General features: G+C 45.4%; 10 protein-coding genes, 1 long non-coding RNA gene, 1 other non-coding gene and 1 pseudogene across 30 annotated transcripts; 8 read left to right on the top strand and 5 right to left on the bottom strand.

Moving 5' to 3' along the window:
- The first annotated feature begins 70,619 nt into the window (after positions 1–70,619).
- On the top strand, positions 70,620–88,573 carry MTCH2 (mitochondrial carrier 2). Of its 2 annotated transcripts, none has more exons than XM_077114641.1 (13): positions 70,620–70,814; positions 71,962–72,046; positions 72,216–72,322; positions 75,071–75,097; positions 75,287–75,349; positions 76,759–76,816; positions 77,090–77,141; positions 78,568–78,627; positions 81,438–81,531; positions 83,431–83,478; positions 84,176–84,243; positions 85,572–85,647; positions 87,743–88,573. In XM_077114641.1, the coding sequence occupies exons 1-13, from the start codon at positions 70,728–70,730 to the stop codon at positions 87,854–87,856; spliced, it is 939 nt and encodes a 312-aa protein (XP_076970756.1). In that variant the 5' UTR covers positions 70,620–70,727; the 3' UTR covers positions 87,857–88,573. The 2 variants fall into 2 exon arrangements, with proteins under 2 accessions (XP_076970756.1, XP_076970757.1); XM_077114642.1 differs by lacking the exon at positions 87,743–88,573 and adding an exon at positions 87,284–87,493 and having other exon boundaries at positions 70,623–70,814.
- A 19,990-nt stretch (positions 88,574–108,563) lies between these two features.
- On the top strand, positions 108,564–109,574 carry C1QTNF4 (C1q and TNF related 4). Its single transcript, XM_077114640.1, has one exon. The coding sequence runs from the start codon at positions 108,564–108,566 to the stop codon at positions 109,572–109,574; it is 1,011 nt and encodes a 336-aa protein (XP_076970755.1).
- A 517-nt stretch (positions 109,575–110,091) lies between these two features.
- On the bottom strand, positions 110,092–112,601 carry FAM180B (family with sequence similarity 180 member B). Its single transcript, XM_077114639.1, has 3 exons — positions 112,273–112,601; positions 111,381–111,451; positions 110,092–111,164 (listed from the first exon to the last, which is right to left on the bottom strand). The coding sequence occupies exons 1-3, from the start codon at positions 112,409–112,411 to the stop codon at positions 110,769–110,771; spliced, it is 606 nt and encodes a 201-aa protein (XP_076970754.1). The 5' UTR covers positions 112,412–112,601; the 3' UTR covers positions 110,092–110,768.
- Positions 112,602–114,268: 1,667 nt separating this feature from the next.
- Positions 114,269–118,696, bottom strand: NDUFS3 (NADH:ubiquinone oxidoreductase core subunit S3). The gene is given in 8 exon segments (XM_077114636.1): positions 114,269–114,366; positions 114,368–114,513; positions 115,669–115,788; positions 115,928–116,053; positions 116,832–116,981; positions 117,198–117,295; positions 118,390–118,455; positions 118,565–118,696. Coding segments are annotated over 8 exon segments (786 nt in total). The 5' UTR covers positions 118,626–118,696; the 3' UTR covers positions 114,269–114,347.
- Positions 118,590–123,162, top strand: KBTBD4 (kelch repeat and BTB domain containing 4). 5 transcript variants are annotated; one of them, XM_077114632.1, is made up of 4 exons: positions 118,590–118,782; positions 119,665–120,282; positions 120,908–121,014; positions 121,604–123,162. In XM_077114632.1, exons 1-4 carry the CDS (start codon positions 118,764–118,766, stop codon positions 122,462–122,464), a joined length of 1,605 nt encoding a protein of 534 aa, XP_076970747.1. In that variant the 5' UTR covers positions 118,590–118,763; the 3' UTR covers positions 122,465–123,162. The 5 variants fall into 5 exon arrangements, with proteins under 5 accessions (XP_076970747.1, XP_076970748.1, XP_076970750.1 ...); XM_077114633.1 differs by having other exon boundaries at positions 118,775–118,887; XM_077114635.1 differs by lacking the exon at positions 118,590–118,782 and adding an exon at positions 119,032–119,158.
- Positions 123,163–123,538: 376 nt separating this feature from the next.
- On the bottom strand, positions 123,539–129,059 carry PTPMT1 (protein tyrosine phosphatase mitochondrial 1). Of its 2 annotated transcripts, XM_077114637.1 has the most exons (4): positions 128,878–129,059; positions 128,679–128,759; positions 125,015–125,206; positions 123,539–123,870 (listed from the first exon to the last, which is right to left on the bottom strand). In XM_077114637.1, the coding sequence occupies exons 1-4, from the start codon at positions 129,049–129,051 to the stop codon at positions 123,715–123,717; spliced, it is 603 nt and encodes a 200-aa protein (XP_076970752.1). In that variant the 5' UTR covers positions 129,052–129,059; the 3' UTR covers positions 123,539–123,714. The 2 variants fall into 2 exon arrangements, with proteins under 2 accessions (XP_076970752.1, XP_076970753.1); XM_077114638.1 differs by lacking the exon at positions 125,015–125,206 and having other exon boundaries at positions 128,679–129,059.
- Positions 129,060–129,856: 797 nt separating this feature from the next.
- Positions 129,857–138,908, top strand: LOC143644954 (uncharacterized). The gene is made up of 4 exons (XR_013157000.1): positions 129,857–131,597; positions 133,059–133,175; positions 133,614–133,852; positions 137,092–138,908. It is a non-coding gene; the product is annotated as an uncharacterized LOC143644954 (long non-coding RNA).
- A 16,138-nt stretch (positions 138,909–155,046) lies between these two features.
- On the top strand, positions 155,047–235,932 carry CELF1 (CUGBP Elav-like family member 1). Of its 12 annotated transcripts, none has more exons than XM_077114627.1 (17): positions 155,058–155,150; positions 201,913–201,950; positions 206,850–206,891; positions 208,141–208,292; positions 217,025–217,212; positions 218,646–218,728; positions 219,227–219,275; positions 220,068–220,199; positions 220,749–220,828; positions 221,146–221,307; positions 223,815–223,878; positions 225,354–225,482; positions 225,831–225,941; positions 226,661–226,846; positions 229,088–229,231; positions 229,665–229,829; positions 229,918–235,932. In XM_077114627.1, the coding sequence occupies exons 4-16, from the start codon at positions 208,222–208,224 to the stop codon at positions 229,790–229,792; spliced, it is 1,527 nt and encodes a 508-aa protein (XP_076970742.1). In that variant the 5' UTR covers positions 155,058–155,150; positions 201,913–201,950; positions 206,850–206,891; positions 208,141–208,221; the 3' UTR covers positions 229,793–229,829; positions 229,918–235,932. The 12 variants fall into 12 exon arrangements, with proteins under 12 accessions (XP_076970744.1, XP_076970742.1, XP_076970741.1 ...); XM_077114626.1 differs by having other exon boundaries at positions 155,059–155,150; positions 225,828–225,941; XM_077114623.1 differs by having other exon boundaries at positions 155,059–155,150; positions 223,803–223,878.
- LOC143645446 (U5 spliceosomal RNA) lies at positions 161,061–161,176 on the bottom strand. Its single transcript, XR_013157151.1, has one exon. It is a non-coding gene; the product is annotated as a U5 spliceosomal RNA (small nuclear RNA).
- LOC143644953 (magnesium transporter NIPA2 pseudogene) lies at positions 176,207–195,283 on the top strand (annotated as a pseudogene).
- Positions 235,933–243,920: 7,988 nt separating the features above from the next.
- Positions 243,921–252,366, top strand: RAPSN (receptor associated protein of the synapse). The gene is made up of 8 exons (XM_077112302.1): positions 243,921–244,209; positions 244,443–244,781; positions 249,674–249,832; positions 250,135–250,233; positions 250,307–250,429; positions 250,902–250,955; positions 251,753–251,952; positions 252,133–252,366. Exons 1-8 carry the CDS (start codon positions 244,018–244,020, stop codon positions 252,203–252,205), a joined length of 1,239 nt encoding a protein of 412 aa, XP_076968417.1. The 5' UTR covers positions 243,921–244,017; the 3' UTR covers positions 252,206–252,366.
- A 6,950-nt stretch (positions 252,367–259,316) lies between these two features.
- On the top strand, positions 259,317–265,028 carry PSMC3 (proteasome 26S subunit, ATPase 3). The gene is made up of 12 exons (XM_077114616.1): positions 259,317–259,591; positions 259,803–259,886; positions 260,483–260,608; positions 261,030–261,134; positions 261,244–261,306; positions 261,567–261,704; positions 262,143–262,286; positions 262,381–262,529; positions 263,382–263,478; positions 263,708–263,853; positions 264,616–264,697; positions 264,851–265,028. The coding sequence occupies exons 1-12, from the start codon at positions 259,565–259,567 to the stop codon at positions 264,959–264,961; spliced, it is 1,272 nt and encodes a 423-aa protein (XP_076970731.1). The 5' UTR covers positions 259,317–259,564; the 3' UTR covers positions 264,962–265,028.
- Positions 265,029–266,886: 1,858 nt separating this feature from the next.
- Positions 266,887–273,704, bottom strand: SLC39A13 (solute carrier family 39 member 13). 2 transcript variants are annotated; one of them, XM_077114618.1, is made up of 11 exons: positions 273,649–273,704; positions 272,879–272,957; positions 272,119–272,427; positions 270,557–270,670; positions 270,143–270,267; positions 269,662–269,766; positions 269,486–269,575; positions 268,726–268,776; positions 268,330–268,462; positions 268,126–268,225; positions 266,887–267,976 (listed from the first exon to the last, which is right to left on the bottom strand). In XM_077114618.1, exons 3-11 carry the CDS (start codon positions 272,417–272,419, stop codon positions 267,901–267,903), a joined length of 1,095 nt encoding a protein of 364 aa, XP_076970733.1. In that variant the 5' UTR covers positions 272,420–272,427; positions 272,879–272,957; positions 273,649–273,704; the 3' UTR covers positions 266,887–267,900. The 2 variants fall into 2 exon arrangements, with proteins under 2 accessions (XP_076970733.1, XP_076970732.1); XM_077114617.1 differs by having other exon boundaries at positions 268,334–268,462; positions 273,649–273,678.
- Positions 273,705–284,719: the final 11,015 nt, after the last annotated feature.

Below are 284,719 nucleotides of genomic sequence, written 5' to 3'. Positions count from 1 at the left end.
TGGTTGGTGACTCTACGTTTTACTTCCTAACAGCATGTAAAAGGCAAGTGTTTTATGCGCTTTTACAATGCGCTGGCAAAGTCGGTGGTTTGGGCGCTGTAATGTATGAACATGTCACGGGGCGGGGGGACATGGTTTGTGTAGACTCGGGATTAAGTTGTTATCAAAGCAAATGAGATTGTTATAGATTCAGGATGTTAAGTTTAAGCCCCGTGGTAACCACAAAGAAAATACTGTCTAATATGCCGGCTGGCAGGGACAAACAGAACACGGGTTGCCAAGGGCAGGGCGGGGCCTGGGAGGGGAGTGCACACGCGCACGGCCCGTGGGGGGGGGGGGAGGGCCTGGGAGGGGAGTGCACACGCGCACGGCCCGTGTGGGGGGGGGGAGGGCCTGGGAGGGGAGTGCACACGCACATGGCCCACAGGGGGGCAGGGCAGGGCCTGGGAGGGGAGTGCACATGCACATGGCTCGCGGGAGGGGCAGGGAGGGCGGGGCCTGGGAGGGGAAGGCACACGCGCACGGCCCGCGGGCTGGGGGGGAGGGCCTGGGAGGGGAGTGCACATGCACATGGCTCGCGGGAGGGGCAGGGAGGGCGGGGCCTGGGAGGGGAGGGCACACGCGCACGGCCCGCGGGCTGGGGGGGGAGGGCCTGGGAGGGGAGTGCACACACGCACGGCCCACTGTGGGGAGGCAGCCGCTGGGCAGGCAGAGTTGGGGCTGCGGCCTCGAGGTCCCCACCCGGCTTGGGCAGTCGCAGGGGGGGTGTTGCTGTCTGTCTCCTCCACGACTAGACAAGGAAGAAAACAGACCTGAAGAGGCAGTGACAGCGAAACTAGTCCATGATCCCTGGGATGCGGCCAGGGAGGGAAAGGCCCCGAGGCGCGCGGGGCGGTGACCAAAGGGACTGCGGCTGGGAGCCTCCCACCCGCTAAGTCTCCCGACCTGGTCCCGACCTGGCAGCACAGGGGTGGCCGCGCTGTGCCGGGCACCAGACGGGGCCGTGTCTAAGCTCCCTATGCGGGGCTGTGGAGCTTTGTGACCGTCCCGGGAATTCAAAATATTTCCCAAAAAAGAGAGAAACAACCTGCGGAATGGGAGAAAACATTTGGAAACCATGTATTTGATAACGGCTTAATATCCGGAACATTTTTTTTAATTCCTACCAGTCGCAAGAAGAAGACCAGAACCCATCTGAACGGGGCCCAGGATGCAATGGACGTTTCTGCAAAGTCGCTCCCAATGGGCCAACCGCGTGGGACCGCAAGGACGCACCGGGAGCGGGCACAGCGGCGCATGTGTTTTCCCCACCCAGGGCAGGGGGGCGGGGGGGTCTGATCCCGCACGGCCCCCACCCAAGAGGCACCGCAGCCGCCAGGGAGCACAGGCCTGGCCATCTGCCAGGAGCTCCCCGGCCTGTGGGCGGGGTGGGGGGGGCTCTCAGGAGCGCCACCTGCGGGGGGGGGTGGAGTAAGTGCCGCCTGGGCTCGGGAGCGCCACCTGCCAGCGGGTCAGGTAAGTGCCGCCTGGGCTCGGGAGCACCACCTGCTGGCGAAAGTGGTAAGTGCTGAATTTTGTCGAATGCTTTTTCAGCATCAATTGAGATGATCATATGATTTTTCCCTTTTGATTTGCTAATGTGCTGTATTACATTAATTGATTTTTTTGTGTTGAACCATCCTTGCATTCCTGGTATAAACGCCACTTAGTCATGATGTATAATTCTTTTAATGTGTTGTTGGATTTGATTTGCTAATATTTTATTGAGAATTTTTGCATCTATGTTCATTAGGGAGATGGGCCTGAAGTTTTCCTTTCTTATAGCATCTTAACCTGGTTTGGGTATTAAAATATTAGCTTCATAAAATAAGCGAGGTAGTGTTCCTTTTCCCTCAACTTTTTGGAAAATTTTGAGCAGGATTGGTGTTAGTTCTTTCTGAAATGTTTGATAAAATTCCCCTGTGAAGTCATCTGACCCTGGACTTTTCTTTGTAGGAAGTTTTTGATGACTGATTGAATCTCCTTACTTGTGATTGGTTTTTTGAAATCTTCTGTTTCTTCCTGAGTCAGTGTAGCTTGTTTGTGTGTCTCCAGGAATTTGTCCATTTCATCTCAGTTGTCTAATTTGTTGGTGTATAGTTACCCACAATATCCTCTTATGATTTCTTTTATTTCCTCAGGGTCTGATAACATACCCCTTCTCATTTCTGATTTTACTTATTTGCATCCTCTCTCTTTTTTTCTTTGTCAGTCTTGCTAGTGGCCCATCAAATTTATTGCTCTTCTCAAAGAACCAGCACTTGGTTTTATTGATTCTTTCTATTGTTCGTTTGTTCTACCATTCATTTATCTCTGCTTAATCTTTGTTATTTCTCTTCTCAATTGCTTTGGTTAGTTTGCTGTTCTTTTTCAAGTTCCTCCAGGTTTTCTGTTAAGTCCTCGATTTTTGCTCTTTCTTGTTTTTTAATAAGAATGCATTATTATTATATTAAGAATTGCATTTAAGGCAATAAATTTCCCTCTCAGCACAGCCTTTGCCACATCCCATAAGTTCTGATAAGTTGTATTCTCATTTTCATTCATCTCCAGATAGCTGCTGATTTCTCTAGCAATATTTTCTTTGACCCACTGGTTGTTTCAGAGTGTGTTATTTAGTCTCCATATATTTGTGAATGTTCTCGTTCTTTGGTGATTATTGAAATCCAGCTTCATCCCACTGTGGTCAGAGAAAGTGCTTTGAATTATTTCAATGTTCTTAATTTATAAAGACCTGTTTTGTGCTCCAGCATATGATCTGTCCTGGAGAATGTTCCATGAGCACTAGAGAAGAATGTATAACCTTGTGCTTTGGGGTGCAATGACCTATATATGTCTGTTAGGTCTAATTCATTTATCCAGTTCTTTAACTTCTCTATTTCCTTGTTGATCTTCTGTCTGGTTGTTCTGTCTATAGAGGAGAGTGGTGTGTTGAAGTCTCCTACTATTATTGCTGAAACATCTGTCACTCCCTTCAGTTTTGCCAATGTCTGTCTCATGTGCTTTGGAGCTCCTTGATTGGGAACATAAACATTTATGATTGTTATATCTTCTTGGTGAATTGACCCTTTAATTAGTATATAGTGTCCTTCTTTGTCTCTTATGATGTCTTTACATTTAAAGTCTATTTTGTCTGATATTAGTATAGCTACTCCTGTTTCTTTTGGTTACAACTTGCATGGAAGATCTTTTTCCATCCTTTCACTTTCAATCTATTCCTATAAGATGAGTCTCTTGTAAGCAGCATATAGCTAGATTATGTTTCTTTTTTTTACTCTTCAGATATTTAATTACTGATCCAAAGTGTTCATCACTGGTCCATCAAAAGCAGCCACAGAAGCATACTCATTTATTTCAGGAAATTCCCAAATATGACATCAGTCTCCTATCCTGAAATATAGCATTTCCATTGCTAATCTGTAACTCAGCCACCAAACATCCAATAATTTTTCCAATCCTCTAAAAGAAAGCAATGCTCCTCAGAGACACAGTAACTCCTGCCAGTAATTACTCATACACAGTAATTACAGACTTAGTGATTCATTCCTATGGAGCCCACTCATTATATTACAAATTAAGGCACACCCATATTGAGTACATAGAATTTCTCACATGTAATTACTCTGGCTTATTTAATAGACTGATAGATGAGGACGTCACACTTTCATTAGATTTATCCTGTGACTTCTGTGATATGGTAATTCATCAGGCCAACTACTAAGGTAAGGATTTTGCTATAAAGATGATACTCCTATGGATTCTTCCCTATATAAGTTTTCTTATAATAAATGAAATAGAACTGACAATAGAAGACACTACCATACTGGTTACATGGTATTTTTTTAGCATGGGAGTTCTCTAGCGTGTTTAAAGTTTAAAGCTATGACTAAAACTTCTTCCATATTCAAACAGTGCAACGTGAGTTCTCTCATTCTATCTAAAGTGAGACTATTGGACTGAGGGTTTCACAACACTGATGGCATTGATGGGTTTTGTCTTAAGTTTGAATAATTTCACATTGTCTTAAATTATAAAAATTAATGTGTTCCCATATAGATAATATTCGTATGGCCTCTGTCTACTGCACATTCTCTCAAGTTTCCTGAAGGCAAGAGTGAAAGCTCTCCAAAGAAGATTACATTCATGGGGTTTCTGACAAGTTTCAGTCCTCTCATGTTGTCTGAGAGTAGAACACTGACTGAAGGCCTTCCCATGTGTATGGCATTCACAGGGTTCCTCTCTCGGTTGTTTTCTCATGTCTAAGATTAAAATATTGACTGATGATTTTCCCACAAAATGTCATTCACAGGGTTTATCTCCAGTGTGGGCTTGCTCACATTTTCTAAAATAATACTAATTGATTACCCACACAGATGTCATTCATAATTTCTCTCTAGTATGAGTTCTCTCATGTCGTTTGAGGGTACAATGATTACTGAAGGCTTTCCCACATGTATGGCATTCATAGGGTTTCTCTCCACTGTGAACTCTCACATGTTTTTGAAGATGAGAATACAGAGTGAAGGCTTTCCCACATTGCTGACACACAAAGGGTTTCTCCCGAGTGTGAATTCTTTCATGTTTTCTGAGGCCATTACAAAGAACGAAGGCTTTCCCACATGTTTGGCATTTGTAGGGTTTCTCTCCAGTGTGTATTTTCTCATGTCGTTTAATAGTCGGAGAGTGAGTGAATGTTTTACCACATGTATGGCATTCATAGGGTTTCTCTCCAGTGTGACTTTTCACATGTCTTTTAAGATAAGAATATTGGGTGAAGGCTTTCCCACAGTGCAGACATGGATAGGGTCTTTCCTCAGTGTGAGTTCTCTCATGTTGTCTGAGGCCTTTATAATGAATGAAGGCTTTCCCACATGTATGGCATTTGTAGGGTTTCTCTTCAGTATATGTTTGCTCATGTTGTAAAACATTCTGAGAGTGACTGAATGCTTTACCACATGTATGGCATTCATAGTATTCCTCTCCAGTGTGACTATGAAGGCATTCACATGATTTACTTCTAGCTTGCATCTGCTTATGTTGATTAAAAGATGACTGGTCACTGAGGACTTTTTGAAGTGATCTGCTTAAATATGGTTTATTTCTCATGGGATTTAGTGCATGTTGAGTCACTGTGGATTTGAGAGTAGAATCTTCATGCAAATCACTACACGGAAAGGAAATCTTTTGGGTGTGTGATATCAATGGCATGATGTCACAATTGTCCTTTATGCTGGTAAATTGGGTTACTCTCATTTCTTGCTTTTTACAAGCAATTTTCCTGCCTGGACTCTGGTTTTGGAGAAATTCCATTCCTTCTCTCCACACTGTCTCTCCTTGTACCAACTGGGAAAACACATACAATTCCCCAACCTGACATCCCACTGAGACCAGATGATTGATATTTTCCAGCATCACTTCTCTGAACAGCTTTCTCTGGGATGTGTCTAGCAATGCCCACTCTTCCTGGGTGAAGTCTACAACTACATCTCTGAAGGCTATTAAATCCCATGGCTGCATTGTCAATAGCTCAGCTGACAACTGCTTTCCTTTGGACTTTCACTCACAACCAGACAAGCAGTAGGTGAGCAAAGAAGAACAGGATGTAGGTGTATGTTTTGGCAAATCTTCAGCATCCGGAGACACAAAATTTCCTTGGATATTTTAACACGAAATCGGAGTAATCCCTTCTTAGGGTCCCTTCGTGGTTGCCACCAGTTGGTCGCTTCTATAACCCTTCACTCAAGAAAGGCCAAACGTATCCAGGGTTTCTGTCTCCTGGCAATGTAGCAGGCAAGTCTCCCACTCTGTCTGGTTCAGCTGTGCTCTCTGTGGAAAATCCCCAAACCCCCTCTCCTTGCAGGCAAGTGAGATATGACACATTTCCTGGAATAGAAAACCCCTCCCCTAGCCTTCAGGAACTGGTGAAGATGTACATAGGCAAGAGAAGACATTCCTGGGGTGGGGGCCCCTCGATGGTTCAGCTCTGGGCCATTCTCAACTTAAATCAGCCGATTGTTTACCTTGTCTTTAACATGTCATACAGTCTAGGAAAGCTAAGGTTGCCTTTTGTTAGGGGCTCAGACTTTCAGAGGCCCCTCAGCTGAGCCCTGTGGCCATAGAAAATAAAACCTGCTTCCTGAAACTACGGATCCTTAGTCTCAACCTGTTCTAACTTCGCGGAACGTTCCTTGAAGTGTTTTCCTGCTATAGCAACACATGACTGCATCTGCTGTCCTTATCTAGAGGCTTCTGGTTTCAAATGGCTTTCTCAGCTTCTGGAGTCTCCTGAGGTGCCTCTTTCTGCATTTCCAATAATCCATGTCTGTTGGTCTCATCTCTTTGCCCTCTGTGTCTGCGCTCCGCGTTTCTCTCTTGAGCTCTAGATTATGTTTCTTAATCCATTCTGCCAATCTGTATATTTTAATTGGTAAGTTTAGTCCATTAACATTCAAAGTTATTACTGAAAATCTGTTTCTTGATTCCACCATTCTATCTTTTTTATTTTATTTGTCAGATCTATTTATTCTTTTCCCTCTTTCTCTGTGTATTATTTATATTATCCTTGGTGGTACTCTTCAATTCTGTGCCCTCCTCCAGACCTCCCTCTCCTGTCTTTTTTGATTCAGTTGGCAGAACTCCTTTTAGTATTTCTCATAGGGCTGGTCTCTTGTTGACAAATTCTTTCAGGTCTTCTTTGTCTATGAAAATGGGAGCCTAGAATATAAACTTCTAGAGCAGACACATTAAGTCTGGAGTGGTGATTATTATTTCTGGATTTTGAGAGGCTGTTATATATATATATGTAGCCTGATATTTAGAGATAAGAATGAAGACAAACACGTTGGGGTTAAAGTAATTCAGAACATAGGGGTAAGGAAGACAGTGTCTATATTTTAGAACCACACATACTCTTTGAGACCAATGGAAGAAAAGATTATTTGATCTGGAACTGAAATTTTCTGCAGTGCATAATCGAATTCAACCTATCTGTATACTCATTTGAACAACTGAAACACAGGGAGCACAGAAGGAGAAAGAGGTCCTTTAATCCTGGATAGATTATTATAATGCCTGGATACATCCTAGAGTGTATTAAGCAGATAATCAGAAAGTATTGGCAAAGTCCCCTGAGAGAGGAGAGAAAGAATATGGAACTATTAAACCTTACCATCAGGGAATCCCCTGATACTGTGTCAAACTTTAGGGACACCAAAATCAATAAGCGATACCCTCAATCATGAGGCTTACTGTTGTGAAGCTTATGTAGATAGCAGAGAAGCTTAGACTACCTATAGGCATGGCTGAGAGTTACTTCTGGAGGACCTCTGTTGTTGCTCAGATGTGGCCTCAGCAAGTGAAATCATTGCCCTCCCCCCTACGTGGGACATGACATCCAGGGGTGAAAGTCTCCCTGGTGACATGGGAGAGGACTCCCTGGGATGAATCCAGACCTGGCACCATAGGATCAACAATTCCATCCTGACCAAAAGGAGGAAAAGAAGTGTAATTAATAAAGTATCAGTGTCAGAGAGAGTTCAAATAGAGTCGAGAGGCTACTCTGGAGGTTGCTCTTACACAAGCTTCAGTTAAACATTACTACCTAACATAACTTGCCAAACCCCAGCTAAAACCATTCCAGCCAATCCTAAAGAACACCTAGGGCAATATATAAGATTCCACACGGGTTGCAGGCACTACAGTGACTTTCCAGAAACCTACAACCTCCAGATGGGTCCCTGGTCCAGATAAGTCCTGAAATCTAGCCCAGCCTCTCCAGAACATCAGATAGTTCCATCTTCCTACCCCATATTAGTGACAGATGCTTCCAATATAAAAAATTTAGGGTTGCCATAACCCAAACACCCTTAAAGAGAGGTATGGAAAGTTCAAAGGTGATGATGGAATTATACATAGAAGATAGGACTTAATAAATAAATATGAACGTTGAATCATTAAATTGATATCTCTTTTAGTCTCCAATATTTTAGAGCAGCTAGAAGTAAAAACCTAAAATTGTGAAATTGTAACTCATGTCAAACTCTGAAATATGTTCTACAACTAATCTGTGGTGCTGTGCTTTGAAATTTATAGGTTTTTTGTATATATGTTATTTTTAACCAAAAAAAAGAAGGGAAAAAGTCAATTGAGATTAAAAATATATATATTGAAGCCCTCTAGCTAGAAGGAAAAATCTGAGAAGATCATATGGTAGCCCATGACAAACTCTGGGATCTGTCCTGTAACCACTTGTTGAAGAGTGCTTTGAAAACTATTGCTTTTTTATTTCTTTGCTTTGTATATATGTTATACTATACAATAAAAGAAAGCTAAAGAAAAAAAAAGAACAAGCAAAACTTGAGAATTTAACTGCTCTCCTGAAGAATTTAGAGAAAGAACAGCAAAGTAACCCCAAAGGAAATGAAAGCAGGAATAAACAAACTGGAGAACAATAAAACAATGAAAAGAATAAACAAAGCTAAAAGTTGGTTCTTTGAGAAAAATCAATAAAACTGATGGTCCCCTAGCTAGACTACAATGAAGAAAAGAGACAGGACACAGATACACTAAATCAGAAATGAGAGAGAGTTTGTTACCACAGATCATGAAGAAATTTTTAAAAATCAAAAGAGAATATTGTGAACAACTATATGCCAACAAACTAGAAAACTTAGATGAAGTGGACAAATTCCTAGAAACAAATGAATTATTTATATTGACTGAAGAAGAAATAGAAGATCTCAACAAACCAATTGCAAAAGGTCCAATCAGTCACCAAGAATCTTCCCACAGGGCGGGCCACGGTGGCTCAGCAGGCAGGAATGCTCGCCCGCCATGCCAGAGGACTCGGGTTCAATTCCCGGTGCCTGCCCATGGGAAAAAAAAAATCTTCTCACAAAAAGATCCCAGGACCTAATGCCTTCACAGGGGAATTTTTACCGAACATTTCAAGAAGAACTAATGCCAATCCTGCTCAAACTCTTGCAAATTTTTTAAGAAAAAAGAATGCTACCTAACTTATTTTATGAAGCTCACATCACTCTAATACCAAAATCAGATAAAGACAACACAAGAAAAGAAAACTACAGACCAATCTCCCTAATGAACACAGATGCAAAAATTCCTGACAAATCATATCCAATGCCACGTTAAAAGAATTACACACCATGACCAAGTGGGATTCAGACCAGGAATACAAGGGTGGTTCAACACAAGAAAATCAGTCCACATAATACAACATGTTAACAAATCGAAAGAGAAAAATCACATGGTCATATTGACTGATGCTGAGAAAGCATCCATCACTTTGCTTCTCCAGGGCTGACTTTCATCTCTTGGCTTCCCTTGGCTCTCTCCAGGTTCTGGTTTGCTTAACATCTCATGGCGATGTCTGCGGAGCTCCAAGCACCTCTGTCAGCTCTCTCTCTGGGTTGGCTCTGTCATTGCTATAAGCATAATCATTTCTGAGTCTCTCCAAAATGTTTCCTTTTAAAGGATTCCAGTGAACTAACCAAGACTCACCTGGAATAGATGAGTCACATCTCCATGTGGTCAAAGGTTACATGCGCCACGTAAAGCCCACAATTGGGCATGTCACATCTCCATAGAGATAAGCTAATCAAAGTTACTGCCCTACAGCACTGAATTAAGGTTAAAAGAAACAGCTGCCTCCACAAGATTGAGTCAGGATTAAAACATGGGTTTTCTGTTTTATATAATGTTTTCAAACCAGCACACATATTATTGACATCCCTTTCCAACATGAAAACGTTCGAATCGGCAGAGTCCAAATACCCCTAATTGGGAGAAGAATTGAGGGAGGAGGAGGACTTATAACAGAGAAGATGGGATTTAACAAATGAGCATGAATGCTGAATCATTATGCTGATATTTCTTTTAGTCTCCAGTGTCTTGCAGCAGCTAGAAGGAAAAACCTAAATTTGTTCAATGGTAACCCATTACAAAACTCCGAAACCTGTTCTATAGCTACTCTTACAATGTACTTTGAAATATACTGATTTTTTAATATATGTTATATTTCACACTTAAAAAATGTTTAGAAACAAAAAAAAAATTAAAAATATTGGTAGACTCCTTTAGGGTCCAAAGGAAAAAAAAGAAAAGAGAACTATTGAATTTTCCTGTCTGATTAACCCTGGGTACCCTCTTACCCACTGGGGACTCACAAGAAAATAAGTCAAGCCCTTTATTTTGAGGCTTGCTCTAATAGACATTCTGTGGTAGAGAAGCCAGGACTACCTATAATGAGGCCTAAGAGTTGTCCCAGGAAGCCTCTTCAGTTGCTCAGGTACGGCCTCTCTATCTCTAAGCCTAAGTCTGCAAGGAAAATCACTGCTCTCCCCTCTACATAGGACATGACATCCAGGGGTGAAAGTCTCCCTGGAAACTTGGGACATGACTCCCAGGGATGAGTCTAACCCTGGCACTGTGGGATCAACAAAGCCATCCTGACCAAAGTGGGGAAAAGAAGTGTAATAAACGAGGTATCAGTGTCTGAGAGAGTTCAAATAGAGACAAGAGGCTACTCTGGAGGTTGTTCTTATGTCAGCTTCAGTTAGACATGGCTACCACCATAACTTGCTAAACCCCAACCAGGACCATTCCTGCCGATCTAAAGAACACCTAGGGCAATTTATAAGATTCTACCAGGGTTCCATGCACTAGGGTAACTTTCCAAAAACCTACAACCTCCATATGGGTCCCTGGACCAGATAAGTCCTAAAATGCAGAGGGCCCAGCCTCTCCAGGACATCAGCTATTTCCATCCTCCTATCCCATATCACTGACAGACCCTTCCAACATGAAAAAATTAGAATGGTATGGTAGTTAGAGTCATGTGTCAACGTGGCCAGGTGAAGGTGCTTAGTTCTATTGCTGTGGACATGAGCCAATGATACGTGAACTTCATCTGTTGCTGATTACATCTGCAGTCGGCTAGGAGGCGTGCCTGCTGCAGTGAATGATGTTTGATTTAATTGGCTGGTGCTTAAATGAGAGACTCAACGTAGCACAACCCAAGCAGCTCAGCATACCTCACCTCAGCACTCACAGCTCAGCCCAGGACTTTGGAGATGCAGAAAGGAATCACCCCAGGGAAAGTTTTTGGAGCCCAGAAGCCTGGAGAGAAGGCCAGCAGAGACCATCCTGTGCCTTCCCGAGTAAGAACCTCAGTTGAAAGTTAGCTACCTTTCCTCTGAAGAACTATATATTAACTAAATAAATCCCCTTTTATTGAAAGCCAATCCATCTCTGGTGTGTTGCATTCCGGCAGCTAGCAGACTAGAACAAATGGGCATAGCCCAAATACCTCTAAAGCATGGAAGAAAGATCAAAGGTGATGGTGGAGTTATACAGTGAAGGTAGGATTTAACAAATGAGTATGATTGCTGAATCACTGTATTGATATTTCTTCTAGTATCCAGTACCTAAGAGCAGCTAGAAGTAAAACCTAAAATTACTGAATTGTAACCCATACTAAAAACTCTGAAATCTGTTCTACAACTGATTGTGCCAATGTGCTTTGGAATTTATTTTTTTGTATATACTTTATTTTTCACAAAAAAGAAAAAAATTTGATTGTGTAAATGCACAGCTATATGATGATATTGTGAACCATTGATTGTACACTTAGGATGATTACATGGTATGTGAATATATAATATATATCAATAATAAATAATTTTTAAGTGAATAAGTACACCTTCCTCTCCACATTTTCTCCAGCACTTGTATCTTTCTGTTCATTTTTAAACAGTTTTACTCCTACACTGTACAACCCATCCAAGTGAACAATTAATGTTTCATGGCATATTCACTATAGTTATGTATTCTCCAATACAATCTATATGAGGACATTTCCATTTCTCCCACAAAGAAAGAAGTAAAGAATGAAGACTAAATATAAATAGAATGAAATAGAGGAGAAACAACACTAAGAATCCCGCACCCTCCCTTGTATTCCCTTTTTATTAGCATTTATCTTTGCATTACTGTCTTTGTTAAATCTAATGGAAGCATATTACAGTCTTGTTGTTAACAATTTTTAAAAAATGAACAGGGAGAAACAATTGTCAGAGAAAATGTGGAGAGAGAGATGTACCTATCACTGTCGGTAGGGAAGCTGAGAGGCGCAGCCCCTTGGAGGGCAGATAGGAGGATGATATGGGATAGGAGGCCAGGGGTGGGGTTGCCATGGGATCCTGAAAACCAGCTGGTAGGTACGTACTTTAAGAACTGAAAGCAGGGACCTGAGTGGACATTTGCACACTGGTGGTTTTGGCAGCAGTGTTAGCGATTCACAATGGATGGAGGTGGCCTAAAGGTACAACTGAGGAATGGAAGGGGGAACTGTGCTGTGTACATACTACAGACTACTGAGCAGCTGCAAGAAGGAATGAAGTTGTGAGGCATGCAACTAAGTGAATGAACCTTGATGATAAGAGGTTGAATGAAATGGCAAAAACAAAAAGACAAATGCTATCATGCACCGCTCACATGGATTAACTATAACATGCAAACTCAGAGAACTGAACTCTAGAGCACGGGTTGCCAGGTTGGGGTCTTTTGTAAAGGGTCCTAGACTGTCAGCTCTTACAGCAGCCACTTATATTCAGGACTTGTAACCATTATTTCTAAGTTCAAAGATACTGAGCTATTAGTCCAAAACTAGTTCCCTGCAACTTTGGATATTTATATAATACCTGAAGCTCTGAGTTAGAGCTCTGAAGTTATGAAAGTCAGCAGTACCCCAACTGTTTAAAAAGTTGAAAAAGTGATTAGACTTCAACTAGAGTTATGAATGAAGCTGATATGGATAGGATTAAGCTAAATCAGAATACAGAGTAAAGCATAATATGGTCCATATTTTAAAACTTCAAATTTTGTGTGAGACCAAAGGGAGAGATGTTTATTTAGCACCAAATTTATATTTTGGGTAGCACATTATCTAATTTAACTTGTATGGTCAGTTTATTTGAACACCATAATTACATGGAATCTTGAATAGGATGTGAGTCCTTGTTGGTTTTTCCAGGTTAGTGTGATGTCCCAAAATATCCCAGAGTAATTTGGGCAGAAAATAAAAAAGTATTTACAAAGTCTCCTTGAGAGACTGGGGAGAAAGGAGGAAATATTCAACTTCCCCATCTAGGGAACTCCTGATATTCTTGCAAGCAGTGAGAACAACCAATTCAATAGGCTGAGCCCTCAATCTTAGGGTTCACCCCTATGAAACTTGTTCCTGCAAAGGAGAAGCTAAGATACTTATAAGTATGCATAAGAGTCACCCCTAGAGAACCTCTTCTGTGCTCAGATGTGTCCTCTCTCTCTAAGCCAATTCAACAGGTGAACTCACTGCCCTCCCCCCTACATGGGACTTGACTCCCAGGGTTGTAAATCTCCCTGGCACCACAGAATTTGATTCCCAGGGATGAGCTGGGACCTCACATCAAGGGATTGAGAAAGTCTTCTTGGCCAAAAGGGAGAAGAGAGAAATGAGATAAAATAAAGTCTCAGTGGCTGAGAGATTGCAGAGCCAAGAGGTTATCCTGGAGGTTATTCTTCTGCATTACATAGATATTCCTTTTTAGTTTATGGTGCATTAGCGTAGTTAAAGGGAAGTACCTGAAACTGTTGAGCTGTGTTCCAGTAGCCTTGATTCTTGAAGACAGTTGTAAAACTATATAGCTTTTACAGTGTGACCATGTGATTGTGAAAACCTTGTGTCTGATGCTCCTTTTATCCAGGGTATGGACAGATGAGTAAAAAATAAAGATAAAAGTAAATAAATAGTAGGGTGGATAAGGGATAAAGTAAATTGGGTAGATGAAATATTAGTGGTAAATGAGAGGAAGGGGTAAGGGGTATAGGATGTATGAGTTTTTTCTTTTTATTTATTTTCCTGGAGTAATGCAAATGTTCTTAAAATGATCGTGGTGATGAATACACAACTATGTGATGATATTGTGAGCCACTGACTATATACTATGAATGGACTGTATGAATGTGGATATTTCTCAATAAAAATAGTTTTTTAAAAAAACTACAGGGTGCATGGGTGGTTCAGTAGTAGAATGCTTGCTTTCCATGTGGGAGACCCAGGTTCAATTCTCGGACGACGCACCTAAAAAAAAAAAAGACTGCAGTGAGAAACCACCTCACACCTATAAGAATGGCTGCTATTAAACAAACAAGAAACTGTAAATGTTGGAGAAGATGTGGAGGAATTGCAACATTTATTCACTGCTGGTGGGAATGTATAGTCGTACAGCCACTATGGAAGACAGTTTGGTCGTTTGTTTTAGTTTGCTAAAGCTGCCAGAATGCATACACCATAAATGGAATGGCTTTTAAAAAGAGAATTTATTAAGTTGCAACTTTACGGTTCTAAGACCATAGAAATATCCAAACTAAGGCATCCAGATAAAGATACCTTAATTCCAAGAACGAGCAGATGACGTTCAGGGTTTCTCTCTCAGTGGGGAAGGCACATGGCAATGTCTGAGAACTTTCTCTACCAGCTTCTTCAATGGCTTCCCCGTGGGGCATTTTCTTTCTGCATCTCTAAGGGTCTCTGGCTCTGTAGGCTCTGAAGCTTTTCCCAAAATGGTTCCCTCTTAATGTACTCCAGTAAGCAACCTCACTTTGAATGGGTAGAGACATCTCTATGGAGACCATCCAATCAAAAGGATCCCACTCAGCAGTACTGAGTGAGGATTAAAGAACATGGCTTTTCTGAGGTACCCAACAGTTCCAAACCAGCACGCAGATCCTCAGAAAACTAAATATTGTGTTGCCCTATGACCTGGCAATCTGACTACTTAGTCTATACCCAGAAGAGCTCTTCTGAGGGCAGTGTCACAGACATTCGCACAGCGATGTTCCTAGTGGTATTACTCACAATTGCCAAAAGATGGAGGCAATCCAAATGCCCATCAGCGGACAAGTGGATAAGCAAAATGTGACATGTACATGTGATGGAATATTATGCAGCAGTAAGAAGGAATGCGGTCCTGCATCATGTGACAACATGGATGAACCTTGAGGACATAATACTGAGTGAAGTAAGTCAGACACAAAGAGATAGATACCATATGATTTCGCTATTATGACCTTGCTAAAGGTAAACTCAGAGGCTAATAATGTAGAATACAGGAGACCTAGTGATACACAGAAGCTAGATATGGGTGAACGGTTACCAGTGAAGCTGAACTTAATGGTAAGGGAACAAATAAAAGTGCTAGTTATTCATTAGTGAGGTTATAAGCACTATTGCCATATTGAAGGTGAGCATGATTGAAAGGGGTTGTACAGAGCCATGATCCCACTGATTAGTGCCACAAATATGTTATTCATGAACTACTTCAAAAGTATGACTCATGTACAAAGAGTCAATGACAGAGGAGTACGGGGGTATAGTGCATGCTAAGACATCAACAGTACCCCAGCAATAGCAGGGGTAAATAATTGGTGGGAGGGAGGGACAAGAGTTAAGGGGAGGTTTAGATTTGCTATATGGTGAGGGTGTGTTTATCTGCTATTTTTCTCTTTGGAGCAATGAAAACTGTCTAAAACTGAGAATGTTGATGATTGTACAACTAAGTGAGGACACTGTGAGACATAGACCATTTATTTTAGACGTTGTCCATATGCCTAATGGATGGAGGTGGCTGAAGAGCTCACTGGCTGAGAAGCAGAAAAGCAAACTGTGGTGTGAGCATATGAGGGATACTGTGTGGCTACGGAAAGGAACAAAGTCGAGAGGCATGCAATGAAGTGAATGATCCTCGGGAACATTCAAAACATTCTGGTAAAAATAAACCAGAAACAAGAGGACAAATACTGTATGGTCACTTTTAAAAAAATGCTTTAAAGAAAATTTGGGCCTAGATTGTAGGCTCTTCCAGCAGACAAATTTAACGAGAGATGCGTTATTTCTTGATTCTGAGATGCTGAACCACATGAGCACAACCTGGTATTTCCCTGGAACTCTGGTGCCTGGGCAACGCTAGGACTCAGATGTGGAGTTCTGCAGCCCTGAAAGTCACGTTGCTACTTACAACAACTGTTTAAAAAAGCTGAAAAAGAGATCAAGCTCAATTAGAGATAAGAATAAAGCTGATCATGTTGGGACTAAGGTCAGTCAGAACACAGGGCAAAGGAAGATAGTGCCTGTATTTTACCGTTTGAGGCAAAAGGAAGAGAGACTTATTTTGTCCAAAATCTAAATTTTCTGTAGCACACAATCTAACTCAACCAGTATGGATAGCTCATTTAAACAACCCAAACACATGGAACCCAGAATAGAAATGAGGGCTTCTAATTCTGTATAGCTTAATGTAATGCCCAGATACATCCCAGAGTATGCTGGGCAGATAATTTAAAAGTATTGGCAAAGTTTCTTGAGGGGTCCCTATGTAACTTATTCCTACAAAGGAGAAGCTAAGCCTACTTATAATTTTGCCTAATACTTACCCCCAAAAAGAATCTCTTTTATTGCTCAGATGTGGCCTCTCACTCAAAGACAACTTGGACAGGTGAACTCACTGCCTACCCCTTACAACATGGAACGTGACTCCCAGGGATGTAAATCTCCCTGGCAACATGGGATATGACTCCTGGAGATGAGCCGGGACCTGGCATCAAGGGATTGAGAAAGTCTTCTTGACCAAAAGGGGAAAGAGAGAAATGAGACAAAATAAAGTCTCAGTGGTTGAGAGATTCCAAACAGAGTCATGAGATTATCCTAGAAGTTATTCTTATGCACTATATGCATATCCTTTTTTTAGTTTTTAGTGTATTAGAATACCTAGAAAGAAATACCTGAAACTCTTGAACTGTGTTCCAGTAGCCTTGATTTCTGAGCGCAATTGTATAACAATCTGACTGTGTGATTGTAAAAACTTTCTGTCTGATGCTCCTTCCAGGGTAGGACAGATGAGTAAAAAAATAAGGACAAAATAAATAAATAAATAAATAAATAATGGGGAAAAGGGGGTAAGAATTTGAGTAGATTGCAATAAAAGTGGTCAATGAGTGGGAGGGGTATAAGATATATGGGGTTTTTCTTTTATCTTTATTTCTTTTTCTGTAGTGATGCGAATGTTCTAAAAATGACCACGGTGATGAATACACAACTATGTGATGATGTTGTGAGTTGTTGATTGCATACTTTGGATGGATTATATGGTACATGAAGATATCTCAATAAAAATATTTAAAAAAAAAAGTTCCCCAGGGACTGGAGAAAAAAATGTGGAACTATTAAACTCTCCCATCTGGGAAACCCCTGATGTTGTCTCAAACACTAGGGACTCCCAAGTAAATACCCCAAGCCCTTGATCTTGAGACTTGCTCTTATGAAGCTCATTTCTGTAGCAGAGAAGCTAAGCTATGTCTAAGAGTTACCTCCAGAAAACCTCTTCTGTTACTCAGATGTGTCCTCTCTCTCTCTTTAGGCCCAACTACACAAGTGAAACCATTGCCCTCCCCCATAAGTGGGACATGACATCCAGGGGTGAGCCTGGCCCTGACACAGTGGGATCAACACCACCATCCTGACCAAAAGGGGGGAAAGTCCTGAAATGCAGAGGGTCCAACCTGTCCAAGAACATCAACTATTTCCACCCCCCTATCCCATATTATCGATAGCCCCTTCCAACATGAAAAAGTTAGAATGGCCATATCCCAAATACCCATAAAGAGTGGGAGAAAGATCAAAGGTGATGGTGGAATTAATATAGAGAAGGTCGGATTTAACAAATAAGTATGATTGCTGAATCATTATATTGATATTTCTTTTAGTCTCCAGCACCTTAGAGAAGCTCAAAGTAAAAACCTAAAATTGTGGAACCGTAACCCACACCAAACTCTGAACTTTATTCTATAACTACTTGTTAAAACATACTTGGAAATTCATCACTTTCTTGTATATATATTTCACAATAAAGAAACATTAAAAAATAAATCTGTACAGTCAAACGGAGTTACGTGAAGGATGCAACCAGAGACAATTAAAGCCAAAACCTCGGGAGTGCAGAGTGGGCCCACCCTGCGAGCTGGTGCCGAGCATGTGGCTGTGTCCTCCAAGCACTGGCCCTAACAAGGTCCCCTTTCTCCACCATCAAAGCCACAGCACAGCATCCTGACGGGCTGGAAGCTGGGCTGACCTGGGCATAGCCTCCTCTCTGTGAGGTCTCTTGTCAACCAGCAGAAGGAAGATGTTTTAGAGCACAAAAGAAGAAATGGCTTGAAATAAAGCTTTGAAATATCAGTATAGTATGCTCTGTGTGGTGATTACAGCAATTCCTCTGAATTCACCAATCTTCTGAACTGTAAATATGAAAGAAAAAGTTATACATGTACATATAAAGTCATCATTTGTGTGTTGCATCATTAAATGAAAAATAAAAGTCTATTCTTCAGATAATGCATATTACGACAACTTATAGAAAATATCAATTCTGATTCATTCTAATTAATAGAAGTATTTCAATATGGAAAATACATTGGGTAAAATATACAAGTTGAAAATTTTCTTCAATAAACAGAAAGTTCAATCAGTTAAAAATAAATAAATAAATAAACCAAAACCTCCACATGCAAAAAGAAAAGCAGAAAAGGAAGGGAGAAGAGTTCATCAGAATGATGGGACAGAAGAAGAGGCAGGAACAATGAGGCAGAAGAGGAGCTCAGAGAGATTAGAAGCATGATCAGAACTCAACCCGCCCCTCCCACTGTCGGCTTTGAAGGTAGAGTAAGGGGCGCCAAACCGGGGGAATGCTGGCTGTCTTTAGAACTTGAGAACAAACTCCAGCCAACAGTCAGCAAGAAAATGGAAACTACAGTCCTTCATCCAAATGAAACTGGATTCTGCCAACAACTGGAATGAGCCTAGAAGCAGATCTGCCTTCAGATAAGAGCCCAATTGGCAGACACCTTGTTTCCACCTTGAGGGAACTCAGAGCTGAGAAACCAACCGAGCCCTCTGGAATTCTGGCCAGCAGAACTGCAAGATAGTAAGTTTGAGTTGTTTAAACTGCTAAATTGGGGGGAATTTTCTTTTATGGCAGCAATAAGAAAATGATACAAAACTCAACTCAAGAAGTTAGAACAAGAACTACCAAATAACATTAAGGAAAGCAGAGGAAAGAAATTAAAGAGTGTAGAAACAGAAAATAATTAATTAGAGGACAAAAAGAAAGCAGTAAGATGGTAGCTTAGTGAGGTGTGGAAGTTAGTTCGTCCTCCAGAACAGCTAGTAAATAGCCAGTAACAGTACGGAGCAACTGCTGGGGCCACGTCAGTGACCAGACACGCAGCAGACACCAGTCCGGACAAGCTGGACCCCACCCAGAGCTGTGAGTCCCCCAAGCCACAGAGGCCAGTGCCCCTCCCCCATAGGCTGCTTCCCAGAGGGAAAAGAAAGTGACTTAACTAGCAGCAGGGGCTGAGCTAAACCAAGCTCCAATTGCAGAATTAATGAACAAATTATGACTACTGAAAATAGGCCCCCAGCTCAGATAAACGTGGAATAAGAGCTAACGTTAATAGGAGTATTTGCTCTGGCACAGAGAGGTTAGGGCTGGTGAATAAAAAAGAAAACAGAGGTTTTTTGGATTAGACAGCACAAAACACTTGAAAGGGTCTGGGCCCTGAAGGAAAGGAGGGGGCACATCGGACCTGGAAATTCACAGAGCAACAAACCAACTTAAGCTCTTGATGACAAACCTGAGGAACTAGAGTACTGCTTTGAAAAGTATTTTTATTTTTTTTGCTTCATTTCTACAGTTAACAGCTCATTAAATAGAACTGCAAGGCTTCTCAGGCTCCAACTGCCCCAGGCAAGGGCAGGATTAAGCTTGTCTGAGAGGCAAAGAGGCTGGTCATGTGAAAAGAAGTAATTCCCTGGAGGCTGTGCCTTCCCCAAGAGAGGGGTGGGGCCCAACTCAGGTGGAATCCCTCCCTCAAGGAATTCAGACCCAAGGGTCTGGAAAATTGAAGCCAGCAAAGCCAAACTACAACCTCTTCTCTGTATCAACCATGCCCCAGCAAGGAGAATCTGCTGAAGTTAAAGGTACTGCATCACCTTATGCTGGTGGGACCCACAGGCAGACAAGTGCCATATACTAGGCAGAACAGGAAAAGCACAGAGTCTAGAGACTTCATAGGAAAGTCTTTCAACCTGCTGGGTCTCTCCCTTAGGGAAGACTGATGCAGGTGACTCTTTCCTCCTAAGAGGAGGCCAGGCCAGTCTGGGAAAATCTGACTGGGGTCTATAATGTCTGAGTAGACCTTCCTAGGGAAAAAAATATATATATAGGCAGGGTAAGAAACATAAAAACAAGAACTAAAAAATTCTTATCAGTTAAACAGAACCTATGCTAGAGTTCTAGAATAGGCTGAACTGAATGTCAAAGAAGAGAGAGGACAAAGCCATCCAGAAAGAAAATCCTAGGTAAAAGAGTGAAAATAATCTCCACAATAAACTAATTAAGGAAATCAAATGCTTAGATGCCAGCAAAAAATAATGAGTCATACTAGGAAAACTGAAGACATGGCCCAGTCAAAGGAACAAACCAACAACTCAAATGAAATACAGGAGTTGAAACAAGTAATTCAGAATGTTCGAACAGACATGGAAAATATCATCAAAAATCAAATCAATGAGTTGAGGAGGATATACAGAAGGCAATGGTCAAACAAAAAGAAGAAATCAAAAGTCTGAAAAAACAAATCGCAGAATTTATGGGAATGAAAGGCAGAGTAGAAAAAATGAAAAAAAAATGGAAACCCTCAAAAATAGATTTGAATAGGTAGAAGAAAGGATTAGTGAACTGGAGGGCTCAACATCTGAAATCCAACACACAAAAGAAAATATAGGAAAAATAATGGGAAAATATGAGCAGGGCCTTAGGAAATTGAATAACAACATGAAGCACATGTATATACATGTTGTGGGTGTACCAGAAGAAGAGAAGGGACAAGGAAGAGAAAGACTAATGGAGGAAATTATCAATGAAAATATCCCATCTCTTATGAAAGACATAAAATTACAGATCCAAATAGTGCAGCATACCCCAAAAAGAATAGATCCAAGACATTTAATAATCAGACTGTTCTAGTTTGCTAGCTGCGAGAATGCAACATACCAGAGATGGATTGGCTTTTAATAAAAGGGGATTTATTTTTGTTAGTTCTCCAGAGAAAAGGCAGCTAACTTTCCACTGAGGCTCTTTCTTATGTGGAAGGCACAGGATGGTCTCTGCTGGTCTTCTCTCCAGGCCCTTGGGTTCCAACAACTTTCCCTGGGGTTACTTCTTTCTCCATCTCCAAAGGCCTGGGCTGAGCTACAAGTGCTGAGATGAGGAACGCTGAGCTGCTTAGGCTGTGCTACATTGCATTCTCTCATTTAAGCACCAGCCAATTAAGTCAAACGTCACTCATTGCAGCAGACACGCCTCCTAGCCGACTGCAGATATAATTAGCAACAAATGAGGTTCGTGTACCATTGGCTTATGTCCGCAGCAACAAGACTAGGTATGCTCACCTGGCCAAGTTGACAACTGAATCTAACTAACACACAGACTGTCAGATGTCAAAGAGAAAGAGAGAATGTTGAAAGCAGCAAGAGAAAAGCAATCCATCACATAAAAAGAGAAGCCTATTAAGACTATGTGTGGATTTCTAAGCAGAAACCATGGAGGAGAGAAGGCAGTGGTATGATATATTTAATATTCTAAAAGAGAAAAACTGCTGACCAAAAATTCTATATCCAGAAAAATTTTCCTTCAAAAATGAGGGGGAAATTAAAACATTTTCATACACACAATCACTGAGAAAATCTGTGACCAAGAGAGTAGCTTTGCAAGAAATACTAAAGGGAGCACTAGAGACAGATAGGAAAAGACAGGAGAGAGAGGTGTGGAGAAGAGTGTAGAAATGTAGACTATAGTAAAGGTAAAAAGAGAAAAAAATAGATGTGACATATAAAATCCAAAGGACAAAATAGTAGAAGAAAGTACTGCCCTTACAGTAATAACACTAAATGTTAACGGATTAAACTCCCCAATCAAAAGACATGGACTGGCAGAATGGATTAAAAAACAGGACCCATCTATATGCTGCATACAGAAGACTCATTTTAGACCAAAGGACAAAAATAGGTTGAAAGTGAGAGGTTGAGAAAAGATATCTCATGCAAACAGCAATCAGAAAAGAGCAGGAGTAGCTATACTAATATCCAACAAATTATACTTCAAATGAAAAACAATTGAAAGAGACAAAGAAGTACACTATGTATTAATAAAAGGAACAATTTCACAAGAAGACATAGCAATCAAATATTTATGCACTGAGCCATAGTGCTCAAAAATACATGAGACATATGGTATGTATAATCTTTTTTTTTCTGTTATCATTTTATTTCTTTTTCTGTTGTCTTTTTATTTCTTTTTCTAAATTGATGAAAATATTCTAAGAAATGATGAATATGCAACTATGTGATGATATTAAGAATTACTGATTATATATGTAGAATGGAATGATATGTTGATGTTTTTGTTTGTTGTTAATTTTTTTAATTAATAAAAAAATCTTTTAAAAAAGTACATGAGGCATACACTGAAAACACTGAAGGAAGAAATAGACACCTCTACCATAATAGTTGGAGACTTCAATTCCCTGCTGTCATCAATGGATAGGACATCTAGACAGAGGATCAATAAAGAAACAGAGAATCTAAATAATACAACAAATGAACTAGACTTAACAGACGTTTATAGAACATTACACCCCACAGCAGCAGGATACACTTTTTTCTCAAGTGCTCATGGATCATTCTCAAGGATAGACCATATGCTGAGTCACAAAACAAGTCTCAATAAATTAAAAAAGACTGAAATCATACAAAACACTTTCTTAGATCATAAAGGAATGAAGTTGGAAATCAATAACAGGCAGAGGGCCAGAAAATTCACAAATATATGGAGGCTCAACAGTACACTCTTAAACAACCAGTGGGTTGAGGAAGAAATTACAAGAGAAATCAGTAACTATCTTGAGGCAAATGAAAATGAAAACACATATCAAAATTTATGGAATGCAGCAAAGGCAGTGCTAAAAGGGAAATTTATTGCCTTAAACACAAAGAAGAAGAAAGAGCAAAAATCAAGGAATTAACTGCTCACTGGAAGAACTAGAGAAAGAATAGCAAACTAATCCCAAAGCAAGCTAAAGAAAATAAATAACAAAGAGTAGAACAGAAATAAATTAAATTGAGAACATGAAGACAATCAAGAAAATCAACAAAACCAGAAGTTGGCTCTTTGAGAAAATCAATAAAATTGATGGGCCCTTAGCAAGGTTGACAAAAAGAAAAAGAGAGAGACTTCAAATAAATAGAATCAGAAATGAAAGAGGAGACATAACCACTGATCTCGATAAAATAAAGGAAGTAATGAGAGGATACTATGAACAACTTTATGCTAATTAACTAGACAATGTAGATGAAATGAACAACTTCCTAGAAAGGCATGAACAACCAGCATTGATTTGAGAAGAAACAGATGACCTCAAAAACCAATCACAAATAAAGGAGGTAATGAGAGAATACTATGAGCAAAACTACATGTTAATAAACTAGACAACATAGGGTAAATGGACAACTTCCTAGAAAGGCATGAACAACCAACACTGACTCAAGAAGAAATAGTTGACCTCAACAAACCAATCACAAGTAAAGAGATTGAATCAGTCATCAAGAAGCTCCCAAAAAAGAAAAGTCCAGGAACACATGCCTTCACATGTGAATTCTACCAAACATTCCAGAATTATACCAATCCTGCTCAAACTCTTCAAAAACACTGAAAAGGAGGGAAGGCTTCCTAACTCATTCTATGAAGCCAACATCATCCTCATACCAAAGCCAAACAAAGATACTACAAGAAAAGAAAATTATAGACCAATCTCTGTAATTAATATAGATGCAAAAATCCTCAATAAAATTCTAGAAAATCAAATCCAGCAGCACATTAAAAGAATTATACACCATGACCAAGTAAGATTTATTCTAGGTATGCAAAGTTGATTCAACATACGAAAATCTATTACTGTAATACACTGTGTTAACAAATCAAAGCAGAAAAACCACATGATCACCTCGATTGATGCAGAAAAAGCATTTGACAAAATTCAACATCTTTTCTTGGTGAAAACACTTCAAAAGATAGAAATAGAAGGGAACTTCCTCAACATGGTAAGGGGATATGTGAAAAACCCACAGCTAACATCATCCTCAGTGAGGAAAGACTGAAAGCTTTCTCCCTAAGATCAGGAACAAGATAAGGATGTCCACAGTCACCTTGTTATTCAACATTGTGTTGGAAGTTCTAGCCAGAGCAATTAGACAAGAAAAAGAAATAGAAGACATCCAAATTGGAAAAGAAGAAGTAAAACTCTCACTGTTTTCAGATGATATGATACTATATGTTGAAACAAACAAACAAACAAATCCAAGCAAAGTGACTAGGCTAATAAATGAGTACAGCAAAATGGCTGATCAACACTCAAAATCAGTAGTGTTTCTATACACTAGTAATGAGCAATCTGAGGAAGAAATATAAAAATCCATTTATGATTGCAACCAAAGAATAAAATACTTAGGAATAAATTTAACTAAAGAGACAAAAGACCTATACAAAGAAAACTATAAGAAATTATTAAAAGAAATCACAGAAGACCTAAATAGATGCAAGGGCATACCGTGTTCATGAATTGGAAGGTTAAATATAGTTAAGATGTCAATTCTACCTAAATTGATTGTAGATTCAATACAATACCAATTAAAATCCCAAAAACTTACTTTGCAGAAATAGAAAAATCAATAACCAAATTTATTTGGAAAATCAGGGTGCCCCAAATAGCTAAAATATCTTGAGAAAGAAAAATGAAGTGGAAAGTTTCACACTACCCAACTTTAAGGCATATTACAAAGCTATTGTGGTCAAAACAGAATGGTACTGGCATAAAAAGAGATATACTGACCAATGGAATAGAATAGAGTGTTCAGATATAGACCTTCTCATCTATGGATAATTGATCTTTGATAAGGCAGTCAAGCCAACTCACCTGGGACAGAACAGTCTCTTCAATAAATGGTGCCTAGAGAACTGGATATCCACATGCAAAAGAATGAAAGAGGACCCATATCTCACACCCTATACAAAAATTAACTGAAAGTCGATCAAAGACCTAAACATTATTAGATCTAAGACCAGAAAACTGTTAGAAGAAAATGTAGGGAAATATCTTATAAATCTTATACTAGGAGGCAGTTTCATAGACCTTACACCCAAAGCAAGAGCACTGAAGAAAGAAAGAAAGAAATGGGACTCCACAAAATTGAACACTTTTGTGCATCAAAGAAATTTGTCAAGAAAATAAAAAGACAACCTACACAATGGGAGACAATATTTAGAAATGACATATCAGATAAAGGTCTAGTATCCAGAATTTATAGAGATTGTTTAACTCAACAACAAAAAGACAGCCAATCCAACTACAAATTGGGCAAAAGACTTGAACAGACACTTCTCAGAAGAGGAAATACAAATGGCCAAAAGGCACATGAAAAGATGCTCAACTTCCCTGGCTATTAGGGAAATGCAAATCAGAACCACAATGAGATATCATCTCACACCCACTAGAATGGCCGTTATCAATAAAACAGAAAATCACAACTGCTGGAGAGGATGTGGAGAAAGAGGCACACTTATACACTGTTGGTGGGAATGTCAAATGGTACAACCACTGTGGAAGGCAATTTGGTGGTTCCTCAAAAAGCTAAATATAGATTTGCCATATGACCCGGTGTTCTAGTTTGCTAGCTGCTGGAATGCAATATACCAGAAATGGAATGGCTTTTAAAAAGGGGAATTTAATTAGAAAATGTCCAATTAAAACAAGTCTATAGAAATGTCCAATCAAAGGCATCCGGGGAAAGATACCTTGGTTCAAGAAGGCCAATGAAGTTCAGGATTTCTCTCTCATCTGGAAAGGCACATGGCGAACGCAGTCAGGGCTTCTCTCTAAGCGGGAAGGGCACATGGCAGACACAGCGTCATCTGCTAGCTTACTCTCCTGGCTTCTGGTTTCATGAAGCTCCCCGGGAGGTATTTCCCTTCTTCATCTCCAAAGGTTGCTGGCTCATGGACTCTCTGCTTTGTGGTGCTACAGCATTCTCTGCTCTCTCTGAGTCTCTCTGAATCTCTCTGAATCTCATTCTCCTTTTAGAGGACTTCAGAAACTAATCAAGACCCACTCAAATGAGTGGAGACATGTCATCCCCTAATACAGTTTAACAACCACTATTGACTAAATCACATCATCCAGGGAGATAATCTCATTACAGTTTCAAACATACAGTATTGAGTAGAGATTATTCTACCTTTATGAAATGGGGTTTATATTAAAACATGGCTTTTCTTAGGGGGCATATATCCTTTCAAACAAGCACACCCGGCAATACCATTGCTAGGTGTCTACTCAGAGGACATGAGGGCAAGAACACAAATGGACATTTGCACACCATTGTTTATAGCAGCATTATTTACAATTGCAAAGAGATGGAAACAGTCAAAATGTCCATCACAGACAAGTGGCTAAATAAGCTGTGGTATATACATACGGTGGAATATTATGCAGCTGTAAGACAGAATAAAGTTATGAAGTATGTAACAACATGGATGGACCTTAAGGACATTATACTGAGTAAGATTAGCTAGAAACAAAAGGACAAATATTGTATGGTCTCACTGATATGAACTGACATTAGTGAATAAACTTGGAGAATTTCGTTGGTAACAGAGACCATCAGGAGATAGAAATAGGGTAAGATATTGGGTAATTGGAGCTGAAGGGATACAGATTGTGCAATAGAACTGAATGTAAAAACTCGGAAATGGACAGCACAATACTACCTAACTGTAATACAATTATGTTAAAACACTGAATGAAACTGAATGTGAGAATGACAGAGGGAGGAGGGCTGGGAGCACAAATGAAATCAGAAAGAAAGATAGATGATAAAGACTGAGATGGTATAATCTAGGAGTGCCTAAGTATATAATGATAATGACTAAATGTACAAATTTTAAAAATGTTTTTGCATGAGGAAGAACAAAGGAATGTCATTACTGCAGGGTGCTGAAAATAGATGGTAATTAATATTTTAAAATTTTAACTTATGTGTGAGACTAAAGCAAAAAATGTTTATTTGGTACAAAATTTATATTTTGACTAGTGCATTTCCTAATATAACTTATGTAAACAGCTTAATTGAATGCCATAAGTACATGGAACCTTGAATAGGACATGAAATTTTGTTGGTTTGTCCAGAGTGATGCCCCGATAAATCCCTGAGTGAATTGAACAGTGAATAAAACAGTATTTGCAAAGTCTCCTTTGGGGAATGGTAAGAAAGGGGGAAAATTCAACTTCCCCAAGTTGAATGCTTGATATTCTCACAAGCAGTGGGGACAACCAAAGCTATAGACTGAGTCCCCAACATTGGAGTTTGTTCATATGAAACTTAACCCCACAAAGGATAGGTCAAGCCTACTTAAAATTAGGTCTAAGAGTCACCCCCAAGAGAACCTCTTCTATTGCTCAGATGTGGCCTCTCTCCCCAGCCAACAACAACAAGCAAACTCACCACCCTCCCCCGTCTATGTGGGACATGACTCCCAAGGGTGTAGACCTTCCTGGCAACGTGGGACAGAAATCCTAGAATGAGCTGAGACTCAGCATCAAGAAATTGAGAAAATCCCTAGAATGAGCTGAGACTCAGCATCAAAGGATTGAGAAAACCTTCTCGACCAAAAGGGGGAAGAGTGAAATGAGAAAAAGTGTCAATGGCTGAGAGATTCCAAACAGAGTCGAGAGGTTATACTGGCATTTATTCTTACGCATTAATTAGATATCACCTTGTTAGTCAAGATGTAATGGAGAGGCTGGAGGGAACTGCCTGAAAATGTAGAGCTGTGTTCCAGTAGCCATGTTTCTTGAAGATGATTGTATAATGATATAGGTTTCACAGTGTGACTGTGTGATTGTGAAAACCTTGTGTCTGATGCTCCTTTTATCTACCTTATCAACACATGAGTAGAACATATAGAATAAAAATAAATAATAGGGGGAACAAATGTTAAAATAAATTTAGTTTGAAATACTAGTGGTCAATGAAAGGGAGGGGTAAGGAATAAGGTATGTATAAGTTTTTTTCTGTTTTCTTTTTATTTCTTTTTCTGAATAGATGCAAATGTTCCAAGAAATGATCATGATGATGAATATGCAATTATGTGATGATATTGTGAATTACTGATTATACATATAGAATGGAATGATCAAAAGTTAAGAATGTTTGCATTTGGTGTTTTTTGGAATATTTTTTAAAAATTAAAAAAAGACAACTCAACTAAAAAATGGGCAAAAGACATAAACAGACACTTATCAGAAGAGGAAATACAAATGGCTAAAAGACGCATGAAAAGATGCTCAACTTCGCTGGCTATTAGGGAAATGCAAATCAAAACCACAATGAGATATCATCTCACACCCACCAGAATAGCCATTATCAAAAAAACAGAAAACAGTAAGTGCTGGAGAGGATGTGAAGGAAGAGGCATACTTACCCACTGTTAATGGAAATGTAAAATGGTACAACCACGGTGGAAAGCAGTTTGGTGGTTCCTCGAAAAGCTAAATATAGAATTGCCATATGGTCCAGCAATCCCATTGCTAGGTATTTATTCAGAGAACCTGAGGGCAAGGACACAAATGAACATTTGCACACCAGTGTTTATAGCAGCATTATTTACAATTGCCAAGAGATGGAAACAGCCCAAATGTCCATCAACAGACAAGTGGCTAAACAAACTATAGTATATACATATGATGGAATATTATGCAGCTGTAAGACACAGTAAAGTCACAAAGTATGTAGCAACATGGATGGATGTTGAAGAGAATTTGCTGAGTGAAATTAACCAGAAACTAAAGGACAAATACTCTATGGTGTCACTGAAATGAACTGACATTAATGAGTGAACTTGGAGCAGTTCAGTTAAGAACACAGGTTATCAGGAGATAGAAATAGGGTAGAGATTGGGTAATTGCTGCTGAAGGGATACAGATTGTACAACAGGACTGATTATAAAAAATCAGAAATGGATAGCACAAAACTACCTGAGTGTAGCACAATAATGTAAGTACACTGAATGAAGCCGAATGTGAGAATGATAGAGGGAGGAGGGCTGGGGGCACAAATGGAATCAGAAGGAAAGATAGACAATAAATGTTTTTTAGGGTGGTATGGCAGGAATCAGGGTTTCGATTGTGTAGCTGGGTATGATTTATAGGGACGGCAAGCACAAAGGAAACAGTAGGCCACGTTGGGAAGTATTTGTGTTTGGTTGAGGAATTGTAGGGTATGCTGGAGGATCTGGGCCCATGTCAGAGGGCTGCTGAGGCAGAGAGTTGGGCAAGGTGGCTGGAGAGGCTCTGCTCTGCTTGTAAAATGTTGGCAGACACCTGGACCTGAGGAATTATTGATGAGGACGTGTTCGCAATGTATTTCAATGGTACCTATGGGGTACCAGGATCAGCCACCATAGTATAGTTTGCCTTGAACCCCCATCACCCATCTAGTGTCCCAGGGATCTACAATTTTTATGTAAAATCATTGGGAGCTGATGTAGAAGATTCCTCCAGCACTGAGCCCATGGTCAGCATCACATGTTCTGCATGACCAATAGGGGCATCCCCCATATTTGCTGTTATAATTGTCCTGATTACAGCAGTTTTTAGTCTGATTGTATGGAAAGCAGGCATATGGCCTCTGGTCACTAGCGACCGATTTGGGAGTTATGGGGATGGTTAAAGACTGGCTACAGCCTGCGAGAGGGCAGTCTCCTGCACCAATTACATATTCGATCCATTTGTTGTCTTGGTTGTATGTTTCCCGGATTTTGAATCTCCATAGGTGGGAAGTGCCCTCAGTGGGGTTAGGAGGGTGAATAGTGCCAGTGAGGTGGATGCAAGTGGGCCCCAGAGGGTGGCAGGTGTATGGGTTTCATTCTGTTTGTGTAGCTTGACCCGTAACAGGTGGTGCCAAGAGGGGTCGCCTAGAAGTTTTACCACTATAGGAGTGGCAAGAATCACCGTGTATGGGCCAGTCCACCGTGGTTGGAGTGGTCTGGGCTGGAGCTATTTAAGAAGTATTTCATCTCCGGGCTGGAGACTGTGGGGAGGATCAGCGGGATCAGTTTCCCCGGGTTGTGGCAGGAAGCGATCGGCGTGTTCCCGCAGCAAATGCCTGATTAAGGAGAGAGATGGTAAGTAAGAGCCCAGAGGAGGAGGCTGCACCGGCAGATGGTGATTGAGTAGGAACAGGCGACCATACATGAGCTCAAAAGGAGTCAAGAAAGTAGGTGCTCATGGAGCAGCGCGTAGTCGGGCACAGACCAGGGAAGAAGGTTGACCCAAGACTGTCGTAGTTCAATGGCTAATTCGGTTAACTGCGTCTTGATAAGACTGTTAGCTCGTTCCACCTTACCCAAGGATTGGAGTCTGTATGGAATATGTAGTTTCCAATCTATTCCCAAGGCAGACAAGGCCTGCTGGACCACCTGAGAAATAAAAACTAGGCCATTGTCAGATTGGATGGAGGTAGGTAGTCCGAAGTGGGGAATGATTTGTTTTAGGAGGATGTCAGCCACCACCTCAGCAGTTTCCCGTGTAGTAGGGAAAGCTTTTATCCAGCCTGTCAAGGTGTCAATCATAGTTAGTAGGTATCAGAATTTTTTGTGGGTGGGCATGTGAGTGAAATAGATTTGCCAGTTCAGCCCTGAAAGGTGGCCCCTTAGTTGATGGGTTGGGAAAGTGGGGCCCACCTCCTTGGGGGTTTGTCACCTGGCAAGTGGGACAGGAGGAGCAGACTGACATTATGAGGTGAGTCAGGGATGGGTGGTGGGATAAGGGCTGGAGGAACCGTGTGAGGCCCTGGGTCTGATATGAAGTGACGAATGTACCTGAGAAAGAATATCGGGGGCCTGTTTGGTGGGGAGAGCCACCTTGTTATCGAGGAAGATCCAGCCCTCCGGTATAGTAGAGCCTCCCTGTGCAAGGAGGTTTTCACGTTCCCTGGAAGAATAGGTGGGTTGGAGGGAGGGGAGAGTAAAGGAAAGAACTGGTGCCAGAGGGTTTAAAGGTGAGGGCTCTCTGGTCAGTTCCCATGCAACAGCATCAGCCCAGTTATTTCCGCGGGTGATTTGGATTGATCTGTTTGGTGTCCTTTGCAATGGAGGATGGCCACCTGTGAGGGTAACTGAAGTGCCTGCAGCAGGCATAGGATAAGTTTAGCATTAATTACAGGTGAGCACTTGGTGGTCAGGAACCCTCGCTCCCTCCAGATGGCCGAGTGGCAGTGTGCAACCAGAAAAGCATATTTGGAATCCGTATAGATGTTGACAGATTTATTTTTGGCTAGGTGTAAGGCTCTAGTGAGAGCAATTAGTTCAGCCTTTTGGGATTTGGTTCCCTCTGGGAGCCATACAGCCTCAAGTATTTTGGTGGAAGAAACTATAGCATATGAAGCCCTGCGCTTTCCCAGTTGGTTTACTATTGAGCTGCCATCAACAAAGAGGGTGAGGTCTGCCTGTGAGAGTGGTGTGTCTGAGAGGCCCTGGTGTGGGGAGATGAGCTCTTCCATGATTTCAGTGCAAAGATGAGTGGGCCGTGGAGAGGGGTTCGATAGGGGGCTGCGAGGGAGAAGAGTAGCAGGGTGTGTGACATCTGAGTTTTCTAGGAAGAACAAGAGAAACTCCTGGAGGCAGGAAAGAGTGAGCAGAGAGAGAAATTTATGGGATAAGAGGTCTTGTAGATGGTGAGGTGACAGGACTTGGAGAGGCCTACCCAGACTAAGTTTCAGAGCTTCGCGAGTTAGGGTGGCAGCTGCAGCCAGCGCTCAGAGACAGGGAGGCCGCCCACGGGCGGTGGGTCCATTTGCTTAGACAGGTAGGCCACTGGAGTAGAAGTTGGTCCCAGAGGCTGGGTTAAGACTCCCACTGCTATCCCTTGTTTTTCGTCAGTGAAAAGGAAGAAAGGTTTGTCAGGATTTGGAAGAGTGAGCGGGGGTGGCCATAGTAAGGCATCACGGAGAATCGGAAAAGCTTTGGCTGTAGTAGAGGGGTCATCTAGGGGCCCCATGGGTGCCACCTTGGCTGCTTCATAAAGAGGCTTTGCCAGGAGGGAAAAGCCGGGGACCCGGTGTCGGAAGAGCCCCACAAAACCTAGGAAGGATAAAATCTGTTCGGCATTTTCTGGAGGCTGGAGTTCTCGGAGAGCCTGCTGTCTGCCCACTGTTAGATGTTGGGAAGTGGGAGTGAGGCGGAGCCCCAGGTAGGTGATGGTGGAGGAAGAGAGTTGAGCTTTGACTGGGGAGACCTGGTATCCTTTATTAGCCAAAAAAATTTAACGGGTATTGCTTTCTATTGAAACAGAGCTCGAAGGATATTAAGGAATGATGAGAAGGAGAGAGAAAAAGGAAGAAAAGAAAGACAGGCACAAATGGGTTCAGGGGGTCTGAAGCTTAACTCTACATCAGACATCAGACAACTTTATTCTCAACCAGATCCTAGTTATATACCACAGGATGTCAACAGATATGCAGGCATTTCCTGAGGGAGCAAAGTTCTTATCTTATAGTGTTCTTCATATTTAACATCACCATTTGGGGTAAATATTCTCTTCCTCTCAGACTGCTCTACATAACAATCTCCACAGTTTACCGCCGCCATCCTGAGGCCAGCTGCTTGCAACAAATTCTGTTGGTCTTGCTTTAAACCTTTGGCTCCTACATTTCCCCCTTTTTATTTTATAAGCCGAGGAAAACAAGAATCACCTTTTTAGGGTGACTATAAGCAGAGGTGACCGCGCCTGTCTTAGGTTGCCCTTGGGCTCTGAAGGGTCTTACCCGTCATTGGCTGCCAGCCAAGCTCTCTGACTTTGATTATTTGTTGTTAAACACAGCTGAGGAGGAAGCAAAGAAGTATAAACAGCCCCAAACCTAAGATTATTTAGCTCTTGGGTAAGAGATTGTGTAACAATGCCTCCATAGGCTACATGTAAATTATTCTGAGATAATTCTAATACCCCTTTTTTGTAATTCTAAGATATTAGGACTTAAACTATGTGAAAGCCCTAAAAGATGCCTTTTCCCTTTTCCCATTCTATTTCAGACAGGCCATATGTTAAAAGAGGGTAATACAAAAACTGCTCTCATTCCTTTTACACTTTAAACTTTGTAAAAAATTTAAATTATACATTTGATCTCCAATATGAACCAATGTCATTTCTATATTATTTAGTCCATTATTAGTTTGCTCATCAATGAGATTGTCTATGCCACAGTTCATTGGTGTTTTTCTAACAATGCTGCATCTGTATAGTTTGTTGCAATGTGGTTTCAGCGACTGCAGCCACTGTGATGCTTCCAATGATTCCAATGACAGCTGCAATAATGAGTCCAATTAGTCTATTAGTTCTTTTTAGATATTCTTTTGCCAAATGGATCAGTATATGTGTTTCTGGAGAGGATTGCAAAGATCTTGACATCTGCACCGGCAGCCAAATACCTCTTCTCCTTGCTGCTATAATCGTCTCATTTTCCTGCAACATAAATGCTTGGGGACAAGTGAATAGAGAATAATTTTCACAATTAGAAGTTTGATTTCTTATATGCATATGAACTTTAACAAGTATATATGGATCTCTAATACATATTTGTATATAGTGTTTATGGCTGCTAAAGAGAAGTTATAGTTACTAGAATTCACTACAAAAATTGGTCCCAGTCCTAGGAAAATTCCCCATAAATTTCTCTGAATAATGTATTTATCATCCCAAATCATGGCACAAATCATCCTCTATGTAATAACTCTGGTTTAGCTTGCCTATCCATATAGCCTTAGTTATCTTCAACCCCACAGGGGAATCTTACAATTCCATAGGAATCATTAATTATGATTACTGCTCGATCCATATGACATGACTGCCATCCATTCCAACTTTCTTTCCCACCTAACAGGCAAGTATCCTTTGTATCCATAGAGTTAAGCATACAGGTCTTTCTAAAAATGGAATTAAATTTGACACCAGTTTTCTTCTTACTGGACCTGGGAATCCTAAACTTGTATTTAGGTTATTTTGGTAAAGTTGGATTGGCCCATGTTCGGGCTCACAGATAAACCCAGTAAGTATAAATATGTCCCTGTCCTTCAGCAATCAAAATTGTATGTCCTATGATATACATTACCCATTTAGTTATTATTTGTCCAGGTCGATATGTCTGGGTTTTATTCTCTTCGAGGGAATCCAAACTGAAGTTCCGTCATCTGCAATGACAAGAGCAAATCCCCTACCCCACACCTTTACCATTCCTGGTTTCCATAAATCATCTTTAACATCTTTCCAATAGATTGGCTGCAGCTGCAGTTCTGTTTGGGATATATCATTTTTCTTTTCCAAATTGCTAAAATGTTGTTCTGCTGGAGTCTGTGATGAATTATCATAAATGTTTAAAAAATTTAGAGTAAACAATGCCTTTGCTAATTGATCTTTAGGTGTACTTATTTTCATAACATCATCCTCCTGATCATCATCTCCCCCTTTTTGTTTTAAAAGCATAGACTTTAGTGTCTGGTTTGCTCGTTTAATAATTCCTTGCCCAGAGGGATTATGTGGAATTCCTGTAATATGAGTAATATTAAAAGTAGTACAAAATTTATGAAATTGTTTTCCTGTATAAGCAGGACCATTGTCCATTTTAATAGATTGAGGGCATCCCATAACAGCAAAAAATTAAGTAAATGTGATCGAACGTGGGAGAAACGTTCTCCAGATTGTGCAGTAGCCCAGATGAAATGAGAACAAGCGTCTATGATAACATGTACATATTGCATTTTACCAAAATGTGAAATATGAGTAACATCCATTTGCCATAATTTATTTGCTTTTTGACCTTGAGGATTAACCCCTGATGCAAATGGGAGTGCATTTAAAGGTCCACAGGTTGGACAAGTCCTAACAATGTCCTGAGCTTGCTGTTTAGATAAAGATGGAAATTTCTTTCAAAGCCCTTTGCTATTGATATGGGTTAATTTGTGAAGTGTTGTGGGATCTTGCAGTACCCCCACAAGAGTATCTGCTTGCTGATTTTGTAATGACAAAGGACCCGGAAGATTGGTATGAGCTCTTATATGCATGATAAAAAGAGGATTGACTGGACTTCTGACTAATGTTTGTAAATGTAAAAACATTCGGGACAAGTCATCTCTTTCAAACAAAGAAGCTGTCTCAATGTGAGTAACTGTTTGGCAGACATATTCAGAATCAGAAACAATATTAAGAGATTGTGGAAAATTTTGTAAAACCTGAATTACAGCTGCTAATTCAGTACACTGGGCTGAGGTATAAGGCGTTTTCCAACTTTTGTTTTCCCCTGGGGTGACATACGCAGCCTGTCCATTGCTACTACCGTCAGTAAAGACAGTAATAGCTCCCTCCAACGGGGAAGCCCTAACTATTTTAGGCAAGATCCATTGTGTTCTTTTTAGAAATTGCAAAAGTTTCAACATAGGCAAATGATTATCAATTTGTCCTTTGAAGTCACTTAATGCTATTTGCCAAGAGGTATTGAAAATATATAGACTTCGAACTTCTTCCTTTGTGAGATCAAACACTATGCGTTTAGGATCGCAACCTCTTAATTGAAAATATCTTTGGCGACCTCTGACTATTAAAGAAATGATTTTTTGCAGATATGTATGTAAGCGTTTTTGTTTATTGTTTGGTAAAAAAAATCCATTCTAAAACACCATCTTGCCAAAATAGGCCTGTAGGAGATTGTAAGGTAAAGAAAATAATAAAATCAACAGGCTTTTCTATATCTATTTGAACAAGCTGTCCTTCCTGGATGCGTTGTTCAATTAATTGTAACTCTCATTCAGCTGCAGCTGTTAACTGCCTTTTGCTTAATAGATCAGAATCTCCTTGTAAAATATCAAACAAGTTTTGTAACATATAATTAGGAATCCTTAAAGTGGGTCTAATCCAATTAATATCTCCTAACAGTTTTTGAAAATCATTTAAAGTTTGTAAATTATCCCATCTTAATTGTATTTTTTGAGGAATTATTTTATTTGCAGCTATTTGCATTCCTAAGTATAGGTAAGGCTCAGTCCTTTGAATCTTTTCTGGAGCTATTTGCAGCCCATATTGAGGTAAAATTTTTATAATAGCACTGAAAACTTTTTCCAAAGAGTCATCATTGTCACATGCGATTAAAATGGCATCCATATAGTGAATAACAAGGGCCTCTGGAAATTCATTTCTTATTTCTTGTAAGAGTCGATGTACAAATAGTTGACATATAGTGGTACTGTTCATCATCCCTTGGGGTAAGACACACCATTGATATCTTTGCATCGGAGCCTGATTATTCAGTGCCGGAACAGAAAACACAAACTTTTCTTTATCTGCTGGATGCAGAGGGATATTAAAAAAACAATCTTTTAAATCAATAATAACCAATTTCCAAGACTGAGGAATCATAGAGGTTTGAGGAACCCCCGGCTGAAGTGCACCCATAGGGCTCATGGCTGTATTTCCTGCTCTTACATCAGTCAGCATTCTCCATTTCCCAGGTTTCTTTTTAATAACAAAAACTGGAGAATTCCATGGGCTTTGGGAAGGTTCAATATGTTGTAATTGCAATTGCTCTTGGACAAGATTATGAAGGGCATTCAATTTTTCTTGAGGAAGGGGCCATTGATCCACCCATATTGGCGTAGTAATAAGCCATATTATTGGGGTAACGATGCCCTTTGCTTCAATGGCCCCCATTATAAATTTGTTTGCTCCTTGGAATATCCTAAACCTCGATAATCCCTTGTTCGTCTAGTGTTTTGAAATTGCATCTTTAAGTATGTTGTTCTGCCTTATCTGATAAGTGAGGGATATGCAAATATGCTCCCCACTGTGAAAGCAGGTCTCTGCCCCAGAGATTCAAACCGACATCTGCCACAAAAGGTTGTAATGTTGATTTTTGTCCTTCTGGGCCAATTACTTCAAATATTTCAGTACTTTGATAAATATCAGTCATGGTACCTATGCCGGTGAAAACAGTAGGTACCCTTTTTTAATGTCCAATTTTGGGGCCAATATCTTTTAGCTATGATAGTTACATCAGCTCCAGTATCAAGCAAACCCAGAAAAATTTTATCTTTAATAGTAATAGTAATTTCTGGGCGGTTGTCCCCAATAAATGTTTGCCAATAAATTTCATTTCCAGTTGAACCAAAACCTTCTTGATGGTTGAAGGGCAGAGAAGGAGGAACATGATAAGGTAAAAGTAGTAATTGAGCAATGCATTGCCCAGTTTTAATTTGAAAAGGCTGTAAAGATTGAGCCATAATCTTCAATTCCTCTTTATAGTCACTGTCAATTAAACCAATTTGTATTAATAGACCCTGCTTAGTTAAACTACTCCTTCCAATTATTAAACCAACAGTATGGTTGGGCGGAGGGCCAGAAACTCCGGTGCTAATTAATTGAATACCCATTTCAGGTTGAAGTAACATATCCTCAGCTGCAGGTAGATCTATTGCAGCACTACCTCGAGTTGCAGCTTTGAACTCTAAGACTGGAATGCATGGTTTTTGCCGTTGCTGACAGGATAGTGTGTCTGTGGAGCTTGGCTCATGTTGTTTGTCCTGGGGCCCTGAGCTAAGCCCGCAAGGCAGTTTCCCAACCTTTTCAATAGAGCACCATTTTTATGTGTTCTAGAAGGACATTCATTAGCGCAAGGAAAGCCCCTCTGACAAATAGGACACAGTCTGGATGCTGTTTTTTAGTTGGGGTGGAATTATTATCATGAAAAGATTTACAGTTTATCTGAAAGTGCCCAAATTTTCCACATTTAAAACAATTTCCTTTCTTTAGATTCAAGTTAGATTGCATGGTAGCTGCCAATACTGCCATTTAATAAGAAGTAGACCCAATGTCCTGACAGGCTTTTATATAGTTCTGTATGGAACCACCAGCAGTTTTAATGGGTCGAATAGCCTTTTTACACTGTTAGCATTATCAAAGGCTAATGTCATTAAAATTAAATCACGGGCTTCAGATGCTTGCACGGTTTTTTGAATCACGTCTGTTAGACGTGCCACAAATTCGGCATATGGCTCATTATGTCCTTGAATTACTTTAGCAAAAGTTAAAGCAGGCTGTACTGGTGTAGAAATTCTCTGCCAAGCTGCAAGACAGGCCATTCTGACTTGGTTGATAGTGCTATCATCATATTGTAACTGTCTTTCAATACCTGCCCATTGTCCAGTACCCATGATTTGATCTGCTGTTATTAACACTGGAGGTTGCTCATTAGCATTCCTCCTAGCCAAATGATTAGCTTCATCAGTCCACCATGTTTTAAATTGTAAAAATTCAGCTGTACTTAAAACAGTTCTGGCTAACATCTCCCAATCCCAAGGAATTAATCTATCGACATGAGCCATGCCCTGGACTAGACATGTAGTATATGGAGAATTCACTCTGTACTGGGCACAAGCTTGTTTCAACTCTTTTAACAATTTAAAAGGAATGGGCTCATGATGAATTTCTACAGTGCCCTGAGGATTATTTTGATCGGGAGGCAAGTGATTAACTGTCACAGGAAAAGCTGATAGAAGTTGTACTGCCTCCAGGTCCCCTTGCTGAGATCCCTGCAGTAAACATTTCATTATGGATGTTTTGGGTGTAGGCTTCGGTGCTATTACACGATGCATATATTTAGCTGAATCGCCAGTATCTGTAAAAAATGGATTTTGAGGAGGCTGTGGACTGGGAATAGGGGCAGAAGGTGGATTGCAAATTCATGCAGGGAATATGGAATTCTGCTGATATAAAGTAGGCTTTGTTTGATCAGAATCTGGGAAGTCTTGAGGGCAAGTGAAGCTTGCCTTCTTTGAAAAAGGGGTGGTATGGGCTACAGTGTAAGAACACTGCGAGCACATAGATTTAACATCTTCCTCATCTGTATTTGTATCTTCCTTATCTCTAAGTTTCACTCCATTTTCATCTATATCTGTTGTCGCAGTCATGCTTTTTTGGGAAAAATTCTCAGTCTCCCCATCTTCACTTTCTGACTGTAAGGGATCTAAGGCTGCCGCTATTTGATGACACAATGTCCATGCTGATAATGGGACAGTCTCCCCCTTTCGATAGGCCCTCTGAAGAGCCTTCATAACTAAACGCCATTGTTTTAAATTTAAAATATTACGACTCTCAGGATGAAACCATTGACAATGTTTTCGAATGAGATCAAATACGCTTATTAATTCAGATGTTTTAACAAGCACCCCATTAGCTTCTAACAGTGTTTTCAATTCACACACATACTCCTCCAGCTGCCCATTGTGATTACCCATTACCCTGATGATCCAAGGAAAATGCTTACTTACAAATACGACTTGAGTCCTCTTCTATCGGCTGGACACACGTGCCTCTAATGAGACTTTTCCTTGGTTACTTAATATTGATTTGGAGTCTTCTTCTTTGAGCCCCATGTTGGGTGCCAAATGTTGCTTTCTGTTGAAACAGAGCTCGAAGGATATTAAGGAATGATGAGAAGGAGAGAGAAAAAGGAAGAAAAGAAAGACAGACACAAATAGGTTCAGGGGGTCTGAAATTTAACTCTACATCAGACATCAGACAACTTTATTCTCTCTCAACCAGATCCTAGTTATATACCACAGGATGTCAATAGATATGCAGGCATTTCCTGAAGGAGCAAAGTTCTTATCTTACAGTGTTCTTCATATTTAACATAACCATTTGGGGTAAATATTCTCTTCCTCCCAGACTGCTCTACATAACAATCTCCACAGTTTACTGCTGCCATCCTGAGGCCAGCTGCTTGCAACAAATTCTGTAGGTCTTGCTTTAAACCTTTGGCTCCTACAAACGGGTGGCAGTAGCCCCTGTGGAAGCTTCCTCAGAGGGGCTGCAAATTAATAGGTCACCCACGTATTGGGGAACGACACTGGGAATTAGACTGCACCCTGTTAGGTCCCTGGCTAGGGCTTGGCCAAAAATATGGGGGCTTTTGCAAAACTCCTGAGGTAACACCATCCATGTAAGTTGTTGGGCAGCCAAAGAGTCTGGGTCTTCCCAGTTAAAGGCAAATAAATTGTAACAGGCAGGGTCTAGAGGGATTGTAAAGAAGGCATCTTTGAGGTCCAGGACAGAATAATGAGTGGTGTGAGGGGGGATGTGTGAGAGAAGAGTATATGGGTTGGGAACTACTGGGTGGATGGGGATGACAGCCTCATTAATTAGTCAGAGGTCCTGGACCAGATGATAAGAACCGTCAGGTTTTTTGACAAGCACAATAGGGATGTTATATGGCAAGTTAGTGGGTATGAGGAGTCCCTTTCCCTTGAGCCAGTTAATGATGGGTTGGAGTCCCTTTCGATGGGTTATGGAGATGGGAAACTATGGCCAAGACGGGAATGAGGGGGGGTCCTTAAGCTGCATTAGAACCGGTTTATGATTGGAAGCTATTAGGAGAGTTGAAGTATCCCATACCTCTGGGTTCACTAGGTGAGGCGGTAGGGGAGGTGAGGGAAGGGTGGAACCCTGGGTGGAGGTGGAGGCCACACATAAGGGTTATAGTAAATTCATTTGAGGTTTTTGTATCCAGTGAAGTGAGGCTCCTAATTTGGTGAGAAGATCCCTACCCATTAGTGGGCTGGGGCAGGAAGGCATCACTTAGAAAGAGTGTGTAATGGGGTAGCCTTCTATTAAACATGTAAGTGGTCCGGTAGTTAAGGGGTATGAAGGACGGCCATCTATGCCCATAACCGTGACCTGGGAAGGAAGGAGTTGACCTGAGTAGGAGGGGAGGACGGAGAAGGTAGCCCCTGTGTCCACTAAAAAGGAGGCGGACTTACCTGCTACCTTGATTGTTACCCTGGGCTCGATGAGGGTGATTGGGGTTGCTGAGGCTGGGCGTCATCAGTTGTCAGTGGCCGGGCCCAGAACTGCCAGCGGTGGGTCAGGGATTGGAAGGACGGCCCCTCCACGGCCAGGTGCCGAGGGGCAGTCACTTTTCCAATGTCCCTTTTTCCCGCAGAGAGGGCACGGTCCCTTGGGCAGTCGAGGATTAGGGCAGTGGTAGGACCATTGTCCGTCGAGGCCACATTTGAAGCATTTTCCTGGCAGCAGATTAGTCGCAGCCGGCCTCTTGGCAGTTGACGTGGGCTGCAGGGCCGCAATCAGGGATTGGGTTTGTAGGTCCACCCTTCGGCAGTCCCGGGATTCCTTTTCCGCCCTCTCCAACTCATCACGAGTATTAAAAACTTTAAAGGCCATGTTTACCAGGTCACGAATAGGGGTCTGAGGACCGTCCTCGATTCTTCTAAGTTTGCGCCTAATATCCGGAGCTGACTGGTACATAAAATGTGTGGCTAAGACGGTTTTACCAGCCTCCGAGTCAGGGTCTAGGCGGGTATATTGGGAGAGGGCTTCTGTGAGCCGGTTTAGAAAAGCGGCAGGATTTTCCTCAGGACCCTGAGTAACCTCCCTCAGTGTAAGAAAATTTACAACTTTATGGGAAGCTCTCTGCATGCCGGCTATGAGGCATGTAAGCATCTTGTCTCACTTAGTCTGTCCGTTTTTCCCCTCTGGAGTGTCAACATGATAGTCCCACCCTGGCTCTTGATCTGACACTGCCTCGGCCCCCACTGGCATGGTGTGGTCAGTTATATGCACCTGGCTAGCATGAGCCCTGGCTGCACTGAAAATGCGGTCCATCTCTTCTGTAGCCAGGGAGGAAGAGCAGATTACGTGAACGTCATGCCAGGTAAGGTCGTAGGTGTTAGCCAGATGTTGGAATTCTTTAGTATAGGTAGTTGGGTCATTGGAGAAGGAGCCCAACTGTTTCTCGATTTCAGAGAGATCAGACACGGAGAAGGGAGTGTGTACTCGAATTAACCCTTCAGGTCCTGCAACTTCCCTGAGGGGGCAGAGTAAAGCATTCTTTGAGCGGGTATGAGAGCTTACAGGTGAGGAAGGCAAGGCTGTCGGGGACAGTGAGGGAGTAGGCGGTGGCAAGGGAGCCGGTGAAGGGTAAGAGGGCAAGGTGGTGGTTGGAGAGCCGCTGGAGCGGAAGGGGGAAGAGAAGGACAAGATGGCAGCTGGAGAGTTGCTGGAGGGAGAGGAGGGTAGAGCGGAGGAGAAGAGGATAGTGTCCCTAGATATGGCAGAGGCCCTGGTCGTCTAAAGGAAGAGGACTCGAGGGGGTCAGAAAAGGAGGAAATTCCATCAGGCTGTTCATCCAGGAATGAGGGCTTGGAGGTCCCCTTGGCTAGGAGAACTTGAGCTGTAGAGCAGGATGTGCAGAGAGGGGCGGGAGCACAGAAGAAAAAAAATGCCTGGACATAAGGATCCTCGGCCCATTTGTTGTTCCTCTGGCAAAAGTTGCAGAGGTTTGTAAGGATATTAAAATCGAAAGTCCCACCCTCAGGTCAATGAGATTCATTGCCCAATTCATATTGGGGCCAAGACTTATAAAAGTAAGTGAGGCAGGGGCGGGGCCAAGATGGCAGCTTAGTAAGGTACGTGCGTCTTAGTTCCTCCTCCAAAGCAACTACTAGGTGAACTGAAACAGTGCAGAACAGCTCCTGGGGCTACGGCAGGGAATGGACACACAGCGTAACCCAGTCTGGACTGGCTAGTCTGACTGCGAGACTCGGCTGTGGTGAGATCCCCAAGCAGCGTGCAATTTCCCGAGCAGAGGCAGCTGTGGCGGCCGAAGCTCCTCCCTCCCTCCTTCCCGGGCCGGCTGAGAGTCTCGGAGAGGCAAGTTTCCCAAGCCGAGACGGCCGGTGCCCCTCTTTTGCGGGCGGCTTCCTGGTCCGGCTACGAGTCTCGGATCAGAGGGCTACCCAAGCCGTGGTGGCCCTCCCCTGCGGGCGGCTTGCTGGTCGGGTGGGGAATTCCCCAGGCCGCGGTGGCCGGTGACCGACGCCCCTCCCCCGCGGGTGACTTCCTGGTCCGGAGGCGAATTCCCCGGGCCCACTGCGGCCGGTGACCAGCCACAGGGTCCCCTTAAGGCACGGCGGCTGACGCCCCCACCACGCGCGGCTCCCCGAACCAACAGAGAGAATTGGATCGGAAATCCCCAGGCCGCGGAGATTGGTGACCGGGGGGATCCCTTCCAAACACGTGAGACAAACGTGTGCCACGAGCGCCACCTACTGGGCAGGATAAGAAAATCAGAACCCAGAGATTTCACAGAAAAATCTTACAACCTTGTTGGGTCCGACACCCAGGGAAATCGGACTAAATGCCCAGACGCCAGCAGCAGAAGATAACGGTCCACACTCAGAAGATTGAGAATATGGCCCAGTCAAAGGAACAAACCAATAGTTCAAATGAGATACAAGAGCTGAGACAACTAATGCTGAATATACAAACAGAAATGGAAAAACTCTTCAAAAAAGAAATCGATAAATTGAGGGAGGACATGAAGAAGACATGGGCTGAACATAAAGAAGAAATAGAAAAACTGAAAAAACAAATCACAGAACTTATGGAAGTGAAGGATAAAGTAGAAAAGATGGAAAAAAACAATGGATACCTACAATGATAGATTTAAAGAGACAGAAGATAGAATTAGTGATTTGGAGGATGGAACATCTGAATTCCAAAAAGAAACAGAAACTATCGGGAAAAGAATGGAAACATTTGAACAGGGTATCAGGGAACTCAAGGACAATATGAACTGCACAAATATACGTGTTGTGGGTGTCCCACAAGGAGAAGAGAAGGGAAAAGGAGGAGAAAAACTAATGGAAGAAATTATCACTGAAAATTTCCCAACTCTTATGAAAGACCTAAAATTACAGATCCAAGAAGTGCAGCGCACCCCAAAGAGATTAGATCCAAATAGGCATTCTCCAAGACACTTACTAGTTAGAATGTCAGAGGTCAAAGAGAAAGAGAGGATCTTGAAAGCAGCAAGAGAAAAACAATCCATCACATAAAAGGGAAACCCGATAAGACTATGTGTAGATTTCTCAGCAGAAACCATGGAAGCTAGAAGACAGTGGGATGATATATTTAAATTACTAAAAGAGAAAAACTGCCAACCAAGACTCCTATATCCAGAAAAAATATCCTTCAAAAATGAGGGAGAAATTAAAACGTTCTCAGACAAAAAGTCACTGAGAGAATTTGTGACCAAGAAAGCAGCTCTGCAAGAAATACTAAAGGGAGCACTAGAGTCAGATACAAAAAGACAGAAGAGAGAGGTGAGGAGAAGAGTGTAGAAAGAAGGAAAATCAGATATCATATATATAATACAAAAGGCAAAATGTTAGAGGAAAATATTATCCAAACAGTAATAACACTAAATGTTAATGGACTGAATTCCCCAATCAAAAGACATAGATTGGCAGAATGGATTAAAAAACAGGATCCTTCTATATGCTGTCTACAGGAAACACATCTTAGACCCAAAGATAAACATAGGTTGAAAGTGAAAGGTTGGGAAAAGATATTTCATGCAAATAACAACCAGAAAAGAGCAGGAGTGGCTATACTAATATCCAACAAGTTAGACTTCAAATGTAAAACAGTTAAAAGAGACAAAGAAGGACACTATATACTAATAAAAGGAACAATTAAACAAGAAGACATAACAATCATAAATATTTACGCACCAAACCAGAATGCCCCAAAATACGTGAGGAATACACTGCAAACACTGAAAAGGGAAATAGACACATATACCATAATAGTTGGAGACTTCAATTCACCACTCTCATCAATGGACAGAACATCTAGACAGAGGATCAATAAAGAAATAGGGAATCTGAATATTACTATAAATGAGCTAGACTTAACAGACATTTATAGGACATTACATCCCACAACAGCAGGATACACCTTTTTCTCAAGTGCTCATGGATCATTCTCAAAGATAGACCATATGCTGGGTCACAAAGCAAGTCTTAACAAATTTAAAAAGATTGAAATCATACACAACACTTTCTCGGATCATAAAGGAATGAAGTTGGAAACCAATAATAGGCGGAGTGCCAGAAAATTCACAAACACGTGGAGGCTCAACAACACACTCCTAAACAACGAGTGGGTCAAAGAAGAAATTGCTAGAGAAATTAGCAAATACCTCGAGGTGAATGAAAATGAAAACACAACATATCAAAACTTATGGGACGCAGCAAAGGCAGTGCTAAGAGGGAAATTTATTGCCCTAAATGCCTATATCAGAAAAGAAAAAAAGGCAAAAATGCAGGAATTAACTGTCCACTTGGAAGAACTGGAGAAAGAAGAGCAAACTAATCCCAAAGCAAGCAAAAGGAAAGAAATAACAAAGATTAGAGCAGAAATAAATGAAATTGACACATGAAAACAATAGAGAAAATCAATAAGGCCAGAAGTTGGTTCTATGAGAAAATCAATAAGATTGATGGGCCCCTATCAAGATTGACAAAAAGAAGAAGAGAGAGGATGCAAATAAATAAGATCAGAAATGGAAGAGGAGACATAACTACTGACCTCACAGAAATAAAGGAGGTAATAACAGGATACTATGAACAACTTTATGCTAATAAATACAACAATTTAGAGGAAATGGACGGGTTCCTGGAAAGACATGAACAACCAACTTTGACTCAAGAAGACATAGATGACCTCAACAAACCAATCACAAGGAAAGAAATTGAATTAGTCATTCAAAAGCTTCCTAAAAAGAAAAGTCCAGGACCAGACGGCTTCACATGTGAATTCTATCAAACATTCCAGAAAGAATTAGGACCAACTCTCCTCAAGCTCTTCAAAAAAATCGAAGTGGAGGGAAAACTACCTAATTCATTCTATGAAGCCAACATCACCCTCATACCAAAACGAGGCAAAGATATTACAAAAAAAGAAAACTACAGGCCAATCTCTCTAATGAATATAGATGCAAAAATCCTCAATAAAATTCTAGCAAATCGTATCCAACAACACATTAAAAGAATTATACATCATGACCAAGTAGGATTCATCCCAGGTATGCAAGGATGGTTCAACATAAGAAAATCAATTAATGTAATACACCATATCAACAAATCAAAGCAGAAAAATCACATGATCATCGCAATTGATGCAGAGAAGGCATTTGACAAGATTCAACATCCTTTCCTGTTGAAAACACTTCAAAGGATAGGAATACAAGGGAACTTCCTTAAAATGATAGAGGGAATATATGAAAAACCCACAGCTAATATCATCCTCAATGGGGAAAAATTGAAAACTTTCCCCCTAAGATCAGGAACAAGACAAGGATGTCCACTATCACCACTATTATTCAACATTGTGTTGGAGGTTCTAGCCAGAGCAATTACACAAGAAAAAGAAATACAAGGCATCAAAATTGGAAAGGAAGAAGTAAAACTATCACTGTTTGCAGACGATATGATACTATACGTCGAAAACCTGGAAAAATCCACAACAAAACTATTAGAGCTAATAAATGAGTACAGCAAAGTAGCAGGTTACAAGATCAACATTCAAAAATCTGTAGCATTTCTATACACTAGCAATGAACAAGCGGAGGGGGAAATCAAGAAACGAATCCCATTTACAATTGCAACTAAAAGAATAAAATACCTAGGAATAAATTTAACTAAAGAGACAAAAAACCTATATAAAGAAAACTACAAAAAACTGTTAAAAGAAATCACAGAAGACCTAAATAGATGGAAGGGCATACCGTGTTCATGGATTGGAAGACTAAATATAGTTAAGATGTCAATCCTACCTAAATTGATTTACAGATTCAATGCAATACCAATCAAAATCCCAACAACTTATTTTTCAGAAATAGAAAAACCAATAAGCAAATTTATCTGGAAGGGCAGGGTGCCCCAAATTGCTAAAAACATCTTGAGGAAAAAAAACGAAGCTGGAGGTCTTGCACTGCCTGACTTTAAGGCATATTATGAAGCCACAGTTGTCAAAACAGCATGGTATTGGCATAAAGATAGATATATCGACCAATGGAATCGAATAGAGTGCTCAGATATAGACCCTCTCATCTATGGACATTTGATCTTTGATAAGGCAGTCAAGCCAACTCACCTGGGACAGAACAGTCTCTTCAATAAATGGTGCCTAGAGAACTGGATATCCATATGCGAAAGAATGAAAGAAGACCCATATCTCACACTCTACACAAAAGTTAACTCAAAATGGATCAAAGATCTAAACATTAGGTCTAAGACCATAAAACAGTTAGAGGAAAATGTAGGGAGATATCTTATGAATCTTACAATTGGAGGCAGTTTTATGGACCTTAAACCTAAAGCAAGACCACTGAAGAAGTAAATAAACAAATGGGAACTCCTCAAAATTAAACACTTTTGTGCATCAAAGAACTTCATCAAGAAAGTAGAAAGACAGCCTACACAATGGGAAACAATATTTGGAAACGACATATCAGATAAAGGTCTAGTATCCAGAATTTATGGGAAAAAGACTTGAATAGACACCTCTCAGAGGAGGAAATACAAATGGCCAAAAGGCACATGAAGAGATGCTCAATGTCCCTGGCCATTTGAGAAATGCAAATCAAAACCACAATGAGATATCATCTCACACCCACCAGAATGGCCATTATCAACAAAACAGAAAATGACAAGTGCTGGAGAGGATGCGGTGAAAGAGGCACACTTATCCACTGTTGGTGGGAATGTCAAATGGTGCAACCACTGTGGAAGGCAGTTTGGCGGTTCCTCAAAAAGCTGAAAATAGAATTGCCATACGACCCAGCAATACCATTGCTGGGAATCTACTCAAAGGAATTAAGGGCAAAAACTCAAACGGACATTTGCACACCAATGTTTATAGCAGCGTTATTTACAATTGCAAAGAGATGGAAACAGCCAAAATGTCCATCAACAGACGAGTGGCTAAACAAACTGTGGTATATACATACGATGGAATATTATGCAGTTTTAAGGCAGGATAAAATTATGAAGCATGTAATAACATGGATGGACCTAGAGAACATTATGCTGAGTGAGTCTAGCCAAAAACTAAAAGACAAATACTGTATGGTCCCAATGATGTGAATCGACATTCGAGAATAAACTTGGAATATGTCATTGGTAACAGAGTTCAGCAGGAGTTAGAAACAGGGTAAGATAATGGGTAATTGGAGCTGAAGGGATACAGACTGTGCAACAGGACTAGATACAAAAACTCAAAAATGGACAGCACAATAATACCTAATTGTAAAGTAATCATGTTAAAACACTGAATGAAGCTGCATCCAAGCTATAGGTTTTTGTTTTGTTTTGTTTTGTTCTTACTATTTATTACTTTTATTTTTTTTCTCTATATTAACATTCTATATCTTTTTTGGTTGTGTTGCTAGTTCTTCTAAACCGATGCAAATGTACTAAGAAAAGATGATCATGCATCTATGTGATGATAAGAATTACTGATTGCATATGTAGAATGGTATGATTTCTAAATGTTGGGTTAATTTCTTTTTTTCTGTTAATTAATAAGAAAAAAAAAGTAAGTGAGGCGTTTTGGCCGGATGTCTGGAAGTAAATCCAGTGTGGATAGGTTAGTCAGAAGACAACCCAGTAGGGTAGAAGGTTTGGCTTTCGAGGAGTTGTTGCCCATACTGGTGGGTCTCGAAGGACTGGCTCAGGAGTTGTCGGCATGCCAATGCCCTGAGAGAGTCCCTGGAGCTCTTACAAGTGGGGGCTTGTCTCCCCAGGGGATGTCTCACCCTGGTTTGAGGCCCTTTCAGGTCCTGGACCTTAGAATCAGGAGGGAAACGAGAAGCGGGGCATCCCCATGACTTTTCTAGTCCCAGGAAAAGCTGTGAGGCTTGTGGGCATCCCTGCTCACCTCAGACCTTGGAAGAGAACCTGATGTGAATTCATGATGTTCGGAGGGTAATTTACTGGCAGGCTCTCTCGGAACGGTGAGACCAGACAGCAGGGCTAGGAGGGAAGGAACTTACCCAATCTGTGATGGATGTAGTGGCAGGCCAAGAGATCCCCTGTCGCTGGATATGTGGAGGAAAGAGGAGAGAGGAGGCCAGGTTGCCCCTGGCCAGGCAGACACCACCTGCGCTCTCCTCCCGGGTTTCGGCACCAGGTGAAAGGTTTTGGAGGCAAAAGAGGGAAAAGGCAGACAAAGAAACCTTAGAGTGAGGGAGTTTATTGCTGCACTCCCAGACGGAGCTCACAGAACCCAAGGTAGGGAGTGGTGAGTCCACACCTGGGTCTTGGCGCGGGCGGTTTTTGAGCAAGGGGCCAGGTGATGTTTGGCAAGGGTCCCATCACAACAGTTCATCTCCTTGTTCCGGGAACCGCTTCTGCTTGCGTCCGGAAGGGGCGGCACCTTTTGCACAGCTTGAGTCACAGTGACCTTCCCAGTTCTCCCGACCTAGCAGAAACTCCTTATGTCTGATTGGCATGATCCAAGGCTACTGCATAGAAAGACAACGAGAGTGCTGTGGGACCTGTATATACAGAGCTACTGCCAGTCTAGACTGGGAGGTTCAGAGAAGGGACACAGAGGAGGAAAAATAACTTCAGAGGCAAAACCGTGGTGGCTGAGGTCTGAAGTCAAGAAGCCTCAGGCCAGGAGAGCGGACCCACCCAAGCCCATGGAGAGGGTGAGTTTGCCCCAAAGGCAGAGGATGGGCCTTCCATCTCATTGCAGTAGAAGAGTCATGCCGCCTCAGGCCTTGGAGAGAGTGAAGCACATTCCTTGGGGTTTGGGAAGAGCCTGGCTGCCACTATATGGAGGGGATTACTGTGTGCCCTGAAGATGGCAGAGATCCCTGGTGCAGCCCTGATGCTTGGAGAGGGTGGAGCCGAGAAAAAGGTGGTCTCCCCAATGTCCCCCAAGGTTGTGTTCAGAGAGAGGCAGGCCTCTGCGTAAGCCCTTGGAAAGGGTGGGACTGCCGCTTTCAGAAGCCCCGAGGATAAATGACTCTCAGACTTTAAAATCTAATGGACTTTGTCCTGCAGGTTTTCTAAACTGTATGGGCCCAGTGACCCCTGTGTTCCTTCCTCCCTATGGAAATGTGTATGTTTGTTCTATGAATGTTCCTCCTTTGTATTTTGGCAGCAAATTACTTGTTATGAGTTTTCAAAGGTCTAGAGCAAATGTAGAGAATTTTGCCTTAGGACAGACCATGCTTGTAACTGACTGGATGAGATTTTATACTGTCTCTAATTTGGTACTTCATTTGTATTGCTACTGAAAAGTTTAAGGTTTTCTGATATTGTTATGGAATTAATGTATTTTGCATTTGGAAAGAGCCTGTCTTTTTGGGGTCCAAAGGGTGGAATGTGCTGGTCTGAATCTGTGGTGGACCCCAGAAAAGCCATGCCCTTTGATCCTCATTCAATACTGCTGGATGGGAGCATTTTGATTGTTTCCATGAAGACATGACCCACCAATTGTGGGTGGTAACTTTTGATTAGATGATTCCCATGGAGATGTGTCTCCACCCACTGAAGGTGGCATTGCTAGCTGGAATCCTTTAAAAGAGGAAACATTTTGGAGAGAGTCCCTTTTGGTAGAGCCACGAGAAAGCCAGCAGATGCCGCCATGTTCACCATGTGCCCTTCCAGCTAAGAGAGAAACGATGAACGTCGTTGGCCTTCTTGAACCAAGGTATCTTTCCCCAGATGCCTTAAATTGGACATTTCTATAGACTTGTTTTTATTGGGACATTTTCTCAGCCTTAGAACTGTAAACTAGCATCTGATTAAATTCCCCTTGTTAAAAGCCATTCCGTTTCTGGTGTATTGCATTCTGGCAGCTAGCAAACCAGAACACCCTCCAACAAGCACATGTTCCTTTTTTTTTTTTTTTATTAATTAAAAAAAGAATTAACAAAACAATTAGAAATCATTCCAATCTACATGTACAATCAGTAATTCTTAATAACATCACATAGTTGCATATTCATCATTTCTTAGTACATTTGCATCAATTTAGAAAAAGAAATAAAAAGACAACAGAATAAGAATTAAAACAATAATAGAAAGAAAAAAAAACAAAAAAAACAAAAACAAAAAACCTATACCTCACATGCAGCTTCATTCAGTGTTTTAACATAATTGCATTACAATTAGGTATTATTGTGCTGTCCATTTTTGAGTTTTTGTATCTAGTCCTGTTGCACAGTCTGTATCCCTTCAGCTTCAATTACCCATTGTCTTACCCTGTTTCTAACGCCTGCTGAACTCTGTTACCAATGACATATTTCAAGTTTATTCTCGAATGTCCGTTCACATCAGTGGGACCATACAGTATTTGTCCTTTAGTTTTTGGCTGGATTCACTCAGCATAATATTCTCTAGGTCCATCCATGTTATTACATGGTTCATAAGTTTATCTTGTCTTTAAGCTGCATAATATTCCATCGTATGTATATACCACAGTTTGTTTAGCCACTCTTCTGTTGATGGAGATTTTGGCTGTTTCCATCTCTTTGCAATTGTAAATAATGCTGCTATAAACATTGGTGTGCAAATGTCCGTTTGTGTCTTTGCCCTTAAGTCCTTTGAGTAGATACCTAGCAATGGTATTGCTGGGTCGTATGGCAATTCTATATTCAGCTTTTTGAGGAACCGCCAAACTGCCTTCCACAGTGGTTGCACCCTTTGACATTCCCACCAACAGTGGATAAGTGTGCCTCTTTCTCCGCATCCTCTCCAGCACTTGTCATTTTCTGTTTTGTTGATAATGGCCATTCTGGTGGGTGTGAGATGATATCTCATTGTGGTTTTGATTTGCATTTCTCAAATGGCCAGGGACATTGAGCATCTCTTCATGTGCCTCTTGGCCATCCGTATTTCCTCTTCTGAGAGGTGTCTGTTCAAGTCTTTTTCCCATTTTGTAATTGGGTTGGCTGTCTTTTTGTTGTTGAGATGAACAATCTCTTTATAAATTCTGGATACTAGACCTTTATCTGATATATCATTTCCAAATATTGTCTCCCATTGTGAAGGCTGTCTTTCTACTTTCTTGATGAAGTTCTTTGATGCACAAAAGTGTTTAATTTTGAGGAGCTCCCATTTATTTATTTCCTTCTTCAGTGCTCTTGCTTTAGGTTTAAGGTCCATAAAACCGCCTCCAGTTGTAAGATCCATAAGATATCTCCCAACATTTTCCTCTAACTGTTTTATGGTCTTAGACCTAATGTTTAGATCTTTGATCCATTTTGAGTTAACTTTTGTATAGGGTGTGAGAGATGGGTCTTCTTTCATTCTTTTGCATATGGATATCCAGTTCTCTAGGCACCATTTATTGAAGAGACTGTTCTGTCCCAGGTGAGTTGGCTTGACTGCCTTATCAAAGATCAAATGTCCATAGATGAGAGGGTCTATATCTGAGCACTCTATTCGATTCCATTGGTCGATATATCTATCTTTATGCCAATACCATGCTGTTTTGACCACTGTGGCTTCATAATATGCCTTAAAGTCAGGCAGCGCGAGACCTCCAGCTTCGTTTTTTGTCCTCAAGATGTTTTTAGCAATTCAGGGCACCCTGCCCTTCCAGATAAATTTGCTTATTGGTTTTTCTATTTCTGAAAAATAAGTTGTTGGGATTTTGATTGGTATTGCATTGAATCTGTAAATCAATTTAGGTAGGATTGACATCTTAACTATATTTAGTCTTCCAATCCATGAACATGGTATGCCCTTCCATCTATTTAGGTCTTCTGTGATTTCTTTTAGCAGTTTTTTGTAGTTTTCTTTATATAGGTTTTTTGTCTCTTTAGTTAAATTTATTCCTAGGTATTTTATTCTTTTAGTTGCAATTGTAAATGGGATTCGTTTCTTGATTTCCCCCTCAGCTTGTTCATTACTAGTGTATAGAAATGCTACAGATTTTTGAATGTTGATCTTGTAACCTGCTACTTTGCTGTACTCATTTATTAGCTCTAGTAGCTTTGTTGTGGATTTTTCCGGGTTTTCGACGTATAGTATCATATCGTCTGCAAACAGTGATAGTTTTACTTCTTCCTTTCCAATTTTGATGCCTTGTATTTCTTTTTCTTGTCTAATTGCTCTGGCTAGAACCTCCAACACAATGTTGAATAATAGTGGTGATAGTGGACATCCTTGTCTTGTTCCTGATCTTAGGGGGAAAGTTTTCGATTTTTCCCCATTGAGGATGATATTAGCTGTGGGTTTTTCATATATTCCCTCTATCATTTTAAGGAAGTTCCCTTGTATTCCTATCTTTTGAAGTGTTTTCAACAGGAAAGGATGTTGAATCTTGTCGAATGCCTTCTCTGCATCAATTGAGATGATCATGTGATTTTTCTGCTTTGATTTGTTGATATGGTGTATTACATTAATTGATTTTCTTATGTTGAACCATCCTTGCATACCTGGGATGAATCCTACTTGGTCATGATGTATAATTCTTTTAATGTGTTGTTGGATACGATTTGCTAGAATTTTATTGAGGATTTTTGCATCTGTATTCATTAGAGAGATTGGCCTGTAGTTTTCTTTTTTTGTAATATCTTTGCCTGGTTTTGGTATGAGGGTGATGTTGGCTTCATAGAATGAATTAGGTAGTTTTCCCTCCACTTCGATTTTTTTGAAGAGTTTGAAGAGAATTGGTACTAATTCTTTCTGGAACGTTTGGTAGAATTCACATGTGAAGCCATCTGGTCCTGGACTTTTCTTTTTAGGAAGCTTTTGAATGACTAATTCAATTTCTTTACTTGTGATTGGTTTGTTGAGGTCATCTATGTCTTCTTGAGTCAAAGTTGGTTGTTCATGTCTTTCCAGGAACCCGTCCATTTCCTCTAAATTGTTGTATTTATTAGCGTAAAGTTGTTCATAGTATCCTGTTATTACCTCCTTTATTTCTGTGAGGTCAGTAGTTATGTCTCCTCTTCCATTTCTGATCTTATTTATTTGCATCCTCTCTCTTCTTCTTTTTGTCAATCTTGATAGGGGCCCATCAATCTTATTGATTTTCTCATAGAACCAACTTCTGGCCTTATTGATTTTCTCTATTGTTTTCATGTGTCAATTTCATTTATTTCTGCTCTAATCTTTGTTATTTCTTTCCTTTTGCTTGCTTTGGGATTAGTTTGCTCTTCTTTCTCCAGTTCTTCCAAGTGGACAGTTAATTCCTGCATTTTTGCCTTTTTTTCTTTTCTGATATAGGCATTTAGGGCAATAAATTTCCCTCTTAGCACTGCCTTTGCTGCGTCCCATAAGTTTTGATATGTTGTGTTTTCATTTTCATTCACCTCGAGGTATTTGCTAATTTCTCTAGCAATTTCTTCTTTGACCCACTCGTTGTTTAGGAGTGTGTTGTTGAGCCTCCACGTGTTTGTGAATTTTCTGGCACTCCGCCTATTATTGGTTTCCAACTTCATTCCTTTATGATCCGAGAAAGTGTTGTGTATGATTTCAATCTTTTTAAATTTGTTAAGACTTGCTTTGTGACCCAGCATATGGTCTATCTTTGAGAATGATCCATGAGCACTTGAGAAAAAGGTGTATCCTGCTGTTGTGGGATGTAATGTCCTATAAATGTCTGTTAAGTCTAGCTCATTTATAGTAATATTCAGATTCCCTATTTCTTTATTGATCCTCTGTCTAGATGTTCTGTCCATTGATGAGAGTGGTGAATTGAAGTCTCCAACTATTATGGTATATGTGTCTATTTCCCTTTTCAGTGTTTGCAGTGTATTCCTCACGTATTTTGGGGCATTCTGGTTTGGTGCGTAAATATTTATGATTGTTATGTCTTCTTGTTTAATTGTTCCTTTTATTAGTATATAGTGTCCTTCTTTGTCTCTTTTAACTGTTTTACATTTGAAGTCTAACTTGTTGGATATTAGTATAGCCACTCCTGCTCTTTTCTGGTTGTTATTTGCATGAAATATCTTTTCCCAACCTTTCACTTTCAACCTATGTTTATCTTTGGGTCTAAGATGTGTTTCCTGTAGACAGCATATAGAAGGATCCTGTTTTTTAATCCATTCTGCCAATCTATGTCTTTTGATTGGGGAATTCAGTCCATTAACATTTAGTGTTATTACTGTTTGGATAATATTTTCCTCTGCCATTTTGCCTTTTGTATTATATAGATATCATATCTGACTTTCCTTCTTTCTACACTCTTCTCCATACCTCTCTCTTCTGTCTTTTTGGTTCTGACTCTAGTGCTCCCTTTAGTATTTCTTGCAGAGCTGGTCTCTTGGTCACAAATTCTCTCAGTGACTTTTTGTCTGAGAATGTTTTAATTTCTCCCTCATTTTTGAAGGACAATTTTGCTGGATATAGGAGTCTTGGTTGGCAGTTTTTCTCTTTTAGTAATTTAAATATATCATCCCACTGTCTTCTAGCCTCCATGGTTTCTGCTGAGAAATCTACACATAGTCTTATTGGGTTTCCCTTGTATGTGATGGATTGTTTTTCTCTTGCTGCTTTCAAGATCCTCTCTTTCTCTTTGACCTCTGACATTCTAACTAGTAAGTGTCTTGGAGAACGCCTATTTGGGTCTAATCTCTTTGGGGTGCGCTGCACTTCTTGGATCTGTAATTTTAGATCTTTCATAAGAGTTGGGAAATTTTCAGTGAAAATTTCTTCCATTAGTTTTTCTCCTCCTTTTCCCTTCCCTTCTCCTTCTGGGACACCCACAACACGTATATTTGTGCGGTTCATATTGTCCTTGAGTTCCCTGATACCCTGTTCAAATTTTTCCATTCTTTTCCCGATAGTTTCTGTTTCTTTTTGGAATTCAGATGTTCCATCCTCCAAATCACTAATTCTATCTTCTGTCTCTTTGAATCTATCATTGTAGGTATCCATTGTTTTTTCTATCTTTTCTACTTTGTCCTTCACTTCCATAAGTTCTGTGATTTGCTTTTTCAGTTTTTCTATTTCTTCTTTATGTTCAGCCCATGTCTTCTTCATGTCCTCCCTCAATTTATCGATTTCGTTTTTGAAGAGGTTTTCCATTTCTGTTCGTATATTTAGCATTAGTTGTCTCAGCTCCTGTATCTCATTTGAACTATTGGTTTGTTCCTTTGACTGGGCCATATTTTCAATTATTTGAGCGTGATCCGTTATCTTCTGTTGGCGTCTGCGCATTTAGACAGATTTCCCTGGGTATTGGATCCAAAAGTTTGGAAGATTTTTCTGTGAAATCTCTGGGTTCTGTTTTTCTTATCCTGCCCAGTAGGTGGCGCTCGTGGCACACGTTTGTCTGCGGGTCCCACCAGTAAAAGGTGCTGTGGGACCTTAAACTTTGGAAAACTCTCGCCGTCCTGGGGGTTCGCTAGCCAAAGCAGCTTGAGCCGGCCCGGGGTCCGAACGCAGGGAGGGTTGCTGGTCGCCGCAGCCAGGGAAAGAGCCCGTCCGAATTTCCTAGTCGGCCCTGGGCAACAAGCGTGGCGGGAGGGCGCCAGCGGCAGCGGCCCACCCGAGAGAGTGCACGTTCCCCGGGAGTCACGGGTTTGGAAGGGGCCTCCCGCACCCGTCACCATTCTCCGCGGCCTGGGGGTTTCCGATCCAATTCTCTCAGTTGGTCCGGGGGCTGCGCGTGGTGTGGGCGCCAGTCGCCTTGGTTTCAGGGGACCACCTCTCCAATTCTCCCAGTCGGCCCGGGAAGGGGGAAGGGAGTAACTCCGGCCGCTTGCCACCCCGCCCGGTAAGGCCCGCGCGCCTCGGTGATCTCACCCGAGCTGCTCCTCTCAGCCAGCCAGCCGTTCCAGGATGGGGTATGCTGTCTTTTTTATCTCTGTTGTGGCTTTGGGCGCTTTCTGTATCGTTTCTACTCCCCTAGTAGGTGTCCTGGAGAAGAAACTAAGATCCGCGCGTCTTACTAAGCCGCCATCTTCCAGGAAGTCCCCCAAGCACATGTTCTTAATCTTCACCTGCTTTCCCATGGGTGTGAGCCCAGGCAGGCAGGACCTCGTGAAGGTGTTATGTGAGTTAAGTTGTGGCCCAACGGAATGAGAGTGGCCTTAATCACATTGCTGGAGCCCTTTATAAAGAGAAGAAATTCAGACACACAGAGAGGAAGCTAGGAGGAGAGGTAGGAAGCTGAAGGAAAGAGAGGACACTGCATGGATAGGAAGGCCAAGGTGGCACCACCGGCCCTGGGGTCCAGACCTTCCAACCAACACCTGGATTTGGACTTCGGCCTCTGAGCCACTCAGCCAGGGAGTTCTAGCGTTCAAGCCAACCCCTTATGCTGTAGTTCAGAACACTGGGCAAACTAAGGCAAAGCCTTTTGATGATACTTTTTTATTTGTAAAAACACTAAAATAGGAATAGGTGGATACTTTTTCAAACTGATAAAATATATTTTTCGCAACTGGAAGAACTGGCATCACGCTTCGGGGGAGCACTAGAAGTACTTCCATTAAAGTCTTTCAGTATTCCCCTGAGAGTAATAGCCAATTTGATAAAACAGACAAACAGGAGAAGAAAGAAAGAATTATTCATTTCCAGAAAGGGAAGTGGTGGTAAAATTATTATTTGCAAATATGATTATGTGGTTGGAAAACCCATGAGAATCAACTGAAAAGCTATTACAAGCAAAAAGATAATTTAGCAATTAAGCTATATACAAAATTTACATACAAAAAATACTTCATATATGCAGTCAGTTAGAATATATAATTGAGTTAAAGATCTAATTTATGACCATCTGAAAAAGGTGAAACTTAAACAGAAGGTGAAATCAGAAATGTGATATATCCAAAAGAGGAAAAATTTTAAATGCCAGGAACACAAAAGAGTTGAATAAGTGGAAGTATTCTTATACAGGAAGAAACATTATGGATATGTGAGTTCTTCTTCATCTACAAATTCCATGTGATTTTAAATTTCAAGTAAAAATCCTAACAAAAAAATCTGGCTTAGAAAAGCTTATTATAAAGTTCAAACCAAAAAAATTAAAAAGCAAGAAAATCCTGGAAAAAGAGCAGTAATGAGAGAACAGGTCCTACCAGATATTACTGCATAAGCTACAATATTAAAAACAAAATGCACACAAAAACGGTAGTATATGTTAAAGGACCATTCTTCAATAATATTCTCCATTTGGGGGAAAAAAATCAGTGTAAACTAGGGCAAATTATAGGTGGATCAAAAAATTTAAATATAAAAAGTAAACCCATAAAAGTACTTGATACTGGAATTGAAAAAAATCTATAAATATATGAAGACTCTAAAATAGATTTTTTATATTCTGGTTTCTCTTCAGATCATGTAAGTCTTTCACCCTTTACTAAAAAGGATTTTTGAAGCACAATATGCCCAGTTTTCAAGCTCTGTGTTCTCATGGTTTGTGTTTCAGATTGTAAGTGCTTTAAATAATTCTTTGTTGTGATAAAAGGGACTTTGCAGATGTAACTAAATTATCTTAAAATGGGAGATTATTCTGGATTACCTAATGGAATCACAAAAGGGCTGAAGAATCAAAGTCAGAAAACGATGTGACCAGGGAAGCACAGACTGAACTGGTGGGCTTTGAAAATGGCGGAAGGAGCCACAAGCCAAGGATCACAGAAGGTCTATAAATGCTGGAAAAGGCAAGGCTCCCCTGGAGTCTCCAGAAGGCCTGCAACCGTTCATCTGCAAATAACCGCAACCCTGCTGACCCTTTGACCTTAATCCTGTAAAACTCAATTTGACTTCTGACTCCAGAACTATAGGACAGTAAATTTGTGTTGTTTTGGGTCACTCCAATTGTGGTAATATGCTACAATAGCAGGGAATAAAACCCCTTAAACTAGTTTCATGTGGGGTTTATGTCACCTGTGCTCAGAAAGTCCTGACTGAAACAACAGATGATAAACAAATAGGCTGTTTAGTAGAAATAATCAGTATTTTGGCTGAGGCTAAGGCCGTTTAAAGAGCTCATAAATGAGGGCGCACTGTGAGATGTATAATCTCTTCATTAACTGTGGAACATGAAGGAACCCAGAGGGAGAGTGAGCCACCTGGACCTAGAAGGGAAACTATTAATCCATTCCCTAGAAAATTCCAGAGGCTTCCACTGGAGTAAGCATCCCACTTATTAGGTGCCTGACACTATTCTAGGCACTGAGATTGCAGCAGTGAACACAAAGGACAAAATCCCTGCCTTCATATAGTGTGCATTTTGGTGGTGGAGGGGACACCAGAAAACATTTAAAAAATGAATGACAGGGCAGGCCACGGTGGCTCAGCAGGCAGGGTTCTCGAGGGTCATGCCAATTTAATGATTCAGCATTCATATTCATTTGTTAAATCCTATCCTCTATGTATAACTCCACCATCACCTTTGATCTTTCCATACCTCTCTTTAGGGGTGTTTGGGCTATGGCAATTCTAAATTTTTGATATTGGAAGGGTCTGTCACTAATATGGGGTAGGGAGATGGAACTATCTGATGTTCTGCAGAGGCTGGACTAGATTTCAGGACTCATTTGGACCAGGGACTCATCTGGAGGTTGTAGGTTTCTGGAAAGTTACTCTAGTGCCTGGAACCCTTGTGAAATCTTATCTATTGCCCTAGGTGTTCTTTAGGATTGGCTGGAATGGTCCTGGTTGGGGGTTGTCAGGTTATGATAGGTAGCAAAGTCTACCTGAAGCTTGCATAACAGCAACCTCCAGAGTAGCCTCTCAACTCTATTTGAACTCTCTCTGCCACTGATAATTTATAAATTACACTTCTTTTCCCCCTTTTGATCAGCATGTAATTGTTGTACCCTCAGTTCCAGGTCTGATTCATCCCTGGGAGTCATCTCCCATATCGCCAGGGAGACTTTCACCCCTGGATGTCGTGTCCCATGTAGTGGGGAGGGCAGTGATTTCACTTGCAGAGTTGGGCCTAGAGAGACTGAGGCCACATCTGAACAACAACAGAGGTCCTCCAGAAGTAACTCTCAGGCATGCCTAGAGGTAGGCTAAGCTCCTCCACTACCTACATAAGTTTCACAAGAGTAAGCCTCATGATCAAGGGCATGGTTTATTGATTTGGGTGTCCCTAAAGTTTGACACAGTATCAGGGGTTTCCCTGATGGTAAGGTTTAATAGTTCCATATTTTTTCTCCCACCCCTCAGGGAACTTTGCCAATACTTTTTTATTATCTACTTGATATACTGTAGGTTGTTTCCTGGCATTACAATAATCTATACAGGATTAAAGGGCATCTTTCTTGTTCTGTGCTTCCTGTGTTTCGATTGTTCAAATGAGTATACAGATAAATTGAATTAGATTATGCACTACAGAAAATTTCAGTTCCAGGCCCAATAAACCTTTCTTCCACTAGTATCAAAGAGTATGTGTGGTTCTAAAATATAGACATTGTCTTCCTTACCCCAATGTTCTGAATCACTTTAACCCCAACCTGATCAGCTTCATTCTTATCTCTAAATATCAGGTTACATATGTAAAACAACCTCTCAAAATCCAGAAATAATAACCACCACTCCAGACTTAATGTGTCTGCTCTAAAAGCTCACAATCTAGGCCCCTGTTTTCTTATAAGCATTTTCTAAAGGTGACCGTGCCATTCTTGTTCTGTTTCTGGTTTCTTTTGTCTCACCAAATGTCCCACATGTTCATTCACATTGTCGCATGCCTCACAACTTTGTTCCTTTTTGTAGCAGCACAATCTTCCTTCTTAAGTATACACCATCGTTCGCCAATCTACTTCTCCTTAAGTGCATCCTTTAGCCACCTTTATGCTGGTCATAAAAGTGGAATCATAAAGTATCTTGTCCTTTTGTGTCTGGCTAATTTCACTCAGCATTATGTCCTCAAGGCTCATCCATCTTGTCATGTGCTTCAGGATGTCATTTCATCTTTCTGCTGCATAATATTCCATTGTATGTATATATCACATTTTGTTGATCCACTCCTCTGTTGATGGGCATTTGGTTTGTTTCCACCTTTTGGTGATTGTGAATAATGCTGCTATGAATATCAATGTGCAAATGTCTGTCTATCATTGCTTTCAGCTCTTCTGAGTATATACCAAGTAGTGCTATTGCTGGGTCATAGGGTAACTCGATAATGTAGTTTCCTAAGGAACCACCAAACAGTCTTCCATAGTGGCTACACCATTATACATCCCCACCAGCAGTGCATAAGTGTCCCGGTTTCTCCACATCCTCTCCAACATTTATAGTTTCCTGTGTGTTTAATAGCAGCCATTCTTATACATGTGAGGTGGTATCTCATTGTAGTCTTGATCTGCATTTCCCTTATAGCCAATGAAAATGAGCATCTCTTCGTGTACTTTTGAGCCATCTGTAATTGCTCTTCATAAAAATGCCTATTCATGCCTATAACCCATTTTATAATTGGGTTGTTTTTTCTTTTTTTGTTGAGTTGTATGATTTCTTTGTATGTATAGGAAATCAAACCTTTGTCCAATATGTGATTTCCAAATATTTTCTCCCATTGAGTTGGCTGCCTCTTCACCTTTTTGGACAGTCTTTTGAGGTGCAGAAGTATTTGATTTTGAGGAGTTCCCATTTATCTATTTTTTCTTTTGTTGCTTGTGCTTTGGGTGTAAAGTTCAGGAAGCTACCTCCTATTACTAGGTCTTGAAGATGTTTCCCTATATTTTCTTCTCGGAGCTTTATGATGCTAGTTCTTATATGTAGGTATTTGGTCCACTTTGAGTTAATTTTTGTGTAGGGTGTAAGATAGGGGTCCTCTTTCATTCTCTTGGCTATTGATACCCAGTTCTTCCATGCCCAATTATTGAAAAGACTATTTTGTCTCACTTCAGAGGATTTGGGGGCCTTGACCATAGCTTGGGTGGTCTATTTCTGCACTCTTGATTCAATTCCATTGGCCAATGCTTCTGTCTTTCTGCCAGTAACATGCTGCCTTGACCACTGTGGCTCTATAATAGGTTTTAAAGTCAGGGAGTGTTAATCCTCACACTTCATTCTTATTTTTTAGGACGCTTTTATCTGTTTGGGGTCTCTTTCCCTTCCAGATGATTTTGGTAGTTAGCTTTTCCAAATCTTCAAAGTAGGTTATTAGAACTCTGATTGATACTGTTTTGAATCTGTAGATCAATTTGGGGAGAATTAACATGTTAAGTATATTTAGCTTCCTATCCATGAGCAGAAAATATCTTTCCACCTATTTAGATCTCCTTTGATTTCTTTTGGCAATGTTATATATTTTTCAGTGTACACATTCTTTATGTCTCTAGTTAAGTTTATTCCTAAGTGTTTGGTTATTTTGGTTGCGATTTTGAAAGGAATTTTTTCTGTAATTGACTCCTCAGCTAGCTCACTGCTTGTGTATAGAAATGTTACCTATTTTTGGACATTAATTTTATATCCTGCCACCTTGCTGAATTTTTTTATTAGCTCAAGTAACTTTGCTGAAGATTTCTCAGGATCTTCCAGGTATAGTATCATATCATCTGCAAATAATGAGTTTTATTTCTTCCTTTACAATTTGGATGCCTTTTGTTTCTTTGTCCTGCCTGATTGCTTTAGCTAGAACTTCTAGCACAATGTTGAATAATAGTGGTGACAGTGGGCATCCTTATCTTGTACCTGATCTTAAGGAGAAAGCTTTGTCTCTCTCCATTGAGTAGAATGCTGGTGCGGTAGTTAGATTCCGTTGTCAACTTGGCCAGGTGAAGGCACCTAGTTCTGTTGCTGTGGACATGAGCCAAAGGCAATAGAACTTCATCTGTTGCTGATTACATCTGCAGTCAGCTAGGAGGCGTGCCTGCTGCAATGAATGAGTTTGACTTAATTGGCTGGTGCTTAAATGAGAGAGCTCAACATAGCACAGCCCAAGCAGCTCGGCATACCTCATCTCAGCACTCACAGCTCAGCCCAGGCCTTTGGAGATGCAGAAAGGAATCACCCCAGGAAAGTTGTTGGAGCCCAGAGGCCTGTTGAGAAGGCCAGTAAAGATTACCCTGAGCCTTCCCACGTAAGAAAGAACCTCAGATGAAAGTTAGCTGCCTTTCCTCTGAAGAGCTAACAAAATAAATCCCCATTTATTAAAAAGCCAATATGTATCTGGTGTGTTCCATTCTGGCAGCTAGCAGGCTAGAACAGCTGGCTATCAGTTTTTCATATATTCCCTTTATCATATTGAGGTAGTTACCTTAGATTCCTATCTTTTGGGGTATTTATATCAGAAAGGGTTGCTGAAGTCCCCTTTGGGGAATGGTAAGAAAGGGGGAAAATTCAACTTCCCTAAGTTGAACTCTTAATATTCTCACAAACGGTGTGGACAACCAAAGCTATAGGCTGAGCCCCCAGTCTTGGGGTTTGTTCACATGAAACTTAACCCCACAAAGGATAGGTCAAGCCTACTTAAAATTAGGCCTAAGAATCAACCCCCAAGAGAACCTCTTTTGTTGCTCAGATGTGGCCTCTCTCTCCAGCCAGCACAACAAGCAAACTCATCACCCTCCCCCTGTCTACGTGGGACATGACTCCCAGGGGTGTGGACCTTCCTGACAACATGGAACAGAAATCCTAGAATGAGCTGAGACCCAGCATCAAGAGACTGAGAAAACCCCTAGAATGAGCTGAGACTCAGCATCAGGGGATTGAGAAAATCTTCTTGACCAAAAGGGGGAAGAGTGAAATGAGACAAAATAAAGTGTCAATGGCTGAGAGATTCCAAACAGAGTCAAGAGGTTATCCTGGAGGTTATTCTTACACATTAAGTAGATATCACCTTGTTAGTCAAGATGTAACAGAGAGGCTGGAGGGAACTGCCTGAAAATGTAGAGCTGTGTTCCAGTAGCCATGTTTCTTGAAGATGATTGTATAATGATATAGCTTTCACAGTATGACTGTGTGATTATGAAAACCTTGTGTCTGATGCTCCTCTTATCTACTTTGTCAACACATGAGTAGAACATATGGAATAAAATAAATAATAGGGGGAACAAATGTTAAAATAAATTTAGTTTGAAAATACTAGTGATCAATGAAAGGGAGGGGTAAGGGGTACGGTACGGTATTATGAATTTTTTTCTGTTTTCTTTTTATTCTTTTTCTGAATAGATGCAAATGTTCCAAAAAAAAAAATGAAAAAGAAAGAGTTGCTGAATTTTGTCGAATGCTTTTTCAGCATCAATAGAGATGATCATGTGATTTTTCCTTTTTGATTTGTTATGATTTGTTAATGTGTTGTATTATACTAATTGACTTGCTTGTGTTGAACCATCCTTGTGTTCCTGGTATAAACCCCACTTGGTCATGGTGTACAATTCTTTTAATGTGCTGTTGGATTCGATTTGCTAATATTTTATTGAAAATTTTTGTATCTATGTTCATTAGGAAGATTGGCCTATAGTTTTCCTTTCTTACAACATCTTTACCCAGTTTAGATATTAAAATGATACTCACTTCATAAAACGAGTTAGGTAGAGTTCCTTTTCCCTCAATTTTTTGGGAAAGTTTGAGTAGGATTGGAGTTAGTTCTTTTTGGACTATTTGACAAAATTTCCCTGTGAAGCCATCTGGCCCTGGACTTTTCTTTGTAGGAAGATTTTTGATGACTGATTGAATCTCTTTACTTGTGGTTGGTTTGTTGAGATCTTCTTCTTCTTCCTGAGTCAGTGTAGCTTGTTTTGTGTTTCCAAGAATTTGTCCATTTCATCTTAGTTGTCTAGTTAGTTGGTGTATAGTTATCCATAGTATCCTCTTATGATTTCTTTTATTTCTTATGATTTCTTATGTACACCTTCTCACTTCTGACTTTGTTTATTTGCATCCTCTCTATTTTTTTCTTCAGCAGTCTTGCTAATGGCCCATCAATTTTATTGATTTTCTCAAAGAACCAACTTTGGATTTTATTGATTCTTTCTATTGTTTTTGTTCTCCCCTTCATTTATCTGTGCTTTATTCTTTGTTATTTCTCTTCTTTTATTTGCTCTGAGGTTAGTTTGCTGTTCTTTCTCAAATTCCTCCAGATGTGCTGTTAAGTCCTCAATTTTTGCTCTTTCTTATTTTTTAATACAGGAATTTAGGGTAATAAATTTCCCTCTCAGTCCAGCCTTTGCCACATCCCATAAGTTCTGATAAGTTGTATTCTCATTTTCATTCATCTCCAAATAGCTACTGATTTCTCTAGCAATATCTTCTTTGACTTACTTGTTGTGTAAGAATGTGTTATTTAATCTCCATATATTTGTGAATTTTTCATTCTTTGGTGGTTATCGAGATCCAGCTTCGTCCCATTGTGATCAGAGAAAGTGCTTTGAATAATTTCAATATTTTTAAATTTATAAAAACCTATTTGCACCCCAGCAAATGATCTATCCTTGAGAATGTTCCATGAGCACTAGAGAAGAATGTATCACCTTGAGCTTTGGGGTGCAATTATCTATATATGTCTGTTAGGTCTAATTCATTTATCAAGTTATTTATCTTCTCTATTTCCTTGTTGATCTTCTGTCTGGTTGTTCTATCTATAGAGGAGAGTGGTGTACTGAAGTTAGATACTATTATTGTTGAAACATCTATCGCTCCCTTCAATTTTGCCAATGTCTGTCTCATGTACTTTGGAGCTCCTTGATTGGAAGCATAAACATTTATGATGTTATATCTTCTTGGTGAATTGACCCTCACCCTCTCCATGTGAGACATGACTCCCAGGGTGTAGGAGCCAGGGTTAATGGAAAACCTGCGGAATTTGTTGGGAGCAACTGGCTTCAGAGTGGCATCGGCAGTAAACTGTGGAGACTGCTATCTGCTTAATTGGAGGACAGTCTGAGAGGGAGAGAATGTTTGTTTTTTCTTAAGCCCCAAGGTCTTGTTAGCTATCTCTTGTATGTAGAGAGTAATATACTGATAAGTAGGCACTCTGTTTTTTCATGAAATGTATGCCTGCTTTTAGTCACCTAAACCCTGCAGCATATAAGCAGGAAGTAGTTAAGAATAAAGTTGTCTGTTGTCTGTTATGGCTAAGCTTCAGACCCCCTGAACCTGTCTGTCTCTTTCTTTCTTTCTCATCATTCCTTAATATCGTTTGAGCTCCATTTCATAGGAAGCAACACCAGGGGTGTAAACCTACCTGGCAATGTGGACAGCTGGGACTCAGCATCAAAGGATTGAGAAAACCTTCTCGACCAAAAGGGGGAAGAAATGAGACAAAATAAAGTGTCAATGGCTGAGAGATTCCAAACAGAGTTGAGAAGTTATTCTGGAGGTTATTCTTATGCATTAAATAGATATCACCTTTTTAGTTAAGGTGTAATGGAGAGGCTGGAGGGAACTGCCTGAAACTGTAGAGCTGTGTTCCAGTAGCCATGTTTCTTGAAGATGAGAGTATAATGATATAGCTTTCACAACTTGCATGGAAGATCTTTTTACATCTTTTCACTTTCAGTCTATTTGTATCTTTATGTCTAAGATGAGTCTCTTGTAAACAGCATATAGCTGGATTATGTTTTTTAATCCATTCTGCCAATCTGTATCTTTTAATTTGTAAGTTTAGTCTGTTAACATTCAAAGTTATTGCTGAAAATGCATTTCTTGATTCCACCTTCTTATCTTTTTTATTTGTTAGATCTATTTATTCTTTTCCCTCTTTCTCTTTTATTATTTAAATTACCCTTAGTGGGACTCTTCAATTCTGTGCCCTGCTCCAGACCTCTCTCCACTGTTTTTCTCTGTTTTTGTTTTTGTTTTTTTCAGTTGGCAGAACTCCTTTAGTATTTCTTGTAGGGCCAGTCTCTTGTTGACAAATTCTTTCAGGACTTCTTTGTCTGTGAAAACATTAATCTCTCCCTCCATTTTGAAGGACAGTTTGGCTAGGTACAGAATTCTTGACTCGAAGTCTTTCTCTTTCAGGACCTTGAATATTTCATACCACTGCCTTCTTGCCTCTAAGGTGCTAGTTGAGTAGTCTGAGCTCAGTCTTATTTGATTTCCCTTCTACATAGTAGATGTCAGGATTTTCTGCTTCTCTTCAACATTTGACAGACTGATTAGTATGTGCCTTATGGATGGCCTATTTGGATTTATTATGCTTGGAGTTCTTTGGGCTTCTTTGACTTGTACATATATATATACAGATGTACAAACTTTCTATGAAACATATCCACATACAAACAAACATTCTTACCATATGATCATTCCATTCTTGTTATATAATCATTCCATTCTTGTTATATAATACAACAATATCACATAGTTGTATATTCATCAGGATCATTTCTTAGAACATTTACATCAATTCAGAAAAAGAAATAAAAAGAAAACAGAAAAAAATTCATACATATCATATCACTTACCCCTCCCTTTCATGATCACTAGCACTTCAATCTACTCAATTTATTTTAACATTTTCCCCCTATTATTTATTTATTTTTAATCCATATGTTTTACTCGTCTGTCAATAAGATATATAAAAGGAGCATCAAAAAAAAATCAAAAAAAAAAAAGGAGCATCAGACACAAGGTTTTCACAATCACACAGTCACATTGTGAAAGCTATATCATTATACAATCATCTCCAAGAAACATGGCTACTGGAACACAGCTCTACAGTTGCAGGCAGTTCCCTCCAGCCTCTCCATTACATCTTGACTAACAAGGTGATAGCTATTTAACGCGTAAGAATAACCTCCAGGATAACCTCTCGACTCTGTTTGGAATCTCTCAGCCATTGACACTTATTTTGTCTCATTTCGCTCTTCCCCCTTTTGGTCAAGAAGGTTTTCTCAATCCCTTGATGCTGAGACTCAGCTCATTCTAGGATTTCTGTCCCATGTTTCCATGAAGGTCCACACCCCTGGGAGTCATGTCCCACGTAGAGAGGGGGAGGGCAGTGAGTTTACTTGTGTTGGCTGAGACAGAGACAGGCCACATCTGAGCAACAAAAGAGGTTCTCTTGGGGGTGACTCTTAGGCCTAATTTTAAGTAGGTTGAGCCTATCCTTTGTGGGGTTAAGTGTCACATGAACAAGCCCCAAGATTCATGGCTCAGCCTATTGCTTTGGTTGTCCACACTGCTTGTGAGAATATCAAGAATTCTCCACTTGGGGAAGTTGAATTTCCTCCCCCTTTCTCACCATTTCCCCAAGGGGACTTTGTGAATACTTTTTTATTCACTCTTCAAATCACTCTGGGATTTACTGGGGCATCGCTCCAGACAAACTTAGAAAATCTCATGCCCTTCTCAAGATTCCATGTACTTATGGTGTTCAATTAAGCTATTCACATAAGTTATATTATGAAATACACTTGACTTGTATATTTATGTCCCTTATGAGGGTTTGGGAAGTTTTCCCCCATTATATCCTCAACTACTCTTCCTAGCCCTTTACTCCTCTCTTCTCCGGGACACCACCAACTCTTATATTTGTGTGCTTTGTTTTGTCTAGCATTTCCCTGAGTTTCCATTCAGTTTTTTCCTATCTTTTTTGCCATTTGCTGTTTTGAGTGTTCAAAGTCAGTTATCCTGTCCTCTGTATCACTTATTCTTTCTTCGGTCTCTTCAAATCTGGTGTTGTCCATCTCTAGTATGTTTTTTATTTGGTCAACAGAGTCTTTAATCTCTGTGACTTCCACTATTTTTCCATTTGTTCTTTCAAATTCCTCTTTGTAGTCTTCTACTGTCTTCTTTATCTCCTTTATGTCATTTGCTATCCACTCATTTTATGTAGTAGAGTTGTATGAACATCTTTGAATAGTTGTTCCAACGTCTGTGTCTCCTCTGGTGTTTTAATTTGGCCCTTAGGCAGGGCTCTGTCTGCATTGTGATATGCTTAGTGACCTTCTGCTGCCTTTGCGGTATGTAAATATCTCGATTGATTTACTTTGGGAGTTGATTTATTCCAGCAGTCTAAGGCCTTGTGTTTGTGGGATGGTTGTACAGCAGGGAGCAGGGCAGGGGTGGGGCTCTCAGTGCAGTGATTTCTTTCAGGGCATGTATGGGTGCAGGTTGGGGATCTTATGCTGGTGCTTGTGAACGTGGGTGCCCAGTGGCCAGGAGGATGTAGCTGTGCGGGTGCAGTGTTCTGGGGTGGGGTGGGGGTAACCTAGTCTAAGGCACGGGGCCCTTTGTGCACATGCCAGAGCTGTGGCAGGAGGTCGGTGTTATGTCTTCACGGATTGGGGGCAGATATTACCCGGCTGTGCCCTACACAGTCTTTTAACAATCCTTCCCTTGGACAATTTTTCTCAGTGCTCACAAGAAGCCTGGGAGATAGGCGGTGGTTGTCCCCTCAGATTTAGACACAAAAACTGAGAATCCAAGAAGTTAAAGTGACTTCTGCAGAATCATTTGGATGAAAAGGAATAGCCAGGCCCAAATGAAGGGTCCTCTGGGCATCTCCTTCTCTGCACTGCATCCTGCCTCAGGCAATGTTGTTGGATACAGAACACGTGAGCTGGGGTGACAGGGCAAGGACAGTGCTTTTCTCATTTTTGTTCTAATAACGCGTAGCCAGGGCACACTGAAGTATTCATTCATGCAACAAATATTTGTTGAGCACTTCAGTAAGTACTAGGCACGGAAAATACAAGAAAACGAGCAAGGCTGTCACGGTTCCTGAACTCGGGGGGCTGCGTAGTAGTGAAGGAGACAAACAGAAAAATAAGAAATTTCACAGTGAAAAGTGCTACAGGGCGACATGGTAGGAAACGGGGCGGTAACTACAGGCACCCGAGCTGTCCTAAGGAATGAAGGACAGCATTCGGCACCAGACTTGCGCAGCGTTGGTCGCCCGTGGGCTTTAGGCGCAGACGCTGACCACTTCGGGACCTGCTGTCCAGGACGCGCCACGGCAACCGCGGTGGAGAACCCGTGGGAACTCTCCGCTTCCGCCGCTCCTCCACGTGGGGTCGCTGCCCCTGCCAAGCCCACTCCCTCTCCTGGACACCTCCAGCCTGCGCAAGCGCCGGAGTAGCGGCCCGGGTAGTGCGGGGCGCAGAGCCCACCACGGGGCGCATGCGCTCCCAGCCCTAAACCCCGCCCCGACCCCAGCACCGGCTCGAGAGCGCCCGCCGTTTCTCCGGGAGGGGCTGTGGGCGGGGCCGGGCAGGAGGCGCGCGCTGGTGCGTGCGTGCGCTCGCCGTTTCTCCGGGCGGGGTGGTGGGCGGGGCCGGGCAGGAGGCGCGCGCTAGTGCGTGCGTGCGATCGCCGTTTCTCCGGGCGGGGCTGTGGGCGGGGCCGAGCAGGAGGCGCGCGCTGGTGCGTGCGTGCGCTCGCCGTTTCTCCGGGCGGGGTGGTGGGCGGGGCCGGGCAGGAGGCGCGCGCTTGTGCGTGCGTGCGCTCGCCGTTTCTCCGGGCGGGGCTGTGGGCGGGGCCGAGCAGGAGGCGCGCGCTGCTGCGTGCGTGCGCTCGCCGTTTCTCCGGGCGGGGCTGTGGGCGGGGCCGAGCAGGAGGCGCGCGCTGGTGCGTGCGTGCGCGCGCGCGCGCACCGAGGGCTGGTGGTGAAGCCGGCAGCCCCGACACGTGACTGGGGATTGACTCGCTCGCTGGTTGACTCGGTCTGTGTGTCCGTCCGCGGGTGCCATCATGGCGGACGCCGCCAGTCAGGTGCTCCTGGGCTCCGGGCTCACCGTCTTGTCCCAGCCGCTCATGTACGTGAAGGTGCTCATCCAGGTAGGTGTCGCGCCGCGCCCAGCGCTGCCCCAGGGTCCCCGCTGCCCCAGGGCCGACTCCCCAGCCGCGGCCGCTCGGCCTACCGGGCCGGGCCCTTCCCTCCCCTTCGGCTGCCGACCTGCCGGGCCCTCCCCGCCCCGGCCCCCCGCCGGGCCCTTCCCTCCCTCTTGCCCCCTTACCGCCTTACCCCTTGCCCCCTGCCCCTTACCCCTTGCCCCCTTACCGCCTTACCCCTTACCGCCTTACCCCTTACCCCTTGCCCCTTGCCCCCTGGCCCGAAGTGTAGTGCGATGTCTGAAGCCGACTCGGCGCCCCTGGGGCCCCTGGCGGAGGGGACGGCTCCGTGCGGGGCTCTGAGACGAGCCCTCTGCCCTGATTCTCCCAGAGACGGGGCTTAGGGGCATTCGGAGCCCTCGAAGCAAAACCGTGAATATCCCTAGTGCTGATTTCACACCGTCTCCGTGAAGCTCTCGTGATGATTGCACAGTAGCACGTCCACGGAGTTGTTCAGTTGGAGGGTTAAGAAACTCAGTAATAGAGTGAAAAACCAGATCCTATCGCATTCATTCTCTCAGGTATCCCTTTAGCACCAAAAATCCTGAATATATTGTGGAAATTAAATAATGATAAACTCCAGAATGGGCCGCACCAGATTGCAAACGACGCCGGGCTCATCTGATATGAGCTCAGGAACTTGCTGGTTTTTCACTGGGTCCCCCAGCCCTGTCTGTTGACCTTTGAGTGTTGACTGACTTGTTGTCACATGTGCTTGATGCTGGCCTGGGGATCTTCTGGTTCTGTCCCAATGTAAACAGTGCCCCAGACTTATTCAGGACATAGTTTTGAGCCTCCTTAATAAACTGTGATTTTCCTAATACAAAAGTTCCCTTATTCTCTTCTCAGTTTGACATAAAATGTATCTCAGCTACGGGAACCAAACTGAAGCTTGGAATTTAGTAAAACCAGTCTTATTTGACAGAATAAAAAACTGACAAGGATGATATTTTTCATCGTTGCCTTGAAAACATACATTACATTTTTACTTTTCACTGAAAACCATAACCCTAACTTTGCTCTTTACTGAAGGCCTTGCAGCCAAGGTGCTCTTGGGCACACTGCTCAGTACTGACCAGCCTTGTTTTTGAAGGTGGGGTACGAGCCTCTTGCTCCGACAATAGGACGAAATATCTTTGGGCGGCAAGTGTGTCAGCTTCCTGGCCTCTTCTGTTACGGTAAGTGTCCTTGATTTACTTGGCCTTGGATGATGTTGAGGACTGTGATGGGCAGGAGTTACTGAAAGAAATACATAGCTTTCTTAAGGCAAAGAAGGCTTGTTTCTGCGAAATTTCTTTGTAACCATTTTTTCTGACTAGTGCTTAGATCTCCAACTTGTGTCCTTAGCTCAGCACATTGCCAGCATCGACGGGAAGCGTGGGTTGTTCACAGGCTTAACGCCAAGACTGTGCTCGGGAGTCCTGGGGACTGTGGTCCACGGCAGAGTCTTACAGGTGAGTGGAAGGCCGCGTGTCTTCTCATAGACTCAGATTACCTTTTATGCACAAGGTGCTCTGCTGGTCAAGAGGAATTTCAAAGAAATCTTTACCTTATTCTTGAAAAATATTTTCTTGAAATACACATTTTTAGTTCTTTCCTGGGAAATGAGGGGAATTCTTGCACAATAAATTAATTGATTTTGAGCTCTGTGACCTTCCTCTGAACCAGTCACTCTGAGCAGAAATTAAATATATTTGATTATTTGGTCTCCTAAATGGCTCAGTTTATTTCTTTGAGGGAGGAAGGAAGCTGACTAAAGCGTGTGTACAATTTCATGAAGTTATCCAGGTGTATTTCTGGTGTTACCCTAGTGAAGTATTTTCTGTTACAAGTTGAAGTAGACATACAAACCCGCATAGTGATCACGCACGGGGAAAGGGACCACGTGGATGGGGTGGGTGGGGTCCTGGGGTACAGGCAATCACTTTGCTTGACCTGGGTCATGGCTGCATAGGTATTTGCCATTTGATTATTTATACTATACATTTCTGCTTTGCACACTATTCTGATATATGCATTAGCGTTCATAAAGTGTAAAGTCGAAGAAAAGAAAAAACCTTACCAAAGTGCATATCAACTACAGGGTATTGATTACTGCAGGGAAGAGGGAAAGGGATGAGGGCTGTATCTGGCATTTATTTTAAGAAGACGAGAGATCTTAAGCAAAAAAGACAAAATATTAGTATCTAGGTGGTGGATGCATAGGTAAATTATTTTCTTAATTTTTCTGTGTGTTTGAGATATTTCCTAAAGTGTTTTTTAAAACATCAAGACTTATATGTATCTCTTTCTTAATGATCCTTTTGTTTCTTCAGCTTCTTTGTAGGTCAAGTGCTAAAGCTTGTAATATACTTTGGTTTGTGATGTTGCAGTTGCCACTATTACAATGTTAACCTTTAAGGCAGTCTTGTATTTAGAATTGGTTCTGCAAACAGATCGCCCTTTGCTGTATTGTAAAGGTATTATAAATAAGAATTCTGTACCATTTAGAATATAGTTGTTCAGCATAAGTGGGTGTGAGAATGTAAGACTAGTAAGTTTTCTAGTCTGTTATTCTGTCTCCTTTTGGCACAGAGGGTGTGTTTTCCTCTGTGCTATAACTTTCAAAAAATGTAGCGGTATATTGTAACTAAATGTGTACAGTACTTTCAACCTATATGTCAAATGTGATAAATTCGAAATCTTACCAGTTGCTCATTTAAATAGAACTTCGTACAGTCCTCAGTGTGCTTTTTTAGGCTTTAGCATTCCCCCAATTCTAATGTTTTATCATCTGATGAGCAAATCATGATTTTGTTAACCAGTTTCCTAATGTAATTAACTTAGATATGAATTGGAGAGGTTATTTTAGTCAGCTAAAATACTATTTTATCCTTTAATTGTTTTATTGTTCTTTATACTTGTCATACCTGTGGACTGAATTTAGAAGCACCATGTCAGGTCAGAGTAATGAAGTCCTACTGAGCTTGTTCGATTATTTTTGATAGGTTGACACTACTCTCTTTTCTAGCCATACCCTGTTTGGGGTGCTGATACCCAAGTGAGATTTACATGTGGAAAAGCAGTTATCCTTCACTGTTTGAGACCAAGTTCCTTTATATAAAGGAAAAGTAAGACAAAGCTGAGATAACTGTACCCTGAATATGTTTCATTGTAATCAAATGAAACACAGCAGGTATTAAGTCAGTATCCAGACTAGACCGCTTCTCTAGTCAGGAGAAATGACCTAATCAGGATTGAGGAAACTGCTAAACTTTACAGGAAATCTATGTATTTGAACAAGAATTAAACTGAAGTCTGTTCAGAATAATATAGGCAAGACATATAGACAATTTTAAAACAAAGTCTAGAAATAAGTTGTTTTGCTTTTTGCATGGGCAGGCACGGAGAATTGAACCCGGGTCTCTGGCATGGCAGACTAGAACTCTGCCTGCTGAGCCATTGTGGCCTACCCCAGAAATAAGTATTTTTAGAGGCCTGAAATTGTTAAAATCAATTCTGGCAAATTGGAATTTGGCTGAAAAATATTGCTTTGCTTAATCATGACATTTGTCTTCTTGCCTGTGATTTTTTTTTTAATGTATTTATCTTTACAAAAGAGAGTTGTTTTATTTTTAAAGTCTGGCATAGTTTAGAAACTATTTGTAAAATATCCCACAAATAATATTTCCTCTTCCCATATAATCTGGGCTCTGGCAGTATTCATGCTCTGTTCTCTAGAAGTTTTTTTCCCCTTGCTTACTTTAGAAATAGGTGATACAAAAGGAAAAGTGGGGTGATGTCAGCTATTCAGACTTAGCACCAATTCTCTGTTCTTCTGTACAATGAAGAAGAAAAGAGTTTTGTCCTAATTTGGTATTGGTTCTGCTTTTTCCACAAGAAGAGTAAGCGCCCTAGGTTGTTTTTACCAGCTTATTTTCTGTTGAATGTGTATGTTTATTAAATAATGTTGAATTTTTTTCCTTTTTAAAATAAAAGTTTTCATAAGCACTTGCTTGTTTCTTCAGCTAACCAATATATTAAACTTAGCAACATGATAATTGTAGAAATTGCAGTTGATTAAATAAAATTTATTGGAGATATGCAACAAAAAAAAAACTTCAGCTATTTTGCTTTCTGCCAATAGAGATTTCATTTTATGTCTTATTTCACATGACACCATGGTATCTTAATCACCTTTACTTTTCTTTTTGCTTCTGTAGCATTACCAGGAATGTGAAAAGGTTAAGGTATGTTGGAGCTGGTTTCTATGTACGGGCCCTTTCCCTTACAAATTATTTTTGCTATTTGGTCTTTTTTAGGAGGCAAGTCAGTTTCCCTTTAGTCTCAGTGAATGTTGGCATGTGGGGTGGTTACCACTTTAAACAGCTCTACTGAAAACCATTAGAATCACTGTCTTCTTTGATTGTGATTTCCAGGAATTAGGACCTGCAGATGTGCAGAAAGAAGACTCATCATCCTTTGACCGAGTTATTAAAGAGGTAAGAGCTGAATTATATCTTAAACACTGTTTCCATAAATCTGAGTGTATGCAGTGTGGCACTTGTGGAATCAAGATCATCAGACCTGCATGCTCATTTTCTATTCCCAAGTGAAATTAAATGTAATTCAGGCTTTACTATATGTAAAACATAAAAAAGAGAGAGACTCAGTCCTTGCTGTTTGAAATAGATGCACTTGAGCAAAATTAACTAAAGAGGAATCTCATTTTGCCCACTCATTTCATTTTTAAAATTGAAAATGTTTCTACAAAAAAATCTAATAGAGTTGAAAACCTCTGGCACAAAAACATGCTAAAGCAGTGGCCCAGTCCACTATGTGATGGACATTACGTATCCACAGATGCTTTTGCAACTTAATCTGGCTTGGGAATATTCCTCGTCAACCATTTCCCACACCCATCTTTTGCCATTAGACTTTCTTTCATGCCTGACTGCATTATTTATGGCTTTCAAAATGACTTTTTTTAATTTCTTAGACTTTACGTTGTCTGATTGTCTTTAATGAGGGCACAGTTTTCCAGTAAATGCTGCCTTCTAAAATAGATATTTCAAAGCAAACTGTACTAACGGTCTAGGCATCAGATGAATTGGCTCTGCTTTCTGTAAATTTTCATCAGATGAGTTTGTTTGAAAGTAAATATATATATAGTAACATGTATTTTGTGTTCTCTTAGTTGGCTCATCCCGTTCCACAGTCTCTTTTCACAATTACCACTGGAGGAGGATGGGAGGAGCCTTAACTAAGTGACTAAAGATAATGTTTAAATGCAGAAATGGTTTACACTCAGAACTGCTGTGCTTACAACCCCAGGATCTGCCTCCTGCTATTGCAGTTTAATTTTCTGTACAGCCTCTTGACAAAGTCCCAGACTAGAAGGATAAAGTAGGATAAACGCTGCAGCTCTAAGATGCTGCTTAGTTGTAGGGTTGTGATCATAGAACAAACCAGAATTGATGTGTTCTCCCTGAGGTGTTGGTGCAGACTAACTAGAGCGTGACGCCTGTCTGGTGTCGGTGCCAGAGTCTCTGAAGTCACACGCAATAGAAAAGCAACTCAGCAGCTAAATACAGGCCTCAGTTTTATTCCAGCTCTGTGGCTATTTGCAGGTGACCCTCCCTGTTTCTTTGCTTTTGTTTTTCTTACCTGTGAAATTGAGGAAATAACAGGAACCTACTTTGCAGAGATACTTTGAGAAGTTACTATGACAGAACACTGAAATCCGTGATAGGACGACAGCGTGGTGTATCGTACCCCATTCAAGCTGCCCTTCCTCATTTCCGGGCAGGCGTGCTGTGTTGCTCACTTATGACCCCTACCCACATTCCTTCTCGTGAGAATTTCAGTGTCAATTATGTAGATTTCAGAAGTGTATCTTGATTATTTCTAGACAACTCGAGAGATGTTGGCTCGTTCTGCTGCTACCCTCATCACACATCCCTTCCACGGTATGTTTGCAGCTGATAATTAAACTATGATCTCGCTTCTCTTTTTATAACCCAGTTTCTTTTCTCTTAGATAGATGTGATATGAGAGTTCACGAAAGTGCCTTGCCTGCATGTTTTTGTTTGCTTGCTTTGGCTTTTATCCAGATAACAGAGTGTCTTTAGGTGCAAAAACCAGTTTTTTTCAGGGCTATTAAAATTTATCTCAACATAGTTTTTTGTTGTTTTTTTTTAATTCCTCAACATAGTTTTAAAAATCTTTTTTATGTTCTCCAGTGATCACTTTGAGATCCATGGTACAGTTCATTGGCAGAGAATCCAAATACTGGTAAGTGTTTTGTTTTTCTAAATATTCGAGGAGATCTCTTTTTTATTTTTTCATCACATAGTTGTGTATTCATCACCATGATCATTTTTAGAACATTTGCATCACTCCAGAAAAAGAGATAAAAAGAAAAAACTCATACATTCCATACATCATACCCACCCTCTCATTAACTAATAGTATTTCAATCTACCCGATTTTTTTTCTTGTACCTCTTATCCCCCCCTCCATTATTTATTGTCATTTTTTTACTCATTTGTCCATACTCTGGCTAAAGGGGGCATCAGACACATGGTTTTCACAATCACGCAGTCATTGTAAAAGCTCTGTAGTTACATAGTCATCTTCAAGAATCAAGGCTAATGGAACACAGCTCAACAATTTCAGGTACTTCCCTCCAGCCACTCAAATGCACATAAACTAAAAAGGTATATCTATATAGTACATAAGAATAACCTCCAGGATAACCTCTCAACTATGTTTGAAATCTTTTTGCCACTAAAAGATTATTTTGTCTCATTTCTCTCTTCCCCCTTTTGGTCAAGAAAGCTTTCTCAGTCTCATGATGCTGGGTCCTGGCTCATCGTGGGAGTTCTGTCCCACATTGCCAGGGACATTTACACCCCTGGGAGTCAAGTCCCACATAGGAGGGAAAGCAGTGAGTTCACCTGTGGAGTTGGCTTAGAGAGAGAGGCCACATCTGAGCAACAAAAGAGGTTCTCTGAGGGTGACTCTTAGGTATAATTATAAGTGGGCTTAGTTTCTCCTTTGCAGGAATAAGTTACATAAGGGCAAACCCCAAGATTGAGGGCTCAGCTTATTGAATTGGTTGTCTCCACTGCTTGCAAGAAAATCAGCAATTCCCCAGATGGGGAAGTTGAATATTTCTTTCTTTCTCCCCAGTCCCCCAAGGGGACTTTGCAAATACTTTTTTTTCTGCCCGTATTACTCTGGGATGTTTTGGGTCACCACACTAACCTGGACAAACCAAGAAGATCTCATGCACAAGATCTCTTGAAGAATAATTCTATTTTACATTTGTTTGATACCTTAGAATTTATAGAATAAATACATAAATTCTATCTTATGCCATTTGCTCCTCACCAAAAAACAAAACAGAAAAAAATGTAAAATAGGAGAAAACCTGCTTGGGCAGGTTTAGAAGCCTGCCTAGGATCTCAAAATAAGTTGCAGAGCCACTGTGGCTGGATTCACCCTGACTCCCTGTGACTACACTCCTCAGTAGTGATTTATTCACTTCGCTCTCCATATGCAACTGTCTTTGCAGGGTAAAAGTGCTAGAAATGTAAGGGGCTGAGATGGGGGGGCATATAAATTTGACCTTTTCATAAATGATTGTTAAAATTACTTTTTATATATCTCCAAAATAATTTTAATGTCTTTTACTTTTCCTTTTTTGTTTACTTAGTGGACTTTGTGAATCCATAGTAACTATCTATCGGGAAGAAGGCATCTTAGGATTTTTTGCGTGAGTACATGTTGAGTTGTGTGTCTGATTTTTGTGTGAATGGAAAACTTTAATAAAAATAAGGACGGTTAATCTTTGTTTAATCCTTGGGGAAAATATTCTTTTGGGATTTAGTTTATGTTAAGTTCTATTTAGGCCCCTTCTGACTTAAATCCTCTGGTTCTAAAGATCCCAGACTTTTAATTCTGGACATTTAAAACGTTTGTAATGAGGGTTTATTTTGTTCATTTGTTTTAGCAAATATTCAACTTTCTGCCCTTTTACAAAGTTTCCATTTTTATAAAATGAGGGAAATTAATTTTTTTTTAAATGGGAAACTCATCTAATATGTATTTTCCTTATCCCAAGGCTATATTAAATTCCCTTGAATTAACTTTGAAAGAACTGAGGCTACTACCCTCATTCTTCTATTAACCAAAACAAAAACCGTAGACTGTTAACTGAATGGTATGTTTCCAAATACTCAGTTGTATTTATATATCATAAATAACTCTGAGATAGGCAAGACAGCTATTATTACTTCATTCCAGATATTTTTTTTAAATTTAACACTCAGGGAAGTCCCTATGCTGCTAGTTGCGTAGCTGACTGAAGATGGAGCTGTCGTTTGAAGTTCTGGTCTTCAGTCTGCGGTGGTTTTCCCATCACTGTCCTGTGCTGCCTCACCTGAGTGAACCAGGCCTAGGAATGTGTCTGTTCTAGTTCACTGGCTGCTGGAAAGCAACACACCAGAGATGGATTGGTTTTCAATAAAAGGGGATTTATTTAATTAACGTATAGTTCTTCAGAGGAAAGGCAGCTAACTTGCAACTGAGGTTCTTTCTTACATGGGAAGGCACAGGGTAATCTCTGCTGGCCTTCTCTCCAGGCCTCTGGGTTCCAACAACTTTCCTGGGGTGATTCCTTTCTGCATCTCCAGAGGCCTGGGCTGAGCTGCGAGTGCTGAGATGAGGTATGCTGAGCTGCTTGGGCTGTGCTACGTTGAGTCTCTCATTTAAGCTTCCAGCCAATTAAATCAAACATCATTCATTGGAGCAGGCACGCCTCCTAGCCGGCTGCAGATGTAATCAGTAACAGATGAGGTTCACATGCCATGGCTCATGTCCCCAGCAACAGAACTAGGCACCTTCACCTGGCTAAGTTAACATCTGAATCTGACTACCGTGTCCACTCCTTGTCAACTTGACAACTACACACATCACCTTAAATGATATTAAAGTGACAAAAATTCTCTTCTGGCTGTGGACCTATGAATCTCAAAACAAGTTATCTGGTGACAATATGCAAAGAAGGACAGTCCCAGGAAATGAAAATTTTCATAGGGAGAAATTGGAAGGAACACAGATGTCACAAGACCCAAATAGTTCTGAAAACCTGCAAGGCAAACTCCATTGGATTTCAAAGTCTGAAAATCATTTATCCTTTGGCTTTAGAAAGTGACAGTCCCACCCTTTCCAAGGGCCTATGCAGTGGCCCACCTCTTTCCTAATTAATCTCTGGGATCACTGAGGAGACCACATTTTTCTCGGCTTCACCCTCTCCAAGCATTGGGGTCACACCTGGGCTCTCTGCCATTTCTAAGGTGCATGCTCAGCCCCTCCATATGGTAGCAGCCAGGCTCTCCCCAGTCCCCAAGGAGCATGCTGTACCTTCTCCAGGGCCTGAGGCGGCACAAATCTTCCACTGCAACAAGATGGGAAACTCACCCTCTCCATGTATATGGGTGGGTCCACTCTTCTGACCTGAGGTTTCTTGGCTTCAGACCTGAGCTTCCATGGTTCTCACTCTGCGAATTCCAATTTGTCCCTTTTGTGTCCCCCTTTATCCAGATTGGCAGTGGTTCCATTTACACCAACAGTCTCTTCAAGCACTCCAGGATTTTCCATCATTCTTCTCACAGTTCCTCCAAAATCTTCCCCTTATGCATCAAAAAAAACGTTCCAACATATCTGGTATTTGCAAACTGCAGCAGCACCCCACTTCTCCAGTACCAAATTATATTAGTTAGGGTTCTCTAGAGAAACAGAATCAACAGGAAATATTATAAATACAAAATTTATAAAAGTGGTGACCATGGAAACAGAGTCCCAAAATCCACAGGGTAGGCTATGAAGCTGATGATTCTGCTGGAGGGTCTGGACGAACTCCACAGGACAGTCTTGCTGGCCGAAGCAGGAAGAGAACCTGTCTCTTCTGGCTCCTCCTTAAAAGGCTTCCAGTGATTAGATTAAGCATCACTCATTGCAGAAGACACTCCCCTTTGGCTGATTACAAATGAAATCAGCTGTGGATGCAGCGGATGTGATCATGATTTAATTGTATGAAATGTCCTCATCGCAACAGACAGGCCAGCACTTGCCCAACCAGACAAACAGGTACCGCCACCTGGCCCAGTTGACACATGAACCTGACCATGACAGTGTCCTTTGATGTTTCTCAACCATATTGATGCTTAGGCCGTTCTCACTTTGTAATTTTTCTCATCTTTTACCCTGCCTAATTTGAACATCAAATAGTTTAATCCCTTCTCCAAAGCACTCGGCAAACTTTTGACCTCCAAACTTATAGTAACTGAGCCATTGGGCATAGAAGATAGCTGACCCACATTTTAAAAATAGGAACCAAAGTACTAGAGATCAGCCTCAGGTACACTATATTAACGAGAATGACCTGGGTGTGGGGGCTAGAATCTGGCATTCAATGTCTTTTCAGTTCCCTAGAATGTCTTAGAGAAATATTGTATGGAGTGGATTGTTTTTGTTTTACTGACCACGTCTCTTGGTTCTTCTTTTCATTGTCTCTTCATGTAGGGGTCTCATTCCTCGCCTTCTGGGTGATGTCATTTCTCTGTGGCTCTGTAACTCACTGGCCTACCTCGTCAATGCCTATGCACTGGATAGTGGGGTAGGTTGTGACCTTGAGGGGATGTGCTGGTGCTGAGTCTGTTGTAGACTGTGGACAGCTGAGGTAGCTTTAAAAGTAGGATAGAGTTTGCTGTGTACCAGACTGACCCTTATACATAAATATATTTTGCCAAAAACTCTCGGTCAAGTTTTCAAAGGCTAACGGAATGATCCATCTTGTGTACCATAGAGAGACGCAAATAAAAGGTCCCTAGGGTATGGCAGCATCTGCCCAGGGGACCCAGCCTCATCTCTGTGCTGCAGGTAGATCACTTCTTCATTGGTATCTAATTTTGGAAGACAACAAGAAAGCAGAGTGCGAGTTTTATATATGTATCTAGGAATTGTTATCAAATCTAATGTGTTAAAGGAACTCCTATGTTGGGCCTTCTAGAAACCTCAGCCTGGGAGTTTTGGGGAATAAGCCTTTCTTGAAATAACATTTCCCCTGCTTCAGCAGAGGTGGAGCCTCTGTGTACACAGGTGGCCCCATAATATGGTGGAAAATAAAAAACACCAAGGGGTCTGACTCAATTCATGTTGTTAGCATCTTGAGTGTAGAGACTCATCTCCAAAGTATCTCATATATAAAATTAGATATGTAAATATTGAATTGTCCCTCAAATATACTGTAAATACAATTTTCCAGGGACTGTATTTCTAGGACATTGAAAAAGGTTACCAATCTCGTCTCATTCGCTACTACATTTGTCCCTAAACCTTTTTTAAATATTTTTACTGTCACATCTTAAAAAAGGTACAACGTTCTTGACGTACAGACATTCTTGACATATAAACATACAATACATGGTGTACAATCAGTGGCTCGCACTGTCGTCACATAGTTGTATATTCATCACCGTGATCATTTTTTGAACATTTGCATCACTCCAGCAAAAGAAAGAAAAAAGAAAAAACTCATACATACCATACCCTTTACCGCTTCTTCTCATTGACAACTAGTATTTCCATCTACCCAATTTATTTTAACCTTTGTTCCCACTATTATTTTTTTATCCATGTTTTTTACTCATCTGTCCATACCCTGATAAAAGGAGCATCAGACACAAGGTTCTCACAATCACACCAGTCACATTATAAAAGCTATATCGTTATATAATCATCATCAAGAATTAAGGCTACTGGAACACAGCTCTACAGTTTCAGGTACTTCCCTCCAGCCTCTCCAGTACACCATAAACTAAAAAGAGGATAGCTGTATAATGCATTAGAATAACTTCCAGGATAACCTCTCGACCCTGTTTGAAATCTCTTAGCCACTGACACTTTATTTTGTCTCATTTCTCTCTTCACCTTTTAGTCAAGAAGGTTTTCTCAGTCCCTTGATGCTGAGTCCTGGCTCATCCCAGGATTTCTGTCCCACACTGCCAGGGAGGTCCACACCCCTGGGAGTCATGTCCTACGTAGTTAGGGGTAGGAGCTATTGAGTTCACCTGCTGTGTCAGCTTAAGAGAGAGAGGCCACATCTGAGCAGCAAAGGTTCTTGGGATAACATTTAGGCTTGATTGTAAGTAGGCTTGGCCTGTCCTATGCAGGGATAAGTTTCATAGGGGTGAACCCCAAGATCAAGGACTCAGCCTATTGATTTGGTTGTCCCCACTGCTTGCAAGCATGTCAGGAATTCTTCGTATGGGGAAGTTGAATATTTCTTCCTTCTTCCTAAATCATTTTAATCGGATATGTATTTCTTTGGATCAAATTGATCATTTTGACCACTGCCTTTTTATGCTCATAGTATTTTATTTTTTTTATTATCAGAATTCAATTTGAAGCTGTCAGACTGTTGAGATAGACTTATTGATCTGGTTGAGGACAGCTAACTGTTAAAATTAGCTTAATTTTCTTACTCATTCTGATGAAGGCTTTTTTCCTGTTTTAGGTTTCTACCATGAATGAAATGAAGAGTTACTCCCAAGCTGTCACAGGAGTGAGTTTTTTAAAATCCTTTTAACCTTCTAGGAATAGTTTTTTTTGTGTGTGTGTGTGTGTTTTAAATATGGCCCGTCTTCACTTCTCTAACGCAACCAGACATCTTTCTGAAAGTCTCCCTAAATTTGTTACAATTTGTCAGAGGTAAGAATAATCCACAGTTCCCGCCTCTAACTGCTGGATTATAGTAACGGCAACGTCACCTCACGTGATTTGATGCTGCTCAGCTTTCGGAGGGTGTGTGGGCCTTTCTCATCACGCTCTGTCCTGCTGGTCTCACACTGGGGAACTTCACCCTCTTTAACCATTAGGGAGTCTTTGAATACTTGACTTTTGAAAGTGGTTACCATTTTTTCTGGAAAGATAGAGGTTTTCAAATGCTTCATTGTACTTAAAGTCATATTATTTTTTCTCTTAAATAGTATACTTCAGTTTTATTTGAACGAGGACTCAGTCACAGGGTTAAAAGACCGGCCTTTTGCTACAATGTTGGATGTAGCACTATGCTAGGAGGAAAAACCATCCCCAGGCTCAAAAATGTATAATTTAGGTTTTCTGTGGTATTGCAAAAGCCAAATGGATGTTAGAATTTTGGGCCGCAATGACATATGGCTCTGGGTCTTTAAGAGAGAAGAAAGAACAGAAGAAAACTAGGAATTACCTAATAACTGATCTATCCTTATTACCATTTACAGTTTTTTGCCAGTATGTTGACTTATCCCTTTGTGCTTGTCTCTAATCTAATGGCTGTCAACAACTGTGGGTAAGTGCCTTGCATTTTCAGCTGAACAGTTGTCTGCCTGTATGCCTCAGTGCTGGAAATTTGGGGAGGAAAAATACTGTTGATGCCACTACTAGATTTCCTCATTTTTTCCTCTATAAGTCCCATGCAGCAGCAGGTGCATTAGGTATAAGGAGCTACTGAAAGTCCTTTTTTGGAATAGCGGGCATTAATAAATATTTCACAAGCACTTATAAATAGTATGCCAATAATTTAAGTCCTGTTCTCAGAAAAGCAAGGTAATTATCACATTACTCTATATCTTTCATTTTTAATTTTTATCCTCCTTTTAACGAAAGTTACAATAGGTACATTAGGGATTAAATGGCACCTGTACCTATTTTTCCTAGAGGGCTTCATGGAGAAAGTGAGTTTTGAAGAAAGAGAAAATTGGAAGTTTTGTCTGAGGGAAATTTGTTGGCCTTTTATCATATTGGTCAGAAAACACAGGTGGTGTCCTGAGCATTGTCATCTTTCCAACTTCTGAGTGCCAGGTGACCACTAAGTTAGATCAGGAATTTCCTCTAATTTAATTCAAAACTCTGTTCCAGTATGCTGTGCCTGACACAATATGCCATTAGATGTGACATTGTTTTCAGACAAGATATCTGATGGCTGTGTGGAATTGTAAGCAGTTTGACAGTCACATTCCATTCCATTTGTTTTGTGAGTTTGTGGAGCAGCTGCTACTTTTTAGCCCAGAATGTTGGAAGGATAAGTTAAATGTATTACTATTATTATTCCTTAGAATTTTTTTAGAGGGAAAATGATTGTGGTTTATATCTGAGTAGGAGCATATAATTGCCACTGTTTATTATCATATTTAGGGTCCTTGTGAACACAATTAGATTTTTTTTTTTTTTACATATTTTTTATTTACAAAAACAAACAAACACACTTAGAACCACCAACAGTGGCTATCTCAGTTAGCTTAACCGCAGGTATATTTAAATACAGTGTCCATATCATCATCATAAAGCTTGTGTTTTCGCTCAGCAGTTTTCATAAACCACACAATTAGATTTTAAACCCCTTTTTTCCCCTACTCTTTAATCTTATAATTGCTATATTTTAGAGTTTCATTTGTCTGCAAATGAAAAACCCAGATTTTTAGAATATGTGTAACTGATGGAAGTTTCTGCTTATTTGTTGATTCAAAACCTAAATATAGGGGGAAAATCCTTTTTGGATGCTCAGTCTTCCCACCTACCACCCCCCCACCCACCCCCACCCCCCTGCTCCAATATAATTTTTAATTAGAACCTAAAAGTGCCTCTCACTTGAGTAGCTAATCCTTTTTTCTGTTTCAGGCTTGCTGGTGGATCCCCTCCTTACTCCCCAATATATACTTCTTGGATAGATTGCTGGTGCATGCTACAAAAAGAGGTATTTATTTCTCTCTCAAATTTGTTTTGTTTCTGTTTGCTTTCTTAAGTAATGTCTCTGGAATCCCAGGTTAGTGCTTATGGCTCAGCCTTTAGTTCCCAATTATTTTGCCCTTTGCAGTGTTCCATATATCACTTGGTGTAATGTGATACTTTAAAATCAGCAGTAGGGATACTAAGAAGTAAGAATCCCTAGATACGATCTGGAAGCCTTTTGAGTGATCTATTCACACTGCAACAGGGTTCAGGTAGACAGCTGCCCTGTTTGTTAAAATAATGGTTCTGGTATCAGACTCTTTATTCCCCAACTCCCTTTGTTTTTTTTAACGCCTCAGAATCTCCTTATAATATTCACGTGTTTTCCCACAATAAAAATGAGGAAACTGAGAATAAGAACTTGATAATTATGACAAACTGATTGTCATAATGGTGTTGCTTGAGCTGGTGTCTCACTTTGGGGCTGCAGTTAGCGGGTGGTTTTGTCCATACTTTAGTGCATTATTTTTTACTGCTGTAAAATGTGTCGTATGCAACCAGAAATTCTTGATCAATTTAAGTAAAGCTTTACTGGGAAGTAAAATAAAGGATGGACTGTGGGCTAAATTTAGCGTGAGATCACTTAAAATGACCATCAGTTAAAAGCTGTTTTTGAGTGGTAAATACTTTATAAAGAATTGTGGAAGAAAGTTTATGAAGACGCTCGCTGTTGGGTGATTTCACGGCACTAGCGAAGCATGTGAGAAAGGCCCTTGTCCCCAGAGCCCAGGCCTCGCCAGCCTGAACTCGGAATGAAAAGGTACAAGTGCCGCTGTGCTGCTTCTCAGCTGGGCGTCCCATGAGCCCTCCTGTGATTCCAGACTGAAGCACCTGAGTGGTTTTGGTACAGTCCTGATGTGAACATTCTGGGTTTCATCCTGAACTTTATCCCCATGATGAATTGTGATCCCAGCTGAAAGGAAAGACGGCCTTTCCTTCCCTACTTCCTCTGCTAGCAGAAGAAAGCAGAGGGTGCTTTATTAGGGTGTCAGGCACGCCTTACCTGGAAACAGTGGTTCCTTTGAGTGCTTGAGGTAAAGCAAATCTTTATTGGACATTTACCACGCGTCAGGCATCACGCTAAGAACTTTCCACGCATCAGCTCGTGTAATCCTCAGACAACCTTAGGTGCCATCGTTTATCATCCCCATTTCTCATTTGAAGAAACTGGGACTTAGAGCAGTTAAATCCAGTCACACCACCCAAGCTCAGACGAGCTGTGATTTGGGAGCACGGGGATCTATACCTTCAGAGTCTACTCAGAGACGCTCACAACACTATTACTTTAGTTGTGAGACCGTGTAAGTACCCCTCAGAGGTCTGACCGTTTTATTAAAAAATGGATACAAGCTAGCACCTGAGTATTAGGCACTACTCTTTCTAATTAAGTCAGAAATTCTTGCCTTATCTACGAGGCAAAATTTTAGTTGGTCGTTACTTCCACAAGCGCTCAACCTGGGTCGGGGATGCAGACCCAGCCCTGCGGGGTGGGCATTACCATCCTGTTCCATCCCAGGGCTGCGCCCACTGCGCCCTGCCGACTGGGGTGAGCCGGCTTCATCTTCATGCTGGACTTTACTTCTGTTTATTTTATTTTTCAGGGAAATATGAGCCGAGGAAATAGCTTGTTTTTCCGGAAAGTCCCCTTTGGGAAGACTTACTGTTGTGACCTGAGAATGTTAATTTGAAGACGCAGGGTGGGGGAGCAGTGGCGTTTCTGTAGTCCCAGATGCACAGAATTATGGGAGAGAATGCTGATTTCTATACAGTGGCGCACTTTTTTAATAATCATTTAATCTTGAGAAAATGGAGTTGTTTGGTGTCTACCTTTTTTGTTCTTTTCCCCAACAGAACACAATATACTGAGAGTCCCTCTGTAGTTACTCTTCAGACTCTTTTTTTTTCAGACTCCTGTTTTACTTACACAGAAAAAAGTTGCATTTTCCTAGAGCTGCAGGCAGATTGTTATGTGATTTGAATCTCAACTTTAAGGTTTTATAAAATGAAAAGCAGAACCCCAAGAACAAAGATAAACTATACGAATTACTTTTCTTGAACAGGCCCTAAAAAAGATAAGCAGCATCCACTGGAGTCTGCCTCCCAGTCTGTGCTTCTCAACGCACATGATTACCCCTGTGACTCCTCCTTCAAACAAGGACAGTTACAGACAGTAAGCAAGATTTGGAAAGGAAGTATAATGACTTGTGTTTTGAGAAGAAGTTTTGTTTTCCCATAAAATCTGAAAAAAAAAATAGTTCTCTAAGAACTAAGTCTTTATTGTATATAATCTTTTGTTCCTCAGTCTTTGTTTTTCTTTCCTTTTTGTTGTTGCAGAAGGTGAGGGTTTTTTCATTTTTAAAAGCAGTTTCTGTGCCCCCATATCTAGTGAGGGGAACTTAAGTCAAATCCATGGGAAGCTCAGGACATTGAACAGCTCGCATGTCACACCCTTGGTCAGGCGTGTTGACAAGCATTTGTAAGAGAAAAAAACACAAGAAATAAAATTCAGCTCAAGCATATAACTCCCGTTTACTCAGGCCTTTTAAAAAACAGGTTGAAATGTTAGAAGATGAAAAATTGACTGGAATGTTGCCAAATGAGTAAGGCTTTAATTTGCTGCATCTCAGACTTCTCTCCCAAAGCAGGGCACCCACCGGGAGAGCGGACACTCAGGTCCTCCCCTCGGAGTCCCAGGGTACAGCTTGAAGCCATGAGAGGCTTAGCTTAAAGCACCTGTGGCTCTTACTTTGGTCTCAGAAAGTAATGTAACTTTTATATCCTGTTCAACATTATCTGCATTTTTTTTTTCATTTTAAAATGTTTTGCGTTATCTGCTTTTTTCCCCAAAGAAATGTTCAGTAAAGATGGTCTTGGAAGGTGTGCCATGCTTACCCTGTGGCTCGTGTGCCATGCTTACCCTGTGGCTCGTGTGCCCAAGGTGTACCATGCTTACCCTGTGGCTCGTGTGCCCAAGGCGTGCCATGCTTAACCTGTGGCTCGTGTGCCCCTGCCCCCGGAGCAGCTCTGGCTGTGGTACGCAGCCTGCCGCCAGAGGGCGCACGGGCTTCGGTTCTGCCTGTGCAGGTGGGGCCTGGGAGTGCTTGAAACACTGGTCAGAAGTCTGAGGTTGACCAGTAAATGCAGTAGGTGCTCTCAAGATATACAAGCAAATAAATAAATACATAAATGACTCCGTAAATAATATAAACCAAGATAAGGATTACCTGTTGAGCTGCACTTTTGAAACTGGGTAAATGGTTGGTATTGGCTGGTGCCAGGCTAAATTGCCAGAAAAATATTCTCCTAGGGAGTGTGATGGTCATTGTAGCCTCCACTGAAGAAAAGAAGGGGGGATTTCCTGGAGCTTTTAGGTGCTTGTAAAAAGTCAACCTTAGGATGAAAGAAACTTTAAACATAAACCCTGCACCCCACCCAAACATACCCTGACACTTTGCTGTAACTTCCTGTCCCAGAAATGAGCTCCTTTCTGTCTAGCCACTGAAGTTTTTCCTACACTGTAAGACTCAGTTCTGGTGCTGTCTCTGTGAAGTCTCATCGTCCCAACAGGATGAGGGCTTTACTTTCAAACTCTGCTCCCAAAGCACGTAATTATAGTAGAAACTAAATTGACAAAATGGAAACTACATCCAGTGCCCAGTTCAGGGTTTATGCAGCAGTGGCTTCTCCCTGAGTTGGAAATGTGTGGAAAATACTGTATCTGGCCCTTTAAGACAAGCCCGCTAAAACGAGCCAATAAAGCTGGCTGGCCAAGAACAAGACATGAAGGCGGCCAGCAGAGGCCAGTGTAAGGTGTGATGGTGAGTAAGGGAGCAAAAAAGAAGAAAAATTGGGGAGTGTGACTGCCATACTTGTCGTCTAAGTTTTAATTTTCATAATCTTTAGTAGGCTGGGACCCCATTTTAGAAATAAAATGAGATTAAGTCAATTACCCAAACATGTAGTTTGTAAGCTTCCGAGCTAGATGAAGCCTAGATCTGTCAGAGCCCACAGCACGTTGTTTACTGCTTCGTGAAGGCTATGAAATGCTGAGAAACAAGCAACCAGTAAACCAAAATGATACATAATCCATCCATTCCCTGAAAACAGAAAGGATCATCATTATTTTTCTAGGTTGTGACTACCATGACGGTTCATGTACGCTCAGTTACTGCACAGTAAGGACTTATTCCTAGAAGTACTGTTGGCTTAAGACATTAGGGCTCCTTTCAAGTGACCCCACGTCAGCATCTCCGATGGGCGTGTCTGGGACGTCCTTGCAGATCCGATGTGTTCATTCAGGCTCCCCCTCTCACTGCCCTAAGAAGTTCTATCTTTGGGGGGTTTTTGCTTTTTAAATAAAAACTCATTTTTAAATCTTATTACCTAAAGATGTTAACATGTGACTTTGCATTTTCTTTTTTCCACCCTGTTGATCCCTTATCTTGTTTTCTCTTCAAATTTGAAGAGAGAATTTTCCACTCACTGTGATTTTTATCCTGGAGGGAAAGTTCCAAATGAAAGGTTCTTTTGCCATCAACCAAAACGTGGCTTCTCTTCAGAGGAGTGTGTCAGTCGGGCACAAGGAACATGGTATGCACTAAGGCTGGTCAGAATTATTTTTGAAAAGCAGCTGAGAATGTTTCCCTTAGGGGCCCCTCGGCATGGGTGGGCGGTGGGCTGTCTCTCCGGGGTCCGCACGCAGTGCCCGCATCACCCTGAGGGCCCGCGCTGCCTGGGTCTCAGACGCGGGTTCTGCATTCTGCGCCCCAAATCTCTTGTCTGGGAGCCATTAGTTTGCGTTGAAACTGAATATTCTGGGAGCAGCTGGACTGTAGGCCTGAAGGATCTTCCTGAGAGTCGGGTGGGCACCACGCGCGGCCGGGGCTGGAGGCCAGCCCTGGGGGCACACCACCCCGGAGCAGTGTTCAGGGCCCGGGTCCTGAGGGACAGTGGCTGGGAGGGCCCTGCGCCCCCCAGGACCGCCAAGATGACGCGGGAGAGGAGAACGTGCCACGCACCCGCTTCTGCCTCTCTAAGGCAGCCACGGGAATGGAGGAATCTCCCCGATGCTGCAGCTGATGCGCGAACAGAGGCCTCAGGAGGGACCAGAGGTTAGGTGAGGCCGGGTGCAGAGGGGGCGGGGGCGCCCCGGAGCAGGAGCCGGGGCCTGGGCCGGCCTGGCTCGCGCGTCCGCCCTTGGCTATCCCGGGGCCCCGGCGCACGTGCGGGGAGGCCGCAGGGCAGGCGCGGGGTGCAGGCCGCCGTCGAGGGCACGGTGCGCTCCCCAACTGCGGGCTTCCCGCCCCCCGGCCGTGCGGCCCCGCGGTGAGACGAGAGCGCGTTCCTCGTCCGAGGCGGTGGGGGCGGCGACGGCGCCCGACACAGGAGGCGTCGGATTTGAAGATCTGGGGAGGAAGGCACACAAGTACAGACCACAAGACGGGCACGGGCGGAGTCAGTGGAAGTTCCGGCAGCTGCGGGCGGATGCGCCGCCAGTCCCGCCGGTTCTCCAAGCCCGCCTTCCTGCCGTGCACGAGCACAGCGCACCGACCCGCGACGCGCCGAGAAACACTTGACCCGGGAGTGCGCGCCCGGCCGGCCCGCCGGCTCCCGGAATCGGGCTGCGCTCGGCCCCTGCCCCGCGTTCGCGGGCACTTACGGTCTCACACTTCATGGAACACCTCGTAACCCAACTTCCCAAACTAAAAACGCTGGCAGTGGCTTTGAGTGCTCTCCGCCCCTCCCTTGCCTTCTAAGAAGCAACTGCTAGATTCCCAGAAATGCCTCTTGAATTTGTCACCTCCCCGTCTGGGTTTACTTTTTGGTTCATCATCTCTGCTCAGCTGTGGCAAGAGCCTTTTATCTTGTCCCCCTGCCACCAGTGCAGGGCAGCAGGCAGTAGATAAAGCTGCAGCTTCAGGGCGGGCGCAGGGTGTGGAGGAGAGCTGCAGGTCTCCTCTGCCTACAGGGCTTCTGGCCCAAGTTCCCTAAGTCTTCTTGCCCTAGGACCCTGCACTCTTACACCTGCGGTCAGGCCTTGCGCTCCCTCTCCTCCCACAACCTCCTCTGCGCTGCACTTTGTGCATCTCTAGCAGCTGCTGTGACTGTTCTCTTCCTCTGAAGCCTTATGCAGAGGAGTCAAGCTGAGACAGGGACATTTATAAATAGAAAGTGGGTGTAAAGTTCTGAGTCACAAATGTTTTAAACAAGGCTAATTCCATCTCTCCTCCATTTGAGCTTTGAAATTCCCATTCACCCCCTCCTCTTCCATCCTTTTCCCAAAGCCTCTTAGGTTCCTGCCCTCTCCTTGGAAGGCCGTGATAAACCTGGATGTCATGGTAGCCAGGACACAGGACACGGACAGGAGTGTGGAAAATGAATGGAGTCAGCATCTGTAAGCAACTGACCAGAAGAGAATATTACTGAGATAACACACGTTTACTAGGGCCCACTACATGCCTTGCCTGCATATCCATCATCTCCAACCCATTAAAACAAAAGAACACATAAGCAAAATTTTGTCCCCATTTTGCAGATAGAAAAATGAAACTCAGAAAAGTTAACTGATTTGCCCAAGATTGACAAATGGAAAAGCTAGTATTCAAACATGGGTCTGCAAGTCTGTGGAATTTCTAATATGCCATGCACATCTATTGATTCCTGTTTTTTGCAAATAAATAAATAATAAAAGAGGGACTTTTTTGTTGCTCGGATATGGCCTCTCTCTCTAAGCCCAACTCTGTAAGTGAAATCATTACCCTCCCGGCTCAGTGGGACATGACATCCAGGGGTGAACTTGGCCTAGCACTGTGGGTTGGACAATCTGTCCTGACCAAAAGGGGGAAAAGTGTAACAAAGTATTTGTGGCTGAAAGAGTTCAGATAGAGCTGAGAGGTTACTCTTGGGCAAACTTCAGCTAGATAGTGCTAATTACCAGGGTTTGCCAAACCCAACCAAAACCATTCCTGTCAACCCTAAAGAACACCTAAGGCTTTATCTGAGGTTCTACAGAAGTTTCACACACTAAAATTATACAGAAACCTACAACCCCCAGATGGATTCCTCAGCCAGAGAAGTCCTGAAACCCAGAGGGGCTAGCCTCTCCAAGAAGATCAACTAGTTCCATCCCCCTACCCCGTATTATAGATACCCCATTCCCACGTGAAAAAGTTAAAATGGACATAGCCCAAATACTCCTAAAGGTTGAGAGAAGGATCAAAGGAGAAGGTGGAGTTATACAGAGAAGGTAGGGTTTAACAAACGAAAATGACTGCTCAAACCTATCAATATTTCTTTTAGTCTCCAGTATCTTGGAACAGCTAGAAGGAAAAACCTAAAATTGTGGAATTGTAACCCATGACAAACTCTGAAATCTGTTCTACAACTAATTGTTGCAATGTGCTTTGAAACTTACTGCTTTTTTGTATATATATTATTTTTCACACACAAAAATAAAATTAAAAACAAGACAAAAACAAAAAATTAGAATTAAAAAAAAAAGAATACCCAGGACTCTGTCTGAGGCTCTATAAACATTTCACCCACGAAGTTTATTTTTCAGAAACTTAAAACCTCTAGATTGTTCCTATGCCAGTTAGGCCCTGAGACTGAGTTACCAGTCTCTCCAAGAGCATCAGCTGGTTGCATCCTCTTACTCCATGATGCGGACACCCCTTTTCAACATGAAGAAGTTAGAACGGTCATTGCCCAAATATCCCTGACGTTTGGGAGAAGGATCAAATGAGAGGGAGGGGCTGTGACAGAGAAGATAGAATTTAACCAAGTATTGTGACTACTGAATCATTCTATCAATATTTCCTGTTAGTCTCTAGTGTATTAGAACAGCTAGAAGGAAATACCTGAAATTGGGGAATTGCAACCATACCATGCTATGAAATTTGCTCTATAACTACTCGTTAAATTGTGCTTTGAAATTTATCACTTTTCTGCATACGTATTTCACAATAAAAGATGCTGAAAAAATAAGCCAGGAAGTTAAAAAATAAAAAGATAAAGGGTGGTGGGAGAATAGGTTTTAATGAGCAGTTACGTATGAATTGATGAGTGGGAACTCATGATCTCATCATGGTGATGAAAGGGTTACCGCTGTATTTTATGGTCACACACTCAGAAGCCCAGCTCAACCTGGCTTAACAAATGCATTGGCCCAAGTAGCAGAAATGGCCAGTAAATCCACTGGGTCACTTGAGGTTTTCACGACTCAGTCTCCCAACGCCTTGGGTGTGCCTATCCCTGCTTGGTCTCCCTCCTCATCCAGGCAATATGATGCCAAGTGGCAGCTCCACTCTTACGTGGGTGTAGAGTTTGCAATTTGAGAGAAGCAGCAAGTACCTCTTTGGACAGTTCCAGCAAAGATCCCCAGGACTCTGGCTGGAAACGGCGTCCATCTGTGAGCCATTCACTGTGTCTGCTGGGTGGAGTATCCTGGCCCGAATCACACGGCCAGTGCCACAGGGCCATACGCTGAGCTGGGCTGTTAGGGCTGTGGGGGGGGATGGCTGGTCAAAGGAAGTTCCACTGGGCAGACATCACACTATGCCTTTCCAAAAGACACAGGTTGAACAGAAAAGGAAAGAAAGCAACACAGTCCCCCAAACTCACAGAGTATCGAGTAGGCCACGGTGGCTCAGCAGGCAGAGTTCTCACCTGTCATGCCAGAGACCCGGGTTCAATTCCTGATGCCTGCCCAACCGAAAAAAAAAAGAGCACAGAGCATGAAACTCCACAGGCCTGAGACAAGCATAGGACTTGAGGCTTACTGAAACCCATGCAAAGGTTTATATATACATTATCTCATTTAATCACCCCATGAACCAGAGATTATCCCCATTTTTCAAGTGAGAAAAACTGAAGCTGAAAGATTTAAACTTGCTAGTAAGTGGCAAGACCAGACTTCAAGCATGGATATGTTCCATTCCAAATCCTGTGTGCTGTCCACCACAACACTGCCAGTATGGCAGGAGTCAGACAGAGGGGCTGCTGGACGAGACTGGGGCGAGAGCTGAAAGCCGTGTCCCTTCCCACTGCCAGCCAGGGTCTGAAGGCACCGGAAACGGGCCAGGGAGCCCCCGCCCCACAAGCACAGCCCCACAGCTACCAGCTGGGCAGCTTAGCTGGTAAACTCCTGACAAGCACCAATGACAGATTCTTCTCTCAGTGGAAGAAAAAAGCGACCAGGGTGCTGCTCTCCAACCTTATTCTGACCATGGGAGAGACTGCCCGGTGCTCTCAGTGTGACAGAAACCACAGGGGAAAGCCGAATTGGAAAGGAAGTGTATACTGGGCATGGAATAAATGGGTGAATACATAAAGAGCCCTAGAAAAATAATTTGAGAAATTTAGAGCAAAGTTATGATCCTAAGTTTAGAGACTTTAAATGGCACAAGGGAGACAGGAAGCTCTATGTAAAAGAGAAATGAAGTAGTAGAGCCCATTTGCAGAAACAGAGGAGAGCTGAACCAGCCTGGCTCTATGAAGAGCTCCCTAACGAGCTCAGAAATTTAAACGTAGGGTATAAAAGATGGAGGAAGGTCATCCTTGAAGTCCTTGATGGCTTGAAACTTGGAGAAGGCGCCAATGACAGGTGCTGCCAGCTATGTTCAGAGCAAGAAGAGCCAGAGGCTAAGGCTGTCAGCTGGGGACGAAGATACCAGGATAGCAATCGTCAGAGAGAAAGCAGGTGATACTCAACCCCAATATTCTTCCTCCTCCACCAAGGAAAAGCACTGCTGAAGAATGGAACAGAACATGGCTCAGAGGACGTCGAAACCCCAAACAGAAAGGAAGACAGCAAGAGAGGGCCTGAGCCCCTAGTCATTTCAAATAAGTTGCCAGTCGCAAGACGGGGAAAAAACCTTTGCAAATAAGCTCCTGGAACGCTGGCCGACATAGCTCAGAAGCCATGGAGAAAAAAAAAAGAAGCCACAATCCGGACAGCTGCAAATGTCCTGACAGTCAGAAAGGAGGCAAACAGATTCCAGAAACTCCAGGTGATACTAGGGGGAAACTTTGAGGTGAATCCCACCCCCTGCCCCAGATTTATTCTGGAACATAGTAAACTGGGTTTGGGAACACCTAGAAAAAAGAAGTGGCACGTTCACTAAGAACAGGATGTGGTGAAGTCACGTTTACCATAATGACGTATTTACTTGTTGGCCACTGAGAAAGTTCCCGCTTTCTGGTTAGACACTGAGTGCCACACGCTTGAGAAGATAACTAGGAAAACGGTGGGCCCAGAGCTCACCCACCTGAGCGTGTGCTCACCGGCCCGAGGGCTCTGGCCCATGATGCAGCGCTGGGAAGGGTCTCTGGGATCCCGCGGCCCAGGTAGCGCAGTGACCAGCGCCTGCCCCACTCACCACATCTGCAGACGTAGATTTGGATGTCAGAACCAAGATTCTAAAACATCTTAAATCAGTGGGCTGAAACCAGCAGGATGAGATTTAACAGAAGGAAGTGGAAAAGTCCTGCATGTAGGTTTTCTGTTGTTTGCATGTTTCTTTTAATCAGCTGCACACGCACAGGTGAAGGACGTCTGGCCTGACAGTGGGCATATGGAAGAGGTGAGGGGTTTCAACTTGAAGAGAAACCAGTAGGAATGGAGCAACTGCTTTAAAAGATACTGGTCCCTCCCTGCTTTTTATTTAAGGTGCAAAAGGGTAAAACTGAAAAGTTCGTTCTTTTATGACCATCCCCTCCCAGGAGGCCACGGGTTTCTGGTGTACACTTTCAGGTTTCTATACATATATAAGCAGACACATCCTTCATCTTTTCCTTTACATAAACAGTAGTTTGGTTTGTTCTATTTTCACTTAACAGCACATTGTAGAGGTCATTTTATATTAGTCTATAAAACACTTTCTCGTTCTTTTGTAGGCAGTACAGAGCATTCTACTGTATATATGTATCATTTATTTAATCAGTCCCCTATCGCTGAAATATATTCTGATATCTTGCTATTACAAACAATGCTGCAAGGAATAACTTTGTATATGTGGAATTTTAAATATGGGCATGTATCTGAAGAACATCTTTTCAAGAAGTGGAATCACTGAATTAAAGAGCATGCGCATTTTTCAGTTTGGTGATCTTGCCCAGTTACCCAGTTGTACCAATTTAGTCTCCTATGAATCCTACGAATAGCTGCTTCCCCACATCCTCACTAATAGAATTTATTATAAATCTTATAAATCTATGGAGATGTAGGCAAAAAAAGCATCATTTGTAATTTTCTTATTCAAATAGCTACTTGTTTTTATTTACTGTTCATATCCTTTACCCATTTTTCCAAGGAATTTTCTTTTTCTTGGAGCTCTTTATATGTAAAATAAATTTGCTTTTTGTAATATGAGTTGCAAATATGTCCTCCAGTTTTTAGTTTGTCTTTTTGTTTCTGGCAGTTTTGCCATGTAAATATGTTTTCCTTTTAAGTAATAGTAAAATTTATCCATGAAGTTTTTTTAATGACCAGATTTTACATCACACTTCAGAGTCCTTCCTCATTCTGAAATTATAAAAATATATATATCCTCTGATTTCTTTTAGTACTTTTTGGGCTTCATTTTTACAGTTAAATATTTGAACTATTTGAAATTTATTTGTATTATAAGATGTGATGTATGGATCCAACTTTAATTTTTTCCAGATGGCTAACTTGTTGTTCCTACACAATTTATTAAATAATTTGTCTTTTCCCCTTTGATTTAAAATGCCACTTTAATAAATTCTAATTCCAATATATTTGGATCTATTACTGAATTTTATGTACTTCTACTTCTTTTGAAATAATTGGTAATAAATTATAGTTTTTATTGGTGATTTCAATTACTTTTCAAATAAAGTCATAAATATTCGTTGTAGAAAGTATGGAAAATAGAAAACTTATACAAGGAAAATAAGTATCATCCTGAACCTACTATAAACAACCCACTTGTAAATATTTTGGTATTTATCCATTCAACCTTTTTCTATGTGATTATGGTTTTTGCCCAAGTAAGATGATACCATATAGTAAGCAAACTTACTTGTACTATAAGTCCAGTGTCTATACCTCAAATCTAACATGATCCAATGACCAAAGTGGAACAAGCCATCATTTTACCCAAACCACATCCTCTCTCCCACCATTCTCCCAGGTACCCAGTGCAAGAAATGGAGTCAACTTTTGGCTCCTCCAGCTCCCTCCCTCCCCTCTCTCACATTCACCCTCTGTAGACGCGGACCCATTGGATATTTGAAGCTGAATCCCACCTTGTGAAATGCTCTCAATATATGGATAAAGAAGCCAAGACCTGGAGAGAGAAAACAACTCGGAAAAGCTAGAGAGTTTTTGACTGCAAGGAACAGTAGATCAACTCAAAACAGCTCAACCGATGAGGGGATTTGTCTCTCCATAATGAGAGGGCCATAGGGAGGGCACACCCACGGTCGGTTCATTCCTGATGTCACCAGGAGGAACCCAGCTCCTTGCCACCTGTCCCTTTCGCTGTCCTCAGCTTACTGACTTTTGTTTCCAGGCTTTCCCCACACACAGGTGCAAAATGGCGGCAGGAGCTCCAACTTTGCCTCCTCACACAGCTTATATCTAAATCAGAGAAGTGCACAGCCCACCCTAATTTCATCGCACCCAAAGCGCAGGCGGGGTGTGGGATGGGGAGTCAGCTGGGAGCGTGGGACCTATTTCTGGTTGTCACAATGGTTGGGAGACACTGTGGCATGTAGTGGGCAGGAGCCAGGAATGACAAGTGTCCTGGATGTCTGGGTCACCCGGGAAATGAAAGATCAGCTCCCATTCCTACAGCAGTCATGTAGGTGAGAAACCCAGACCCTAACTTTTAAAATACAAAATAAACTATTTTTTGCATGGTTTTAATACACACTGAACTTTCCAGGAATGTAATTTCCCTGTAAACTGAGGAAAGGTTTTAATTAATTTCTTTGAACCTCACCAACTGCCATGCACCTTGCAGACATCGATGCCCCAGTGGGGGTCCCCAGGACAACGCCCTGTCAGCCTGTCTGCGGCTGTGCTGTTTGTGATTCTCATGTGGTACCAGCTTCTGTTTATTTCTTCAGCACAGCACTGTCCAAGCATTTTCATGTTGAAAATTTTTATTTCTCCTTTATATTGCATTGGGAGCATTATATTCATTTTTTGAAGTTCCATCGGTAGATGCTGTTCTCTGAACTTCCTTCAGCACAGCACAGGAGATGTCGCCAACTGCCAGCTGCGGAGGAAGTTGGGGTGGGCAGGATTGCGACCACTGCTTCCAGAAGCAAGTCTAGACCAATCAGCCTGGCATTTCCAGTCCTTCGTGCTGGATTCAAACTCACTACCCTGGACCCATCTCCTAGCAGTATCCTTGGATTTCATACTTAAGCCAGATCAGGACTATTATTACTTTTTCAAACGCACTAAGGAGTAGTAACAGCCAGCAGTGAGCAAGTGCTGACGGTGTGCCGGGCTCTGTGCCTAGTGCTTTGCAGTGAGGATTTCCACCATCACCCCAGGCCAGCGATTAAAGTGGCTGCTTTTAATTAACCCATTTTCCAGGAGAGAAAACTGAGGTCACACAAATAGTGACGGAGCTGGGATTCAAATAAAAGCAGCCTGACACCAGTCACCGCATCTCACCAGGACGCCTCCCTGCCTCCCGCCTCTGCCCCTGGTCCTTCTCCCACCAGCTGTTACCTGTCAAAGCCCAGGGCCACCCACACTTGGCTAGGGGACACGCCTTCCAGTAGGCTGTCAGGGCCCCTCCACTGAGAACTCACCCCACACTTGGCTAGGGGACACGCCTTCCAGTAGGCTGTCAGGGTCCCTCCACTTAGAACTCAGTTCTTTCCTTAGTTCCCAGTGCACTTTATTTATGGCATTTGTTATGGCTACTCTTGAAACAAAATGTGGTGTTAATAAATAAATTGTTCCATGCTGCCGACACCACTCCCCTCCCTGACCCCTCCCTCCTGTGACATTTCCTACTGCACCCTGGATGCGAGGCATGGCCCAGAATGTGAGTGGATGTCAGTGGGTGTCAGGATAAATAAGATAAAGAAAAGCTCACACTTTTCAAAGCAGACTTCCGGCAACATGTACTTAGAGCCAACAGGTTCTCAGCTGAGTTATAGTTTATGCTTACATCCCAAACTGTCTCCCCCAGTCACTCAGGACTCTTCTGACCCACCTAATGGCGGGCACAGCCTTGGGGTGATCCCACGCAAAGCGCTTCGACTCCCACCGGTCCGAACCAGAACATATGCCTCTGCCTCCAAAGGGCACCTTCACTGTCAGGCATCAAATAGCACAGGAGCCTCAGGAGTCCTTGCCCTTGCCCTCCCTGGCAGGATACGTCCTTTCTGTCTTCTTTCCCTCCCTCTCTTGCAGGGATTGTCCCTCCTTGAAGTCCTGCAGGCCATGGACACCGAACCACTGCCTCCTGCCAGGACCACAGCCACCTCTTCCAGCTCACAGACAAGTGGGTCTTTTCCCAGCTTCCCCCAACTGAAAAGCTGACTTTTGCCCCCAACGATGTGCAACACATGGGATTTGGGTGTCTCCAAAGTCTAGGGGTTTTGTGCTTCCACTCTCCTAACATGGGTGAAGGAGAATTTGCAACAGTAGGTCAGGGAATGAGCCTGGGTATGGGGACAAACATGGGGACTCTCCAATTCTTTATCCTCCAGTGTTGAACTTTCTACATGCTGCGTTAAAAACTATCCCCAAACTTACTAGTTTAAAACCACAAAATCATCTTTATCCCTTGCAGTGCGAGAGGTGCCCTGGGCCCGGCGAGGAGGGTGTCACGTGGGGCTGAGGCACTGCAGAGGGCCCTGCACTCACCGGCTGGCGGTGGGCCGGGCAGGAGGGGCGGCTCCGTGGGATGCAGTTTGTGCTGCACGAGGCCCGGCGCTTCGTTTCAGGCTCTTTGTTACCACCTGTGAATTCTTAATAATTTCTGATCAAGGAGTTCTTGATTCTTTTTGAACAGACCCATAAAACTTTTAGAACAAGGGGCATTTTCACGTTTCACTGGACCCCGCAAATTCTGTACCCTGTCCCGACTCGAGCTGCCATGGCCTTCCATGTGGCAGGTGGCTCCAAACAGGAGAGCTGCAAGAGAGGGAGCCAGGCAGAAACTGCATGGCCTCTTATGATCCAAACTGACTTCACCTAGTAACAGGGTGTAGACGGTCACATGGCCAGAGCGCAGGTGGGCTGAAAGATGCAATGTGACACACTGGTTGTGAAGAGGTCACCTCCCCGTGCTGGCCCAACCTCCCCTGCACAGAAAGAGCCCAGGGGCTCAGTTCTGCCTCCTAGGACGGCCAGTGGGGGGACCTTCAAGCCCTTCTGGGGAAAGGCCACAGGGGAGCTGGGAGCGGACGGCCTGCAGAGCCACAGGGACTGGGACAGGGGCAGTGGGGCTGGGCCAGGCCCAGGAATCCTGAACATCTACTCCCCCAGGGGGCTGAAATCCCTGCGGAAGGGGAGGTTCATCACCTGACATCTGTTCCTCCTGCTGGCATCTCTGCTTTCTCACTCCTCCCTGGGGCACAGTGCCGTCCTTCTCATTAACGTGCCCTTGCCTCCCGCAAGGGCCCCAGGCTCTGAGCACTGCTAATTCCCTCGTAATCCACTGGCAAACCAGGAGGCTAATTAAATTGTGAGTTTATGCACTTGCTCTGAATCACTCTGCTCAGACTCGCTCCCATCCGTCTCTTCCTTTTCTTTTCCTTCCTTACTGCCCCTGCATAGTTCAGATTCATCTGGACAGTTCTAGGATTCTTGCACCCCTCCCTGCCCCTTCTCCCATCTCCTGTCTGTCCTTCGTTCTGCAGCTTAAGTCATTTTAAAACACAGCTCAGAGGGCAGTGCGATGGTGATTCAGTGGCAGAATTCTCGTCTGCCATGCCAGAGACCTGGGTTCGACTCCCGTGAGCCTGACCATGCCAAAAAAAGAAAAAAATACAGCTCAGAGCACACCTCTCCATTCTTCTGCAAAACACTCCAAGCTCCTTAGCCTGACACTTCAGCACCACACACCTTCCCTGCCATCACTTCCTCGCCAAACCCTTCCCTCCAGAACCCAGCCAGGGTCAGTTCCTCCTCAAACACTGGCAACTACCCCGCCACACGTTTTTTTTTTTTCAACGTCAACGGCACTTTTAATTCATAAACACATTCATTTAATGTTCTAATCTAGATGATTTTTGGTGTTTTTGTTCTCTGAAAAATTAAGACCCCTAAGAACTATATGGGTTATCAGTTATGTGGGTTGTTACTATCAAGGCTCGCTACATCAGAGATTAAAATCGGTACGAACATCTTTCCTATGGTGCTGGGATGACCTGAGAATTTGCATTTCTAATCAATTCTCAGATGATCCTGACAGTCTTTAAGACTGGAACAGCAGACTACATTTGCTTTACCCTAAAGGACAGTTTTTTAAAAAAACAGACCTGAAGACAGATGGGCCAATTCAAAAATTTCAAACCCTCACAATTATCTTCAAAAGACATCCTACCATCCACTTCCTCAACTCTCCCTGTTAAAGGATCCCAAAGGGAGTATTTCAGTATTGACTCCTGCCCAGAAGGCAAGTGGAGGCTCCTCTTCTCTCCACAGACTACACCTGCAGATTTTAGAAAAACCCCAAATCTCAGTTATCTGGACGAGGCTGTGGAGTACAATGGTTCGAGACTGGGTCCTGGAGCCTGGCAGTCATGGGTCAGACCCTTGCCCATGCATTAACCCCTTTACTCAACTGTAAAGTTGGATTCATGGTACCTACTTCCAGGGGCATTAAGGGAATTAAGGAAAGTAATGGACATGAAAAAGCAGTTACCCTAGTGCCAGGTCCTCTGTCGTCCAGTGTCTTAATCTTGGTTCCCCAAAACACAGACCCCTAGACAAGGATCTGAACGTAAGCAGTTTATGTAGGAGGGGATCCCAAGACGCACGGCGACGGGGCTGGGAAATGAGAAAAGGAAGCAAACAGAGCAGGAAGACTTGAACAGACTTCTCCCGTGGACTGCTTAGGCTCCGTCCTGCTGGGCGTTCTCTGAGGCCTTGGAACACGCCTCAGCCTGGGACTTATCGCCCCAAAGGACCAGAAAGTGGGGGAGTTTATCCACTAACTGCGGGCCGTCCTTGGCTGAGGGGTGCTTTCGGGGCATGAACACCCCAGCACTTCTGGCCTGCCCAAAGCAGAGAGTGCCGTAGGCACAGGGACCCAGGGAGCACAGGTCTGTGCAGAGGACCTCCACGTGGGCACTGACAGTACTGCTACACTCACTAGATGGAGCCTGCTGTGATTGTGGTGGTGTGGTGGTTACACAACAAAGTAGAAGCAGGTGTGAATGACGACCTAGCCCATGGCTCCTTTGTCTGAATCCTGCTGCCACCTTCCCAACCTCCACTCTGGTACCCCTCACTTCTCTCAGCATCCTGCCCTGCACACCCACCAGCTCACTGCATCCTCTTCCTCCATCCCCTTGGCCTCTTCCCTGTCTCAGCCCCCTAAATCTCCATCATCTTCTGTCCCTGCAACCTGTCTCTCCTCCCCACTCTAGCTTCTCTGATGAAAACGCCTTTTGTGGACCCAGAGAAAGGGTGAAACGACCTCCAGGTTGAGCCAGGCTCCTGATGGGATTTAATTATCCAGCCTGGAGAGCCCAGCCTTCTCTTCTCCTTTCCACCACTGGAATCACAGCATCTTCCAGAGAGCAGCCCCACCCTCCAGGTCCAGAGAGGATGCAATGCCTTGAAAGGTTGTGGCTGTCATGGCTTGGCTCCGTGCCTTCCCCGACCCTCCAGCAGGCCAGTGGCCCACATTTTCAAAGCTGGCAAAGGAGACAGTTGGGATCTGACAAGGGCCAGAAAGGCACTTCACCCCGTGCCCTGAAACAGCCCCTACTCTGAAATTCCTCCATTCATTCCTTCCCATTAAAACAGGTATGCATCCACCCTTTTCACCCTTAACAGCACCTTAATGAGCAAGCCCACCAACACCTTTGTGGGACTGCTTTGCCTTAATGCTTGGAGACCAGGGCATGCAAGGAAGGCAACTGTGGGCTGTCAGGTTTTGAGAGAGTCCCACAGAACTGCAGTTCACAGAAGGGGCTGGGGGACAGCGGGGACAGGCCTCTCCGGAATCCAGGCCTGGAGGGCAGGCATGCAAGTCAGCAGGGCGGGCGGAGGGCCTCAGCTCCTGGCTGCTGGGCGTGAGGCCCTTCAAAAGCCATCCACTCAGAAAATGTGGAGCTGTGTTCCTATAACCATGTTTCTAGAAGATGACTGTATAATGATACAGCTTTCACAATGTGACTGTGTGATTGTGAAAACCTTGTGACTGATGCCCCTTTTATCTACCTTACCAACAGATAAGTAGAACATATGGAATAAAAATAAATAATAGGGGGAACAAGTGTTAAAATAAATTTAGTTTGAAATGCTAGTGATCAATGAAAGGGAGAGATAAGGGGGATGGTATGTCTATTTTTTGTTTTTTTCTGTTTTCGTTTCTTTTTCTGTTGTCTTTTTTTTTCTGAATTGATGCAAATGATGATGATGATGATGAATATGCAACTATGTGATGATACTGTGAATTACTGATTATATATGTAGAACGGAATGATCAAAATAAGAATGTTTATTTGTTTTATTGTATTTAAAAAAATAAAAATAATAAATAAATAAAAAGCCAACCGCTCAGCTGGCACCTACGCAGTGTCAGGGAGCCTGGTCACTTCCCCAACTGCATGGCAGCCCCGAGAGACAGAGTCCGGAGGGGCCGTCGTTAGGGCCCCGAGTGAACGTGGCCATGGGAAGACAGCCGTGTCCAGCCTGACGGCCTGCGGGGCTCCTGCCCCCCTGCCCCCTGCCCCAGCTAGGCAGGGTGTGTAGTTCCCCTATCCCACCAGAGCCCTTGGAGCCCTCCCTTTACCCTCTCCAACCCTCTCCCTTCCTGCAGGCACCACAGAAGTAGCCTTTCCAGCTGAAAATTCACTTCAGCCCCTCAAGGTCTGCCCCCTTCACCCCACCCCAGGGAAGCCCAGGCTGAGCCTCTCAAGTCTCTGGACTTGGTCTTCCTCCTTTCTTCCTGTCTATGGACATCCTCAGACTTGGAGATCAGGAGGAAAAACTGGGTCACTTTAAGCCCTTCCTTGACTAACAACACTGACCTGTTTTTTAATTCTCTTCCCGCAGACCCTCTCCCCTGAGGCCACTCAGCCTGGACATCTGCCCCAACCAAAATCTCACCTTCGCTGTCCTTGCAGCCCAAAGGCTAGCCCAGACGTTATGAGTGCCTTCAGTTCCCTCCCCCCAAACCAGGGAGGTGACTCATCTGTCAAGTATCCCGGACCACCCCCAGTTTGGCCTCTGCCTCCTGTTATTCGTTCCTGTGGGGCCTCAGTTTCCCCATCTGCTAACTTGGATTAATGATGCCTCTTCTCTAGGCCACGGGCTGAAGCTCTACGGAGCTGGCAGGGGAGGAAGGGTCAGCCGTTCGTTCAGCTGCAGCCCGGCAGCCCCCGCCCCCCGCCCCTCCCCTCCTTTCTTCCACTCCCTTCCTTCCCCCCTTCCCGCCTCTGCCCGCTCCTCCTCCCGCCTGCTCTCAGCTCCGCTCCCCGTTCAGCCGTCCTTCTTCCCCCACGCCTCCCCGCGCCCATCCCGTCCGCCTCCGCCCGGGCCCGAGCCCCCGCCGGCCCCGCCACCGCCATCCCGGCCCCGCCGCAGCGCGGGCGCTCAGTGCGCAGCCCCGGAGCCCGGAGCCCGGAGCCCGGAGCCCGACCGCGGGCTTCTAGCAGAACCCGAACCCGAACCCGATCCGACCGCCGCCCCCAGCCAGGTGAGGGCAGTGCAAGGGCGGGGGTGGGGGGCAAGGTTTCCCTTTACGGATGGCGGGAGAGGGGGCGGCAGAATTGGGTCCTTTCTCCCTGAAAGGAGGACCCAGGAGCTTTTTCATGAAAGAGGCTCAAGGGCTTTTATTCAAAGGGGTGGGTGAAGGGAGCTCTGGGGGAAGAGAGGACCTGCGGTGGCCCTTCTAGGGGATTCTCTTTTTCTCATGAGAAAGGATTAATCGGCTGCTCCTGTGAAAAGGGGGCCATCTCCTTGGGAGCATGCGGAGGTTCAAGGTAAGAGGGAGCAGGGAACTGCTGGGGCTTGAGGAATGGGGTGACTGGGCAGCAGAGGGCTGGTGGGGAAGGGGCTTGAGACCCCTCAGTGTGACATCACCGCCCCTCTCTGTGGCTCCAGGGCTCTGCATCTGCAGCCCCTCAAGCGCCCAGCTCTCTGTGTCCCAGGTTTTTGTCTCTGAAGATGATCATTTTGAGCTCCACCTGGGCAAAGCTAGGATGAGCCATTCCTTCTCTAGAGTTAATGATGCCCACCTCCCACCTGCTCAGAGAAGACTGGGGACTCAAGGACCCAGGAAGTGGGCAGTGATGGACAAAACAGGAGCTGGGTAATGGGCACACAGGAGCCCCCCTGGCACTGGCAAGGTGTGCCAGGCCTGGCAGGGAGCTTGCTGGAGTAGGAATGAGTAGATGCTCCCGGGCAGGACTGGTTAGGGAAGCAGGATTAGAAGCTGTTGAGCTGTCCCCATGCTCCCAGAGGACAAAACACTTATGGGAATTATTGTCTGGTTTTGTTTTCTTTCTCCTTTGCCCTGGATCCCAAGATTCCCATTTATCTCCATTTCTGTATTTGCAAAAAGGACAGATTGGCTGAAGCACCTGGGTCTAGAAGGAAAGAGTGTTGGAAGGACACTCCATGTGAAGCCAAATGACGTGGTTCAAGGCTAGCCCTGGCACACCAGGTCTCGATGGGTGACCCTGGACAATTTGGCCTTGGTTTACTTATCTACAAAAGGGGAGAGGGCCTGCCTGTCTCACAGGTTTGCTATGAGACCAGATGGGTCCAAAAGAACTTCGTAAAAGGGAAAGCACTGAACTCCTGTGATGCGCAAACCTCTCCCCTGCTGTTGGGCTCCTCCCTCCTCCCTGTCCTCACCAAGGCAGTCAGCTACCCCACAGAGCACTTTTGTAAAGCCACCTCCTCTGGAGCTCGAGGTCTTTATTATGAGAATAAGAGAAACGCACTCTTTCCCCTGGGTGGCCACAGCTCCCCACAGCCTGGCAAGTGGGATGAGGGCTAGATTCCAGCTCCCACCTCCCATTATGCGGCTGCCCTCATGCAAGGTGCATCTTCACTGCTGCACCTGGCAACCCTTTCTGGCAGTTCCCCCACTGACTCTAAGAGACACATGTTCACACACATCCCTGGGCTCTTTTCTGTAGAAGCGCGCATCCTAGAGTGTCTCCAGGTAATTTTCATTCCCGCGTTGTCGCCACACTTCAGGCCATGCCCTGCTAGCAAAGCCTACGCCCTGCCTGGAATCCCATCGGAGAGGGCCTCCTTTGAGTTAAGCTGTGGATTCACCAAGCTCCGAGGGGTCAGAGGTACCAAGTCCCTAATCCCTAGTCAAGAACTTTATCAGATCACTTTTGTCAGGGCCAAGAACAGCAGTACCTGCACACCAGGGCAGCAGTGCCGTTCTCAGGCCCCTAAATCTCCATCATCTTCTGTCCCTGCAACCTGTCTCTCCTCCCCACTCTAGCTTCTCTGATGAAAACGCCTTTTGTGGACCCAGAGAAAGGGTGAAACGACCTCCGGGTTGAGCCAGGCTCCTGATGGGATTTAATAATCCAGCCTGGAGAGCCCAGCCTTCATTCATACCACATTCCACATTCATACCACAATCTCCGCATCCTCCCAGCAGGCTTGAGGCAGGTTTACACCCCATTAACACAGCAGAGGCCATGCCCAGAGATGTTGAGGAACTAGCATAAGGGTTCAGTGTGTAAGCGCTGGGGCCAGGACATAAACCCAGGTCTAGTTGTCTCCACTCCTCCACCTCTGAGGAACAAAGCTGCTGACCTCACCAACTGGCCAGAGCCCTACTGGTATTGTTGATCTTCCTGCCCCATCCCCTGCAACACCGGGCTCTCCATGTCCCCCCAGTGACCAGCCCCAAGTGGAGGGGAGTTACCTTCTCTTCTCCTGTGATTTCATGGCAGCAGGGTGCCACCTTTCAGCCCACTGCTGTGGCCTCCTCAGTGCAGGACGTGCCCCTGGAGAGTCCAGAGGTCTGGACTAGGAACTGCTCCTGGAATGGGTCAGAGGCCAGGGAAGGAGTCAGGGAGCAGCTGTTTCTTTTCCTGCTCAGAAGGGGGCTTCAACAGTGGTCATCATGGAGAACGTTAACGGAAAGCCAGGGCCAGTGAAGGGGCAGGCCAAGGACCCTGGAATAGCCACAGGAAAATGCAGCAAACTGGAGGCTGAGGGAAACTCAGGGCTCCCTGGTGCTGGGGTGAGGTCGGGGAGGTGAGCCCAACAGACAGGACTGTAGGCGCCTTCAAGCAGAGCATTTCTGCTTGTATCTGTGGTACATGTGTGCAAGCGTTCACGTGAGAAAGGGGCTGCAGTGCTTACAGAAAAAAAGGCTGGAGAATCACTGGCGTAATCCGTTGGTTCTCAAAGTGCTGTTCCTGGACCAGCAGCCACCGCATCACTAGGGAACTTGTTAGAAATATCAGTTCCACGGCCGCCCTGGTCCGGCCCCAGACCTACAGATTTGAAACTCCGGGGATGGGGCCAGCAATATGCGTTAACAAAAGTCACCCATGTGGCTCTGGGGCAGGCTAAAGTCTGGGAACCACCAACCTGTTGCGGGACGCTGGGAAACCAGGACCAGGAGTGAGCCAAGGGCAGGCTGGGGAGGACAGCCACGCTCCGGCGCTGGGCGGGCCCCGGCTCACGCGGCCTCTCCGGCCCCTCTGCCACCCCTCCCAGGGGCCATGCTGCCGCTGCTGCTGAGCCTGCTGGGCCCGGTCGCCTGCGGGGCGCTGGGGCCGGCGCCGGGCTCGTCGGAGCTGCGCTCGGCCTTCTCGGCGGCGCGCACCGGCCCGCTGGAGGGCACGTCGGAGATGGCGGTGACCTTCGACAAGGTGTACGTGAACATCGGCGGCGACTTCGACGCGGCCACGGGCCGGTTCCGCTGCCGCGTGCCGGGCGCCTACTTCTTCTCCTTCACGGCGGGCAAGGCCCCGCACAAGAGCCTGTCGGTGATGCTGGTGCGCAACAGCGACGAGGTGCAGACGCTGGCCTTCGACGAGCAGCGGCGGCCCGGCTCGCGGCGCGCGGCTAGCCAGAGCGCCATGCTGCCGCTGGCCTACGGCGACACGGTGTGGCTGCGGCTGCACGGCGCCCCGCACTACGCGCTCGGCGCGCCCGGCGCCACCTTCAGCGGTTACCTGGTGGGCGCCGACGCCGACGCCGCCGACGTGCCCGACGCCGCCGACGTGCCCGACGCCTCCGCGCCTGCGCGCAGGCCGCCCCCCGAGCCGCGTTCGGCCTTCTCCGCGGCGCGCACGCGCAGCCTCGTGGGCTCGGACGCGGGCCCCGCGCCGCGCCACCAGCCGCTGGGCTTCGACACGGAGCTCGTCAACATCGGCGGCGACTTCGACGCGGCGGCTGGCGTGTTCCGCTGCCGCCTGCCCGGCGCCTACTTCTTCTCCTTCACGCTCGGCAAGCTGCCGCGCAAGACGCTGTCGGTGAAGCTGATGAAGAACCGCGACGAGGTGCAGGCCATGATCTACGACGACGGCGCGTCGCGGCGCCGCGAGATGCAGAGCCAGAGCGTGATGCTGCCGCTGCGGCGCGGCGACGCCGTCTGGCTGCTCAGCCACGACCGCGAGGGCTACGGCGCCTACAGCAACCACGGCAAGTACATCACCTTCTCCGGCTTCCTGGTCTACCCCGACCTGGCCCCCGCCGGCGCGCCGGGCCTCTGGCCCCCGGAGCTCTGAGCGCGGGAGCGGCCGGGCGCGTGCAGGCCCCCCGGCGCCGGCGCGAAGGCCCGCCCAGCGCTGCCGGACCCGCCAGTAAAGCGGGCCTCGCCGGCGCCCGTCCCCCTGGTCCTGCGCCCTGTCTTCACTGCCACCCTCTGTCCCGGACGGGGCTCGGACAGGAGAATTCCGGCAGCCCCGGGGAGGGCAAGGAGTTGGGAACGTGTCGGCGTCCTTCCCGCCTCGCTCCTGGCCGGTTCCCGTCTGTCCCTCCGACTGCGCACCCACCCCGTCGGCCTGCCTTCTCCGGGTTTGGCCTGTGATCCCGTCCTTACGGCCGCTCATTGCTTTCTCGCACCCGTGAGGACACCCCACTACCCCAGGCCCTGCCCAGCACCTGGGCTTCCTTCTTCCAGAACAGTGAGGGGTGGGATGCCGCGCTGATTCCTGCCTTCCCAGAACGGGGAGGACAGTCTGCTCAGGGCAGGGGTTGGGCCACTTACTTTGACACAAAAGGACAGAGACTGCAGGAGGCCGGAACAGAGCGTTTTATTGGAAGAGCTACACAGGGTGGGGGCTAGACCCACCCCAGCCCACCTCAGCGTCCCTAGTCCCTCCCTTCCCGTCCTTCTAACCCCCCTTGAGATGTTCATCTGAGCCTTGTTGAAATGGATCCAAAGACATTTTTCACCTCTTCTCCCTCAGAAAAGAGGTGTTATTCCTCTATCTGCTTCTTCACGGGTCCCAACAAACAGAGCTCAAAAAGTCCAGTCTGTCTCCCAGCCCCAGTGGGAATTGCTAGGTGCTCAGCACTTCCAGGGCTCTGCAGATTCCCGAGGAATCTCATGGACTGCCAGGGTAGGAGTTGAAGGGACTGACTTCGTATTACCTGGATCTCCACTGGGGGCAGCTTGCCTTTCAGCATCTCTTAAATACATTTCTCACACCTTGACCCCAACACACTCACATATTCTGGCGGCAAGTCTTGCCCTTAGTGCCCCTTGTGCCTGCTGTCTGCAGATCAGAACCTGAGTTCTCAACCAGTCGGGGCCCAGGGAACAAGTTGGGGTGGGTGAGAGGGCAGGATAAGGCCAAGCCCAGAGACTGAGCATAGTGGGAAGAAGTAAGTGCCAGATGGAGGCCTTTCTCTAGGATGGGTCTAGCTCAGGTAGGGGTAGTGGAAGGGAGGAGAGAATGGCAGGTAGAAGGGGAAGGTCAGGGGAAAGGGCCTCCCATTGAAGCCCAGGGCCCCAGAGAGGGGGGCTGGCCCTGGGGGCAGAAGCCCTTGCACAGATCCCAGAGCGTTTCCTGTGCCAGGAGGGCGAAGACCTGGGCCCAGAGGCCCCTCTCCTCAGCCTCGCCAGCCGCGTGGAGCCGGTAGATGCAGGACAGGCCTGTGAGGAGCAGATGTTCAAAGTCCCCAGGGCTAAGAGGAGGCCCCTTCCTCAAGTGCTGGACCTGCTGCAGCCGCTGCTCAGCACCCTCCAAGTCGTTGGGCACACGGTGCTGCAGAAGGAACCTGAGTCGGCGGCCTGGACGTGTGGATGCCAGTTCCTCATCTTGGATGTGCAACTGCCCCATGACATCCAGCTCCAGCCCGGCCCAGAGCAGCTGCAAGGGGAGCCATGTGAGGGATGGGTAGGGGCCTGGGGAGCAGGGCAGGGGCAAGAGTGGACCAGGGGACATAAGCAGGCAGTGGACCTAAACTAGGTTACCCCCCCACCCCCCCACCCCAGCAGGCCCATCCTGAAATATCCCAGTTCCCAACCTGGAGCTTAGGGACCTCTGGACATTCCCACCCCCATGTCCCAGGCTGGGAGGAAAGACCTCAAGCATCACTTCCGGGGCCTCTGGTTCCTGCAGGCCACTTCCCATGCTGGTGCTGTCCATGGGTTGCCCTGAGGCAGCAGAGAGTAGTCAGGCCCCTGCCATACTCCACCCTGAACATCTCAGCCTCCCAGAAGTGCCCTTCAGCTCCCTAGAGGGTCTCTGTCTTCAAAGGGTGGGCGTGACATCCTGCCCCCCATCCCTCCCCTAACATGCATGAGTATGATGATATTCACTCCTCCCAAGCTTAGGTCTTGTGATCCCTAAAGCATCATTTTAAGCCCAGATGCCACCTCGGCAAGTGCCCAGGACTCCTCCTTCAGTTCCCACAATGCCCTTGGACAAGAGCTCCGGGCCAACAGGTCATAAGACCCGTCACCTCCCCCCTCCCTACAATCTTCTGAAACAGCTTGACCCAAAACAGTGCCAGTTACCCTCCCCAAAGGATGAGGACTCAAAAGGACAAGAAGCCTACTCTTTCTCTGCTCCTCAGATGTGGGCTGTGTGCAAGGCAGGAAGGACCGGGCAGGGCAGGATGCCTGTTATGGCTTCCTCCATACCCTGGATGTCACCGAGCCCTAGAATGATTGTCCAAGCCCAGGGCAGGTCAAGTATTCTGCTTTGGGCATCAGCTGAAATAAGCCAAGGACTCAACTATATTTACAGCCAACATTGAAGATACCTATGGCTATCTCCTTTAACTTCACCTAGACCTTTCCAATTCTGGGGGTGGGGCCCAAGTGATTAGTCTCTGCACCCAGTACTGGTACAAGCTGGTACCTGCCACTCCCACAGTTTCTACACTGTCCTAGGCTCAGATCGAGCTGTCAGTAACTGCTCTCAATGGACAGCCTTCCTTGGTTCCCACATACCCCACCCTGAAGCCCCATACCTGCATAATGCTGGGTTGTAGCCACCCTAGGGAGGAGGCAGACAGTTGCTCCTAGCCAAGTCAATAACTGGACTGTCCCGGTCATGCCCCACCACATCTTCTGAGGCCCACTGTCCCCAGCAGCTCTCCGCTTCCCCATCCGCCTGCCTCACACCACAGCTCCAACGTTCCACTGTAGGCAGCTCAGCTTTGCGTGTCAGTCTTCAGTGCCGAACAGGGAGGGGCTGGCTGTGACCTCCGTGGGCTCCCAGGAGCTCTTTCCATCCCAAAGAAATGGGGAAACTTAGTTGTTGGCAGCAGGAGCCTGGCTGTGTGCTCGTCAAGCCCTCAGCCTGTTTCTGCCCAGATGGGCGGGTTGCTTAGTTAATAGAAAAAAGGTGCTTGGTAGCAAACAGTTCCAACCTGCCCCTCCCAAGAGGTAGGGAAGAACGCAGGCAGTAGCCCTACCTTACTATCTGTCCTCACCCCCTGAACATCCTAAACTGAAGCCAGCTCCCAACATCCAGCCCAAGGGAACCTTTCAGCAGCCAAGATCATCAGCTGCAATGCTGAGTCCTCCAGCAACTGCATAACAGGCTAGCCAGATCCAAGACCAGCTGGGTTGCAGAGTACTGTTCCTTAGAAGACAGGCAAATCTCTGGCTCTTGAGTGTTTTTGTCTTCTGCATGCTAACAACATTCTCAGCTCAGGCCGGAGTCAGGCAAGATTCCCTTAGCCCAGACATGATGGGCTGGCGGTCAGGCTGCAGGGAGCAGGATACCGCTCAAGACTGAGAAAGAGTTGAAGCTCTTTCTACCCTGGCTGTTGGCTCCCAGAACTCTGGATGTTGGGTTAGATACAGGAGGGTGAGGGACTCACCACTTTCACCCAGGTCCCTGCATCCATCAGCTGCCACCAGTCTGCTGCAACGAGGGCTTCCTCCAGCTGTTGAGACCCCACCAGTTCTCAGGTGAAGCTGTGCCACATCCACCATAAGCCCTGTGTCCTGTTTAGCCCATTAAAATTCCTACATCCCAGAGTAATCTGGGCAGAAGATTAAGTATTTACAAAGTCCCCATGAGGCACTGGGGAGAAAGGAAGAACCATGCAACTTCCCCACCTGAGTAAAACCAAGCATTGGAAACTGCCAAACTGATGGGCCAGGTCCTCCATCTTAGGGCTTGCCCTTATGAAATGTATTCCTGCCAAGGGCAGGCTAAGCCTACTTAGGATTATGCCTAAGAGTCACCCCCCAGGAAACCTCTTTTGTTGCTCAGATATGGCCTCTCTCTCTAAGCTAACTTGCCCTCTGCCTACTAAGGACATAACTCCCAGGGGTGTAATTCTCCCTGGCAGCATGGGACAGGACTCCCAAGATGAGCAGGGACCCGACATCATGGGGTTGAGAAAGCCTTCTTGACCAAAAGGGGGAAGAGAAATGGAGCAAATGTTTCCGTGGCTGAGAGACTTCAGATAGAGCCAAGAGGTCATTCTGGAGGTTATTCTTATGCATTATATAGATATCCCTATTCAGTTTTTGGTGTATTAGAGTAGCTAGAGGGAAATACCTAATACTGTGGAACTGTAATCCAATAGCTTTGCTCTTTTGAAGGATGACTGTAACTATATAGCTTTTAAGGTGTGAAAACCTTGTGACTGACACTCCCTTTACCCAGTGTATGGACAGATGAATAAGAAAAAAAAAAAAGACAAAAAGTAAATAATGGGGGGGTATGGGATGTTTTGGGTGTTCCTTTTTTAATTTTATTTTTACTTTCTTTTTGGAGTAATGAAAATGTTCAAAAATTGATTGTGATGAATGCATAGTTACATGATGATACTTTGAACCACTAATTGTACACTTTGGATGATATGCAAATATATATATCAATAAAATTGCATAAAAAGAAGAACAGACTTCCCAGTTTTGTAGAGTCTGTAAAAGGAAGTAGTTAGGGTTAGCCTCTATCTCCCCTCTCCTGAGCCAAAGCTTCAATTACAGGCACACAAAAAGTGGTGAGTCTAAGGAGGACTTTATTTACAGAGCAACTTGATTACATAAGGAGCCTTCTAGGATCCATGTGCCTTCCCCGGAGCTACTTGGCTTCCGGTTTCGTCTCCAGCCTCAATCTTGAGACTCTCAGGGGGCTGGCGATAAGCAGGGAAGGCTTCCCAGGGACTGTTCAGGTCGAACTTGCGGAACTCTTGAGCCAACTCCACTGGCTCAGCCACCACGCGCTTCACCTCATCATCGTAGCGTAACTGCAGGAACAGAGGCAGGCTTGAGCAGAGAATAAGGCCTAGGGGTAGCCACCAAGGAGCCCTCTTTCACAAGGCCATGGGTGACTTCTCTCTGTCCTTAGCACCTGTCCAAGCCTTTCCCAGGCTGTCAATAAATCTCCAACCACATCTGTGTAGCCACCAAGTCTTATCCCAACAAGCTAGTGCAGTGGGTCCCCAAAGTGGCCTCTACCTCTCACACCCTGTCATAATCATCAAACCATTAGCTCTGAGCTCCTTGTCCAGCAGAGGTGACAGATTCTTGCTGATCCATCCACACACTCTTTTAAGGTAATGATTAAGTATGTGCCCAAGAGTAGAGGAGCAAGTAGACAAGTTCAGGACACATGGCCTTGGCATTATCACTGTCAAGTTCCAAGGTGCTGAGTAAATTTGGCACAGCTTTTCTTCCTACTGAAGGGTTAGGTGGATAAGGTAGGGACAGCCGGGTGTTCCACATAAGGGAGACAGCAGGGGTGAGTGAAAGGGAGAAGTGGGGGAAACAGGCCTGACCAGAAACAGCTCAAGAGAGAAATGGGAGCATTGGGTACTGAAGAAGTAGAGCTGGATTGCTACACATCTCAAAAAGTTACTTTGCCACAAAATTTGCATCTATTATACAATAAATAGGCTTCCTGCAAATAAACAACGTGGGTGGAAGTCTTTATAAGGATTGTGTAGTTACCGGTCCTGCATCAATGGTCACTCTGAAGGGTAGAACATGTGTCTACCCTGTCAGCTGCCTTCCTAGGGATTCAGGACAGGGCAAAATGATCCTCCACTTTCAGACCAGACACACTGTGTCCTCAAGGCTGCCTCGACCATTGAAACAAACATTACAATAACGGCTAGAATCATTGGAGTATTTACAATCCACCAGGCTTTACACATACACCATATAATGATCACCACATGAAAAGTATTATCTTTATTCCCATCTTACAGATGAGTAAATTGAGTCACAGGGAAATTAAATAATTTACCCCAGATTATAAAAGTGAAGCTAGCATTAGAATCCTGAGACCATACTCGTACACAACCACGATCCACAGACAATACTTCCCGCCATGCCCAGGATCCCTGGGGTTCCCTGCCACTACCTCTCTGAGATTGCTGCCCCAGTTTCAAGGCTCCTACCTCAACATAGCCAGACAGGGGGAAGTCTTTCCGGAAAGGATGACCCTCAAAACCATAGTCAGTCAGGATCCTTCTTAGGTCAGGATGGTTAGCAAAGAAGATTCCAAACATGTCCCAGATCTAGAAAAGAAAGGCCTACAAGCATCGAGCCCATCATGGCCAACAACAAAGGTAAGGAGCTGCAATACGTCCAATTGTTTCAACCAGCTCCGCAACTCTGGCCTAGAGGCAGCAGGGTCCACTAGGCCCAGTAACTCACCTCCCTCTCATACCAGTTGGACGCCTTGTACACAGAGACAATGGACTCAATGGGTGTCAGCTCATCTGTATAGGTCTTCACACGGATTCTCGAGTTGAAGCGCAGAGAGAGCAGGTTGTAGACGATCTAGGGAGAACACAGAGGGCTGGAATACCAAGATGGCCACAGACCGAGGGATCCAGGGCAGGTTTCTTGAGTGGAGCAACAACGATGAGGCCACAGTGTGGGTTAGAGTTCCACGCTACAAAACTAACCTTCTGTCCTTCAGATGCTCCGATGCTTACAACTGCTGCAAGGCCTAGGCTGCAGCTCGGCATGCTGTCTTTGCTCTGCTCCTCCCTGTCTCGGATGTCCCCCTTCCTGTTCCCCACCCTCCAAAAACAATCCTTCTCCTAGGAAGCCTCCCAGAAAGGGTTGATTCCCCTTTTATGTTCCTACAGCATTCCTTTAACATCCCACATTAATACTGTGATAATCTGTTTATGTATGTTTTTTCCTCACTGGGGGGGGGGAGGCTCCTGGAAGACAGATATTGGGTGTTACCTCTCTCTAGAACCCCCAAAATACTAATAGCTATATATATTGAGAACTCATTATGTGTTTAGCAATTGACTTGCACTATCTCATTTAATCCTCACAACACTATGAGACAGGGACAACTTTATCCTTATTTTACATATAAGAAAACTAAGATTCAGAAAGATTAAATAAAATATCTAAAGTCTGACAGAGCCAGGATTCAAACTCAAAGTCTGCCTGAGCCAGAAGTCCAGGTTTCACTGCTATGCTCTGTCTGACCTCACTGAAAAGAAGTCCATGGTTCCTATAGCTAGCTACCACCCTGAAACTGTTCTGACCCTTGCCTTCCCTTACTCCCCAAATGTTCTCAGATCTCCTGACTAACCTCAAAACGGTTCTGCCGAGTTGGAACATCCACAGCTGTCAAGTCAGCCAAGGATTTAAACTGTGCGTTGGTGTGATCTCTGAGGAAAGTCAACACTGGGATGACTCCATCGGGATGGATACAGATCTCTAGTTCATTGAAGCAAGACACCTGCAGACATGCAGTGGGGTGCGGGGTGAGAGAGAGAACAAAGAGCCCTGAGGCAGCAGCTAACCTCAGTTGGAGTCACCTGGGCTAAGGTAGAGAAAAAAGCTCAAGTTTGGGATGGAGGAGCCTGTTGTTTCTTGGCTGCCCACTCCCAGCCCATAAACATATGCCCTGAGAAGGTGGTTCTCTCTTGACCAAAAAAACAGCAGTAAATATTACCTGAACTTGTTGGACATACTTGGGCAAGATTTCAGCCACATATTCTCCAAAAGCTGAGAGCTGCTTGTGGGCCACGTCATTCCGTGATCTAACAGTGGCTGGAAAGAAAAGGCACACCTAGCAAAGAAACAGAGAAGGCAGCAGCCAGTCCTGCCTCCAGTCTCTTGGGCATGTAAGGGGTTTCATCTGCCAACAGAGCTCTCTACTATGAGAAAGGTAATGGGTGAGGGTAGGAACAGGAAGTGATGACAACTTGGGAAAAATGCTAACTCAGCTACACACTCTACAAAGACTCTCCTTATTACCGCAGCTGCGGCATTCAACCCTTCTTGGAATCGTTCTCATGGTTCTTCCTTCACAGAGCCTACATCTTGCCAAAGTTGTATGTATCTTTACCTCTTCTACAAGATTACAGGGCACTTAAGGGTGAGAACCAAAATGTTTGCTTTTCATTATTTCTTTAGGATCTTGGTTTATCACTGGCTCTCCAGCTAAGAATTTAAGGGCTAAAGAGTCCTCACAGATAATCTAGTTAAAAACTTTTTTTTTTTGGTATGGAAGAGGAAATTGAGGCCCAAAAAGGGGGAAATGTTGCTTTCCTGACTCCCAGCCTGCTTATGCCGACTGTAGCATATCTCAACAGTCATGGCACAAACCTAAATCACCAAGCACCCACACATTACAGGCTGCAAAGTATTGTTTGAGTATTCCGTGCCTTTGGCAAGAGGCAGACCAGAATTCTAATATTAGCCCTGCCACTCACCAGTTCTGTGACCCTGGGCAAGTTATTGCTCTGCTGTTTCTTGCTATATACCATGGGAATCATAATGGTATGAATAAATAAGATTATGTCCTAAAACCATAGCAAGGTGCTTCGCATACAGTAAACACTCAATTAACGTGAGCTACTATCATTACAGGATACTCAGGGCTCAAAGAGGTGACAGTTTATTCAGTGAAAATGGGAATCACGGGGCGAGGCGCAACAAGGGCCTTGACAGGGAGGCCTAAGGACACAGGGAGGGCCCAATTCTTCCGCATAGCGAGAAGCAAGGCAGTCGGCTCTGTAAGCACAGGCGGGATTTGCCAGGAGGTCACAGGCAAGGGCATCCAGGGCCCCCGGCAATGGCAAATGGAGAATGAAAGGCCCTTGCAGGGTGTCCCGAGACCAGCGCAGGCCGCACATACTCACGGCGCACGTCGGCCGCGGCGCTCTCCCTCCTCACTGGCGGTGACAGCGCCGAGGGTCTCCCGGCCCCTGCACGGGGACAGAAAGGCACAGGCGCGCGGGTGAGGCATGAGGGCATCCCTGCGCCCGGCACGCCGCTGCCTCCGCCCCGCGCCTCAGCCGCATGCTTCCTGCTCACCACGAGCCAGCGCCGCGGTTCCCGCGAGCCCCCGCCACCAGACCCTGGCCGCTGCCGCCATGTTGCGGGATGCAAACCCGGCCGCTCAGCGAAAGCCGACAGGAGAGGGAGCCCCAAGGGCACGGACCGGAAGCGGAAGTTCTTAGAGGATTTCTTCCGGGCGGACGCGGGGCCGCAGGCAGAGGTTCCGGGCTCCGGGATGAAAGGAGGGAACGCAGGTGAGAAAGCGAGATCGGCAGGTGGGGAAACAGGGAGGCGAATGCCGCCCTAGCTGAGTGTGACGGAGGCTGGGGATAGGCGAGGACGTTAAAAAAATCGAATGGGTGAGAGGAGGAGAGAAGCGGAGGTTCTGGGCTCTGCTCTGCGCACCCCTCCCCCGCTGCCCGAGCTGCGCTCCGGAAGAGGGCTGGCGGCTGTGAGGGAAAACGACGTCTCTGGTGGCGGTTTTCCCGACAGCTCCAGGGCGAGCGGGGACTCTGCACGGGGCGGGGCGCTGGGGACGGCTGCGCTCTGTTTGGAGTTCTGGCGCGGCGCTCCGGGGAGACACCAGAGCGAGCGGGGAAGGGGCGGGGAGATGCTCCCACCAGTGCAGAGGTGGGAGCGACGGAGGAGGCCGCCCCAAGCCACCCTCGGGTAGGAGGGTCTAGACCCCTTGCGCAGGGGAAGAGGGTCCTGACCGCAAGGACGCGGGGGCCGTTTTTGTCATGCCGTCCCCAACCTCATTACTAACTCTCTGCCCAATAGGTATTTGGTTAGTGAGACTTTTTACATCATAGACTTCCTCCAGCCCCTCGCTTTTATGTGTTGATCTAAATCCCGAATATTTTATTACATCATGGAAAGGAATATTCTGTGTTTTCTCAAGGGAACTACGCATAGTAGGAACTGGATCGATTTCATTAGGGGTGGGGTGCAGGAGAATGAGCCCGGCTTTGGTTAAAAGACAGCATTGGGGACATCATTGGCAGGGTCAGGACTAAGGCCAGTCTGGACCCACTTTGCTCTCATTTTTCCCTTTTCCCTCCCTGAGTTGGACAGCTAGAGTCACAGACTTTGACCATGGATTCCCCAAGTTACTCATGGTGGTTGTTGCTTTACAGACAGCCGTCAGAGAGGGAAGTCAGCCACTATGGAATCACCAGAAGAGCCTGGAGCATCGATGGATGAGAACTACTTTGTGAACTACACTTTCAAAGATCGGTCACACTCGGGCCGCGTGGCTCAGGGCATCATGAAGCTGTGTCTGGAGGAGGAGCTCTTTGCCGACGTCACCATTTCAGTAGAGGGCCGGGAGTTCCAGCTCCACCGGCTTGTCCTCTCGGCTCAGAGCTGCTTCTTCAGGTCCATGTTCACGTCCAACCTGAAGGAGGCCCACAACCGGGTGATTGTGCTGCAGGATGTCAGTGAGTCTGTTTTCCAGCTCCTGGTTGATTATATCTACCACGGGACTGTGAAACTTCGAGCTGATGAGCTGCAGGAGATTTACGAGGTGTCAGATATGTATCAGCTGACATCTCTCTTTGAGGAGTGCTCTAGGTTTTTGGCCCGCACAGTGCAGGTAGGAAACTGCCTTCAGGTGATGTGGCTGGCAGATAGGCACAGCGATCCTGAGCTCCTCACTGCTGCCAAGCACTGTGCCAAGACCCACCTGGCCCAGCTGCAGGGCACAGAGGAATTTCTCCAGCTGCCCCAACATCTGCTCACTGACATCATCTCAGGTGAGTTTCGGGAGAAGACATCGTATCAGCTACTTGGACATGATGTTCAGGAGATGTTTTAGTTCAGGAAAAAGAATCCCCCAGGCTTCCCTATGTTCCTGGTAGATTCCTGCTGAGAGTTTGAGTTGAGCATCAGTATACCTATTCTCAGAAACAGAGCCCGTTATAGAAGAAGATAGGAAAACAAAGCAAGCAGTGTTTACCCACATGAAGTCATGAACTATTTGTTTTTATATTCTAATCTCCTGTGTATAAATGTTCTCATCCATCCTGCACTTTATGTCATCTGGGGTCTAGTTACCTTGATGATGAGTCAAGATACTGTATTTAGAAACCTTTTTAGTGATGGGCTAACTTTAGGAAAAAATCCCTACAGTCGAGGGCATAACCATAATTCTGGTGTGAGTTCTGCAGCCTAGTTTGCCTCTGTGGAAAATGAGAGCGTATCAGGCTAACCGTTTTAAGAACAGCAAGGCAATTTTATGTTCATTTCTGCATTTTCTGTGGGTGTACGTGTGTGTATATTTGCTGGTAGTCTAATAAAGTAGTTTATGTCTTCAGAGCTCCTGGCTCTAACTTTCCCTTTTGGATGGCTGTTGACCATGCCTTCCTCTGGCTCTCACAGATGGAGTTCCATGTTCCCAGAACCCAACAGAGGCAATAGAAGCCTGGATCAATTTTAACAAAGAGGAAAGAGAGACTTTTGCAGAATCACTCAGGACTAGTTTGAAGGTAAGGCAAATTTCAGATTTCTCAAGAGTGGAGACACCATAATCCCCATGCATTTTAGTGGTCATTTGGCCTGGCCTCTTTGATAACTGGTCGAACAAGTTGGCTTGAAGTTGACCTGACCTGGGAGGTGGGTGTGTTCTTGAGCCTAGAGGCTACCAGCTTCTGAGCCCCATCCAAAAGCTCCTCGAGAAAACTTTTTTTATCAGTGCGCTAACAATTGTTAGGCATCCTTCGCCTGAAGCACCAGTTTGATAAAGAAGCTGCAGGAATGGTCTAAAAATGATTGTGATGATGAATACACAATGATATTGTGAGCCCCTGATTGTATACTTTGGATGCACTGTATGGTGCATGGAGATATCTCAATAAAAAAACAAAAAATAAAAAAGCCACGGGGATGAGCACAACAGGTTCTCTGCCCCAGCACAAAATGCCTAAAAGAAAGGGACTGTAACATTAGGGTCACATGCAGTACCTGGGGGTTGTGGGTTAGAGCAGCATACAATGCGTGATCCATCATAGGGATATGCGTCCCAGCTGGGCCTTAACCTAGAACTGACATAGTTTATCACTTTAATTTTGCCAACAGGAAATTGGGGAGAATGTACACATTTATCTAATTGGGAAAGAGTCATCTCGTACCCACTCATTGGCTGTGTCCTTGCACTGTGCAGAAGATGATTCCATCAGTGTAAGCGGCCAGAACAGCTTGTGCCACCAGATCACCGCGGCCTGCAAGCATGGCGGAGACCTGTACGTGGTTGGAGGCTCCATCCCACGGCGCATGTGGAAGTGCAACAATGCCGCCGTTGACTGGGAGTGGTGTGCGCCTCTGCCTCGGGACCGGCTGCAGCACACCCTGGTGTCTGTGCCTGGGAAAGATGCCATCTACTCGCTGGGTGGCAAGACACTGCAGGATACCCTCTCCAACGCAGTTATTTATTATCGGGTGGGTGATAACGTCTGGACAGAGACAACCCAGCTAGAGGTGGCTGTGTCAGGGGCAGCTGGTGCCAACCTCAATGGGATCATCTACTTACTGGGTGGGGAGGAGAATGACCTAGACTTCTTCACCAAACCTTCCCGCCTCATCCAGTGCTTCGACACAGAGACAGACAAGTGCCACGTGAAGCCCTATGTGCTTCCTTTTGCAGGCCGCATGCACGCAGCTGTGCATAAAGATCTGGTGTTCATCGTGGCTGAAGGAGACTCCTTGGTTTGCTACAATCCCCTGCTTGATAGCTTCACCCGGCTTTGCCTTCCTGAGGCCTGGAGCTCTGTCCCATCTCTCTGGAAGATCGCCAGCTGTAATGGGAGCATCTATGTCTTCCGGGACCGATATAAGAAGGGGGATGCTAATACCTACAAGCTTGACCCTGCCACTTCTGCAGTAACTGTCACCAGAGGCATCAAGGTGCTTCTTACCAATCTGCAATTTGTACTGGCCTAAGGCTGTGGGGAGGAGAGCTACTGACTCCTGTGCCCTTTCCTTTTCAGCAGCCACCCATCCAGACTCGAAGTTCCCTGGGCCCCGATTCTGAGAATTGCAATTAGAAAGGCAGCACCTCAGCTCTGGGACTTTTGAGACTGCTGCTGTTTGGCTGGCTACTTAAACTGAAAGCAGGCCAGCCTGTTTTTTGCCACCCCCTAGTAACCTGTGCGGCATGTGACTGTAGAGCAAGCCTCTTCTCAGGCCCCAGGCACAGCCTCCCCTCTGCGTGATCAGTGTTAAACAGAAGCACCCCATTCCCAGGGCACAGGGAAAGAGGCCCAATCCTACTTTTTTCTATAGCCTGTGAAGTGGCCAGTTGATAAATTTTCCAAAAAGAATTAGGCGTTAAGAGTTTTCCTTCATGCTTTGTTGGGAGAATGGACCGAGCTGAAAGTGTTCTTCACCAGCAAGGGTGAGAGCCAGAATTCAGGATGCTCCTGTTATGTTTTCTCATCTCTCTGTCAAGAAATACATCCTTTGGTTTTATTTTTGGCTATTCCATTCCTCTGTGAGTGGAATAAGCCAGAAATAAAAAGGCTTATTTCTGATTAACAGCAGAAACTTTTCACGATTGTATAACGTCTCTGCTCTTTTAAAAGTTGTAAACTAGGTCAAGAACTAAGAACTGTTCATACAAATAAAAGTTTTTGAAGGGGTATGTGTGTTTGTGTTGAAATCTATAAGGGTGACTTCCTAAGGGAAACTAAGTACAAATCCACGTGTCTAAATCAGCAGCAATGCTAGTTTCATCCTATACTTTCTTTTCTACATACAGGATCTTTGCTCCAGAAGTGTCAGGGAAGCCCCAAGAGACCAGTGAATCTGGGATTCTGACAATAGCAAAGAGCCAGAGCTGAGTATTTTTCTTCTGTCTTCCTAGTGTTAAATGTCTGAGTTATGGTACATTAGAATAACACCAGGTATACAACAGATTTTTGTTGAAAAATTATTTCTTCTACCTATTCAAGAAAATAAGATGCCCCCATTACTATCCCATCTCCCCTACCCCATGAATGGAGGCCACACTCAATCTCTCACCATACAACAGTGTTATTTCAGGAAAACAAAACAAGACAAAGGGAGCAAATTATCCACTACTTAGCACATTTCTGGTGTGTCAAGTCTGGGCGGAAGCCCCTTTGGTCCTGTTACTACAGTTTCCTCTGTAGTAAACTGAACTGTCTTGAGTTCTTTCTAATCCACGTTCTTCATGTCTCTGATGTGTGAAGTGGCTTATTACTTGCTAGCCCTGCTGTAATCCTGAAGAACTCTTTGAGAACTTCCAACTGGCCAGGTCTGACGTGGATGTGGGACCGGATCTTGGTGATGGCTCTTACGGCCTCCTCCGGGCTCCAGCTGTTCACCTGAAGTACAGGTTTCGGAAATCAGAGAAAGAAGCAGGTATTACGGTACAAGAATCTATCATACACTTAATGTGATGTCTAACCTATGGACTGACCTCTGAGCAGGTACTAACAGGCTCCCAGAATTTCATTAAAAAAACATTTTCTTGGGAGTTAACCCATGCTCCCTGTATTTATTATAAATGGGGATGCACTTTAGCCGCCTCAGTTGACTCTGCTGGGCAACAGAACAGGCTGGTGAACAGGTCCGTCTTTCCACCCAGTTCCTGCTCTGCCAGACCCCGGAGCAGGACAGCTAACAAGAACAGACCCGAAGTCCAAGCCTTCCCAGGTCTCCTCGATGTCCTTTCTGAGTTGGGCTTTTGGTTACAAGAGCTTCCAGGAAAAAGTATAGGGTAGATACTTTTATGTGACTTATCATCATGGCTAATAAAACACAAAGGGTGCCCTCTAGATAACCTGCCTGACTCTGTACAACTGTGGATTGGTGAGTATATGATGAGGCTGGTTATCTTCATGTCATTGTCTATTTCCTATTCACGTGAAACAACATGCTCTGCAGGGGCCAGGCAGATAATGAAAATAAGTCCAGCCAGAGGGTGGTAGTGAAGGGTATTTGCCTCTCCTAAAGATTTGTAAACGCATCCCACCTGCCAATCATATTAGGCAAAATTCACTCTGGATCCTGTTTCTAGAAACTTATGCTCAGAACTTTACTCTGAAATACTTGAAGAAAACGGAGTACTGTACAATAATTGACAGCACTACATTTCCTGACCTGCTATCTGGAACAAGTGTCTGTCCTGCTGGTGTTGAACAACATCCTTTGCAACTCTTTTTTTTAGAGTGCCTGCTAGAGACCAGTGCTTTGCCTCTATTTTCTCATTTAAGCTTCCTAACATTTATAGTTTTCCTAAACTGATCATCAGGGGGAAAGTCACTTTTATCTTAGGACACACAGCTGGCAGGTGGCAAAGCCCTAGGTCAGCCTATCCTCGAAGCTCCAGTGCTTTCCATGAAAACACACCAACTTCCAACAGCCTGAAATCCGGGGCATGGCTCCTTCCAGGAGGCTAGTAGCCCATGCTACTGAAGTTCCGGAAATCTGCTGTAAATGATACCAGCCCAGAGAAGCCCTTCCTACCTGAATCAGATACGCTGCCACCATGGTGGCACTCCTGGAGCGCCCAGCCTTGCAGTGCACGTAGACACACTGGCCTAGCGACCGGTACTTGAGAACAAACTGGACTCCTTTCTGGAGGTTCGCTAAGGTCGGGACTCCAGTCATGTCTATTGTGCTGAGCCGCAGCTGCTCAACTCCAACTTTCCTCCACTCCTGGAATCAGGTAACCAGCATAAAAAAAAAAAAAAAAGCAAGCCTGATGTGGGCGGTATGAAGATGGGCTCCCAAGAGACATCAAAGCAACAGAAAAACTTCAGGGCTTACTACAATCAGAATATTTTTAAAAAAGAAACTTCGACAAAAATTTCTTTAAAATGGCTGACCTGCAGAGTTGGTCTTTCCTTAAATGACAGCTGTGCTGCTGAGTTAGAAACATGTCTAAGATTTAAAGTGTTCTTCTGAAAGTCCCCTTTGGGAATTTGACTCTTTAGCTGCACATCAGCTCTCTAAAATTCTGCTGCAGAAGTTGTGTAACGGTGTTTTTGTATAATCTTGACACAGGTGCAGAGACCCAAATGCAGGGTTGCAGTACTATATATTTTTTTTAATTTATATTGTTTTTGCAAGGGCTTTCTAAGTAGAAATCTGTCTATAAGTCCTTTCTTTTTTACCACTGTTTTTGAGGGAGAAGGTGGTAGAAAATAGTTAGCAATTTAAAATTAAAACAGTGCACCTATGTTTATTAGTGTAGTATTCTTTCAATATTTTTATCGTAAACAACAAACATTCTTGACCTGGTAACAATCAATGGCTCACAATATCATCACATATCACCATGATCATTTTTTGAACATTTGCATCTCTCCAGCAAAGAAAAAAATTTGAAAAAATTCATCCATACCATACCCCTTACCCCTCCCTCTCATTGACCACAAGTATTTCAATCTACTCAATTATAAGCGTAATATTATCACATAAAAAGAAAAAAGAGACGGGTGCACGAGTGGTTCAGTGGTAGAATGCTCGCTGCCTTCCATGCAGGAGACCTGGGTTCGATTCCCGGACCATGCACCCCCACCCCAAAAAGAATAAGAAGTAAGGTCTCTGGTGAACTGGGCAACTTTATTTTTGATTTGAGACTTCAGATGTGCTCCAGCTACTCTTATTGCTACTCTCTTTAGCTAGCACCATGTATTATGACCATATGATGAAGACTAATATTTAAATTGCTTATGAAATTAACAATAAAATAAAAGCCGAGTTTTACAGCATGTGGCCCATGCGTAAATGACCATACCAGAAATGACCGGGCAGCTTGCTGAGCATTCAGATTCCTGGGCCCCATCCCAGAGTCCTGCATCAGAATCTCCAGGGGTTGCTAAGGTAAATCAGAATACTGGGTAAAGCATGATGTGGTCTGTATCTTAAAACTTCAACTTCTGTGTGAGACCAAAGAAAGGGATGTTTATTTGGTGCAAAAGTTATATTTTTGGTAGCACACCATCTAATTTAACTTGTATGGTCAGTTTATTCACACACCATAATTACACAGACTCTTGAATAGGGTGTGAGATCTTACTGGTTTGTTCAGGTTGGTGTGATGCCCTGATACATCCCAGAAAAATTTGGGCAGAGAATATAAAAGTATTTGCACAGTCTCCTGAGGGACTGGGGAGAAAGAAGGAAATATTCAACCTCCCCATCTGGGGAATTCCTGATATTCTTGCAAGCAATGGGGACAACCAAATTATCCATCTTGGGGCCCACCCCATAAAACTTACTCCTGCAAAGGAGAAGCTAAGCCTATGTATAATTATGGCTAAGAGTCATCCCCAGAGAACCTCTTTTGTTGCTCAGATGTGGCCTCTCTCTAAGCCAACTCAGTAGGTGAACTTTACTGTCCTCCCTCCTATGTGGGACACAACTCCCTGATATAAATCTCCCTGGCAACGTGGGAAAGAACTTCCAGGATGAGTCAGGACTTGGCATCAAAGCATTAAGAAAAGACTTTTTGACCAAAAGGGGGAAGAGAAAAATGAGACAAAATAGCATCAGTGGCTGAGATTTCAAACAGAGTCAAGAGGTTATTCTGGAGTTATTCTTATACATTACATGGATACTCCTCTTCAGTTTTAGAGTATTAGACTAGCTAGAAGGAAATACCAAAATTGTTCAGTAGCCTTTATTCTTGAAGACGACTGTATAACTATACAGCGTTTATAATGTGATTGTGTGATCGTGAAAACCTTCTGGCTGATGCTTCCTTTATCCATGGTATGGACAGATGTGTAAAAAAAATAAGGATAGATTAATAATGGGGGGAATAAGGGGTAAAAAATTTAGGTAGATTGCAATACTAATGGTCAATGAGAGGAAAGCATAAGGGGTATGGGATGTATGGGGTTTTTCTTTTTATTTCTTTTTCTGTAATAATACAAATGTTCTAAAAATGATCCTGATGATGAAAACAAAACTATGTGATGATATCGTGAGCAAATGATTTTCTACTCTGGATGGACTGTATGGTACATGAAGATATATCAATAAAAATATTAACCAAAAAAAAAATTTTCTAGGGCCCGCGCATAGGAATTTATATTTTAACATGACTGCCAGATAATACTTAGACACACTAAAATGGGGAAACTACAGTCTTAGAGATTTTTTTCTCTAGGCTAGTGGGATGATACAGCGGCAAGTTACAAAAGTGAACGCCTCACTCCTGCAGCCCAAGCTTTTTCTGCTGATGCCCCGAAGCTTGGACTTCCCTTGCTCAACAGGATTAACCATGCTAGTGAACTTTTACCACCTTGGCTAACAAGTTCTGAGGCTTGTGATGAGGTCCTTTGAGAAATCTGAGGAACAACTACACATTTTAAAAGATTGTATGCCATATCTGATCAATATCTTTTAAATATGAGCCACAAATATTTTTAAGGTTTCACAAACTCTATAGGCTGACATAGCATCTTCTCAATACAGTAAGCCAGTATCGAGAATTTTAGTGCCAATAAGTGTTAAACACAGGAAAGGCACAACAATATCTAATAACCACATGAAAGGAGTCACAAAATCAGCATTCACATTTAATGAAAACTGTGTTTTAGGCCTGAAGTTTGTTATGACAGGACTTTGAGTTCTGCCATAATCCTCTAATTTATGAATAAAAGTTCCCCAGATCAGAACCAAATGAACAGTGCGGTTTTTCAATGGGTGATTCTATGATAAAGTTCCTCTAAATGTGGCAGGGAAGTGAACTTTTCTTTTTATTGTTTGAGGACCTTCATCTTGAATGTCTAACAGTATCCGACCCAAACTTGGTGTTAAATGGATGAATGAATGAAATGAGCAAGCCAGAGAAACCCGTCTTTTATGTTTTATTACTGGCTTTAGTTATCGAAATTGAGACTACATTCATGCACAATGAGTAATCAGACCTTTCAACTCTGCTTTTCAATGCCCTTCAGTTACTTAGAGCGACCTCCGCCTGGAGGCAGAGCCGCCAGGGCCGCAGCTCCCGGGCCAGCTCTCCTAGGCCGCAGCAACGCTGGCCCGCGGCCCTCCCGACCCCGCCGCGGGCCCCGCCAGCTCCCCCAGCCCCGCGCCGCCCGGGAAGCCCGACCCCCGCCGCGGGGCCCACCACGTCCTCCCGGCCCCGCCAGCTCCCCGCGGCGCCGGCCCTCACCGTGGAGGAGTTGCACAGGAACCTCGTCTCGTACTCCTCGTTCATGGTGACCACCCCGCGCACGTTCTCGTCCTGCACCAGCTGCCGAGGCAAAGGGGGGGCTCAGGCCCGGCGGCCGGACGCGGGCGGCGCGGGGACAGGGCTCGGGGTCGGCGGGGTCCCCCGGGCGCGCCCCGCTCCCCGGCCCGGCGCGGCCTACCCGGCGCGTCATGCTCCGCAGCGGCAGCGCGCCCAGCAGCACGGTGGCGTCGATGCGGTGGTACCAGTCGCGGCGGCCGCGGCCCGGCAGCTTCCCGCGGAACAGCGTGTAGAGCAGCGTGGGGTAGAAGAGCAGCCGCGCCACGCCCGCCTCCAGCAGCGCGGCGGCCGCCATCCCGCCGGCCCGCGCCAGCCGCGAGCGCGCGCCCAGGGCGGCCGAGGGCGGCCGCGACGACAGTCCGGAGGACGCCGAGGGCGACGGCGGCGCCGACACGCGAGCCGCGGGCGCCGAGGAGTCCCCGGGAGGGCGGCGGGCCGCAGGGGCGGGCCCTGGGGCCCCGGAGGCGGAGCCGCGGGCCTCGGGGGTGGGGCCGCCGGCCGGGGCCGCCGCGGACGGACTCGCGGCCCCAGGCCTGCGCCCCCCGCCCATGGCCGGCGCGCCCCCAGGAGCGGCCGCGATCCAGAGAGGGTGCGACCCCTGCGCGTGGGGCGATGGAGGAGGGGCCGGGGCCGGGGGCGACCCGAAGGAAGGCCGGGCAGCCCGGGCTGAGAGAAGGGCTGAGACCCTGGGGGTGTCCTGGCGCCGCGGAGCGGCCTCGGCTGCGGGGGGCCTCGGGCCTCTCCCATCCGCCTCGGAGTTCTCCGGCCGGGCCGCGCGCCTCCCTCCGCGTCGTGCGTTAGCACCGCGGCGCAAAGAGCGTGGCGCCGCGGAGCGCTCCGCCGGCAGGCTCGCAACCCCAGCGGCGGCGGCGGGCGCGGACAGCTGAGGCGCCGTCCCTCGGCGCGGGCCCTTCCCGGCTTCTCCAGGCCCCTCTCCTGCGGGGCCGGGCGTGTGCACCATGATTGAGTGTGATTCTCACACTGCACACGTCACCGTCTAAAGCGTTTTTAACATATTCGGAGCTGGACAGTCACCGCCACCATCAGTTGTAGGAACCTTTTCTTTCCTAGCCGGAGGTGGGGGGGCGCAGTCCCGCGCTGCCCGAGCCCCGCCCGCGGCCCCTGCGCTACCCGCGGTCCCGCCCGGCGCTTCAAATAAGCGGAAGTACGCGTTACCGTAATTCTCCGTGATGGCGTCTTCAACTTACCGTAATGGCTCCCACATTCCGCCCTGCTGTAGCGCAGTGTACCTACGCTTTCCTTCTTTCCATCGCCGTTGTTTGTTAGAGCAAATCTTGTTCGTCTGTTCATTAGCTGATGCACATCTGGGTCACTTTCACTCAGGCATTATAAATAATGGTGCTATTATAAATAATGAGCTATCCTAAGTCATGGTGTTAAGAGCGGATGGACGCATGGTGCTTTTCTCACAATTCCACCTAGGAGTGGAATTGCTGGCTCACATGGTAACTGTTTAAGCTTTTGAGGAACTGCCAGATTAGTTTCCACAGTGGGTGGCTGCACCGTCTTACTTTCCCACTAGCGACGCATGAATGCGCCGAGTTCTCCACATCCTCACCAACACGAGTTATCTGTCGTTTTGATCACAGCCATCCTCGTGGGTGTGAACTGGTATCTCATTATGGAATAAACTTTCAAATTTGGAGTAATTTAGATGCATAGGAAAGTTGCAAAGATAGTACAGGAAGTTCCTTATACCCTTCCCTCTAAAATTAGCATCTTTGTTTTGATTGACAGCTTTATTGAGAGATCATTCCTATACCATACAACTCACACTTTAAAATGGACAATTCAGTAGTTATTAATATACTCATAGAGTTGTACAACTATCACCGCAATCCATTTTAGACCATTTCATCACCCACAAAAGAAATCCTGTACCCATTAGCAATCACTCCTGATTCCCCTCTCCCCCTAGCCCCTGGCAACCACTAATCTACTTTCTGCCTGTATGGATTTGCTGTTCTGGATATTTCATATAAATAGAATCATACATTATGTGTATGACCATTTTAAAAAAGTCATTGTAACCATAAATTATGATCACATAATTTGTATTGTGTATACATAAATATTTGTATCATGATTTTGTTACTGAATGTGTATTATACTTTCCATATTTTTACAGTCTTTATAACTACTATTTATAACGAATGTAATTACCACTTAATAAAGTGATCATTTTCCTATTAGACATTTAAGATATTTCCAAATGCTTATAAAGTATTTTGAACATAAAGCTTTAAAAAAGCTTTTATGTGTTTATTATAGTAAAAGCCACTTATTGTACACTTTGGATGGATTATATGGTATGTGAATATATCTTAATAAAACTCCTTAACAATCTTTAATAGCTTTGTTGAGGTAAAATTGTGCCAGTTTGAAAGGATTATGTACCCTAGAAAAAGCCATGTTTTAATCCTGATCCATCTCGTGGAAGCATCTGTTTCTTTTAGTTCTTATTCAATACTGTAGGTTGGAAAGTTTATTAGGTTATCTCTAAGGTGATGTGGCTGACTCAATTGTGGATATTAACTTTTTGATTAGAGGGAGATGTGACTCCACCCATTCCAAGTGGGTGTTGATTAGTTTACTGGAATCCTTTAAAGGAGGAAACATTTGGAGAAGGCTTCAGAATGAGGAGAGAGCCAGGAGAGCCCACACAGCCAGAGATCTTTGGAGATGAAGAAGGAAAATGCCCCAGGAGAACTTCATGAAACAAGAAGCCTGGAGAGAAAGCTAGCAGACGTCGCCAAATTCACCATGTGCCTTTCCAGTTGAGAGAGAAACCCTGAACTTCATCAGCCTTCTTCAACCAAGGTATCTTTCCCTGATGCCTTAGATTGGACATTTAATTTGGACATTTTGGTGGGCTTAGAACTGTAAATTTGCAACTTCATAAATCCTCCCTTTCAAAAAGCCTTTCTGTTTCTGATATATCAATATATATTCTTATAGCTAGCAAACCAGGACAGTAGGGATTACAGTTCTACAATTTTAGATATCTCCTTCTAGCTGTTCTAATACATTAGAGAATAACAAGAAATATCAATTTAATGATTCAACAGTCATAATCCTTTGTTAAATCCTATCTTCTCTGTCACAGATCTCCCTCCCATTTGATCTTTCTCCCAATCTTTACAATCTTTAGGGATATTTGGGAAATGACCATTCTAACTTCATGTTGAAATTGTTTTCAATTGTCCTTGTCATCTTAAATGCTCTCAACAAAAGCTCTCCCATCACAGTCACCTCCGACACGCTCTTCAGTTGCACTCATCCCATTCGCATACTGCAGTGCCCTCACCACCTCCCCCACTAAGCCTTCCCATCTCCCTAGAAAGAAACCTGGACTCATTATGTGCACCAGCTGCCATCCCCCTTGCCCTCTGCTGCTAGCAACCAAGCTGGCTAGTCTCTGTTTTCTTTGTGGTTTCCACGGGGCTTAAATGTAACACCTAGATCTATAACAATCTCATTTGCTTTGATAGTTTCGATAGTTTACACAAACCATGTTCCTAGACCCTCCACCGCCACCTTTATGTCGGGCTTGTCCTAAATCCCGTGTATACATTATGATTTCCAAGCTACTGATTTTGCCAATACGTTTTATGCATTTGCCTTTTAGAACCAATAGGGAAAGCAAATGGAGTTACAAACCAAGCACACAACAGCAGTGGCCTTCATCTCTACCCATGCTGTCACGCTTGCCGGAGACCTAGACTTCATCACGCAGCTTCCATCTAGCGTCCTTTCCTTCCAGCCCGCAGTGCCCTCCTTAACGTCTCTTGTAGGGCTGGTCAAGTGGTATCAAACACCCTTGGATTCTGGAAATATCTTAATCTCTCCCTCATTTACTTTTCACATTTTTAAAAATTTAATTTATTTTGTATTATCAAATCAAAACGACATACAAACATGAGCAACCTTAACATACAAACATTCCATGTATGGTGTACAATCAGTGACTCACAATCTCATCACATAGTTGTATATTCATCACCATGATCATTTTATAGAACATTTGCATCACTCCAGAAAAAGATATAAAAAGAAAAAACTCACACATACCACACCCCTTACCCCTCCCTCTCATTGACCACTAGTATTTCCATCTACTAATAGATTTTAACCTTTGTTCCCCCATTTTTTTCTATACCCCTTAACATTCCCTTTCATTTATCACTAGTATTTTAATCTACTCAATTTGTTTTAACATTTGTTCCCCTGTTATTTATTTATTTTTAATCCATATTTTTTACTCATCTGTCAATATCGTAGATAAGAGGAGCATCAGACACAGGGTTTTCACAACCGCACAGTCACAGTGCAAAAGCTGTATCATTATGCAATCATCTTCAAGAAACATGACTACTGGAGCACAGTCTGCAGTTTCAGGTACTTGCCTCCAGCCTCCCCAATACAGCTTAAACTAAAAAGTCTCCCTCGTTTTTGAAAGACGGTTTTCCCGGATATAGAATTCTTGGTTGGCAGCTCTTAAAAGGCTCCATTGTCTTCTTGCCCCCATGGTTCCAGTGAGAAATCAGCATTTAATCTTATAAAGGCTTCCTTTTACCTGACAAGCTATTTCTCTCTTGTGGCTTTCAGAATTCTCTCCTTTCCTTGGGTATATGACAGTTTGATTAATACTGAGGCATGGGTCTACTGGGCTTTATCCTGTTTGGAGTTTGTTGAGTATCTTGGATGGGTATATGCATTGTACATTACATTGGAGGAGGAGGAGGAGGAGGAGGAGGAGGAAGGAGGAGGAAGGAGGAAGGAAGAGAACACCTTTGCATTGCTTGCAGATCACCTGTGTGAGTGTGCTCCTTCCAGGCTTATCCACGCAGAGAGTTTGGACAACACCTCCAGGCCAGAGCCTGGCACTGCCCTGATCCTTTCTGCAATTGTTTTTGTCTTGAGCAAAATGAGATTCTGAGGCCCTGGGCACTGCATCGGGAGTCCTCCAGCCGGCAACTCCTTCCCCAGGCAGCACGACCCGACTGCTCTCCCATGATGTTTTCAAGAGAGCACTAGACCAGCAACCTCCTGCACAGAAGCCTGGTTTTGGGATGGTGAGTCCCTTGGGCCACCCCAGACGGGGGGCCAGTCGTGCCTCCCCCCAGCACGTGCAGAGGGCCCCGGGCTCCCCTAGGCCCGGGTCAGAGTTCTGCTCTAGGAGGGTGGGCGAGGCCCTGCCACGCAGGAGAGGGGAGGGGACGGCCACACCCCAGTTAACTGTACTGCTTGTACCTGACCTTTTCCTTTTTCTCTTTTCTTTTTAACATACTGTATTGTGAAATATAACATATGTACCAGAAAAAAACCCATAAATTTCAACATCTTAACAGGTAAATATAGAACAGATTTCAATGTATGGTACGGGTTACAGTTCCACAATTTCAGGTTTTTCATTCTAGCTGCTCTAAGACACTGGAGACTTTAAAGAAATATCAATATAATGATTCAGCAGTCATACTCATTTGTTAAGTCATATATTCTCTAGTACAGCTCCTCCCTCTCCTTTGATCCTTCTCCCACTCTTTAGGGATGTTTGGGCAATGACCATTCTAGCTTCTCCGTATTGAAAAGGGTATGGACACTGTGGATTGGGGGATGCAGCTGCTGATGCTGTTGGAGAGACTGGTAACTCTGGGTTTCAGGGCTTATCTGGCCTAGAAACCATCTGGTGGTTTTTGAAAAATAAACTTAGTGAGTGAAAACTTTAGAGACTCAGGCCTCTGGGAATTCTTTAGGGTTTACAGAATGTTGTCGGGTGGGGCTTGGCAGACCATAGCAATTAGCACTATCTAGCAGAAATTTGCATGAGAGAAGCCTCCAGAATAGCCTGTGGACTCTATTTGAAATCTCTTAGCCACCGATATCTTATTTATATTTCGTTTCTTTGTCCCCTTTTTGTCTGAAAGACATTGTTTATCTCATGGTGCCAGATCCAGCCTCAACCCTGGGAGTCATCTCCCATGCCGCCAGGGAGACTTTCACCCCTGGATGTCATGTCCCACGTGAGGGAGAGGGCAATGATTTCAGTTGCAGGGTTGGGCTTAGAGAGAGTGTGGCCTCATCTGAGCATCAAAAGAGGTTTTCTGGAAGTAGCTCTTAGGCATAGTTTTAGGTAGGCTTAGCTTCCACATTAGAGAAATAAAGTTTCATAAGAGCAAGACTCAAGATCAAGGTCTTGGACTATTAACTTGGAAGTCCCTAATGTTTGACCCAGTATCAGGGGTTTCCCAGTGGGAAAGTTTAATAGTTCCATATTTTTCTCTAGTCCCTCAAGGGAATTTGCCAATACTTTTTTGTTGTTGTATGCTGTATGACGGGGTCACATTTCATTCTTTTCCATGTGAGTATCCTGTTATTGCAGCACCATTTATTGTATGTTTGGTTTTTGTTTGTTTTGGAGAGTGTTTTAGTTTGTAAGCTGCTGGAATGCCATATATCAGAATTGGAACATCATTTAAAAAGGAAAATTGATGAAGTTGCAAGTTTACGGTCCTAAGGCCATGAAGCGTCAAAATTAAGGCATCCTGGAAAGATACCTTGGGGTGTCATGTTCAGGGCTTCTCTCTCTCAGCTGGGAGGTCACGTGGTGATGCCTGCTAGCTTTCTTTCCTCATTTCATAAGGCTTCCCCGGGGGCATTTCCCTCCTTTTCCAAAGGTCTCTGGCTAGGTGGGCTCTCGCAGTACTGGAGCTTTTTCCACAATGCTTTCCTCTTAAAGGGAGCCCACCTTGAATGGGTGGAGATGCATCTCCATGGAAACCATCTAATCAGAAGTTACCACACACGATAGGGTGGATCACATCTCCATGGAAACAATCGCAAAGCTCCCACCCAGCAATACGAATGAGCACTAAAGGACATGGTTTTCCTGGGGTCCACCACAGATTCAAACCAGCACAGTGCCCGGGCTGGGAATTGTGTCTGGGTCTCCCGCATGGCCAGTGAGAATTCTACCACTAAACTGCATGTGCACCCACTTTGCCAATACTTTTTAATTATCTGCCCAACATACTCTGGAATGTATCTGGGTATTATATTAATTGTATACAGGACTGCCAGACCTTGTTGCAAATTCTGGGCCCCATTGTCTTTATATTGTTTAACTGAACTGGCCAGACAAGTTAAGTTAGATTGTGTGCTACAGAGAACTTAGGTTTTAGACGAACTAAAACTCTTTTCCTTTGGTCTCATACAGTAGGTAAAGTTCTAAAATAGAAACGATATCACCCTTTACTCTACATTCTGATTTATCTTAGTCCCAACCAGACTGGCTTATATTCTGTGGCCCTTTTTTCTTGATTTAGCACTGTTTCTGTTATGCAGTCCTTTCATTGCTTTCTTGTCCTTTGCAGACGATGTTTCTGCCAGTTCTCTCTGGTTGTTCAAAGCTGATGGGGTGGGGCAGAAGTTATTTTTTGATGTAATTGGAGACGATTCATTGTGGGCTGAAACTAGACAACACCAAAGGATTGTTGTTAATTCGTGTAATGTGGTCATGACGGTGCTCTGTAAGAAGGGGTCCACACTTTTACCTAAGCTTTCGACAGTATGGAGATGTGAGATGCTATTTGTGAGATTTGCATCAAAGTACTTTACCAGGAAAAAAGACAAATTTAACAAATATGGTAAAACATTAATAGTTGTTGAATCTGGGTGATTGTCTATGGGGATTCATTTTACCTTCTACCTACTTTAGTTTTGAAGATTTTCATAAAAAAAAAAAAAAACTCCCTGCCCTATTGGTGCTTGCATTCTAGTGCGTGTGTGTATGTGTGAGCAACAATACACATTAAGATCACAGGTGTGTAAATTGTGTGCTATCCTGAGCAGTGGAGAGCACGGTGGGGCAGCAGCGGGTGGAGCACCCGGTGTTTGGGGGAACTTTGCACCGTGTGGCCGTGTGGGCCTCGGAGAGAAGGTGACAGGAAACAAAGCCTCAAAGGGGTGCAGGTAGGACAGCGGTTGTCTCGGGGTGTGGTGTTGGGGGGTCCGGGCAGAGGGAAGGACCACAGCAAAGCGGGGGCTCACTGCTGAAAGAGGAGGGCCTTAGGGTAGAGCCAGGCGGAAGGAGGGGAAGAAAGGGGCACGAGCACATGGGCAGAGGTCACAGAGAGGTGGGACAGGCCGGTGGTGGGTCATAGGGCACCTTCATGTCCTTAGCAAAATGTAAATGAGTATTGTTTAATTTGGTTGTTTTTTAACAAGAATGCTTGTTTTAAAATTTAAGATGAAATTCACAGCAGCCAAGTGAAAGATGTACTGTCATGAGTAACAGCCCATTTTCTCCCTTTAGGCAACAGCCCCTGCTCGGACCTTGTTGGAGGCCGTGGACCAGGGACACTCAGGGCCCGCTGGGGCAGCAGCTCGAAGGCTCCCACGAGGTGGCCAGCCCCGCAGGGACGGCCTAGCTGTCAGGGGGCTGAACATTGGCGGGGGCTCGAGCACACCCTCTCCCAGCTATCGCCTGGATGGGCCCAGTCTGGTAGGCCCTGGTGGGACCTGCGTCGCCCTCATTTCCATTTGCCGTCATCACTCTCAAAACCTTGGAGGAGATTTCACTTTAATTCTCATTGTGCCACCTGTGTAGGGGAGTTTAGGCAGTTCATATAGTTATTGTAACTGATGCATTTGTAATGGTTTAATTAGTTTTTACTCTCTTCAAAGACTAACCTCTTGAGGCTAGACATTGTAACTTTCTGTTGTGTTCATAATTGTGTACACAAAATATAAAAATCAACATTTGTTGAATGAGTGTACATCCTTATATCCTTGTACTATATTCTGATGTCCTTAGGATGAATTCTTAGAAGTAAAATATTTCTTAACTTTTTTTACAGTTTATAAACAAATAGGTGGCACAAAAAGAATACACAGAGTCCTCTAGAAAACTTGTTCATGACTACCAATCAAGTATAACAGAACCTGTCTCCCCACACCCTCACCAAATCTGGGACTTATCAATCTTTAATCATAGCCAATCTGATTAGTGACAAATGGCACTTTATTTTTATTTTTTAAGTGCAATTTTATTGAGATATATTCACATACCATATAATCATCCAAAGTAGGCAATCAGTGGTTCACTATATGAATGTGTTAACCACAGTTGAATTTAGAACATGTTCATTACTCCATAAACAATAAAAATAAGAAAAATAAAAGTAAAAGTAAAAAAAAACAACCAAAACATCCCACATCCCCTCCTCCCCTCTTTTGGTGAAGAAATTTTTGTCAGGCTCATGATGATGGGTCCCGTATCATCCCCTGGAGTCATGTCCCACGTTGCCAGGGAAATTCACACCCCCTGGGAGTCATGTCCCACTGCTTTTCTCTTCCTGCTTTCAGAATTCTCTTCTTGTCTTTGACACTTGACAATCTGATTAGTAAATGTCTTGGAGTATGTCAATTCAGATCTATTCTGTTTGGGGTACACCGCACTTCTTGGTTGTCTAATTTAACATCTTTTAAAGAGATGGGAAATTTTCAATGATTATTTTCTCCATTATTTTTTTTGCCCCTTTTCCATACTCTTCTCCTTCTGGGACACCCATAACATGTAAATTCATGTGCTTCGCATTGTCGTTTAATTCCCTGAGACCCTGCTCCTATTTTTCCATTCTTTTCCCGATCTGTTCTTTTGTGTGTAAAATTTCAAATATCCTATCTTCTAGTTCACTAATCCTTTCTTCTGCCTCTTCAAATCTGCTGTTATAATTCCCCATTGTGTTTTTCACCTTTTCTATTGTGCCTTTCATTCCCATAAATTCTACCATGGCAAATGGCATTTTATTTTTTTTTAGTTTATTTGATTAGTCGTGAGGTTAACATTTCCTACATTTATTGGTTGTACCTGTTCCTTCACTTTTGAATTGCTTAGTCACACTCTTGGCCTATTTTTCTAATAGCATGTTCATTTCTTTAACTGAATTGAAGAGTTCTTTATTAACAATAAATTGCAAATATATTTATTAAGCAATATACTATTTGTCTTTAAATTCACAGCATCTTTTCTGAAGATGGTTTTATGGTTTATATAGACAAATATTTCATTCTCCCTTTATAGCCTTTAGGTTTCACGTCCTGTTTGTGCCTTTTCTATCACAAAATTATAAACCCTTCTCCTATATTTTATGCTAGCATTTTAGTGGTTATTTTTATATTTAAATCTTTAATTCATACAGAATTTATTTTTGCAACAGAGCAAGGTAAAAATCTAACTTTATTTTCTTTCCAAATGGATAGCCTACATACTTTATTAAATAATCTGTTCTTTTGTTCCCCCTGATACCCATTATTTATTTTTTGTCCTTATTTTTTAATTCATCTGTCCATACACTGGATAAAGTGAGTGTCAGCCATAAGGTTTTCACAATCATATGGTCACACTGTAAAAGCTATATGGTTATACAGTTGTCTTCAAGAATCAAAGCTACTGGAACACAGCTCAACAATTTAAGGTATTTCCTTCTAGCTATTCTAATACACTGAAAACTGAAAAGGGATATCTATGTAATGCATAAGAATAACTTCTAGAATGACTTCTCGACTCTATTTGAAATCTCTCAGTCAATGAAACTTTATTTTTTAATTTCGCTTCCCTCTTTTGGTCAAGTAGGCTTTCTCACTCCTACAGTGCTGGGCCCAGGCTCATCTCAGGAGTTCTCTCCTATGTTGCCAGGGAGATTTACACTCCTGGGAGTCATGTCCCATGTAAAGGGAAGGGCAGTGGGTTTACCTGTTGAGTTGGCTTCGAGAGAAAGGCCACATCTGAGTAACAAAAGAGGTTCTCTGGGGGTGACTCAGGCATCATTGTAAGTAAGCCTAGCTTCTCCTTTGCAGGAATAAGTTTCACAAGGGCAAACCCCAGGATCGAGGAATTTAGTCCCCACTCCTGTGAGGATATCAGAATCCCTCAGGTGATGGACTGGAATGTTTGTACAATCTTCCCCAGCCGCCTAAGGGGTGTTGCAGATATTTTATATTCTGAGCCTCACTTCAAAGTGTCATTTTTTTGCTTCTTAATCGACATTTAATGGTCAGTGTCTCATATCTTCACTTTATATATCAAAGCAATGAATATTTAGTAAACAACTTACCAATGACAAAACCTATGGTTTGGTGCATCTTCCAGTCAACCTGCAAGGAAGTCAAAGATTTGCAGGAAGGTGGGTGTTCTTGGACAGGGGCTGACAGTGCGAGCAGAACGGGGGCTGGTTATGGGAGGAGTTCAGCAGGAAAGCAGCAGTTCTCACCCGGTGGGCACTTCGAGGAGTTGCGCCTTTCCAGGTAAGGGAGGGTCCCGGAGCCATCTGGCTCCACTCTCTCAAGTCTCAGGCCACTCCTCCTGTGTCCTTTGGGATGGTGAAGGAGCCATCTTGGGAGGCTGGGCTTGTCTGAGCGCTGCCAGGACAGGGCAGTTCCTGCCCTGACCCTTGGAACAAGTTCCTCTCTGCCTTGAACTGGGTTAGCAGGAGTGAGCCTGGAGGGTGCTGAGAATGAGTCACTGGAGAGGTTGCTGACACCTACAACTGCCGTGGGAGAGATCTGGGTCAGCCTCAGAGAGGCAGCAGGCCTGACTCAGATGCGGAGAGTGTTAGGGTTAGGGTTAGGGTCAGGGTTAGGGTCAGGGTCAGGGTTAGGGCTGCAGATCAGCTGAGCCCTGCCTGGGACAGAGCTGTGTGGCCGGGTGGGCGGCAGCGGGGAGCCGCACGGAAAGAGCAGGAGGGCCCAAGTCCGGGGTCTTCAAGGCAGCTGGGCTGGCCCCAGGAACGAGCCTTGCACGCGTGGGCCCTCCCTGGAGGGTGTGCTCACCCGGGCGCATGGCGCACCCAGCGCCTTGGCTCTGATGTTACTGGTGATGCCCCTGGAAGGGGTCTCTGCAGGGCCGGGGGAGGGGACCTGCCCAGCCAGGAGGCTCCCGTCAGACCCGACAGTCCCCGCCGCCTGGCTGGTGTCCTGGGGCGGGGAGCTGCCCGGGCCGGCCGTGCCTTCCCGTGGGTGCAATGCCTCCTCTCTGCGGGGCCCGAGGCTCCTCAGGGCTCGGTGCCGGCTGGTTGTGGGCCGCGCCGAGCCTGGTCAGCAGCTTCGTGCCCTGGGCGGACATCGGTGCTGCCTGTGGCTGTCCCTTCATCCAGACACGACCCTGTGCGCTCGAGCTGTAGGTCCCGGGGCCGTTCCTCTAATGATTTACACGACATTCCTGCCCAGGGGTCAGATTCGATGCAACCCGCTTCGCGTTTGAGCGCCTTTGCACCTGGAGAACCCCTGTTGGTTGACCCTCGCCCAGTGCCCCAGCCCCTGGCCTGCTGCCCCGAGCAGTCCCTCCCCACCCGGTGACCAGTAATGCTGACTTTACCTTGTGCTAGACCCTCATGTGTGGTGTGTTCGTGTTTCTGATCGCTTGTGATCTGTTTGTCTGTTTTTGTAACAGTAACACGCTGTTTTCATGGCTGTTGCTTTACATTAGTTTCAGTATCTGATAGGATAAGTCTTCTTCTTTAGTCTTCTTTTTAAAAAATTCCTGGCCTGCTCTTGTGAAGCTAATGTAGGTAGCGGAGAAGCTTAGACTACCTCTAGGCATGCCTGAGAGTTACTTCTGGAGGACCTCTGTTGTAGCTCAGATGTGGCCTCAGTCTCTCTAAGCCCAACTCTGCAAGTGAAATCACTGCCCTCCCCACTACATGGGACATGACATCCAGGGGTGAAAGTCCCCCTGGCAACACGGGAGATGACTCCCAGGGATGAGTCCAGACCTGGCACGGTGGGAGCAACAATTCCATCCTGACCAAAAGGGGGAAAAGAAGTGTTATTAATAAAGTATCAGTGGCAGAAAGAGTTCAAATAGAGTCGAGAGGCTACTCTGGAGGTTGCTCTTATGCAAGCTTCAGGTAGACCTTGCTACCTGTCATAACCTGCCAACCCCCAACCAGGACCATTCCAGTCAATCCTAAAGAACACCTAGGGCAATACATACGATTCTACAAGGGTTCCAGGCATTAGAGTAACTTTCCAGAAACCTACAACCTCCAGATGGGTCCCTGGTCCAGATAAACCCTGAAACCTAGAGGGCCCAGCCTCTCCAGAACATCAGATAAGTCCATCTCCCTACCCCATATTATGACAGACCCTTTCAATAGCAAAAATTTAGAATTCCCATAGCCCAAACGTCCCTCAAGAGAGGGATGAAAAGATCAAAGGTGATGGTAGAGTTATACAGAGAAGTAGGATTTAACAAATGAATATGAATGTTGAATCATTGAATTGATATCTCTTTTAGTCTCCAGTATTTTAGAGCAGCTAGAAGTAAAATCCTAAAATTGTGAAATTGTAACCCATGTCAAACTATGAAATATGTTCTATAACTAATTGTGGTGCTGTGCTTGGAAATTTGTAGCTTTTTTGTATATGTTATTTTTCACCAAAAAGGAAAAAAAATTGATTATTATAATAAAAAATATTTAAGCCTTCCAGCCTCCTATATTCTGGAGCACCTAGAAGGAAAAATGTGAGAGGATCGTATTGTAACCCAGGACAAACTCTTCAACTTCTACTTGTTGAAGAGTGCTTTGAAAACTATTTCTTTTTTATTTCTTTGCTTTGTATATATGTTATACTATACAATAAAAAAAGTTAAAAAAAATTCCTGGCCTTCTTAAACTAATTTTCCAGAAAGAACATTTGGATTGTCTTTTCTAGTTAAAAAAAAAATCCCAATATGATTTTGATTGGAATTATAGTATATTTATAGTTTAATTAGGGAAAGGGTATGAGCATTTTTCAGGCTCATGACAAACATGCATGCATATATTTAGTCAAATTGCCTCATAATATGTCAAATTGCCTACAGTAGTAATAGTTAACATTTATTGAACAATTACTATGTGCAAGGCATTGTTCCAAATGCTTGTCATGGATTTTCTAATTTAATTTCCACAATAAGAGGGTTAAAAACTATTATTATCCCCATTTTATTAGGAGGAAACTGAGGTACAGACCAGTTAAATAACTGACTCTAGGCAACGAGAGTCTAAGCAGTAGAGATAGGCTTTGCACCAGCGTCCTGAGGCTCGAGGCACATGAACAGTGCACTGTCCTGCCTGGTGGGCCAAGGGCTTGTCAGATTCCATGTTACTGATTTTTGCAGACATCAGCAATGAGTGACAAAAGATGCCTCATTGTATGTTTGTATTTTTATTGTTCATGAATTTTGTCCCCCCCCCCGCACATTGTTATCCTTTTGTGTTTCTTTCTCTGTAGCTTGTCTGATGATATCCTATGCCCATCTATCTTTACAATCTTAGTGATTTTGTTTTTCCTTTAGAAACTATTAACCGTCTGATACAAAAAAGGAATAGGCATCCTACATGTGTAAGTAAAAAAGTGTAATTATGAAAATAGAAGCAAATTACTCATGAACCACCACCCAACTTAAGAACTTAAATACTGCATGTTCCTCCCTGGCTCTATCTCTCTGCCTCAACACACCTCCAGCCTGAATTTTAAATATGTTATTTCTTTGCCTTTATTTAAAATAGTCATACCATCTCTCCCCCTCTCTTTCTCGCTCTCTTTTTCTATCTAATCTGTCCATCCCTAAATGGGATATCATGTTTAATTTTGCTTTTCTTAAGCTTTGTAAAAATGGTAAATCAAATAGTCTTGCATAACTTACTTCTTCCCTAAATAGTCAACATTTTTGCATGTAGTTATTGTCCATTAGTTTTCACTCTGCTATAATATCCCATTGTATGTTTATATAACTATGTATTTACCCATTTTCCTGAGACAGAAATTTAGGCTGGTTCTAGTTTTCATCAATTAAGAAGGTATCAGAAAGAGGTTTCATAGTTTGTGCAGGCAAACCTTTCATTGTTTTACCCCCATGTTAGTTTCCCGAGGCTGCTGTAACTACTATTCACTTGGTGGCTTAAAAAACAAAAATGTAATCTCTGACAGTCCTGGAGACCAGAAGTCCGAGATGAAGGTGTTGGCAGAGCTGCACTCCCTGCGGAGGCTCTGGAGAATTTATTCCTTGCCTCATGAGCTTCTGGTGCCTGCCAGCATTTCTTGGTTTGTAGCCACATCACTTTCTGCTCCCCTTCACGCCACCATTCCTCTCTCTGTGCCATCTCACGCTTCTGAGGACGTTGACCATGGCATTTCGGGCCCACCCAGAAAATCCAGGGCACTCTCCTTATCTCAAAATCCTGAACTTAATTGCATCTGTAAATGTCCCTTTTCCATATAAAGTAATGTATACAGGTATCAGGGGACAGGAGTTCTCGTCCTCGAGTGGCCACCACTCACCTCCTTTACAGTTGTCCTTCCCCAGGTTTCGCTTTTTATTTTCTACTTAAAAGCAGTGAAGGCTTTTATAAAAGCGCAAGCATTTCTGAACTATATAGGATGAAAAGAGAGTGTCTCCTTATCCTACCTCGTGGCAAACCATCATTAGAGCTCGGACAGAGATGGTTAACTGTCCACCAAAACCCTTTCTCCATTTCTCCTGTGGCATCTGTGCAGCCACGTGCCCCAGCATCCCTTGTCATTAGAGGTGACTTGAGTCTCAGTTATCACCAATGGGATGTGAGTGAAAGGGATGTATACGTACTTTAGTTGAACCATAAAAACTTCCACGAGTCTCCCTCACAGTTTTCCTTTTCTCATGTGCTGGGATGGGGGTGGCAGTGGCTGAAATAACCTCACAGGCACGAGTGACAGATGGCACGAGTGACAGATGGCAATGGGCATTGGTCTGGGCCACGAAAGCACTGCAAAGTGCAGAACCAACCCTCCCCTCCCTCTACGGACTGTGACCACATGCCCTGCTCTGTTAGCGGAGAGAGAAATAGGCTTCTGTTTTGCGTCAGATATTTCATCTGAGGTCTGCTTGTTAGCACGGTTTAACCGAGCCTAATCCACTGCATTAGTCTGGCTCGGAGTTGCCAGGTGAAGCCCAGCTCTTATGCAGCCTGGGAAGAAAGATGACCTGCCGGCTGGCACAGCAAACCCCAGAAAGGGCAGGTGGGCCGAGTGCCAAGGCCCAAATGCTCACTTCTTCTTTTTGATCGTGGTTCCCTATTAGAAATGCCCTCCCCTCTTAACAACAAAGAAGAATTGATGATGATAAGAATAATACATATACACACACACATATATGAATGTATCTTTTTCTTAAAAAAATGGGAATTTTGCAACTTGCTTTTTGCCATTTAACCATAAATTGTGAACATGTTTCCATGTCAGTGATTTTTCTAACAGCTCTTAACATGCCAATTTTAATTGTATTCAATATTTAATTTTAATTGTATTATCTTTTTTTAATCATTTTTATATTTCAATACTTATATATATATACCTGTATACCACTATACATATAGACCTGTGAAACCATCACCCCAGTGAAAATAATGGACCCTCTAGGGTTCTCTAGAGAAACAGAATCCACAGGAGATAAATTTACAGATTTATATCTGTAAATATAAAATTCTTAAAAGTGTCTCACACAACCATGGGGATGTAGAGTCCATGTCTGCAGGGCAGGCTGCGAGGTGGCTGCTCCAATGAAGGTCCTCAGTGAACTTTCAGGAGAAGCTGGCTGGCTGAAGCAGGAAGAGTGATTGTCTCTTCTGAGTCCTCCTTAAAAGGCTTCCAGTGATTAGATTAAGCATCATTCATTGCAGAGGACACTCTCCTTGGCTGATTACAAATGCAATCACTTGTGGATGTAGCCAATGTGTTCATGATTTAAGTCCATGAAATGTCCTCATCACAACAGACAGGCCAACGCTTGCCCAACCAGACAACTGGGCACCACCACCTGGCCAAGTAGACACATAAACCTGACCATGACAGTCCACCCCTTGTCAACTTGGCAGCTATACTCATCACCTTAAACCATACTTAATGTCTAAATAGAAAACAATAAAAGGCACATTTTTTTCCTTGCCGAACAATACTCAACTCACCCACGTGCAACCGGAAATGCATTAAATCTCTCCAGAATAGAGTGCAAGTCCTTGGGTAATATTCACTCTTAAACTTGATATCTTACAACTTGAAAACTATAACATAAACAAAACAACATCACAGTCCTCATTTCTGTAACTGATCGTGTGGTCATGGTTCAGATTTATCCCTACCTTCTTCCACTACCCATTCCATGTTCCCTTTACCTTCAGCAAGTACTTCAGCTGACCGTGGTTTTTTGCCTGGGGGGATGACCCAAACCTTCATTCCTGAAGTTTCAGAGCCATTGATAGTCCTGCCTGGATTGGGTTGTTGCAGTTTTCTATTGATTTTAATCACAGGGCATGGTAGTACTAAGAGACACCCTAGGGGATCTCCTACATGCCAGAGAAAACTCTTCTTTACCTCCATTGTGTAGTTGCAGTTCCATTTTCCCCTGATACTCAGGGTCAATCACCCCAGACGGTAAAGTAACCCCCTCTTGGCTTGTTGATCCAGGGGCATGAGTAGCCCAAAGTGACCAGGTGGCAGTCTGAGATTCTAGTTCAATGGAATCGTTGTTTCTCCTGGAGAAAGCACTCCCCCTTTTGGAACTAAAACCTGTAGACCAGGAGAGCTCAGGGTCTCAGGGAGAGGAAGTAAAAATTTTCCTAGTGGATCATTAGGAGTAATAGTGAGTGGTGCCACTCCCATTTCCACCCCTTGGTTCCTGGACCCATGGATCCTGGCTATGGGAGAAACAGCACCATACAGCAGATGCTGACTCAGAGCATATACAGCCTCCTGGAGAACATTACTCCAGTCCTTCAAGGTATTGCCACCTAGTTGGCACCGTAATTGAGTTTTCAAAAGGCCATTCCACCGCCCTATCAATCCAGCTGCCTCTGGATAATGGGGAACACGGTAAGACAGAGAATTCCATGAGCATGTGCCCATTCCCGCACTTCATTTTCTGAGAAGTGTATTCCTTGACCAGAAGCAGTGCTGTGTGGAATACCATGACGATGGATAAGGCATTCTGTAAGCCCATGGATAGTAGTTTTAGCAGAAGCATTGCATGTAGGGAAAGCAAACCCATATCCAGAGTATGTGTCTATTCCAGTTAGAACAGATCGCTGCCCCTTCCATGAAGGGGTTGGTCCAATGTAATCAACCTGCCACACGTAGCTGGCTGATCACCTCGGGGAACAATGCCATATCAGGGGCTGAGTGTGGGTCTCTGCTGCTGGCAGATTGGGCTCTCAGCAGTGGCTGTAGCCAAGTCAGCCTTGGTGAGTGGAAGTCCATGTTGCTGAGCCTATGCATAACCTCCATCGCTGCCACCATGACCACTTTGTTCATGACAGGAGTGGCTGGGGAAAGAAGCTGCCTGGTATTCACAGAAGCAGTCATTTTATCCACTTGACCTCTGTTGAAGTCACCCTCTGGTGTGCATTCACATGGGACACAAATATCTTCATGTTTTAGCCCACTCAGAAAGGTCTACCACATACCTCTTCCCAGACCTCTTTGTCACTAACTTTCCAATTACGTTCCTTCCAAGTCCCTGACCATCCAGCCAAACCATTAGCAACAGCCCATGAGTCTCTCCACAAATGCACCTCTGACCAGTTCTCCTTCCAAGCAAAATGAATAAACAGATGCACTGCTTGAAGTTCTGCCTACTGGGAGGATTTCTCCTCACCACTGTCCTTCAGGGACATCCCAGAAAGAGGCTGCAGTCCTGCAGCTGTCCGTTTTTGGGTGGTACCAGCATATCATGCAGAACCATCTGTAAACCAGGGTTGAGTTTTCTTTTCCTTAGTCAACTCACTGTAAGAAACTCCCCAAGAGACCATGGCTCTGGGCTGGGAAAGAGAAGGTAATGTGGCAGGAGTGAAGACCATGGGCATTTGGGCCACTTCCTCATGTAACTTACTTGTACCTTCAGGACCTGCTCAAGCCCTATCTCGTATATACCATTTCCATTTTATGATGGAGTGCTGCTGTGCATGCCCAACTTTATGGCTTGGTGGGTCAGACAACACCCAGTTCATGATAGGCAAGTCAGGTCTCATGGTAACTTGGTGGCCCATGGTTAAGTGTTCAGTCTCTATGAAGGCCCAGTAGCAGGTCAAAACCTGTTTCACAAAAGGAGAGTAGTTATTTGCAGAGGATGTCAAGGCTTTGCTCCAAAATCCTAAGTGTCTGTGCTGTGATTCTCCTGCCGAAGGCTCCAGACAGCATCTCCGTTTGCCACTGGCACTTCCAGCACCATTGGACCTGCTAGGTCATATGGTCCAAGTGTCAGAGCAGCTTGCACAGCAGCCTGGACCTGTCACAGAGCTTCCTCTTGTTCCGGTCCCCACTCAGAACTAGTGGCTTTTCTGGTCACTCAGTAAATGGGATTGAGTAGCCCATCCAAATGAAGAATGTGTTGTCCCCCAAATTCAAAGGAACCAATGAGGCATTGTGCCTCTTTTTTTGTCAAAGGAGGGACCAAATACAATAGCTTATCCTTCACCTTAGAAGGCATATCTCAACATGTACCACACCACCGGACACCTGGAAATTTCACTGAGGTGTAAGTCCCCTGTATTTTAGTTGGATTTATCTCCCATCCCCTGACACATAAATGCCTTACCAATAAGTCTAGAGTAGTTGCTATTTCTTACTCACTAGGTCTAGTCAACATGATATCATCAATATAATGGGCCAGTGTGATGTCTTGTGGGAGGGAGAAGCAATCAAGGTCCCTGCAGACAAGATTGTGACATAGGGCTGGAGAGTTGATATACCCCTGAGGTAGGACAGTGAAGATATACTGCTAGCCTTGTCAGCTGAAAGCAAACTGGTTTGGGTGGTCCTTACTAACAGTTATTGAGAAAAAAGCCAGATCAGTAGCATACCAGGTACCAGGGGATGTATTGATTTGCTCAAGCAATGATGCCACATCTGGAACAGCAGCTGCAATTGGAGTTACCATCTGGTTAAATTTACAATAATCCACTGTCGTCCTCCAAGACCCATCTATTTCCTGCAGAGGCCAAATAGGAGAGTTGAACGGGATGTGGTGGGAATCAACCTGCATCCATCAAGTCCTTAAGAATGGCAGTAATCTCTGCAAACCTTCCAGGAGTCCGGTACTGCTTCTGCTTTACCATTTTCCTAGGTAGAGGCAGTTCTAATGGCTTCCACTTGGACTTTCCTACTGTAATAGCCCTCACTCCATAGGTCCAGCAACCAAAGTGGGGATTTTGCTAGTTGCTGAGTATGTCAATTCCAATTATGCATTCTGGAACTGAGGAAATGACCACAGAATGGGCCCGGGGACTCACTGAACCCACTGTGAGATGGACTTGAGCTAAAATTTCATTGACTACCTGACCTCCATAAGTCCCTACTCTGACAGACTAGAGTGACGTTTTGGGTCTCTTGGAATTAGTGTCACTTCTGAGCCAGTGTCTAATAATCCCCAAAGCATCTCATCATTTCCTTTTCCCCAATGCACAGTTACCTGGTAAAAGGTCGTAGGTCTCCTTGGGGAAGGCTGGGAGAAAGGTTAAATTTCAGCATTGTTAAAGGGTCCTTCCCCAAGAGTACCTGGCCCACCCCTCACTCAAGGGACTCTGGATCTGTGAACTGTCTCAAGTCTGGGAATTGATTAAGGGGCCATCACTCTCTGTATTTGTAATTCAGGTTAGACTTCTGTTCACTTGACTAGAATTCCTCTGCTTATATAGCTCAAACAAGAATTTAGTAGACTGCCCATCTATTTTACTTCTATGTATCCCATGATCTACTAGCCAATGCCACAAGTCTCTGCAAATCAGATTATTTTGACTCCTGCTTTGAATCTACTGTCCATTATGGTGGCCAAGCCCACCTTGTCTTTGGTGATTAACTGCTGCCACATGGCTTCTGCCAACTCAGGATACAGTTATTCCCATTGTGTTTAAGGATTCCAGCTCAGTGATAGTAATCTGTAATTACTATGAACAGTAACATTTGACCTACAGAGAAGGGCGACTACAGCGCTCTTCAGGGATGATGGCGTTAGTCTTACAAGTTTATTCCTCACAGTCCTGGTGAAAGGTGCGTCCTCCAGACATTCCTGGGGTGTGAGAGCAGGCTTTCCATGATAAATCCACTCTAACACTCCAATCTCTCTGGATCCCCTCATCTACATTATACCAGGGAAGTTCTGGCATTTCAACCTCAGGAAATGTCAGCCACCCCTTGATCCATGTTTCAGCCAACCATCCAAACTGTTAATGCCTTTTCTAGCCCCTTGAGCTATAACATTGAATGCAGAATCTCTGCTTAGTGGGCTCATATAAAAAAAAATTCAGCCTGATCCCAGCTTTATATTCCCTCCACCATTATCCTACACCCTTAATATCCATTCCCACACATACTCCCCTGATTTATGTCTATATAAATTAGAAAAAGACATGCAGTTCTTTTGAAGTACATTGTACCTCTTCCTGGTACCTCACCTTGCGGGGCCTGTTGGGACTTGAGTCTAGTTATAGGCTGGGAAGAAAAGCTGGGGAGTGGTGGTGGGTGATGAAAAGAATGAGAAGTGTCTTTCAAGCCAATTACTCCAGGGCATTCTCCTTGCAGTTTCATCTGGTGAAACAGGATTTGTCTCTCCAGACAGAGGCGTGAGGGCTGTTTCTCTAGGGGGAGGTGATTACAGGGTTAGCAGGCAGTAAAGGGTTAATCTCTTCTGGTGGAGGTTGGGTGGCAGACTGGAAGTCAGCAAGCTGTTTCCTTAGGGCAGGCTGGAGGCTGGGTGGCTCCTTCCTCAGGGCAGTCCATTACAGGTTTATCTAGCAGGGACTCACCAGAATCCAGGGTTTCAGTGTCCCCACTGCCATCGTTGTCAACCCATGTGTCCCCGGCCCAAGTGTCAGCAGCCCATCCTGTTCCAATTAATGCCCTCACTTTCACAGCAGACACCCTGCAAGGTTGAGAATTTGGTTTGCATTGTAAATCTGCTTGCACAAGGAGACTTTTGAGTCTGGTTTTCAGAGATCTCAAGTCTGCGACCAAAGGAAACAAGATGTTCTTTCAGGGCACACGTAGAAACTTAACATCTTTCATATGGCACTTAAGCTGCAAATTTGAAGCCTTCGGTTCATCCCTTTCTAATTGTATCCAGCCTATCTAGGACCAGCCAGTCAACATCATTATAACTCCACAAACTGTTAAGGTGTCAAAAACACTGTCACCCAGAGTCTTGCCTCATATAAGCGAATGATTAGCAGAAACAAATGGAGATGTTTTGCATATCGTATCTGTATTGCCACCCCGCGCCATGGACTGTCAGTGCCACCTTGATTATTGGAAATAGACTCATCAGTGCCTTTGAATCTAATCAAACTAGAAAACCAATTGCAAAACCCCATTGTTAAGATTCTGTTTCTCAAGAACTACCCCGCTCTCGGTACCAAGCTGTAGTAGTCAGGGTTCTCGTAGGAAACAGAACCAATAGGAAATATGTGTAAATATGAGATCTTACAGAAATGTCTCCCACAACTACGGGGATATACCAGTCCAAATTCCGTAGGATTCCCCAGGAGAGGCTGGCTGGCTATAGTAGAGACAAAAAGTTCTCTCTTCTGACTGCTGAATTTATCACCTCTCCCTGAAAAACTTACAACTGACAGGATTAAATGTCTGTCATTGGGAAGACAGCACTCGTAGCTGACTGCAGATGCAATCACCATAAATGTAATTCACTCACTGATGAGTCAAGTTCAGGAAATGTCCTCATAGTAACAGTCAAGCCAGCGCTTGCCTGAGACCAGACAACTGGTCACCATCACCTGGCAAAGGTGACACATGAACCTGACTTCCACATGTCATACATGCTTTTTTGTTTTGGGCTTGCCTTGCTCAATGTTTGTGACTGTGCAATTCATCCCAGGGGGTGTAGGAACAACAGTGTGATCCTTTTCACTGACATAAATATTCCATTATTAGAATATTCAGTAATTTAGTCCTTTTTTCCAATGTGGGCTGTTATTAAAATGCTGCTACCCCATTCTTTTGGTAAAAATAAATATTCTGCTGTGAGTAGAATTGCATCATAAGGTAAGAGTTTATTGAGCTATTTAGCTTTAGCAAAATAGCTAAATGCTGTCAAACAGTCTTCCAAAGAGGTTATATCAATTCTCATTCTCAACGACAATGCATGAGAATTAAAAAACAGCAAGTCACAGTAGAGAAAAGATGGTCTTTGCAAACGGTGCTGAATCAACTGGATATCCACATGGAAAAAGAAGAAAAAGAAAAGACAGATCGGACCCCATACACAAACATTAGAGCAGGATCAAGGATTTAAATGTGTTTTATTACAGATTGGATTCATATTGTACTTATTGTTACCCGCTTTTTTCACGAGTCATGTATCCTGAAGATTTTCTCACATAGATATTTTATCATTATTTGAAATTACGTATAATATCTTAGGCTGTGATTATATCATGATTTATTTGCTCAATCTCCTTGTCTATCCAATTTTGTGCTTTTGAAATAATGTTACGGCTCTGTACTTACCCGCGACTATTTCCTTAGGATACATTCTGGAAAAGTGCACAAAATTTCTAATTCTCCAGAAAGATGATGTGAGTGTTACTTGTACCAGCACTTGGGCAGAACAAATCTTTATCGATTGGGAAAGCGAAAAATGAAACAGAGCTTTACATTCTCTTTTTAATGTCACATCAGGCTTTTTTTGATCATTAAGCTGTTTGGTATTTGGCCTGTGCTGGCGAAAGCCTTTGAAGTTATGGGAGCCTGTTTTTGTTCTCCACGTAACTGTTTTTCCCCTGCCAGCTCTGAGCTCACGGCTGTGGCTTCCCGGGTACCTTATGCGAGAGGGACCCTAGCGAAGCCCCCGCAAGGACTGGCATTTCCTCTCCGACAAGGGCGCCCCGGCGCAGCGGCACAGCTATGGGAAGCAGCGCGGGGCCGCGGGGCGCTGCCGAGGGGCGCGGGGCCCAGGCTCCCGGGACGCGCGGACACCGCAGGGCGCGCGGCTACTTCCGCACCTCCCACGTCCAGCTGCGGGGGCTGCCGTCGCTCTCGCGCGGGCTGCCTGGGCGGCGGAGCCCCGCCTGGGTTCCCGGCTTCAGGGTGTAAGGCCGGGCTCTCCCGCGACGCCCGAGGAGGGCGGGAGCGGGCGCGGGCCGGAGGCGACCCCGGGCGTGTCCCTGCCTTCCTCCCCCCGCGGCCCTGGCGGGCGCCGTGTCGGGCCTGAGGACACTCGCGGCCGCGCCCTCACCCAGCTCACAGGCGCGCCCAAGGAAGCCGTGGAGAGCTTCCCAACCTTTCCACGGCCAGCGCTTGCAGGGGCCGCCGGCTGCGCTCCACTCCTGCCGCGGCGTCCTGCACACCCGGAGGCGAAATAAAACACCAAGTCTCCAACCCCATAGAGTTTCCCTTCTGGTGGGGGAGACCACAAATGAAACAAAATAGCTAATTTATAAGTACAAGATACATCATGTCAAATGGTGATAAGTACTTTGGACATAAATAAGGCAAGAAAGGGGATTGGAAGGGTGGATGTGGGCGTGTAATTTTAACTAGGGCGGTCAGGGAAGGTAAAGGAGGTGAGCCCTACGGGTGTCTGGATGACACCACAGCCCGGAAAACAATGAGGCAAAGTCTCTGCAGTCCATGGCAGCTGGGAGACAAATATAAAATTAATTGCGATAATATATGTGGCATGCTATAAAACTATAACGGTCTATAAATACAGGAGGCTTTCAGTAAATTACACATAAAGCCATTAACAAGAACAAGTTCATCTATCAGGATTATGTAGATATAAAATGATAAATGATACAGTTCAATTAGGGAATATGATAGTGTACAAACTAGGGGCTAATTGTCCCATGTACACCGACCAGAAAAACTGTAGCTGGTTTGCCCCCACCCCACACACCCCGGGGAAGTGGAGTGAGGTCCTTCCAATACATGGAAAACCCTGGAGGCTTCTGCTCGGGTGCCCACTTGTTGCTTTTTGTGGTAAAGTAGGCTATAATCAGTATTTGTGGGTATGAAAATTATTTGCTCTGGGAAGCCAGATGATGTAAGAGAAATAATTTACAAACCCATGAGTTATTTGCACGTTGGTGTGGCCAAAAAGTCCCAGAACTAAGTTTTTCTCTATCTGTATTTCATTGATTCACAAGTTCTGGAACCTGCGGGATAAAGAATGTCGCTTTTTTTTTTTTTTTAACTTTGAATCAATAATTAAATAATAGGGGGATGAGGGGTAAAAAAATTGGGTAATTGCAATATTAGTGGTCAATGAGAGGAAGGTGTAGGCGGTATGGGACGTAGGGATTTTTTCTTTTTATTTATTTTTCTGGAGTGATGCACATGTTCTAAAAATGGTCATGGTGATGAGTATACAACTATGTGATGATTAAAAAAAAAAATTGAAGGCGGTGATGAACTATGTGATGATACCGTGAGCCTTTGTATACTTTGGCTGGATTTTACCCTGTGTGAATGCACCTCAATAAAATTACATTAAAACAATTGTTATATTGTTTGCATTCCGCTTACACCCTGAGATTTCCGAGTCACTCCGAAGGAAGTCTTCAGGAACCCCACCTGGGCTGTTAAAAAAAAAAAAGATCTGGGAAAAGCTGCTCAGGGCCAGGCAATCTTGTCTTGGTAGACCCCTTCTGGGCTCGCTGGCCTTGCAGGCATTTCTGCGAGGCTGTGCGTGCACGCGGTGTCATCATTAACTCTGCAACCGCGCACATTCCACACACCTGCACCGAAGGGGACCGGCCTGGATCCGGCCGCTGTTCGCTGGGCAAAGGGCAGTGGGCCACGTGCCCGGGGCTGGCCGAGAGCGCTCCCTCCCGCATTCATTCCTCGCTGCCGGATCACGCGCAGCTTCAGCGCGGGGCCGGGCGGGCCGCCCAGCAGAGGCCGCAGATCTCGCGCTCCAGACCCCCAGGCCGGGGTCTTCCCTCGCCCCCAGCCAAGCTCGGAGACAAAGGGCTGCACCCCGGCGGGTCCTCCCCGCGGGACCTTCCGCCAGCCGCCCAACGCCCGCGTCGCTGCGGCCCCCCGCCCCCGCCCGAGGGGGCGCTGCAGCGCCGACGCCCGGCCCGCCCCTGCGCGCTCGGCCCGGCCGGGCTGCGGGCGCCGCGGTGGTACATTCCCTTCGCGCCCCCTCCCGGCCCTCCCGCCGGTGGTAGGTGCCGGAAGTGCCGCCATTTTGGGGTGTTCTGCTCTGGCGGCAGCGGCGGCGGCGGCGGCGGCGGGACGAGGAGGCTCCCACGGGACTCGGCCTCAGGAGCGAGGCGGCGGCGGCGGCTGCGGAGGCGCAGGCAGCAGCGGAGGCAGCGGCGGGCTCAGGTGCAGCCGCTGGTGAGTGCAGCGGCCGCGGATAACGGGCCGCGGGCGGGAGGGAGGGAGAGGGAGGCGCCGCGGGGCGGGTCCGGGCCGGGCGGCCCCGGTTCACAGGGTCCTCCGCGCGCGGCCGCGGCTCGTCCCCCGCGCCCCCGGGCCTGGTTTGCCATCTCCTTCCTCGTGTGGGGGTCCTCGGCTGCCCGGGCCCCGCGCGCCTGCCCGGCGCGTGCGCCGCGTCCCGGGAGACCCGCGCTGCTCGCGGCTTTGCCTCCTCTCTCCCGGTCCGGGGCCAAAGGGCCTCGCTCCTTGCCCAGGGGCATCTCCGCTTCCGCCCGGCCGCCGAGCCGGACCCGGGCTGCCGGCGCGGACACCCCTTCCCCGCCCCTCGCCCCACGTGTTCTCGGTGCCGGGTCGGGCCGCCGGACCGCCGCCCTTCTCAGGATCCTCGGGAGCCCCCGGTTCTGCGCCCCGCGTCCGCCGGGCCTTGGCCGGCCCTCCCCCACGTCGGGTGTCCACCCAGTCCCGGCCTAGCGGCGGGGCTGGAATCTCGCACCCCGGAGCGCTTGCTTCGCCGGAGATGCGGCTTTGGCTTTGCAGCCGGTGCTTCCTTGGTCCTGGTTCTCCGGGCTCGATGCTTTAATTCTCCAAGACCATCGCACAGGCCCTAGGAAGCTCCCCACTGGTGTAGGCTCACCCCCGCGGTTGGGGGGAAGGTGGTGAGATTGTGTCGGAGCCTGTTTCAGCAAAATGGAATCTCCTTCTCGCTAGCAGAGTAATTCTGTGCGTTTATTACCCGCGAGTAAAAAGGCCAAATAACAGTTCTGAAGGAGCATTAGAGGGCTTTATAACGTCTGCAGTGTAAGTGGCTACAAACACCCAGTGAATCCTTCACAGAAATTTCACCTCTTAAAGGTCTTTTCACTGGTTTTGATCCTCTGTGGATTGCGGAGGCTTTAATTGCGTTTTTCACATTTTTGACAACTGTTGGTAGGCCCTTTTCCTCAAGGGTAGCATCTCTTAGAGTGCTAGGCAAGTCCCAGCTTCTTAAATCCTTGGTAAGGATGAAGGCGTCTCTGTAGAATCACCCAGGGTGCTTTCATTTTTACCATTAATGAGTCCACTTGGAAAACCACTGAGCACATATAAACTATTGCTCCAGTAATAGTCTTTCCCCCATGCCAATTTGTTTTTCTAATTTTACTTACTGTTTATGTGGATTTTGATCCTGAGATTGAAGCAGTGCTGTTAGTAAAGCAAAACTTATGTTTTCAGCTGCTGCTTTAACTAGGAAGTTTATGGTTCTTCCAGTGGTTCGCTCCTCATGACTTCCCATCACCTGTTCCCATCGAGAATGGCTCTTGGCCCAGGATATAGCCTCAGCTTCTCCCCATCGATTAATTCTTGTAGGGTTTGCTTCTCTCAAGGTAGTGCCTAGACTTAAAATCATTTAGCAGGAGGGGCTTTTAGAAGTTGAATATCTTTTCCAGCCCTCTCGCTTATCAGATGAGGAAACTGTAGTCCCCAGCAGTTATATGAGTTATCCAAGGTTACAGAGCAGGTGCTCTTAAAAGTCTCACCACATGTAGGCCTGTGGATAAGCTAAGATACCCATTTTAGGTGGTTAAGATTCCATATGTAAACTGTAAAAGTATTTTCAATTTCATATTTTCCTGAAATCAGGAAAATATTTAGTAACATAGGTCATTACTATAGCATTGCAGATATTTGTAAGAACTTTCTATTATATTTTGAGAACATTCACAGTTTCGAAGCTGATCAAATGATATCTAAGTTAGTGTTTAATACTTAGAATTTGAGAACCTTGCTATGTGAATTTGTAGATTTTCTTCTTGTTGCCTTAATTTTAAATTTTAAACTTACTACACAAACACAGGTTTTACAACGATTATATGGATACTTATTTAAATATGCCTATGGTTAAGCTAACTAAGATAGCCATTTTTGGTGGTTCTAAGTGTAAGTATATTGCTTGTTTTCTTCAATTAAAAAAACATTGAAAAAAATAAAGGTCTCACCACAGGCTTTTTCTTCATAATATCATGAACAATAACAGTTTGCTCTTTGTGATGTGAAGAAATGAAAAGTGAAAATGGCTTGAGCTTAAAAGGCCTGGACTGCAACCTTGCTCCATCACTTATTAGGTATATAACCTTAGTCAAGTCTAATTTTTCTGGGTCTCAGTTTTATTGTCATCTGCAAAATGGAGAAAATAAGTGTCTCTCTCACATGATGGTAATTCAGCTTCAGGGCAGTAACATGAGAGTGCCTGCAGTATAACAGGTACACAGTGAAATGGTTTATTTTTCTAAATAACTGTTTATTTTTGTTATTACAGAAGCTGCAGATTCATTACAAAAATAAGCTCAAAAAGAAGAAAGTCTGCCATAGTCCTTTGGTTTTTATCTTATCCATCCTTTTTATTGCCATAGTAATGTTTACTATCTTACCAAAATAGCCTTATCCTACCACATTTTTGTGTGACGTATTTTTAAGCTTTTTTGGCATTATTTGGTTTTAGTAATCACATTTAAAATGGTGTCCTGTATTTAATAGCTTTAGCATGTGTGAGGTAGGCCAGTGGATATCCCAGCACAGGAGCAAAGTACAGGGGTCCTTCTTTTAAACATACACTGGGTTGAAAGAGAAGGAAAGGGGCAGAGACCTAACATTTATTGTATGTCTGTTGCGTGAGATATATATTTTAAAAGTAAAGATTTGGTATCTGCTGCTCCTTCCTGTGACTGCCTCTGTAGCTTTTTTTTTTTTTGTATGCTGTATGGTGGGGGTCACATTTCATTCTTCTTCCATGTGAGTACCCATCATTGCAGTACCATTTGTTGAATTTTGGGGGGTGGGGGTGGGGGGTAGGGGAAGTGCTTGGGGGGGTATCAGACCAGTGGCAGGTAAGAATTCTACCACTGAACTACCCATGTGCGCCCCCCCCCCCCGCCCCCGTAGCTTCTTTAGCTCATTTTCTTATGAGTCTGCACCTAATAAAGAAATGGGAGGTTAGAAGGTACCTGGAAGTGCCTTGGAGACAGGAGCTGCCACCTGGAGGCCAGGGCAAAGTTGGAAGAGGTAGGAGCATAGGCTCTTCTCTGCTCAAATCTTGAGATACTCACAACAAACTTCTCAGTTCTTTTTAACTTAGTGAATGATAGGATTTGGTTAAGCTTTATTTTCACCAGTAGCCTCTACTTCTTGAGGTCAGTAATGTTTCCTTCATGTTGATAGTTGGCACTCTCTTGGGGCCGATCACAGTGAGATGTCCACTGACAAACCTCTTGAAAGTTCAAATATGTCAGTGTGCATACTAGTGTTTAACAGTAACCCAAATCACACTTAATAGCATCATTTCAGATTTCTAATCTAGTCATACTTTCTTATCTTTGAATGTACAGCACTTTCAGAGTATGTGTTTACTGAAAAAATGTCAAAAAAATAGTTAAGTTTCTGGCTTCATGTTATGGCTATAATAATACATGAGTGGTTTTTGTTAGAGGGGTGGCTTGATCTCCAGATATTTCACATTGTGTACTGATAAATTTGTAGACTCTGGTATTTAATGGCCTAGTTAGAATAAATAGTTCATAGAGTATTTTGAAGGAACTGGTAGGCCTCCCAGTTTATTCTAATATGAATGAAGAATCATTGAGTAATCTCATGCTTTAAGATAAGCTTCTAGTTATTTTTTTGGGTATTCACAGTTGATTTGGTCTGCTTCATTGTCTGTTTTTTTCTTTACTCATTGGGCCAAGCCACCTTCATTTTCCTTCCCTAGTAATAAAGGGAGTTGAGTATTAATCTTGGGGCATGGAATTAACTGGAAGTTTTATTCAGATGGCCCTGTTGTCCCAAAGAGGTAGGTAAGGCCCCAAAAAGTACTTTTAAAAATTACAGCCCTCACAAGGGTGCACGGGTAGTTCAGTGGTAGAATGCTCGCCTTATACTTGGGAGACCCTGGTTCAATTCCCAGACCGTGCATTCCCCCCCCCCCCCCAAAAAAAATTGCAGCCCTCAAATACATAACACTTAGGGCTTTATTTTAGTGTCAGGGAATATATATACCTTTTAGTGTCAGCGAACAATGTACATCATTATTTTGCTCAGAACTATTCTTTGATTCTTGGTTATCTTTGATAATAGTAGGAAATAGAAAGTATTTTTGAAGTGCAGGTATTTCAGAAATGTGATTTGAATCAGTAATTAACTTTCTTTGTAAGCTCTTGAGTGGAACTTCTAGTAAATCCCGAAGTTGCTTGCTATTAATATGATCCTGTACTTACCTGCATGCTCTGCTAGAGGTCCTGAGCTACACAGAAATGGTCAGAAAGCAAATGAGAGGGAAGAGAAACAAGAAAGCATGGATTAAAAACCCGGAGAATTGGTCTTCCCATATTGAGAGTTGATTCTTTGATTTTTGGAAACTTGCGGTTTGAAAGAATAGTGTGAGTTGAATGGGATTAATGTGCACAGTCTGGGAGACAGAGGTGTGATGGCTCAGGAAGATGGGCTTAAAAATTCGTACCATTATTATATGACCTTAAAATGTCTAGACCTGTTTTCCCATTTAAAATGGAGATACCAAGCTGAATTGCTAATGTTGTGAGAATTAATTGAGGTGGATTATGTGCCTGGCACAGTGTTGATAATACTATTTACTTTCTCCATCTGTAAAACTGCAGATACTACTTATCTCATGGGAGTAGCAATGCAGTTCAGCCAAATAAGATAACGCAGGTAAAAGGCCTAGCAGCGTCTTACATAGACAAATAGTTAAGCTAGTGTTCTTTTCATTTCCCCTTTTGGGTGTATTTTGTTTTGCATTTTCCTGTGTCTATTGGGGCTTAAAGGATAAGATTGTTTTGTGAAGTCCAATTCGTTCATCTGAAATGTTCTGCTAAGAAGGGCATCCTTCCCATAGAACCTTTTATCTCCTTGTTTGGAATGCCTGGGTAATGGGATCTCCTGGATGCATCGTCACTGTCTGTGCTCCCAGCGAGTCTGTGGTTGATAGGAGGCTTCTGTGTTCATAGAAAACTGAAAAACACAGATGAATATACTATTGGTTTTGTAATAGGGCACCTGTATCTTTTCTTAATTTAATTAGGTGACTAGTTTTAGGATTGGGGGAAGGGTAAGCCCTCATATTTAGAGTTGTAATTTAGATGAAGGATGTAATCAGCTTTAGGTATTGGAGAAAGATGTAATCAGTTTTAGCTATTTTCTTTGTGAACTATATTGTATCAAGAATCCTTTTCTGAGCTTTGTAATTGCAAAAGACAGTTTTCTTCATTGAGATCTTTGTAATTGCAACTTTGTCCTTGTCATGAAATTGTCTCATAGAATCTTAGAGTAGGGATTTGCTTAGAATTAATTAGCTGAACTGTACTATAGAGTTACTTTTTAATTTCTGCTATACTATCCTTATTAGAGACAATGAGCATATTGCCATTTCCTTATTTTAAACATCATTCAGTTCCAAGCCTGTAAACTTTTTTCAGAAATAAATTATGTCCATCATAAACTCCATATTGACTTTCAGTAATCTTACTGCTAAAGAACTCTTTAGTTCTCTTAAAAATTACGTTTTACAGACTAGAAAATTAAATACCAAAAATGTCTCGGGGCAATGGGTCTATGGATGGTTTTTGTTCTTCATACTAACCATACTAACCATTTTAAATTTTTTGAGCAATGGCTTTCATAGATAGGAAAAGTTATTTTAATTAAATACAGCTTTTTTTCCCTAAGGGATGAAAAGCCTCGTTAGGGGAGGGTGTGTGTGTGTGAGTATAAGATATTTTGGTATTTTAAATGATATAAAGTATTTTAACTGTCTGGGTTTTTGAAGTTTTGTTTGTTTGTTTTTACTTCCGAAGTCTTTTATTACAATACACCTTGATAAGTTCTGTAAAGACAGAGCCTCAAAAAATTGGTTAAGAACTCATGCTTGTTTCTCTCCACAGAAATCTTTAGTAAAATGCGAAAGATTTATACGATCTGAAGAGAAAACATAGTATGGTTTTTGAAGTTTTGATGTGAGACTGAATCAGCCAAACTTTTGTCTCACCTTAGAGGAAATGGACTCATTTTTAGAATAGCTTCTGGGTTGTAACACTTTGATTTTTCTTTTCCTCCACTTATAAAATGTAGCAGTAAATATAAAGAGGATGGTGATACTGCCGCAAGAGCTAAGGGACCTCACTAATTGGTTTTTTTTTTAAATTTTTTATTGTGAAATATGTGCAAAACGGTATATTTCAAAGTACATCACTTAATTGATTTTAAGTTGCTACTTTGGAGATGTGTTCATAGGTAGAGGCCATGGCGTACAAAATAACTCTCTGCTAACTTTCTGACTTCCATGGTTCCACCAGCTCTTCTTTTTATTGTGTTCAGCTTTGTCAAAATGGAGTTGAATAATTTCACTTTTTCCCCACATTGAAACTCCCTTGAAAATTTATTTTTGAGTTGGGAAATATATCTAGTTTAGGGATTATACAAATGAAGTCATGTGGGTTCCAAAGCTGTTTAATTTGATAGTCATGTTTTTAATTTTGAAAGGTCAGTAGCTTCTATTTACATAACATTGCTGCTCTTCTGAAAAAGAATCCCTAAATTAGAAACTGTTACCACTTTCTCATTGTTCTTTTACCTTTTGTTTCCTGTGAGGTTGAAGCAAGCTCTTGCAGTGACTGGGAATGTGTGATACTTGGTGATAATGTGGGGTAACTAACAGTCTACTGTGAGTAGACTGTCTTTTTTAACTCAATATTATTTGGACATCTGTTAAGTTTTTGCTAGTTTCTATTTAGTATAGATAATTTACTTTAGGCTTTCCCCAATTTCTTTGTGCTTGTAGCTTTTGTATGTGGGAAACATTCTTTTTTCCTGCTTCAATCCCCTCCCCCCACACTACAGTCACAAAGTTTAACTAGCATTTCTCTTCTGGATGATTCTCTCTGTTCTTGATGCTGCTAATTTACCATGCTGGGTGGGGTGGAATATGACTACTGAGAAACACCTGTGCCGCCCCTATTGGCTGCCTGCTTAACTTTGAATGCACTCTTACGAGTGCTGAGAGTGAAAGGAAGTCAGGAGGTCATAAGCAACTTGGAAATGTGCAACTCTGACATTCTTCAGCTACCTTGCTATTACTGTACATTAAAAACAGTCCTTAGTGGACTGTTTAACAATCATGTTAAGCCTTATAACAGGCTTTGCACAAGGACGTTTCACTGGAAGCTGTTTGTATGGTAAAATACTATTTATTCCATAGTTCTTTATTTCTTCAATGGCTAGAGCTGAGGAGCAGATAGCATCACTTGTGTTTTGTAATGTATTTCAGCCTTTCCCTGTTCATGGTTCAATTTGTTATTTATTGCACAGTTATCCTTTTTCATGAAGCTTTTTTCTGTTTGCATATTGTCTTTAGAATATGATTTAATATTTTATTAATATCCTTAAAAATATATATATATATTTCATTCCAGTGAAATTTTAGGCTTTTTGAAGGTGGAGATGGCCTTTTTTTGCTTAGAGTAGCACATATCTTTTGGGGGAGGGGAATCAACACACAATCCAGCCCCAGTTTTAACAGGAATAGATACCTGACCCAAGCTGGACAAATCAGTTTCTGGTAGAAATTTAAGATTGCACCTTGCACCTGAGATTCAGGTCTTAGACAACAGACAGGTCACTTGAATTCAGAATTGGAAACATCCATACCCAGATGCTGGGCTGCAGCCAAGTTCAGGTTCATAAATGTGGAAACAATGAAGGCCAGTGTGCAGGGAGGGAGAATTAAGTAGATTCGTCCAGAGAGGAGCATGGGTGAAATGCACCTCTGAAGAGAGGCAGCCATCTGCGTGCAGAGTAGAAGCCAGGGTGCCTAAAGGCTTTCCGGGTGTGGCTCTGTTGTATTTTCTGCCCTTGGGTTCCTTGAGACACTCTTGTCTGCTTTTAGTTAATTTCACTTTTTGCTTAGCTAGTTTTAAGGTATCTGTTGTTATAACCAGCAGCTTTTAAAAGGGCAGTACAGAGCTCTGCGTAACACTTCTTGAATTCATTTGAATTTTTAGGACGGTTCTCTTTGGAAGGCAGCCCGTCTCCACCCCTAGGCTCCGAGGCTGCTTGGAGTCTCGGCTCCAACTGCGGTGTAGACATTCGCTTGTACTGTTGCTTTTGGTATGGAGAGTGATTTCCCTTTGGTGCTTTGCCAGATCAATATTGCAAAGGTTTTCACAAGTTTTAATGAATATTTGTTTATAACTAGTTTTTTTAGGCATATAAACCTGATAATTACAAAAATAATACTGTTTGAGATAAGACACTTAAAGTGAGCCATTATTTTTTTTTCTTTTTTTCAATAAATGTTTATTGCTTTTTCAATTCTTCTACTTACAAGCAACATGGAGTTTCTTGGCCTCATGATACAAAGCAATACTAAACTGTAGTCTAGCAGTGTAGGCAACATCATGGAAACCAGAAAAGGGCCAGGTCTTGAGCCATCATTTTTAAAGAATTTTTTTGTTGGTGAGAAGTTAAGATTTTTTTTTTCCATTTCCAGTCAAATAATACATTTATTTTAGTTTCCTGATTGTTTCCTCTTAAAAAAAAAAAAGTTGATGGGCTTGAGAGGAACACAGTAATGTGGGTTGAACACAGTTGAGACTTTGGACAAAGGGGTAATGGTGAGTGGCTGGGTGCCCAGATGATGGAGTCTGTCTGGTCCCAGCTCAGAGACTCATGAATGATCTGTGACAGGAGCATCACAGTGGTGATTTTCTTTTTGAAAAGTGTTAGTTAATGAAGGAGAGAGGAAAGCTCTGAGAAAGATACTTTTGTGCTTCTAACTTGATTTTTTCTTCCTGTCATCATTTGGTTTCTGTTATGTTAAAATACTTTATTCCAGGGGAATGTAAAATGTCTCTGTAATATTAATGAGTAGAAACTAAAAAGAGAAAAAAGGCAGCTTTGAAATGGGTTTGTATCCAACCAGGAAAAAATAGATTGGTAAGGTAGGAAAAGCTGGAAGACATGATTTGGCATGAGAAACTGAGCACTGATTATGAGTATGTATCTAAATAATGTGCCTTTATAATACTGACCCTAATGCTGTGCATAGAGGAAATTGTACAGTCCAGAGTGCTTGCACAAAGGTAGATCCTTGGTAAATATTTGTTGAATACACCATGTCAGGCTGAATGCCACTTAATTCTGTGTTTTGAGAAAGTTCAGTGCTAAAGACTAGGAATAGGAAGACAGCTTTTAAAATTGGAATTCTGTATCTTGTTAATTCAAATAATGTTGTCTTCTGAAGATAAAGTACTTTGGAGCTCCAAGGAGATTTCTGGGGAAAAAGTAAGCAACTTTCCTTTAGAAGATATTAAATAGGCTAAGATTTGTACTATAAATGCCGTTGTGATCGCAAAACATGTTACATATTGCCTGGACAAGTCAGAAGGTTCCTAGACATCCCTGTTTCTAGCTCTGTTTTCTGTAACTCCAGAGAATGAATAAGAAACAGAGAATCTGACATTGCTGGCAGCCTATGTTCTTTTGCTTTTCCGGGCCAAGACATGCATTTAAAAATAAAATCAAGGAAATTGTAAACCGGTAGTAAAAATGAGTAGGGCACCCAAGAGTCTGTCTCTCAGGTCCTGTGGCTTGCATCTTTCCCTTTGTCTCTAGACTGTTATTTAAACAGTGTGCCAGAACTATTCTCTGGGCTTGACCCTCACACTTCCCCTTTCAAGTTTATGGGAAATAATCATGGAAATGATTATTTATTTTACTATATTTTTATTGTGCTGTTTTTGTTTAATAGTTTCTGGGTATATTTATAAGTGTAATTTAAGGAAAGCTTACAAGGCTGAACTAATGTGGGTTATAGATTTTGGTGATTATACTGGGAAACTATTTAAAAATAACCCTTATGGACTTGTTAACAGCAAAGTTTAGGTAAGTAAATATATCAAAACCAGATACAATATATTTATAGAATATTTTGATGCCTAGTGCCTGTCTTTTTTTTTTTTTTTTTTTTTGGTATGCTGCATTGCGGGGTCACATTTCATTATTTTTCTGTGTGACTATCCTGTGATTGCAACACCATTTGTTGTTGAATTTTTGTTTGTTTTTTTTGTTGTTGGTTTGTTTTGTTTTGGAGGAAGCACATAGATGGGAAATTGAACCCAACTGGGCACTCGAGAATTCTGCCATTGAACTACCCTTGCACCCCCACCCCCTCCGTGTCTGCCTTTTTAAAGTTGGTAGTATGTTCCATCTCCTTTTTGTTTGTGAATTAGAGATTTCTGTTTTACTTTTATAAAATGACATTTCGTTTCTAATACATCTTATCATAGTGACGTTTGTGTTTAGGCTTTCCAGTAGTTATTAGTTTGAGGTAAATGAGAGGCTGTTAATGAACCCAGGGGTACTTCCTCAGCTTTCCAGATACTTTCTAGCTCTTAAGTTGCTGTGGTTCAGGGCTAGGATACTGAAGTTTTAGATTACTGATATGAAATCAAGTACTATTTTTATTAATGTTCATTTCTTCTGGGCTAAGCACCACCTACAGGAGGCTCACAACTTAGAAAAATGTTTTCTTTTGTCTTCTGACTGCTCCATTTCTCCTCTGAACAAACCAGAGCTACAGATCGGATTTGTAAGTGATCTGTTTTCTTAAGATATCCTCTAACAGAAGGGGTCTCTGGGGAGAGGAGTGGCAGTTCAACTCCCTGAATTAAAACACCTTTGTCCATTTTTGGAGACAGACTTGGAATTTAAACTTAAACTTCTTTGTACTGGTCCAGTTGGCTTTCTTTATAAGTTGTTGTGTCTGATATATTTCTAATATAATCATGTAGGGAAGCAGAAATTTCTTGAGTAGAAATTTGCTTTGGAGAACTTTGAGTCTTGATGGGGAAAATAAAATATAATTTCCACAGTATATACAGGCCACTGAAACTTCATTGAATTTGTATTTATTTTTATGGATAGGGATGAGGAAGATTGAGAATTAAATATATTTAACTCTTCTTTTGTCAGAAAGAGTCACTAAAGCAGTTTTTTATTATTTCTCCAGAATTGGGTTCTACATGGCACTATTTCTTAAAGGCAGCTAGCTTGCTGAGGAAGAATTAGATCAGGCTTTCTGAATTGCCAGATCCAGAACATAAAAAGACGCTTTGACCAAAAAAAAAAAAAAAAAAAAAGCCTACTGAATCCACCCCCAGGAATCCTAGTGGGTCTCTATGGTAACAACCTCCTTGCTTACAACTTGTCACTGTGTAACTGTCACTGGGGTTCAAAGAAAAGCCAGTATCTCAAGAACTGTGTGGCATTAACTACTCGATAAAATGCTGTTGCACATTTGCAACAAGCCAGAAATAGAAAAGAAAGTTAAAGGATTTAATTTGTGTTCCATTAATTAGATGCTTAAAAAAGTTGCCTAATTATGGTAAGGTGCAGCGGTGGGAAGATGGTGGGTGGCCCAAGCAGGCTTTGGAGGAAAAGGAAGGGAGCCTTAGGCTCAGAGATTTTTCTCGTCTAATCTTTTCGTTTTGCAAGTGAGGGAAATGAAATGCCTTACGTACATTCACACAGAGGCTGAAGCAGTATTCCAGTCCCGGCCTTCTAATTTCCCCAGAATACTGTTCTGCTGTCTCCACCCACACATTGAATTTGCCTTGCCTCTGCTTTTCATGAGGAAGTCACAGTTTCTGAAGTTGGGAAGGGGCTTTACAGGTCATGCAAGGAAATTCTAGCCTAGAAATCCTTTCCTGCAGCAGTCCTGGGCAGGCGGCCTTGGTCTTCTGCCTCAGGTGGCAAGGTTACGTGTGTAGTGGGGAACTGCCTGTATCAAAGAGGAGATAGTTTTACATGGATTTCCCTTTTGAAAGCTATACCCCTTTTTTTCTCACCTTATAAAATAACGGTTGTAAAATCTGAATAATTACCAAATGTTTTCATTAGCCTCTTCATCTCCATTTAAGTCATATTTGTTAGTCATATTTCTTTTTCTTAAAATATTTTTATTGAAATATCTTCATACACCGTATAGTCCATCATTGGCTCACAGTATCATCACATAGTTGTGTATTGTTCATTGATCATTTTTAGAATGTTTTTATCACTTGAGAAAAGGAAAAAGACAAAAGAAAAAACCCATATCCCATACCTCCTACCCCTCCCTCTGATTGACCAATAGTATTATAATCTACCCCCCTCCTTTTTTTTTTTACCCCATATCCCTCCCATTATTTATTTGTTTTTGTCTTTTTTTTTTTTTTAAATTATCTGTCGATATCCTGGCTAAAGGGAGCATCAGACACAAGGTCTTCACATCCCGGTCCCAGTGTAAAAAAGCTGTGTAGTTACACAGTCATCTTCAAGGGTCAAGGCTACTGGAGTACGTTTCATGTACTTCAGAATATTGTGTCATACCTCAACAATAGAATTTTTGAAAAGATAAAGCCATTTTTGGAACAAACTAGTCCTTTAACAAGTGGGAGGGAAGAGATGATGGTAAATGCTATGTTGAGTTTAAACTACCTTATAATGTGCTTAATAAGATGAGATGAGTGTTAGCTAAAGAATTTTGAAAAAGGCCTCAAATATTTTTAAAGCAAAGTCAGATAGGCGAGTTTTGTGTTTTCATGACGCGTTTGTGAGTGCTTTGTCATTATTCATAGAGTATAGGTGCGTTAACACAAAAGTGAATTTTAGGCTCAAAACCAGCGCTATTTTGGAAATTATTAATTAATTGCATATACCAAGAAAAGTATTTTAGGTCCATTTTTTGAAGTCATGTTACTCAGCATGCCAGTCATTTAATGCCCTTGTCAGTGCTTTAGCTTTTATTTTACTTTCCTCTTTTAGAATTACTTGAAAGGTAAACACGATTCTAAGATTGAGTTGTTTTTTTTAAAATACCTTTTAATTTAAGGAGTGTATATATCTTATATTTTCTAATAAGATATACAGAAGTATTTTCCTTTTCTTATTATCACAAACTTTATTTTCTTCCTTGAAGAATTTACCATACTTAAAATTAGAGAGTTTGGCTCCAATATTAATTTTTCTTTTTGTCTTACCAGAAAAGTAAAGTGAAAATGAGGCTGTTGGCAATATTTTGCTATCTTGACTTCAACACAGTAGAGAATGCTATAATGAAAATGGGCTGAGTTTTTTTTTTTTAATTTTTTAAAAATGTTTTTTATTGTGAAATATAACATATATACAAAGAAGCAGTAAATTTCCAAGTACGTTTTAACAAGCAGTTATAGAACAGATTTTAAAGTTTGGAATGGGTTACAGTTTTTTCTTCTAATGGCTCCAAGACACTGCAGATCAACAGAAATATCAATATAATGTTTCAGCAGTCACACTCATTTGTTAAGCCTATCTTCTCCGTTATACTCCTTCCCTCTCATTTTTTCTTTTTCTGTGTGAAAAAACATGTATACCCAAAAGCAATAAATTTCAGAGTATGTCACGACAATTAGTTGTAGAACAGATTTCAGAGTTTGGTATGGGATACAGTTCCACAATTTTAGGTTTTTACTTCTCTCCGCTCTAAAGTACTGGAGACTAAAAGAAATATTAGTATAGTGATTTAGTACTTACACTCATTTGTTAAACTCGAACTTCCCTGTATAACTCCACCATCATCTTTGATTTTTTCCCCCACTCTTTTTTTTTTACATGGTCAGGCACCGGGAATCGAACCCGGGTCCTCGGGCATGGCAGGCAAGCACTCTTACCTGCTGAGCCACCGTGGCCCGCCCCCCCTGCCACTCTTTTTTAAAAAAAATTTTTTTTAATACCAAAAAACACCAAACGCAACAGTTGTAACTTTTGATCATTCCACTCTACATATGTAATCAGTAATTCACAATATCATCATAGTTTCATATTCATCATCATGATCATTTCTTGGAATATTTGCATCTATTCAGAAAAAGAAAACAAAAAAATTCATACATACCATATCCCCCACACCTGCCCCTCACCGATCACCAGCATTTCACTCTAAATTTATTTTAACAGTTGTTCCCCCATTATTCATCTTTATTCCATATGTTTTACTCGTCTATTGATAAGGTAGATGAAAGGAGCATCAGATACAAAGTTTTCACAATCACAGTCACATTGTGAAAGCTATGTCATTATACAATCATCATCAAGAAACATGGCTACTGAAACACAGCTCTACATTTTCAGACAGTCCAGTCTCTCCATTACATCTCGGATAACAAGGTGATATCTACTTAATGCATAAGAATAACCTCCAGGATAACCTCTCAACTCTTGTTTGGAATCTCATCCATTGCCACTTTGTCTCATTTCACTCTTCCCCCTTTTGGTCAAGAAGGTTTTCTCAATCCCCTGATACTGAGTCTCAGCTCATTCTGGGGTTTTTCTCAGTCCCTTATGCTGAGTCTCAGCTCATTCTGGGATTTCTGTCCCATGTTGCCAGGAAGGTCCACACCCCTGGGAGTCATGTCCCATGCAGAGAGGGGGTGGGTGGTGAGACTGCTCGTCTTGTTGGCTGGAGAGAGAGGCCACATCTGAGCAACAAAAGAGGCTCTCTTGGGGGTGACTCTTAGGCCTAAATTTTAAATATACTTGACCTATCCTTTGTGGGGTTAAGTTTCATATGAACAAACCCCAAGATTGGGGGCTCAGCCTATAGCTTTGGTTGTCCCCACTGCTTGTGAGAGTATCAAGAATTCAACTTGGGGAAGTTGAATTTGTGGCTGAGTTTTTAATATTTTGGAATTTCATGAGCACCAGTACTTCTTGTGCAGCCAAGGTAATTAAGGTAATCAAATATTTCACTTATTAGCAGGTGTGGATGGGTTTGAAAGACAATTCTAGTTCTAGACTCATTTGCAGTGGCCTTTTCCCTCATTTACTCTGAAATATATTTGGTACTGGTGGTGATTCTGGTTCTTAATTCAACCAGTCAGTTTTTGCATACAAGTTCATTATGCAAAGTTTCCTTGAAAGTGTGCAAAGTTAAACTGTAATGGATCGAACTAGTGGTTGGATTTTACGTTGAGCCACAGAGAGAAACAGAGAGAGGGAGGTAGAGAAAGTTGGCCACATTACCACTATTTGATGGACAGGTTTGAGGTTCGGAACCCTGGTGAGGTTAGTGACATGCTTGGAGCATCCAGGTGTCAGGTGGGAGAACAGGCCTCTGCTGTGAGGGCTCCACTGCTGATCCTCTGCTCTCTTCTGGTACCTTTCTTGCTTTGGGAGCCCCAGCCTCGTGACAGTAACAAAATGGTTTTGTTTTTGTGACCACTTCTTTTCATATGATAGTATAACTTTTAACTGTTAATCAAGACTATAAAATCTATTCCTCAATAACTTCTTACCTTTGAGAGAGTTAGGAAAATAGGCACATCTGTAAACAGCCCTGATATGATACTGTTTGTGTACCTTACCTTAACCATTTGCCTGTTTTCTTATTGAAAAGTAGGTGTAATTTAACCCTAACAGAAGTGGTGTGGAAATGTGGTTTTAAGGTAGGTAGCATTCATAGCAACGTCAAGTCTTTCACAAGAGGTGTGTGGATCATGGTGGAGCTCTTGTGGGCAGATATACGGGAAAAATCCTTCCCATGGGCAATTTTGTAGATGAGAAAACTGAATGTTACATCTTTTGAGTTTATTTCATATATTTATTATTAGAAAGTTTACAGAAAATTCATGCAAAACTTCAGCGTTCCCAGATCCCCCCCACCCGAGTTTTCCCTATTATTACCTTATTGCATTACTGTGGCACCTTTGTTACAATTGATGAAACAATGTTAATTATAATTATACTATTAACTGTAGTCCAGAGTTTACATTAGGATTCACTCTTTGTGTTATACAATTCTGTTGACTTCAAAAAATTTTTTTATTCTGGTAACATACAACCTAAAGTCTCCCATTTTATCTACTTTTAGATATATAATTCAGTGGTGTTAATTATATTCACGATGTTCTGCCACCATCCGTTACCAAAACTAGTGAGACATGAGGGGGTCATAAAGAAGACTACCATATCCTGTCTCCTAGGTTTGTAGTCCTTTTTTCTCTCCTCCTTACCCCCACCCTCTTAAATGCTTAGAATACCATCCTCCCCTCCAATCCCTTAAATCTTGCAACCATACATTTGGCTCTGGCATTGCTTCTTATTCCAGACAGCCATATTCCATGCACCCTAGAAAAGAGAGAGAGAGAAGAGACCACTGGTCTCTCCAGCTGTCTAGACTGTGGCCGTGTTCTCTGTTGTCTGTGCCCACATTAAAGTCTGTCCCAAGTGTTATCTTATATATGTATTAATATAGTCTTCACTACCAATCTTGTTTTTTAATCCTGCATTTACAGGTTATTTCACAGTGGGGGAGAGCCATGTTCAGAAACTTGAATTTTCTTCTTGCCTTTCATCTCTTTGCTTCTATTTATATTCTTTGTACCTCTTCTTTGAACTTGCACTTTTTCTACATAGCTGACTCTATTATATCATCTTCAGGGTTGCAAAATAAAAGTTGGAAAATTTTAAAGTTAAGGTTCCCAGAATAATGTTGTCGCCCACGTTGCACATATGTCACATTTTGAATTTACTAGTTAAGCCTCTAAATATGTGCTTTATATACAGTATGTGCAGTGTGATGACTTAGGTTGCCATGAGAACCTGAAAATTTTAGGCCTAAATATTTCAGTAACAGATGCATTTTTTCTTTTATCTTTTAAAGGAAGATTAATTTTTTAATCTAAAATATTTTTTGAAGTTTGAAGCATAAGGCAATGGCTGTTCTCATGTATCGCCTCTTGCTAACAGGCTGGGCAGTTTCTTTGTTTGTTTGCCTATTATCAGTCTTCTTCATTCCAATCATTTATGCTCCTGTATTTTCCCCTATACCTATCACCTATTACTTTCTGTCCTGCAGGATAGAATTAGAAGTAGGAAACGGGCACCTTTACCTTCTTTTTTTTTTTTTTAAGTGCATCTGGTAAGAGAGGAAGAATCTAGTGAGATACCTTTTAGCACACCTAAGGAATTCTTCTCATAATCCCCCTGAGATGAGTAGAGATCAAGTTTGCTTTCATTTAGCATTCTTTGCTTGTCATTAACACTGTCCCCTGCATAACCTTTCACACCATTCGACAAACAAAATTTCAGAATTCCAGGTTGCTAATTTGCTGATAAAATGTATTACACTAGCTATTTCAAAGTTAAGAATTTGAAGGGGTTTTTTTTTTTTTCCCATTTTTTGAGTGTTGGGGAAAGGGTTTTACAGGGGAGCTACCTTATGTCCTGTAAGTTTAGGATTGTGTGTACATAGGCACTGGACAGTGCTGTGATGAAAAGAAGCTGAGTGATAGATACCCTTTTCTCCAGAGGTCCTCCTAATGACTGGGTGACCTAGCAGTGTTTTGTAATCAGGAATCTCAGAGTACATCAGCACAAAGATGTCTACTCGCACTGTTTTGTTTCCCTGTGATAGTGTTGTTTTTTTAAATGGTGGGTTTGAAATTTACACAGAAGGCTAGGCGGAGATGTCTGAGATGAAAGAATATTTTCCTGAAAATATCATGGAAGAGATGTTAGAGTGGATGTCAAGTTATGGTCTTAATTTATTCTTTTCTTTAGAACATATTTTCTCTAAAGTTGGCAAAAACTCTAATTTTCCTTCCATGAGCCGTGTGGTATTAATCTCATGCCACTTTGAAATATTTGAGGTTTAAATTGCAGACTCAAAGAATTTCACAAATAGTGGAACCTTAGAAATCATCTAGTTCAAATTCTGTATCTTCAGTATCTGCACTTGAAAGGTGTTGGAGGTGCTCTTAGGAAGTGTGCTGGTAGGTAGTTTCCGTGGAAGGAGGTCTCGGACCCTCTGTCCTCAGTCTCTCTCCTCTTAACACATAGAGCTGTTTTAGTTTGTATCCTCTGTACACACCATAACACTAGTCATACAGCATTAGCCTTTATTATTGCATGTGTTAATCTTGTTCAGAAATTAGTTTATAAGTATTGGAGATCGTATGGCTGGTGTTTGTCCTACAGGCACCTCTGATACTGAATGAATATGTAGCTGGTGCTCACTAAGTACTTGGTTCAGTAAGAGCTGAAGAAGAAGAATCATTTGAGCCAGTCAACTACACCTTGTATCTTTGGGGCATTCACCTTGTTCAGAAATTAAGCTCTTTGTATATACGCCACTTTGAGATGTATCAATGAATTATTTTAAGCAAAATGATTTTGGAACATAAATATTTGGTTTCTGATTATATAAGCCAGCATCCTGGGGAATGTTTTTTAAAAAATTATATCTGAATTTATTTTACATTGTACTAACTAGAACAAAAAAAAATGAGAGACCTCAAAACAGTCTAAGTTGGAATGAGATGTCCATTCTGAAAGCAGCAAAAGAGTTCTGGCTGGTGAAGGTTATGCTTGCTCACACAAATGGAGATAGCCTTTTCTGCATGTTAAATTCCTGGATTTAAGTGATAAATTAAGTCTCATGGCTCCTGCTTTCTGGTAATAATCTGATTTAAAGTTTTCACAGTGTCCTTTCCGTTTCCCATGGCTGAGGGATCCTTGGTATAAGCAGCTGAAATTATTGGGAAGTTCCCTGACTGAAATAGAATTTCTTAAACCTTACTTCAAGTACCAGCCTGTGTGTTTCTGGTTTTTTGTCTGAAGTGTGTGGACAGAATGCATGTGTGAGATTTTTAGGCGCTCACTAATGACCCCTTTTCAGCAACCAAGTGTGGTGTAAAGCTGTTTAGTTCCCTTCTCCTCCCTCTGTAAGCATGGAGCAGAGTCTTCTGCTGAAACTGCTGTTCCACTTTTCAGCTTTCTATATTTGTATAGCAGCAGCAGGAGCAGCCCACTGGCCAGGCCATGTGGCCGCCCTGTGCACCCATACTGACTCAGGCCTGCTTAGGACTCAGCCAGGGCTGGCAGCTTGTGCTCTTCCATGCCCCCTTCTGCCTCTCTGCACATTTCTGTGGAGGACTAGATTTCCAGTGAAAGAGGTGACCCGCTTGTCTTTTTTTGTTTTGCTTAGTTTTGTTGATTTTAATTTACAGAGCCTCAGAGGAGGCAAGATTTGTAATATTTAATAAAATAATATTACAGGGAGAGAATGCCAAACTGGTGGTGCTGGAAGTGGTCTTTGGAACATATCTCACTCATTGAGTTTGTAGATCATGAAGATGAGCTCTTAGCTCATTGTGGAATTCCTATCCTGACATAAAGTTTGGAAAAAAAGGAATGAGACACTTCCAGCCTATTAGGGAATGATTTAGTACTCATCTTTTTGAAATAGGGTAGCAGCAGGGGTTATGCCTATTGACTTGGCTTGATGCTGGCAAAAGAACTGTGGGGAGTGCCCTGGTGTTTTGGACTTTGCAGTGTCCTGTACTGTATTTGCACTGCTTTAGAATGCTTTGTGAAGTTTGGCCTCACAGGGGCCGTGTAATATCTTTTGGTGTCATGTCTATTTAAGGAATAGTAAGGGACATGACATGTAGACAGATTTCAGGCCAAGTCCAAAGGGTATTGGATTTGCTGCTGTATTTTAAATGGATACTGCAGTTAGAGAGATGAATTATTCTTCATAAACTGGAGTCTAAATTCAAGTGTTTTGTTTGTTTGTTTGTTTTACAGTTTTTTTTCCCTCCCCCTTTCTTATCCTCTCAGAGTCACAAGCATGCAGAGTTGGGAATAGAATTTGTCAGTTGAGTGAAGATGAGACAGTTTTATGCATATATTTGTAACTGTGCTGATGAGGAAAGGATAAAGGACTTTAAATGATGGAAATACACTTTCCCTGAGGGAGCGTCTTCCTGTGACTGTGTGGTGTGGCTGCAGAATTCTGCGTGACCATTTCCTGATGTATTCTGACTGTGCATCATTTAGGAATTTGTTCTGCAATTTGTTCATTGTTGGTTTCTGATGTGTGTTTTTTGTTTAGGGCCTACGACCTGGTGTCGAGTGTCTCATGGGTCCTGCATACTTAATAACTTTGTAAAATTCGGTTTATCTTGACGTTAATTCTGGCCTCACCTTCCCCTTCTTGGCAACTCTTCATGCCCATCCGAGTTTGCCTGCTAACATTTTCCCATTTGTACTGTGCATCTTTGTACACCCACTCTTGGGCTGCCATTGGAGATTAAACTCAGTGGCACACTTTGATTTTATAGCATAGCTCAGTTTCAGCAAATGGCACTGGCACATCTGTATATTCCAGCTTCCCCTTTGTTTTTGGTCTTTTTTTCCAAATTTATAATTTCCATGCTCTCATTTTATTAGTTCATATTTTTCCATTGTATACGTTTTGAAAGCTTCAACAACTTCTTGGTATGAATAAATAAATGGTTATAAATAATTACTCTTAGAACAGGTGGTTCAGTGTTCCGTAATGAAGGTTACATTTGTACTGGCCCAGTTGAAAATGGAAGATCTGTCAGTCTGTCATTGTCTTGGTAACTATTCCACTCTCCCTATTCCTTTTTTTGTGTTCCTTTTAATGTTTTTATTGAAATAACTTTACGCACATACAGTCCAGCCGAAGTATACAATCAGTGGCTCACAGTATCATCACAGCATGGTAAATTTACTTGAATACCAAAATTACATGGAATCTTGAATAGGATATGAGATCTTGTTTGTCCAAATTAGTATGATGCCCTGATTACATCCCAGAGTAAATTTGGGCAGAGAGTAAAACAGTATTTGCAAAGTCCCCTTGGGATACTGGGGAGAAAGGAGGATATATTCAACTTCCCCATCTGGGGAATTCCTCATATTCTTGTAAGCAGTGGGAGCAACCAAGGCAATAGCCTGAGCCCTCAGTCTTGGGGTTTGCCCCTATGAAGTTTATTCCCGCAGAGGATTGCCAGGCCTACTTAAAATTAGGCCTAAGAGTCACCCCCAGGGAACCTCTTTTGCTGCTCAGATGTGTCCTCTCTCTTTACACCAAACCAGCAGATGAGCTCACTTCCCCGCCCCCCCCACCCACCCACCCACGACTCCCAGGGGTGTAAATCTCCCTGGCAACGTGGGACCTGACAGCCAGGGATGAGCCAGGACCCAGCTTCATCGAAATGAGAGAGCCTTCTTGACCACAAGGAGGTAGAGAGAAATAAGATAAAAGCAGTTGAGAGATGTCAAACAGAGTTGGGAAGTTACCCTGGAGGTTATTCTTATACATTATATAGATATCCCTTTTTAGTTTATGGTGTATTGGAGTAACTAGAGGGAAATACTTGATGAACTGTGTTCCCGTAGCCTTGTTTCTTGAAGACAACTGTGTAACTAAATAGTTTTTTTTTAATTTTAATTTTAATTTATTTATTGATTTATTTTTTAAATACAAAAAAACACCAAATAAATGCAGACATTCCTAGTTTGATCATTCCATTCTGCATATATAATCAGTAATTCACAGTATCACATAGTTGCATACTCATCATCATGGTCATTTCTTGGAACATTTTCATCTATTCAGAAAAAGAAATAAAACAAAAACAGAGAAGAAATATATATATATGCATACCATACCCACTAAATAGTTTTTATAATGAAACTGTGAGATTGTGAAAACCTTGTGTCTGATGCTCCTTTTATCCAGGGTATGGACAGATGAGTTTTTTTTTTTTTTTTAAAGGATAAAAATAAATGATAGGGAGAGGTAAAGGGTAAAAGTTGTATAGATTGAAATACTTTGGGTCAATGAGAGGGAGGGGTAAAGGGTATGGGATGTATGGGGTTTTATTTTTGTTTCTTTTTCTGCAGTGATGCAGATGTTCTAAAAATGATCATGGTGATGAATATACAACTATGTGATGCTATTGTGAGCCATTGATTGTATTGTGCATGTGTGGATATTTCTCAATAAAAATATTTTAAAATATCATCACATAGTTGTGTATTCATCATTCTGATCATTTTCAGAACATTTGCATCACTCCAGAAAAAGAAATAAAAACTGAAACATCCCAAATGCCTTAACCCCCCTCCCTGTTATTGACCACTAATCTCAATTTTTTATTTTACCCCTTATCCCCCCCCGCCTCAATATTCATTTATTTTTTTATCCTTATTTTTTTCTCTCTGTCCATACCCTGGATAAAGTCTCCTTCTTCTAATAGAAAATATTTCTGTGTACTCTTAGGTACCCCCCCTTTTTTTTTTGAATTTTTAAAAAATGTATTTATTAATTAAAAGAAATTTAACACACAAACGAACACATTAACATATATAATCAGTAATTCACAATATCATCACTTAGTTGCATATTCATCATTTCTTAGAACATTTGCATCAGTTCAGAAAAAGAAATAAAAAGACAACAAAAAAAGAAATAAAAACAGAAAAAAAAAGATTATACATACCATACCCCTTACCGCTCGCTTTCATTGATCACTAGCATTTCAAACTAAATTTATTTTTATCTCACTTTTTTTATTATAAACAACGAACATACAAACATTCTTGACATGACGTACAAATATTCTTGTCATGGTTACAATCAATGGCTCACAATATCAGTACATAGTTGTGTATTCATCACCATGATCATTTTTTTAAAACATTTTTTTATTAATTAAAAAAATTAACAAACAAAACATTAAGATATCATTCCATTCTACATATACAATCAGTAATTCTTAATATCATCACATAGTTGCATATTCATCATTTCTTAGAACATTTGCATCGATTTAAAAAAGAAATAAAAAGACAACAGAAAAAGAAAAAACGATAACAGAGAAAAAAAAGATATACATACCATACCCCTTACCCCTCGCTTTCATTTACCACTAGCATTTCAAACTAAATTTATTTTACCATTTGTTCCCCCTATTATTTATTTTTATTCCATGTGTTCTACTCCTCTGTTGACAAAGTAGATAAAAGGAGCATCAGACACAAGGTTTTCACAATCACACAGTCACACTGTGAAAGCTGTATCATTATACAATCGTCTTCAAGAAAAATGGCTACTGGAACACAGCTCTACATTTTCAGGCAGTTCCCTCCAGCCTCTCCATTACATCTTTTTTTTTGGGTTTTTTTTTTTTTCTTTTTTACATGGGCAGGCACTGGGGATGAACCTGGGTCCTCTGGCTTGGCAGGCAAGCATTCTTGCCTGCTGAGCCACTGTGGCCCTCCCTCTCCATTACATCGTGAATAACAAGGTGATATCTACTTAATGCATAAGAATGACCTCCAAGATAACCTCTCAACTCTGTTTGGAATCTCTCAGCCATTGCTACTTTGTCTCATTTCACTCTTCCTCCTTTTGGTCGAGAAGGTTCTCTCAATCCCTTGATGCTGAGTCTCAGCTCCTTCTAGGGTTTTTCTCAATCCCTTGATGCTGAGTCTCAGCTCATTCTAGGATTTCTGTCCCACCTTGCCAGGAAGGTTCACACCCCTGGGAGTCATGTCCCACGTAGACAGGGGAAGGGTGGTGAGTTAGCTTGTTGTGTTGGCTGGAGAGAGAGGCCACACCTGAGCAACAAAACAGATTCTCTTGGGGGTGACTCTTAGGCCTAAATTTTAAGTAGACTTGACCTATCCTTTGTGGGGTTAAGTTTCAAATGAATGAACCCCAAGATTGGGGGCTCAGCCTATAGCTTTGGTTGTCCACACTGCTTGTGAGAATATCAAGAATTCAAATTGGGGAAGTTGAATTTCTCCCCGCTGTCACCATTCTCCAAAGGGGACTTTGCAAATACTTTTCCACTCACTTATTGAATCGCTCTGGGATTCATCGGAGCAGCACTCTGGATAAACCAACAAAATCTCATGTCCTACCTGAGATTCCAAGTACTTATGGTGTTCAATCAAGTTATCTACATAAGTTATATTAGGAAATGCACTAGTCCAAATATAAATTTTGAGATACCCCATTTTGAAGAGAATAAAGAATGAAACTTTTTGAAACTCATCTCTGCCATTATAGGCGCCAAATTTAGTCCCTAGAATGATAATGATAGCAAACATTTGTTGAGTACTTTTTGTTTGTCAGGCATTTATAAATTAAAGTTACATATAAATCCTTTAATCTTAACAAAGTCCCTGTAAGGTAGATAATGTTACTGTAACCATTTTCCAGATGAGAAAACAGGGATGAAATTAATTTGCTACAAGTTACACAGGTAGCAAGTGGTGAAGATGGGAATAGAAAGTGGTATGTTTTCAGATTCTCGGCATGAACAACATTGTGGCTATGCAGTAAATATTTGTTAATTTTATTGGCACACTTGTTGTTTTATTTGGGATTGTTGAATTATCCAACCTGGTTACATTTTACAATTTCCTTATAAAAATGACTGTAAAACTGTATGACTTTAGTTTTGCAAGTCACCATCACCTATACTATTTGTTTTTTGATGGTAAAGGGGAAAGCAAGCCAACTGGTAAGTCTGTGGAGCATTCTCCAATTACTAGTTTATCTCCATTAGTACCAGACTCTTTAATGAAGATGTTGAAAGCAGAATTAATTTTACCATTTTTTTAAAAAATCTATTGTCCTATTCTGGATATGTTCTCACAGGGACACAGAGAGCATGGGAAAGGAGAACTGGCAAAGTTTATCTAGTCCATAAACTATATAATCCATATGACTGTAATAGGATAATAGAGCTGTTCAGAAGAAATGAGGATGGGAGAATTATTGGTAGACTGAGCAGTTTCATTGAGCAGTAGCAGAGCTATTATTATTTCATGGATGATGTGATGAGAAGCACAAGAATTTGAATTAGGCAGGGAAATAACCAGCTCTCCACAGGTTTATTCAGAATCCAAAAGTTATGGCAACACTTTGCCTTGGATGTGTGCTGTCTTATGTTCTTTCTGCGGTAAGTCACATCCTCTGAACAAGAATATGAACTCCTTGAAGACGGGAGTGAGGCGTTTTTTTTGGTACTTAGTTCTAGATATGTAAGGGATGGTCTCTATTTGATTTTTTTTATTGCTTACTTATTTTATAAAGAGCTTGTTTTTATAAAAATGAAATGAAACCATGACAAATTTCATCTTGTAGAAAGAACAGTTGGGATTTTGAGGGATTTGGGGAGAGTGATTTGAAGAAAGTGAAAGATCCTGTAAATGGGTATTTAAATGTGAGGAGCATTTTTAGAGCACAATTGGAGTATGACGAAAGAATGCTCATTGAATTCACTTTTTAAAAAAGTGACAATATGTAAAGAGATATTTAGAACTTGTCCTAGGATTGTACATCTGTTGGGATGAATCAGTCTGTGCCAAACATACTCCCTGATTGGCTGAAGCAAACGTGTATTTTTTGTACTTTCTAGTATATAACCTAATGGTCTCAGAAGGCTTCTCCACAGAAACAAAGAACATTAGTTGTTTCTGGTCGTGTAGAATTATGAAATTAAGAATAGAAAGAGATTGAATAAAGTCTCCTCCCTTTCTAGAGAACAGGACGACTCTCCTGAGACAAGACCATATGGAAGCACCCTGCTTGAGTGCCCCTGTGTTTGCATTTGGGGGGAGGTTGGGGCAGATGGTACAGGCAGGGTTCTTGGCTGCGTGGTAAAGGCTTTTGGAGATGATAGAGGTTAGATGCTAGGTGCTGTGGAAAGGTCGTTTTATGTCATGTATATTGGGATGTCTGCCCAAGAGGTGAAATGATCTCAGTGAGAGGATGTTGGTATGTTGGAAAGTGCGAGTGTAAGAGAAGGGAAGAGGTGGAGGAAATGCTGACTTGGAATGATAAAGCTTGCAGTTTGATCTGAACCTCCCTCTGAAATTAGAGAGAGGAAGACAAGATACAGTGTGAGAAATAAGATTCCAGGTTCCTGGTCTCTTCTGTTCTTTAGAGACTTCAAGTAAGATATTATAGGACTGTAGGATTTTTCTATTTAAACTTGAACCTGTTCTCATTCCTTTTTGAGATACTAGGCCAAAAGCTGTATTTATAGAAACTGTTTTAACATATTATCTCACCCTGCGCCTTGCCTTACGGGAATCCAGCAAAATGTTGCACTCTGCCTGGCAGGAGAGGTTGATTGAAGAAAATATATGCATAGATAGGCAGTTCAGTGATTGAAAATAACAACAAACTTTGTAAATAGGCCAGCCATACAGTTTGCAGTTCAAGCTGCATGACATCAGTTGAGTTGCTGGAAGAATTTCAGAAGGTGTAATTTAGTTACGCAGTTTCCATGTGGTATACTGCTGGTTCCCCTGGACAGTGGCCGATTCTACACTGAAGTTTCACGCAGAGCAAACACAAAACAAAAAGCCGAACAACTTGTTTTAGAACAGAGCATGAGTTATGTTTTTTCTTTACTTTGTGCTTCATAAGTTTCAAGAGTCGTCTTTTAAAATTTTTCTGTAGTATAGCCACATATACATAGTTCAACCAGTAACAGAGACTATGAAAAACAGATTTCCTTCTTACCCCACACAGTTACTAGAATGAGTAGATGACCTGAAATAACCTGAAAGATTAAAGGAATCTTCAGATAAGCTTAATTATCAAATGTAGCAGCCATCATTGCTAGAGAGGAAGCAAGTTGCCTAGAGTAGAAAGGAATAGACTTTTTTTTTTTTTAACTTTTGGGGGATTTGTTGACGGTAGCTGAATCTGCAAGTCTTCTGGTTTTACTCTCAAAATGTTAGTTTCGCCCATTTATGATTTTTAATAATTAGAAAAACATTTGGTGTCTATGGCCCAGTCAGACCTTTTGTCTTAAAACTACACACATGGATATCATGAGACCATCTAGCCACTACAATTAGCCTGTAAATTCCAGGTTGTTGTTATACCTAGAGTTTACCCCTCCCTTCACAGAATAAAAGCAGAGTAATATTTTGAGTTTTCCAATAAAAAACATTTTACAAATTACAATATATTTTACCAATAGAGCACCATGACTCAAGAATTCTGAGGCTAAGTCTCGGCAGTGATGGAACTTGAGTCACTTAATCAAATGTTTTCACTTTAGTTCTCTGATTTGAAAAATAGAGGAGAAAATGCTGAAGAATCTTCTTTGAGCACTTAGAAAAATAGTTATAAAGTCATTTCCAGAAGGTTATGAATTACAGAAATGACTATAGAGACATCAAGATTATAAGGCGATTTTAAAAGTAACTCTGACAGGGTTTTTGAAAGAAATTAGTCACATTCTGCCTACATGGGACTAACATATGGTGCAGCCCTGATGAGCTGCACAAGTGGGCTGAAATCAAAATGCATTTGGAGAGAGGAGCAGTTAGTGACTCACTGGATGAGACAGATTTGGCCTTATGGCAGGGCAGTGAAACTAAGAAGGAAACTGGTAGTTTTACAGTGTACCATATTTGAGCAAGTGATACATGAATATTATAGAAAAATCAAATGACTGAGCCCTTGTGTTTGGATTGGGTGCTTTGTCTGATGTCACAGTCCCTGTAGCTAATCCCCCTCTGTGGGTTCAGAGCCTAAACTTCTTCATACAGTGGGCAATCCTGACTGCCTCTTGCTCCTGTGCATTGTTCGAAATACTTAACATTGATATACTTGGAATATTAAGTTTAAACTAAAAAGATACCACAGCACACATTAGTACCTTCTATGGTATCTTTTTAGTTTAGCTAAAAAGTTAGTGACCATAATAAATTGTTATGGTCAGCAATTTGTTGCCCTGTGGTGGCAGTGCTGCAATGGGAAGGAAACAGGAGGAGCTAAAGAAAGAATGAGTCAACCCCACTTCCACCCCAGCAGGGAGCTATTTGTGGAGAAGAGAGAGAAAGACTTAATGGGGATTTTGAGAATTACTTGGAGAGTGTAGACATTTAGGGAGGAATTAGGAAAAGAGATAAATGCTTTGTTTTTTTTTTTTGCCCATGAGCAGGCCCTGCGAATTGAATCCGGATCTCTGGCATGGCAGGTGAGAATTCTGCCGCTGAGCCATGTCACACTGCCCGAGATTTTGTTTTTCCACTTTGCCTTACCTGGGTATCATCAAAATGGGGTGCCTCTCAAATGAGATGACCTCTTGTGTAGGTGCACACTTAGTCATATGGAAAGATCATGTAACCATGATCACCATGTAAACTGGAGGTGAGACGGCAGATTAGGAAAAACAAAGAGAAGAGCCTAATTGAACAAAGAGATCAGACCCAATGCAACAAAGAGATTAGGAAAAACAAAGAGGAGAAGAGCCTCTTCAACTTTAGGGTACTCCTTTTTTGTAGCAATTTCAGAGGATTTAATAATTATGTTGGTTTTGTGAAATAGTTTTATATATATTGGTTATGACATTTAGGTGACAATGTTATTCACAGAGTCAAACTTAGGGCCGTTTCTGAATCTGATCCTAAATGTGGTTTGCTCACCGTGTTGCTCTTACCTCAGTATCCACACTTCAAAAGGGAAAAAAAAGACTTTTTTTAAAAACAAAAATTGTGCAAATATTTAATGGGCAGATATGTCTAAATTTAAGAAAATGTGAATGGGAAAGATTTACCAATTAGACTAGATAAACAGAAGGTTCAATTTAACAATTGAATATCTGAAGTGCTATCTTTATTCCAAGTGCTTTGGGGATATAAATATACAAGAGAAAGAGGAAATTATTACTAATTTCCAAAATATTTCACACAAAAATAGTGACAGTTATACATTTCATTAAAAACAACAAAATGAGGTGTACAACAGAGGGGTCAGCCTCTGCAGAACATCAACTTAGTTTCACCCTCTATCCCATGTTATCAACAGCCTCTTCTAACATGGAAAAGTTAGAATGGGTATAGCCTAAATACCCCTAAAGAGTGAGAGAAAGATCAGAGATGAAGGTGGAGTTATACAGAGAAGGTAGGTTTAACAAATGAGTATGATTGCTGAATCATTATATTGCTATTTCTTTTTGTCTCCAATATCTTAGAGCAGCAAAGTCTGCCAAATTCTGAAATCTGTTCTACAGCTAATTGCTGCAGTGTGCTTTAAAATTTATTGCTTGTTTGTATATATGTTATTTTTCACAAAAAAAGAAAAAAAGTTGATTGTGATGATTAATATATATATATAGATATATACACACATACATACTAACATACGTACATATATATTCCTTCTAGCTTCCAGTGCCCTGGAGCAGGTAGAAGGAAAAATCTGAAATGGTGGAATGGTAACCCATGACAAACTCTGGGATCTGTTCTGTAACTGCTTGTTGAAGTGTGCTTTGAAAATTATTGCTTTGCTTTGTATGTAAATTAAACCATCCAAAAAGTTTTTTAAAAAATGAAGCGTACACATAGTTGCGCAGAAGTATTCATACAGCTTCCCATATGTGGCAGGGACTGAACTGGACCTTGACTATGAGCCTTCGGGTAAACGTTTAAAATCAGTTTGGAGAAAATATAATTATACCTTTAGGTGCCTTAGCAATAACCCAGATTAATCTAGTCCTATCCTCTAGTTTTATAGATGAGGAAACAGGCCCACAAAATAGTGACTCACTCAGAATCACAAAAATGGCATCAGACCTGGCCTTTATCTGACATACTTTACATCTTGTTGTGAGGAGTGGGGTGAGGGTGGGTGGTTAAGAGGGGCTACCATTCTAACAATAGATGTGAGCCCCTTAGAGAATTTGATGAAAGCCCTGGGCTTTCTCTCCAGGAAACCTCTTAACACAGTTTTAACATAGGATTCAAAGACTACTCCCCTCCCTACTGCCCAAAGAGGTCTGAGGATCCCAAATTAAGAATCCTGGGGGAAGAGGAAATTTTTGAATATTGTAGCCAGTGCAGAGAAAGGAGATGAGATTGCGATCTGTTTATAAACTTCTCTGTTAGTGTCTTGGAGAGGACACGCATGGATGACTCAGTCAACAAAGAGTTAGAAGCCCCAAACTTAAACCTGAGTCCTGAAAATAGACAAGCTGAGTAACCATACAGCAAGTGTCACGTGGAAAAAAAATGGAAATTTTCCCACCCCACAAAGAAAATGTTAAGTCTCTGCTGACCGAGGCAAGTCAGATCTAAGCCTTATGTGATATAGGACCCCAGACTGTTGAATAGAGAGCAACTTATTGCAGTAAAACGAGGTGCTTTGGGAATGATGGGACTAGAAAGGGAAGTCTCCTAGCTAGGTAAGAATCTGATAGCAATTGCTGCTCCCTTGCTGTAGGTTCCTAAAGAAAGATACGTACACTGACTACTCCAGGCAACCTGCTGGATTTTAGCAAGAATCCCTCGTGATATTGCATCATGATGAACTAGACTAGGCAGAAAAGATTCTCAGTTGATCCTTTTTTCCATTTTTTTTTGTTTTCTAGGGTGTGGGGGTGGGAAGGATACAATTATCCAGAGCAGAAAGTCCAGTGTTCTTATTGAGCTGGCCATGTTAATAGGAAGAAAAAGAAAGAGAGCATTGCAAGCAGTCTGAAAGTGATGAACATTTAAAAACAGCACAGTTTCCCCAACTCATTTCTATAATTCGTCTCTTTCCTCTTCCAGTTAGAAATTTGTACAGTAGCTTTATAGTATCCTGGACATCTTTTTGATCTGTGACTTTTATTTGTGAACCTTAACCAATGAATCAAGTAAGAGAGAACAGAAGCCCTTATGTCTCTTTGAGTTTGAGATGTATAGTCAAGCCCACTTATAAATGAGGAAATTGATCATTGTTTGGCCCCTAGCATTTAAACATCTTTCATGTGGTTTATGTGGATGATCTTTGTAGACAATTAAAAAAAATTATTTTGTATTATCAAACCAAAACAACATACAAACATGAACATTTTTTTAGTCTTTTTAAATGCAATTTTACTGTCATATGTTTACATACCATATAATCATCAAAAGTATATAATCAGTGGTTCATAGTATCATCATATAGTTGTACATTCATCACCACAATCAATTTCTGAACATTTTCATTACTCCAAAAAATAGCCACAAGGAAATAAAATAAAAATGAAATAAAAAAGACAACCAAAATGTCCCATACCCTTATCCCCCTATGATTTACTTATTGTCTTTATTTACTTATTCATTTGTCTATACACTGGATAGGGAGTATCAGTCACTAGGTTTTCTCAGTCGTGCAGCCACACTGTATTATGGTGTTCAAATAAGCTGACCATACAAGTTGCACAATCTTCTTCAAGAATCAAGACTCCTGGAACACAGTTCAGCAGTTTCAGCTATTTCCTCCTAGCTATTCTAATACACTAAAAATTAAAAAGTGTTAGCTGTATAATACATAAGAAACACCTCCAGAATGTCTGCTTGACTCTATTTGAAGTCTCTCAGCCACTGAAACGTTACTTGGTTTTATTTCCCATCCCATTTTTGTTCAAGAAGGCTTTCTCAATCCTATGATTCCAGGTCCAGGTTCATCTCTGGGAGTGAAATCTGATGTTGCCAAGAATTTACAGTCCTGGGAGTCATGACTTGTATAGGGGGTGGTAAATGAGGTTACCTGAAGAGTTGGTTTAGAGAGAGACCACATCTGAGCAAGAAAAGAGGTTGTCTTGGAATGGCTCAGGCATAATTATAAATAAGCTTAGCTTCTCCTTTGCAAGAAGAAGTTTGATAAGTGCAAGCTCCAAGATCAAGGGTTTGGACTATTAAATTGATAGTCCTCAGTGCTTCCGAGAATGTAAGGAATTCTCCATGTGAGAGAGTTTAATGTTTTCACTTTTTCCCCAGTTCATCAAAGCTACTTTGCAAGTACATTTTTATTTTCTTCCCAAGTTACTCTGGGATGTAGCAGAGCATCACAGTCACCTGAACAAACAAGCAGGATCCCACTGCCTTTTCAATGTTACATTTAACTATGGTGTTCTAATAATATGATCAGAAAAGTTAAGTTAGATACGTTCCAGGGGACCACCAGGTTATACACAAAGAGTTCAGCTTCTCAGTTAAACATACCTGATACTACTCAGGAATAGATGTGACTGCTGTAAGAGCTTACAGTCTAGGAACCTGTACATTATATAAGCCTTCCCCTGATAACATATGTTCTTTAATTCTAATTTCAGAGTTTGTGTATTGTAGTTAGTTCATATTACTGAGGTATTATAATATTTGTCATTTCATTTCTTGCTTATTTCACTCAATATACTGTCGTCAAGTTTCATTCACTTAGTTGTATGCCTCACAACTTCTTCTTGTAGCCACTCAAAATTCCATTGTAAACGGACATTCGAGAATAAACTTGGAATATGTCATTGGTAACACAGTCCAGCAGGAGTTAGAAACAGGGTAAGATAATGGGTAATTGGAGCTGAAGGGATACAGACTGTGCAACAGGACTAGATACAAAAACTCAAAAATGGACAGCACAATAATACCTAATTGTAAAGTAATCATGTTAAAACACTGAATGAAGCTGCATCTGAGTTATAGGTTTTTTGTTTGTTTGTTTGTTTGTTTTACTATTATTATTACTTTTATTTCTTTTCTCTATATTAACATTCTATATCTCTTTCTGTTGTGTTGCTAGTTCTTCTAAACCGATGCAAATGTACTAAGAAACGATGATCATGCATCTATGTGATGATGTTGAGAATTACTGATTGCATATGTAGAATGGTATGATTTCTAAATGTTGGGTTAATTTCTTTTTTCCATTAATTAATAAAAAAAAGAAAATCAAAAAAAAAATTCCATTGTAAATATGTATTACAATTCACCCTTCTGTTACTCAGTTGATGGATGCTTCAGGCAGCTTTATCCATTGCAAATCATGAATATTGCCACAATAAACATCAGTGTGCAAATTTCAGTTTATTTCCCTGTTTTCAGTTCTTCCAAGTATGTGCCTAATAATGAGCTTGCAGGATCATATGGCAGTGCTATACACAGCCTCCTGTAGAACCACTAAACTCACCTCCAGAAGGACTGCATCATTCTACTTCCCTACCAACAATTAATAGGTATATTTCTGTCTCCACATTTTCTCCAGCACTTGCATCTTTCTGTTTATTATTCAAACACTCTTGTTCACACAGCATACAATCCATCTATTTTGGTTTGCTAAAGCTGACAGAATGCAATATATCCAAAGTGGGTTGCTTGCTTTCACAATGGGGATTTTACCAGGTTCCAAATTTACACTTTCAAGAGCCATGAAAATGCCCATATTTAGGCATCAACAGGAGGGTACCTTCACTCTATAAAGGCTGATCCTGTTCAGGGTTCCTCTCTCACATAAGAAGACACATCGTGAAATTTGCTGGCCTTTCTCTCCTGGGTTGATTTAAAAGTGGGTCTTTCAGCTCTGATGGAGGCTGCTGTACCTCTCCTGGGGTATTTTCTGTCTCTAAGCTTTTGAGTCCTCTCTTAACTTCTCCAGGGAAAACTTTGGATTTTGTCTCTTAACTTAAAACATGAACATTTTTAACGTGTGCTGGTTTGAAAGGAAGTATGTCTCCTAAGAAAAGTCATGTTTTAATATAAATCCCATTTCATAAAGGTAGAATAATCTCTATTCAATACTGTATGTTTGAAACTGTGATTGGATCATTTCCCTGGTTGATGTGATTTAGTCAAGAATGGTTGTTAAACTGGATTAAGGGATGACATGTCTCCACCCATTTGGGTGGGTCTTGGTTAGTTTCTGAAGTCCTATAAAAGAGGAAACATTTTGGAGAAAGAGACTTAGAGAGAGCAGAGAATGCTACAGCACCACGAAGCAGAAAGTCCACCAGCCAGCGACCTTTGAAGATGAAGAAGGAAAATGCCTCCCGGGGAGCTTCATGAAACCAGAAGCCAGGAGAGAAAGCTAGCAGATGACGCTGTGTTCACCATGTGCCCTTCCAGCTGGGAGAGAAGCCCTGACTGTTCACCATGTGCCTTCTCACTTGAGAGAGAAACCCTGAACTTCATCGGCCTTCTTGAACCAAGGTATCTTTCCCCAGATGCCTTTGATTGGACATTTTTATAGACTTGTTTTAATTGGGACATTTTCTCAGCCTTAGAACTGTAAACTAGCAACTTACTAAATTCTCCTTGTTAAAAGCCATTCCGTTTCTGGTATTATTGCATTCCAGCAGCTACCAAACCAGAACAACATGTAAACGTTCTGTGTATGGTGTACAATCAATGGCTGGCTCACAATACCATCACATAGTAATATATTCGTTACCATGATAATTTTTTAAAACATTTGCATCACTCCAGAAAAAAAACTCATACATACGATACTCCTTACTCCTCCCTCTCATTGACCACTAGTATCTACTCAATAGATTTTAACCTTTTTCCCCCTATTTTTTCTATACCCTTTACCACTCCCTTTCATTGTTAACTAGTATTTCAATCTACTCAATTTATTTTAACATTTGTTCCCCCTATTATTAGTTCATTTTTAATCTATAGTTTTTTTTTCATCTGTCAGTATCGTAGACAAAAGGAGCATGAGACACAAGGTTTTCACAATCACTCAGTCACATTGTGAAAGCTATATTGTTATACAATCATCTTTGAGAAACATGACTACTGGAACACAGTTCTACAATTTCAGGCACTTCCCTCTAGCTTCTCTAATACACCTTAAACTAAAAAGGGGATATCTATAAAATGCGTAAGAATAACCTACAGGATAACTTCTCGACTCTGTTTGAAATCTCTCAGCCACTGACACCCCATTTTGTCTCATTTATCTCTTCCCCCTTTTGGTCAAGAAGATTTTCTTAAACCGTTGATGCTGAGTCCCAGCTCATTCTAGGATTTCTGTCTCACATTGCCAGGAAGGTCCACACCCCTGGGAGTCATGTCCTATGTAGAGAGGGAGAGGGTGGTGAGTTTGCTTGTCATGTTGGCTGAGAGAGAGAGGCCACATCTGAGCAACAAAAGAGGTTCTCTGAGGGTGACTCTTACACCTAATTTTAAGTAGGCCTAGTCTATCCTTTGTGGGAATAAGTTTCATATGAACAAACCCCAAGATTGAGGGCTCAGCCCCCTGCTTGTGAGAATATCAGGAATTCTCCAAATGGGGAAGTTGAATTTTCCCCCTTTCTCAACATTCCCCCAAGGGGATTTTGCAAATACATTTCCATTCACTGTTCAAATCACTCTGGGATTTATTGGGGCATCACTCTAGATAAACCTACAAAATCTCATGCCCTGTTCAAGGTTCCATGTACTTATGGTGTTCAATGAAATTGTCCATATAAGTTATATTAGGAAATGCACTAGTCTAAATTTTGTACCAAATAAACATTGTTTCTTTAGTCTCACACATAAGTTAAAGCTCCAAAATATGAATTACCATCTATTTTTAACACTCTGCAATATTGACATTCCTTTGTCTTTCCTCATGCAAAAGCATTTTTTAATTTGTACACTCAGTCACTATCATTACACACTCTAGGCATTCCTATATTATACCATCTTGGTCTTTATCGTCTGTTTTTCCTTCTGGTTTCATTTGTGCCCCCAGCCCTCCTCCCTCTATCGTTCTCACATTCAGCTTCATTCAGTGTACTAACGTTATTGTGCGTAGACAGTTTTTGCAGGCTACCACTCGGGTCAGGTTGCCTGGCTGTTTATCCCAATTCTTTCATTTAATGATTTTTGTGACCTTGAGGAAAGTTACTTCATCTCTGTGTGTCTTTTCTCATATGCAAAATGGAGATAGGATGGGTATGAAGATTAAATATAAAGCACCCAAAACAGTGCATGACATACAGTAAATTCTCAATAAATATTAGCTGTTAGAATTACTGCCACTTTGCAAGTGTCTGGATGTGTCTCCCTACTTTCAGGTGATGTGGGTTTACAAGCTAAATACCATATTCCATTAATTTGAGAATACACAATTATTTGATTTATGGCATTTTAAGTTCTTTGATTTGTCATAACTTATTAGATCCTAAAGATAGAGAAGTTTTCTATTAAAGAACTATTCTATGCACTAGTAACGAACAATCAGAAGAGGAGATGAAGGGAAAAAATTCTGTTTACAATAACAGGTATCTAGGAATAAATCTAACCAAGAATATAAGGGACCTGTGTACACAGAACTACAAAACATTGCTAAAAGAAATCAAAGAAGACCCAAATAAACAGAAGAACATTCCATGTTCATGGACTGGAAGACTAAATACTGTTAATTTATCAGTTTTACGGAAAGGAATTTATAGATTCACCATAATCCCGATCAAAATTCCATCAACTTTTACAGAAATGGAAAAGTTAACCATCAAATTTATATGGAAGGGTAAGGGCCCCCAAATAGCCAAAGCCACCTTGAAAAAGAAGAATGAGTTGGAGGACTCACACTTCTTTATCTTAAAACTTACTGCTAAGCCACAGTAATTCAAACAGTGTATTATGGCTCGGCAGCGTCTCCTGGGTCTCAGTGGCAGCGTGGTGATCGTCCCAAAAGGTTTTCTTTTGGGGCTCCCCCATAGAGGAGTCGGCGTGCACGATTGTAGCCCCAGATGCTCACATCTCCTGCAGAACAGCGACGAGGGCGGTGGCCGCGCGAGCCTGGGCTCTCCCAATTGTGATTGATCTTCAATTGTAGGGAATGGGAGCTGGTGAAGTGGCCAACTTTGCTGCATATGCGTTTGCTCCAGCCACGTTCATGACTCCATTGGGAGCTCTCAGTATCTTAGTGAGTGCCAGCCTTTCTTCTTACTTTCTAAATGAAAGACTTAATCTTCGTGGGAAAATTGGGTGTTAAGTATTCTAGGGTCTACAGGTGTGGTCATTCATGCTCCAAAATAAGAGGAGATAGAGACTTTAAATGAAATGTCTCGCAAGCTAGGTGATCCAGGTTTCGTGGTCTTTGCAACTCTTATAGTCATTGTGTCTTTGATACTAATTTTCAAAGTGGGACCTCGCCATGGACAGACAAATGTTCTTATATATATATATAACAATCTGCTCTGTGATCGGAGCATTTTCGGTCTCCTGCGTTAAAGGTCTGGGCATTGCTATTAAAGAACTGCTTGCTGGAAAGCCTCTGTTGCGACACCCCTTGGCCTGGGCTCTGCTGCTGAGCCTGTTGGTGTGTGTGAGCACACAGATCAATTATCTGAATAGAGTCCTGGACATATTCAACACTTCCATCATGCCACCAATATATTACGTGTTCTTCACAATATCAGTTTTAACTTGTTCAGCTGTAGTGGCAAGATATGCCTGTTGATGATGTCATTGATATTTTGAGTGACTTCCCATCATTTTGGGGATATTTTTATTGCATACTTTTAAAGATCTCAGTTTTAGTCTAGCAAGTCTTCCTTTGTCTTTTTGAAAAGATGAGAAAGCAATGAATGGCAATCTCTCCAATATGTATGAAATTCTTAATGATAATGAAGAAAGCTTAACCTGTGGAATTGAACAGCACCCTGGTGAAGATATCTCCCAAAGAAATGGAAATCTGACAGTTTTTTAAAAAGGAAAAAATGTAATCTATAGTTCTGCTGTAAAGTGAATTTGAATTATCAAAATGTGTCTGAGAAAGCATTGTCCTCAAATAAGGTTCTCTAAAGACAATCTTTTTAAAAGTTTCACTAATTGGGACCAAGATATTACTTTTCTTACATTTAAATGATGGTAGCTCACTAAAATGACCTCAATATGTGGCCAATTTCTATTTCTATTAAGACTCTATTATTTTAGAGGTATTTTAAATTTTGAGTCCTTTCCCCAAAACTAAAATGCACTAATGGCAATTTTAAGTCTATAAAAATGCTTTATTGTTTCGTTGGCGATAAAAGTCTGAAATTTATGTTTTTCATCTTCTCTGTCAATCCTTGACCATTTTACGGCTTTTCGATTCAAAAAAGAACAAAATTATCTAAATACATTATGCTCTGGTTTTCCTTGCCTATAAAATGCTTCCTGTTTGATGAATTATTTTAATTTTGAACTGTTATTTTAAGGGACTCTTAAGTTAGTAAATGAGGGCAAACTGTAGACACAAAAGATTAGGAAATGACCCCAAAGAAATATTTTTTAGACTGTGACTTAGTTACCACATGTAAGATTTCATGTGTACATTTGATGGACTTCTTGGGCAGTAGTTTTGTTAAACCATGTGTATCTTGCCTCTTTTTGAACTGGGCTCTCTTTTAGAGTCTGCCAGTTTTGTTCTTCAGTTACTTTAATCTTGTGATACCTGGATACTTGATTATTTTTTTCATCAGCTCTTGTACTTCAGTATATTTTCATAATGAGTTATATTGTCATTTAGACCATTTATTAACTCAGGGAAATAGAATACAGTCAGGAGTCTAGGATTATTTCTTAAATTTAACTCGTTAATAAAAAGACAAATTGATACAGTTCTTTTCTAATTGTGAGTGCTTGGAGCAAACTTAAAATGCTTGGAAAGTATGTTTTCTTTGTACTAAGTATTTTACTTTCTGTTTAAGAGTTCATTTGAATCACTCTATAATTTGGTCTTTTAAGAAATGTTAGAGAAGAATTTTAAACATGCAAAAAAGTAAAACAATATAATGACTTCAAAACCTGTCAACTTATACCCATTAATTGGTCTTAAAAAATTTTTTTTAAAAAATGAACCTCACCCTGTCCTACTGCTTCTGCTCAGGTAGCCATGCCGGTGGGCCAGGGTGTGCAGCAGCCACTGGGAAGACCCCTCCCCCAGCACTGCCTGCAGTCTCGACCCAGGGACCTGAGTGCCTCCCTGGGTAGGAGGCAGTTGGCGGTGGAATGTGCAGCCATGGGCATCTTACATCATTTGGTTGGCTTTATGGGGGTGCAGGGGGTATTTTACACTCAGCCCTCATATTTCACAGGATAAATAAGATTATTTCTCCTTGTCCAATCTAATTTTTTTTTTTAATTCTTGACCCTCTAATGAGTTGTGTTAGACACTTTTTCCTAATCACCTTCCCCATGTACCATGTACTTTTTTTAAAAAAAGCTAAATAAAGACTGCAATTTAATTAATACCCCCCCCAAAAAAACCCAAAAACAGCATAGTATGGGCGCAAGCACAGACATATAGACCAGTGGAACCAAAATGAGAGTTCAGAAATCCACCCTCACATCTGTGACTAAGTGATTTTTGATAAGGGGATAAAAACCAGTTGTTTGGGAAAGAATGGTCTCTTCAACAAATAGTGCTGGGAAAACTGGATCTCCAAATGCAAAAAAAATAAAGATAGGCCCCTAGTTCACACCATATACAAAAATCAACTTGAAATGGACAAGACCTAAATATAAGAGCTAGAACTATCATACTGCTAGAAGAAAATGTAGGGAAGCATCTTCAGGATCTTGTGTTAGGCAGTCATTTCTTAGATTTTACACCAAAGCACAAGCAACAAAAGAAAAAAATAGATAAATGAGATCTCATCAAAATTAAAAATGTTTGTGCATCTCAAAGAACTTTGCCATGGAAGTAAAAGGACGACCTACACAATGAGAGAAAATATTTGGAAACCTCATATCTAAAAGCTATCCAGAATATATGAAGAAATCCTTCAGCTCCACAAAAAGAGAAACAACCCAGTTTAAAACTGGTTAAAAGACTTGGCTAAACGTTTCTCCAGAGAAGATATACAGATGGCCAAATAGCACGTGAAGAGATGCTTAACATTATTAGCCATTAGAGAAATGTAAGTCAAAACCACAATGTGATAACCATTTCACACTCACTAGAATGGCTACTATTAAAAAAACAAAATTACAAGTGCTGGAGAGATTGGGGAGAAATTGGAATATTCATTCATTGTTGATGGGAATGTGAAATGGTGTAGCCACTGTTGAAGATAGTTTGGGAGTTCCTCAGAAAGTTAAGTATGGAATTACCTTATGAGCAACCCCACTCCCAGGTTCCAGGTATATATATATATATACCCAAAGGAATTGAAAGCAGAGACTTGAACAGATTTTTGCACATCAGTATTCAGAGTGTCATTATTCTCTCTTCACAATTGCCAAAAGATGGAAGCAGCCCAAGAGTCCGTCACTGATGAATGAATGGATAAACAAAATGTGTGCTTATGTAACGGAATACTATTCAACCATAAAAAAGAATGAAGTCCTGATACAGTGACAACATGGATGGATCTTTAAAACATTTCATTGAGTGAAATAAGCCAGACACAAAAGGACAAATATGATCTGACTGATAGGAAATAATTAGAGTAAGCAAACTCATAGAGTCAGAATCTAGGATATAGGTTACCAGGGGGTGGGATGGGGATAGGGAATAGGGAGCTATTGCTTAAATTGTATAGGGTTTCTGTTTGGGATGATGGAAGAGTTTTGGTAATGGGTGGTGGTGAACATAGCACAATAGTATGGATGTTAATTAACATAGATTCTAAATTTGAATGTGGCTAAAAGGGGAAATTTTAGGTTGTATATGTGTTACTAGAATAAATTTTAAAGAAAAAACATCCATGGGACAGTACAGCATACAACAGTGAATCCTAAGGTAGCTATGGACTATAGTTAATAGTACAATTATTAAAATGTATCAGCAATTGTAACAAATGTACACACTAATGCAAGGTGTTACTAATAGGGTATGCATGATTTTGCTGTAAACCAACAACTTCTGTAATAAAAACAAAACAGAAAACACTGTTCATTTCAAAGCTAGGTATAATGTTAGTGAGCTATTTTTTTATTTTGAGTTATCGGGCCAATTTTTATATTTCCCAGGAGACCTAGGGTTACCCTAAAAGCTGGGAGAGGCGAGTTTGTGGGGACTGCCTTGACTCTGTCTTCAACCTGAACAACCTCATTTCTGTGTTTAGGGAGAAATCACTTCTCCTTTAAAAAAATGTTTGAAAATCTCAAATCTGGAAAGTTAAATTCTTCATTAGCTGCCTGTCTTTTATCAGAAAAGTTTTTCATGGTATTATTAAGGACAGTTGTTAGTAAGAGTTAGTCTTGCTAATGAGGCTGAAGTCATGGGTTCAGGCTTATGTAGGCCAGTGAGCGTCCTGTGACCCCAGCCCCGCCTCTGGAGTCTGTGGCTGTGTGAGAGCTGCCGGCTGTGAGTGAGCCAGTGGCTGCCGTCCTGGGAAGGACAGCGTTTTGTCATTTACTCAGCATATAAGCTGTGAAAGGCAACAGGAAACAGAAATAAAAGAGTTCTTTATCTTGTCCACTAGAAGCCTTATGGACTGAGAGAGTTTTTATGTCATCCTGAGAGGTGATGCTGTTTTATTTGCTCTTGCATCCTTGAGTCATGTCACAACCAAATAGACATTCCGGAATGTTCTCCAAAGCCAAATATAGATTCTTTCCAGATTATTTATCTTTCCTCGGGGAAATTGTGGGATACGTAGTTTGCCTTTGGTAGTCCCTGGACCGTTAAGTTGCCAAGTACAATTTTAAAAAGCTGCAAATGAGGGCATATTTTGAACATTCCAATATATCATAAGCAGATAATACTGCCTGTTTCCTTCAGAGCTGGCTTGCCCTTCACTCTTCTGTCACCTGCCCCCGCCCTCCCACACACACCTTTTTGGTGCTCCTTTTTTTTTTCTTGACTCTTTTTTTTACCCTCTTTGGAATTGCCTTTAACTTCTCGTCCTCTGCATGGTGATGGCGAAAGGTTGAGATAATGTTAATCTAAACAGACTTCTGTGGAGCTGCCAAGGAGTATGGGATAATCGTACTTGAGGTTTCCTCATAGAGCTTATGCATTTTAGGTTTCTTACAGAAATGAAAGATGTAAAGGAATGCAAACTTAAAACTTACTTCCTACTCAGTTCCCCTCTTTCCAGAGCATTTCTCTTTTCACATAGAATAGGCAACAGGATGTAGGAAAAGTAAAATTGGAAGACAAAGCTTTTTTTTTAATAAGACAAAGCTTTTTAAGAAAATACCTTCTTGGGTATTGGGCTGTGCATTATCCTGCTCTGCCAAGTGACAAAAGGAATACTGTGCTGACCCTTTTTTTTCTGTTTAAGTTTTCTTTTTAAAAGTCTTTGGGTAGGGTGGGCCTTGGCAGCTCAGCAGGCAGAGTTCTTGCCTGCCATGCCAGAGACCCAGGTTCAATTTCCGGTGCCTGCCCATGTAAAAAAAAAAAAAAAAGTAAAAGTCTTTGGGTAACTTGGGATAGAGTGATTAGTATCCTACTTTTGTAGAGCTTTTTTTTTTTAATAATTCATTTTTCTCTTTCTCTTGACTAGGCAATTAGGGTGTTCCTTAGCGAGCAAAGGGCTTCTGCCAAGTTCTCTGAGACCTAGATACGTGTCCTTCACTCTTTTATGCATTGGCCTTTCTTATAACCCCAGGCCTCCAAAGCTCTTTGTAGACTAAAGATCCTGACTAGCATGCAGTCTGAATCTGGCCTCAGAGGATAAAAGAGGTGATGCCCATAAAAACCTTTATGTACAGTAGCATTTTTCACACTGTTTAGCAGAACACTTTTTGGAACCATGGTTCTCTGGCTTTTTCTTTGCTCTTTATATCTTCCAGAACAAAGCTAACAAATAGAAATATTTAACTTGCTTGTGACCCTCCAAGGTAGCTGTTACTCCAGAGCCTTCTCAAGATACACTGTCTCAGTAAAAGTTTGTACCTCCTAGAGGATGGTCCCATTTCTCTAGAGCGTCTGTGCAGCACGTGGGTGGAAAGCACATGGGCTCTTGGGTTAGACTTGCATCCGCAGTACCTGCTGAGAGAGCTCCTGCAAATTACCTTCCTTAGTGTCTGAATCCTGAGACTAGCCCCCACCTTAAATTATATAAGATACAGAATGGAATGAAATACAGTGTTGTGAATTTAGTAAATGTAGATTATTTTCCTCTTAGTAACTTTTGATGATCTAGGCAGGTCCAGGTAAATGCTTTAGAAGTTTAAGAAAAAATGTTTTTTAATTGTTAGGAGGGCATACCTCTTCTGTTTCTAATGGCATTATCCGCCTAGCCCACCAATTATGTTTTCAATTCACTGCCAACGTCTTTGCAGTTGTGACCATTCCTCTCAACTTCTAACAGTGGGTCAGCTACATAGGTCAAGTTTTCATCTTTTTGTGTGTCTTCGTTATTTTAATGTAGCAAGGCTATAGAAACCTTCTAAAACAGAAACACAGTGAAATATTTAAAAGCCCTTCCCACTCATTTATCAGTGTACTCCTTGACTAGAACCTAAGAAGTTGGTTCAAATGTTAGGTTGTAGAGATTATTAGTATGGCACATTACCATTTTTGCTAAGGAGTAACTCTATCTTATAATGCTATACTTTTTTTTTCTTTCTCTAATTTATAGTATACCTGATGCACAGAAAACAATGTTGGTATTACAGAATGCTTTTGGGTCAACCCTTTCAGTTCTTCCTAGCCCACCTGCATAGTTCACCATTTTAAGCACTCTTTTATACAAGGCACTTATAAAAAGAAGTGATGATGGTGTGGGAAAAAGGGGAAAAGATGAAACTGGATTAGTGTCTATTCTCTTGCCTCCCCTACTCAGCAAAGGGTTGAGCCACAGGGTTGAGGTTTGCAGTTCAGACTTCCTTCCCCTCTGAGTAGACATGACTTACTGTGAATATGGTAATATTTTTAATCTGGTTCTCATCTTTCCTGTCCTGGAGAGAGGCCTGTTTGAATTGGGTCACATGCATCTTTCCCAAGGTGTGATGTCAGCTGCAGCAGCCCTGGTAGATATTCAGAGACCAGATGTCACAGAGTGTTCTTGCCCAGCCCACAACCATCAGAGCAAGATCAGGTCTTCATTTGTTCCTTTTCCCCAAGACTATAACAATAGAAAAGTAGTGAGGGAAGCGAGTTCTCCTTTCCTTTAAAGACCCAGTAAGAGGGTCTATTGGCTGATCTAGTTTATCTTTCTTTTTTATTTTATCTTTCTTAAAGACAAAATTAAATCAAACCATTTTTAAAATTGGTTTAGATTAATATTGGTCATTGGAAAGTTACCTTGATTCATGATATATTTTGAGCTAAAGCATGCTATCTTAACCCTGAATATTATTAGCATGGCTTATATTTCTATTTTCAAGAAGAAAAAGACCATGACAATATTTGATGTGGAAAAATCCCTAACATCTAGATTAACACGTGTGTATTAGGGTTCTCCAGGGAAACAGAACCAACAGGAAGTTATATATATATTTATATATATTATTATAAATATATATAGACCTCATATATATGTGTGTATATATGTGAGATTTTTTAATACGAATTGACTTACGTGACTGTGGGGGTGGACAAGTCCAAATTCTATAGGGCAGGCCACAAGCTGATTGACTGAAGTAGAGATGAAAATTCTCCCTTCTGACTGCTGAAATCATCACTTCTTTTAAGTAAGTTTTCGGCTAATTGAATGAGACTTCTCTTATTGTTAAGGCAGTCTCCTCAGTCGATTGTAGATGCAATCAGCCATAGATGCAGTCAAATACTGGTGAATTAAATCCATAGAATATCTTCACAGTAACAGTCAAGCCAGTGCTTGCTTGTCCAAACAACTGGATACCATAACCTAGCCAAGTTAACACGTAACCATCACATCCTGCTTTACCTTTTTCATCTTAAATTTCAAGGTTGTGTGGGCACAAATTAAACTCTTGAGAATCCCATTCAACAGACAACCAAAATAATGGAATTTCTCACGATTTCACAATATACTCAAAGTGTTAAAGCCAGTTTTGCACTTACAGCCATTAGATAATCTGCAGATAGCAATAATATCAAAAATGATAGAATTATGTAAGAGTGTTCTCAAAATTTTTATTTAGAGTGTTAGTTTCTGCATCACATATTGAATAGAAGAAATTTCTAGGTTTTAATGCATTAATACATTAAATGAATTAATTTAATGCTTTAATGCATTCATCATTAATTGCTTTTGCTTTTCAGGGTATGTGTGATGTTGGCTTTTTTCCCAAGATGCTTTCACAAGTATCTCACTGCTCCCCAGTGAAGTGGATAGGTATTATTTTCCTGGTCTTACAGAAGACAACGCCAAGGATCACAGGAATTGAAGTGATTCACCTAAATGGCCATAACTAGTAAAAGGCAGGGCTGGAGCCGGGACTTACCCACCTCTCAGGTTGGGCTCTTCTGTTCTTCTGCAGTGCTCCATTGTAAGTTACTTTATCAGAAAGGAGCGACACTGAAACCCAATATCCTCTTCAGCCCAGCCGACCAGACCCAGTCCCAGCTCATTTCTAATAATTTACCTTGGTTTATTTATTATATAACAATTTATACCATCCCAGTACCTATGCTTTGTACTAGAGAAATGAATTTTCTTGATTCTGTTTGAAGGTCTTTGGAAATCTGAATTGCTGCTAAGAAATTCAGTTTGCTACTTAATGCAAAAAAAAAACCTGATTATTATAAAAAAGTATTAATAGCTGAGCTGATGTCTCATAATTATCAGAAGTAGATTAAAAAAATCTACATTTGTATTCTGCTCTGCAGCCAACCCCTGTCCTTTAAAGATACTTTTCAGTATTTGAGTTACTTGTGAACAAATTTTAAAAATCCAAGGTGATATGAAGCCTAGCTTATTTCAAATTGAAACATAATGTTTGGTGGTGTTCTTTAATATTTTAACAAAAAGAACATTTGTTTTGGAGATGCCAAGGCAAACCCCAAATGCTTTGTGTTCTTGACTATGGTTTAATTTAATAACTAACTCAGTTTTTTTAATATTAAATAAGAATGAGCTGGAAATTGGTGATTTACTTGACCAACATTGGACCTTGAAAATTAAATAATTGGTCTAAAGATATTAGCAAAGTGCTGATTTAAATTTTATTTCTAGAAGTTTTTTGTTACTATTGACTTTCCCTTGATTAAAATTATTAGAAGTATCAGTATTTCATTAGCAAAATTGGAAACTAATTAGATCCATGTGAAAAGTCAGATCAAATACTTGTAACACCTATTATGTATTGATCAAGAAACTTTACCTGCAGAGAGGATAGGCAGAGGGTAGTATCTTATTAGTTAGTTCTGGGTCTGGGTCTGTCTTTCCGAATTCTTCTGCCCCTTTCCAGTGTAGGCGTCATCTTGGGTGGCTTTCGGCAGATTTCTCTCTGTTGCCTGGGCCAGACTGAAATACAGCTGGCATGAGTTGTAAATGAAAGTTTTGTAAGAATTTGGGTAGCTTTATAATCAATCTTTGCTTGCAAGTTTGTTCGATAATGTTAAAAATAAAACGAATTGGTTTTGTGGTTCTTTTTGCTTTTTCCTTCGATTAACTTCCCCATTTTCTGTTTTTTTTTTGGTTTCTGTGGCTCACCACTGCCCTAGGGCCGCTGAGATGCCTTTACCAAGGCAGGGACTTGATTGACTTTGAAGGGTTTCGTGCCCGGCCCCTGTGTGCTCAGGAAGACTACTTTGGGGAAATAACATGGCCTCTCCACATTAATAACATGATCCTTAATTGCCAAAAGAATTATGCAGCCTTTAGCATTTTCATAGTCTCTTATCCAGAAAGAGATGCTAAAAATGATTGTTTTAGTGACCTGGATGTGCAGAAATTCAACCCCAGGAGTCCTAGTCATCATTTTATTTGTTGTGACATTTTGGGGCAAGACTTTTTTTTTTTTTAACATTCTTGTATTTTAGTTCTCCATCTTATAAGTTGATGCTGTTTTTAAGTTAGTGTTGAGATATTAAATGTGACCTTTTGTGTACTTTAACAGCTGGGGAGAGAGGAGTTCTTTTGTGTTTTTGTCTTCTGCCATGGTGATGAAGGGGCTTTTCTTTGGAAGGAATCTGCATATGTGGAACCATGAGACTTGTAGGCATGACACACTCATTTTTCTTTCCTTGGTTTTTTAGAGTGAAGACATAGTCCAGAGGGAGGTGTAAAGCTACAGGTATGGGCTAAGTGCTGGATGGATGTGTTCCATGGGCTTCTGTTTAACCTTGCATGAGACCTGTTGTGCAGATGTGCAAAGTTGCCTTTAAAAGGTGATGACTTCTTTCTACATTATGGAATATAACTTGCAAAATGTCCAAAACTAGGAGGATAGAAACACTTCCTTGTTCTCTTTCCCCTCTTTCCCCTTAGCTATTTACCAAGGCAGTCTTATCTCACTGGAACTAGCTGCGGTGGGAGTGAGAGTGTGTGCGTGGGAGGGGGTGTGTTGGGAGAGGGGGTGGGGTTTGGGAGCAACACTGTACGTACAATGGCTGCCCTGCTGGCTTTGTTTCCCCCGCTCTGCCTCACTGGTGAAGTCCCTGCTAAGCTAGAGCAAAGATGGGGATGAACTTAGTGGATTCCACATACAGTATTATCTTCTTGGAACCATACTTTGTTCAAATACTGATTTTTAAAATCAGCGCTGGAGCGTAAATAAGTTTTAAATTTATGGTTTATTGTTAACAACTAAGATTATGTTCTAAAACTAGTTAGGGATCTGAAAATATGACTGACTTGAAGAGTGGTCACAATTTGTCAGAACAGTTTGCTAAGTCAAGGTTAGCAGTAGAAACTCCAAGTTGAGGGCTCTGGCCTTAGCTTTTGCTGAGCGCACTAATCACAGAAGAGCGTTTTTCTGCTAGTCCTTCACATTAGCACTGATTGGGGAAGAAATAGTAGTGATTAAGGATAGTGAGGAAGACTTTCTAGCTTCCCAAAAAAGGTGATGGCTTTCCTTCCTTTGGCCTTATCATGTCCTCTCAGTATACTGTATATTGCACACACCAGTTACTAAACTTAGTGCTTTTAGATTTGAAATAGAAAAAATTTTACTGTATTTCTAGTCCTTTACTTTAAGCAGACCTTTCCCATCTCAAGTTCAGACGTATTTACTTCATTTAGACTCCTTTATTTATTTAATATTTTTATTGAGAAATCTTCAAATACATATAGTCCATCCACCATATACAGTCAGTGGCTCACAATAACATCACATAGTTGTATTCATCACTGTGATCATTTTTAGAATATTTGCATCACTCTAGAAAAAGAAATAAGATCTCATGCATCCCATACCCCTTACCCCTCCCTCTCATTGACCATGAGTATTTCAATCTATACAATTTTTTTATCCCATAACCCCCCTTTTTCCCTTTTTTTTTTTTATTCATCTGTCCATACCCTGGATAAAGGAGCTTCAGAAACAAGTTTTTCACAATCACACAGTAACATTGTAAAAGCTATATAATTATGTAGTCATCTTCAAGAATTAAGGCTACTGGAACACAACTCAGCCATTTCAGGTAATTCCTTCCAGCCGTTCCAATATACCGTAAACTAAAAAGAGATATCTATATAATGCATAAGAGTAACTTCCAGGATAACCTCCTGAGTCTGTTTGAAATCTCTCAGCTACTGAAACTTTATTTCTTCTCATCTCTACCCCCTTTTGGCCAAGCACACTTTCTCGTTCCCATGATTCCAAGTCCTGGCTCACCCCAGGACTTCTGTCCCATGTTGTCCTCTGTGAACAGTGGGTTCACCTACTGAATTGGTTTAGAGAGAGACCACATCTGAGCAACAAAAGAGGTGCTCTGGGAGTGACTCTTCGGCATAATTTAAGTCGGTTTAGCTTCATCTTTCCAGGAATAAGTTTCATGGGGTCGAACCCCAAGATTAAGGGCTCGGCCTATTGAATTGATTGTCCCCATTGCTTGCAAGAATATCAAGAATTCCCCAAATGGGGAAGTTGAATATTTCCCCAGTTTTTTATTCTCTGCCCAAATTATTCTGGTATATAGTGGGGCATCATACTAACCTGTACAAACCAACAAGATCCCATGCACTATTCAAGATTCTATATAATTATGGTGTTCAAATAAACTAACCGTAAAGTTAAATTAGATACTGTGCTATCCAAAATATAAATTTTGCACCAAATAGACGTCTGTCCCTTTGGTCTCACACAGAAGTTTTACAATATGGACCATACTGGGCGGGCCACGGTGGCTCAGCAGGTAGAGTTCTCACCTGCCATACCAGAGACTGGGTTCAATTCCTGGTGCCTGCCCATGGCAAAAACAAACAAACAAACAAACAGGACCATATCATGCTTTACTTTTTAGCAGTTGCTGAATGGGGTACTGCTACTTTTATAGCTTCTCTGAGTCTCAGGTGTCACATAAATACCTGAAGTTTCTGGGAATGACCAGGTTATAAACAAAAATAGCTCAGTATCTCAAAATTTAGAAATTAACAGTTACAACTCCAAAATAGATGTGACTGCTTTAAGAGTTTACAGTCTAGAACCCTTTACAATAGGCCTCAACCTGATAACTCATGTTTTCAACTTCAGTTCTCCAAATTTGTATATTATAGTTAGTCCATATGAGTGAGGCATGATAATATTTGTCTTTTTGTTTCTGACATTTCATTCAGCATACTGTCCTCACCTAGTTGAATGCCTCACAACATTTAGACTCTTAATGAAAATCCACAAAGGTTTTTTGTTTGTTTTAAATTACTTAACTGTTGTATTTCTGCTGTTAAAAAAAAAAAAGAACTTCCACAAAGTAAAATGCCACAGAGATATTATCAATTTGTGGCAGCATATTCTTGCATATACAAGGTACTGTGCTGGAACTCAAGGAGACCCACTAATTTTATTAGAAGGACTCAGTTTTAGAAGTGAAATTTCTGTCCATAATGTTTTAAGTTACTCTTCCAGTAACATCAGTTGCTTCTTTTCTACTTCCCTTATGTTTACCTAACTGCCAACAGCTCTGGGGTAAAAATACCCAGTCCACTTACGGTCTGAGGTTATGGCTTTTTCCTAGATTTTTGACTTCTTGTGTCCTTATGTAGACTGAAGTTAATTTTTCATGACATAGATTGTTTATAATACACAATTCTAAACTCCCCTGCTCTCATATAATCGGATCCCACATTATTGCTCTGTAAACACAGTCAGGCTATGAGGAATCCCCTGGTTACATCAGTCAACACGGGCGGTCTGACATTTGCTTATGTCATTGACAGACTTTTCTTTGCTCTTTCACCTTTTTGGTAAAACAAATGGTGTGAGTTCTAGGATTTCTGTCTACTAACACAATTTTGTAATATTTTCCTGTTGAATTTATTTTATTCTCATATTTTAAGGGCAGAGCTTGTTGTGCTCTTGAGTGTTTCCCTTATCTGTCCTGATCATTTTTAATGATTTGGTTCTTGTGTTACAGCAGGCTGGTTGTGCCTGCTCTCACATAATCAGACTTTGAAGTATTGCCCTTTAAAAAAAAAAAAAAGTTAAAAAAAGAATAATAAGACCTTAGAAAAGAAGTGGAGAATATTTATGACAAAGAAAACCGATAGAGACAACCAGGGAAAGAAAAGGAAACCATGAAAGTAAATTCAGAGTAAGAGGACAGAGAATGAAAGGAGACTGAGGGAAAGTTAAGACCTTCTTGGTTATAACCCCTCCTGGCATCTCTTTATTTCTGATATTTCCTTTTGAGAAAAGCCTGAAATGTCTATGAAGTTTGAAATCCAAAAACACCTTATGGACACTTTACTGTGAATAATGGGCTTTTGATTCCTTTTAATTTCCCTTTAATATCTACATTTTTTGCATTCCCATAGTTTTTTTTTTACTATCACTTAACTTTTAACCCTTTTCTAAGATTTGGTCGTTTGTGATTAATTTCTGTGCTCTCTTTTCTTACATACATGTTGGGTTTAATTCTACTGAGATAACTATTGTGACCTGCCTAAAGAGATATTCCGTCCTTCATGTTACATTTCCATTTTGTAGGTTTTTAAAGTAGTGTTGGTTTATAAATTATAAAAAGGATTTTTAGTAGCAGAGCAGGCACAGAGAATGTATGGGCCCTCCCCTCTGTGCTTCCCCTTTTAACTGTTTTATAAATGTGACTGGGAAAAAAGTGGCTTAAAAATACTACTCTAAATCAGTGTTTCTCAGTTTTTGACTTGGCAAAAATTATCGTACATCTTTTCATATACTAGGCAGTGCTTGGCAACTCAGTATTAAGTCTCCCACATTTAAAAACTCCTTTGTTTTAGATAAGATTAAAATAGAGATGTATTTAGAAGTCATATATATTCTCAGTTAGTGAATAAGCACAACAGTAACCACCGGGGTTTCTTGATATTTGTTGGTATTTAAAAGGAATCCTTGAGTTATCTCGTTTGGTTTTTGACTGACCTCCACAGTTGCTCCTTGGTCCAGGTTGCTTTCGATAGGAAGGAGTCATGTGACCAGCTCCAGGAGCCGTAGGAGAATGGAGGACAGATGTAACCAGTCCCTAACCAGTCCCTGTGAGGGTTTGCACCGTTGGCCCACAGTCGGGGTTTGATGAGCTGTGCACTGTGCCAGCTGCATGGTCGTCCTCACTTGTACCTGTTTTTTGCTCCTTCCTTTAATGGGACAGAGCAGAACTCCTGCCGCTTCTTTCTCTAAAGTGATAGGTTAAATAAGCCAGGGTCTCTGACAGAAGTGAAAAAGCAGTGAGCTACTGTTATAGTTATAGATTTTGGATAGTTATGTCTGAACATTAGTCAGAATTTAATGTTAAACAGAAATCAGTCAGAAGACACGATTTCTACCTGTCTGGATCAGACACAAACAGGTGTCAGCCTTTGTTACACAGGCTGGAACTTTTAGGCCTGTGCCAGGACGTACTTGCTTACCCCCTTGCTTGCTCACTCCTTTCCTGCCTTCCTCTCTTCCTCCCTTCCACCCCTCGTCCATCCATCTTTTTTTTCCCTTTTAAATAGTTCTGTATGTTTAGGAGTTTATTTGTTTACCTTTTTACAGGCTGAATATAACTTCTTTTTTCAGAGTTGCCTGTGTTGTGAGCTGAGCTTGGGTGAGATCTTTGAGGTAAGGCAACCTTAATGATAAAAATGGAAAGGAGGCCTGTGAAATTTGGGAGCCTTTAGAGATAGAGTTTGCGAGTCACTACCTAAATATTGAAATACAACCATTGTTCTCTGGGGGGATGTGGAGCTAAACTTACAACAGGATCACCACATCTGCCCTGACTGCTGAGCATATCCATCTCTACTGCTCACCCAGGATAGAGTTTTGTGTGTGCATTCATTAATCTTGACTTTAGCAACAGTTTAAAGAAAAAGGAAAGAGAGAATTAAGACTTGGCCTACATTTCTCTGTCCTTTCTGCACATGTTTGAGGTGTTTTTTGTTTGTTTGTTTACACGTTTGAGTTTTTGTCCCTGGTAGGCCCCAGTTCTTCATTATTATCACTGTGGTGGCTTTTCTTTGTTAGTTTGCTTTTGTTTATGTTTCTTTAGAAGGGTCAAAGAGAGAACTAGACTGTTAGTACTTTATCAAGAGGCAGAATATTAGTCTTCCATTTTATATTCTAGCAAATTAAGTTTCAGGGTTAGTAAAGAAATTTTTCCTGTGCCACCTAATGAATGCCACTGAACCAGGGGGTTTTAATGTTGTTCGCCCTGATGAGGAGAACTGTGTTAGCATACTTTGCTCTCAGCAGCATCAAACTAGAAAGGTTGGTCCAGTGCAGGCAGTTAGTTGTACATGAATGGTAAGTTTCTGGTGGCCAGATCTTCACCAGCTCAACTCTGACCTGCTTCTGATGGCCATGCCTCCTCAAGCGATTATCCCGAGGTCAGTTTGGACCAAAGCACTGTGCTCCTCACCGTCTTTGGCCCATGAAAACTACGTTTAAAACCAAGGCTAACAACCCAAGTTCTTCCTTCCAGAAATATTTTCTGACCACATGAAGTGAACTTCTAATTGCTACAGGTAGTTTCTGTCTTTGGGGGACCTCAAAAATTGATTTGCTGGGAGGATGTGAAACAAGTTTGTGTTTCTTCTGCTCTGTTAGCCACTGCTATCTTCATGGATCTGACACTCTATTTATCTGACAGTGCACTTAGTACTGCTTCGCCAGGGAAAACCACACAAAACAAGCCTGGTGCATCAGCACTCTCATTGTGTGCTGGGCTGAGCCTCCCTTCACATGGTTACATCCCCTTATTAACCCAGTACTCCCTCTCCCTTCCCCAGTCCTGCCTGTTTCTGTGGCACTTACTGCTGGTTTCCCTGAGTGCCTGTTTTCTACACTTTGTGTTTTTTGTGGGGCCCAGGAAGCCAAAGCTCTGTGTATTTGTGGATCAGACAAGTGCAGCAAGTGTGTGTCATTGGCTTCTGAAGGGGAGAGTGAGGTGATGGCTGCGTTTAAGTTGGATTTCCTTCCGGAAATGATGGTGGACCATTGCTCTTTGAATTCCAGTCCTGTGTAAGTATTTTTGTCGTCTAATTTTTATCATAAGCAGAGGAACTGGGCTGTGTTATTATTTGATGAACTGGTCTCTTTCATTAGAAGAGGGAATCAATAATTGGGTGAGGAAGCCAAAGTCTTTTTTTTAATTGCAGTTTAATTCTGTCTCATTACTGCTGCTGGTTTCCTCAGGGCTCTAAGTAAGTTCTTCACATAAGGGTGCCCTTGATATAAGAGCAGCAACATCAGCCCCAGTATGCTAGTTCTAGTCCCTTCAAGCTGTAATATTTTCCTATATGATAGATTCCAAGGTGTATTTTTTAAAAACTATCAGCATTATTGCTTTGGGTTGGGTATGCAATTTGAAATAATCCTTTGAGAAGAAAGTGGGGGTTTTGTTTTTATTTAACAAATTCTTAGGCTCATATCACAGGAGAGACTGGTAGACGGGGTGTGGGTAGTACTATATTCAGCATTCTGTACTGACATGCACCTGTAGTCCTGGACCTTGATTTTTCCCCAATATAATTGAAAATGGAACTCGGCACATGATTTCAGGAGCATCAGGTGGCCCCCAACAAACAAAATTAAATTAATTTTGAGTGGACATTTTCCCAAATTAATTTCAAATGTGGGAATGAGAGACCTTGTTAGCTTCAGTACCATGTAAGATGTGACACTGCCATTGCACATGCCTAAAATATTAGCCCGGCCCTGGGTTATTGCTACAGGGAACCTCTTGGGAAAGGGCGCATGTCCAACCCCTGAATTCAGTTGCTTTAACCAGGTGTCACAGTTTCTTGAAACCTCAACAAATGCCATCAGTATTAAATGATAAAATAGTTCCTAGATAACAGGTGTTACAGCAAGCTCAGGCCTGCATGTGAAAACCAGTCTGCTCTGGAATTAAGTGTAACAGGTGTTGATAATAGCAGATACTGCATACATACCTCCTTGTGGAATCCTTTGGGGCCCCAGAGTTAGCTGGCTTGCTCTTTTGAAATGGATCCTATGTCTTCTCTGTAGTTTCCAAAATAATGGTAATTCAAATGTCTTTTTATGAGGGTTTTTTACTGCTAAAAATTTAAATTAGCAGTATATGAAAGGTGAAATAACAGTGAATATCATCATGAAAACTTTATACGTAATAAATATTCCCATGTCCCAGGATATATGATCCCTAAAAATAGGACGTTGTGGCTCAAATTATCTTTCATTGCAACACTTTCTCTGTGTGCTTTGCCATTGTCTAGTGTTCAGCCCTTTGGCACATTTTTCCTCAGCCTGTTTTCTCATCTTTTAAGAGGTTGGACTACACAGTGTTCAATGAAGTGTGGACTGTGTATCACTGCATGGAAAGCACTTGAACATAAAAATAGATTCCTGGACCCATTCCCAAACATTGTTATGCTAAACTGGGCCCAAGAATCTGTGTTGTAACAAGTGTCCTGCATGCTTTTGATGCACACTAAAGTTTGAGAACTAATGGACTTAATGTAGGTCATTCTGAGTTGAGTTAATGTTACTTTTTCCAAGTGCATTTGCATCTGATTTAGTGATCCATCTTTACAAAAACCATGTGAAGCTAATTGGCCACACGCAATTGCCCCTATTCTACAGATGAGGAACCCGGTTTACAAGAGGTGCTATAACTGACTTGACTTAGGACAGTTGAGTTTACAAGTTCCAGTGTAATGATACCCTCTTTTTATTTTGCCCACTAGACCAGGCTGCCTGATGTTTCGATGAGCCATCAGCTCTTCCCTTCATTGCAAGTCTTTGGGCCACTCTCATGAACAGTGTATACCAAAACACTTCAGACAGTAAGGAACTGGGAAGAAAGTTCTTGAGAATAGTGTGTACTTGCCATTTCTTTCTGGAGTCTCAGCCCCTCTTCTCACTTGCATTACTTGAGCAGGAGACTTAACAGCAAGTGTTTTCTTTCTCAAGTAATTTTGCCTGGGAATGTGTTCTAGCAATGTATCTTATTTCAGAATTTCTTTATAGCAGAAGAGGTGGTGGTGGAGGTTTGGAGACCTGAGTTCTGGTCCTTGTTTCTACTCTGATCTCTTTCAGCTGCCACTGGTTCCTTGCTTTGCTTGCACCCTAGTTTTCTGGGTTTGTTTTGTTTTTTTTTAATTTTAAATTTTTTGTTAATTAAAAAAAAATTACAAGAAAGAAACACAAACCTTCCCAACACATACACTCAACAATTCACAATATCACATTTTCTGGGGTTTTTGTCTCAGACTTTTTTCTTTTAGCTCTCTCATTGTTTAAGGGGACTACTGATCTGCTTCTCTAATTCTCAGATCTATAGCATTCCCCTAAATGTCCCTGAACTCTAGGACGTTGTCCTGAACTATCTGTTATCAATAGCTTCTTCCTCGTCTCCCATGTTGAGTAAGCTCCAAGTCCTAGTGACTCCTACCCCCATGCTTCTCAGCGTCGTCAGAGGCTGGACCCTCGTCTTCTCTTAAGAGCCAGTTAATGCGAGAACCTCCTCTTCTCCCATGTTTCCTCACTTTATTTCGTTCTCTAGATTATTGCCAAATGTCTTTTTTTTTAGCCAGATGTCTTTTGAAAAGACATATCTTGTCATTCTTTTTCTTTAAAATCTTGGCGTGAAGTCCAAGTCCATCAGTATAATATGGAAGGTTCTTCACAAGATCTCTCCAGCCTCCCTCTTTATTCTTCCAGATTTTGTAATGTTTCCCTTTTTTTTTCTGATAGATTTTCTCTTTTTTATATGCTCCCCCAACTTTTTCAGGTCCTTTTTCTACCTCTCTAAGGTTATTTCACTCTTCTGTTATCACCCTTCTAGGTCTTTACCATTTCCTTGTCACCCCTTAGCGTTTATACCTTCATGCTATAGAATAGCATTTTTCCCAGTTGCTTGTTCAGCTTAAATCTCCTACACACACACGCACACACCCTCCCAATAAAGTAAAACCACTTCTTTCACAGACCTTTTATATATCTGTTACAGTATTTGTAGAGTATTGCAGTTGGTCCCTCCCCTTGTTCAGCACCACTGACTGCAGGGCAGGTGGTGCTCAGTCTGCTTGTGTGCACCCACGCTGATACATAGGGTCTGCACGTAGTAGAAGCTTGGGAAATACAGTTCGTGAGTGATAAACCGTTTGAGGTTTTTTAATAATCAAAGATGATTGCAGAGATAAGGCCTCCAGAAATTATCTCTGTACCTCAGGGAAGGAGGCTGAAAACCTTCAGAAGCAGATCGTTAGCTGTCCTTTTGTTGGGTGGCAAATCTTAAACCTTTATTGATAGCTTTTTCTAGTATCTACCACCCCAAGAGACAGAAAGATATCCCTTTACTCAAATGAAAATTACTTCCTTTACAGCGTGCACACATCCTGTCTTGTTCTCACAAGAGAACAACTGGTAAGTAACCCAGACCAGTGTTTCTGGGCCCTTTTTATTTGGACACACTTCTGTTCCAGTTTTTCCACAGCACAGTAAGTGAACCCAGGGATCTGTAGGGTTGGGTGGTGACTGGAGTTTGGGATTTAATGAGTATTTATGCCTGGGGAAATGTGAAAGTACTGGTAAGTATTAGATTTTTTTCTCTCTGTATAATGAATAAATGGATGTCAGCAGGTAATAAGGAGGGGAGAGAGAAGGCCAGTGAATAATGCAAGGTTTTGGAATGGTTTTTAAATAGATTTGAAGGTAGTATTTGTCAGCCTGTTTGGCTGCAAGGAACAGATACCCACTCAAGCTATCAAATATGAAAGGGTTTTCTTGTAAGGATGCCTATGACCTGGACTATAAGGTAATCAGGAATTCGGCAGCTGGCAGACCTAGAAATTCTTTCTTGCCCCCAGGACAAAGGTCTGACTCTCTTTGCTTGTGCTTCCTCCTCTACTCTTCTTGTTTTTTGTTTTATTTTTTAATTTGAATTTTTGTTGTGGTATTATTTTTAACTACTTTTAAATATACAGTTCAGTGATACTAATTACATTGACAATATTGTGCTAACTTCACCACCATCCGTTACCCAAACTTTCCTGTCACCCCAAACAGAAACTGTGTCCATTAATCATGTTGGCTCCCCATTCTTCCCCTCACATTTGTCTAGCATGGTTGTGCTTTGCTACCCGCCCTGACATCCAGCCTGGCTTCCAACTTGCTTTTCTCTCCCCCTCTCAGCATCCATCAAGTTGAGAAACAATTCAAATTCCGTAAAATTTACTCTCTAAAATGTACAATTCAGCAATTTTTAATCTATTCGTAAAGCTGTACATCCATCACCACTACCTCATTCCATAACATTTTCTTCCCTCCCAAGAAGAAGCCTTGTACACAGTAGCAGTCATCTCCCTCCCTTCTCCTGTCCCTGTCCTCAGGAACCACCATTCTACTTTCCATCTCTATAGACATTTCACATAAATTGAATTATACAACATGTGGCCTTTTGTAACTGGCCTCTTTCACTTAGCGTAATGTTTTCAAGGTTCATCTGTGTTGTAACATGACCTTTGTTATCTCTTGTCACAGCCTTTTCAGCTTGTACTCTTAACGCACACTATTTGTTATTGCAGCTTTTCCATTTCTGATTTTACTGCTAACTGGACCTGCTAACCAGTTCCAGATTCTGTGGAGCGGCACTGTCCACTGGAGCTTTCTGTGACGATGGGACTGCTCTGTTCTCCACAGTCCAGCCCATTGTCCACAAGCCTACGTGGCTCTGGCTACTTGATTGCTCAGTACAGCTGTAGAGGAACGTGATTGGCCAGGGCTGTCTTTCTGTTTTAAGTATAGGTCATAGGTCTTAGGTTTCTGGTCAGCCCGTGGATTGCTTACCTTTGGGTTAAGACCCCTACCCTACGGTCTGATTAGCTGGATCCAGGAGTTGGGGAGAAAGTGGGTCATTACATGATTACTGCCCCTCGGCTGAGCCTGGAGTTAGGTGGTTTTCAGAGGGGGAAAGATAGGACATAAAGGGAGAGAAGCTTTAAGAATTTTGAGGAAATGAAAACTTTGGAAATAAAGCTCTTTGTTGTTCACTACCTCGCCGCTCTTCCCAGTTGGCCTCCATCCTGTCTTCCTTCTGCATGTTCCATCAAGAGTCAGGTTAGGCCAGGCAGCCTCTGGTCCACATTTCTCACAGTTGCCTGTTCATAATGATTTGATTCTTAAAGTAATATCTGACGTTATTGCTTCTGCTGCCAAAGCAGAAACATAAGAGGATGGTGCTCTGCCTTTCTCCTGAACATCCTCCCTCTCCCTTCTTGCTCACTGCTGCAGGCCTAATTTTCTTCTCTTTATCCACTCCCAGAGCAGGGCTGGCAGCACCTCCACAGAAGATAAGAATTTCTGCAGACTTGCCTCTTGGCGATGGCAGGGACACTGTAGCCGCCTCTCTGAGGCTGCTCAAGTTGCTGGTTCCTGAACGGACAAACATCCATAACCACAACCCCTGAGGAGCTCTCATCTAGTTGGGGGCACAAGTTTGAGAATGTGTTTAGTGACCCATATATAGGAATAAGACTTAGAGTCTTGTCTCCAGGTAGTTTTTTAATGCAGGATATCCTTTTAACCCTAAGACTTGCGTGCGTCCCGGAAATGTGTAGGAAGCAGGAGGATGGCGGTGCGGTCTTGCTAATCTCCTCGGGCACATCAGCAGTTGTGTAACAGCAGGTTGTAACCACTTACTACATGTAGTTAGGTGTACATGCGGTTGCCTTTGTCTTTTCTTTTTTAATCTCTAGCTAATAGTACTGCCTTTATTTCTAACAATATCTGTACGAGCTCTAAGAAAACACCCCATGCTGTTCTTACTCTTCAGTGCACACCATATCTGACATGGTGCCCGGCCTACATACGTTAGTGCATGCCCAGTAAATAGTTAGCTGAAGGAAGGAGATGTTGGTGCATAACTCCATTTGTGTGATCCTAACTGTGTGACCTTGAGCCTGGCCTAGAAGTTTGCTGTCTCCTGGATGACAGGGCTTCTCTGGACACTGACTGTGGTAAAAGTATCATGCCCTGCACACCCCCCGCCCCCACCCCGCCAACCAGCCCTCTAGTAAAATACAATAAAAATTATTTGCTAGAAAAACAAAAGAAAATGTGAGCTTGTATTTTGTATATCTTTATTATTAGTTTGCCCAGACACGAAATTAGTCAGATTAGCTATAAAAGTTTCTAAAGACTCAAGTTTGGAGATTGTCCTGGTCCTTGGGTCCCAATTTGAAGAGCCCATCTCTAGGGCATTTTTATGGCTATTGCATTGGTATACACAGGGAAATAGGTGAACATGAATAAATGGAGTAGGATTTACGAAATGAAACAAGAAGAAGGGAGGGCATTCTGTATAGAATCTTGAATCTCCACTAAATTTTTTACTAAACAATAATCCGTGCATATTGACTCTGTTTATGCTTTTACACTAAACAGTGCGCACAAATACAGAAGGACAGGACAGGCTGGAAACAGTTGCTTCCAACGTAGTACGAATTAGATCCCTGTCTCTTCAGAAACATCTGTCAGGCACTTTATCACCAAAACATTTTGAGCACTGTTGGGGTGCTCAAATTCTAGGAAGCTAGAATAGAAATATAGAGATTAGCAACATTTTAATAAAATGATATTGAAACTGACTACAGTTGTTGGGGGGCAGGGTCTAGTTGCGGGGCTTTTTTTTTTTTTCTATCATAAGCATGGTTTTTGTTGGAACATTAGAATTAGGCCCCTAAAAGCAGTTACAATATTATGTTTTTGTAATAACCTTACATAATTGGTTTTAAATTAATAGTTTAAAATAAAACTGTTTTACAAAGCATTTACAAGAAAAAAGAGGATAAATTGATCCTCTGGCAGTCAGTAATCACAGGAGATAGTAGCTGCTCTTACCTTGGGGCACAGCATTCATTTTATTGAGGTAGTTGCTTAAATAGAGGGGGATTCTTGAGACTATTAACAAAAAATTCTTCCTATCCCCTGTTTGGGTGCTTACTTTGAACTAGGCACTGTACTGGGTGTGGCTTGCAAATAGGAAATAAAGCAGGTTTTGCTTTCCGGGGCTGTTGTTTGGGAGAGGTGGATATAGAGAGATTATGATAAGTGGTAATACCATAATGAAGATAGAAATAAAAGAAAAGTGATTAGCCTGGGAGGGACTGGGGAACCAGTGCAGGCATAGGGACGAAAGCTAGTGTGTGTATACCATTGTATTCAGTCTGACAAGTAGTGCTAGGTCCAGCAGAGGTGTTAGGAGACCAGTTCCTGTGAATGTTCAGTTATAAGAGATTTGGGAATAAAAAGAAAGAGGTTGAAGTACTTTCAGGATTCCAGCAAGAGTCTTCAGACACTATTCCACTGCATTTCCTTTAAAGAAAATTAGCATTTTATTTAGGACTGTTTATTTAGAACATGACACATTTGAATATGATAATGTGATTTCTGGATTAAGCAGTGAACACTAATATTAGAAAAGCTGTGACAGTTATTTGGAATTCAAGTTGTTACTGATTTAGATAAATGTTAAGAGTAACATTTTGAAACCAGTAAAAGGACTTGGAAATAGATACCTCCTTAGTGGAAACATTTATAACCAAGACTACTCCTGGGTTCTTAGCAGGTTCTTGGCAGGGGTAGGAATGAAGGTATTATTAAAACAGAAGCATGGAGAGTTTGGTGTAGTGGGATTGAAGGAATTTGTGGATATTATGATGGAACTTCCAGCTAGGGAATCTAACTGATAGAGTCACCAGTAAAGGGCCGTAAATTTGATAACTTAAAAAAAAAAAAAGCAAACTAGAATGATGCCAGTATTGTTTATGCTTGTATCACAGTCATTTGTTGAGGTTCAAGAGGCAAAGATTAGTTTTGGTCTGGGGCCCAATTCAGTAACACTAGGATTATTCATGAGCCAGCCACATTAATTCAAGGACTCCCATTGTAGTGACATTCCCTGCTAGGCCTTGGGAATCAAGCACTTCAGTTCAGACATCTACTGAAAGAAAATGTCTCATGTCATTGTATTCATTGAAGAGTTCTGAATCTTCTCCCCAATCAGGATTCCTTTATGTTTTTTTACATGGGCAGGCATCAGAAATCCCCGGTCTCTGCATGGCAGGCGAGAACTCTGCCACTGAGCCACCATGGCCCATCCCCCTTTATGATTTTTCAGGGACTATTTTTAAGAAGCATTTGTTTTGTTAGTTGTGCTTATTAAAACTTGATCTTGCTTTACAAGCTTTACCTCTTAAGTTCCTCTGAAAATTTTCATGCCAGACAAAGAACTAGTGACATTGTCAGTTTCTTAGTTAAAAGCTGGAGTGTCTTAATGAAAATGGTGACTTTATTTGGGATGGGGCTCGCCATGGTGAGGGAGGACCAGGACCTCTGGCAGTGTCTGGACGTGGTGAAGAGTGGCAGCAAGTCCATCCAGGGGAGTGACGTTCTCTCTAAAGGTGCTTCTGGAGGTGGAGAGTATAAAGCGCAAGGCTACCTGTTTCCTTTCCCTACCCAGTCATGAAATGGGGGGTGAGCAGGGAGTCAGGCGAGACCATGAGCAGATAGTATTCATGCGGGTGGAAGGTGCGCTCCTGTTCTTGGGCCCTCAGTTCACCCCTGTGTCCTTTTTTGAGTGTATGTGAATTTATTAAGCAAGTGAGATATTTTTTCTTATTTTTTCAGAAAGCAGTTGAGATCTTTAAAGAAAACTCCCACTGGAAAGTGACGTGATTACATAGTAGAGTCTTCATTTTTATCTCATGCAGCTCAAAGAAAATGAACGGCACCCTAGACCACCCAGACCAACCGGATCTTGATGCTATCAAGATGTTTGTGGGCCAGGTTCCAAGGACCTGGTCTGAGAAGGACTTGAGGGAGCTCTTTGAACAGTATGGTGCTGTCTATGAAATCAACGTTCTAAGGGATCGGAGCCAAAACCCTCCTCAGAGCAAAGGTGAGGCCTTGGGGTTTGGGGTTTTGACGGAGCATTAAGACTTGGGGTTTTATATATAGTTTCTGCCATGCACATGCTGCCTTTCATGGCCAGGATGCTCTGTGCTCATGTAAGGAAAAAAGTCTGTCCGTTGCAGTAGCTGTATCTTCCAACCCAGAGACATACCAATAAACATTTAAGGTGAAAATCATGAGGATAACTTGTAAGTCAGGTCTTGGGTAATCCTTTGCAAGAGTTCTAAATTCAAGAGACAGTCCCATGTGTATCTCATTAGATATTGGGAATGAAATGGCAAAAATAATATTGAAACAAACCAACTACCAAAGTTTGTTTTTCGTGTTTGGACTAACATAAGCTGGAAGAGAAAGATATGATCTCTTCTTAGTGTTACAAGACCTTGCTGTGTATGCCTCCCAACTAGGAGAGCCTTGTTGATAGCCGGTTGACCGTAGCCTACAAGATGAACCGCAGAAGAAAGGCTGAGCTGCTTCTAGATGTGCTCAGCAGCGTGGAAATTCCACAGGACTGGTGATAGATAAAGCTTTATCTGTCGTGCTCGTATTTTTCCAAATGACCAATTTCAGAGTAATTTTATCTGAAAATTGTTGCACGTGTCTGAAACCAGCTTTATAGTAAAGGAGTCTAGAAGCAAAGGGATTATTTTCTCTTTGTGTTTAGTTAGCCAAAAATATAACATGTTATAGCTTCTGAAAATGACTGGCAATATAAATTAATTCAAAATCTTAACTGCTATGTAGTTTTGAAAGAAATCTCTGTGGTATCGCGTGGAAATAGGGAAGCTTCACAGCATTGAAGCCAAGATTTACAAGAGACTCCCCCTTCCCAGCCAGTGAAGATATGAAGCCCGCGATCAACAGCTGTCTTTAGTTGTACCTTTGCTGTAGGAGCTTGATTATATTTGATGAAACAAGAGGCAAGAAGATAATAAGAGATTCTTGCTCTTAAGTCATTTCATAATTTAAAAAGTGGTAATTACGTTGGAAGCATATGGTAGGAGTAAGCTACCATATAGGGAGTGGTTTTTCTGAGAGCAGGGAAAGATAAACTGCAAGAGGGCAGGGCACCTCTCGTTTATAGCTCAGTCTTCTTACCTAGCACACTACCTGGTGCACCAAGTAGGGTGGAATGGTTCTGTGGCCTTTGTAAGGGAAGTCTTGTTTTCTAGAGAAGTTACAGGTACAACTAAAGAAAAATTTTAATAGAATTATGAGGTGACCATAATAATAAAGAAAATGCATAGAGAATAACTTTTTTCTGTCTACTAGGTCCTCGAAATGTTTTTGTTTTGTTTACTAATTGTAATAAACCCAGTGCTTTGTGTGAAGTCCCAACATGGCTGTGGAGAAGGGCGTACTAGGAATTGTCTGCTTTCAAAGGAATGCTTTGATTGCATGAACCCTTGTCTCTTGCAGGGTGCTGTTTTGTTACATTTTACACCCGTAAAGCTGCATTAGAAGCACAGAATGCTCTTCACAACATGAAGGTCCTCCCAGGGGTAAGAAAGCTCCCACTATTAAAGGGGTTGTGATGGTGTTGTCATGAGGAGCATACTTATCAGGCACACATTGTAAACCGTTCTGGGGAAAGGGTGACTGCCACAGGAATCGATGTAAAGGAAAAAGGAAGACATAAGGGGAGCATTTCAAAGAAGATTAGCAGTAAATCAGGTTTGGGGCAATCCTTTGCCCTAAATTCAAGAGACAGATGTACGTGTGTATATCATTGGATCTTGGGAATAGAATGACAAAAAAAAAAAAAAAACACCCACACAAGTTTGTCATTAGTGTTGGGCAGGAAATAGTTTTCTTCAGCCAGGAGTCTTGGGTGACTTGAGTTCTTCACAGTCTGTTTCTTCTCATAGTTTTGAGGTAAAGGTCATGAGGCGGGTATGAGTTCAAGGAAAGCTCTTAAAGCACAAGTTTTGATCATTGGACTCCCCGCTTATATGTCTGAACACCTTCCGTGTATACAGTGATACTATTTTCCTTCTTAGATGCATCACCCTATACAGATGAAGCCTGCTGACAGCGAGAAGAACAATGGTGCGCACGTAAAGCTCTCTCGTTTTAAGATTAACTTCCTAGTTTGTTTGCTGTTCTAGGTTGTGTTGTTCTCTTAATCTGTCATCTAAACTCTCAGTTTCAGTTTTGTTTTTTTCGTCTTTTAAAAATAAGTATGGTAGATAAATGAGAAAACCAGAGTTGACAGGGAAAGTTGACAAGAACATTTTAGAATGAACTGGTATGTCCTTGATCAGTTTAATTTCTCACGGACAGGGATGAGGGGAGAAAATGAGCAAGTTAGCAAGAACTTTGCTCTTCAAAGAATAGAAAAGGGACGGGGACAGTTGCCTTCACTGAAAGTTGTGTTCTGTTTCTCTTGTCTTATAAGTGAAGTGTGAAGACTTCATCCTTCTTCAGTAGTAGGATTACTAACAAAGCAAACATTTCTAAATGCTAGGCAGAATGCTAAGCACTTTGCACGTGTGAATTTATGTAATACTATAGCAACCCTCTGAGGTGAGCCCAGTTACCCTCATTACTCAGATGAGGAAACAGGCGTAAAATGGTAAATAATTTTTGTACGATCACAAAGCTACCATATTACATCTAAAAGCTTCCCATTATAATTTTAAGTTACCATTGATCTTAGGAAGAGTTATGATTTTGGAGATGTTAAATCATGAAAAAATATGTGTCTTAGAATCAGAGAAATGCCGTATGAAGGACCCAGCCAGGATTTTAAACTCAAGACGTTCTGGTTGCATAGCCTGTATTCTGCCTTTTTTAGTAGTGGTGTTTGAACCTTTTTTTGTGTTTTATCCCTCTTAGCAGTGGAAGACAGGAAACTCTTCATTGGTATGATTTCCAAGAAGTGCACTGAGAATGACATTCGAGTCATGTTCTCTTCATTTGGGCAGATTGAAGAGTGCCGGATATTGAGGGGCCCTGATGGCCTGAGCCGAGGTGGGTATGCATTTAGCCTTTAAAGATCCTCATGTTAGATTTAAAGTCTCTCTTTAACTGGACTGGTGTGAACCAGTGTCCTTGGCTAGTGTGTCCCTGTCACATGGGGGGCGCTGGGCCTGCTGCTTGGTGCTGTGTGCCTTGGTCCTGTTCTGCCTTGACTCCTTCCCTTTACTGCTCCCTCACCCCCACCCCACAAGAGGGCTGCATTTTAAGTGTATTAAGATTGTCTCTTTTTGTGCTTGGAGAGGTTCTTGATGCCGAAACAGAAATGCTTCCTTTTCCCGTTTTTTTCTTTTTCAGAGATACTGGAGAATGTGATTCCTCCTCCTTCAAGCGCTTTCTTTCCTGTCTGTGGTTCTCTAGTTTTTCATCATACCACATGTCACCCTGTGGTAGCATGGTCATTTTACCCACTGGCTCATGAGTCCCTGAAAGCAGGGATTGTGTCTGTAACCTGGCCTGGTGTTTGGCACATAACAGATGCTCAGTAAATATCTGTCAGATAAATCAGACGAATAAGTTACTGACTCAGAATTCTCTTACCAGGTTGTGCGTTTGTGACTTTTACAACTAGAGCCATGGCCCAGACGGCTATCAAGGCAATGCACCAGGCACAGACCATGGAGGTAGGGAGCAGATGGGTGAAGGGGGTAGTACAGTTCCTTAGCTTAAAAATGCTGGGACGGCTGGCCCTCAAAGTACAGCAGCCTGTACAGCATCTGACTGCCCTAAAAGTTGTAAACAGGCCTGTCTACCTATCTTTCTTTAAAATTAACATATTAGAAGCAGTAACCCTTTTAAATTGCCTTTTGCCACTTGTGTCTATGAGGTGAATCATTTGGCAGTGAATGAAGTTAGAATGCAACCTGCATGCCACTATAAAGAAGGATATTTTCTTCACCCAGAGAAAGGAGTTTTGACCCTTTGCTTTTATTGTTTTTAGGGATGCTCATCCCCCATGGTGGTAAAATTTGCTGATACACAGAAGGACAAAGAACAAAAGAGAATGGCCCAGCAGCTCCAGCAGCAGATGCAGCAAATCAGCGCAGCATCTGTGTGGGGGAACCTTGCTGGTCTGAATCCTCTTGGACCCCAGTATTTAGCAGTGAGTCTTTGTGGTTTGCTTTCTGCAGACTATGCAAGCTCCCGCTGTTTCTTCTTCTGCTTTCCCCACCTAAGAAGCACAATGGCATTCCCACCTTTTGGCATTTAGAAATGTCATTTAATGTTCAGATGAGGAGATTTTTAGTCATGCTGGTTAACCTCACACACACCTCTGGTTCTGTTTGGAAGCTTCTGCTAGTAGTTGAAGTGGAGTCCTGATTTCCTGACTCAGAGAATTAGGAACATCTCATGTGTCTCCTCCCCCAAGAAAAAAATTCTTGAGGGACTCTTAACTATCAAGTATCTTTCTTCATATCTTTTTTTACCAGATCTCGAGGGCATCATGAAAATCTTTATGGTGTCTTCTCTAATGAGCATGATAAATGTTTTTTAGCTGTTGAAGAGATCAAGAGATTAGCATGGATATTATTAAATGAATGGAGCAAGTTTCTGTGTGAGTTCATCTTATCCCAAATAGATTTCTTTTAATTTGATCTTTCTCTTGTTGAATTTGAGTCATATAATCCAGAAGAGGGTCAAGCTCCAGTTTGATATTTAGACTCCAATTTGCCTGCAGAATGTGTTATGAGAAATTATTGCTGCCACCACAGATACTTAAAACCATCTTGTGTGTCAGAAAGAAAGGATCATCCATAAAGCTACCAGTGAAGAAGAAAAAAATGTTGAAAACACTACATTTGCATGGATAATCCAAGAAAAAAAAATGCATAGGATTAACTAGTATAGTCAAACATTCTTCATCCTTTACAATGTTACTCTATATAGAAAATGAGGAAAAGCAATTATTTTTGTCCCCCAGCATTGAGCTTTGGCTAATTTGATATCCTCTGGTCTCCGTAGTTTAACTGTTAGAATAAGTCCTGTTTATCCTAGCTTGTATATCTCTGAAGGCAAGAAGTGAAGATGATTGTTATATTTCAGCAGATTGAATTCCTTCTTGGTGCTAGAACATTGCTTGTTAAGTTCAAAAAAATTAGAGAGATTTTACTCTTCAGCTGAAATAATAATACTTTGAAAAAGATCTCCACAATATACATTTGCATTTCTGAGAGAGGGTTTTTTGGGCATGGGCAGGCTGCAAAAATTGAACCCGGGTCTCTGGCCTGGCAGGTGAGAATTTTACCACTGAGCCACCATTGCCCGCCCTCTAAGAACGTTTTAGAGCCTCTTTGTAGGGGAAACTCCCCCTTTTGTCATCACTGCCGCATCCAGCTAGGGCATGATGATGTATGTTGAAAGCTGTGGGCTCTTTGTTTCAGTTTGACCTGGTCCCTGCCCTAAGAGCCGTTCTTGTTTAGGGAGGAGGTGAAGGTGTCCGAGGTATTTAAGAAGGCAAAAATGAAGATAAGTTAGGTGCCAATGGACTCTGTAATAGTACATCATCATTAATTATGAGGTTCTTTGGAATATGTGGACTTGCGCCTGAGCTCTGCTGAACCGGAATGGTGGTTCTGCCTCTTTGTGGAATCAGAACCCCTTTGAGAACCTCATTAAAACTGTATGCATATCTACTATTCATTCCGTCTCTGGAGATCTGTGACCTCTTAAAACATATCCATGAACTCTGGCCTAGAAGGGTTCATTGTGAGAGAAACTGGTTCAGGTGGTTTATAAGAATGGACAACAGGTCAAATAAAAGATCCAGAAGCAAGAATACCAGTTGTCCAAAAGGAGCAGCAGTTGGGTTTGAATGAAGCACAGATTTTACTCCTGTTGGTGAGATGAGGATCACAGTTAAGATATACATCAAGGGCATGGAGTTCCATAAGCTCATGGACTGACCCCTCTTAGTTAAGCTGTTATGTGACAGCCGTTTAAAGAGGCTTTACACTGAGCCTGATATGGACTGAGCTATCAATCGTTTGGTCATCTGCAACAGGGAAGACCAGTTTGGAGGAGGGTAGATAGATAGGGCTTGGTAGATGTGTAGTGTGTGAGAGAGCAATCAAGTAATGGGCTCTTGTGGCCAGAAGAGGGTGACTACAAAAAATGCCCTGCAGTGGACAAATTTGATACCTACATTACTTGTATGGAATCGAAATTGGATATCCAAATGGGAACAGTCTGCAGAGTAAGATGTGTGGACTTAACTAAGGAGAAGAACTCGTAGAAGGAAACTAGAAATGGCAGACATCTTAGTTACAGACACTGATTACAGTTGACTGCACAACAACTTGAGTTGAGTTTTTTTCCTTGCTCTACTTCTCTGCTGTGTTGCCTTCTGCTGCCCAGGGACTTGAGCTTGGCTTCATATTCCGTGAACGTCTTGTTATCTGGGCCGGGGCTTTAGCTGTGTGGTATCGTCCTGCACCGTCGTAAGCCTCATGTTGCTCTTGTGTTGGCTTGAGCTCTTGACTTTAGCCTTCTTCTCTTTGGGGGCCTCTGCACTCTCGCTTTGCTGTGCTGTAGAGTTATCCCAGATGCAGAACCAGCCCTCACTCTCACTCTTGTTCTGTTTTTTGGTGTAATGTCTAGCTTTATTTGCAGCTCCTTCAGCAGACTGCCTCCTCTGGGAACCTCAACACCCTGAGCAGCCTCCACCCAATGGGAGGTAAGTGTCGCAATCCTATGGAGGAGCAGCAGCAGCCAGGCCAGCAGACCCAGCTAACAGCAATCTGAAACTTGCAGCATCCACTTTGTGTCTTAAAAGGAACAGGGGCAGTTTTACACTGTTTGTACAGACAAAAAAATATTTTCCCTCATTGCATACACTTGGCATAGAGGAGCATCCCAGGACTCAGCTGCGTGGCCTGTCCGTGTAGGTGCTGAGGTGCCCTGGGCTTGGCTCCTCCCTCCCCCCAGGTCTCTACTAGGGAGGAGCCGTGTGAGCCACTCTGCTAATGGGACATTTGTAGGAACTGTATTTCCACAGTAAAGTGGCTTTTCCAGTGTCCCTGGGAAGAAAAGCCAAAGATGGCTTTCATGCTGGTAGCTTACCCTGAAGCTGCTAGAGTCCTCGTATTTAGTTCATCTGTGTTTCTTACACGTTTCTTTGTTGTTGTTGTTGTTGTTAACACTCATGGCAAACTTAAACTTAATTGACAAATATCTGAGTTTTTACCAAAATGGGGCTCCACAAAGAAAAGCTGAGACAGGGCTGTCAACAGAGTTGGTGGATATAGAATTTGGCGCAATTTTGATGCTGCCTGCCCCTTCTGAAATTGAATAAGGGTAGGCAAGTGCATTTGAGAGAGGGGGGTCTTTGCCAGACTGCACTGTGCTATTTTAAAATTTTTGGTAGTAGTTCGCTTTGTGCCTGGAAATTATGGTTTACTACATTTCTGGAAAGTCGTAGATCTTGGTCTGTATTGTGTTTCTTTCTTGCTTGCTTTTCCCACTCCTCCCCCCAGACTCCCTTTCCGTCGCCTTGTAGATGGGCGCCACGCATTATCAGCAGTTCGGGTGTCTTGCTCTCCTTTTAGCTCTGTTGCCGGGGTTCTGCTTGGGAGTTCTTCTTTCAGTGTTTTTCCGTCTTCTCCTTCTGGTGATTAATCTGCTTTTCAAGTGGTGGGTTTCTTTTTTCTTTATTCTTTCTCCTGTTTGTGTTCCCACATTTGCTTTCCCTCGTTGTCCCTCCCATGGCCTTCTGGATCTCTACCACGTCTTCTGCTTCTTCACCTCCAGTACAAAGCACAGATCCCTGTGAAGTGCCAGTGAGGGGCTTAGACACAGGCCCGTTCTGTGCCACAGATTTTGGCATAGTTGTTCTCTGAGGCTCTTGATCCTGTACCTTCCTTTCCTGGTTTCCTAATTGCCTACTCCTTTATTAGTGCTTATTTGGTACTGGGGGAGGGGAGTGTTTCCATGCTGTTGGATTAAATATGTCTTGTCCAAGGAAATGCAAGTTATTATTGAGTGGAGTGATAGCTGAATTTCCATGGAGCCCTGTAGCATTGCTGGTAAAGCTTTTATGTAAAACAGTTCCTCTTTGTTTGGGACCAGCCTTCTGCCATGTGTCCTGTCTGTTACTGGAGTGGATACAAGGCACCTCATCTGCTGGCTGACCTCTTGCTTTGGATGTTACAGGATTAAATGCAATGCAGTTACAGAACTTGGCTGCACTAGCTGCGGCAGCTAGCGCAGCTCAGAACACGCCAAGTGGTACCAATGCCCTCACTACGTCCAGCAGTCCCCTCAGCGTTCTCACCAGTTCAGGTAAGCCTGGAAGCAGGGCCCGTGGGCCATGTGTGCCTGGGGCAGGTCCTCCATTCGAAGGCAGAGGCCAAGGAGAAGGGTGTGTGTCGTTGTAGCTAACACCCATTTCCAAAGATTTTGAACAGCAGACTCAAATGCCTTCTTCTGACATAAGCGAAATCTCATAATCAGTGGTTTACTGTAACCATCGTTTGTTTCTGTGTCCTTCAAGGACATTTGTCAGAATTAGTTACTGAAAACCTCTTTGCAAATTGAGTACTTGGGTATTATCACTCTTGTGTTTTGGTTCCTGTTGACAGTAGACGGCAAGTGATGACTTGGGTTTCACTCTTGTATTTCTAATAGCAGGGTCCTCCCCCAGTTCCAGCAGCAGCAACTCTGTCAACCCCATAGCCTCCCTTGGAGCCCTGCAGACATTAGCTGGGGCGACAGCTGGCCTCAATGTCGGCTCTTTGGCAGGTAAGCTGTAGCCCCGGTATGTCGTCAGGCCATTCCTTGTGCAGGTAGCATGTTTTAAACAACCCCAGTAGGATTACCACTAGAATGATTGGGGTGGCTGAGTGAAGTTAGAAACAATAATATTTTATAGTCAAACTTGAGTTAAATCTCACATCTGCCCCTTAACTAGCTCTAACTGTGAACATCCTTTTCTAGGGCCATTTTCATGACTGTGAAGTGGCAGCAGAACACTTGAAAGGGTTGCTAGTTAAATGAGGACTGGGGTGGTGAAGTACTGAGCACATCGCTTAGCACAGTGTCTGGCAGCAGGGCGTGCCCAGTGGATGTTAGCTGTTACTGTGTGGTCACAGCGTCCACCCACTCATAGACCACATGTACCCATTTTGTCCATGCTCCTGGGTCTCTTATTTTACCATTTCCCAGCTCTGAGAAAATGGCATAAAAGCCAAAGAGAAAATGGAACGCTGTTGTGTGTAAGTGGAATCACTTCTTCCACAGGTTGCAGGAATGGGGAAGAGCCACACCCTGGGTGTGGCATTTTTAATGTCCCCATTAGGTACAAGGCCTGGTGAGTGCCCTGAAATCTGACCAGTCAGATGAGTGTTCCTCCTTAGGGAGAGCTTTGGGATCTCCCCTCTTCCCGCCATCCCTAAGTATACCTGTCTTTGTCACTAGTTGGGTCTTTCCAATATGTTAATCCTGTTCTTCCTGTAATCAAGGGATGGCTGCTTTGAATGGTGGCCTGGGCAGCAGCGGCCTTTCCAATGGCACTGGGAGCACAATGGAGGCCCTCACACAGGCCTACTCGGGGATCCAGCAATATGCTGCTGCGGCACTCCCCACTCTGTACAACCAGAATCTGTTGACACAGCAGAGTATTGGTGCTGCTGGAAGCCAGAAGGAAGGTGAGTGCAGAGGGAGATGGATTCAGGGATGGGAAAGGTTCACTCCAGCTGCACAGAACCACATGGTAGGGCAGAGGCCATGAGAACCATTTTGCTGGTCAGACTCTCAGACTTTTGACAGTATCAAGAGTAGGCTGAGAAAGTCCATAAAGACGTTATATGTTTTTGGAATGTTTTCAGGGTGTGGCTAAGTTCACAACCTCTGTATACCTTCCTAGGATGGGGCGTCAGCTTTTAGATGAAGAAATGGGTGCTGGCATTATTGTGTCTGACACCATTTGACAATCTTAAGAATCTGTTTCTGTTAAGTTTTCTCTACAAGTTATAAATGTGTCAGAAGATACCGTCTGTCCAGGTGTCTCTTTTAGCTGTATCTTTTGGCATTTTCCTCACTTTCTTATGGCTTTTTCTAATTGAGAACAAACTGAGGGGAGATGGGAAGGAAAGAGTTATGGTCCTTGGATGTTGGAGAAGAAAGTGTGCTTTGATATAAACGGCATTAAATTTAGGAGAAACTTTCTAGGCAGAAAGAGGTCTGGAGGTGGTTTGTATTAGCAATAAGTCCTGCTGACACTTTGCTCAGATTTGACTGGGTTTTTAGAACCAGAAACTGGCAAGGTTTGAGTACTTAATATAGAAAAAAGACCAATATTGTCTCTTGCCATAGCAGCAAGGAGTCCTGGCCTCATCCTTCCTCACCTGTTCTGAATTGGACACATCTGTGCCCTTGGGACTTGGTAGCAGTGGAATGTCTGACCACGCAGAGCTGATATATATATATACATATTTTATTATTATTAATCTAAAAATTTTTAAAAAAAATATGACAAGAAACACAAACATTCTTAACATATCGTTCCGTTCTACATATATAAACAGTCATTCACAATATCATCACACAGTTGCATATTCATCATCATGATTATTTCTTAGAACATTTGCATCAAATCAGAAAAAGAAATAAAGAGAAAACAGAAAAAAATTCATACATACCCTACCCCTTACCCCTCCCTTTCATTGATCACTAGCATTTCAATCTAAGTTTAAGATTTGTTCCCCCTATTATTTATTTTTATTCCATATATTCTACTCGTCTGTTGACAAGGTAGATGAAAGGAGCATCAGACACAAGGTTTTCACAATCACATGGTGAAAGCTGTATCATTATTCAATCATCTTCAAGAAACATGGCTACTGGAACACTAGAGCTGATATTTTAATGGTGAGCACAGAGGCAAACAATGAGCTAGTAAAAACAGAAGATGTATCAGATGATGTTTTGAAGAATGATGAATAGGAAAAAGGAATAGCGATTGCTGGAGACACAGCATTCTATGAGGAAGTCAGAGAAAGTCTCTAAGTTGACATTTGTGCAGAGACCTGAAGGAAGTGAAAAGCAGGCCGTGGCAATGTCCAGGGGAAGTAATCGGGACTGAGGAGCAGAGGAGTCCAGGCACCAAGTCAGGAGCGTCCTGTGATGGTGCTTGTTGGCAGCAGCAGGGAGGCCAGTGTGCCTGGAGAAGGGTTGGCCCGCTGTTGTAATAAAACTATTCTTTGATTAGAAAATCACTGAATGTAAGTTGTCAGAGGGGGGATACTTGGTTCTGATTTTGAGCCCACGGTTAATGCTAGGCTCATTTGTTTAAATGTCATTTATTTTTATTGAGGCATCATTAATGTACAGTAAAATCAGCCTTTTGGGTGTACAGCTTAATGAGCTAACGCATGTGATAGTGTGCCCACCATTACAGATATAGAACATTTCCATTGCTACCCAAAATCCCACATCCCCCTTTGTAGTCACCCCTTGCCTCCACCCCAGGCCTCGGGCAACTACCGGTCCGTTTGTTGTCTCTCTGGATTCAAGGCATAACTTTGAAACCTGTTGTTTTGTATATAACCTTTTTCTACTTCCTTTTCTGTGTGCCTCTAATACCCCTAGCCCAGTTGTATTTTTCCATTGCAAGTCTCCGTACTTATATCATCCCAGCATCCATGCCTCCTCCCCCAAGGTGGAACCCACCATCCTTCAGTAAGATGGCTCATGACTAAACGTGAGGAAAGGTATCTTTTTTGGCGATTGACTCACTTTCCTGCTTCGTGTTTTGAAGAATCCATTTCGTCATCCAAATGGTCTCTTGTGTGGGGTGATGGCAGCTTAACACAGGTGGAGGTGAGAGACAGTCAGTATGGGGGTGTGCACCTGACTCTGACTCCTTTCAACCGCTGGGTGTCTTGAAGGTCCCGAGGGAGCCAACCTGTTCATCTACCACCTGCCCCAGGAGTTCGGTGACCAGGACCTGCTGCAGATGTTCATGCCCTTTGGGAACGTCGTGTCTGCCAAGGTTTTCATAGACAAGCAGACAAACCTGAGCAAGTGTTTTGGTATGTTGGCTTCTCTTCTGGTGCGAGGACGGGATTAAGTATTTTACTACCGAGAAAGAAAGAGCAGTGGCCCATGGAGAAAGAGCTGGATTTGAGATTGAGTTATTGTTTAACTAAACCTTGGGCTGATCACATGGTCTCTTTTTGAGCCTGTGTATTCTCACTTCTGTAATGGAAATGCTGGTTTCTACCCACACTGTTGCTCCAAAGGTAAAAAGAACATATGGGAAATGGCTTGGGAAACACCACGTTGAAGTCAAGTGGTACTGCTAGGGACCTCGCTTATCTCATGTGATAAAATTTCCAGAATTCTTGTCCCTGCTGAGAAATTTGAGATTTGAGACTAAGTACATGAATGTGTCCTGGATAAGGAAGACTGAGAGCTTCCTTGCCTCATTATATCCCTCACCCAGGCTTCTGCTTGGATACACAGGTTTCGTAAGTTACGACAATCCTGTTTCGGCTCAAGCTGCCATCCAGTCTATGAACGGCTTTCAGATCGGCATGAAGCGGCTTAAAGTGCAGCTCAAGCGTTCGAAGAATGACAGCAAGCCCTACTGAGCGCGCCCCTCGGAGACTGGAGTGGGAGGGCCTTCTGGTAAGTGGGGGAGGAGCACCCTTACTGATTCAAAGCCCTAAGGCTGTGTGTTTACAGCCCTGGACCCTGATCCCTGCCACTCTCGCAGGCACAGCTTGCCCTGAAGACTCAGCTACTGCCTTCTGTGGGAGTTTCGCTTCGTACAGAGGACAAGTTTGTGCTTTGGTTTCCAGTGTTTTTACTTTGGAGTTTAGGTGCCATATTCTGAGTTTTGTTTGTTTGTTTGTTTTGGTTTTCCACCCCCCTTTATTTAAAGTTTGCTGTGTTTGTAAACTGTGTTGAGAAGGACCAACACCAAACTGCCCTGGGGGAAGGGGAATGGGGAAACATCAGAAAAAAAAAAAGAAGACGAAGAAGAAGATCAGAATTTACCCCGAACTACCCTGAGAGAGGACTAAATGGAACAAAAAAACCGACCCCCCAGAGTTTCCCTGAGTGTGGGCGGAATGAGAACGGGTGTCCGGGAGCCAAGGGGAGGCTTGGAGGTGGTGTCAGCTGGTTGGCTTTGGGAGAGTGTGGGACTAATAGTCGCTGACACCAAGCAGCCTTGAGCTGGAGGCCGAACCCCTCCACATAGCTGCCTCCTGTGGAAACGCTGCGCTTGGCCACGTGTCTTTCAGATTCCTGTCCTGGATTTCTGCCCGTCTTTCCCAAGAAGGGGCTAGTAATTCTCTGGGGTAAAGCACCTGTTGAGTTAGCCTGACTATGCACAAAGCAGTAAGACGTCACCCACTGCCAGCTTTCCCAGCCAGCATTGGTATTGGATTGTCTGGGACTGGCCAGAGGCTGTTGGGAGAAGCAGCCTGTTAAATCATTTTTAGTCAGTTTATTTCAACACTAAGTTGCAGGCCATGGTCCATTTTCGACAGGTCCCTTTAAAATAGGCCTCTGCGGAAGATACTGCCTGGTTTCTTACCTTGCAGTTCACCACAGCAAGTAGCATCATTTCTACCCCCAGCCACAGTTTTTCATGGGGGCAGATCCAAGAAGGGCTTGCAGTAAATCTCACTGAAGGGGGCACCTCTCCTGAGCAGAGTGCTCATAAGCCATCTAAAGTTCTGAGAGGAGCGCCTTCTTGGTTTACCCAAATTAGAAGGCCCTTTCAAGCCAGGGTCCCACATTTGCCTGTGGCCAGCACTCAGTATTTAAGAGGATTAAGAAATTCATACTTGCCTCCCTGGTTGAAGTAGCCCAGAGGTGAGACTGGCAGGGAGGCCCCGCCTTCTGCTGCCAGGCAGAGGGAGACGAGGACGTTTGCAGCCTCTGTGTGGGTTAGTGCTCCCTTACCTCAGTGTCACTGCATTCAGCTTTGTCCTCGTGCTGAGAGTTAGCTCCCTCTTGCCTCCCACAGGTTCATTCCAGCTCTAGCCTGTGGCCCATACAGCCTCTGGGCCTTGCCTCTGCTCCAAGAATTGCTGTGGGGTTGGAGAGCCAGAAAGGGTGTGCTGGTGGGAATCCACACCCGCATGGAGGTAGCCCTGTGAGGATGTGACCGTCAGCCAGGCCCGGGGACTGGGTCCCTGGAGCCTTAAACCTCACAGGCATCAGCCCTGACCTCAGCAGCAGAGATGGGAGTAAAGGGGTTGGCTCATTACTAAGCCAGATGGGGGCCTCCCCTTGGCGTGCTGGCCGTCTGGTTAGCCGGCGGGGATAGATGTCCTCTGTTGGACAGGCAGGTGGTGTGGTGGATATTCCTACTGAAGCTGGGCGCTGTTCCCTTCTCATAGTGACGCCTTGGGTCTCTTGTCCTCTAAGAAACCTGAAGTATGCTTCTTAAGCTGAACCATGTAAACTTGAATTCTGCACACTGGGAGAAATGTGTCCTGTGTTTCAAAGGATAAAACTGTTCCAAAGGCTTCCAGGGTCATGATGGGATTTTTTAAATAAATGCAAAAAAAAATAAAAAACAAAAATAAAAATAAAAAACAAAAAAAGAAAAAAATGCTAGGTTGGGGAGGCACTGTTCTGAATCCCAACCGGCTGGAACCAAGAATGTCGTTTCTATTTTTATAGAAGTTTTATACAGCTCCGGGGTAGAGAATATTTATTACCTAAATTATATCTCTGGAAAAGGCCAGGATTTTGTAGACTCCAGAATGTGATTGTTGTACACGCAGGGTGCTGTGTATGATTGAAACTACTGACTTTTCTGTGGCCCGTTTGCAGCCCAGCTAATCCGCCAGGAGGGGAAGGAGTTAATGCTGTGAATGGGTGGGAGGGAGAGCTGTGCTGGGGGGCGGGGGGGTGCCGCTGTGCTGACTGCTGACCTCTTCTCTCTCCCTTCTCTGCCTTGGGTGGTTGTCCAAAGCCCAGTCGGCCCCTTCCCACTTGCTCCCTTTCCCCGTTATCTGTCCTGGGCCCTGGGCCCTTGTGAGGGCTCCTCGCAAGAGGACGTGCAGGGCACGTGCCATCACGCCTTCAACAGCAGCCCGAGGCTCCCCCCTGCCTGTGGACTCTCGACAGAAGGAGCGGGCACCACAGCAGGGCTCCGGGCGGCTGAAGCAGCCCGCTGGGGAGGCCGTGCCCCTCTCTGCCCTCTCCCCCTGCCCGGTGATCCTGCACAGCAGCGGCGCTGGCCTCGAGCACAGTTCTCTCCCCCTGCCAAAGATGGTTTTGTGAAAAAGCTGCTCCCCTACAAGTCTTACGGTGTGGAAGGGCTCAGCCAGGAGAGTGGAGGCTCGCAGTCAGGTCTTACGCAGTCCTTTTCTGTTGGGGGGGATTTTCACTTCCAGTGCAGTGTTTTTGTTTTGGTTTTTGTTTTGCTGTAGCCTTGTTTCTTATTTGGATTACATCATGACATTGACTTGTCTGAATGCAGCCACACCACTGTCTCCTGGACTCCACAGGAGTGGCCAGGGCCCGCGTGGAGACTAAGAGCTTGGATTTCTGAGACCTTAGAGCCGTCCCCATAGAGTTGAGGAGAAGTCCCGGCCCCACCCCCACCCCCCCCAGGTGCCTCCCCGCCCCCGCCAGCGTCTTCTGCCTTCTCCCGGGATTCTGTCCGGGGAGTGGGGAGAGAGGCCGAGGTCTGCCCCCCAGAGGCCTTCTGTGCTCGGGCACTTCGGGGAAATCCAAGCCTTAGGTTCCATCTGGTCTCCGGCATTGGATGTTTTCTTGGTGTCCTCCATGTCCTTTGACTTCTCCGTGTCCATCGTTAGCATGTGCACCGTCCCCTGTCCTGGCCCAGCCCCAGCCCCCGCCTCGTTTCAGGGCTGCAGACACGCGGGCGGGCCTGCTCTCTCTCTGTCTCGACGTATTGCTCTGTGTAACTCAGTGGGTCTCCCTCTTTCTGGTTTGTTTTTTTTCTAGATTCCTGCCGTTTGTTCATCGTTGTGCCTAAAGCATGTCGATGTGGCGTCAAGTACATCGTCCAAATCCCTGTCTCTTCAGCTTCTCTGATGCTTGAATTCTCACCTTTGACCTTGTGTTGACCTTTGATGCTGATGTGTATTTTTATTATGTTGTTTCTTTGTTTGTTTTTTCTTTTTTCTTTCCTTTTTTTTTTTCTTTTGTGCTGCCAAATTGGTTTTGCTAGAACGACTGCTGAAGGGGAAATATTTAAACTTGCATTTGAATATAAAAAAAATCTATTTTTCTAGAACTTCATAAGATAACCACTTGATTTTGTGATTCCGATTCTTTGTAATTGTCTTCAGAGCAGCCCTACTAGCACATACCGCGTGGTGTTTGTATTTCTGTGAACACACAGCCAGTCCGTTTCTAGGCTTTGTTTCTCTGTGTGCTTAGTTTTAAAGACAACTTTGAAGTAAACAATGAAATAAAAGATGTCACTGAAACCTTTGAGGCTCCTGAGCACATTTTGCTGACGCAGTCTGTGGGGCTTGAGGAGACTGCATGTATTCTTGTTTTTGTTTTTCTGAGTTCTCAACTTCAGAAAATACCTGCACCCCTCTTCCTTTGACCCCAGGCTGCAGCTGGGGCCTGGCCAGCCCCTCCCTCCTGTGGCTCTTCCTGAGTGACCCCTGGAGCCTGCAGGCCCACCCCTCCCTCGGCCCCCCGCCCGCTCCTGGGCCCCTGCTTTCAGTCTCCACAGCAAAATGTGATGCTTTGATTTTATTTTTGTTTTTGTTTTTGTTTTTGTGTTTTGAATTTTTTCCTTTCCTACTAAGATTATGCCCAGAAAAACAAGTTTTGCATGTTTCCTGCTGTTTCTTCACACCTTCGTATATATCACCTTCACCTCTGTTTTCTATAGTTTGTGCAAAAACTGATCGATTTAAAAGGGTTTCAAAGAAGCTGTTTTAAATTGTTGTGGGGTTATTTTTTTTCTGAGATTGTATTTTATTTTGAAGCAGCAACTTTCTCCTCTGTTGCCCTGAGAGTGTCCGCCTGTGCACTTAGACTGTCACCTTGTGTGGCCTCCAGGCCTCAGCAGGGCCAGGAAGGGGCGTGCAGAGACCTGGGGGCAGAGGTAGGAGCCCAGGGCAGTGCAGGTGGCAGGAGAGGCTCAGCCCGCAGGACGGCCAGGAAGGGCCCCTGGGCCGCAAGCACAGCACTCCCCGAGTCTTCACGCTACCCACAGCCCTGGCACCAGCCACCCACACTGCTCCTCACCACTGCCCTGCCCTTGCTTAACTGGAGGTGGGGGGGGGGGTTGGCTTTTAGAATCGGGTGAAGAGCTGCACCACTCCTGTCCCTGGGTGCGAGACCAGCCTGTTCCTTGGTTCCCCGAGGGGAGTGTGCCCTCCTCTCCTGTGGCACCAGCGTCAGGGTCTTAAGGATATGAGTGCGAATGGGAAGGGCAGGGGAGAGAGTCCAGAGGAGACCAGAGGCATGGATGGATCTTTGGAGGTGAGAGGTTGCAGAGGGAGGAGTGGTGAGGGACCTCGCCCACACCTAGGCTGCTGGCGTGTGGGAGAGCTGGGCAGACGCCCCGAGAGAGAGTGCAGGGGAGGGCGGAATGGGATAGCAAGGGCCTGGTGGGGAGGGCCAGGGGAGATAGGAGCACTGTGGAGCATCGTCCCTGATGGGGTCGGTGGAAAAGGGCCCCTCAAATATTCTGTTCTGGGGCCCAGCAGGTTACCTGGTACTTGGCTTGAGGCCACTCTTCCTAGGAGGAGAGGGCAGCCGAGTGGTGGCCCGTGTGGCAGGCTGCTTAGTTCCTGGTGGGGGAGACGGGGTGGCTGGAGGCCAGGACCCCCGCCTTGGGGAGGCTACAGGGCGCCCCACAGTCTGACTGCACAGAGCCGCCCTCTGTGGGCACAGGGCGCTGAGCCCCTTCCTGTGTATTGAAATCCGTGTTTGCCAATATATTTTGCTTTCAATTCCAAGAGGAGCTCTGGGAAAACCTGTGGACTAAACCAAATGCCAAACTTTGGATGTTTCCTTTTCCTTTTCTCTCTCTGATTGTTTTAATTGTCCTGTGGTGGTTTTAATGGATTTGAGACCCTGGAGCGGCAGCTGCCTTTCTGATTTCCAGCTGCTTTTTGTGAATAATTTAAAAAGAAAAAAAAAAGAAACTTTACATTTTGGAGACAAACCTGTGTGAGTTTTTTATTGGTACAAACGTATTTAACACTAGGGGTTTTGTACAGTTTTTTGCCTTTTCTACTAGAAAACAATGTAAAGTGATTTCACAATGTGAAGAGAAAACAAAAACTTGCCACTGTGACCAAACGCACAGTAGAGTCTGCAGCAGCAACGGGATTCAATCAACTCAGTCGTGACTCAGCCGGAGAAATGCTTCCCTTTGCCTTGTTTGAGCTTTTCCTTTCTTTCCTGTTTTGATTTGCGAAAGAAAATGTCTTTTTGTGTGGACTTGTGTTGTACTCTGTAGAAAATTATGAATTTTACTTTAATGGTTTTTAAAAAAAAAAAAAAGGGGGCAAGAAGAGTCCTTGTCGCTTTTCTGACCTGATCACTGAGTTTGTGTAGTGGATTAAAAAAAAAAAAATGTTACAAGTCGGAGCAAGGGAGTATGTGTTTAAAAGGAATCCCTTCCTTTTTTGTGTGTTTTTCTTTTTGTCCCGATAGGGAACTTAAATCTGTTTTAATTGCACAGACACATGGACAAAAAGTCATTTTGTATCTGCCAAGTGTGGTACCTTCCTTTGTTTATTTGCTATTAAACTGTTTGAGAAGAGCGGATGTTGTCTTCAGAGTTATTGTTTGGGGTGGGCAGTGGGTCCTGGGAGAGAGTGGGAGGGGGTCTCCCGAAGAAGGCTAGGTGCCGTGGTGAGGGTTCATTTTGAAGTTTCCTGTTGGTGTGCAAGCAAAACTACCAAAAGGTGCTGAAAGAAAGCCTGTTTCTCCCCGAGACTGCCTTCCCCATTTTCCTCTATTCTTCTGCAAGATCCCTCCTTGTATGGAAAACACCTTAAAGCTTTTTGGGGCAGTCTTACTTATTTTTCCTCTTCAGTTCTCCTCACAGCGGCCTTGCCTCCGCAGGCCCCGCCCCCGCAGACCCTGCCCCGCCTGGCATGCAGCTCCCTTCCTTGTGCTGCAGCACCCTGCTCCCTGCTCCCCGGCTTCCCTGCTCCCCTGCTCCCTGCTTCCCCGCGCCCCTGTTCCCCCGCTGCCCTGCTCCCCACCCCCCACTCCCCTGCTCCTCTGTACCCTGCTCCCCGCTGCCCAGCTCCCCTGCTCCTCTGTACCCTGCTCCCCGCTCCCCAGCTCCCCTGCTCCTCTGTACCCTGCTCCCCGCTCCCCAGCTCCCCTGCTCTCTGAAAGCACAACGGGCAGAGCCCCAGAGGGTCTTGTTCTCCCTCAAGGCCGCCAAAGGGGAGTGTGCCCTCAGTACTGACAAGGTCACAGGAGGGCATGTTGCTCACAGATTCGAGAACCATCACCAGGGTAAGATGAGATCTTACCTTTAAATTTCTGAGCTCTGTCCCCGCAGCCTCCTCCCCCCTTGGACAGCTTCAGGTTGAGTTAGCCGGTGAGCCAGGGGGTCTCACGCTCTGGATGCAGACTAGAATTGTCTGATCCTTACCCACTCCTTGCTGCCACTGCCATCCTCACTCAGATTTGCCCACCTTCCCCAGGGTGGGCCAGCCCTTTTGCAGCTAGGAGCATGCATCCTGCATGTGCCTGTGGATGGGCCAGGCTTGGCCTTCCCGGCTGGGTCTCCCAGTGGGGACCTCTGGGGTAGCACTTGCGGGTAGCCCATGAAATATCCTGCTAAGTGAGGGTTTCCAATGCAGATAAATTGGGGAATGTGCTTTCTACCTTCTAGCTCTACTCGCATATTAGTGTTTCCAAGACTGAAAAATCTAGCAGTAAAGGAGCATGACTTAACCTATTTGTGTAAGTTTGTATTTTAAGTATTATTTTATTCACTTCCCACTTTTATACAGTAAAAAGACACATAAATCAGAATTTTGGGTTAATATACAGTCATTAACCCAGCTCGTGTTCACTCACTATTTCCCGCAAGGGCTGAGGACGGTGGGCCCGGCATGTCTTCACCGGCACCCTGGAAGGCATTTTACAAGTGAGCAATGGAGTACAAGGCGTGCGGGCTGCGGGCGCGAGGGCACAGCTCCTAGTGTGTGCGGGGTCAGGCCTGCCCGAGCCCTGGGCTCGCGGCTCATCCTGCCGCACGGGTGGCCATGGGTGCTGAGGTGCCGCTGGGGCCGCGCCGGGCTTCCAGCTTCACCTCAGTCAGCTGCCATATTTGTGAAACCACCGTTTGATGTTCTAATGACGTTTTTAAATACTCAGCTTACATCGCCACCGCTGTCTGGGGGCATCGGCGCCTTGTGCGCGTGTACCCAGGAAGTGCGGGTGGGGAGGCCGGGCCGCCTCCAGCCCTCCAGGGGCTGCCCGTCCCCGCTGCGGCCTGCGCTCGGCCACTGAGGCTGGAGGTCTCTTGGCCTCGTGTGGGCCTGACACACAGCATGGAAGGAGCGTCGGCACGGTTTAAGCAGCTTCCCTCTGAACATCCTGTTTGAGGCTGTGGCTTTGCTTAAAGGGATTTTGCCAAAAGTACTATTTTGAACCTTTTTTTTTAATAATTAGGCATTGGCATCTCTGTAATTGGACGGCTGCCTTGATGGGTTGGTGTTCCTTTTAACACCGCACACGCACTCTCCCTTTACCGTTCTCCAGGTTCCTCAGCATCTAACCTTTGCCCACTCACCCCCCACCCCGGGCATGTCGGCTGCCAAGGCAGCCCCCGCACACATCAACACAGTGCCCCGCTTCCTTCACCCACTGGGCCCGCTCGCCTGAGTGCCTCAGCCCAGCCCACGAAGAGCCGTCGAGAAGGGAAAGAGGCCAGCCGTCCCTTCACCTCTGGGAATGCCGAGCTAATGTGTGACAGCGTTTCTCCCACAGGAGGGCCACGCGTGGCCCTTCCCTGCAACTTCTACCTCTTCCACGCGTTTTCCTTCCCTCCCAGGCCCCTCCCCCACCCCCCACAGCTGGTGTTCAGTTTCTTTCACTGGCAGCTATAGAGAGGCTGTTCTTTAAAAACCACAGAGCCAGTCTTCGGAGAGAGGTGGAGCAGCTCCGGCCGGACAGGGCCGTGCGCACAGCAGGTCCCCGCAGATCTGTGCTGCGCCCCCCGCGCCCCTCCCCTCGCACCGGAGGGCTGCAGGCTTCTAGGTTCTGTTGTTTTTAACAGCTTTATTGAGATAAATTTCACCCACTTAAAGTATGCAGGCCGATGGTTCTACAGTCAGTCACCCATTCCCAGACCTGATCTCAGGATATCTGCAGCACTGTAAGAACTTCCATACCTGTGGGTAGTCACGCGCGCACACGCTCACACACACTTGTTCCCAGCCGCCAGCACCCGCGGAGCTTTCTGTATAGATGTGCCTATTCTGTACATTTCATACAAATGGACTCAAAATCTGTGGTCTTTGTGTCTGGAGTTCACTTAGCCGGCCTCCCAAGGCTTCTGCCCTGCCCTCCTCCTACACTAGCGCGCCTCAGCCCTGCCCTCCCAGCCCCTCGGAGCGCGTCTCTACTCGGCCCAGCGCGGCCGCCTCCTGCCCCCGACACCTCGTCCAGGTGCTCGCTTCCCGGCTGCACACCCACCTCACCTGCGGCTCGCAGGCTCCCAGAACTGCACTGCTCAGTGTGCTGTCCACTAGCCACTGCAGCTATTTAAATTTAAATGGACCAAAATAAAAATTTAATTCCTTGGTTTCACTGGCCACATTTCAAGTGCTCACAGGCCCCATGTGCCTAGTGGTTGCCAACTGGACATCGCAAATGCAGGGTATTTCCATCATTGCAGCGGTTATGGCAGCCAGGGCCAGGCTGGGCTGTCACTTTGCTTTTAAAAAACAAAACAACTTAATGATAACTGCCCTGGCTGATCATAGCCACCACTCCGGCCCCGGTGGGACAGGAAGCTGGGCACAAGGCACGGAGCAGCTGCAGCTGCTCCCCGCCCTGAGGTGAGGTGGGGGTGTTTGGATTAGTGCCCAGGTCAGCCTGACTCCACAGTCCTTGCAGAGGTTTTATGGGGAAGTGAGAAGGGTGGACACGATGCCATGGTTTAAAAATCTACCTCTAGTGGGTTTCATGAAAACAGGAACCACGTCTATCTGGTTCCCTGCTGTAGCCCCAGGGGCTGGCAGATGGGTGTTCAGTAAACATCTGATGAATGAGTAAATGAACAAATAAATACCAAAGCATGACCACTGCTCTCTGCCCAAGACCTTGCCACAGGTGTGCTCCCCCCTCCAAATACATTAGAATTGCATGCAGTTGGATCTCTTAGAAATTTGCACGGACCCTATAATAAAGGAAATCATTTCTTTTGGCACCTGGTTGGCAGATCATCAGCCAGTACCTGAACTCTCCATAGGCCCCAATGGCCATGAAGGATGAGGGTCTCTCAGTGCCCCTTTGCAGGAGTCCTGCTGACACAGCCCTGCCCTGCCCTGCCCTGCAGCCCCAGGAGTGACCCGGCCTTGGGGGGAGCTGTTATCCCCACGGTGGGCTCTGCCCGGAGCCTGGGCACACACAGTCTTTTTAAGAAGTTGTTTTAGGATTTGAATTTTTTCCTAATGCAAAACATTTTCATAGTTCCAGAAAAAGCCTTACGAGAGTGGGAGAAGCTTGAGTGTGTTTAGGACTGTTAATCTGGCTGTAATCCCTCTTCCATCACCAGCCCTGGGTCCGTGGGCAGATGATGTGATTCTCTCAGCCTCGGGTTCCTCACTGTCACATGGAAATAAAAACACCCACCCGGCAGAGCTGCAAGGCTGAGACGGGCCCCTGGCGAGCACGCGGTCAAGTCTGCTGACACTTGAAGGGCACCAGGTTAAAAATAAGTGTGTCCCCTGTGCCACAGCCTGCTGACAGCCACTAACATGAGGCACGTGTAAGCGTCCAGAATTTCTCTCCATACAGAAGTACATACATGCATAATTTCTGTTAAACGTCATGAAACGTCCACATTGCTCTGCCACTCGCCTTTCCCGGTTACTGTGTCACGGGCAGAGGGACCCTCTCTCTGCTGGAGACCAAAAGGCCAATTCAAGAACAGTTCGGGAGGTACATAGGCTTGGGAATGAGCATCTTGCTTCCAAAATGAATTCTCATTTTCTTTTATCTCATTTAGTTTCAACGGAAACCTTGTCAGAAAGATGATACCCCATTTCCCTGGGAAAACTAATTTGCTGAGAGGGAGAGACAGTTCCTGGGTTGCCTGCCAGGGCGGTGCCCGGCACCCATGGGTGCAAACCCTGCTGGCCGGGGGGGCCGAGGTGCAAATAGGGGCTGTGCAGAGGGATGTCCCCGATCTCCTGGGGACCAGGCACTGACACCTCGGCCACCCCTCCAGGCCCAGTCGCAGGCCTCGGCCCGCTCCAGCTCCCAGCCGTCCAGATAAGCCAGGAATCCAGATTTCCATATGGAATCTCCGTAAACAAGTGTTGGCAGCCAGCTCAGCAACGGCTTCAGATACAGCCTTTCTTTTCCCCTTGGACTCTAAAGCAGGTGTCTGAGGCATGGGGCGCTCAGCGCCAGGCCTGCCCGCAGCCCAGGAGATGCTGCCACTCGTGGCTCTTCTTTAACCTTCTTTGTGCACATTTCCTCTGTATTGGGACAACATTCCCAGAGAGTTTATCATCTGTCAGGTAGACAGACATCCCTTACGATTCCTGCACATGGGGCCTGATGCCCTCCACTTTCCCCCTCTCCCCTTCGCCTCCCTCTCTGCCTTCTGGGGCAGCATAATGGCTAAGCAGGGAACCGCCCGGCACCACTGCCTGGGTGCCTGGTGCCAGCTCTATCTCCGGAGAGCAGCATGGTCTCGGCAGGTCACCTGACCCCTCTGCACCTCAGGGTCCTTATTTGTCAACTGCAGAAATGAGTAGTCAGGAGACGCTAGCTGTTGGGATTCCTCTGCTGGCTCTTCCTTTGCCGGGGCTGTGTAGTTTGCTGGCAGCGCAAAGAAAAGGGCCCCCAGCCCCCACCCTAAAGGAGCACGGTCACCCCCACCCTAGGGAGCACGGTCACCCCCACCCTAGGGAGCACGGTCACCCCCACCCTAGGGAGCACGGTCACCCCCACCCTAGAGAGCACGGTCACCCCCACCCTAGAGAGCACAGTCACCCGCACCCTAGGGAGCACGGTCACCCCCACCCTAGAGAGCACGGTCACCCCCACCCTAGAGAGCACGGTCACCCGCACCCTAGGGAGCACGGTCACCAGCGGTGTGCAGCAGCGAGTCCTGAAAAACAGCCTGAACAAGCCCAGCTGGGCCCACTCCTACGGCTGAATTCAGGGGAGCAAACTGCTCACTCGGGGGCAGACAAAGTCTATCCTATCAACTTTTAAGGTTTCACTGTCACTCGTGCTCCCAGACCTCAGGGCATGGCCAGCCCCCCTCGGGCGTGGGTGCAGGCCATGGGCGTGGGTGCACGTAACAGGCATAGGTGCAGGCTGCGGGTGGGTATAGTCTGCGGGCGTGGGTGCAGGCCATGAGGGTGGGTGCAGGCTGTGGGCGTGGGTGCTGGCCATGGCCTCCCTTCTACCTGAGAACTCGCAGCTGGACTATCAGAGTGGAAGCGGATCCCCGTGGGCCCGGCCTCCTGCCCATCCAGGGGTTAACCTCCACCCAGGACCAGCTGAGGTCAGAGGCAGGGACTCAGCCTGCAAGCACCCAGGGCCCAGCCAGCCCTCCTCTGTCGCCAGCGCCCCCCGGACGGCGGCTGGCCGTGCTCTCCCCTCCTTTCCAGCTGCCCGCGGTCCGGGAGCGCGTCTCCCAAGGGGGCCCCGGAGCCTGGCCCTGCCATAACCCCGCTGCCCCGGCCGGTCTAGACCCTGGCGCTGAGCCGTCCCCCGGCTGCTTGCCTCCCGGCTCCCCAGTTGCTCTCTCTGGAGTTTGGCTCCCAGTGAATGGAGCGCATCGCTCCCCGGCTCGGTTTCCCCAGGGTGATGGAAGAAACCACAAAGGTGCTTTGCAGCAATTGTTTTAAATTTCAAAAGTAAACCTTCACACCTCCCCTTTTGTCCCATCTGCTCATCTCTCAGTTACCTGTGGAGTCCCCACGGAGTGCCAGGCCTTGGGCGGGGCGGCCAGCAGGATGAGACCAAGTCCTGCCCACACATCCGAGGGGGGAAACAGGCATGTGAAGTAATCCCACCAATGAACGTGAAACTGCAGAGATAAACCTGACTTCCGAAGAGAATACAATCCTACCAGAGCGCAGTAAACTGATTGACTCTTAGTAGGACTCAACTAGGCAAAGACTGGGGGTGTGGCAGGGCGGGGGGGGGGGACCAGGCATGTGAGGCCTCCGGGGTTGGGGTGAGCTGGAAGGTCCTCGAAAAGCTGAACGTGGAGTTACCATGCGAGCCAGCAGTTCTACCCCCGGTCCACACACCCGAGAGCAGTGGAACCTGTGTCCACACACAAGCTTGGAAATGAAGGCTTATGGTGACACTATTCATAATAGCAAAAAAGGGGAACAACCCACATGCTCATCAACTGGGGGACAGAGAACTAAAACGCCGCACAGCTGCACAGTGGAACACCGAGAATACAAAGGAGCGCCCTGCTGGCGCCTGCTACCAAGTGCAGGAACCTTGAAACACTGATGCACGAAGCCAGGCACGAAAGGTGACGCATCATATGGTTCCGTCTTTATGAAACGTCCTGAATAGGCAAATCTAGAGACGGAAACTGGGTTAGAGGCGGTCGGGACTCGGGGAGGGGGCAGGACCTGGCTGCCCATGGGTATGGGGCTTGTCTTCCGGGTGTGGGAATGTTCCGGAGTTAGTGATGACTGAAGCCCCCTATGTGCTTTATACCATAAACCACTGAACTGTGCACTTTGGAAGGGTGAATTTTATAATATTGCAATAAAGTTGCTGTTAAAAAAAACAAAGGCCCTGGTCTGGATCCAATATTTCACACGTCTGCTCCCTATCCTGCCCTTCTCCAGAGTGGCTGGCAGTAAAGCTCATTTTTGGCTGGGACCTCCTTTAAATCTGTCAGAGCCAGCCTTTTCTGGTGTTTTAGTTGCTGGTCCACACATGTGCTTCCTGAGCCCTGCTGTCCTGCTGTCCTGCTGTCCTGGGCCTTGGCAACCAGTAACTCAGTTCTAGTAACAACCAGGCAGTTCACTGTCTGCAGTTCATGGAAGGGGAACAGGCCACTCGACGGAGTCACACGGCTGGTACAGGGCAGCACCCTGGGGTCCCAGCCTTAAGCCTGGCGGCGCTGCCTTGCACCCCGGGGAGCCAGGGGTTCCTGTGATCATCCTCATTTTCACAGGTGCGTTCGGAGGGTACCTGGCGACCCCAGGCCCAGGGACGAGGGGTTGGAGCTGGCGCAGGGGCTTGTGCACCGATGAATGGCTGTGGGCCCCAGGGGATCACAGGGGCAAAGCCAGCCCCCAGGGTGCCCGTGTGTGGGGGGCAGTGCAACGCAGGAGAGGCCGGCTGGGCCCAGCGCCCCCCCCCCACGCACCCACCCCGGGGGGGCAGCTCCTTGGCGAGACTGCAGGGGCTGCCCACAGGGTGCCCAGGATGGGGTGCCCTACCCCGGGGGCCGGCTGCCCGCCCCGGGCTGACCTTGCGGCTGACATTCCTCGGTGGCCACGTGGCCCCAACTGGCAGGGACAGCTGCAGCCAGGCCCCGGCGGCTTTGTTCCCTCCAGGCCCTGCTGGGCTCCGGGGCTCAGTGCGCGGCGGGTCGGGGCCATGAGCGCCTAAGGAGCCGGCAGGGCCTCTTCCTCGCGGGCGCGGGCTCGGGACCATGGGGCAGGACCAGACCAAGCAGCAGATCGAGAAGGGGCTGCAGCTGTACCAGTCCAACCAGACCGAGAAGGCCCTGCGCGTGTGGCTGAGGGTGCTGGAGAAGACGCGGGAGCCCGCGGGCCGCTTCCGCGTGCTGGGCTGCCTGGTCACCGCGCACTCGGAGATGGGCCGCTTCAGGGAGATGCTGAAGGTGGGGGCGGCCGCCGGTTGCAAGGCCCCGGTCCGGCCCGACCCGGCCCACCTCCCCAGCCCTCGGGCTCTGCGGCCTCCCGGGCGGGCGGCCAGGACCCGGGCTCGGGGGACCCCCTCTGGGGTCGGGGTGCCCGGGCCTCGGCCTTCGTGGCGGGCGGGGCGCGCAAGCCCGCGGGGCGGAGGCGGGGGCCGCCCGAGGCCGGGGTCCCCGCTGACGGTCCCCGCGGGCAGTTTGCCGTGGCGCAGGTGGACACCGCGCGGGAGCTGGCGGACGCCGACTTCCTCCTGGAGAGCTACCTGAACCTGGCGCGCAGCAACGAGAAGCTGTGCGAGTTCCGCAAGACCATCTCCTACTGCAAGACGTGCCTCGGCCTACCGGGCACCGGAGCGGGCGCGCAGCTCGGCGGCCAGGTCAGCCTGAGCATGGGCAACGCCTTCCTGGGCCTCAGCCGCTTCCAGAAGGCGCTGGAGAGCTTCGAGAAGGCTCTGCGCTCCGCCCACAACAACGACGACGCCATGCTGGAGTGCCGCGTCTGCTGCAGCCTGGGCAGCTTCTACGCCCAGGTCAAGGTGGGCCGGCGGGGCGCGCGAGGGGGGCCCGGTCCCCGCACCACGGCCCACCCCCTCGCGCGGGCAGTGTCGGGCTAGGGCGCGGGAACAGGCCCACCCGGCGAGGAGGGGCGGGCAGGGGCAGACCTCCTGGCGCCTCGGCTCCCTTCCTGGGAGGGCTGGCGGTGCACCGCACACGTTTGCTGTGTGATCTCGGGCGAGTCGCCTCCCCTCTCTGGATCTTGGGGGTTTCGTCTATAAATGAGCAAAGGGCCCACCTACAGCAGGGTCGTAAGGATCCATGCGTCTTGGATCGTGTGGGCAGCTTGCGGCCCCGCTGGCCTGGGCGTGGCAGGGACCAGCCCTGTGAAGTGTCCCCCCAACCCTCGCGTCACATCTGTTCCCCGGCGGCAGGAGGCAGCGGCTGTGGGAGACGCGGTCTGCCCGCGCGGCAGAACGCGAAGCAGAGGAAGGGGTAGCCCGTGGGGCGTTGGGACGGCCTCAGTGGGGTGGTGTTTGATGACTCGAAGGAGACGAGGGGGCGAGCCAGGCAGAAAAGGGGGGACAGTTGGAGCAGGGGTCCCGGCGAGCAGCCTTGGTCTGCGGCAGGAGGGCATGGGGGTGGGGGGCCAGGGGCCAGAGGGGGGCGTCAGCCTGGGAGCCGGCGAGCTCCTGCTGCAGCCTCTCAAAGTGAGCCAAGGTTCCCCCCGCTGGGCCCCCCGGGGTAAAGCTGGCGCCCAGTAGGTGCTTTATGGACTCGGGTCACGGACACTGAGCGCCTTTATGCTGATGGGTGAGAGCTGGGTTTGGGGACCTGAAGCCACTGCTCCGGCCGCGGGGATGTCGTTTTCAGCAGCTGGAGTGTGGGGGAGCCAGCAAGTGACCTGAGGCAGGACTGAAGAAGGATGCCGGCTCTGGCTATGGGTGTTTAACGTTTATTATGAAAAAAAAATTTAACCAGGCAGGAAAGTAGGGAGACTAATACAATGAATCCCCTATACCCATCACCTAGATTCAACTGTAATCAATATTTTGCCATATTTACCTGTTTTCAATTGAAGCATTATAATATAAAAGTACAGACATTGTGATATTTCACCCTTCAGTAGTTTAGTGTGCATCTTGAAAGAAGGGTATTTTCTTATATAAGGACTTTTTTTATATAACCACAATACTATTATCACACAGACACTGAAATTAACAATAACCTCTGAACATGTAATATTCCCATCGATACTCAGATTTCTCTACTTACCCTGAAAATAAGCCTTTGCTCTCAGCTTTTTGAATTGGGACACAAACAGCAGCCATACGTGGCCATGGCTGTGTCTGTTAAAGCCATGACAAGTTCTACCCTCTCCTTTATTTTCCATGATTTATTGAAGAAACCAGATTGAGTGCCCTGTGTCTCATTGGAGCACTGCTTCCCAGAGTCAGGTAATTCCTTCCTTTCTCTCCTCCCTATGAACTGGAAATGAGATACTGGCTACATTGTCTAAAAGGCTACATCTTCTTGGTAAGAATACCATTATAGGTGAAGCTGCCGCCTTCGCACTGCATCATACCAGAATAGTTCAGGGGTGACAACGGGGTCCCTCCGCTCTGGTTTGCCTTTTCCCTTCGATGATCAGTGGGTAAACTGTGTGCTGGCACCCTGAGAAAGTCAGTTCTGCGTAACTTTCCCCCCTAGTGGTTTTAGCTCCACAGGTGTTTATGCCTCACATCAGTACTTCATTCCAGCTCTGAAAAACAGAGACTTCCAGGTTCTGTCATTCCTTCTCCGTCCATCAGCTGGGACTTTCCTCCCGGAGGCCCTCTCCCACTTCGGTTGTGGCGACTGGTTACTTAGGAATGCAGTGCCTAGAGGAAAAGCAGAATAAATGCTTTTTTCCATTCCTTTACCACTTTTCACCATAAGGAGTTGGTATAGTAGCTGTCTCCAGTGTTCACAGTCATTTGTTTTGCTTTCTCTTCTTGGAGTATCGCTGTGGGATCATGGGTTTTTTTAAAAAAATATTCTGTATTCTTCAATCATTTACCACCATCATTCTTTTTAATGCTCACATCTGCCCTAGCTTTAGCTAACAGAGTACCTTCAGTATGGCTCCTGGGTCCTTTCCACAACATTCCATTTGGCCTTTGAAGTTTCCTTGTTTTCTGACACAATAAGCTGTCTCAGGCTCATTCTGTAGAGTCCCTGGAATCAGCCATTTCTCCAAGGAGTCCAGGTACTTTTTTTTTGATGTAATTTTATTGAGATAAATTCACACATATTTAAACCATCCAAAGTATATGTTCTAGTTTGCTAGCTGCAGGAATGCAACACACCAGAGACAGATTGGCTTTTAATAAAAGGGGATTTATTTTGTTGGTTCTTCAGAGGAAAGGCAGCTAACTTTCCACCGAGGCTCTTTCTTACGTGGAAGGCACAGGATGGTCTCTGCTGGTCTTCTCTCCAGGCCCCTGGGTTTCAACAACTTTCCCCGGGGTGACTTCTTTCTGCATCTCCAAAGGCCTGGGCTGAACTGCAAGTGCTGAGATGAGGAATACCAAGCTGCTTAGCTGTGCTATGTTGCGCTCTCTCATTTAAGCACCAACCAATTAAGTCAAACGTCACTCATTGCAGCAGACACGCCTCCTAGCTGACTGCAGATGTAATTGGCAACAGATGAGATTCAGGTACCATTGGCTTATGTCCACAGCAACAAAACTAGGTATGCTCACCTGGCCAAGTTGACAACTGAATCTAACTAACGTAGTATACAATCACTGGTTCATGGTATCATCACATAATTGTGCGTACAACCCATGATCAAATTTAGAACATTTTCATTACTCCAGAAAAGCAATAAAAATAAAAATGAAAACCTAATCTTCCCGTACTCCGTACAGTCCAGGTCCTTTTAGCAGGAATGGTATGTAGAGGCCAAGATGTGGGCTCTTGTGGTACTCAATGCTACTGAGCTGTCTTTGCTCTGAAATTGTTTCAGTTGCCAGAGCAACTCAAGTTGATACTGATATTCCCAAGGCAGAGTTAACATGGTGGGATTTTAAATTTGATCCTCTTTCCTTTTAGTCTGAAACTCTTGGTTTCTAACAACATATTAAATATTTGCTTTATCCTACAAAGTACATAAAATAGTTTCAAGAGTCAAACAATATTATTCTTAAAAAAAAAAGGAATGAAGTTTTGAGTCCTTTGACAATTTCTACACAGTTCTTTTCATCCTTTCTTATAAATATATCCTCATACTGATACATCATCCAAGTACTGTGCTCTAAAGTAACTTGAAATCATTATTTTCTCTGTGTTTTTATTACTATGAAATATAGTTAGGGTCATTTCTTTCCATTTTAGGTATTATTTTTTTTCCTATTAACATTTTCATGTTCAAACTATACCATATCTACAAAACAGCAATAAATTGCAAAGTACATTGTAACAAGTAGTTATAGAACAGATTTCAGAGTTTGGTATGGGTTATAGTTCCACAATTTCAGGTTTTTCCTTCTTGCTGCTCCAAGATACTGGGGGTTGAAAGAAATATCAATAGAATGATTCAACAATCAGACTCATTTGTTAAACCTGACCTTTTCTGTTATAAGTTCTCCTTCTCCTTTGATCCTTCTCCCACTCTTTAGGGTATTTGGGCTCTGCCCTTTCCAACGTCTTCATATTGGAAGGGGCTGTTGATAATATGGGATGGGACTAGTTGATGTTCTTGGAGAGGCTGAGGTATTGTATTTTTTTAATTTTATTTTTTTGATCTGTAAAGCATTTACATGGATTTAAATTTAAAAGTACATAATAGGAGCAGGTTTTTGTTGGGAGTACCGAGAGTTCTCCTTGGGTCATATTAATTCGTTTGCTGCTGAGTGAAAGAACAAATAGGTCCCTATAAAACAGGATTACTCAGCAGGCAGAAGAGAGGGCCATTCGCAAGGAGGAAGGGACAGTGCTTTGGTGAGGACCTCCCTCATGCTCCCTTCTTCTAGGTATTTGGGACTTGGCTGGGGAGTTTGCTGGAGGATCAGTGAGCCCAGGCAGGGGGACAGGGCACCTGGGGCCAGCAGGGAAGGAGTGGGGGATTTCCGGTGGGCATCAGCCAAGGCGGCAGTTCCTCGGGCTCTTTGTTGTCGTCTCAAGACCTGTGCGCCTCCCGTTTTTCTCAGCTGTGTGCCTGAGCAGTGTCTACTGTCTCCCCCGTCAGAACTAAGGCACAGAGTTAGCATTTCCAAAACTGATGGCTTACTGCCCCGGATGCGATTCACATCTTCACATCTGAAAAGAATGGGCTGGGTTCATCCTTGACTTTGTCTCTGTGCACTTCTTCTCTCTGACGTTTTTAAAGCCTCCAGGGTTTTGTTTCGCTTTTATAGTGCAGTTTTACTGAGATATATTCATACACCCCCAGGGTCAGCAAAGGGGGGCGGTGTGTGAAATCCAACCCAGCCCTCCTTTCTGCAGGCCTCTGAGCTAAAAATAGTTTCTACAAATGACTACTTGCAATTAATTTGATAATGGGGAAAAGTAACTTTGAAACTCAAGCTACATGATATGCCCTCCAAATTTTTTTCATTATTCTCATTGGAAAATCTGTATACCAAAAATAATTGTACTTTATTATTACTCTGTTTTAACTTTCATGAAGAAAAATGTTATGAAAACAAGAACAAACGAACAGAACAGTGAAATGGGGCTGTGGCTGGAGGGAGGATGAGGTCAAGGGAAGGTTTTTGGTTTTTATTTATTTTCTTTTAATGGGGCGGAAAGTGCCTCTGATGGGAAGGCTTGAGGAGGAGAGCTCCCTGACACAGGTGCGCTGGGGCGGGGCAGGGTGGTCTGGGTGGGGGTGACGCTGGGGCCCTGCACTCAGTGGGCCTGCACCCACCCCCCACCCCGCGCTCCGCAGGACTTCGAGAAGGCCCTGTTCTTTCCCTGCAAGGCCGCCGAGCTGGTCAGCGACTACGGCCGCGGCTGGAGCCTCAAGTACCGAGCCATGAGCCAGTACCACATGGCAGTGGCCTACCGCCTGCTGGGCCGTCTGGGCAGTGCCATGGAGTGCTGTGAGGTGGGCGGCGGGGGCGTGCGGGCTTCCCCCACCCGCACCCCAATCCCCGTCCGGGTCGGCCCCGGGGCGCCCCCGGCCCAGCCCCTGCGCTGCTGGCCCCCCCACGCACCCGGCCAGGGGAGCAGGACGGAGCCGGTCCCCGCAGTCCCCTGCCCCGGCGCTCGTCGCAGCCTCGCTGCCTCCTGGCCGGGGCCCCTCCCCCCGCCTCTCCTTAGCCTCAGTTTCCCCGGTCAAAGGCCAGCAGCCCCCTTGCTGGGCAGGCCGGGTGGGGACGGCTGAGCAGCCAGGCCGCTGGGTTGCAGGAGTCCATGAAGATCGCGCTGCAGTACGGGGACCGGCCGCTGCAGGCGCTGTGCCTGCTCTGCTTCGCTGACATCCACCGGAGCCGCGGGGCCCTGGAGGTGAGGCCGCGGGGTCGGGGGGGGCGGGTCGGGGGGCCCGGGCCGGCCTGACACCGCCCTCCGCCGCCCGCAGACGGCCTTTCCCAGGTACGACTCCGCCATGAGCATCATGACCGAGATCGGGAACCGCCTGGGGCAGGTGCAGGTGCTGCTGGGCGTGGCCAAGTGCTGGGTGGCCAGGAAGGCGCCGGACCAGGTGAGGCGACCGGGCCGGCGCCCCCGGAGTCCCCCACGCCCCCGGAGCCCCCGCGGCCCCCGTGCCCCCGCAGGTCAGCCACAGTCCACCCGCAGGCCCCTTCAACCACTCTAACGTCAGCCTCACCCGCTCCCAGGTGAGGAAACTGAGGCTTGGAGAGGCCACTGACCTGCCGGGGCACCCACGGCCGGGAAAGGGGCAGAGCTGGGGTGTGAACCCAGAATTCTTGGGCCACCTCGCCACATCTCCCCCTGACCTCACAGCCCCCGGCCACGCGGGAATATTCTCCCCACTTTATATCTGGGTAAACTGAGGCAAGAGGTTGACTTGCCTAGCGCCGGGCTTGTGAATGGGCCCGGCCTCCTGCTGCGCCTCCGGGCGGGGCTGCCCGGGGGCTCGTCCGGCCCCTGTCCTAGCGCCCCCGCCTCAGCCAGCACTGCGCGCTCAGCCCCGGCCTGCACTCCCCTTCCAGGCCCTGGACACCATCGAGAGAGCCCAGGACCTGGCCGAGGAGGTGGGCAACAAGGTGAGAGCTGGTCTTTCTCCTGGGTCAGGAGTCACGGGCCTCGTGCCTGAGCTGGTGCGCCCTGAGCTGCTCTGGCCGGTATCCGCTGAGCCCGGCCCTTTGCCCCGCTGAGAGCTGCCCCCAGCCACCGGCCCGCTGCTTCCCTCCCGCCCGGGGCCATTTCTGGGGCAGGGCACGCGCTTCATAGCTCAGAGGCTTCTAGAAATTCATTAACCGCCAGTAGCCGCCGCGGCTGGAGCCAGGCTTGCAGGAAGCTGTGACAGGTGTCCGCCTCGGAACTCACTGCCTCTCTGCGCGGGGCGCGTTACCCCGCGAGGAAACTGAGGCTCATAGGGTCGCCGATGGCCCGGCACCTGCAGGCTGACCTGCCCCCGAGCCCGCGGGCCTCCACAGACCTGGGCCCTCTCCAGGACGTTTAAGAATCCAGGCCCCAGACCTTAGCGGGTCTTTAAAGATGAGCTCGGTGCTTCTTAAGGCCCTAGGGGTGCGCAGGCGTTTCCCCGGGGCCAGGTGCCCTGTCCGGCGAGAGCACCGCGGGCCCTGCCTGGGGCTGGGCAGCACCTAGGCCTGCTCAGCCGAGCCGCGCGCCGCCCCACCCGCTTGGCTCAGGACAGTGAAAGCAGATTATTCTGGGACCCACGCAGCAGCTTTGGTCAACACGATCTTTTAGAAGCAGGGGCTCTCCGGGAGTCCGAGGGCCGAGGACCAGGGTATCGCGGCAGGGGACCCCGGGCCTGGACGGCGGGCGGGGGCGGGAGCGCGGCGGGCGCCGCTGACACGCGTGGGCGCCCACGCAGCTCTGCCAGCTGAAGCTGCACTGCCTGAGCGAGGCCATCTGCCGCGCCAAGGGGCTGCAGCGCGAGCTGCGCACCCACGTCGTGCGCTTCCACGAGTGCGTGGAGGCGGCGGAGCTGTACTGCGGCCTGTGCGGGGAGGCCATCGGCGAGCGCAACGGCCGGCTGCAGGCGCTGCCCTGCGCGCACCTCTTCCACCTCAGGTGGGCCGGGCCAGGGGGAGCGCTTCACCCCGGGCCCCACCGTCCCTGTCCCCTAAGGGGCGCAGCGCGGCCCCTTCGCGGGCCCCAAGTTGAGACGCCCCGCGCCTGAGCTGCCTGCGCGGTGGGGGAGGGCACGGGCAGGGCAGGCGGGCGGGCTGCACTAAGGCCTTTCCTCCCAAGGTGCCTGCAGAGCCACGGGACCCGCAGCTGCCCCAACTGCCGCCGCTCCTCCGTGAAGCCCGGCTTCGTGTGAGCCCCGGGCCTGCCGGAATCCCCCGCGGGTAGGGCCTCCCTGGATGCTGTCTACTCCGGGAAGGCTCCCCGGAACCCATGCTGCTGCCCCTCCAGGGCCCGCCCCTTCTCCCACCTCTTTGTACTTTGCTCTTTATAGAAAAATAAATCGTTTGTACCTGATCCCAGGAATTCAGACCTTCCCTTTCTAGGTCGCAGGGTGGGTGGGAAGGCCGCCTTCCAGGCAAGCTCCCCTGACGCCCGTGTTCCCGCCAGCCTCCAGGGGTCCCTCTGGGAACTTGGGGCACCCAGCGGAGCAAGGGCAGGGACCTGCCGGGAGGAGCTGACATGCAGGGGTAAGGAGGGGGATACACAACCTTAAACCTAATGAACAAGCACCATACGAAGTGTGTTAGAAACTAAGGGTTCTGTGAAAATGAGGGGAGCAGGGTTCCTTTGCCTCCCCTTTATGTGGGACAGGCAGGACAGGAGTGCAGGGATGGCCTGACTTGGGGTGTTGGGACCCAAGCAGGGTGAGGAAACTTCCCAGTGGGGGACGGTCCATGTCGGATGTCAAAGATGAGTAGAAAGAGTGGACATCCACGTGTGTGGGTGTCCTGGCATGGGGCATCAAAACCAAAGTGGGGAGAACACGGATCCGTGCAGGGAGAGAGTGGTGAAGGCAATGAGAAACTGGTTTCTAGAAAGGGTCTGATTAAATGGATGAATATTTTAGGGATAGCAGGAGACAGGTTTCTCACTGTTGAAGAGGGGGTTACAAATATGGAAAAGGAGAAAACCAGAAGGGACCCCGTGATGTTGAATTGGAATTCTAGGTATCACAAATTCATGGATTTCACAATATACAGCTAGATATAGAATATAAATATGGATATACATGTGGGTGTATCTCAAGAGGGCCTGGGAGCAGTGACTTGCCAGTAGCAATGAGCACACCTAGATCCCAGACCTTGGCTTCTAAACATCATGCTCTACTAAAAGGAACCGCAGCTCTTTGGAGAAATGACTTATTCCGGGTCTGGGGTAGAGAAAGTAGAAGATGATCCTGGAATACTTTGTGCCAGAAAGCAAGGAAAAGCTGAAAGAATAGTGAAACAAAACAAACGGACACAGGAGTTAGCTTGAATGGGCTTCCCCTGTCCATACCTGAGAAATTTGAGCATCAGAATAAATAATGAGCACCTGCCCCCAATAGAGTACAATTCCAACCTTTAAAAATAAAACAAACAAAAGATTTTAATGAATAAGAGGAGAATCCATACTGATATGAATGAAGGAATTGAAAGCTTAATGAAGAAGTAGGTATTTACATAGTTTGTAAGCTGCCAGAATGCAATATACCAGAAATGGAATGGCTTTTTTTTTTTTTACTTTTTTTATTAATTAAAAAAAATTAACAAACAAAACATTAAGATATCATTCCATTCTACATATACAATCAGTAATTCTTAATATCATCACATAGTTGCATATTCATCATTTCTTAGAACATTTGCATCGGTTTAGAAAAAGAAATAAAAAGACAATAGAAAAAAATAAGACGATAACAGAGAAAAAAAAAAAAGATTATACATACCATACCCCTTACCCCTTGCTTTCATTTACCACTAGCATTTCAAACTAAATTTATTTTAACATTTGTGGAACAGCTTTTAAAAGGGGAATTCATTAAGTAGCAAGTTTACAGTTCTAAGGCCATGAAAATGTCCAAACTAAGACATCCAGAGAAATATACCTTAACTCCAAACAAAGGGCCGATGAGGCTCGGGGTTTCTCTCTCTTACCTGGGAAGGCACATCTGCTTGCTTTCTCTCATCTCATAAGGCTTCCCGGGAGGGGGGAGGGGGAGGGGGAGGGGCGGTTTCTTCTTGCAGCTTCAATGGTCTCTGGCCGGGTAGGTTTTGTCGGCACTAAAGCTTTTTCCAAAATGTTTCCCTCTTAAAGGGCTCCAGCGAGCAACGCCACCTTGAATGGGTGAAGACACATCTCCACGGAAACCATCTCATCAAAAGGTCCCACCCACAATTGGGTGGACCACATCTCCATGAAAACAATCAAAAAGATCCCATCAAATAGTATTAAATGAGGATTAAAGAACTTGGATTTTCTGGAATACACAACAGATTCAAACCAGCACATGGTTCCAAAGTATTTCCCCACAAAATACTTATTAAATTCAAACGGGGAAAGAGTAACTTCATGGGAGGTTGGTGGACACCAGCTTCGTGGAGTGAGGAAGGTTAACTTGCCTGTAAGGAGACAAAGAGAAATCATGGGCTAACCAATAGAACGTGAAAGAAACTCAGCATTGCTTCTGTAATTTTCCTGCCAAAGAAGCATAACCTGATGCATAATCTAATGATGAGGAAACACCAGCCAAACACAAATTGGGAGACATTTGGTAACGGGCCTGTGGTCTTCAAAAGTGTCGAGATCATGAAAGCCAAGGAAAGACCGAGAAACTGGTCCAGATTGAAAGAGAATAAAAAGGCATGAGAACCAAATATAGTGGTTGACAATTAGTGAAACTGAATGGTGCATGAGGATCACTTGGTCGTAACATATCAATGTTAATTTTCTGATGTTAAAAGTTGTAGTTAAATAGGAAAATGTCCTTGATTGTAGGAGACACACACTAAAGTATTTAAGGTGATGAGGTGTCAGGTCAGCAATCTACTCTCACATCGTTAAGGAAAAAAAAAAAAAAGACAGAGTTTGCAGTGTTCCTGTAGGGTGAGATTGTTTTCCAATTGAAAACTATATAGTTAAAAAGGGTCGCCCGCAAGAAGGGGATGGTGCAGGAGACTTGACCTTCTCCTAAGTATGTTCTAAAAGAGACCATACAACATTTCGTTTGGTCCTTTTGTTTCTGGCTTATTTTGCTCCGCATGAAACCTCATGGTTGATTCACCATGTTGCGTGCCTCAAGATTGTTCCCTTCTGTAGCCGCACAGTTTTCCATCATATGTGTACACTACAGATTGCCCTGCTTTTCAGTAATGTACCCTTCAGCCACCTCCATCTACTGGGCGTCATGGATAATGTTGCCATAAACATCCGTGTGCAAATGTCTATTCGAGTCCCTGCCTTCAGTTCTTTCAAGTATTCCCAGTAACGGGACTGCTTACTCATATGGTGTGCCAGTTTATAGCTACTATGTACCCCAGAAAGGCCATATTTTTATCCTGACTTGACCTTTGAGGTCAGTCATTTCTTTTAATCCTGATTCAATACTGTAGGGTGGAAACATTTGATTAGATTATCTCTGCGGAGGTGTGGTGCACCCAATTGTGGGTGTGACCTTTTGATTATATGGAGACGTGACTCCACCCATCCAAGGTGAGTCTTGATTAATTTACTGGAGTCCTTTAAAAGGGGAAAAATTTTGAAGAAACCTCAGCTGATGTAGACGTTTGGAGATCGAGACAGAAATAGGCCGGGAGCTAAGCAAGGACTTACAGAAATAGTCAGAACCTGAAGAGAAGAAATCTCCGGCCCAGTAGATGCTAAGCTAGGAGACAAAACCCAGAATTTTGACCCACAGCAGCTAAGTGAAGACCCACAGACGCTTAGAGAGGAAACCACTGGCATAAGAAGCTGGAAGCAGATGCCAACCACGTGCCTTCCCAGGTGACAGGGGTGTTCCGGGTGGCATCAGCCTTTCTTCAGTGAAGGTAACCTCTTGTTGGTGCCTTAATTTGGACATATTTATAGGCTTAGAACTGTAAACTTGTAACTTATTGAATTCCCTTTTTAAAAGCCATTCCACTTCTGGTATATTGCATTCTGACAGCTTAACAGACTGATACATACGGTGACTCTGTATTTAGCCTCCCTTGGATCTATCTACTCCATTATCCTCCAGGGGGCTGCTCCATTCTGCTACCCTACCAACAAACAAATGGGCTCACCTCTCTCCACATGTTCTCTAGCAGTAGAATCTTTCTTGGAAATAGAATCTTAAAAGAACTGCAAGGAGGCCTGTAACTCTGAGCAAAGGGGAAAGCTGGAGTCGTTGAGGTCCTCGCTGGCCGTCACTCTGGCTGAGCTGGGCAGCTGTTGCAGGTTTTGGAGCAGAGGAGTGACAATATCTGAGTTAGGTTTTAAAAGAATTCCTCTGGTTGCCGGGTTGATTACGTACAGGCTTTAGATCCATGACAACTGGCCTGGACACTTCAAAAATACCAGTGTCACAAAAGACGCCCCCCCACACACCCAGAGAAAGCAAATGTTGCGAGATGTTATCAGTCAGCAAATCTAGTGAAAGGAAACAGGTGCTCGTTGTCTATTCTTTTACCCTTTTTGTAGGCTTAACATTTTTCAAAAGAAAGTGTTTGGGGATGAAAGGAATAGACTTTAGGAGGTATATTCGTTTCCCAGGGGTTCCCTAACAAAGTACCACAAACTAGGTGCCTAAAACAACAAAACTCTATGGTTTCACAGTTCTGTAAGCTGCAAGCCCAAAATGAAGGTGTCACGAGGGCCCAGCTCTCCGAAACCTGCAGGGCGATCCTGCCTTGCCTCCCCTAGCTCTCGGAGTTTGCCCACCATCCTTGCTTGGTGTTGCTTGACTTGTAGATGCGTCACTCAATCTCTGCCTCTGTCCTCACACGGCCTTCCTCCCCAGCCCCGCCCCGTCCTTGTTTATAAGGATGCTAGCCATATTAGATTAAGGAGCTGCCCTATTCCAGAATGACCTGGTCTTACTTACTTAATTCTGTCGGCAGTGACCCTGCTTTCCAGTCAGATCTTGCTCTGTGCATTGTGTGGTACTGAGGGTCAGGACTTCAATCTATCTTTGGGGGGACAAAATTCAACTTGTAACAGGAGAACAGAAGCAGGGAGACTGATGAGGGGGTCCCTGCAATAATCCAGGTGACAGGTGATGGGGGCTTGGAGCACAGTAATAGCTGGGAGTGGTCAGATTCTGGGGAAAAAGTCATATATAGTTATACAATTGATATAAATAACATGATATTGGAAATTTTCAAATATTTTGGAAATTTTTTATTTGATTTTGGAAAACTGCAAGCATATACAGAAGAAGAGAGTACTTGGGGGTACACTGACTCCCCATCTCGGCTTTCACTAGAAGCACATGGACTCTCTCGTGTCATTTATGTCCCCCACTGCCTCCTTGGAATTCTTTTGATGGAATTTTATCAGATGCAGACATTTGTATCATGAGGATTTCCTGATGGACGGGAGGTGGTGTGGGGAGAGACGTCAGGGTTGCTCCAAGTGGGGACCTTTCACACCCATCACCCTGCCTACTCACCACAAGCCAAGGTGGTGGGCGTGAGGGCCTCACCATTTCCCACACGGAGACACTGAGGTCCAGGGAGGAGAACAGACCTGCCCGAGGTTGCATGGTAGAGCTGGGCTCAGAACTGCCTTCCCTGCACCTGGGCTCCCATCCCGTCCCACCAGTCCACGGCTCTAATGGAGCTGCCTGGTCCCTTCTGACCCATTCCCAGTGCTGGCTCGAGGCCTAGCCTAGGCGCCTTTTTCTCTCTAGAGGCCCAGATAAACCCAAGGCCCCAAGCTGGGCCGCACTTATCCTGCCAGAGGACATGCTCTGCCCCAGGCTCTCCCTCTGGGACTTCTTTGATCTCCTTGGGCAGCCTGAACCCTCATAAATTGGTTTTCTTTTTTCTCAAACCTCCCCCAAGACATCCCTGCAACTGGACTCCCAAGATGATCAGTCCCTGTCACTTTATGCCGCATGGCCAGTCCTTCCTCCATGTCTTCCAGGGGTCTCCTCTCTGACATCCCACCAGGTTCAGGTCCCACTGGTGCCGTCCCTTTTCCTGTGACCGGAGACCCCGCCTCCTGGGGCAGCCTCTTTCAACTCATTGAGGAGCTGGACTTAAGAATGGACTGAAAACAGCCCCCTGTAAAGCCCTGGTACTAGAGTCCTGGTTCTCCCACTTCTTGGATGCGCTGAGTCCAAATCCAACTCTCTTCCTTAACAGCCTCTTGGATGTGGCCGAAGCTCCGTCTCAACGCCATGCTGCTCCCGTCAGTCCAAGACCAACCACGGCCCGGGCAGGGGCTCTCTGAACACTCGTATTGGTCAGAATCTCCGCATGTGGGCCCCAGAGACGGCCGGCCCCCCGGCTCCCATCAGAAAACTCTGAAAAACGGGGCTTTGGGGCTCCGCTCGCTGACAGAACGGCTCAGGCACGTGAGTCGCGTGGCCTTCCGAGCCTCCCCACGCGCATCCGAAACGGAGAAGGATGGCGCCGCCCGTCCCGGGCCGGGGCTGTGGAGAGGACCCGAGAAAGCGAGGCTCCCTGCGGAGGCGCTTCTGTCAGCTTCAGGGGCGACGACAAACGCTTATCGTTATTTAAAGAATAAACTCCTGCTTTCAACTGCCTTCCAAGCAAACCACGGGCCGAGGTTCCCCAGGTGTGGCGGGTGTTGGCGACGCTTCGTCGTGCGGTGTCAGCCACAGGGCCGCCTCGATTCCCCCCAAAGTGAGCCGCAGGGATCCCGGGCCGCAGGCGCGGTCACCGGCGTCTCCTGAGACCCGGCGGCGGCGGTCGGCCCCGCTCCCCGAACTAGCTCACCCGGCGCAGAGGAGGCGGCGGCCGGCCCCGCTCCCGGAACTAGCTCACCCCGCGCAGAGGAGGCGGCGGCCGAGCTCGCCCACGCGGCGATTCCGCGGAGTGCGCTGCGGCGTTGGGGGCACTTCCGATTTCTCTCTTAAACACTGGGTTAATGAGTCTCTCCGGTCACCCCGGGTTGTAATGACGTCATTATAAAAATGCGACCTCAGGCGGCTTCCCTCCTTTTTTGGCCCCCTACACCCAGCTGCCGCACGTTCTGCATGGCATGGGAGACACCGCCATGGTGCGAGCGCCCTCATTCCTTAACGCGCCCGGGTTCTGGATTGAAGTCGCCGGATCGTCGGACCCTTTCAGTCCCGGGCGAGATTAAAACTACATTTCCCAAAGGCCCTCGCGCCTTCCGGTTTTCCCACCCTCTCCTTCCGGTTTTAAGTTGAGGCCCCGCCCCTGATGCGCGGGCCGGCCAATAGCGGCCCGACCCTTCGGGCCCGGCGTAAACAGGACGAGGGCGGGAAGGCGTCAGGAAGGGCGGGGGCGGGTCCTCGGCGCGGGCTTCATCTTTTGGTTCGGAGGCGCAGATTCGATGAGAGCGCGCGGCCGTAGCTAGTCCTGGCGCTTCGTCGGGAATCGAGGGGAGAGGTCCGGCCCCGAGCGGGAGCAGGCGTTAAAAAGGACTGCCTCTGGCCTACTCCCCGCCGCGGGTCCTTCCCGGAGCACTCTTCGGCGTCCTCCCCCAAGAAGTGAATCTGCTGCCGGGACTTGGGAATCCAGTGACTCGGCAGGAGAAGATGGCGACCGTGTGGGATGAGGCTGAGGTGGGCGCTGGGGGCCCCGGAACCGGGCCGGCGGGGACATGCATGGGCCCGAGGTCTGCGCCCGTCCCCGGGAGGGGTTCCGCTTAGGATGTGGGCAAGGCTCGGACGCCGCTACCCCGGTTTGACGGGCTGTGAAGCAGGCTTTGACTGGGCTCGGAGGACGCGGGATGCCTGCCCCGAGTTTAAGTAAATTATTGTTATTCTTTAACAGCAAGATGGAATCGGAGAGGAAGTGCTCAAGATGTCCACGGAAGAAATCATCCAGCGCACACGGCTGCTGGACAGTGAGATCAAGGTGGGCGCTGCCGCTCCTGCGGCTGGTGGTGGACCCCGGACAGGGCAGGCCCCGGGGATCCCAGCCGCTTCTCCCGCGTCCTTTTCGGCCTTCCTAACACCCGGGGGCGGGGGGGCAGCTGCCCCGCACTGTGCCCTTACCCCTCAGGAAAGACTTAAAGAAAACTAAGCCTTAAGGGGAACAAGAGGAAGCTTGGAGGGATAGGGAGGACCACACTGCCCTGCCAACAAGGTCTTAAATATATTTCTCCCGAGAATCCTTCTGGTAGTAGCGTCCCGGTTTTACAGATGAGGAAACTGAGGCTCAGAGGGGTTTTTACTATACTGTAGTGCCTAGTCCTTAATAAGAGGCAGAACCTAAATCTATACTTGCCTGGTTTGAAATCCTGTTCTTTTCCTTAAGCTGCAACTCTTTCACCAGAAGCTTTCCAAACTGGCTTCCTGTTTTGGCCTCTGCTGGATGTGGGCACAGTGATGTTCAGCCTTCAGGGAGCCTTGGAGCTGGATGAGGGGAGGAGGGACGGGTCCCCAGGCAGCCTGAACCTCAGCACGAGCTGAGCCAGGGCTGAGCATTCACCTCCACTCACCTTATCCCAGATCATGAAAAGCGAAGTGTTACGAGTCACTCATGAACTCCAGGCCATGAAGGACAAGATCAAAGAGAACAGTGAGAAAATCAAAGTGAACAAGACCCTGCCGTACCTTGTCTCCAACGTCATCGAGGTGTGTGTGTAATGGAGGGGAGGAGGGGGTCACTGGGGCGTGGGGCAGCCAGGGAAAGAGTAGGTGGGGATTTTTGAGGCACAAATGGCATGTTTGAGTTCCACCTCTGGGGTCCACCCCTTGTGTGCAGTTCCAGGGGGAGATGGGGTTTGGAAAGGCTATTGGAAGCCTCTTACACCTCCTTTTCTGCTTCCTCAGGGGTCAGTGAACTGTGTGCAGAGCAGCAGCACCTGAGCAGAGATCTTGTCAATCCTCTGACTTATTAGCTGCACCTTTGCTGGGCTCAGGCTCCTGTAAGGAGTGAGGTGCAGAGGGCCAGCCCTACAAGTGCTGGAATTGTCTCAGGGCCCAGGAAGTACTGGCTTTGGGAAATTCAGGTGGCTGAGGAAGGCCTGTTGGTCCAAGCTTTTTTCCTTTCCAGCTGCTGGATGTTGATCCTAATGACCAAGAGGAAGATGGCGCCAACATCGACTTGGACTCCCAGAGGAAGGGCAAATGTGCAGTGATCAAAACCTCCACACGACAAGTAAGGCTGGCTCAACGGTGGGAGGACTGAGGAGGGTGCGGGTGGATGTGGGGCAGGGCTAGGAAGCTTGACGGGCCACAACTGAGACTGCACCTGGGTCCTTCCACAGACATACTTCCTGCCTGTGATTGGGTTGGTGGATGCCGAAAAGCTGAAGCCTGGAGACCTGGTGGTAAGTGGTGCCTGAGCCCAGGTGGGGGTTTTCCAGCGAGTTTTCTCCACTGACCAGTTGAGCCCCAGCCCCCAGGTCACTTTAGGCTCTGAATCTCGGTGGAGCAGCCTGGAGAGTCTGGGATCCTGTCCCCCTGCTCTGTATTGCTTGTGTTACCTAGTCCTACGTTTTTGCTTTCACTCTATCGACACTGTCACCCAGCCAGAGTTAGGTAGGCCTTGACCTAGGACAGATCTGAAGGCTCCGTGCTGTGTCCCCAGGGTGTGAACAAAGACTCCTATCTGATCCTGGAGACCCTGCCCACAGAGTACGATTCGCGAGTGAAGGCCATGGAGGTGGACGAGAGGCCCACAGAGCAATACAGTGACATCGGGGGCCTGGACAAGCAGATCCAGGAGGTGAGGGAGGCTTGGCAGCCACCAGGGCCTTGCAAGCCTTTCATGTTTTTTTACTTCATTGACCAGAGCATCTTGTAGAATGTTCCTTTTTCCTCATGTCATTCTAAGAAAAAAGGGGTGCTGTGTACAGGCTAGGCAACTGGGGGCCACAGAGATCAAATGACTTGCCTAGGTAACCAGAAAACTGGGGCCAGAGCGAGAACCGGAACTCATTTCCTGTCTCAGCACAGTGTCTTCCTACTGTATCCTGCTGTTCCTGGAGAGGTCACAGCTAGTGCTCGGTAGGGGTAAATGTCTGTCCTCATGAAGTGGGGGCAGGAGAGGGCAGCGTCTGTGGATTGGAGCAGGAGGGTTGCAGATTGGGGTGAAGCCATTAAGGGTTGGTTTATAGGAGCCCTCAGGGCGTCCCTCTCCTCACCCAGGACTTCTTCCTGGCAGCTGGTGGAAGCCATTGTCCTGCCAATGAACCACAAGGAGAAATTTGAGAATTTGGGGATCCAGCCTCCAAAGGGGGTGCTGATGTATGGACCCCCGGGCACAGGGAAGACGCTGCTGGCCCGGGCTTGCGCTGCGCAGACCAAGGTGAGTGCTGTGGGTGGGGTGAGGAGAAAGTGGGCAGGAGCTGAGGCCTTTCCTGGTGCCTTCGGTCTGACCCCATCTCCCTCCCTGCACCCAGGCCACCTTCCTGAAGCTGGCTGGCCCCCAGCTGGTACAGATGTTTATCGGGGATGGGGCCAAGCTGGTCCGGGATGCCTTCGCTCTGGCCAAAGAGAAAGCTCCATCCATCATCTTCATCGATGAGCTGGATGCCATCGGCACCAAGCGGTAAGGGAGTGTCGGTGCCACCAAGGAGATGTCCACAGCTCGGGTTCCCGGGCTCGTTCCCATCTGTCCCCTCCTCCTTCCCCTGGCACAGTGGTGCTGGATTCTTGTGGTTCTGCTTCCTCAACTCCCCTAACTAGCCTTCCCGCTGATTTCTCCTGGTTATCCATCCTCCTCCCAGCTGCGTGTTCTTCTCAAAGCAGAAATCTGGTCCCTTGATACCCATGCACACAAAGGTTGTGCTGAAAGCCCCTCCTCGGCCTCCCGTTGCTCCCTGGGTTACATGCTGAACTTGCTGTGGCCTGTGGGGCCGCACATGCAGCTGCCCCTGCCCTGGCTCGTCCTGCACCTCCTTCCCTTCCTGGGCTTCCTCTGTTGTCCTCAAGGATTTCAGGCCATGCTGGCTCTGGTAGGAGAGGTTTTGTACCTGTTATTCCCTTTCTGGAATGTGCTATTCCTCTTTCCTGTTCTTCACTGCTTGACTGCCTCCCTGATGTGCTCAGCCTGTCTGGACTCCCTGGCCTTCTCCCCAAGAGGGGGACCAGATCCCTTTATTTCCAAGTATTAGCTCAGTTTCCAACTGCACAGTCATCAGGGGGAGAGCCTAGGCAGGTGGTGGCTGTTTTTACTCCCTGTGGCATCCTCAGCACAGCATCTGACCACAGTAGCCTCTCCAGACTCTGAATGTTGTGATCAGCAATTACTGATACATTTTGCGTGTTGGTCCCTGGGCTGGGGGCTCCGGATTGAGTGAGATGCCCCGGACAGTTCAGGTAGACTTCCTGGGGGTAAAGAGGGCAGAAGGGCTCTGCCTGAGCTGTGACCTCACCAGGATTTCCGGCTGCTGTGCCCCAGCTTTGACAGTGAGAAAGCCGGGGATCGGGAGGTGCAGAGAACGATGCTAGAGCTTCTGAATCAGCTGGATGGGTTCCAGCCCAACACCCAAGTGAAGGTGAGTGTTCTCATTCCCTCACAGATGAAGGAAACGAGGCCCAGGCTGGGACCCTTCTCAGGGTCACCCAGCTAGCAAGTGGGGGAGCTAGAATTAAAATCTGGCTCTGTCTTTAACTTCCCCTGCTGTTGGCATGCCCTGGACCACCTCTGTCTTTCCGGGCCACGGCTGTGATCTGTGCCTGCCTGTGCTGCCCCATCCTGCGCTCACACTGTGGCTGCCTCCTCAGGTAATCGCAGCCACTAACAGGGTGGACATCCTGGACCCCGCCCTGCTCCGCTCAGGCCGCCTGGACCGCAAGATTGAGTTCCCAATGCCAAATGAGGAGGCCCGGGCCAGAATCATGCAGATCCACTCGCGAAAGATGAACGTCAGGTTAGCAGGGGCAGGATGAGGCTCCAGGACCTGCAGCCGAAGGGCAGCGCGGCTCCCCTCTATGTACTGAGCTATCCCCGACCTTTGCAACCCACTCCACGTAGCTTGCACACAGCGCTGTTACCCATGCCAGCCTCCACTGCTGCCCAGGCTAGGGCCTGGGCCCCAGCAAGGTTCTAATTCTGGGTGCTCTGTGCATTAGAACCCACCCACCCTCCCCTGTGATCTGAAGGCATGTGGGCCTCCCCAGCCCAGCAGGTAAGCACAGCTGTGGCATGGCCAGGAGGAAATGAGCCGGGGCCAGGTGGCCCTGGGTTCAGATCTGTGCGATCTTTAGCAGATGGCTTGGCTTCTCTAAGCCTCAGCTTTCTTAGCTGGAACTTGGGATAGTGTCAGTGGTAGATAGACAGCACTAGGCTACAGTTCTGGGCACTTGGCAGCCACGGAATGGTTGGTGCTGGTGCAGGACTTGCTCTGAGCAGACACAGATGATGGTGTTTTGTCTTCACAACCCTCTGCTCCCCTGCCTCGGAGCCAGTCAGCCCCTGCAGTCTCAGTTGCAGGTTTCTAAAAGGCGAGCTCAGGAAACATGAGAAATAGCTGGGTCCAACCTCTGTGGCTGCCCTTCTCTACAGGGCCAGGAGGTATGAAATGGCACAGGGGTCACGCAGCCAGTTGACCTTGCTGCTTGACAGGGCAAGGGGGGCACATCTCTTCTTCCCTTCCTGTAAGTAACCGCCCCGTGGCCCATTCTCCCCCCAGCCCGGATGTGAACTACGAGGAGCTGGCCCGCTGCACGGATGATTTCAATGGCGCCCAGTGCAAGGCTGTGTGTGTGGAGGCGGTGAGTGGTGGGCAGGGGCGTTCTCTGAACGGTCAGGGGTGTCTGGCGGGTGGCAGCTGCTGAGGGGGAGAGGCTGAGAAGGTCATGGTCTCTGGGTGGGGCTGGGCGTGCAGGGAGGCACTGGACACTGTCTGTCTGTCTGTCTGGCTGCAGGGCATGATTGCACTGCGCCGGGGTGCCACCGAGCTCACCCACGAGGACTACATGGAGGGCATCCTGGAGGTGCAGGCCAAGAAGAAAGCCAACCTGCAGTACTACGCCTAGCGGGGCCACCCGCAGGCCTGCGCCCGGCATCGTGCAAGTTACGAGGGGCAATAAACGGTGGCTCCAGGGTCGCTGCCATCTGCCTCACTCGCTTTCCCTGGGCTCTGGGTGGACAAGGGCATGTGCAGCAGGCTCCTTCCCCGCGCGCCACTGCCTGGGAGCCCCTGAGAGAGCCCTGGGCCTTGACCAGCTGTCAGTGGGAGGCCTTCGGGGTTGGGGGGTGGCTGGGAGCACGTTGCAGCTGCTGCCTGGGGTCTTTGTGACTCCCCAGAGCCTTCTCCAGTTCCCTCCCCCCACTCCCTGCCCCTCTGCCTTGGAGAGGCTCACCGGCTTCTTTCTGCATGTTGGGGCTCTGGCCCTAGTCCATGCGTCTCTGTAAAGCCAGGCTTTTTTGCTCCAGGTTCCTTGAAACCTCTCCCTTGTTTCCCAGGCCCCTGAGCCTCCGGTTTCTGTCCGTGCCCCGGTAAGCTGTCAGTCCAGTTACCTCAGGCGAAGAACAGCCTTGAGTAAGATCCATTCTGAGTGCGCTTCTAGGCGTCATTCTGAGTGCTGCGTTCTTCCTCCAACACCCAATTCTGCCCTCTGCTTCACACTGCCCCACCCCAGACCCGGTCAGTTCCCTTCACAATCTTGCTCGTCCTCTCCTGCCCACCAGCAGCCCCACCTGAGCCGGCACAGTGCGTGTGCTACGCAGGCTTCAGGCAGGATTTTCTTTCACGAGCAAAAACGACAGGTGTGTCTTCTAACCCTTGAACACCTGTCCAGATTTTGCAAGTATTAAGTGGCATCCTGGGGTTTAGACCCAGGGCTGGGATGTAGTCAGTCTTTTCTCCACTGGGCTGTCTTAGCAGTGACTCTGGCAGCCCCTTTTTGGGGGTGGTGGGGGGTGGTGTGTGCATGAGGTGGGAATCAACCTGGGTCTCCCGCGTGGCAGGTGAGCATTCTACCACCAAACCACCGTGCATCTTCCGGCAGCCTCTAGAGGGGCTTTTCCATGCCGCCCACTGACCCAGCCCCTGCCCTCAAAGCCCAGTAGCACAGCCTCCGAAGTGCTACAGGTTCTGTCCCCTACCCTGAGCCCAGCTACCTCCTTTGCCCCATTCCTTGTTCCTATTCTTTCTAGCCAGACGGGCCACCTCCCTCCTGGCCATGCTCAGACCCTCCCCCAACCTTGGCTTCCTCATCTATAAAATGCCTGCCTCAGTGTCTCCCACACAGCAGACCCTCAAAGGTACAGCCAGGAGTGTGGAGCTAAGGGGAGGGCCGGGCCTGATGCAGGAAGCTGAGCTCCTGGTGGTGTCAGACCGGGGCCTGCCAGGTCTCATCTGTCAAACAGGTGGAGCACACAGGCCTCTGACATGTTCTGCTGACGAAAATACTGAAAGCCAAGCACTCCCAGTCAAGGAAGCAGCAGTTTGGGCTGCTCCCCCACCCACCTAGCCTGGCCCTGCACAGTCATGGCTGCTTTCAGCCACTGGGCCATGGAGGGCTGCCCAGTCCTAGAGACTAGTGGGGCAGCACTTCTGCTCCCCGTTGCACCGTGGGGAGGCAGTGCCCCCTGGCACCTGACGCCGTCCCTGCACCCTGCAGTTAGGGAGCGCTGTGTGCCTTAGAATGAGGGTCTCGGCTCTAGCAGTGACAGAGCCCCTGGCTAATATATCCAAAAACGAGGGTGACAGCTCTGAAGTGGTAAGGGGCAAAAAAAAGGCATGGTGCTCAGCCATTCCAGGGATAAAAACTAACAAAACAAGCCAGAAAGACATGAAATGCTGTGTCCTGCTGCTTTCTTCAGTGTAGCAGTTTAGACATAAGAAAGTGACCAGGCAGCACGGTCAGCAGGAGCAGCAGAGGGGGCAGGGCCCATGTTAGAGGCAGGGGCATGGCGCACCAGGGAAGCCTGAACATGTGCAGACCAGACAGGCAGCCAACCTGTGGGTAATGTTTATTTGTTTCTTGCATGTAGAACAAGTATTTACAGATACGAATGGAACCACAGCAGAACGGCTACAGAGCCACCCCAACCCCCTGATGGCCACTTCTCAGAACGTCTGGCCGAGCGACAGGGCTTGAGCCCAGCTGTGGAGTGGGCTGGCTGAGTCCCTGGGTGTGGGCCAAGGGAAATAGCTGGGGATTATGGCTTCAGCATTCTCCCAGAGCACATTCCTGAGTGCTGACAACACTAGCTCTCACCACCCTCGTGAGAGAGGAAAAGGCCCGAGCAGGGAGAGGTGGGCATGGCTTGCTCTCTTCCTGCTCCCGAAGGATTTGCCTGGGCCCCTGAGTTGGCAGGAGCATCCCCAAGCTGGGCTGGAGCTGCTCCCTGCCCTGCAGGCTGCTGTCTGGCAGCTGGAGGCGGTGGGAAGTGCTGGCCTGTGCAGGAAGAGGCTCAGAAAGCGTCCCCAGGTTCAAGGCTGGGCGTGGTGTGACAGTGGGTGTGAGAGGGGGTGGGGCCCACGCCAGCACCTGCCTCCTTCCTTTCCACCAAGGAAGGGCCCCTAGAGGTGGCAAAGGGAGGGCCAGGAAGGGGGATGCAGCTGCGAGAGGCGGCCCAGCCTCAGCCCCTGGTTTGCCGGGGCCTTCCAGCGTGAGCAGAGGCGTCCTCACCCAGGCAGGGCCCCGGGAACCAGCTGGAGGCAGGCAACCTGGGCGCCCGGAGGCCCTGGGAGGCTCAGCCTGGGACTGGCTGCTGCCGGCTCCACCATTCACTCCGGGAGGCACGGGGTGGCAGGCGGGGGTGGGGCAGGCACTGCCGGGCAGTGAGGTTGGAGTCACAGTGTCCGTTGTGCACCCGCCTGCCTCGGGCCACACGTGCACACAGCACACACTCCCTTCCTGCGCAGCCAGAGGCTCGCTCACTCTCTCGCTCTGGGACGCAGGGCCCTCTGCCTCCCGCGGTCACGGCACGACTGAGTCTTAAACTGCGGTGGGGGGTGTGGGCGCTACTCCACGAACAGCGAGAGAAGTACCATCACCACGACGCCCGTGCACAGCAGAAGCACCTGCTGCAGGGAGTGCCTGCGGGGAGAGGCCGGCTCAGCTGCGTGCCGGGCCGCGGGGCACCGTACATGACGCCCGTACACAGCAGGAGCACCTGCTGCAAGGAGTGCCTGCGGGGAGAGGCCGGCTCAGCCATGTGCCAGGCCACGGGGCCAGGGGACACTCACCAGGGGTCATCCTCCTCCAGGAGGTCGGGCAGCACGTTCACCAGGGCGATGTAGAGGAAGCCGCCAGAGGTGAGGGGCAGGATCCAGGCCACCGTATCCTCTGCAGAGAGGGGGCCTGGCTGGCTAGGAGTCCCGGGGGCCACGTGTCCACCCCTCCCGCAGGGAGGCCAAGGCAGCCGCCGCCACCACCCACTTCGCCCGTACCTACTCCCTTGGGGGACTGTGTGCAGATGGCAAAACAGGCGCCCAGCAGGCCCCCCAGTGCTGTTGAGAGCTGCAGCTTGGCTGCACTCCATCGGTCAAAGCCGGCCCGGAGCAGGATGGCGAAGTCGCCCACCTGCGGAGAGGGCGAGCTGTTTGCTTTGGGCCCCAGCCGGCCAGGTGCTCTGTGCACCCCAGGTATGGCCACCCACATTGAGCCTGGCCTGTGCCGACCCTGCTCTGGAACCCACTGCCCATGTCCCATTGCCCCAGTCCTGAGCAGGCTGGAGCATGGCTGAGATGGGGCAGCCGGTGGGGCAAGTAGCTGCAGGCCTGCAGCCCCATGGATCCCACCCCCACACTCATGGCCCCCACTGCGGAGCCGCTCTGGGCGCTCACCTCATGGGGGATCTCGTGCAGGAGGATGGCCATGGTGGTCAGGAGCCCAATCTGCAGGGAGGGAGCCTGAGTGCAGGGCCCGGCAGCGCCCTGCCCACTCATCCTACAAACATTTACTCTGCTCTGGATTTGCTCTGGGCCGGACACTGCGCTGGCTACTGGAAACAGCGGTGAATGAAAGAGACGAGAAACAAAGGGCAGCTTGCAGTCCAGAGAAACTGAGTAAACACGCGTGGGCTGCACCACCGCAATAGGTGCTGGAAGGAAAGAACGGGGTCGAGGGCAGGGTCCCGGGCCCCAGACAATGCCAGCAGAGGCTGCCTGAGGAAGTGCGTTTAGGGGGTCTGAAGGGGAGGAGCGAGAACATTGACGTGAGGTGAGGAACGGCCAGTTCAGGGACAGGTAGAGCAGCAGGTGGGGCACTGAGGGTGGAGGTGGGGGAGGAGTCATCAAGAAGCAGGGGCCAAGCCTGGCAAACTGGCAAGGCTCTCTTGGATTCTGGGAAGCCACAAAGGGTTTTAAGGAGAGGGACATGAAATCCCGACAAGGAGTGATGACAGCAGCTGGGGATAGGAGGAGCAGAAAGACCAAGGAGGAAGTGCTGGCAGTGCCAGACAAGTAACGGGGGACACCAAGGGGGCTGGGGACAGTGCCGGCAGTGGGGCAGGGGGTCAAGAAAGACTCGAGACACATTCTGGAGCTAGAACTACGGAGCCCAGACCGGATCGCCGCTCCCCCGGAACCGCCTGTGCCCCCTCACCTTCTTGCTCACAAGGAAGCTGGCAGCCACCGCCAGCCCGTGTGTGAAGTTGTCTATGGTGTTGGCCAGCAGGTTGAGGTAGCCACTGACCTGGGTGAGGGGAGAGAGCCAGCTGAGCTGGGCTGGCCACTCAGGGCTGGGCGGCTGCAGGAGGGGGCCCTGAGCAGGCCACTCACTCTGATGCTCCGGACCACGGCACTCAGTCCGGGTTCTGCAGCCGGCTGGGCCAGACGGGGGCCACCATTGGGCACAGCAGCAGCAGAAGGATCTTTGCTGGGGACCTAGAGCCAGGAGGAGGGAGAGGGGCATTAGATGCCCCCCCCCCCCAGTCAGGGTGGGCATAGAAGGGGAGAGCGAGAGATGGAGGAAGAGAGACAGGCCAGTTAAAGTCGAGCCTTTAACTGGCTCGACTTTGCTGTTCAATCCCCCGGTGCCCCAAACCCAACAGTGCCCATCCCCACGTGCCGCCACTGTCAGAGCAAGCACAGCAGGGGCTGGTGGCATCACCACCCGGCTTCTCCCAAAGCAGCTGGCCAGCATCCCAGAGCTCCTGGGACGGACAGCCAAGAGACCCTCTTCACAGGCCCCAACAGAACATGGATTTGGGCCCCTAGAACCAGAAGCTGCTGAGCCCTGGCCCTGGAGCTTGGGGCTCACCTGGCTGGGCCCTTCCTTCTCCTTGTTGTCTAGGAGCATCTTCTCCAAAGCCAGGAACGTCAGGAAGCCAGTGATGACCCACAAGCCCAGCTGCTGGTGCTGCTGCAGGCTCTGCCCCTCACCGCCTGCAGGGGCAGTGCGGTCAGGCCAAGCCAGGGCCTCAGGGCCAGTTGGGATGGGATCTAGTCCAGGGCAAGGACAGGGGCCGGGCAGGCTGGTGGGGCAGCTGGACCCCAGGGATTCCCACAGGGGCTGGACGCTGGAATCAGGCCAGTGACCATCCCTCCCAGGCAGGTTCCGGCCAGATGCCCACAACTTCTAGCTGCTCAGAAGAGCAGGCAGGCCGAGGCCACCCCTGGCACGGGCATCAGATGCTCCCTTGCCCTCTGGCCCCAGGGCTGCAGCCCCACTCACCGGGGCTGGCACTGCACGTGTAGGCCCACGCCTCGGGCAGCAGGTGGAGAAACACATTGCCCAAGAGCCCCCCCAGGGCAAAGCTGAGCAGCTGCTTCAGGCGCCGGGCCCCCGCTGAAAGGCAGAGATGTGGGCGCTGAGGGTGACCCAGCACCCATCTCCCTGGGCTGTCGGCAGTCCCAACCAGACTGCAAGCGTCCAGGAGGCAGGCGAGCTCTGCTGCTCTTCCTGGGCCCCCACAGGCCACACCCCGGCCCGCCGACTGCTGTGCAGCCACTACCGCACCGCAAGCTCTGGAGCTGCCGGGCGCAGCTCCTCCCCTCACCAACTGGAGCTTAGGCAGATTATTCTGAGAGTCTCCCTCATCTGTAACTTGGGTGTAACTGTAGCTATCTGACGGGGATCCTGTGACAACGCATCTGCCAAGAACTCCTTAAATGGGAACTTTTTTTCCTCTCAGTCACTGCTATTCTGAGAAAAGGGGCAGAGATTCGCCTGACTTTTTCAGCCTCCATAGTTGGAAGTGCCCAAAATGGACCATGTCCGACCCCTCAGTTTGATAGAGGAACAGGCCCAGAGAGCAGGGGCAGCTTGGCAGTGGCGAGGGATGCTGCTGGTGAAAAGAGCCCTCTATGCCCGTGCGTCTCACGTGCAGACTGGGGCAGTCACTCAAGCCCTGCTCCTCCCAACCTCACGGGGCTGCTGCGAGATGAACGGATGCACAGGTCCTTGGGCTGGACAGCAGGCTCCATGAGGGCCTGGGCCACAGCTGTCCCGCCTGCCTTCAGCCCAGCCTGTGGCCTGGGTATGCAGCAGCCCTCAGCTGGGTGGGCAACCCGAGCCTGGCAGGCAGAACAAGCTCCCGGGGCACTTGGCAGATTCCTGGGGCCCCGGTCTGCACCGACACTCCCGGGGCGAGGTGCCTGCCTGTTTAGCAGCTCCCCATATCATCTTGGATATTTAATTACAATTATTTGTGAACAGGCAGTGTGCACATGGTACAAAAGGCAATGCTGGTCCGGCTCTTCCTGGTTTGAGAACTTTCATCCCATGAGCAGAAAGTGAGGCGAGGCAGCCCTCCCCTCGCCCACGCACGGCTGACCCACGCGAGGCCTGCAGGTGCACACCTCCCAGCATCAGGCACTCAGGCGGGCGCTTCAGGAGAAGGACTGAAAGCGCTTGGCAGTCACTACTTATGTATATCAGCACATTTAATCTTCCGTAGCACCTAAGAGGCAGATCCCCTCCTTACTCCCATTTTAAAAGCTGGGAGACTGAGGATGGTAAGGGAAGTAACCTGCCCCAAGCTACCCGGCAGGTAAGTGGCAGAGCCAGGATTTGAACCCATGCCATGCACTTGTCCAGCCACCGTGAATGTTGCCTTCTGGTGAATGTTTGCTAAGTGAAACAGTAAGTGTTTAAAAGGACCAGGTGAGAATTTCTCTTCTCTCCCCACCCTGAGCCCACTGTACCCCAGTACATGAGACCCCGGATCTGCCAGGAAGAGCAGCAGCATGTCCCACACTGCTGGCTGCCCTGGTGTCCTGGGGAGGGCCACCTACCTGCAGAGCGCAGCGCAGTCCCCATCTCTAAGGGCATGACAAGCAAGGGGAGGACGCCACTGAGGCCCACCATGAGAGAGCCCAGGAGGGAGCAGATCCAGGCGTCCAGCCTCTCTCCACTCAGCAGGGCTCCCCAGGACTCACTCTCCTTGTTGTCCAGGCGACAGGCTGCTGCAGACCCGCGGCTCCAGAGGGGCTGCTGGGAGCCCCCAGCCCCTCCCAGGAGCTCCAGGGCAAGAGCAGTGAAGAAGAGGAGCCTCTGGCCTCCCATGCCACAGGCAGGGCAGGAGCATCCAGACATGCCACGGGCTAGAAGACAAAGGCCACTAAGGTGAGCTGGCTGCCACCCTCAGCCACGCACCTGCCTTAGAAACGTGGCACATCTCTCGCGTGCTCTGTCTCTCTCGCGTGTGCACACACACAGTTGCCAAGTGGCCATGCATCGTCCTCCTGCCTGCCTGGCCCATGGCATTGGGCAACCTGAACAGCAGGTCACAGAGCAAAAGGGCTCTGCTCCCCCACATCCCCACTCCCAAGAATCACACATTTTTTCCTTCTGAGCCAGCTCCAGATGGTGTGTCAGCATGTCCGCCTGAGGCTAAACTTTCCCTAATAACAGGGTGAGGCGCTGGCTGGGTTCCCCACAGCCACCAGCAGGCCTGGCCCAGCTGGGTGTCCTGGCTGCCAGAATGTGTCCCCATGAGGACAGTTGGGGTCTGAGAACAGCAGTCTGGGCTGACGGGGAAGATGAGCAGCTGACCTAGCCCAGGGCCATCAAAGTTTCTTCCTAGGAGATGAGTCCAATGTCCTTGGGGTTTGGAGAAGCACAGGAAATGGGACTGCAGAGAAGGGAAAGGAGAACCCTGGTCAGGAGATGCCCTACAGACCAGCAGGCACGGCTTCCAAGGCCTGCCGATAACTTTGTGCCCTGCACTTTTAACTGGTTGTAGCCATGTCCCTGAACGCCCTCTCTGAGACCTGGTTCCCTGCTGTGTAGGGTGGGAAGAGGTGCTGCCTCCATCGCGGGCCCTGCAGCTGAGGCAGCCGGGAGCCCCAGGAGGACGCGCCGCCGGCGGGGCTGGGGGCCGGGGCCGGGGCGGCCGGAGTGCGCCCGGCCAGCGCTCGCAGGACCGGGACGTCGAGTCCGGAGACGCCGGCATGAGGCTTCAAGGCCGTTCTGCCCGCCTCGTGCTGGCCATGACCTTGAGCTGGTGCCATCCGTGCCTCAGTTTCCTCATCTGCTCAGGGCGGTGGCGGGAGCCCACTTTCCCCCGGAGATGTCCAGGCCAGGGACCCGCAGGCCTTGACCGGAGACGCTCACTAACTCGGCTCCATCCACTGGGGTCAAGGGCGGGACTGGGCCAGACGAGAGGGCCGAGGCGGTCACACCGGGGTGCGGGGCGCGAGGTCGGGGCGAAGGGACCGGGGCACGAGGGTCCGCGGGGAAAGAGAAGGGAGAAGGCAAGAGGGCGCGGGGCGGGAGAGGGCCGGGGGCGGGCGGGGGGCTTCCAGGGCGCGGCGGGCACTCACCGTGCGGCGGCGGCGGCGCTCCGGGCGGCCCCGGCCATCCAGCTGCGGCGCCGCGCCCCGCCCCGCCCCGGCCCGCCCCGCCCAGTCCGCCGCCCGGCCCCCGGCCCGGAGCCGCCCCCGGCGCGCAGCCACGTCACACGGGCCCCTCCGGAACCTGCCGTGCCGCGCCGCGCGGGCCGGGGGAGCGTCGGCCGGGGCGCGCTTCCGCCTCGGGGACGCGGGGGACCCGGCGACCGTCGGACTTCCGCCCGGAGGGACGGGGCCCGGGAGTGACGGGCGGAAGTGGGAGCCTGGCGGGCACCGCGCGCAACCGGGCTGGGCGGGGGCGGAGGTGCTGCGTCGGGAGCAGCGGACGCGGGGCTGCGGGGCTGCGGGGCTGCGGGGCTGCGGGGCTGCGGGGCAGCGGGGCACCGGGGCAGCGGGGCTGCCGCTTCTCCTCGCCTGCAGTCCCGCCCGCCACCTCGCGGGGGCGCCCCCGACTGAGGGCAGTGCCGGGCTGGCCGCACCGCCGGGGGCCGGGTGGGAGGACGCTGCGGCGCTCGGGCTCTGAGTCAGCGGGGCCGGCGCCTCCAAGAACCAGGGAAAGGGGAAGTGCCTGCCGCAGGGAGGGGCCCAGCCCGGGAACCTCAGAATAGGGAATTTTATTCTTACTCATCGAATTATTTTTATGCCTTGGTTTTTCGCTGGGAACCTCAGACTGCTGTCTTCAGGGCTTGTAACCCTTTGGGGTCCGGTGCCCGGTGGCTGGGCCCTGCTGCTCCGAACTGCAAACCCAGAGAGGGAGGCTGGGCCGGGCCTGGCCTCTTCTGACAGCCTAGGGCAGCAAACCATCAGTAGTTGTTGTAACTACCGCTTACTGCACACGTCCGTTACGGTCGTTCACTCGACTTGCACTGTCACCAGCAATCTTCAATTTATCCCCCTGAGGATGGACTGTGCCAGGGCCCCAGGTGGCAGCACATGGCAGGGCAAGGAGCACACAGGACATGCCGCTTGCAGGTGGCCTGAACAGCAGTGTGACTCGGACCAAGTCATTCCAACCTGCATCTCCTGGGAATCAGCCAGGATGGGGAGACATGTAGGAAGGTACAGGTGGGGCCTCGCTTGGGTGGAGACTGCGCAGGGATCGTCTGGAGCCGCTGACACTCATGTGCTGCCTGCTTGGCTCCCCCTCCACGGGGGCTCGGGGCACATGGCTCGTGCAAGCTGCCCCTGCGGCCTGTCTACCCTGCCCAGACCCCTTTCCTCAGAGAGCCCCCTGCCTCCTTATCCCACCAGGCCAGCGGGACACCCCCCCCCCCCCCCAGGCGCCCTCCTGGGACCCCTCCCTGGGTTCTGAAATGGAAGTTCCAGGGAAGCTTCCAGGTGCCGAAGGCTGTCTCGGGGATACTGCTGTCGGGCCTCGGACCTGCCCCTCTCCCTATACGAGAAGCACTTCACAATATGCAAAGAATTTCACAGTAACAGTCAGCATTCCTGCTCTGAGGGGGGCAGGACCCAGCCAGAAACTGCTTCTGCCGCCTCCCCTCCCGCTTGGCTGGGAATTACTGCATCAGACTCCCTGAAAGATCAAAGGGATAGGTGCTGGGATGGGGATGGGGTGGGGGCGGGGGATGGGGTTGCCAGCTCTGGGAGGTGCCGGTGAGCAGGGGGTTAAACGGGAATGAGGTTCAGCGGGGGTTCCCACAAGGTGCACACGGGTAAGAAAAGCAAGAGGCTTTTACGTATTTTATATGATCCAATACTTTACATGTGATTGCAGGTATCTGTAAATACAAGTTCACGCAGAGTTACGGGGGAATAAAGCTTAGCAAGTCACACATAAGGTTGGTGACATGGATTCCTTGGTGGGGACAACAAATGCAGTTAAGTGCAGGAACAAACATAAAAGGAACGTGTTAGACTGCTAAAATATGCTTATGTTGTTATCTCTGCAATTATGTAAAAATATGTGTATGATGGCCTGGCTCCTGTGGGACCAGACAGCAAGATTCTGACACCAGACTTTCTGGGGCCAAAGCACTGATATCCGTATGTCTTGGGACTAGGGGATAGGGCTGTGGTGAGGTCTGCATGAGTGCAGACGCACGCAGCACTCAGAACGCCTGGCAGGTGGGAAGTGCTGTCTAAGGGTTAGAGGCCATTATTTTTATGTGTATAAGGAAGATGCTAAAGTAATTAGAAGAATAGAAAAATCAAATACACCGGGCAGGGGCTCCCCTCTCTCCTTGTCTTTTCTGACACCTGTATCCATCAGTTTGGAGGACCGAGGGACATCCTAGGTTGGGGTACTGGACAGACAAGCCTCAGCAGTGCAGGTGGGGCCTGGACCCGGCTTGGCTGAGATCAGGGAGCTGCAGACCCGCCTCTCCGACTCCCAGTGGATGCCTCACATCTGACTTGAACACGTTTTTACTGGCTTGGGTCCCTCTACTGTGGGCTTTTCCGGGCAGCCAGAACTCAGCCCTCTAAAAGCAGAAGGTGGGGTCCCCTCCGGGCCCACTGACTGCTTGGTGGATCTGAGACCGGTGCGGCCTGGCACTGCCACAGCTTGGACAACCTGCCGTCCACTCAGCGGTCTGGCCTCAAGACCCCAGGGCTGGGGCTAGCTGCATTTTTTTTCTGCCTCCAAGATTGTGGCCTCCCTTGAGGAAGGAAGCTGGTGCATCCTGACCCTGGGATCTTCTTCAGCATGTAGGGTTTTCCCGTGGGGGTCAGTTGGCAGGCGGCAGTTTTTCATAGAAAGGCGGGAGGCTCAGGGTGGTGACACCCCTTGCTCGAGATCGCGGCTATAAAGGAGGCAGAGCTGGGTCCCCGCCCAGGGTCTGCTGCTCTCAGTACCACCGCTGCGTCCAAATGGGACCTGCCAAGGCCATCACGAGCCACTGACCAGAGCCCCTCTGCGGTCGCTCTTCCCAGAGTTGCTTTATAGCCCCTCTGTGGGTGCTGGGGTGCTGTCTCTTTCAGACCTTGAGCCTGCCCTCCCGGTGCCCCCAGGGACCCTGCAGTTCTCCCCTGTCCCTCTGCCCCTCACCAACTCTCCCCTGGGAAGCCCCGGAATGCCCCCTGCCCTGTCTCTGAGGCGCTCCCCATCCCTGCAGCTCGAAGGCCCTTGGGGCTGGTGTGGGTTAGGGGCCCTGAGCCTGTCCCCTCTGTGCACAGCCTCTTCCCTCGGCCACGGGGCTCCTGGAAGGAAGGACGCGCTCGTGCCCGGATTTGTGCACAGGCTGCTCTGCGCCACGGTCTGCCCCGATGCCCAGGGCTTCTCTCCCCCCTACCCCCGTTGCCAGCCACTGGGGAGCTCCTCGGGCATTGCCCTCGCAGGGCCCTCTTTTATTGATGGGTTTATTCATGTGATTTGCTTACTTTTCGCCCCTCCCCCCACCCTGGACCCGCCATCCTTCCTGGGGGATTGTAAATTTTCGAATCAGTCCTTCACCTTTTTTTAAAAAATAGTTTTCTCACATATGCATGTAGGCCCAGACACGCTGCTGTTTGATTTGGCTTTTTCATTTTTTCAACAGGGGAAAAAAGTGCTCTAAGTTTTTGTTCCAGTGAGTTCCACAATCGTTTTCCCATAGATCCTGCTATTGACAAATTTACTTCTAGGTATTTTACTGATATTTTGAATAGGAGATTTCCCGTTACATTCGAATAAGTTATTGATAGTGTATAGGAAAGTAAATTATTTTCATGTATTCCTTTGATGACTGGTAAGCCAACTACATTTTCTTTCTGCTCCTAATCATTTCTCAGTTTATGCTCTCGAGTTTTCTAGGTGGTACGCATATACCTCCTAATAACAAAAATAAATATAAATATTAGAAGGAAGGAAGAAGCAAACAGTGTTATTTGTACACATCTGGTTGGGCTTTTTTTTTTTTTTTTTGCATGGGCAGGCTTTGGGAATTGAACCCGGTCTCTGGCATGGCAGGTGAGAATTCTGCCACTGAGCCACCATGGCCCACCCTAGGCTCATTTTTTAACTTTTCAAGAAAAATGTTCTTTTCTTCTGAGACTGGCTTTTTCCCCTCAACATGATGGCACTAAGATTCACTCGTGACATAGCAGGAAACTGGTACATTTCCTTGCACTGTGGAATGATGTGATGCTGTGTGAATGAATAAGCTGAAATGTATGTACCCACTGTCTTACTGACGGACATATGGGTTGCTTACAGATTTTTGCTAATGGGAGCAGCACAGCTATGACTCTTTTTGTCCCTGTCTCTTGGAAAATGCAAGAATTTCTCTTGATTTTATGCACGGGGGGGGGGGGGGTCATTGCATCTGTGAACAGTTTTCAGCCTTATGAAACAAAGCAGGTTGTTTCACCCCCCGGGGCTTATCAACCTGCAGTCTGAGCAGCCGGACAGCCCTTCCCTGTCTCAATTTGCATCTCCCTGCCCACTGATGGTGAGCTCGAGCAGCCTTTAAAGGTTTCCTGGGCCAGTGGGTCTCCTCTTCTGTAAAACGCCCGCTCATGTCTGGTCAGCTTTTCTCCTGGACTGTGCTCTTTCTTAGGGATCTGCGGGAGTCTTTTATGAATTTTGGATGCTCACCCTTTGCGGTTTGCACATTGACCTTTCTGCCAGTTTGTGGCTTGCTTTTCACTTTCTGGAAGGTGTCTCCACTTCTCTCTTCCCTCCCCCCGGGGGCGCCAGGGACCCAACGGGGGTGGGGGTGGGCTAAGCCCCTCCGCGCCCACTTAGCCGGGCCCCCAGCGCTGCTCCTCCCACCGTAGGGCTCCAAGGGACCCCTCCCCCTTCCTTCCCCCTTTCATCCCCCCCACGCTTGGCCGAGGTGGTCTGGTGTGTAAGCCCCTCTGGGTGGGGGATGGTGGAGCAGCCAGGGCCACCCCAGGAGTTATTTATCACTTCCGGCTTCCCACCTGGGGGCGGGCCGTCTGGCTCCACGGGGGTCTTAGGCCCTCCCCTGGGGCAGGCGGGCCAGCCCCTCAGGGGGCGGCGGGGCGGAAGCTGCATGGGGAGATAAGGGCCGAGGCCGGTGTGCGGTGAGACCGTGCGGGGCGCCCCCAGCTTCCCCGGCCCCACCTCCAGCTGCCCCCCTCCTCTCCGGCCGGGTCCGGGTCCAGCCGGGCCCCTCAGCCCCTGTGCACAACTGGGAACAGGGCAGGGGGCAGGGGACAAGGCGAGGCTGGGTGTGGGCCATTTGCAGGGAAGGGCTCTTGCCGGGCCCTGCTGGATGCCCTGGACTGCCAAGTCCCCACCCCCGTGAGGACGAGGGAAGGTGGGGGTGTTGCCGAAAGCCACCAGTGAGGAGGGCCGGGGACTGGGCAGGGACGGGGCAGGATTTCCCCGGGGGGATTTGCGGAGCCTGAAGCTTATACAATTTATGGGACCCTCTTTGAAAAAAAAAGATGACAAATCATGAAGGCAAAATTGCCGAGGCCCTCCCCAGAGCCTTGGAAGGGGGAAGCTCAGAGCAGCCCCACCGGGTAGCCCCCTGGAAGGGCTCATGCTCCTCTCCCAAGACAATGTGGCAGGGGGACTGCCTGGAGGAGGTGCTGCTGCAGCTGCCCCAAGCCAGGCCAGGAGCAGGGGCAGGCGTGCCTATGGGGCTGCTGGGGACCCTCCCGCAGAGAGAAGGTGGGGCTGCCCCGCACGGCAGCCTGCGTGGACTTGGAGTTGGCCAGGACTCAGGTTCCAGCCCCTGCAAGGCTGTGGCCCAGGAAGTCTCCTTCACCTCCGTTTCCTTGTGTGTAAAACGGGAGTACTAATAGCACCTGCCCGCAGAGCTGCCAAGCCTGAGTGAGCCCATGCGTGACGAGAGCTGGACCGTAGCTGCTAGAACAGCAGAAATCCCTCCTCTCACTCTCCAGGCCACGAGAGGCATCCCGCTCCCCACCGGAGGGGAAGCCCCTTCTCCAGGGTGGTCTCGCGCCCAAGAAGTTGCAGAGCTGGGGTTAACTCTCAGGACGCCTGGCAGGGGTCCCAATGCTCACTGCTGGAGCGCTGCCTCCTGGGTTCCGCCTCCCCCAGGGCTCAGCTCGAGGTGGGGAGCCAGCCCGGCAGGACTGCTCAGCCCAGGAGATTGCTCATCTCTCTGGATTTTGTCTTCTCTGCTCCCACGGGCAACGAAGGCTGATATGTTTTTCTTCTTCCAATTCTGACATCTGACAGCCTGAACCAGGAGAGGCAGGAGAACCATCCCCAGGGGATGGGCACAGGGCAGGGGCGCTGTTAATAAGCCACGGCCAATGGACCTGAGTGGCAGGGACACCCCAAAAGTCTGGAAGTCTTTTTCAAAAAGAGGTGCTGATTTGCCTCCTGCTTTGCATAGGGTTTCCACTGGGTGGGCAGACAGGAGAATTGGCAGGCCATCTCAGAGCTGCCCCTTTGTGGCCAGCTGATGTTGCCCCAGTCACACCTCACCTCTGAGCCTGTTTCCTCACCTTTAAAACAGAGATACGAATACCTGTAGCCGAGCGCATTACAAGATGATAAGCTTGTAAAATGCAACGTGGATGCATACGATTGTTAAAGCAGTCATGGCTGGGAGGGTGGGAGGGGGCCAGGCGGGAGGTGAGCGCACCGAGGCAGGAAGCCAGTGCAGGAGACGGGCTTCTGAGGCCGGTCCCAGAGAGGCTGCGACATGGCAAGCTGGGAACCGTCGTTCCTGCACGCTCCCAGGGCAGGCAGGGTCAGGGGGAGGTCAGGGCCCCTGGGCGTGAGCAGAGACGAAGGGGGGACAGAAGTTCTCACCCCAACTCAGGCAGGTGGAAGGGAAAGGAGGGAGGAAGTGGGGGCTTCTGGGAGGAGGTGAGGGGAGTGGCCACACCAGCGCCACAGTCACCCGGGCCCCTGCTGTGACCTCGTCTGCACCTCGTAAACTGGAGGTGAACACTGTTCCCCCCATTTTTCAAATGGGGAAACTGAGGCTCAGAACGGTGAGGTGAATTGCTGCATGTTGTGGGGTCTGTCTGGCTCTGTGCCCCGGACTCTAGCAGTCTTGGCCATTTTATTTAACTGGCCTCATGAGGAGCAAGGCATCCAACAAGTGGGGAAACTGAGGCTCAGAGGGATTCTGGGCATCCAACAAGTGGGGAAACTGAGGCTCAGAGGGATTCTGGGCAGCCAACAAGTGGGGAAACTGAGGCTCAGAGGGATTCTGGACAGCCAACAAGTGGGGAAACTGAGGCTCAAAGGGACTCTGGGCATCCAACAAGTGGGGAAACTGACGCTCAGAGGGACTCTGGGCATCCAACAAGTGGGGAAACTGAGGCTCAGAGGGATTCTGGGCAGCCAACAAGTGGGGAAACTGAGGCTCAGAGGGATTCTGGGCAGCCAACAAGTGGGGAAACTGAGGCTCAGAGGGACTCTAGGCCTGGCACTCTCTCTCAGGAGCCCTGAGCTCTGGAGGGCAGCTGTCCTCTTCGGCATCACAGTGAGAACAGAGACCCCAGGAGTAGGCAGTGAACTCGCTGTCTCGGGGCGGCTTCAGATACAGGTTTCTGAGTCTCTTCCAATGCAGCCAGCAGCCTGGGAGTGTGAAGACGGGGCCAGGTGCGTAGTGACCCGAAAACTAGCCGAAAGTTTTTCCTAAATTCCTTGTACTATCGTAAAAATCCAAGCAAATCTGCATCCTTCTTTTGAATGTTTTTGGTTTTCCTTTTAAAATTAAAAGCTCCCCCGCTCAGCCTCTGCCTCTGGGGTACGCCAGGAAGAGACATGGCGGCTGCCTCCCTAGCTGGGGCATCCTGGGCACCCACCTGGGGCCTCAGGTGTGGGGACAGGGTGGAGGAAAAGGCCAGACACCCTTCCCGCAACCTGGGGCTCTCCATGGCCTCTCTCTGCAGACCCTTGTCCATCCTTCCTTCCTAGCCCCAGCCGGGCCCCGTGGCACTCTCGGGCTTCACCCCTGCATCCCCAAGGGCTCTGTGCTGGGCAGCCTGCCTGTCCCCTCTCCAGACCGTCACACAGCTCGGGGAGGGTTGTGTCCATTCAGAGGACACTGGGGCTCAGGAGGGACGTGCCGCCCCGGGGCTGGGTGCAGCGGCCTGGGAGGCAGGAGGGAGGAGGGAAGGCCCCGCAGCACCCAGGGCTGCTGCCTGGCAGGTCCCCGTGCCCAGCGTAGGGAAGTTTCTTATTTCTCCTGCTCCGACTTCCCCCTTTGATTTATTATAGCCATGAAATGCTCTGCTCTCTTCTCTTTTCCTTGCTGTCCTCAGGGCTGGAGGACCTTGGGCTTCCCTGGCACCGGCCTCTGCCTTGCTGGAGCTGCGTCGCCCTCCACGGGCTGAGCCCTGGGGAGCCAGAGGCAGGAGGTGAGAGGGTGGGCGGCAGGGGGAAGCCGTGCCCGAAGGTGAGGCTGGGCAGGCCGCCCAGGGCGGGCCGGGCCAGGCCAGGCACAGGGTGTGGCAGGTGTGGCCTGGGCGGCGTGTGGCACCTGGGGGCAGTGGTGGGTGGCGGGCTCCGGGCCAGTGGCCTCAGCGGGGCTTGGGGTCCGGCTCGGTCAGGGCTGAAGGCCAGGTACGAGGCCCCAGGTGCCAAGCACGGGGTTGGAGGAACGACCTCTGGGACCCGTGACCCCGTGCCCATCCTCAGGGCAGGCAGGCCTGGCTCTGCGTGGGGGCCGGGGCCCGCCTGGGGACTCGCAGCTCCTCAGGCCGCAGCTGGCCATGGCCCGGGGCCTGGCCCGGCCTGTGTCCGGCTCTTCCCGGGCTCCGTGGGGCTGTGGTAACGGGGCTGTTGGCGTTTTGCAATGGCCGGGGGTGGGGAGGCGGCGCACACACGCTTCCTGTGGTGGCTGGGCGCTTCCTGTTTTCTCAGGCGCCGGCCCCTGCCGCCGATGTGGAAACGGGCAGCTGCAGCCCGGCTGGCTCCAGGCCGGGTTCCCGGGCCTGCCCAGAGGGGCCAAGTGCTACCAGCAGCCCCAGGCCCCAGCCAGCAGGGCCTCTGCCACCCCCCCCGGGCCCCTCCCTCCCCGCAGCTTCCCGCCAGGGGCCAGGGCAGGCAGGGCCGGGCTCGAGGCCACAGGTGGGCCAGAGGTCAGAGGTCATAGATGGGGCGCTGGCCTGGGGGTCAGGCCTGGGGGTCAGGCCCGCGGTTCTGGCCTCCGCGGTCCGTAGCTGACCCAGGAGCTAGAGCCCTTTGCCCATTTCTGGCCCAACCACAACGTCTCTTGAACGTTCCACTCCAGGGGCCTCTGCTCTGGGGCCGGTGAGGGTGAGGTTGGGGCACACGCAGGGACCTGGCAGAAGCCTTGACAGAGCGGGGAAGGAAAAGCCCCCAGGTGAGGGCACGGGGGGCAGGACCCAGTGGGACAGGCCACTGATTCCAAGATGGTGGGTTGGGGGACAGGGAGGTCTCCCCAGACTCGAAGGGGACTCTGGGAGCCCCAGGAAAGGGCCGGGCAGCCGCACGCACCTCCCTAGAAGGAAGGCTGGGGGCTCTCTGGACGCCGGGTCCCACACCTGCAGGACAGTGGGGCTCTGCTACCGTGCAGAGGTTCCAGGACGGCCCCCAGAGAGCCGCACGCAGAGGCGGCCGCGCGTCCACCTCCGCCTCTGGCATTGCCCGCTTCCCGAACATGTTTTGTTTTGCTTTTAAGCTGATATTGCAAGAAGGGGAGTGGAGATGACTTTGCTTCTTGTTGAGTATGCTGACAATGTTGACCTCTGGAGGAAGGGTTTCTTTACAGGAAGGCTGAGGCCCGAGCCCCTGAGAACTGACCCGTCCAACTAACTAAATCCAGCCACTCCCAGGCCCCAGGAAGTCCTGAGGCCTCTTCATGCCCCATAAAGAGTTTTCCCTAAGTGCCAAGGCGTGGGACTGCAGGAGGAGAAGGGACAGCACCGGGCCCAGCCAGAGAGGCCTGGGGGTCGCTCCACCAGGCTGGCCACCATGCCTGGGTCAGCACCCAGTGCTGAGCTGGCGGCCGGGCAGCTGCTCCTGGCCACAGAGGCCAGTTATAAATAAGCCCAGTTTGGCCAAGTCATCAAGTCCTACAGCTGCCCGGCCCAGCTGCTCTCCCTGAGCTACCACAGCTGGGGCTAGGACGCTGCCCCCAGGCCAGAGGCCAGGCCGGTGCCTTCTGGGCTCTCCCAGTGCAGGGGGCAGCGTCCACGGCACCTCAGACCCCAGGGACCCATGTGCCTGCACAGGCCCAGGCTGTCCACAAACCGAAACCAGGAGCCGGGCGGCTGCGGCCGAAGCGGCCCCCACCCCCGCCCCACTCCAGCCCCACAGCCCCGGCCCCTCACCATGGCTTCCTCTTTCCTGCCCACAGTTCCCCAGCCACCCTGCCCCGCGGCTCTCCCAGGACTCCTGAAAGCTCTCCTCGGGCCACCCGGCCCCACGGCCCCCTGCCCAGGCGTCTCCTCCCCCACCCGCCTCGCGACCCTGCCACCGGGGCCCTGGGGGCCGTCCCCTCCCACGACCCGCCGGCCGGGCTGCCCAGTGCTCATTCCCACAGGCCTTTTCTCAGTTCCCCTTCCTGCCTGGAGCAGCTCCAGCTCCTAGGGCCGCCGGCCACTGGTGCCTGCCCAAGGGAGGGGCCGTGGCCCTGGGCCCCTTTACCCTCCACAGCGGGGGGCAGGGAGTGGGCCCTGCCCTGGGAGTCGGGGCACCCCGAGACTTGGGGTGGCAGGAGGCCCTGGCCCCACTCTCCTGCCTGGGCTCGGCCTCCCGGGGCAGCAGGGCCTGGGCCGCGGGGCTGGCAGGCTGGTGGCAGCTCCAAGGAAACGCCACAGTCCCCGGACAGGCTTCATTCCCGATAAGGAAACCCCCTGGCGTGGGAGCAGAGGCGGGTGATGACATCGGTCCACTCACTGCCCTCTGGCTGGGCCTACTCCATTACCTCCGAAACAGAGAGGAAACTGAGGCTCGGGGGAAGCCACGCACCCGAGGCTGCACAGCCGGAAGTGCCTGGGCTGGGATTCCCGACGTCTCGGCACTTGGTCCCCTTCTCTCCCTCCTGCGGTCCCTGGCGCCGTCTTACAGCTCCTGGGCTGGGGCAAGGGTGGGAGTGGGGTTTGCTGGGGCTTCGAGGGACCAGGCTTTGGAGGGCAGGGCCTCCGGGCGCCTTCCTGCCCCATCCCCTCTCCTTCC

This window comes from Tamandua tetradactyla, chromosome 8, assembly GCF_023851605.1.
Source record: "Tamandua tetradactyla isolate mTamTet1 chromosome 8, mTamTet1.pri, whole genome shotgun sequence".
Taxonomy (NCBI): domain Eukaryota; kingdom Metazoa; phylum Chordata; class Mammalia; order Pilosa; family Myrmecophagidae; genus Tamandua; species Tamandua tetradactyla.
Note: the sequence above shows the minus strand (reverse complement) of the source record. Positions and strands in the feature narration are given on the sequence as shown.

Bases quoted from the DNA above. Each gene is read 5' to 3' on its own strand.
- PSMC3 (XM_077114616.1), top strand. From the start codon at position 259,565: ATGGCGACCGTGTGGGATGAGGCTGAG. The intron at 262,287-262,380 runs GTGAGTGCTGTG...CCCTGCACCCAG, and splicing joins CTTGCGCTGCGCAGACCAAG to GCCACCTTCCTGAAGCTGGC. The intron at 264,698-264,850 runs GTGAGTGGTGGG...GTCTGGCTGCAG, and splicing joins AGGCTGTGTGTGTGGAGGCG to GGCATGATTGCACTGCGCCG.
- KBTBD4 (XM_077114631.1), top strand. From the start codon at position 119,269: ATGCCGTCCCCAACCTCATTACTAACTCTCTGCCCAATAG. The intron at 120,283-120,907 runs GTGAGTTTCGGG...TGGCTCTCACAG, and splicing joins GCTCACTGACATCATCTCAG to ATGGAGTTCCATGTTCCCAG. The intron at 121,015-121,603 runs GTAAGGCAAATT...TTTTGCCAACAG, and splicing joins CACTCAGGACTAGTTTGAAG to GAAATTGGGGAGAATGTACA.
- FAM180B (XM_077114639.1), bottom strand. From the start codon at position 112,411: ATGGGGAAGCGGAGAGCTGCTGGGGACAGTGGGCCTCAGAAGATGTGG. The intron at 111,452-112,272 runs GTATGGGGCTTC...CTGCTGCCTCAG, and splicing joins TACAACCCAGCATTATGCAG to GGCAACCCATGGACAGCACC. The intron at 111,165-111,380 runs GTCTTTCCTCCC...CTCCCCTTGCAG, and splicing joins CCCCGGAAGTGATGCTTGAG to CTGCTCTGGGCCGGGCTGGA.
- MTCH2 (XM_077114641.1), top strand. From the start codon at position 70,728: ATGGCGGACGCCGCCAGTCAGGTGCTCCTGGGCTCCGGGCTCACCGTC. The intron at 72,323-75,070 runs GTGAGTGGAAGG...TTGCTTCTGTAG, and splicing joins TCCACGGCAGAGTCTTACAG to CATTACCAGGAATGTGAAAA. The intron at 84,244-85,571 runs GTAAGTGCCTTG...TTTCTGTTTCAG, and splicing joins ATGGCTGTCAACAACTGTGG to GCTTGCTGGTGGATCCCCTC.
- C1QTNF4 (XM_077114640.1), top strand. From the start codon at position 108,564: ATGCTGCCGCTGCTGCTGAGCCTGCTGGGCCCGGTCGCCTGCGGGGCG.
- SLC39A13 (XM_077114618.1), bottom strand. From the start codon at position 272,419: ATGTCTGGATGCTCCTGCCCTGCCTGTGGCATGGGAGGCCAGAGGCTC. The intron at 268,777-269,485 runs GTGAGGGGGCAC...CCCTCCCTGCAG, and splicing joins GCTTCCTTGTGAGCAAGAAG to ATTGGGCTCCTGACCACCAT. The intron at 268,463-268,725 runs GTGAGCGCCCAG...CCCTCTCCGCAG, and splicing joins TGCACGAGATCCCCCATGAG to GTGGGCGACTTCGCCATCCT.
- PTPMT1 (XM_077114637.1), bottom strand. From the start codon at position 129,051: ATGGCGGCCGCCGCGCTGCTGGAGGCGGGCGTGGCGCGGCTGCTCTTC. The intron at 125,207-128,678 runs GTGAGGGCCGGC...ACCTGATTCCAG, and splicing joins TCCTGTGCAACTCCTCCACG to GAGTGGAGGAAAGTTGGAGT. The intron at 123,871-125,014 runs GTAGGAAGGGCT...CCTGTACTTCAG, and splicing joins TGGCAGCGTATCTGATTCAG to GTGAACAGCTGGAGCCCGGA.
- RAPSN (XM_077112302.1), top strand. From the start codon at position 244,018: ATGGGGCAGGACCAGACCAAGCAGCAGATCGAGAAGGGGCTGCAGCTG. The intron at 250,234-250,306 runs GTGAGGCCGCGG...CGCCGCCCGCAG, and splicing joins GGAGCCGCGGGGCCCTGGAG to ACGGCCTTTCCCAGGTACGA. The intron at 250,430-250,901 runs GTGAGGCGACCG...CTCCCCTTCCAG, and splicing joins CCAGGAAGGCGCCGGACCAG to GCCCTGGACACCATCGAGAG.
- CELF1 (XM_077114619.1), top strand. From the start codon at position 208,222: ATGGCTGCGTTTAAGTTGGATTTCCTTCCGGAAATGATGGTGGACCAT. The intron at 208,293-217,024 runs GTAAGTATTTTT...TATCTCATGCAG, and splicing joins TCTTTGAATTCCAGTCCTGT to CTCAAAGAAAATGAACGGCA. The intron at 218,729-219,226 runs GTAAGAAAGCTC...TTTCCTTCTTAG, and splicing joins ACATGAAGGTCCTCCCAGGG to ATGCATCACCCTATACAGAT.